At 42.8% G+C, this 288,358-nt stretch overlaps 3 protein-coding genes and 1 long non-coding RNA gene across 6 annotated transcripts; 1 reads left to right on the top strand and 3 right to left on the bottom strand.

The window, feature by feature from the left end:
• Positions 1-9,524: 9,524 nt before the first annotated feature.
• On the bottom strand, positions 9,525-46,674 carry CARD19 (caspase recruitment domain family member 19). 3 transcript variants are annotated; one of them, XM_035106314.2, is made up of 6 exons: positions 39,288-39,553; positions 28,181-28,323; positions 24,011-24,164; positions 15,822-15,881; positions 12,356-12,427; positions 9,525-10,471 (listed from the first exon to the last, which is right to left on the bottom strand). In XM_035106314.2, exons 1-6 carry the CDS (start codon positions 39,292-39,294, stop codon positions 10,356-10,358), a joined length of 552 nt encoding a protein of 183 aa, XP_034962205.1. In that variant the 5' UTR covers positions 39,295-39,553; the 3' UTR covers positions 9,525-10,355. The 3 variants fall into 3 exon arrangements, with proteins under 3 accessions (XP_034962205.1, XP_034962204.1, XP_034962206.1); XM_035106313.2 differs by lacking the exon at positions 39,288-39,553 and adding an exon at positions 46,542-46,674 and having other exon boundaries at positions 9,527-10,471; XM_035106315.2 differs by lacking the exons at positions 15,822-15,881; positions 39,288-39,553 and adding an exon at positions 46,542-46,674 and having other exon boundaries at positions 9,528-10,471.
• A 5,844-nt stretch (positions 46,675-52,518) lies between these two features.
• On the bottom strand, positions 52,519-107,622 carry SUSD3 (sushi domain containing 3). The gene is made up of 5 exons (XM_035106317.2): positions 107,235-107,622; positions 79,778-79,966; positions 75,086-75,233; positions 71,390-71,554; positions 52,519-53,206 (listed from the first exon to the last, which is right to left on the bottom strand). Exons 1-5 carry the CDS (start codon positions 107,320-107,322, stop codon positions 52,990-52,992), a joined length of 807 nt encoding a protein of 268 aa, XP_034962208.2. The 5' UTR covers positions 107,323-107,622; the 3' UTR covers positions 52,519-52,989.
• Positions 107,623-164,208: 56,586 nt separating this feature from the next.
• Positions 164,209-274,833, bottom strand: FGD3 (FYVE, RhoGEF and PH domain containing 3). The gene is made up of 19 exons (XM_035106318.2): positions 274,528-274,833; positions 219,693-219,863; positions 216,365-216,536; positions 214,717-215,314; positions 205,206-205,295; positions 204,387-204,523; positions 202,480-202,636; positions 201,421-201,559; positions 199,401-199,459; positions 196,672-196,818; positions 195,196-195,288; positions 194,352-194,431; positions 194,013-194,043; positions 191,942-192,043; positions 189,111-189,173; positions 183,288-183,410; positions 175,636-175,788; positions 168,719-168,859; positions 164,209-166,609 (listed from the first exon to the last, which is right to left on the bottom strand). The coding sequence occupies exons 1-19, from the start codon at positions 274,538-274,540 to the stop codon at positions 166,385-166,387; spliced, it is 2,694 nt and encodes an 897-aa protein (XP_034962209.2). The 5' UTR covers positions 274,541-274,833; the 3' UTR covers positions 164,209-166,384.
• Positions 274,033-284,667, top strand: LOC132591708 (uncharacterized). The gene is made up of 4 exons (XR_009557104.1): positions 274,033-274,437; positions 282,675-282,782; positions 283,572-283,650; positions 284,467-284,667. It is a non-coding gene; the product is annotated as an uncharacterized LOC132591708 (long non-coding RNA).
• The last annotated feature ends 3,691 nt before the right edge of the window (positions 284,668-288,358 follow it).

Here is a 288,358-nt window from a genome sequence, read left to right as displayed (position 1 = left end):
TCTCACCTCTTAGTGATGGCATAATATGCAGTTGTGAATGTTTCCTGCACAAAGACCCTTGGCCCAGTACAATCCCCAAACTTGCCTTTATTTAAGCCAGCAATGGACTGGGGCCGGGCACAGAACAGCTGCTAAACATGCTGTGGTGCTTACCTCCTCCCCCCTATGCACACCTGGGAGAAGAACACAGACAGGTGCTTGCATGCACCTGGAACCACTGAAGCAAGGATTGGGAAATCTGTTACTAAGCTGGAAGTCGGACTAGATCAGGTATGGGGCTCCTGTGTCCCTCCAGATGTTGCTGGCAGCTGCCATCATCCTTGGCCATGATGGCTGGGGCTGATGGGGGTTGTCATTCAGCAACTTCTGGAGGGCCAAAGGTTCCCCACCTCTGGGCTAGGTAGCTGACAAAGCCCCTCCAGCCCTTATGACTTTATATGATGAAGTGAAGGTGACCAAGATTATAGGATTCGTTTCATAATCCCCACTTCCCGAATGAGCACTAAAGCTGCCACAATATGCTGCTGTTAACACTGCTAAGAAACCCCTCGTTTTACAGGAATCTGCATAGTAAGTGACTGTTTTGCTTCCCTTTGCAACTTTTTTTGTTTAATCTGGTCTCTACATTATCAGAGTTTCCACATTTGCTCCATTCCTGCTCGCTATGGCTATCTCTCATGTTCTGTTTCCTTATATCTCACTAGAATATCCCATTCAATGCCTCCCATTTCCTTTGCGTGGTCGTTTGGGGCTCATAAAACAAATTCCGACTATGGAGAAACATGCTTCAGTGGACGATTACCCAAAACGAAGCAGGTTTATCTTTTCAGCACTTCCTGCCTCAGGGGTCAATGTGCTGGTTATGGGAGGCACCATTTAGCACTATCTCTTGTCAACATGAAGTACACAAAAGTCACTATACATTTTCTTAGAATTAATGCCAAGCTAAAAGTGGCCTCCTAAATTCTGCACACACACACCCCAAAAAAATATCATTTGTAAAATGGGGATGGGGAGGAGGGTGCTGTGGCATACTGCAATTTAGGAGCAAAATCTACACATCTTTTTAATGTTGTAAATTATTTTAACTTTTTTTAATGATAATTTTAATGTTTCTTGCAAACCGCTTATGGTTTTACCACACTTAGGCAGCATATATTACTTTGGTTAAATGCAATAAACATTTTTTGTTTAGGCAGGCCTTTTCAGTAGTGGCGCCTGCCCTGTGGAACGCCCTCCCATCAGATGTCAAGGAAACAAACGACTACCGTGACTTTTAGAAGTCATCTGAAGGCAACCCTGTTTACTGTCTAATGTTTTTCCATTTTTTATGTGCTGTAGGCTGCCCAGAGTGGCTGGGGAAACCTAGTCGGATGGGCGGGGTATAAATATTATTATTATTATTATTCAGAAACTGAGGTGTTGCCCTGTTTCAAACGCTTTCACTGTTAATTTTATTTATTTTCAAATGTTTTAAAAAACAATTCTAGCATTTCTTGTAAACTGCTTAGAGGTTTTGTGACAATCAAGTGGTATATAATTGTGTTAAATCACTAAATAAAAATATCAGATTACTCTTATATCCCATTTAAAGCCTGCATAAATAGGCATTTCTAGTTGGCATTTCAACACCACCAAAGAGAGCATTTTGGTGAATAGACTTTTTTTGTGGGGAGAGGGGTGGTATGCCACATACAAGGTAACACAAGTGAAACGGCACCGTCCCTTACTTACTGCCAGCCACCTCACTTCAAGAGTGGAGGAGAGCTTTAATAGTAAGGCAGGTTCAAATGGGAACAGGTACCCCAATCTCAAGCTATTTAGGGCTTCATTGGTCAAAGTCACCACAGTGAATTGTACTGGGACAAATAAAATGGAGGTCAGCGAAGCTCTTTTAAGTATGGCAAGACACAAGCCCTGTTGCTAATACTACTTTACAGCTTTGCTACTGTGTCCTGAACTAAATGAAGTTTTGAAAACAAGTCTTCAGAGACAGGGGAGTGCCTTGCAATAATCCAGTCTAGATGTGGTGAGATCCTGTCTTGAAAGAAACAGGAAGCCTCAGCTGGCATACAAACTCCCTAAAGAAGAGTTTGGATTTGATATCCCGCTTTATCACTACCCGAAGGAGTCTCAAAGCAGCTAACAATCTCCTTTCCCTTCCTCTCCCACAACAAACACTCTGTGAGGTGGGTGGGGCTGAGAGACTTCAGAGAAGTGTGACTAGCCCAAGGTCACCCAGCAGCTGCATGTGGAGGAGCGGAGACGCGAACCCGGTCCACCAGATTACGAGTCTACCGCTCTTAACCACTACACCACACTGGCTATCGTAAAGGTATTACAGACCATGGAGAATATGCAGGAACCCATCTGTAAGGCTGGTGATTCCCTAAGACCTTTTCCACTGGTGACTGGGTGAAGCATCCTTGTTCTCAGTGAAATGTTGGGAGTGCAGCCCCCTCTGACGCTCGCTCCAATGTCTCTTACTCACCTCCACTTCTTCCATTCAGCATATATGTGCTTCCACCCCCTGAGGTTGTTATCCTGCCACAATTCAACCACCCCCACCTTTGCCTGTCTCTCCCCCCCTTTTTTTATTCCCTTCAAACTGACTAGGCTTTATTGTTACTCCAACAGTGGAGAATTATGGCTTGCATCCATTCTGTCAGATCTTCAGCTTATACCTGACTCCCCAAACCCAAACCCTAGTAAGCTTTAAATAAATGCATAAATAAAATAGTCAGCCCTGTATGAAAAAGCCTGCTATCCAGCAATGCTAATAAATACAACATACCGAAAAGCAGATTCCAAAGAGATATTATTTTCAAGATTGAATTGAGACATTTTTATTTTGCTTTTAACACAAATGTTCTTAAAGCCACACAACCATGTACAGTCAACCTTGTTTTGTTTTGTTTTTACAAAAGAAAGAAGCATTTCATAGTGCACATTACACAAACTTGGTTTTTGTTTTCTTTCGCTCACACTGGCCATACACTTAAGAATGTCATTATCAGAAATAAGTAAAAACTCCAAAGTGTCAAATGCTTTAATTTTTATTTAATTTTTTTGGAAAATTGTACACACAGAGACCCCAAAAGCTGTATAAGTGATATTTATATCTAATGTTTCTTTAAAAAATAGTAATAGACATAACCCTGGGATTCATTTTAAGAAATGGAATCTGAGCCCCAAATCAAGTCAAATACTGTAGAAGCTGCAGCAGATACCTGAGAGAATCAGAATCTGAGAGTGAAGATACTCATAACTCGTAACAGTGAGGCTTCCTTGAAAACTACATCACTGCATTCACTTAATTTATACTCAATCCTCCTAAGGGTCAAGCTCAGGGGTGGATGGGGGAGAGGCTCTGCAAATGAGCCTGTGACATCATACAATGTTGGAAAGGATCCTGAGGGTCATCTAGTCCTACCCACTGCAATGCAAGAATCTCAACTAGATCATATGTGATCACCTTCACCAAGAACACTCCCCGATCCCTATATTAAACATGAACAAATAATAGGTACAGGAAGGTTCACACGGTACTTTGATAATAAATAAAAAGTGAATAGCCTAGTTGGAGAAAAATTAGAGGATCGAATAAAAAGGCTGTGCCAGCATTTGATTTGCTAGCATGCACACCCATCATTTCGCTGCGAAGACATCCTTGCAGAGCAACTGGAGAACTTGCTGTGAATTCTGTTTTTATGTTACGACTATCTTCACCAATAGCGTATTTATTGATAGCAAAGGCATGTTTACATCAGCGTAGTGCCCTTACTCAACCTGAACTGGTGCAAATCCAACTGCAGGCCTGCCATTTAAAGATTATTCCCTTTGCATGTTCATCATGCCAAACCATCTATTCACAGGAGCTTCTCCAAGTCAGCCTATGCAACCAATGTGTGCTGAGGATGTGAGCTGAACATCCCTTTGGGGAAGTTCAGCCAGGGCTGGTCTGAAAATGCTGTAGGCCAACAATGAAGAGTTTATACAAGATTGATTCAGTTGAGTAACATTTGCCAGTCCCACTTCCGATGCACTTAAAGAGAAGCTTCAGTACAACGTGGCAAATATGAGCGGAGCTATAAGCAGGTAAAAAAATCCTGCATGCTGAAGGGATGGTGTGCAAGGCTTCCTTAGATTTTTGAAACCCGCCACCTTAATACACCAATCTGGTTGTGTGAATTCATCTTCTAAAGCTCTTTACTGTCCTCTAAAGGATTTTGATTAGAAGTTGTTGTTCTTCTAAAATGAGGCTGCATTTTACATTTTAATATTGTATTTTAATCTGCATGTTAATTAATTGCTTTTTATGTTTTATTGTAATTTTATTGGTGTGAGCCGCCCTGAGCCCGGTTTTGACTGGGGAGGGTGGGGTATAAATAAATTATTATTATTATTATTATTATTATTATTATTATTATTATTATTATTCTCCTTTGTAAAAAAAAGTCAGTCGGAAAACAATAGTCCAGCTCTAAAGAATTGTGAGGCACTTCATTTCATTAATAAGAACACACAACATTTTAAACAGAGCACCACTAGCGTTCAAATCCTATTTCAGATCTTATGACAGTAATCTAAAATTTAACCAGGGACAATGCAATAAACAAAACGAGTTGGTTAGGATCCTGCCTTCATTCCGCTTGAATGCACACAAACACACGTCAGTGGCAGTGCTCCTCCAGCAGCAACATGCAAGACACGGAAATTGTGCCCAGAACACAGAGCTGGCAAGCACAGCTGAGCAGCTATTCCACTGAGTTTTGTCTTTGAAAGCAAAGGGTAGCTACATTCCAGGAATACAAACCACAAACTGAGCATAATAGCAACCTTGATGCTATAGGCTAGAAATCCCTCCCAGCCTCCTAGGGTGGCCACTTGCTCAATGTTGTTGTTTTTTAAAAAAAGCATCACCAAAACAAGCCAAATTTGCATAAAACAAGAGGGTGGGTTTTTTTTCCCTAGCAATGGATGGAATAAATTAAGAAAGCATTCGCCAAAATCAGTATTAGTCCGTAGTTATGACAAAACTACACAATCAGTACATGTTAAGGTTGTCACGTATATCAGTGAGGCTCAATCTTGTCATCTGGGCAACTCAGGAGCTCCATACCTACTGCCCAGGCTTGCACCGGGAGAGGTCACTTCTGAGCTGCAATTGCAGTGGTTTGACTTCATGCACAGAGGCGCACTCCATTGTCTTGAGACAGACGGATGCCAACAACCACAAGCTTTTATGGAACACAGTCCACTTCATCAGATGCAAATGTTATCCTGAGTTACAGGAATATATAGTTGGGGCTGGTGGGGGAAAGACTTGAGGAAATAAAATCCAGAAAGTATGGACCTTTATGCTAGGTATCACTTCACCCAAAGAGTGAACCATGAATTTTGGCATTTTACTTGCATGTAGGCTACAGAAACAACATGTTAAATCTCTCACAATGCATAAAAGACCCAGGCATTTCTATGTACATCTACAACAGGGGTTCCCAACAAAATTTTCTCGAGGACCCCTCATCGAGCCGCTATTGTGACAAGGACCCCCATTAATTCCTAATCCTAAAATTAAAAAGTGAGAGCCAAATTAAGAGTCTTTTTATATTTTATATTTTATATTTATACGTTTTTTACAGTTCTTCCTCTTCATCTGTAGGCCTTTGTCGTTTTAACGAACCACTTTTTAACCAACGGTCCATTTTTAACTACGCGAACTGTAGCTTCCGCGAAAAACAACGCTTTGTTTACAAACACTACTGTTTTGCAAAGAGGTAGCACGCCCCAGGGAGGAGGGAGGGGAATGGAGAAGACAGGGTACCTGCGTAGTAGCGCACAAATGAAGCCGACGCGCACAAAGCATCTTGGGGAGGTGAGCGTTAGTAGAATTTGTAAAGCGCCACCTAACGGCATACAGCAGAACTACTGCCTCTATCTAATTCTAGTTTTGCGCTAGACTCTGCTCATACAGGAAGCGGCCAAAACAAAAAATCTGTTATCATATGAAATATATTTAATATATTTTTTATTCTAATATTCTAATAGCATCTTGCAGACCCCTCTGGCATAGCTCGTGGACCCCTGGGGGTCCCCGGACCACCTGTTGGGAACCACTGATCTACAACATCAAAATGCTTTATTTCCTGTCCCTGCAAGTAGTGGGAGAGAGAAAAATCCAGAATTCTACCTGCTCTTTAACTCTTCTTGGTATTGCTCAGAGAGAGAAAATGCAATTTCTCTTTCTAGATGCTTCTAGCATGATGGCGTGAGTTGTTTACTTTGGAATTGGTTGATATATTGGCCACATAGCCAGTGTGACACTTTAAAACTACTTTCAATCCTCGCTGGAGCCACAGCTTAACTTTCGAACCTGATTTATTTGTCTTTAACTTTGATACTAAAAGTAAACTTTGAAGCTGCTTGAGATTTCTAGGAATTCTTAGGTACACACTGCCCTGTCACAGCCTCCATTACAGCATGTTCTGAAACATAAGTAAGTAATACCCCTTTTCTAAATAAATCTCCTGATTTAACTCCTAAGGTTCCACTGGTGAAAATGTCCTATAAGCAGCCGTCTGCTCACATAATAATCCTATTAATTGAATGGGGGTGCAGTTTTCACTGATCTTCATTTTTAACTGCAGCTCTTTTGTCCCTCAAATCTTCTGGGTCTCTTGGGAGCAACATGAGAAATGGAACAGGGACGTTAAGTGAAAAATGCCATTCTGCCCCAGGAGCCTCCACAAGACCCCAGTTTCCCCCATGACTGCAAGAAGCTCTTTAGTTTCCAGACGGTCAAAATCTTACCAGTTTCCACACTAGGAATTATACTCCTGTCTCAAAATGTCTTTAAAATGACCAACGGCTAAGCACTTGACTCCTACTGCTGTGTAGAATATAAGTGGCTGACGCCTCGATTTAAAAGACATTATTTTGTAACTAAGACTCATTTATTTAATTGGAAAATCCAGGTAGCAATCAGAAACACAGCTCAGTTCACTGGTCTAATTCTTACTTTATAACATGCTCCTACACATGGGGAGTATAGGGAGATACTGTAATTTTTTTTTTAACTCTTCCATACAGATTGCCTAAATCCTAAGCAGTAATTGAACTCGTGTTTCATTTTAAATTCTATTTGCTAACATTAAATCCAAGTGCCTCTCTGTTGGCATATCTGAAACCTCAGTGTTCTTTTCAAACCACACAGGAAATACTAGGACGTAAATCTGATGAAAGGAACACAACGGTGCTTCTCTTAGCCAAGCTAAGAACAAGACTGAGTTAACAATCTAGCGTTTCTATACTGGCCTCTCTTGCAATGCATGCAAAAAGCTGCGTGTAGTTTATTGCAAAGAAATTCACATACAGCTTGTGGTGCTCCTTCTCCCTCTCGTGGTGATTCTAGGAAATGCATGTGGATGAAGCTGCTGCTGGGTGTGGTCTCAGATGTTTTTGCTCAGTCTCTTTAGGTGACAGCATAGCTGCCAAGTTATCCCTTATTTTAAGGGATTTTCCCTTATGCTGAATAGGCTTCCTCGCGAGAAAAGGGAAAACTTGGCAGCTATGGGTGACAGTGACACCTTAAATCTGATATATCTGTAAGGTAAACCCTGAAAAGAGGCTACAGCTATAGCCATCAAGTCAAATGCCTCTTCAAGTTACACAACAGTGCAGAAAACCAAATAAAACAACACAAGTGAGGCTAAGTTAAAAAACGAACAAACCCACCCATCCATCCATCATAACCTTATTGATGTCATTTTAGCTTTAAGGTCTGCCAAGCAATAGTGAAACTTGGTAAGTAAAAATGTTTTTTTCCACCTATGAATAGTGTTCTGATTTAATTTATACAAACAGCATGAAAAGCCTAACCCCAGAGCTTCCTATGGCCATTCTCCAGCTCCCCACATTTTATGGCCCCAATCATTACATTAACGAGTCTCAGACTCATTAGCTCCCCAGGGCTCCCCTTGTACACCCATGAGGAAACCAGAAGCTTCCACTCTAATTCATAACAATGGTTTAAGAAAACAGGCAAACTTCAAACTGTTGTTTATGAAATTAGGGTGTATACTTAAACCATAGTAAAGATTAGCCAGGGTTCAGGGTTTATACTCAGTGACAAACTGTGGCTAACTGAAAACAAAAAGTTCTGAACTCTGTGAGTTCACATAGCACTAAACCATAGTTTAGCATTGTGTCAGAATCAGGTCCTTAAGTAAACGAAAAGTTGCAAGAACTCGGGCCAGAAAGGATAATTTCAAAAAATTTGCAAACATACTTGGTACACTTAGACCTAAGAAACCTCGCTGATGAAGAATCATCGAAACAGGGCCTTGTCCTGATGTTGATATTTACTGGAAGTTATCCTGAATAAAACTTTGTGAATATTTTTTGAAATTATCCTTTCTGGCCCGAGTTCTTGCAACTTTTCGTTTACTTCTGGACTTTACCAAGAACTCCAATTTCTACTAGAATCAGGTCCTTAGCAAAAGAAAAAACAATAAGGTGTCAACAGTTCTATGATTGTGGCACATTAAAGAAAAAATGAATTTATTATGGCATAAGGTAACATAGACTAGAGTCCATTTCATCCGATCACGAAGTGGGCTCTAGTTCCAAAAAAGCTTATGCCATAAATAAACCTGTTAACAATACACAATACCTCTTACTGCTTTTGTTTCAACAGACTAACATAACTACCCTTCCGGAAGTCGAACGAAAACAGTCCTTAGAAACCCACAGAAAGAAGGTGGAACCTAGCAGGTAATCACTTAGGGAGGATGAGAGAATATTTGCATGTACACGCACACACACACACACACACACACACACACACACACACACACACACATTTCAGACCACAAGTTATGCTTCAGTAATCTTTCTATTACTGGCCAGCTCACTGGTTTTATATGAAACTCCTGTTTCAGTGTATCTGAGGAAGTGTGCATGCACACGAAAGCTCATACTAATGGCAAACTTAGTTGGTCTCTAAGGTGCTACTGGAAGGAATTTTTTTATTTGGTTTTATATGAGTTTTCACAATTAAATGGTGCTATACAGATTCCAGAGGCACCAATTAATTTGGGTCCCACCCAGCTTCAAAAAAGCATGGGGAGGTGTGGCTTTGGTTTAGGGTTGTGTGGTTTTTTTGGGGGGGGGGTCTTACTAGTAACACTGTTATAGGTATCATGAGGTACAAAAACAAAAGCTCTTAAACTGCAGAATCCACCCTCCTCAATTTAACCTTGAACATATACAGGTCAGGATTTTGGACCCTGCTAAATATCTCCCCCTTCCCCTCCTACCTTAAACAGGGCACCTGGAATCTGGCCTAGGATAGGCAGTAAATCTTGCACAGATGGACTAGCAAAAAGACAGGCGTTTGTTTTTTGAATTCTTGCATACAACGTACAGAAAGAACATGCAGTCTACCATTTAAAAGGAGGAGGAGGAGGAGGAGGAGGAGGAGGAGGAGGAGGAGGAGGAGGAGGAGGAGGAGAAGAAGAAGAAGAAGAAGAAGAAGAAGAAGAAGAAGAAGAAGAAGAAGAAGAAGAAGAAGAAGAAGAAGAAGAAGAAGAAGAAGAAGAAGAAGAAGAAGAAGAAGAAGAAGAAGAGGAGGAGGAGGAAGAAAACAACCTCTATATCTGAAAAAGGTTTGGGGTTAATTTGTTTCAAGTGTTGCTCTAAAGTTTGCATATTTTTTTTAAAAAAGTTCCCTTTTCTGAATCCACCTGAGTTTACTATTTGCACATAGGATCTCCCACCATTGCTAATGGATTAACTGATGCACCAAGCATGATATCTTCTGAGGAAATTTCAACCAGCAGTAACACAAAGTTTACACTGATATTCAGTAGAATCCTTCTGTTTGTTCTCTGTGAAGCTGGGAAACTCCATGTGGATTTCATAGCTGTCTGGATAAAGATCCCCCCCCCCAAGCAGGTATTAGGGTTCAAACACTGAGCGAAAGCTCTCTGCCCATCTTGGAGAAGGAATCACTTTTTGGTATGCCTCTAGACCAGAATAGAATACAAATACAGGACATGAGAGGACTTTGCAATGACTTAGGGCACATGTTAAAAAGCTTGCATTAAAAATTCTTTTTTAAAAAATTCAAGTGATAAATAATTTAAGCTTGTACAAAAAAATAAAAACATCCACTCCCACAAGTAAAAGGCATATATAGCTGACCCTTTGAAAGCCCTTGGAAGCAGCAAATATACACTGCTGAAGCCACAGGTTAGTTATATCTTTGGTATAAGAAAATAGCATATCTTTTGACAATGTAGCTCTTCCACTGGCAGGAAAATTTCATGCTAGACTGGTGAGCCAGTTTATTCTTAGTTGTTTCTTGGTGCGTCTTCCATGTACAACATACAAATATTCCTAACATGTCTTCCTATGATGATTGGAGAGAACCCCAGTATCTTCTTGGCTCCTCCTAGGACTTTTGAATCTAGAATGAAACATGAACAGGGGGAGGGGATGGAAATAAGAAAAAAGCTGAAGTGAGTCAGATTTGCAGCCATAATGGGTTTTGTTTCCAAAAATGATATTTGACCCCCCAAAAAAAACTTGCCGGAATTTTGGCCAAGGAGAATTGCTCTATTCTATGACTTGCAAATTAAGTAACAGAAGAAATTGTGATTTGTAAAAAGAAGAGTTCTTCACCTAATTTTGAGTGACTGGTTATTTTTGTCATGAATAAAATATTTATTCAAATCACTGCTTCTGCTTAAGTCTACAATTGGCTATAAATCAACTTCACAGCTTTGACAACCAAATTGTAGGGATAATAAAAAGTTTTCCGCATGTTTTATACCAGCCTGATGATTTTGTACTATGAAGTATCTTTCCCACTGGTCTTGCCTCGTCAGGTTTGGACCCCCAAAATGCTTCGTTCTCCATATTACTAAACTCATACAGAGAGCTTCCCAAGACTAGCAATACAGGATTAAGGAATCACTGCAAAAAAAGCCCAAATAATAAGTGGGTCACGGGATTAAACAAAAAAGGAACACTTCTGTTTACAAGGCCACACACGGTAGAGCAGAGGCAGAAAGAAGTGGATTGGAAATTGCTGGTTGATCTCTGCGTAATCTGCAGTAGATCAACAAGGGTGACTCTCAGCCACCCAACAATAGACAAAAACTAACACACACACACGCCTCCCAAGATTAGGTTGCTGAAAAATAATAAATTGGGGAGGGGGGAACCGGGACCGAGGATTTTGCATGAACAAACTTACTCAGCTACTAGAGGAGCTCAGTTCTATCTAACACTGATCACCAATGGTGTGAGTCTTTGTTCAGAGGCATCCTGTTGCATAGTGGTTGAACCACTATTTAGCACCATTTCTGCTTCCATTTATTAACCCTCATCCATTCCCTCACTGACTGCAGACAGTGGTCCAAGACTCTGGGGTTGCGGCGCTCATCTCACTTTACTGGCCGAGGGAGTCGGCATATAGCATGACAAAGCCGCTTCTGGCGAACCAGAGCAGCACGCAGAAACACTGTTTACCTTCCCGTTGTAGTGGTACCTATTTATCTACTTGCACTTTGACGTGCTTTCGAATCTTGAGGTGCATGTAAAAGGCATTAAATGTATGTATGTATGTATGTAAAGCCCAGTGAAAGATTAAATAAGAACAACAGGGCCCCTCTCCCAGTAATGATCGTTCATCAGGGAAAGCAAGGCCGATTCAGTCCCCATAACCAAATCTGAACTGGAATGGATCATCAAGATAATTGGTTTCATTCCAGAATACTTGCAAGGGTTGTGCCACAAACCTCTTGATCACTTCCCCAGCCCCTCAAAGGGTGGGGGTACTTGTTCTGGCAAACCAGTGTGGGTCCTAGATGGGCTTTTTCAGAAATTGTCAGATCACCACCTCTTTCAAAATGTCCAGGGCCACAAAGATGTGTTGACCACATCCTGTATCCCCCCTCAGCAAGCCAGGATGGGTAAGTGTCATCTGTTGGCTGTGTTGCTGTAGGCACCTTGTAGACACCATCAGGCCACATCAACTGAAACTGATCCCATGACACCACACTGGAGACTGCAGTAGTGAATGCACATGTAGCGCCAAGGTATATCTTCCTCACCCAGTTTATATTTCTGACTTCTGGGCGGCTTATGAAGAACCTGTCAGTCTTGCCAAAATGTGTAGCCATGAATTATATAGCTGGGGACCCACACATCAGCCTTTCCTGGTGTGTTCTTTCATGAGCCTGATGCAAGAACACTTCCCAAACATGTTTTATGCCAAGATAAACAGGCTAACAAGACAACTACTAAACCTATCCTCTCAGAAGGGAAAAAAACGGCAAGAATTTACCTGAGTTACAGCAATACATGTAGAAGGCTAATCCTGCGGCGATGCTGAAGCAGGCAAGAAAGAATGTAGGGCCTAGAAAATTAAAAAAAACAACAACAACGACAGAGGAGGATTAAAATTATATGTTAATGGTTCATCAGTTATCATTGTTGTTACTGTGACTACAGTGATTCAAATGTAACTGGCACAATTATGTTTGCTTTGGACTTCATCTACTATAATATATAATCACCATTTCCTGCAGCAATTATTTTTTATTACAATTATTATTACCATTATGAAGGCCTCTATAGCTTGTAGCCTACTTATTTTTCTTTTTAGAAAAAAATCAATCCTCATTAAAAACTCGCAGGGCAAGAGAGGAAATTTTAGGGTTGCGTTTAACAGTGTCCTTGTATAAACTGAGCAGAATTCAACCTGAGAAATGGAATTTTCCCTTCCTCTTCTCCTGTGCACACCCCAAAAAGTGCTCTGAAGGGTTGTGGGGAACCTCTGGGGAACAACTGGTGGGATGCAGTGAGAGGAGAGGAAGGAGAAATTCTGCCTGCTCATGCAACAATGGATATACTGGTAACCCAGAAATTTTAATATCTTTTAGTCTATAAAATTAAATCAGCCTTGTTGTTAGCTACTTATTTGAATATACTAATTAAAACATTATTCAGGCAACCAAATGATTCCTATAGAAATACCACCGGGCTTCTCTATGATGACCAGAGGATAACTCAGCAGAGCACGAGATGCTTAATCTCAGAGCCATGGGTTCGAGCCCCACGCTGGGCAAAATATTCCTGCATTGAAGGGGGATGGACTAGATCATCCTTGTGGTCCCTTCCAACTCTACCATCCTGTGTTTCTCCCTTCCCGTCTCCTTAGCCTTCCTTCTACCCTTAACCACGTGAGCTTTGTGGGCAACTACTATAAGGCCGTTAACGCCTGCTATAGCGATAGAACAAAAAGGGCTTCTTTTCTCTTCCTAGCCTAATAACCCCTAATAGGCTATTTTGGGTAGAAATGAGCAGTCCCAGCATTGCCCTCCACATGCTCAAAGGCACCCTTTGCACAAAAACTACGTGCGTGAACCTTTCATTTTCCTGGGTCCTGCATCCCTGAGCCTTCAGACATATGGGTGTGCACTAGGGTGACAACTTTTTCATATTTTTTCCTCAAAAATTATTTCCTGTAGCACAAATGGATGAACTTTTGCCTATTAATGACTAAAATGAGGTATATTCCATTGAAATATTGAAAAAGGTCACGCACAAACCGTTTTTAATTTTTTTGTATGCCGTTTTACCATTTCATAAAATTGTATTAACAATTCTATATATATTTCGTATCACATTCCACAATGGGGAGTGTTCTTAGCAACATAGGGTATACAAATGTCACGCCTGCGCAAGGTAAAAGCCCCTTTTTGGGACCTCAAAACTCAGCCAGCAGACCCCGCCGGACATGCTGGGAAAAGAACCTACAGGAGAGGTAGCAAAATATCGTCCTCTAGCAGCGTCTATACTGTTACTGCAGCTAAAAAAAGCTTCCTTGTGTGTTTGATGACCCTATATAATGTTGTATATATGTGACTCTAAAGCTTGGGTTCAATTTTATATCTGCTTACAGCGACTTCAAAAATGGTCAAAAAACTGATAATTTTTTAAAAATCATTTTGTGCGTGAGGTTTTTTTTAATCAAATCTCTTTGAAAGTAAGATTTTATCTAATCTTTAATGAAAGCTCATCAAATTATGATACAGGGAAATGAGGTTGTAAAAAAGTCATCACCCTAGTGTGCACATGTAAAGGTAAAGGGGCCCCTGACCATCAGGTCCAGTCGTGTCCGACTCTGGGGTTGCGGCGCTCATCTCGCTCTATAGGCCGAGGGAGCCAGCGTTTGTCCACAGACAGCTTCCAGGTCATGTGGCCAGCATGACAAAGCTGCTTCTGGCGAACCAGAGCAGCGCATGGAAACGCTGTTTACCTATTTATCTACTTGCACTTTGATGTGCTTTCGAACTGCTAGGTGGGCAGGAGCTGGGACCGAGCAACGGGAGCTCACCCCGTTGCAGGGATTTGAACCGCTGACCTTCTGATCAGCAAGCCCTAGACTCTGTAGTTTAACCCACAGTGCCACCTGGGTCCCTTAGTGTGCACATGTGGGCTCTGTGAAAACAGCATCTCTGAATGTGTAGAGATCAAGGCAGGGTCAGTGGGTGCAGTGCTGATTGGACCCAAAATTTAACTTTTTTTAAAAAAAGGAGGTTTTAGGCTATTTCATGATGCAACGTTAACCGTAACTTCATGGCTGGTGTCCCGCCCTGCCTTCTGGCTTTAAATGTGCACAGTAAGGGCCAAAGGGAGGAGGCAAGGGCATTAAGAGGGCGGAACAGCTCGGCTGAGTGGAGCAGGCATCTCACATATTATTTGCACTGCTGCCTTAAGCTTATCCACTGCACAGATCTGCAAACTCAGAAGCTCCACAAAACAAACCCAGCAGCTGTACCAAGAAAAACCATGGGCGTTGGTTAACACTACTGTAGGCTTGCCACTTAAAAGTAGAAACTTACTGAAGCCTATGCAAATGTTTAAAAATGCCAACACACATGTGATGCAAAAGGCTGTGCCCCACTGTAGTTAGTACTTTAGAGATCAGGGACACAGTTCTCCTGTGGCATGCCCCAGTGAGATAAATGGGGTCAACAACCTCTTGCACAACGCCTGTCAATTGCAGTGGTGTCTAGATTGTTTCCTAAACTTATCCCTAGAAAACTTTGGATTTTATATTACAGTGGTACCTCGGTTTATTAACACAATTGGTTCCGGAAGTCTGTTCATAAACTGAAGCGTTCATAAACTGAAGCGAACTTTCCCATTGAAAGTAATGGAAAGTGGATTAATCCGTTCCAGATGGGTCCACGGAGTACTTAAACTGAAGCGTTCATAAACTGAAGCATGGGTGTAATTGGTTCTGGAAGTCTGTTCATAAACTGAAGCGTTCATAAACTGAAGCGAACTTTCCCATTGAAAGTAATGGAAAATGAATTAATCCGTTCCAGATGGGTCCGCGGCGTTCATAAACCGAAAATTCATAAACCGAGGTGTTTATAAACCGAGGTTCCACTGTACATAAAATGGGAAGGGGTTATGGGTTTTTCCTTGTTTTTGTTTTATTATGTATTTTTTATGTTGTGAACTGCTCTGTGTTCTTCAGATGAAGGACAGCAAGCAAATTTAATTAATAACAATCATCATCATCAGTTTGAACAACCCAGAAATTACTACTGGGGAAAAAAACTTGATTATACGTGTATACATTTCATTTATTTAAAGCCAAAGCACATGCCCACAGCAGACACACTTAGAATTAGTATCATGACATTCAATTGCAACATATATTTATATATATTTTCCTTGTTAACCTTACTGCCCAATATTGATTTAGCCAACAATACTTTACACGCATTATTTACCCCTGTCATTTAGAATACATTTCTCCTTCTCAGGGTTTATCCCTGTGGAATCTGAGGTTTCTAGAAACAAAAGCAACACACCAAAGAGTTAGTGTAATATTCAGCGCAACACACGTCTGAAGCACGTCATGCAAAATGTGAGGAAAGCAAGGACCAGTTTTCAAAGTACCGTATTTACTCGAGACTAATGCGCCATCAAATCTAATGCACACCTCAATTTTCAGAACCTTGAAACAAAAAAATAGTATTTGCCAGCAAATGTCAATGTGCCACTTAATCTAATGTGCACCTTAATTTTCGGAACGTAATTTGGCCAACAAAGGTGAGCATTAGATTCGAGTAAATACGGTAATACAATAACGTAAGATAAAATGGCTGCTAATTCCCCCATCCCAACTGACTCCCTCGTTTTAGCCAAATGCTGTTCTCGAAGCAGCAGCAAAGGTGCAGTTGTAAAAGGCGCCCATGGGTCCTGCCCCCCTCTAACTCAATTGAAACTGAGCAACCCATTCTACCCCGAGAGAGCCCATTGCACACAGGCTTCTCTACTAAGGAATTCCTGCACAGCTGACATTGCACCCCTCTGTGCGGAGGAACAGTGAAGACAGAGGAGTATTCTAGGGGAACACTCCATTCACATCAGGCTCTGGGCAGGCTTCACCCCTGGGTTTGTGATCCAAAAGTGCATCTAGATCACAACCAATATACCCCTTGTGGTTGTGCAGTCTAGGGAAAGCTCAATAATGTTGGCTTGGCTACTATTGATCTTCTCATTGGGTAACCCGTGATGAATCACAGGGGTTTCCGAATACCACTGGCATAATTAGGGCCATTGACATATGAACAAAAGGCAGTGGTAAAATACGTTGGCTTAAACATTTGTGTAGGTTGGTTTGCAAGCATAGGGCCAAAGGCAACCACCTTATCATCTTTGTGCATTTCATATACAAAGTTGGCGAATAAACAACATTTAAAAGTGGGGTGGTAGAGAACTTTCATGATAGGCTAAGTATTAAACCACATATCTATTTTCTTTCCATGCTAAATAAGTTTTAATTACAGGCAATGCCATTGTTTAAGCCTACAATTCTTGTCTTCCAAGGTCACTCAAATCTTTGTGCTCTTTACAGTCAATTGACAGCTTGTGGTATTTTCCAAGGACTTTTTTTATCCTTAGTCGCACCTGCAGATCAACCTTCATGCTGCTCTCAGGAGAAGCACTGGAGTGCTGCGCACCAGCCTGCCACATGGATCCCACCCTGCCAATTTCTGAAAATGCTTTCAAGCACACCTTTCAGCCAACATCAGGAACATCTGGTGAAGCAGGTCGCTCGGCACAACAAAGATTAATTTAGCTGCAATAACGTGAGCACTGATTTTCATTCCACTTTCACATCAAGTGTAGAAGATGCATAGCGGGATCAATGCCTGTGTTTAGAAGAATCTTGAGCAAACCTGTGTTTTTCGTTTTCTCTCAAACTGTTAAGCATTTTCCTGGCACCATTTGATAATACACTGGTTTGAATGTAGCTGGAACGTGCAATTTGTGCATTTCTCAAACATTGGTTTAAACACCAGTCGCTTTCCCCATAAACTCCTCTTCCCTCCTACTTCTTTTTCAACGCTTTTTCCCAGACCCAAGTTGGCAAAGTAAGCATGAGTCTGGAACGCTACAATAATAGGAATGGTAAAATACAGTTATGAGTGTGCATGCGATGCGGGTATAGTATTGGAGGGAAAATGGCTGGTGGGAAGGGATCCGGTGTTCCTCAAACTTGGGTCTCCAGCTGTCATTGGACTACAACTCCCATCATCCCTGACCACTGGTCTTGCTAGCTAGGGATGATGGCAGCTGTAGTCTAACAACAGCTGGAGACCCAAGTTTGAGGAACACTGGACTTTGCAGTTGTGAATTGTCTCCTTCAAATTTGAAGGCATTTTGCAACTGGGATGAAGTCCTCTGGGGTTTCATTACACACAGCTGCAGTGTAGCATATTGCTTGCTGGAAAGCATCATGCAAAAGGTTTATTTGACACAAATGGAAAATGGCCTAGAACTCTAGTTTGGAATGAAGCTACTTCACCTTTAAATATAGCCAAAAGTATCTGTTGTGACGGATCTTTTCACTTTCTTACTTGAACATGCTGCCCCACAGCTACAGATGGAATCGATTAATGTTTGTGTTCTCACAAACCTTTAAAAGTTTCCAGTACTGCATGGTTTCTGAAAGTCAGAATGGCAGAGTTCTGGAAAATACGCCGGCTTTTGAAGACAATTAACTTCTGGCTAGTTCAGCAATGTGTAATTGGCACAAAGGCTATCGCTGAAGAAATATGCCCATTAGCTGTCGACTGTGGCCTTCAATTTGCAAACTGGGTTGCTAATGTATTGAGTCAAAGATTCAGATTAGCTGACACCATCCAGTTCATGATATATTTCTAATATGGGCCCTTGGTGCTAAATACATTGTCAGCTCCTGAATTAATCTTTCCCATGACACAAAAAAATATATTAAGTGAACGTAACTAGGTATTTTATAGCCACCGGTGTCAAAGACGATGACTGATCTCTCCCCATGATACTGCGGTTCAATTTCATGCACAGTGCAATCCTATGTATGCCCACATAGAAGGAAGTTTCACTCAGGTCTGTGAGCCTTGGGCTTATCCACAATTCCCTTTAATCCACACTTTCCAGGTGCTTTAAAGAAAACCTGAGTTGTCGTTTGTTGTGTTTCAGCTATAAGGAGTGGGTTTTTCTGCTTCGTGAAAAAAATGAGTGCTCTGACATAAGAGTTTTAAAAGCATGAACCAGTTCCTGGAATGTGCAGGGAAAAAGTTAAGTGTGGATAAGCCCTTACTCCCAAGTAAATGTGTGTAGGTCTTCACCTTAACAGCCCAACCCTATGCAGGTTGACTTTGAAGTAAGTTCCACTCAGCTCAATGAGGTTTGTTCCCAGGTAATTGTGGATACGATTGCAGACTTATAGCACCATCACAGTATGAGAAGCTTTATCAGAGGAGTGGCCAGCCTTTAACTCTCCAGATGTGGTTGGACTACAACTCCCATCATCCCTTTCCATTGGCCATGCTGGTTGGGAATAATGGGAGTTGGAGTCCAACAACATCTGGAGGGCTGCAGTGCAGGTTAGTCATCCCTGCTTTACAGAGTTGCAAAAACGGGAAAAGCACAAGAAAGGCATCACAATTCTGGCATGACTTCCCAGAATTCCTTTCTTCTCCATGTCTGGTGTCAATGGCTAAGGAGCTGGGCTGGCACAGGGGAAGACCAGCTTCAACTTTCTGTTCAGAGATGCCTCTTCTGTTAAATTCTTAGGCAGGCTTCCCCAAACTGCGGCCCTCCAGATGTTTTGGCCTACAACTCCCATGATCCCTAGCTAAGAGGACCAGTGGTCAGGGATGATGGGAATTGGAGTCCAAAACATCTGGAGGGCCAAAGTTTGGGGATGCCTGTTCTTAGGCGAAAACCTAAGACTTAAAATGAAGGGCACAAAGTACTGTATTTTTCCGTGTATAAGACTAGGTTCCCCCCCCTAAAAAAATAATGTCCAAAATTTGGGGGTGTCTTATACACAGGGGCCATCTCCCACCAGTTTTCTTAAATTTGAGTCCCCCAAAATAGGGGATGTCTTATACATGGGGGCGTCTTATAGACAGTATGTTTGGAGAACAAAGGTACTGTGCAGATACCCTGTTTCTCATATTTTAAGACATACCCATAAAATAAGCCATAGCAGGATTTTTAAGCATTCAAGGAATATAAGACATACCCCGAAAATAAGACATAGTGATAGGTGCAGCAGCAATGCCGGCCGTGGCAGGAGGAGAAGGAAAAAAATAAGACATCCCTTGAAAATAAGCCATAGTGTGTTTTTTTGAGGAAAAAATAAATATAAGACATGTCTTATAATATGAGAAACACGGTATGCATATAAAAGGCAGCCAAGATTGGCTGCAGCTCCCTGTTAACACCTACACCTAACATCATAAACCTGAGTTTGCTGCCACATAATGTGTAGAATGGCCCTGGGCTCACTGGATAGCCTTGGGCAAGTTTCTCTCTCTCTCTCTCTCTCTCTCTCTCTCTCTCTCTCTCTCTCTCTCTCTCTCTCTCTCTCTCTCTCTCTCTCTCTCTCTCTCTCTCTCTCTCTCTCCCTGCCTGCCTTACAGTTGTTGCTGATCTGAATTCCTTGGAGAAAGGACAGAATACAAATATGATTATTAAATCCAGCTCTGAACATATTCAGCATGTCTCAGTGGAGGAGAAAGGAAGAGCAGTCCCAGAATGCTATTTTCTAGCTGTCTATACAAGTGTTATGTCCTCTCCAGGGCAACAGAAAATTATTTCCATGTAAACCAGTACACAGGGACATAATATAGCAAGGATTGGTTCCTTCCTTGTGGCAGAGCAACCTGGTTCTACTAACCTTGAAGCCATTTTAGCAAAAGAGGTATTCCAGGAACTAAGTCTATATGATTCATGTTTTGTCTTAACCACCAGAGGAGAGGGGAGTTGGTACAACGTAGTATGTGGCTGCACAAGAGGAAAGGGCACCAAATGGATGGTAGATACTGGCTTCATTCAGATCTAACACTAAACCATGGCTTAGCATTGTTAGAACAGATCTCCACAAACCTTGGGATCACATATTCCTCCCCACTCCAATGGTGCAGCTTGAGGAGATTAGAAGTTTCTACTTCCATTTTGGATGACCCACAGTTTATGGTTCCATTTATGGACATGCTAAACTGTGGCGAATCTTAACTAGGGTTAGATGAAACAAGCCTGCTTTATAAACTATGGTTTGAAGTTAGTTTGCTTCAACAAGCCATCACTTGTTGTTTAGTCGTGTCCGACTCTTCGTGACCCCATGGACCATAGCACGCCAGGCACTCCTGTCTTGCACTGCCTCCCGCAATTTGGTCAAACTCATGTTCGTAGCTTCGAGAACACTGTCCAACCATCTTGTCCTCTGTCGTCCCCTTCTCCTAGTGCCCTCAATCTTTCCCAACATCAGGGTCTTTTCCAAGGATTCTTCTCTTCTCATGAGGTGGCCAAAGTATTGGAGCCTCAGCTTCACGATCTGTCCTTCCAGGGAGCATTCAGGGCTGATTTCCTTAAGAATGGATAGGTTTGATCTTCTTGCAGTCCATGGGACTGCAAGCCATCACTACATTTCACCATTGTTTGGATGACACAGCGAGCTGAAGTGAAAATTTCCAAATTCCTCCTTACAGCTGTGGAGAGAAGGAGAAATGAGGGGGAGCACACAAGGCAAAGGTTTACTCTTTTGATGCTACCCCATGGTTTAGTGTGGAGTCCCAATGAGACCATGATAGTGCTTCTTCACTTTGCCTGCACCATTTTGTGAATGATTTTTTTAAAGACATTCTGAGAGAATCTGTGGTCAGTGACTGTGGTGGTTGGGGCTAATAGAATATTGGGCGGGGGCTCAATAAATCAAGACCTTCAGGTATAGGGCAGTATATAAATTGAATAAATAATAATGAAACTGATAATGATAAGAATGACACCCGCTGCCCTTTCTTTTATGCCTGCTGAAGGCCTTCTGCCCCATTTTTTTTATTATGATTAACTTGGGCCTGCCCTATTCCTTTTCCCAGAATGCCTCTGGGCCCCACATGGAAGAGGACAGGGCTGTTGTAGGCCTTGGCCTTGCTTTCCAGCTGGCTGGCAACCCCAACTACCCTACAAAGGAGGGGAGGGTGCTTCTCGGTCACTGCGTGGCAGCAGAGAGTGTCCTTGGAGGTTGGGTTTTCTTTCACAAATTGTCAGCATGCCCCCAATACACAAAGGAACGCCACCATGGGGTCTAGGGGGGCTTTCGCTCTTTGCCCTCCACAGTAATCTGCATTGAAATAAAGGTGCCACAGAATGGGGAAGTTTTAAAATGCAGTTGCAGGGACAGGAGCCTCTAACTCAGGCATCCCCAAACTTCGGCCCTCCAGATGTTTTGGACTACAATTCCCATCTTCCCCGACCACTGGTCCTGTTAGCTAGGGATCATGGGAGTTGTAGGCCAAAACATCTGGAGGGCTGCAGTTTGGGGATGCCTGCTCTAACTGGACCAGGACCACAAGGAGAAATGAAGGGTTGAAGCCTTTCAACCCCTGCATGCTATCCTAGCATGAGACAGAGATACAGAGAGGCAGAGACACAGAGACTGTAGGCAGACAGCTAAGAACAACAGAACCCTGTTGGGTCACACCAAAAGCCTGTCTAGTCCGGCCTGCTGTTCTCACAGTGGCCCACCAGATTCTTATGGGAAGCTTGCAAGCAGGTTGCGAGCACAACACCACATTTCTCACTCATGATTTCCGGTAACTGGCATTCAGAGGCAGACTGCTTCTGGGGGTATAAGATAGGTAGCCTTATCCTCCATGACTTTGCCTAATCTTCCTTTAAAGCAGGCATCCCCAAACTTCGGCCCTCCAGATGTTTTGGACTACAATTCCCATCATCCCTGACCACTGGTCCTCTTAGCTAGGGATCATGGGTGTTGTAGGCCAAAACATCTGGAGGGCCGCAGTTTGGGGATGCCTGCTTTAAAGCCATTCAAATTAGCGGCTGTCACTTCATCTTGTAAGGGTAAGTTTCATAGTTTAACTTCGTGCTGCAACTTCCTTTTGTCTGTCATGAACCTTTCAGCACTGGATGCCCCCAGTTCTAGGATTAGAAAAGAGAGAGAAAAACAGCGCCCTATCCACTTTCTCCACACTGTGCATAATCTTATAGACTGTAGGAGTCACAGGGCTGAGGCACACCTTGCCTGACATCACACTGTTGTCTCTGACGTCACACTGTTGTCTCTGACCTTTGCCTCCTTTGCAGAGGCCTCACTTTCCACTTGGTAGGAACATGACATACCAGTAGAGCAGGACTCGCAAATATCAGAGGGAACATGTGTCAGCTCATGATGTAAAAGTGCATATTCTTGCTAATAAAAAAGAGCCCCTGCCAAGCTAGCAATCAGCTTGCTTATGCGCAGCTCACCTGCATCATCAACACCTGTCACGTCTCCTTCACTTCAATAGACCTTGATTATATGTGGCTCCCTCCACCCCTCGCTCCCTCACCTTTTCTCTAAACTTCACTAAATCTGTTGTCTTTCCTCCTAGGGGAGTTGCTCCAGCCTCTTGGTCATTTTCTGCACTTTTTTCACCTCACTGCGGTTTTGTTTGAGGAGCTGATGTCCCCACAAAACAGTTTTGCATGTTTCCAAATGGGCCCCCTGAAGAATATGGTATGCCTAGCATTAACAACACACGTTCACAACTGCAAAACGCTCTGAAAATGCCAGAATTGTCTAGGCCAAAAAGGACTAAATAGATTCCAGACCAGTCTAGATATAGCTGAGGTAAGTATGTCTCTAGCTGGCCAGTAACCGTTTATCTTTTTTGTCTAGAGTTGAACAGAGCACTTTTCTTGCTTAACATTCTGTCAGTTTAGAAACAAGAGTGATACAGGACTACGTATTTAAATGTAATTGGCTATTACTAATGTCTCTCAGAGATGAAGAACTGATTGTAACTGGCTATCAAGCTGGGTAAAAACAGAAATCCCCATGAAAGTTATTGGGAAATGATGTGAACCTCAGTTGATTATATGACTGGCTGATTATTTATATAGCTACATTTGCCTTTAAAATAAATATTAACAGAAAACAAAAGCCTGGACCTTGGTGATATCCCTTGTGGAAGAAAAGTTGGCCACTGCAGTTTTGAGCTGACTACATAGGAAAAAAAACCTGGACTCAAAATAATCTCACATTGATCCTGTGCAAAAGTGGGAGAAAGACCCTGGATAGAATAAAAACACTCCAAGCCAAGCACTGGATCGCTTTTCCTGGGTAACAACACCACTTTAGTCCGGAATCCAGACTTTGCAGCTCATAAAGGGAACATAAAATATCTGAAAAGGTTGCAAAGTTGCCAGATTTATTATTATATAAAACAAAGATTCAAAATTGCCAGATTGGTGTGCAAATACAACTGCAGCAGCTATAAATAAGCATTTGTCTGCCACATATAATTTGGTCAGTTTTTAGCTATATCTAAGAAACAGCACACAGAAAGTTCCATTTAGTCCCTGAAGAGGCAGCATTGTAACAGGGCACCCAAAGAAATCTGCTAGCACTCCGACTTACTTAGAATTCTTCTGCTTGGCAAGTTGTTATACAGCTGTTCAGCATTGATCTGCAAAGCACGGTAAAATTCTTGACATGGTTTGTCGCCTTCCTTCTGCAAGTGGGCTATAAGGTTTGACAGCCGACTATGAAGAGAAGCTTTGGGATTTCGGAACTGCAGGGAGGGTGGGAACATATTTATTTTAAAGAATGTGAAAAACAAACAAACACCAATGTTAAAGCAACCTCTGCCTCCCTTCGATGTTACGTGGAAGAATACAAATGTAGCTTTATATTTTTGTTTAAACGTTCTTTAGAGCGTAAGATTTTATCACAAATTGTTGATGGTGCTTCTATGTCATGAGAGTTAGCTATTCCAAAGGAGAATAAATAACAGACTTTCTCCATTGTACACAACAGGAAAAACAAGCAGCGATGTCCATCTTTCTACTATTTGTAGAAGATCTAAAAGGCTATACATTCAGCACTAAAGTGAAATCACATATAAATATTTAAATATTTTAGATATTCTTTTAATCTTATTCAGGGGTCCCCAGACTAAGGCCTGGGGGCCGGATGCAGCCCAATCGCCTTCTCAATCCGGCCTGTGGACGGTCCGGGAATCAGCATGTTTTTATATGAGTAGAATGTGTCCTTTTATTTAAAATGCATCTCTGGGTTATTTGTGGGGCATAGGAATTTGTTCATATTTTTTTTCAAAATATAGTCCGGTCCCCCACAAGGTCTGAGGGATAAACCGGCCCCCTGCTGAAAAAGTTTGCTGACCCCTGATCTTATTGGTCTTTGTTGTATGTGGCTTGTGCAAAGGGTGGCATATAAATATAAATAATATGCAAATAAGCTTTAGAAGAGGGTCAGAGGTCAGATGGACAGAGGAGGAATGGTAAAGGCCGCCTCCCCAGCTGACCCTTCCGGAAAAGAAGAAGACAGTTCAGAATTACAGCAGAGATCTGAAGGAGATCACAGCTCAGAGGATAATGAGGGGAAAGTTGGGAAATAATGGGAGAGGAGGAGGAGAAGGCAGAGCCGGAGCAGCTGGCTGACACGTTATCACTAGAAAGCATTCCAGAACCACCATCTCCTAGAATTGGCAAGCCTTAAAAATAGGAGAGAAAAGGGCTCAGAAGCAAAGGGCCCTTAGCACCAACCTTAGAAGGGATGGCGCATGAGGAAGTGGGAGAGAAGGGGAGAGGAGATTTACGCCATTATTCCGAGAGGCTGCCTTTCTAAGCCTCAGCCTGTGAACACTGAGTAAAAAGCAATTGGCAAGAACTTCCTTGTCTTATCCGTTAGAGGCAACCTACCGTGGGGGTTGGATCCTCTGACGCTTGACATCAGGCAAATTCATGAAGGGTGAGACTACCCTTGGCTACTAAGCCTGAGGGCTATGCCTTACCTGTACTGCTGGACACAGTAATGCTTCTGAATACCAGTTGCTGGGAGCCACAGGAGGGGAGAACGTTGCTGTGCTCATGTCTTGCTTGTGGGCTTCCCACAGGCGTTTGGTTGAGCACTGTGAAAACAGGATACTGGACAAGGTGGGTCACTGGCCTGATCCAGCAGGGCTCTTATGTTCTTTTTTTACGTTCTTACCAATTCCAGTTTCCAGCAAGTCAACAGCTGCCTATGAAGAGCCCTACTGGATTAAATCAAGGGCCACATCACATCCCATTTCCACAATGGCCAGACAGATAGTGCCAAGATTGGTATTCAGAAGTATTCCGCTGCCGAGCATGGAGTCTGCATAAGGATGTTCCATGGACTCGATGTATACTGATCTATGGCACAGTTCATTTGAAATTCCAGTTTGCGTACAAGAACTTTTTGGTGATCTTGATCAATGCCACACCTTCCTGGCCTCTTCAACAGAAATTCCCAGATATGCAGAGATTGGCTTAACCAGCCACAAATTGGACCAGCTCAGAAAGAAGAATCTAAGATCGCAGCCCAATGCATTTGTCAGTCATAAGCATTCGCACTTGGAAGTGAGAAAAAGATTTATCTGTTTTTACAGCGGCACACTTTTCCTTAGGAATCCAAGTTATTTCACTAGTGTGAAAATGCATACTTGTCCGTGAATGCAAAAAGAGACTGAATCTGGTGAGATGGAAAAAATTCTGTTCCTAACAGGATGTTTGGGTTGCAAATAGAGGACTACACTGCCTCATGAATATGAATGAACACATGGAAATGTTTACTGTAATTTCAGAAGAAGAGTTCAAATGCTGTAGGTGTACGATCACAGCATTTTGAGACCTGGGGCTTGTTTACATAAACATTTATGGTTTGTCTTGGAAAAAAAGCTTTAGCTTAAGGTATTAGAATAGGGTTCTATGAAGTGTGTGCCATTTTCCACCTTCTGCAAGGAATTCCCTACCTACTGAGCTTCATCACTCCTTGGACTGCAGATTGCAGCTAATTGTTAACTCTCTCCTCAAACAAGAGACAAGCATTACAACACAGAGCCCTCTTTGAGATCTTCCCTCATTCAGATTTTAGTTCAAACCAAAGAAGAACTCACATTTCTCTCCTTAACCCCCAACTGACCCTCTGCTCAAGTTCCACTCATGGGAGGAAGGAACCACGAAAGCCTGTGAAGTGCCAGGAATGCAATAATTTTTTTCTGGAGCAGTGGAGAAATGGTATTTCCCACTTCTTCTGGAACTTGGCTTAGCAGTGCAAGTGCCAGGGAGCAGGGAGGAGAAGGAGATCTCCTCACCAACAGAGCTGGAGCCACAGCTGCTGCTGCTGCTGCCGCCACTCCCATAAAGAAAGTGGAAGAAAGGAGGAGGCTAGAAGGCAGCTGGCGCAGCAATCAGACCTTATTGCACCTGATGGGATCCAGTTTAGCGCAGATATGCTGAGAATTAGCCAAGCAATTTGCCAAATGGGAGACAGTTGGAATCGCTCAGCTTATTCTAAGAAAATCTGAGAAGAACTAGAGGAGAAAGCGGTTTGCTCGTCCCTCTCTCCTCATTTGCCGTTGCATTTTCCCACTGATCTCAAAAGGATTTTCTGTTTTAAAAAACCTAAATTATTGCAGCTATTTTTATACCACTTAATCACTGACGTTTCTAAGTGGCATTGTAAGACCTTGCTGTTGGAACTGGTTTTAAACAACCAGAATTAAACAGATGGGGGATTTTTCTCTGCTCAGGTATACATGTACAGTACGAGAGAGAAAGTGTGTGTGTGTGTGCGCGCGCGCGCATGTACATATACATGAGAGGGAGAGCTATGCAGAATTATCTGCATAGGTTCACTCACTGGCCATCAGGATTGCGGTTCCTACACTTTAAAAGGGTATAATCCTATACACACTTACTTGGGAGTAAGCCTGCTTAGATTTAGCTGGACTCCCCTTTTTTTTGTTTCTACAGATGATAAAGAAGGGGTGCTTGCATTTAGAATTCTCTGCAATGGCTTTACTGATGAAGAAGAGCTGCCATTCCCCAACTTCCCTGGCAAGAGAGACTGAGTGTTAAATCACTCTGAGAGTTCATATAATCATAGAGTTGAAAGGGATCCTGAGGGTCATCTAGTCCAACCCCCTGCAATGCAGGAATCTAAACACGCGATTCCCCCATCCAATGTGAAACCATACTGGACTCTGTTTAGCTTTGCAAATCTGCTAGCAGTTGTAGCACTGTGAAGGGAACAGTGGCCATCTAACAATTCTCAGCAACAAACTACAGTAAAGTTCCCAAGATTCTCTGAGGGAAATTGTGGCTGAATGATACCACTTTAAATGTATAGTACAGAAGTCTGGGAAGTGTTTTCTGTGTGATTATTCAAGCACACACTTCACATGTAGAGTCTAAACTTGGCTCATTTTCTTATCTGCTTGAATTTATCAGGTCCACAGTTTTGGCGTGGTTTGTGTTAAGAGGAACGGTGAAGAGTGGGGAAGGGCGGATATCATGTGCGGAGAGGATTTTAAGGAAACTTAATTGCTATATACCTTAGCTGAACAGTTTTTCCTCCGGTTCCCATTGTCAGTCCTATTACAGAAGGTCCCAGAGCTGCCTTTGGCTCTCCTGGGTGCCCACCACCCCTAGTCTCAATGAGGTACCAGAAGTTTTCCATTTAAAAAACCAGCGATCCTAATCCTGGGTCAAATGAGCTACAGCAATAGCAAAGAAACACTGCAGGTGGCATTCTTTCAATTACCTTTTCTGCTTCTTTATTGGTAAGAATCTGAGGGTAAACTCTGTTCAGCTGAAGGATAATTTTGTCAACCAGCTGCTCGCTCAGCCTGCCTTTGCTCGTTAGGAATGCCATGTCCTGCCGTAAACGGTCACAGTAAGTCGGATCTACAAAACAGAAGCAACACATTTAAAACTAGGCCTCTGGTATCACAAAGCACAACTGGATGGAAGTGCCATATAATTCACATCAGCTACCAAATGTTTCACAGTAGGACATGACTTCGTGTGCACTGCCAAGCTTCAGGAACATCCTGGGAGCGCCATAAATGCTCTCAGGAACCATGAAGATGAATAATACCAGGCATCCCCAAACTTTGGCCCTCCAGATGTTATGGACTACAATTCCCATAATCCCTGACCACTGGTTCTCTTAGCTAGGGATCATGGGAGTTGTAGGCCAAAACATCTGGAGGGCCGCAGTTTGGGGATGCCTGAATAATACAAATACTGTGCCTTTATAGGGTGCATTTCACATACAATGCAATCTTTACACAAGATCTCGGATAAAACCAACTAGCCATGAGGTCTCATCAGTGGCAGCCCACCAAGACCGTGTGTGTGTGTGTGTGTGTGTGTGTGTGTAGCGAGGCATTTCCAAGTGGTTTAAATTTCAACATAGCAGCCCTCCCAGTGCACTGCAAGCTACTCTCCCATCCTGCTTGTGGTCTCATGTGTTCCTTCATGTTCCTGTACTTTACATGTGAACTCACCTCTTCCTTTTCTTTCCAGAGCCAACCATGGTCAGCATCACAGTTGCAGTTTTGCAACCATGATCAGAAGTGAGTTTACAGGAGGCTGAGCCAGGCATCCCCAACTTGGCCCTCCAGATGCGTTGGGACTACAATTCCCATCATCCCTGACCACTGGTCCTGTCAGCTAGGGATGATGGGAGTTGTAGTCCCAAAACATCTGGGCTGAGCTAATGGTTAGAAAACAAAGCTGCATATAAGCCTTGTTACCTTTGAAAATGAAAAGATACTACAGAGGAACACAGAGAGGGAGAGGGAAGACACAGACAAACTCAGTGGAGCAATAACAGAGTTGAGGAGCTCCTGATCTCCTATACATGCTTAGAAGATTGGGCAATATCACATCTGAACAGTAAAAAATGCATTTTTTAAAAGTTGGAATGCTCAATTTTTATATCTGCCTTCAAATCCTAGCCACTAAAAGGGAAACTGTGCAGTCTAACCTGACCTCAGAACAATTTCAATTGCTGTATTTTTATTGCTGCATAGCCGAGCATGGGATTTGTTTGCTAATCAGTGCTTCAAAATCCAGAGATTCTGCTATAAAAACAGCAGGATGGCCTTAACAGAGGATGATTTTGCTGTTCAGCTTTAAACCTTTCATTGCCTTCAGATTCTGTCCTCTTTTAAAATAATGTGATATTCCCCAAAAAATATTCATAAAAGCCTCCCACAATTATTGTAATAAGCAATGGCTCTTTGAGAGCCTGAGTCATTCCCATTAAAAAAAGAAAAGCTTTCTACTGGCATTGCACAACTTTTGCAATTCCGTAAGCTTCAACTGGATTTCCAGCAGACTGTTACCATTCACCCCATAAAATTAATGGTTCAAATGGCAAACAAAGCATCTTTTCCACATTGTCTCAATGCACCTCAATAAAATCCATGTGCTTGCTAAAATTCTTTTCCAGTTTTCTTTCAAGACGCAATGAGAAAGGAAGATTGAAGAGGGCGGGAGTCAGGTCAAGAGCTACGTTTTGAAAGATGCACTGAGAATACATGGGTGAGGATAAGGACAAACCGAAGACAAAGCATAGAGATGGTGACAACACAGCATATCAATGATTAGGGTTGTTTCACATAGGGCAAAATTTCCCACAACTATATTCTGTCCCCAGGGGTGAAACTAGCTGTGGCTCGCAAATTAGTCATCTCCTTCCTTCCTATGCTGTCCCCTCACCCCTCGCCCACTTTGAAACCTAGGACTCAGCTACATTAGTCAAAAAACAGTGTTTTGAATGCGTTATAAACAGTCGCTGTAGAGCACAAAACTTTTCTATGCATTTTTACATAGTGTTTTTTTCTTTTCTTATAACTATTTTTTTAAAGCGTTTCCCCCCCACCCCCTAGACTGTACACTTTTGGAGGCAGGGAACAGCCTTTTTTCCTTCCGTATGACAAAGTGTACATTTCAGAAAATCAAGAACACCTGATTCTAAATGGCCTCGGTCCAGTATACCTGAAAGAGCATCTCCACCCCCATCGTTCTGCCTGGACACTGAGGTCCAGCTCCAAGGGCCTTCTGGCGGTTCCCTCACTGCGAGAAGCCAAGTTATAGGGAACCAGGCAAAGGGCTTTTTCGGTAGTGGCACCTGCCCTGTGGAACGCCTTTCCCACCAGATGTCAAAGAGAAAAACAACTACCAGACTTTTAGAAGACACCTGATGGACTACTGTATTTCAGTATTTAGTTGGAAGCCGCCCAGAGTGGCTGGGAAAACCCAGCCAGATGGGCGGGGTATAAATACAAAATTATTATTATTAGTTATTATTATTATTATTATTATTATTATTATTATCATCATCATCATCATCATCATTATCCCTGTCGGAAACTTCCTAACATGATGATTGAAATGTCTTTGAAAAAGGCTTCATATGACATGACATGATTGTCCTTCCATATGAACTCCTCACATATTTTCATTATACGTCAAGAAAATTAGACATCAGATTCATGTACAGTGGTACCTCGGTTTAAGTACACAATTGGTTCCGGAAGTCTGTACTTAACCTGTAGCGAACTTTCCCATTGAAAGTAATAAAAAGTGGATTAATCCGTTCCAGACGGGTCCGCGGAGTACTTAAACTGAAAGTACTCAAACCGAAGCGTACTTAAACCGAGGTATGACTGTAATTTCCCTGCATTGGGCACCCAGAGTGAGATTTTAAAAATGAAACTCGTGCCGTATCACAAACTTCTTTTGACGCCACCCTAAGTTCCCTAAGACATTTGCTGTGCTGCTTAAGAAATCGAGGCCAAGGTACTCTTGGGAGTCTGGAGCTAGCGGCATAGTTCTCTAGTTCCAAGGTTTACCCATGAGAATGTCCCTTTGAACGAGGTAGAACTTGTATCTAAGACTACATACATACCATACATTTACAACACATTTAATGCACATTCCCTCTTTCAAAGAATCATGGGAACCGTAGTTTGTTAAGGGTGCTGGCTACACTGCCATTCTTTGGATTCTTTTGGGGAGGAATGTGCTTTAAATATGTGATGTGTATGTAGCATGTGAAGCTATGAATGAACAGGAAAGGCGAGCTCAGGGTAGCTTTTCTCTCTTGGCTCTCTCCAATGTCTTCTGCTACAAGTCACATGTGCAACAACATACAAGAGCATATGAGCAGCGAAGAGAGTTTACATCAGTTAAGCCTTTTAAAAATAAAATGCATTTCAGTAAACTGGAATCCTGCCTACAACTGCAGCTCTTTAAATTATGCCTCTGTTATTATCTTGAGGCTTTGTGCTGACCCATACAAATCTTGTATTTTATGCAGCACACATAATTATGCAATGTAAGCTTCTCTGGGATTTCAGGCAAGGCTCCTTTTTATTTTCTTCAATCAACGGCAAATGCAAGGCAGCATTATGTAAAGGGCGAGTCCCCGTCCCCCCCACTATGCTACCTTTCTAGAAGTTCTCTCTGCTCAAAATCCTTGCATGCAATTTAAAATGTGTTAACCTTAACCTTGGAGCATAACGATAAATGTATGGTAGTGGTAACTAGCCTTTTCAGGCCAAGTGGACACATACAGAATTCTGAAAAAGTGCTGTGAGCACTTGGTCTGTCCACCATTAGGCCTACAGATCTTCCCGTTGCAAACTTCCAAGGAACTCTACCTTCCAAAGCACAGAATTTGGATGCTTCGAATAAACACACCCCAGTCCCATCAGGTGTGCTCCTGGACCTTTCCCAGTTCCTTCAGAAATAGCTCTGAGGGTGTCAATTACTGCCATTAAAATCAGGTTTTGTCACTGACTTTATCTAGATACAACACACAAGACAATTTGCAAACAATGGCATGCCTAACACTTGGAAGATTTCTATTATTTATGAGAGCACAGAATGCAGAATCTCAAATCGTAAATAGGATTCCCATTGTAGTTTTTGTCTATTGTACGTGCCAACAGCTAAATAAAAATGTGGTGTTGTTAAAAATCATTGTAGGTCAACTATTTCATTTTTCTTTCTTTGACAACTGCTCTATCACCATTAACAAAATGAGTTTTCGAAAATATCCAGCCCATAATCTTTTAATCCGGCCCTGGCTTTATTCCCTCATGAAGCTGTAACCATAGAACAGGGGTGTCAAACTCAAATTCATCGGGGGCCGCATCAGCAGTTTGGTCACCCTCAAAGGGCCGGTTGTGTCTGTAGGACTATGTGTCCACTCTTTATTATCATAAATTATTGTCACTGCATTCAATTATTATTGTTTTTTGTAATAATGTAAGCTCATTCCCGCCCCCACGCGGATCACATTCCTGCGCCGTGGCACGTGTGTGGGAGGGGATGTAAACGAGGGAAATTTGAACAAAAGGTGGGGATCGGCGGCTTCCGGGGGGGGGGGGGGGCTCAACTAAACCTTTGGCAGGAAGGAGAAAGCCACTGCTGGGATTAAAAACCTGCAGATGGAAAGAGGGCTTCCCTCTCCCGCCCTGCGCACACCCAAACCCCGCTAGGCAGGATGCCACACGCTGCAACCCACCCCATGCTTTGGAGAGGGGCAGGAACATGCGGTGCAGCGCCAACTCCCTGCTTTGCTTTTGCATCCTCCCTCCTCAGCGCCAGAGTCCCTTCCCCTCGCGCTGAGGGAGGGCAGCGGATTTCCCGAGGAGGAAGGCGGCGGCAGCCCCAGCGGACGTGCATCTTCGCCTCAGAGCTGCTCTTCACCCCACCCACACTGTTGTCGTCTTCGCCGCCGCCTCTCCCTACCGGGACTGCAGGCAAAGGAGGCTTGAAAACCTCCCCCCCCCAAAAAAAATTCCCCTCCCACCTACTCAAACCGCGAGGCGACTCCATCTGGAGCCCTACATCATGAGGGGCTGAGAGGAGGCGGCGGCAGAGCGGGAAGAGCAGGAACCCGTGCCGTCGCCGCCGCCTCCCTCCTGGCCGCCCCCCCAGGGAGCAGCTCTGCCGGAACTGAGAAGCCAAAGGGCGGCTCGGGGGTGGGGGGGGCAGAGCAAAAGCCAGGCACCCTCCCGAGTGTCTATGAGGAGAAAATGGGGGAAGAGGGAAGAGAAACCCGGCTCCATCAAGAGAGTGGCTGTTGCGCTTCGCCTACTTCCCCCTCAGGCTCACTCTGCGTCCCTTTCGCCCGCTCGCTCGCCCACCTCCTGGATGCAGCGAAGGAGAGGAAGGGAAGCGGTGGGCGGCGGCTCCCCAGTGCCGCCTCACTCGCTCTCGGAGACAACAGCAAAGCCCGCCAAAAAAAAATCCAGCACTGCTCCGTCCCGGCACCAACTTTGCCGGCGGCGCCTGTAGGGCTTTCCTACCTCCTCGGCGGGCTTCCTCCTCCTCCTCCTGCATCTCACTTCCCCGTCTGGCCGCTGTGCCACCGCCTCCCTCAGCCTCATTCGAAATTGAAATTCCCTGGCCAAGGCCGTCAGCACAGCTCCAGCGCCCCGGCCTCCGCCTGCAGCCCCGCCCCCGGTTTTGACCCTCGGCCAATCGCAGGCCCCAGAACTACTGTTAGCGGTTAATGTCGGCGGTGGCTACGCGGGCCACATGACGAGGTCTGGCGGGCCGGATTAGGCCCCCGGGCCTTGTGTTTGACACCCGTGCCATAGAAGATCACAGACTTTGAAATCGCTAGATGCTGAAATGAATTTGGCCTTATCTTGGACTCCGTTGTGGAAACAGATATGCAAGGTAGACTAGAGGTATTTCAATGAAACTTGACTGACATTAAAAAAAAAAATTAAGGCACTGGTATTTTTTTTATCAGAGAAAAAGAAAACAGCCTATAAAAATGACGAGGAAATAAATCCAAGGCAGAAAGGAATCTCAGCGTTTCATTGCAGTGGAGAGACGTATACAGTCCAGTACTTGCCATGCTGGAGGAATGTTTACAGAATTGCTAGCTACAGACCTGAGTTTTGTCCTGCAGCAGCCTTACCATTTTCCTATGTTCAATGCTTTGTTCACTTGTCTTACCGTATTCTCCTGTCTGCTGCAGGCTCCAGGGAGTAAAACGCCAGCAGTGAGCCCAGGGTCCCTAGTGCTGCACAATAACCTGTCACACCACCAGGGGTGTACGAAGTGGGGGTCAACGGGGGCAGGCCGACCCAGGTGCCACTCTGGGGGAGTGACAAGATGCCCCCTGTGTGCAGGGGATGTGCGCAGTCCATATGGGCGCCGTTTGCGCGCCGTTCATATGGGCTGCCTCTTGCACAGCGACCATATGGGCTGCCGCGCATGTGCACTCCTTACGGGATGCCGCACATGCGCACTCCATACGCGCTGCCCTGCCCTGGGTGCCAGAGAGGGTTCCTCCGCAAGTCACAGTAACTACGGCTTCCCCGGACTGAATGAACATCCACTCTCCCAGGGAAGAGCTTGCATCCACTTTGCTCCTAAACTCCGCAAAGCCAAGGTCTGGATTAGAGTGTTGCCTGAACGCAGTACAGTGGAACCTCGGTTTATGAACACCTCGGTTTACGAATTTTCGGTTTACGAACACCGCGGACCCATCTGGAATGGATTAATTCACTTTCCATTACTTTCAATGGGAAAGTTCGCTTCAGTTTATGAACGCTTCAGTTTATGAACAGACTTCCGGAACCAATTGTGTTCATAAACCGAGGTACCACTGTATTATGGTTAAACTCAATCTGTAGCCAAGTTTTGTTCATGGCTACAGATCTTGGTTAAAGAGGACAGAGCACCAGAGGACACACTAAGTGAAACCTTGGCTTAGCTTCTATGGGTGCTAAGAGGACCCAGAGAGGAGCAAAGTTGGCACCAGTAGGTTCATGCTAAACCATGGTTTGCCTTAGTGCTGCATGCAAACATGGCCCCTGTTGTCATCACCTTGGAGCTCTTAAAGATACACTCTGGTGGAATCTACTCACATATAAAAAACGCTGTGAAAATGGCTTTTTTTAAAAAAAGTTTTGAAAAATACATTGAATTTGGCATAGCTCATTCTCGCCATCTAGTGTCACATTTGTATATTGCACTTCACAACACATTTAAAATATTTTATTTGCAGTTGTATAGCTGAGTCCACTGTTTCCAAGGCTTGCACTCTCCACCCTTAATGCTTAGCACTTTCCTTGGCCAATTATGGCAAACTGGAGGTATATACTGTATGTATATTACCATGAACGCATTTGGGTTTGGCCTATGTAAACATGGCATAGTTGTATTTGGCATGTGTTAACATTACACTAAGTAACTGCAGGATTGCCACGTACAGGGTTTTTTTTTAAAAAAAACACATGCAAAGAGCTCATTCAACATTTAATCCAGACCTATCCCAAAACAAACTACACCCCCACAGTTTACATCGTCAAAGCAATTCAGCAATACAGAAAACAATAATGCAACTATTTTAGTACACCAAACAACAAGCAATGCTAACAAAGCAAAATGCTCATCATTTTGGCCTTCAGGCAGATTATAAAATGAGAGAAGATTACTCTTCCCACAAAGCAGACAATTATAGCACTAACAATGATTGCCGAATGACCAGGTCATTATGATAACTGCAGATGGTTTAAAACTTTCTCCCCACTTCCATTCATTCTGTTCTTGGAAAGAATCAAACAAATCCATAGTTTGGTGCAGATTCTGCAAACAGACTGAGAATTTGATTGCTGCTGGCAGCCAAACACAAAGAGGAGATCATTACAGTATATGAAAGTAATATGTTACAAAGCCATTAAGAATCAGGAGGTTTTCCAGCTATAGATTTGGAGAGCACTCTTTTTGTTTTTGTTTTGCTTCATTTATGTCCTATCTGCATGTTTTTTGGGTGTTCTCTCAGATATCCAGACACTGGAGGCAAGCAGTGGGGAATGGCTATCTTTATCTTGCTTGACTTAGGAACTGGCTTCCATTAAAGATGCTGGTATCAACTTTTAAAGCATCTTGTTTGGTTGGAGTGGTTGCCTGCTTGGTGGGAGGTGTTGCCTGCTTTTTTGGTCCCTGTTGTATTGTGTGTGTGTGTGTGTGTGTGTGTGTGTGTTCAGATTTCCTTGTGAAACTTTTTTTTGTGGTGTCCACAACAGTTTCTCAGGTTTCCAAATATGCCCCCAAATCCAAAAAGGTTGCAGACCCCGAAGGGTGTGTTCAGGGGTAAACACCTGAGAGAATTCATAGAGGTGTAAACTAGCTTCCCAACTTTCCTTGGCTCCTTGGCTTCCCAAGTCAGGGGTTGGTGGGGTTGGGAGGGAACTGTATCTCTGAGGCAGACATCTGTCCTCAGAGATACAGTTCAAATACTCCACAGTTGCTTCGCATCAGGGAACAGCCGGCAGATGCTGATAAGTTTCAGTCTCCAAAGATCTAAGCTGGATTTGAAGTGATGCCTCCTAAGTGAAAGGTCAAGCAACCAGCCATGTGAAACACGCAGGCATTAGCTCGAGAAAATAGCATATCTGAAGGTCAGCGTTTAGAAATAAAGACTATACAGGGTAGCAGAATCAGCAAACCATTTCTGTTCAGGCCAAATGCATCAGTCACATAAAAAGCACTGCCTCTGATCATTGCAATCTTAGGTCTGCTTAACTTTTGTCTCACCTTCACACAAGAGCTAAAATAAATGTTTCCATCTCAAGCATCCGCATGTTCAGATTCTTCTAGCATGAGCAACTTGAGTATCACAGCTATTTTTGGAAAAGTATTTTCTACAGTCTATTATACTAACCTGGCTTGCAGTAAAAGCTGCTGTTTAATATGTATATAACAGGTTACTGTATATGTATATGTACTGTATATGTATATAACATGTTACTGTCTCAAACCTTTTACTTACACAACCAAATTATCTTGTTGTGCTTGTTGAAGCTTATAATAAAAGCTTCCTGTAGCTGTTATTGTGTGTGTGTGTTTTGTACATCTGCACAATAAGTGATTAGTAAGTCAAATATTATTGTTGTTATTAATGGCAATTCTGATGCTTTAACCAGTGGCATCACTCTGGTTGCATGATGACCAATGGCTATGAAAGCAGCATTGCAACAAGTAATGAATATGCAGCATCATTATGTGCAGAGCCTACTCCTGAATTAAATTCCACCAACCCCCCCCCCATTTTTCTGTGTATAAGACTAGGTTTTTTTCCCTTTAAAATAATGTCAAGAGTGTGTGGGTGTCTTAAACACAGAGGCCATGTCCCCCCATTTTCTTAAATCAGAGTCCCCCCAAATAGGGGGCATCTTATGCATGGGGGCGTCTTATAGACGGAAAAATATTATATATTATATTATATTATGCAATTATTCATTGGGCATCTTGAGACCAAGCAACATACTGTTCAACAGATGCTACCTCAGTAGCAGGGTTGGGGAAAACCAGTGGCCCTCTAAATGTTGGATGGCTTTAAAAGAGAATTGGACAAATTCACGGAGCAGAATGACAACTAGTCATGATGGCTATATTCTGCCTCCACAGTTCAAGGCAGCAATGCTTCTGAATACCAGCTGCCAGAAGCGTCCGGCAGGCTTCCCTCTCTCCTTCTGGCCCTCCCTCCGCCCACCCTTACCACACTCGAGGCGGTTCTCCTCACAACCAGTTTGCGCTGGCTCCGCATGGGCTCGTCCTGCTCGCCCGCCGCCTGGCTTTCCTCAGGGCCATCGTGGAGGCAGGCGAGGGCTGTGCTGCCAGGGGAGCGTCTCCTCCAGTAGGGAGGAGACGCCGTGGAGGAGCCGGGCTCGGAAGCCGCCGGAGCTCTTTCCGTAGCGCACCCCGGCCTCGCCTCCACGTGGGCAGCGAGGGGCGTTCACAGCGGCGGCCGCTGGAGGTGGTCACCCCCGTCCAGCCTGCTGCCCCCCGCCCAGCCTGCCGCCCGGGGTGGCACACCCCCTGCCCCCCCCCATTCCTACACCACTGCCCAAGAGAGGAGTGCTCTTGTATTAGAATGCCGCTTCTTGGTTTCCCACAGTAATCTGGTTGGCCACTGTGGGATGCTGGCCTAGATCACTAGATTCACTGATCCAGCAGGCTCTTCTAATGTTCTTATATTATGAAAGTTTATCCAAGTAGTATTTACTTGGTTGTACAGTGTACTACACAGAGGCTGCTTCTGTTACCAGGGCTGATGACTCAGGCGGAGAAGCTGACTCACTTGGCATAAATTACTTCCATCTTTTGAAACTCCTGCTCTGCAAAAGTGCCCTGCCTTGCCCTCTGTGTTATGCTCTTCACAAGGGAACTCGGCGTTTTTTAAGCGGGTTACAATCAAGAAACTCTAAAAAACACAATGCTTGTAAACAGCTGCCGCGAGCAAACCAATGTCTAAAAGCAACCGTAACTGTGCGCAGTCCCATTAAGATCGACGCGGCTGGTAACAGGGTGTAGGATTGCAGACGTAAGACAACAAACAGAAATGCAGGTTTAAACAACTTCCTTCCAGGGGAGAGAAGCATCTCCCAACATACTGAAGGCTGTCTTTCAAAGGGAGGGTGCAAAGTTGTGCAGTGCACATTCTTCCATCGCCTTGCAAGGCAGGCAGTCGTGTGCTGACCTCCGTAGAGCTTACTTCTGAGTAAACATGCCTAAGATCGGGCTGCTTAAGAAACGCCCCGAGCTAACATGCACAACGGGCGGAAGCACTGCACGTCTGCAACCTCGCCGCGCACGCTTCCTCGGAAATAAAACGCGAGCAAGCACCCAGGGACAAGATCGGGATGCACAACGGTACGAAGAGACCTCGGCTCCAGTGCAAAAGGGGGGCGAAAGTGCTTCCTTTGTACACACACACACACCCGCCCTCCGAGGTGTCCTTGCCGCCCTGCTCTGTGCGCCCCCTGCAGCCGGGACTTGGCGGCGGCCCGCCGTCCTCTCCCTCCTCCGAGGGGCGTACGAACCTGGCATAATGGCGTCCAGCGGGAAGGAAGGTCTGCCCGGCGAGGTTGGGAAGCTTCCTCGAGCTGCCGCCGCCGCTGCCAGTCCCGCCCCTGCAAGCTCTGGCGGGCACGTCTTGCTCCTTCCTCTCGGGCAGGCAGGAGGCCTTCCGGACGCGACGCGACGCTTGCAAGCCGGCCTCGGCCACGCGGCGCTCAGGCAAAGTTGCCAGAAGGACCGCCGCGGGAGGAGCCGCCGCCCGGCTGACGAGGAGGGCAAGAAAGCGGCTTCTCCCTCGGCGGAAGAGTCGCGCGCTTTCCCTTCTCACTTGTCCGGGCAGGAGGAAAAAGAGCTGCCCCTCCATTCCCGTGCGCAGCGAGGAGCAGGGAGTTGCACACGCTGCTGCGATCCCAAGTGCTCTTGTTGGGGCTCGGGGCCCGGGGTTTCCTCCTTTCTCCTAAGCGCCAGGTTTTCCTTGGAGTTCAGCATGTTGTGGAGCAAAAGGGCAAACGGTGTGGTAAACGTAAAAAGATGAGCCTGCGCTGGATTCAGGCACACAGGGCACCAAGCCGAGGGGGCGCAAAATTGAGATAATAATAATTTTCCCAGTCACTCTGGGCAGCTCCCAACAGAATATTAAAAACAAGATAAAAGATCAAACATTTAAAACTTCCCTAAACAGGGCTGCCTGTCTTCTCAAAGTCAAATGGTTGTTTATTTCCTTGACATCTGATGGGAGGGCGTTCCACAGTGCGGGCGCCACTACCGAGAAGGCCCTCTGCCTGGTTCCCTGTAACCTCACTTTTTGTAGTGAGCGAACCGCCAGAAGGCCCTTGTAGGTGGACCTCAAGTGTCCAGGCTGAACGATGGGGGTGGAGACACTCCTTCAGGTGAGAAGATCCATACCTGAGAAAATCTCATTTGGGGATGCCAGATTTTGGCCTCACACAGGCACCATAATACAAAAGATGACCAAAGTCTGCCCCTGTATGAGCTACCAAAAAAGCTGCCTACTACCCCATTTTTTATAAACTAACAAGAAATGTTAAGTCCCCAATGTAGGCACATTGTGCACATTCAGCTTTATGCACTTGGCAAAAGGATTTAAAAATGGGCAAGGCATCCAGGAAAAAAAGACTTCAGCAATCCCACCCACTTTAGGCATGATCCCCGGAATGTAACCCCTGCCCATGTAAGATGTGGGGTTACTGTATTGAGTTTTTGCTTGGGTGTGGATGCTGAAGTTAGGCCTGAACCTAAGGGTGCTTTCTAGGCTGTCCCTACTTTCAGGTGGGATTGTGCTGGCAAATCTAAGTTGTGTGATCAAAGTTGACTTGGAGCTCTTGTGCATCGAATCCACTTCCTCGAAAGATCAAACTTTTTGCAGTAAGCAAAGTGAGGGAGAAATGCACTGGAAAGTATGGGGTTGTGCGTGCTTGCTTGCCTTTGGCACATCTCACCTCCCCGCAAGGAAATCTCTAGTGAATGCGCATTAAATCTCCCTGCAAACAAATCAGGGTAAATAAACAAATTGTCTGGAAGTGCCCGTGTTCTTTCTCAAGAATAGCAAATAAATGCTTCCTTAAAATTAAAAACAAAGATGTTAGGGAAGAATCTGATAACATGTTGTGGTCTCCCAATCTGGATAAATCAAGTTCTTCCTTCCAGAAGCAGCAACTATCTACACTTCCTACACTTCCTGAGCAGAAAACTTGTAATGCTGTTACAATGAAATGGGGGCAGAACCACACATGCCATACCAGTCCCAACTGCCACAGCCACTACACAAAACCTATGCTCACATGCAACCTCCAGAGGTGTTACACCCACTCAAAAACACTGAAAGAAATCATCTTTGACTCCCAAGTGAAGTAGTTTAGAGCCCAATTCTCCCCAGTTTATCATATTATCCCCATAATTGGGTAGACCTGAATTTACAGAGGGAAAGAATTAAGACTGGTGTTTGAGTGTAACGTCATCTGGATTACTCAAACTAAATAGGAATGCAAATGCTGTAGGTCCCATTAAAAGCAGAGGTTATAAATGGTCAATGTGTGGGGTTCAACCTCAAAGAACTTGCAAAATCTGTTAGCAATGACCTTTCTTATACTGTATAAGGGGACCTCGTGTGTGGGCTATGTCCAAAGTTGCTCTAAGTGCACTGTCATAGAAGAAAACTGGAAATCATGTGACTGCGTTTCCAAATGGTGTATGAGGATTTATTCAAATGTCATGCCTGTGGCAGGGATTATAATCTCCGCATAGACATACACACACACACACACACAGGCTGTCACAAAGTGAGCCACCTTAGTGCAATGGATGGAGTATTTGATTCATTGTCATTCATGGGCTTACTTCTAAGTCTCCTATGTGCAGTGCTTTTTTCTTTAAAAATGTTTAGAGGTACTCTCATTTTCCTACTCATATTGATATACTGCCTCTCAGTGAGGCCAAGTTTAAGATTCACAAAATGTTTAGGGGTATGCGTACCCCTAGAAAAAAAGCACTGCTAATGTGTATTTACTTCCTAAGTGACATGCATGGAATTGCTCTGTAAAACATTTTCTGTAGTTGTAATTATTTCTTTCTAATGGTATAATTATCAAAGCTCTAAAAGGTTACATTTGTAACCAATTTGAAATGCTTAGATAGGAACAATATTGAACCGAAGGACAAAATTCTATCAGCGTTTCCATTTCCATTTCTTGTCCTGTGAATTCATGACTATAAATAAGAGTTGATGGCACATTTAATTTTCTTGTAGTTTGAACAGTGAGCATAAATTTAGACACTGAAAATTAATTGCCACTTTTGGAAACAATTAATTGTACAATTTCAAACAACATAATTTATTTTTTCACATAAATTCTCAAATTTAAAAAATTCTACATTTTTCTAATTTGCATATGCAGTTTATTATTATTATTATTATTATTAGAAACATGAGCTCATCCATTTGTGTGCAGCTAGGAGATAAAATGCATTTTGATATGTTTTGTAGTATAAAAAAGGACTTCCCTAGCTAGGATTTGATGCTGTGATTCCAGGCCCACCTTCTTGTAAGTAACCTCCATTACAAATAAGCAGGGTATAATTCCTTCTGCACTACAGTGTCTCTTTAGATACCCACAGATAGTTTGCAAAAAATGCAGATAAAAATAGAAATTTACAAATGTAAGTTTGTAAAATAAAAAAATACATATGGATTATGGCTTATATGCAAAAGTGATGCATATGCATTATTTGGTTACTGCTAAATGGGATAGGGGATGCAGGTGGCGCTGTGGGTTAAACCACTGAGCCTAGGGCTTGCCGATCAGAAGGTTGGCGGTTCGAATCCCTGCGACGGGGTGAGCTCCTGTTGCTCGGTCCCAGCTCCTGCCAACCTAGGAGTTCGAAAGCACGTCAAAGTGCAAGTAGATACAGTAAATAGGTACTGCTACAGCAGGAAGGTAAACGGCGTTTCCGTGTGCTGCTCTGGTTCACCAAAAGCGGCTTTGTCATGCTGGCCACATGACCCGGAAGCTGTACGCCGGCTCCCTCGGCCAATAACGCAAGATGAGTGCCGCAACCCCAGAGTTGGTCACGACTGGACCTAATGGTCAGGGGTCCCTTTACCTTTACCTAAATGGTATAGGCTATGATCATAGTGTATATATGCAAACCCACAAGATTCCACTGTCTGCAAAAATACACATGCATATTTCATTGGGGTAGTGTATTACACCCCATAGGCAACAGTGACTAAATACAGATCTAAAATAGAAAAGCAGAAATCGCACTGATCCAGCACCCTAATTTCCCTTCCTGGGCATCTGATTAGCACTGTGATAATCAGATCAACATTAAATATGGAACTAAATATCATTTTTAACTACATAAAATTGACCTGTTGCTGACATGACTGACAACCTACAGCTCAGACTTCAGGATAATAAAATTGGCTGTTTTGTAAGAACCTTCTCACCTGGGAGTAAGCCCAGTGGAATTCAATGGGGCTTCCCTCTGAGCAAAGAAGTGTGCTATAAGTCTGCTATTTGTCTCAGAGTTGGAAAGCGATTTGTGATAATGAGGGATGCATAACTTGATAAGGAATTTGGTCACCTTCATTCTTCAAAATGACTCCTGAGTAAACTAACCAAATGAACCACCCTGGTGTGAGTCAGCTGAGAAAAATCCTTAGAGGTTGTAAGTTTCTGAGAACCCTAAACCATTAGGATGTACAGCAGAAGCTATTGAAGGCCCAGCAGCCAATTTGGGGGCCAAACCACATACGTGTCACCCAGGCCATTTGTATTCACAAATCCTCACAACTAGAGCTATACATGCTTTGCACTCTTAGGGCTCTTCATTGGGGCACAACACATTTTTGGACATATAATCGAGATAATGGCATTAAGAAAATGTTAGGGCAGTATCAAACTAACCCCATCACTGCAAAGGATTTCTGCTTGCACAGCTGGACTCCCTCTGTGTCCTTCCCAAATATTCTCTGGAAGGTTGGCGAAAACCCCTAGAACTGACTTAGGAGGCACATGAGGGGGGAGAGGAGAGGGGTAAAGTCCATAGTGCAGGCAGAAATATTTGAACGGATGGGACAAACTTGTGCTACTTTGGATACAACTCTTAATATGTTAAAAACCGTACTGAGCAGGTATTCAGACTTGTGTTTCTTTGCCAAGCCAAACAACTTTCCAGCTTATGACTGCCAAGCATGGGCATAGCCACCATTTTTGTTAGGGGCGGCTGGACTTTGGGGGTGGGGGCGGAACCGACGGGATTGGTCAGTTAGCTAAGTACTGTGTTTGTGTTTAAAATAATTTTTATTCAATTTTTTTTTTAAAAGCCAAGAAAATTGCACAACTTACATACCATACCATGGGGGAAATGAACAACAAAAACAATAAAAAAGAAATGATATAAATGTATATAGAGATTTGTGTGAGTATAGATAATAATGTTAAAAGTGGAACAGCAAGTTAAAGAGGCTTAAAAAAATGGAAGCGATATATAAATGATTGGAAGTGATTTTTTTCTTTTTAAAATGAATTTCTTTTATGTATGTTTTTTCTTTCTTCCTATTTCATTCTTTTTCTGTCTTCTTCTTCTGTTAGTTAAGTATTTCTATTGTTTTACAGTACATGATGGGGGGAGCTGCCCCCCTTGGCTATGCCCATGTCCCCAAATGTTTAGAGATGTACTTCTCTTCTTTTACACCTCAATTGTTCTTGGCAGAAAACTCTGAATGTTCCAGAGCTGGCTTAGAGTTGTGATTTGAATATTGGGTTGCCATGCCCAAACACAACACTGACAATTATATTGCACCGGCAACCGACATGATTTGAACCACCAACCTCCCATCAGCCACAGTCAAAGCATCTGGAGAGCACCATGTTGAAGAACGCTGCCCTTACAGTATTTCAATCGTGAATCATTTTTAATACACATAAAATGAAAGGAAATATAGGTAAGGATCAGAGCCTGAACTAATCAGAAGCTCTCCTCACTTTGGCATAACTGACCATGAGAACAATGCCAGGCTTAGTTTTTCAGATGGAATGAGTTGAGCGGAGTTCACAAATTGAAATGGCAATTGGCGTTGCCACTGCGGGAGGCAGTGCAAGACAGGAGTGCCTGGCGTGCTATGGTCCATGGGGTCACGAAGAGTCGGACACGACTAAACTACTAAACAACAACAACAACAAAAATTGGTGTTGCATTAGATATTAACCCAGGCAACAACCTTAGAAACAAATAACCTCTGTTGTGTCTGCATTTCACAGACATTCTTAGATCAACATGGTAGGGCGTTTCCTTATAGCTTATGCAGTCCTCATGCTGAGTTCTCGCTGTCTCTGATGCATCAGCGGGGATGAGAAGAAGCAGTGGAAAAGTATTGTTGGGAGAGTGTGATTCATAGATTTTTGAGTTTTTGTCTACTGGTGAAAATGCTGTGGCTCGGGGATGGAAGCAGTAGAGTGTAATGTGACTGCTAGTTCTGCAGCCCAGATGTATTGCCAAAAGCACTGGTCTAGAAGCAAGGTGGGACGCAGGTGGCGCTGTGGTCTAAACCACAGAGCCTAGGGCTTGCCCATCAGAAGGTCGGCAGGTTCGAATCCCCGTGACAGGGTGAGCTCCTGTTGCTCGGTCCCTGCTCCTGCCAACCTAGCAGTTCGAAAACACGTCAAAGTGCAAGTAGATAAATAGGTACCGCTCCGGTGGGAAGGTAAACGGCGTTTCCATGCGCTGCTCTGGTTCGCCAGAAGTGGCTTTGTCATGCTGGCCACATGACCCTGTACGCTGTACGCCGGCTCCCTCGGCCAATAACGCGAGAAGAGCGCTGCAACCCCAGAGTCGGTCATGACTGGACCTAATGGTCAGGGGTCCCTTTACCTTTACCTAGTAGCAAGGCATCGCAAACACTCAAGGGAGCCCATTTAGTAACCAATGTTGACAATCATACTAGCAACCAAGGAGTTGTTGCAAACTAATGTCAATCCATGTCCTGGTGGCTAATGTGCAATAGGAATCAAGAGCAACATCTGAAGCAGCCTTGGTATGGCAGATTATGTAAGAGGGCCCTTAAAGTTTGCCATAGCTAAGGAACTGTGTGTCGCCCCCCAATAAATCCTCCATTTTACAGATAAGTTTGGGGAAAGTGCTGGGGGGGGGGTACAGTTGTACTTCCAAGCTGGCAGGAAGACACCAATGTAAATAATTTTGAAAGCAAGCCCACAGCCACCCCATGATAATATTGGTCACAGTAGCCATTCTGGAAGAATGTGCGTCTATTTTTGATCCTGAAATAAAATTATCAGTGTGGAAACCTTTCCCTTCAAGCATAATGTTTCATTCCATGTCCTTGTGATGTGCTAAATATATACTAAAATATTATGTTGCCACGTGTAGAAAACAAAAGCAGAAAGCTTTATACTGAAGAACACGTCCCAAAATATTATATTCAGTTGAAAAGGGTTACCAGACCATATGACTACTATTTTCCTGTCATCGCTGTACAGACAGATTCTTTGTTAAGGATAATGAACAGGAAGAATGACATATCCCCCAGCAATAAGAATGCAAAATACATTCACACAAAAAGGACCAAGTCTGGGTGAATCAGACTTGCAGGCAGACACTCCCTTTCCCCCCCCAAAGTCATTTACAGCTTCTCTTGTTTTCAAAGCAAGGCTTTATGTCTTGTCTTTTTTATAAAAAAAAATCCCACCTCTTTATGAACATACGTTTAGGAAAAATAATTCACTATGACTTACATTTTCTGAAGAGCATTGTCCATGGGTTTGGCAGCTTTTCCTGCTATGGCTGAAAGAAATCCATGAAATCGGGCAAGTTGAAAATCTGTCCCTTTACTGAAGTTGCTGTCAGGAACGGAAGTTCAGTGACGACTTCGGGAGGGCGAAAAGCGAAAGTAAAATCTGAGAGCCACTTTAAGGCTTTGGCCAGCAGAGGTCTTCATTCCGCCCTTGGAAAATAAATGGATGCCCACTCTGTAAACGGTTCACAACCGAAGAAAAGGGTCACTGTGACCTGATCACATTTGTCCTTTAATATCAAGCAGCGAGGCTTTTGCAGTTTTAAAAACACTTGAGTAAAGCTATTAAATATGTATGCGCACAATCGCTTCTATTGAACTTCTCCAGCCTGTTCCAACACTTGCTTCTGCAAAAGCTGCCTTAAATGCTTAAAATGGGATGTGCCAACAGGTGTACTGGCACACACCTGTAACAAAACATTGCATGCTGTACTTCCCACAGAAGTTTTGTATTCCTGGCAGAAACGTTTTAAAAAACGACTTGCTAAGATCTGTGAAACCTTTTTACAAATTTTCCATGGCATAGTTCCAGGCATCTAAATAGCAGGACTACAATGTTTAATATAACAGATTAATCAGTTTTAAAACTATTAATCAACTTAAAAGGTGCCCCAAATTAATAAGCGTGCAGCAGATTTTTTTAAAAAAAACTTTTAAAAAGCTATATATTTAATACTTTTTTAAAATGAAGGTGGAAAGTACCATATTATTGAGCTTGCTGCTTTTTTCTCTTATGCAGGAGGAAACATCTCTTCTCAAAATATCTCAGCCATGACTCATAGACATAGAACCTTAAAGTTGGAAGGTACACGAATCCTGCCCACAGGCTCAAAGCACCAACCTTCTGGTTAACAGCCAGATGCACTTGATCCACTGAGCCCTGGGGAGGTCTAAGCATCTAAGCTTGAAAAAGTACACTTCTTGCTTCAGAAATAATGTTTACCCATATGCAACTTCAATGAATACGATAGATTAACCATGAAACTCATATGATTGACTAAATGCATTACTTATTCCTGAGGTGGGAAGGCTCTGGATCACAGCCTAATTAGGTCTAGCATCACACCCCTGATGTGATAGTACCCCTTTGTAGGTCTGGTAAAACCACAGTGTCCGATTAACCCATAAATGCATACAAACCATTCAAATAATGGACCATCCAGGGTAAAAGATATCTGGGTAGCCTAATCGCACCCTGTAGAGTTGGAAGATATCCCAAGGGTCCAACCCACTGCAACCCCCTCCCCAAGAATCTGGCCAGAGAGAGAGCACTAGTGGTGTTGAAGGTGGGCCATTCTAGAAGTACTCATTCTTTCAGTGCCTTTATAGCAGGCATCCCCAAATTGCGGCCCTCCGGATGTTTTGGCCTACAGCTCCCATGATCCCTAGTTAACAGGTCAGGGATGGTGGGAATTGTAGTCCAAAACATCTGGAGGGCCGAAGTTTGGGGAAGCCTGCTTTATGGGCTCCTGAGTCCTGTTGGAAGAGGCTTGACTCGCCGTGCTAGGACCAACAGAAAGCCAATAACATCTTGTACAGATTGTGTAGTGGGAGCTCAGAGATGGGGACTCCCCTGGAAGGATGGCTCGTCCAGGACTGGATGCTCTTTTGTGCTGCCACTGCAAAAGTGAACCCACAGGAGCTGCCTGCCGAAGTTCATTAGATGGCAAACACCGGAAGAGGTTAATTTAATGAATGGTTACAGGTAGGTAGCCGTGTTGGTCTGGATCGAAGTAAAATAAAAAAATTCCTTCAGTAGCACCTTAAAGACCAACTAAGTTTTTATTTTGGTATGAGCTTTCGTGTGCATGCACACTTCTTCAGAGATTAATGAATGGGTTCTCTTTATGTGTTGGCTTAATACTCTCTCCACTGCTTTCATCTTTCTCATGCACTTCTTTCTGATGATAAATAATTTTTACATGAGCAATAAAGCAAGCTCCAGGGGGGATAGTTATCACAAACAAAGCATATTCCCAGGCATCGCCAAATGACCTGAGTGTAGTTTATTTATATAGCTGTAAGTCTGCAGTTAATAGTATCAGATTGTTTAAATAAATTTCTGTATAGTGTTCTAATATTGTCACTTCTGTATACACCTATACCTTTAAGAAGATTGAGAAGCCTGTCCCTCCCCCCGCCCCCTAGAGACACATATATAAGACAATTAGCTTACCTCCAAATTGATCTCCACAAACTCAGGTGAGGAAACATACAACTATTTGGTGCCTTACAATTAATAATTAACAAATGTGCATTATTGTTATTTTCAGACACGATGTTTGAAAAACATAGAATTCTATTTCACAAGTTAACACGACCTCATAAATTAGGTAAGGAACCAAATGCTATAATGTGATACTATAAAACATAAGCCATGCCAATTGAGAATTTTGATGTTTTTATTTGTTTTTATTTGTTATTTTTGATATTACCAGCTGACAAAGACATCCACATCGAAACAGAGCCCTGTCCTGGGTTCTTTGACTGAATCGACTCGGCATTCCAGCTATATATAAAACGACCCTTTTGAACACTTTTGGCATCGGACTGATATTTACAGATATTATTAGTTGATAGCTTTTGTGTCTTTACACTGTAATGTACTATTATTTTCTAAGTTGTAACATTTATTTCAAACTACATATACTCTAGTGAACTTGAAGCTCATTTCTTGTTTGTATCCATTTGTTCTGTTCAAGACTGTTAGTCTTACCAGAATACATACCTTATTTGACTGTAGCTCACGAGTAGGATTTATTCCTAACATTGAAATTTCTGGCCAGAGTTCTTGGTGTAAAAAAACCTTCTGTATACACACCTATTGCTTCACATTAGTCCTTATCTCACGTTCCAGCCATTTTTTGCCTGCCCACAAGGCACACAACTCATGCCCCAAACCTGTAGCAATATCGCTTATTGCATTGTTCTACTGCTATGGCTTTCCATGTGAACCAACTGGTCACTATTACTACTGTTGTTATTATAGGTTTTTGGGAAGATGGGATCCACCTAAACCCTTAAATTAATAAATGGTAAGATGTTGACTATTTGGGATATGATGGGAGAAATACAAGCTGCAAAGGAATTCCTGGGCTAGGGAGCCTATGCAAAGTGACCTGTCCAAGCTAGGGCCATTAAGAAACAATACAGGCTATTGAGGGCCATTGGCAATTCAACGGTCCTCCCCCCCCCAAGTGTAAACAGAGATGGGATTTGGAAGGTTGCCAGGGTAGCTGGCCATGATGTCATAGGAAGAGTTTGGGGCCTTTGGCAGAAGGCTTGGCATAGCTGAGAAAAGCCCAGAACCATTTTGGCAGGTTGGCTGAAGGCAAGGAGAGAGAGAGAGAGAGAGAGAGTGAGAGAGTGAGAGAGAGAGAGAGAGATGCCTTGGACTCCACCTGCTGCACTGCTGTGGGGAACAATCCCCTCTTGAGATGACCATGCAGTAAGATCTGGACTCCCTCCATCTAAATTCTGGTGTAAATATATGAATAAATCATGTTTATAAAAGGTACTGAAGCCTCCTCTGCATCTTCAGTTCCCCAAAGAAGCACAGACACTGGTTGGGGGCCAAGACCCCTGGAATCCCATGGACGAGTGGCCTGTTACACTATAATTGGTGTGCATAGATTTGATCCTGCAGAGCTGGTTCTACGCCACTCTCTCACCCCAGCACAGCCAGGTTTAGGGCAGTGAGGGCAATTCTCCTGCACAGGATATAATAAAATTAGTAGTAGTACCGTAGCAGTAGTAGTAGTAGTACCTATTCAAAGTTGGGGGGGGCACACCAAATTTTGTCCTTGCTCAGGGCAACACATTACCAAAGTCTGCCCCCCCCCCCCCGCCTCCAACAACTTCCCATCTTCAACCTTTAAATTTGAGGATGGAAGGTGGGAGTGAATTTGTAGGTATGAGGTTTATGTTCCATTTTACTCTCAACAACTGGACAGTCCTCAGATTTGCTTAATGCTATTTCTCAATGCCATGTACCAGTAGATATCTGTGCTTAATTTGAAAGCTCTTTCCCCCGAACCTTCCGTTTAAACTGGGGGTGAGGCTACACTTGTGATTATGGGAGGGATGTCATTGCGCTGGTAGTACGGGTTTTCCGTAAACAGTTGGTGGGGAGGGAGAACCCCACACTCTCCAATCAGGACCCTGTTTCCCCAAGTGTTGTTGAGTGTGGGCTTCTCCTCCTCTTCCCAGTTGTTAATGGGGCCTAGTCTTTTCTTTTTCTATTAACTCCCATTGGGAAAGGGCAATCTCCCCATAAACTTGCATGCAGAAGGGAGAAGATGCTGTATCTCAAAAACAGCTGGGGTGGGCTTTTCTTCCCCATACGAGTTAAAGTAGAGATCACACTCTCCATTAACGAGTAGAGATCGCACTCTCCATTAACTTGCATTAACTGTCAGTGCACATAGGTTTTCTTAAGGTGTATTTTCAAGCACCACCTGATCCCCACGTGGCTTAAGGCCCGCCTCCTTTTTAATGCCCTTTGCATGCATTATAAGTAAGGCTGGTGCCGTGCTGTGCCCCATGAGCGGCGATTCATTCGTGCAAAACAGCAGTACAGCAATACCTCTACCACAAATGAAAGGGGCTTCATGTGGACCATACCTTACCTTTTCTGTATCGGTTCAGCCAATGAGTCATTTCCGCTTTGAATTTCCCATCTAGAAGTATAATATGTTATAAGCATCCCTGTAGCTTCCCCCTCACTGTTCATCACTGTCTTCAAGTTCCTATGGAAGAGCCATTTGATGAGCAAAAACCCATCACAAACACTTCCCCTCCCGTGGTTTCCAGCAATTGGTTTTCTGTTCCCATCATGGCTGTCCAGGTGCCCAAGAGAAGCCTACAAGCAGAGCCTGGACACAGCAGCACTCTCCCCTTCTGCTGTTTCCAGCAACTGGTGTTCAGAAGTACGGTGCCTCCAGCAGTGAAGGGAGAACATATCCATCGGGGTTAGGAGCCACTGATAATCTCTTCCTTCACAAATTTGTCTAATCCTCTTTTAAAGCCATCCAAGATGGTGCCCAGCAATGTCTCCAAAGTTTAATTATGCAGTGTGTGAATAAATAAATAAATACCTACTAGTACTTTTCTCTGTACTGGTATTTGCATCCCTGAGCCCCCTAAATGAGTCCAGTTGAACACAGATAACATAATGCCTGAATTATTTTGAGCATCTGATGAAAGCTTCTGTTCATCAAAGGCTTTCAAGGGTTTGAGTTTATGAATAAGCTTTCCTTCTGTCCGAAGTGATTGCAGCTTTTCGTCTGATGTTTTAGTTTTGATTTTTGCCTTCAAACTGTTCTTTTATTTTAATTGTATGCCAACTGCCTTGGTAAAGGTAAAGGACCCCTGGACGGTTAGGTCCAGTCAAAGGCGATTATGGAGTGTGGTGCTCATCAGGCATGTGTCCACAGACAGCTTTCCAGGTCATGTGGCCAGCATGACTAAACCGCTTCTGGTGCAACAGAACACCGTGACGGAAACCAGAGCGCACGGAAACACCGTTTACTTCCCACCACAGCAGTACTTATTTATCTACTTGCAATGGCATGCTTTCGAACTGCTAGGTTGGCAGGAGCTGGGACAGAGCAATGGGAGCTCACCCCGTTGCAAGGATTCAAACCGCCAACCTTCTGAACGGCAAGCTCAAGAAGCTCTGTGGTTTAGACCACAGCGCCACCCGCGTCCCCAACTGCCTTGGACAGCCATATGTGGGAAAGGCAGGATAGAAATCTTTTCAGTAAATGGATACCTTTAATATGGGCTCGCTGAGGTATGAGAAACTAAAAATAAAAGTTAGAAGCAGAAGGTTTCCTCGGAATCTGAACAATGAAATCACATCTAAATTTGACAATATTTTTTTCTTAATTAAAAATCTTTATTGTAATCCCCTCATATTTATTGTGAAAAAATACATTTTATGCGTTATCTGATATGCTTATAAAAACGGAGGATAAAAGTAAATTAGCGGTCATGTGCATTTGTCCTTGTTGCTGTCAAAAACCTTCACAGGCAGCAAAAGTACAAACTGTTAAGAACAGAGATACAGAAACATAGACCAGATATACGTGTTTCGTTGCTTTCATGATAGGATCACCTTCTTTTTGGGAAAGCAAATTGCAGAAATGGCTTGCTGTTAAATTCTGAGATGTTACCGTTTAATTTAAAAACAAACAAAAAAACAGAATGCATTTTCAAATAACATTTGTCAGATCTGTTAAATCTGTCGATATTTTGACATTTATTGTAACTGATACGTGGGAACAATGCAGTGATTCATTTCTATACAGTGTTTTAAGGCACATTCACAGCAGGTATCTCCATTTGGCTTTGGTCCAGCAAATCCTTTGTTGCGCTTATGAGACTGCCTATCCAGGTAAATGAGTATCCGTTGTCCCCTGCGGGTCCTTTTCATGCCCATAGACCTCGACAACATGTATCGTACTTATGGTATGTATGGCAACGTTATGGCCCGGTCCCAGCTGTCTACCGAGTGCACTGCTGGGTTTGGCTGGCTTGCTGTGTAAATCGTTTTCTCCAAAACAGCTGGTCTCTGTGATGCCTCCAGCCCTTTCTTCATGGAAGCTGGAAAAGAGAAGAAACTTTAAAAAAACAAAAAACAAAAAAACTATAGCCTTGATATAGTATTGTCATTGGATTTATTTTTTTCTCTGCAGTAAAGAACTTGTCAATAAATAGCACAGCAGATGAAAATCTGGAATACCCAATAAATAGAGCACGCCTCCCCCAGGTCTGCCAACCAAGGCCTGTCGTCTTGTACCACAAGACAGGGCTTTCACTGTGGTGGTGCCTGCTCTGGTTGTCCCTCCCTCATACCTGCCAAGTTCCAGCCTGAGAAATAAGGGACTGGACCGGAAGTAGCAGACCGGAAGTAGCGCTGCCGCCATTTTGGAACTGGGCGGAGCATGCTCAGAAGCGACTTTTGATGCTGCTCTGCCCTGTTCCAAAATGGCCGCCGCACCAGAAGTCCGCCAAAATAAACCGGGGAAAAACAAAAAAATCCATTTTTTCGGCTGGGGGCAGCTGGAAAAACGGGGGTTTCCCGGAGAGTACGGGAGACTTGGCAGCTATGCCCTCCCTTGGGAGGTTCGGTTACCTCCCTCACTGTTTAGATTTGCTTATCATATCTCTATCTATACATCATTTTTATTAAGTTTTCTGTTTTTCAATTTAAAATACTCATTTTACATCCTTAAGATGTCAATGACTTCCCTTCTTCTCTTTCCATAGTTCATTTTACATATCATAAATCCCTGAATATTTTACAAAAACTGTACTATTCAGTATTCCATTATTGCATCCATCAAAACTTGTTCACAACGTTGAATTGACCTTAATGCTGCCAGCGTTTTCAGCTGTATACATTTATTTCACATATATTCCATAAACGTTTTCCAATCTTCTTTAAATGTACGGTATGTTCTTGTTCTCTTATTCTATGTTAAGTCTGCAAGTTGTCTGTCAACTTAAGTTGCCATTCTTCTTTAGCTGGGACGTCACTCGTTTTCCATTTTCGGGCTAACAAAATATGGGCTGCAGTAGTAGATAGATACTTTATTGTCATTGTACATAGTACAATGAAATTGAATGCCATCCCATAAAAAACTAAGCAAAAACACAATTATACATTTATTTATAACATTCCTAGATCTTGTATTTCCACCTTGTGGAGTCTTCCTAAATCAGGTCTGGGGGCCCTTTTTCAGTCTGAGGCCTTATTCAGTTCTGGGCATCTGGTTGGGGCGGGGAACCACACCCCTGTATCCTTCAAACAGAATGGGTTCCGACAGTCTGTTTGACTTCTGAAACATTTGGAAACCAAAGAGCGTCCTGCAGCCAATTGGAAATTGCACCGGAAGTTCGGCTTCCGAGGCAAAGTTCTCAAACTAGAACACCTGCTTCCGGGTTCGAGTTCCAAGTTGTTTGTGAACTAAGCTGTTCAAAAACCAAGATACGACTGTACTAGATAAATACAAGTCTTTAATAATAATAATAATAATAATAATAATAATAATAATAATAATGGGTGTGTCGTGTAGGCTACTGGAACCATATTAGAGATCCCTGAAGCTATTTCTCAGAAGAGTCACCCACATTTTTCTTATATTAGCTTAGCACAGCCAAAGAGGAAATCAATATATTTCAACAGGAAGTACTGTAAAGGTGTGCAGATTGCTTTAACAACTGCCATTCAAGGGCAACACGTTGTAAAATACACGGTTCAAAAGCAAGTACTTTGAGAAGCCGCAGAAAAATCAAAGGATAAAGATTTTCCAATCAAACGTTGGAAACCGAAATCCAACAAAATGTTATTGACCTAATTTTTGACTTACAGGAATCAGCTTTGGAGGAGGGGGAAGGCTACAGCAGTTACAGGTAACATTTTCCTTTATCCCGTATGTTGTCAACGGCACGTGCTTCCCCTATTGTGTCATATACAGAATTCAATTTTCTTGAGGTAATAATACAAGTGGTTGCAGGTCAAAAGCCAAAGTGATATAACAAGAAGGGAGGAAAGGAGGCAGGAAGATAAAGATTACTTCAGGGAAAAGGTGTGGTTGCTTGCTGCATTTATATCTGATTGCTAGATACCAGGTGACACATAAAAACTACTTTTATTTTCAATGTCTCTGTCAGGAGTAGAGTTTTTTTAAAAAGGGGGGGGAACCCAGACAGAAGCATTTTTATATAAAAAAAGTTACGTTCTCTTTACACTAAAGTTGCTTTCCAACTTCTATAATTGACCCCAAAGTGATAGTGTTCTCTGAAGCTGTATGTCGGAGTGTTCAAGAGTCTTTTGGAGAGTGTCAAAGAAAACAAATGATATCTGGATAAATGATGCCCTTTTCAAATGCCACCAAGGACTAGATATGAAACCCCTAGATATGATAAATTCAAATTGACTCAAATAACAACGATCTGACTCCGTATGATTTGTTCACTGCAGGTGGGAGAGGAGGGCGATAGGAACGTGTTTTCACAAATTTTGACCCCACCACATACACACAGAATCTTGTTTCCCTCAGCCATATCATTGGTTCCTTTTATTGTCAACTCTTTATAGCAATCGCAACTTAATGTACAATTATATTACCGGTATATGCACTTGCATTCTGTTGAAATCAAGGCCATTTCTGCACATCTAACTCGGTGCCCGGTTCTGCTCAGTGTCTAAAGGAAATTGCCTGGACAAATTTTCCACTTGCATCAGCATTAGGGTGATGACTTTTTTACAACTTCATTTCCCTGTATCATAATTTGATGAGCTTTCATTAAAGATTAGATAAAATCTTACTTTCAAAGAGATTTGATAAAAAACCTCATGCACAAAATGATTTTAATTTTTTTATTTATCAGTCACTGATATTATTTACTATTTATTTTTGAAGTCACTTTAAGCAGATATAAAATTGAACCCAAGCTTTAGAGTCACATATATACAACATTATACAGTATAGGGTCATCAAACACACAAGGAAGCTTTTTTTAGCTGCAGTAACAGTATAGATGCCACTAGAGGACGATGTTTTGCTACCTCTCCTGTAGGTTCTTTTCCCAGCATGTCCGGCGGGGTCTGCTGGCTGAGTTTTGAGGTCCTAAAAAGGGGCTTTTACCGTGCGCAGGCGTGACATTTGTATACCCTATGTTGCTAAGAACACTACCCATTGTGGAATGTGGTGTTGTGTCCAAATTTGATACGAAATATATAAAGGTAAAGGTAAAGGGACCCCTGACCATTAGGTCCAGTCGTGACCGACTCTGGGGTTGCGCGCTCATCTCGCATTATTGGCCGAGGGAGCCGGCGTATAGCTTCCAGGTCATGTGGCCAGCATGACAAAGCCGCTTCTGGCAAACCAGAGCAGCACATGGAAACGCCGTTTACCTTCACGCTGTAGCGGTTCCTATTTATCTACTTGCATTTTGACGTGCTTTCGAACTGCTAGGTTGGCAGGAGCTGGGACCAAGCAACAGGAGCTCACCCCGTCACAGGGATTCGAACCGCCGACCTTCTGATCAGCAAGCCCTAGGCTCAGTGGTTTAACCACAGCGCCACGAAATATATAGAGAATTGTTAATACAATTTTATGAAATGGTAAAACGGCATACAAAAAAAATTAAAACAGTTTGTGCGTAACCTTTTTAAATATTTCAATGGAATATACCTCATTTTAGTCATTAATAGGCAAAGGTTCATCCATTTGTGCTACAGGAAATAATTTTTGAGGGGAAAAAATGAAAAAGTCATCACCCTAATCAGCATATAAAATCCTAGTAACAATTTCACCTGTTAGAGGTCTACAGACTCCACTGTCATCATAGGCCATTATTCTGCTGCAGAGCAACTAATTGTGCATTAATGTTGCACATTACTATGGTACACAAGTTGCACATCCCTACTGGAAATAAAAAGGAAATGTCTCCACTGTGCTTGAAGGGGTATAAGGCTCATGGGATTAATGGCACATGTAGAGGGAATATGAACATGTGATAAGATTTGGGGGCAACATGAGCGAGATCATGAAATATATCTGATTCTGTGTTTGAACCTATTTCCTATTGGCTGCAGTGGTTTGAATCTTAAGAGTGTTTTGATTCTGAAGTGGGGATGTTATTGTTCTATTATGTTTATATTTTGTGAATGGTTGTGGTATTGTTTAATGGAAGCGCAGTATGGACATTTTTGAAATAACAATAATAAATGAATAAATGTTAACGTTATTTTCCAAGGACCATAAATATATTCTTTGTAAAGACCAGATAATCTTCGGAGGGAGGAGTCACCACTCACTTAGAAGGCAGACTGGAGGGACTCATATGCCAGCTCTTTAAAGAGAGATCCATGTATGGGATATTGTGAAATACGGTATTGCCACACCTGGTGACTTTGATAAAACATGGCATCCCTTTATCTTCCATCAGGAGGATGGTTTCTGTGTTCATAGACCACCACAAGCTTGGATACTTGTATGAAAAGGAATTTTTAAAAATGCCCATGTACACTACAAGGGTGGAACTGCTATATGTGATGTATTATTTGCACTCTTTGGCCACTTCTATCTGATTGATCATTGTTCATTCTTCTTAACACTTTGATAAGTCTATTTGGTTTTTGAAAATGAATTTCTCCAATTCATTAGTGTTCTGATGAGAATCCACATGAACACCCGTATCAGCAAATGCATGCAGAAGGTTGCATTCATAAGCAGATCTGTCTTGCTGGATCAGCGGGAGGCTGTCTTAATTTTGTTGTTGTGTGCAGCTTTGATCTCAGTTTGCATCCCTCCATTCATTATAAAACAGATAGGAAAAGACAAGTGATCACCAGTTGAGTTCAGAAGAATCAACTTAATTTCCCCTTTGTGTTGTTTCTAATGACAATAATGTGAACAGGACTTGCAATAAGACTCCAGCACTGTAAGACATAACAAGTATGCTCTTCTGTTTCCTGATTGACATTGGAAATTGCTTTGCACGGGAATTTCTTCTGAAAGGTGGTGGGTAGAAATCTTCGCTTGTGTTATAATGCACAACATTTGGGTGGGAATAATGCAGCTGTTGTGGAAACAATAATGGCTTGTATATGACAAAGCATACAGAGTTTGCAACAGGATTTTATAACATAATTTCATGGTTATATGACTAAAATTTACCTTAATCAAAGGGTTTGGGAAGAGTATACCAAAAGCTCTATTTATTTTGAGCTTTTATCCTGTATTTTTATCTTGTGAACCACCCTGAGATATTTGGGTGAAGGGCGGTATATAAATTTAATGAATAATAAAAATAATAATAGTAATATCCAGAGTTCAAATCATCCAGATTTCACTAGGTGATGGCGCAGCCAAAAGAATCTCTCCAGCAACTCACAGGGGCAGATGCTCATCCAGATTATGGAGTCCCAAGCCATTTGGGCCTTTATAGACTAACACAAGCACCTTGAATTAGGTTCAGTACAAGCAGCCGGTGCAGATTTTTCAAGCGCAGTGTTCTATGGTCTCATGCAGCTGTGCTGGTCAGCAATCTCTCAGCTGCATTTTGCACTACCTGCAATTTCTGAACCCTGCTCAAAAGCAGGATCGCAATGCCATAGTCAACCCTGGCACGTGGATTACTGTACTAAGGTATCCCTGTCCCTGAACATCCAGAACTAGTAAACCAGCCAAACTGGGAAACAGATGCTCTATGCCACCACACCCATGAGCCTCCAGCAACAAGGTTCAAGGAAGAACCCCAGACTTCATCCAAATCTCAGACCTGATCTACAACACCTCCAACACCAACTTCAGTTTATTGGCCCTCATCCAATTCATTGACACCCCAAACTCTGACTTAGCACCTGAGCAGCGTCTCCTGACTCTTACGGAAAAGGGAGCTGGAGCTGGATGTTATCAGCATACCAATGACACTTCATCCCCAGTCCCTTGATAATCACTTCAAATGGCTTCATAACTATCATAAATAACACGAGGGGCAAGCTGGATCCCTGCGAGACCCCTCAGCACAATTGCCAGGGGGCTGAGTAAAAGTCCCCCAAAGCTACTCTTTGGAATTGGTCATGGAGCTAGCGGCAGAATGGCCAGAATCTCATGTCTCCGGATTCCCAGCCCACAGAGCCGACCCAAGAAGATAGCATGATATTGAAGTCTGTTGCAAGATGAGGGGAATTAGCAGGGGCACACTCTCTATGTCCTTCTCCCAATACAGACAGATCATCAGTCAGGATGACCAAGCTGTTTCATGCCAAAACCAAGATTGAAAAGCATCCAGCTAATTGGCCTCCTCTAAGTATGCCTGGTGGGACGCAGGTGGCGCTGTGGGTTAAACCACTGAGCCTAGGGCTTGCCGATCAGAAGGTTGGCGGTTTGAATCCCTGCAACGGGGTGAGCTCCCGTTGCGTGGTCCCTGCTCCTGCCAACCTAGCAGTTCGAAAACATATCAAAGTGCAAGTAGATAAATAGGAACCGCTACAGCAGGAAGGTAGAGGGCGTGTCTGTGCGCTGCTCTGGTTTGCCAGAAGCGGCTTTGTCATGCTGGCCAGATGACCTGGAAGCAGTACACCGGCTCCCTCGACCAATAATGTGAGATGAGCGCCGCAACCCCAGAGTCGGTCACGACTGGACCTAATGGTCAGGGGTCCCTTTACCTTTGCCCTTTAAGTATGCCTGGCACTGAACAGCCACCACCCTTTGGAGTTTTGGGCCTTCAAAGGGGATATGAAGGCTGGATAGCTCAGCTGGTGAGAGCATGAGTAACTGGGTGGAAGTTGTCATACACTTCTGGGTCCCTCTGGACCCAGTGCTTCTTAAGGAATTTAACTGGAACTAAGCCCTGTTTTGTGGAAGAAAGGGAGAATATATATATATATATATATATATATATATATATATATATATATATATATTAGAAGCAATAAAGTTAGTGTCTGCAGCCATGTTCATGCTGGCTGCCCTCTAACAAGAAAATGCTTTTGAACATAAGAAGAAAGAAAGGATGCTGCAATGACCAGCTGCAGTGACTAGTATCTCCCCGAGTGGGCCCTCTTTTGTCCATGATGGCGCAGATGTTGCTCCCATCATCATCTGCCAACTTCCTGAGATCCAGCCCCAGCTGCGCTGCAGCAGACTGTGGATGTACCTAAAAGCAACTGGGCAAGTACTTGTGAGGGCAAAGGACGGAATCAGCAGGTTTATATAAATCCCCTTGGCTTCTAGGAGCACCAAGTAGCATCAAGCCTTAAAGGGCACCAGAGGACAAAAACCTTCTGAACACAGAGGGAAAAAAGAGAATTTTGATATTTGACTATAAAAACACAAAATTTTAAAATGCAGCTAAACTTTCTAAAGTTAACTTTCCAATCTTTTCACTTACAGTACACCATCTTGAAAAATACATTTGACCCTATTTCACAAAGATTGCAACCTTTACAAAAACATTTTTAACTTGCTACCAATTTGACAGCCTACTCCCTCAATTTGCCCCCACATTGCTGCTAAGTACTGAGGTGTTGAAGCCTACTCATAGCACTTTAACTGTCATATATATATAAATATATATATATAGTTTAAGCGCATGTAAATTCTTGGTTAATTTATGAATTTTCTGCCAAAGGATACATCAGTGGCCACCAGCTTAGATGCCTTTAATAGCTGATTAAAACTTAGTGCAATCCTAAGAGCAGAAGATCTGGCCAAAGGCCTGTCTAGGCTAGCATCCTGTTCTCACAGTGGCCAACCAAATGCCCATGACCACAAGCAGGGCCTGGACACAACAGGTCTCTCCCCACTTTCTGGTTCCCAGCAACTGATATTCAAAGGGTGGGCCTACTCAGAAGTAACTCCCTATTCATCAGATATAATCTGTACAGTCCTATATAGTTTGGGCCAGGTTTGACTAAATAGCTGTGTTAGTGGGAGCCAGCGCAGTAAGTCCCACTAGTGTAATGGGACTTTCCACACGTCTCACTTCTGTCCCCGTTTCCTCCTCAATACTGCTTGGGAAGGTCAGGAGATCCGCCCAGAACACCCAGCAGGGAGGAGGAGCGAGGAGATTGTTCCATCAAGCAAGCAGAAACACTTGGGCTGATGGAACCATTGCCTTAGTGTGACATTGAATTCCACACTTTATATTCCTGCCATATAAAAATAAAAAAAAACCAGGGAGATCAGTTCCCTAATCTGACTTTGCACTTCTTTTCCCTAAATTGTAGCTATGCTTAGCTGTGACAGCAAAACATTCTTTAGCTCTTTAAGGGGCTTGTGTCATTGTCTGTGCTAAAACCCCAGGTGGCATCAGGGTTTCACTGATATTTGCCCACAGTTAACAGACAAGAGTGTTTATTTGAGGAGTAGTATAAACAAATTCAAAGTAAACTGAAGTGTGGGATCAATGTAAGAACTACTAATCTCCGAAACCTATTCCCGGTCAGTTAATACCTCTGCTTCCTTCCCACCCACTTCCTCTCTTGCAACAGTCCTCTGACATAAATTCCAAACATCACTCCAACTGTCATTCTATTCTCTCTTCCGTTTCCACCCCCCACTTACCCTTAATCTTCCATTCTCCAAGTGATCTCCACCCTCTGACCCCAAACATGGTCAACTCGCTTATTTTTTGCATAACCTCTCGCAGGCAACAGCCCACTTCACTGTGTACATTTATTCCTTCCTTTCCAAATGCAGCCAAGATATTGCTGTTTTGTTTTTGTTTCGCCCCTGAATGTTCGGTTTGCTTGTTTTTCCTAAACGGGCCAGTTGTTTGCTAATAGATTTTTTTCTTTTTTGTTCATAACACACAGCGCTAAAGCATTCTGAAGCAACGCTTCAGAAAAGCTACAGCATCTCAGTCCTTCAGAGGCAACTTCTAAAAATACCCAGTAAATACTTCTGTAGGAGTGCACCAATTAGCAGCCCTACCAAAAAAAAAAAAAAGATTTTTCATGGAAATACACATCAGCTGCTCCTAATGGAGAAAACAGAGCCTCTCACACCTAGAGTCAAATGCACAGCCTTTACAAGTCACCCAGCAATTAGTTCACTGAACCAGGGCTTTTTCCCCATTAGCATTTCAGCTAGATAAAATGGTGGCAAAGTGGAAAATGTTGAGCCTTTGAAAAGTGGGGTGATGTGCAGTGTGTGTGTGTGTAGCATTTAAATCTTCTGAAAACAACCATGCCAGAAAATATATAAATATATCAATACTCAGCATCTACAGCTCTGAAGGCCAAACTAGATTAACATTCCTCAGCATTGGAAGCTACTTTATGCCATCAAACGATTTATCCATCTAGTCCTGAATTATCCACTGTCGAGGGTCTTAAGCAAAAATTGTTTACACCATCATCTGCTTAGCTGGTCCTTTAAAACTGCAAATACTAAGGACTGGACTTTGGGCTTATTGTATGTGATGCATATAGGTTCAGCCACTGAGCTATGGCCCTGCTCCTAAAATCTTTCTCCTAATATCTCCTTATATGCTTTGGTTAAAAGTAGCTATGGTTGGGATGGTTGGGAAAGGCTGGGGCTCTTGTCTTACCCACCTCCTCTCTTCTGCTAATAGAAGCTTTGGGACACAATTTCCATTGGAAAATCCATTGGAGTGGGGGGAGATAAATTCCTCCTGCCAAGCTCCAGCTCTCAAATACAAATCACACCTGTTCCATGGCTGCTTTGACCAAAGGGGAAAAAACCACGACATTGCCAATCTCCCACATCACATTGAGTTTGGCCCTTTAATAATAATAATAATAATTTATTATTTATACCCCGCCCATCTGGCCGGGTGTCCCTCGCCACTCTGGGCGGCTTCCAACACACATCAAAACACATTAAAATATCACAGACTAAAAACTTCCCTAAACAGCATTAAAAAAATGCATCTCTTTTACTTGAACAGACTGGATGTTAAATGCAAAACATTTTCTTTAGGTTCTTGTTTGCATTTGCCCCACATGCTCAACAGCCATTGCCTCAAGAGGTAATGGAAAGAAGAGCAGTTTCTGAGCACTTGGCAAGGAAAAAGCTTTCGGTTTGTCAAGGGCAGATATGGGCCCTCTCTATCTGGCTCTTAAAACTCTTCCTGCCCTGGTCCTCAAGTGTCTTTGCCTGAGTGGGATGCATCCTCGAGCTCTGATCATGCCTCTTGCTTCCCTGGAAGGATGGAGGGGCATGTGAGGCTGTATAAGAACTAGCCTACTTTACAAAGGTAAAAATCACACTTGTTGCTCCACCCACTTTTGCCTTTAGCCCTGCCCACCCCGGAATGTGTCCCTTGAGGTGAAAAAGGTTCCACACTCCTGGTCAAGAGGAACTTGGCTAGAAAAGGGAAGTGCCTGACTTTCAATATAAGAAGTCCAGTTCAGTCTTTTCACAACAGCACCGCCTGTAGGTCCAGAGAGGGATGTCCTGCAGTGAATGAATGTGCAGCCAACTCGTCCATAACATGAGGCTATTTCACACAGGTAGGTAGCTGTGTTGGTCTCCCATAGTCGGAATTTTTTTAAAAAAAAATCCTTCCAGTAGCACCTTAAGGAATTTTTTAATTTTGTTTCAGCTATTTCACACGGCAGCCTTAAATTTCAGTGGCACAACAGTGTGGTGAAAATCAGAACGGAAGGAGGGAGGATAGAGACCTTGAAAAACAATGTGTTACAATGACACTTCATTTGTTGTCTTCCAATTTCATTTGTTATATAATGCATTACAAGGCTTCTTCAGACTGCACTTACTCTGCAAATGCCTCTTTACTGCCTTGCTGTTTAAAATAATTGATGTGTTCAGGATGAAGAAGATTTGATTCTGTCTAATTCATTACAAAACAAATGTCCTTTAAGTGATGCACAAAGCTGTCACCCCATTTGTCAGCTTCAAGGCATGTCACATAATACACTGGACCCATGGCTGTTAAGTCATTCAATGAATATAGATTTCAATTCAAAAACCTACTATATGGCCCAAAAGAGTTAGGCGTTTTTGATTAATGGCCCATAGGCTTGCCCTACCATTAGGGAAAATGAGGTTCCACCTCAAGCAATGAAGTAGGGGCAGCGTTTGCAGCAAAAGGCAATTGTCCAGACTCCTGTAGGCACCTCCGACTATTTCTGTCCACCAGAACCACCACCATCTCCCAGGGAATCACTTTAACAGATTGGAGAACTGGGCCCAAACTAACAAAATGCATTTCAATAGGGACAAATGTAAGGCTCAGCATTTAGGCAGGAAGAACCAGCTGCGCAGATATAAGATGGGGGACACTTGGCTTACCAGTAGTAGGTGAGAAAAGGATCTATGGCTCTTGGTGGACCACAAGCTTAACGTGAGTCAACAGTGTGATGCAGCAGCAAAAGAAAAAGCTAATGCAATTCTAGGTTGCATGAACAGATGCTCCAGGCACCACTGGCACCTGGCCCCCAAAATATTGCACAGATGGAAATATGGCCCATGGACTGAGGTTTCCCCACCGCTGGTTTAATGCGATATACAAACCAGGGCAAAGCATGGACTCAACCCCAGACATGCCTTTCCATAACACATGGATGGAGCCACAGGAGAATGACAGAATGGGTCCAGGAAGTGTGTCCCTGCTCTTCCCCTCAGGTCCCTGAAACTGAGTGAGGGTGAACTCCCAGGTAGGGCTATAGTAAAACAGTCTGTGCTCCACAGAGATTAGCACAGAATAGAGACAGAGACGTAGCTAGGTGATCTTGCGCCCCTGGCAGAACTGTCCAGATTGCGCCCCCTAGGGAATGTGGCACAGAAAAAATTAGGGGAAAACAGGGGCCCCGCATATCATATAAAGACCCTCTATTTAAAACCTTTTCTTATGGGGCAATAATTGATATTTTAATTAATGAACATATTTATGTAAATATTTTTAGCAGCTTTTGCGCCCCCTCCTTGCCTACACCCCTGGCGGGGGCCTTCCTCACCACCCCCTAGCTATGGCCCTGAATAGAGATTCTGAGATTTTAGTGAAACAGACTCTTGCAGGCCAAGTATTTGCTGCTTTATATATTTTATTTGTGTTTAAATTGAAAACAACTGTCCTGCTTAGTAAACAAAATGGTACAAATTCCAGAAATGTAAATATGGACTGCATATTCATCTAATCTCAGCACTTCATTACATGCAGGTGTCTAAAATTAAAAGCAAGCTCTTAATCCTTTTGACGAAGTGCCCTAGGATATAATCACTGTGTAATTAGCTTTTTAAGTGTATGTAAAACCCCTCAAAACTCAAAAATTGATTAAGTAGTCACTAGACTTTGTACCAAATGTACCATTTCCTGTGTTTTTTTTACAGGTACATCACACTGGTTTAAAGCTAGCGATAAACTATACAGTAATTAATTGAATTTGCTGTGGTCTATCCTGCACTTTTTTTAAAAGCCAAGCTAATGCTTACACTAGAATCTGCTATCAAAAGTAATTTTAAAAAAATACCTCACCACCACCATGTGAAATGAGAAGTTTTCATTTATTTGTTTATTATTTTGTTCATGTTGATTATGCACTGCCCAATGACAAAAGGTTCTCTGGGATTTTAATGGGTCTACTCCGAGTATGATTTAGTTGGCTATCCCCAATATAATACAATAAAAAGACAAGAATATAAAATGCAGCATTAGAACTTCAGGTAAGATCAGGAGCAGAACAGAGAGCAAAGAATAAAAATCAACAAAGCTAAAACAGAGTTGAAAGTAACATTTAAAAAAAGCAGTGCATAGCTGCCAAGTTATCCCTTTTTTTAAGGGAAATTCCCTTAAGGGAAATTCCCTTAGGATTCCTCGCGGGAAAAGGGAAAACTTGGCAGCTATGAAGCAGTGGCACCCCATTTACAAAGACCCTTTCACTTTTAGCCACCTGCCAGCTCAGTGGGCTGAGACATTTCAATAAAGGCCTCAGATGAAGACCTCAGGTCTGAGCAAGGACATATGGGCTTGCAATACATAGCTCATTTGTGTTGTTGTATGTCAAATAGAAATGGGACACTCACATCCACGCCCCAGTCACAGATTTGATCCTAAGGAGGGTGCTAAACGCTGGAGAGTTGCCACTGCAGCCATTCACACTGTTGTGGTTGTTGGCATCCATCTGTCTTAAGAGGCAATGGAGTGTGCCTCTGCGGATGAAGTCAAACCACTGTGTTAGCATCACCTCCCCGTATAGGGCAGGTGCGACGAAAGACCCTTGCTTCCGTCTTATTTATTCTACCTCTCCTGTTATTAACAGAACTAATAGGGATGGTCTGGGGTAAGCCGAGCCTCTCCCGCCCCCTATTGCTCCCCTTAGCCTTTCTGTATTCCCTCATGCACTCGAGGGTTTTGTTCTATTTCCTCATTTTTATACAAAAGAGAGTCCTCTTCCAGCACAACCGTGGCCAGGTACCTATTAAAGTTCAGGGCTGTATCTGAGACTATCCCTTGTGTCCACAGTATAGGGAGTTCGGCCTCTAAGAATCCCTTTCTGTAAAAGCTTGCCCCTTCCCTGAGGTAACTTTATGACACCCTGGGTCTGTCTGCCTGCCTCGCCCTCTTGGTGCACCCCCAAAGATACAAACTAACAGTTCCACTCTTGAAGGAAATGTTGTCCTTTTAATGGGTGTCCTCATGAATGAATTTCATGTACCTTGGCTGGAAAATAACACAGACGATTTTCTGATTGGCACTTTAACACTGGAAATTTTATTTCTCAAGAACGTAATGGTTGCTTTAGCAAGCATGTCAAACCTGCAGCCCTCCAGATGTTTTGGACTACAATTCCCATCTCCCCCAACCACTGGTCCTGCTAGCTAGGGAACATGGGAGTTGTAGGCCAAAACATCTGGAGGGCCGCAGGTTTGACATGCCTGCTTTAAGGTATTCCTGTTGTACAAGCTTAGTTTCAATGGTAATAACCTTGTTATTCATGTACTAGATAACCTAACAACTACCTAACCTAAACCTACTCTCCTAGATCTTCTTTACAACCACCCTCACACTCACACTCCCCAGCACCCTCTCAACTGACCAAATGGCTGTCCCTTCTCTTTAAACATTCAACCATTCGCTATAACAAACAGCGTAAAAACGTCACAGCAGGCATAGGCAAACTCGGCCCTCTAGATGTTTTGGGACTACAACTCCCATCATCCCTGACCATTGGTCCTGTTAGCTAGGGATGATGGGAGTTGTAGTCCCAAAACATCTGGAGGGCCGAGTTTGCCTATGCCTGGTGTAGGGTTTACTCCTTAGCCTTTTTTTAATCTCCCAAAGAAATCACACAAGGCAGCAAAGGTTTAGGACCAGATTTTTCTTGACCACTGGACCCACTATTGGTCTCGTCCACTCAATCTGCTAGAGCCTGTCTTTGCATGCAGGGCAAGTCCCTAACTCACTGAGCGTTTGAGACCCACCGCCTCACCTGGTTTAGCCGGCCAGTCAAAGGCGGTCCCGGGATGTGGCCGCTATCACATGCTGGCAGCTTCTGGGAGCCACAAGTGAAAGCTGAGTGCAGGATAGGAATCAAAAGTGGACAAACTATCCCAGAAGGAGCCCGACCTGTCCCCCACCAGATGTACTACTCCATCCCTAACACCCCATACACCCCACCATTCACACTAACCACATTTTTGAAAAGCAATTCCACCAGGAAAAAATGGGGGCCTAATAGGGAAAACAATGTGCAGTTCCAAGGATGGCTACTAGAAAATAGGAATGGCTGGTGGAACTTAGCAGTAGGGTTCCTGCTTTGCAATCAGCAGGTCCCAGATTTCATCCTTGGCATCTCTAGTTAAAAGGATCAGGCAGCAGCTAATGAGAGAGACCTGTGCCTGAGACGCTGGAAAGTAGCTGCCACTCACAGCAGGCAACAGATGGAGGAAAAAAGTCAGACCTGGTACAAAGCAGCTAAAGTGGTACTGCTGATGCCAAGATGACCCCCAAGGAGATCCCCAACAGCTTAAGAACTGTTAAGAGAGCTCCCTGTGCTGTGTAGACCAGAGTCTGCAGGCTAGGGATTTCCCATAAAATGTTGCAGCGCATGAACACATATGCCTCCCTTGAAGTACTTTCCTGTGCTGCAGCACAAGGCTGTGCTGAGCAAAGCAGTGCCCAGGATTGGCCTATGAGTCAGAATCGGCCATCCGTCAAAGCAGGAGCTGAATTGAATGTAATTTATTTGCATTATCTCCTCCGACCCTCTCAGCCTGAGTGTTATTGCAACATGCACCTGCCATTTTAACTGCTCGCCCTCTTCCAGCTACTAGCAGCAAAAAAAGCAGCAGTAATAAATTCAAAAACAAAGAGTGGAATATCCGACAATAAAAACAATTGCTATTATGGGGTAGCTTATAGAGCTCAGCTCCCTGCTGCTCTAAATAAATCTCCAGAAAAATTGCAGACTGTGCCTACACTCTTTATAAACAAAACCTCCCACAACAAGTAAATAAACAACAAATAAACAAAACCTCCCACAACAAGTAAAACGACTCCATTAAAAACCCTAAAATAGGAGTGGGGGACACACTGCCTTCATGGGCAGCCTTCCAGGGGCTAGAAGCCAGAGGTAATGGGTGGCCAGAGACAAAGAAGTGGGCAGGGCAAGGAAGGGGCCTCTGGTTTTTGGATAGGGGCTGCATTTCAGTCACACAGGTCAGCGGTTCCTACATACAAATCTCTCCATCTGGGCAAGCAGCAGGGACACATTCCTGCCAAGCAAATTCACTTCAGGATGGTGTGGAGCAGAACTGGTGAGGTATTTGGACTAGGAAAAGTGCTAAAGACCAGTTAATAAGGCTTGGCAGGATGGAATTGGCCCAAGATTCCCCACCAATGCCCTCAATGGAAATGAAGCTGTCAAAGGTTCGTGCGGCTACTCTTGAGTAACGACGCTCCACACCTGCTTGTCTTTAAGGTGTTTTTATTGTGCATCCTATTTACAGTGCAAAGAGTCTGGAAAACATGTCTGCTTAGTCCGAGTCAGAACCTCGCAATGGCTTCTTTCTGTTTCGCGCCCAACATAACAGCTTGGGAACCCCAAAGCGCCTCCCTCTCGCCCTACGGGGTGCCGTGCGCCTCAATTCAGGCATCGGGGGGGGGAGGGCCGTCCTTCTGACTGCTCTCCCGTCATTTCCTCCCCAGATGCTTCCTTCTCTACTCGGTGTTGAGGCTCTCTCATGCTGTCCGAGCCTCTTCCCTGCCTCTCTGCTTCCTGATTCCTGTAATCTGATCCGCTACTGGACTTGCTGCTCTGAGAGGAACTCGACCTGATGAGGGGGGGGGCTGTTCTCTATAAGCCCTCCCCCTTACAGAAGGCATTGCCCTACTGTTGTTATCACTCAGGGGCACTAAAGACTGGCCTGCCTCCTTAGCCAAGAATGGAAGAAGAGGCAAATAACATTAGTTTTTTTAAAAAAAAAAAAAGTTGGGGTCATAGAATCCTAGAGTTAGAAGAGACCATGAGGGCAGGAATATTTTGCCCAACACGGGGCTCAAACCCATGACCCTGTCTCATGCTCTACCAACTGAGCTATCCTACATTCCCTCATAAGCAGTCTTCTGGTGGCTGGAAGCCAGAGACAAAAAATGGTGAGAACAACAGATGCTCTCCTTACCTTTGTAGAGTCAGCTACATTCCACTCACAAAAAGGTTTCCATACACCTCTCTGAGAGGCATTGCCAGAGCTCAAGGACACATTCCAGCCACGCAAAAGCATGAAAAAATGTTTATGAAATAGAATGGCCTGAGGAGAGTTCCACAGGCTGGGCAGAGGGTTGCATTCAGCCCAGGAGGGTGAGGTACCGTGTCTCTCCTTTAATTATTCTGAAGAGACAACCAGTTGGCTGGTTAGTGCTCCTGTAGGACAGATAAGCATGGTCTTCTTCTTCTTTGGCGATCACTCGTAGCCGAGTAAGATTGTCTTCCATAAACACGGTTTTAACAAGTGACTGTGGAGGCCAATTCTGGACCTACACGTCCTTCCACAGTGGGGACATTGGTTCCCGGGTGGGAGTTGATCATGGTGTGGATTTGCCAAGTGTGCCTTCCTCTTAGCATGTTTCTCCCTTGCGTTCTGAGTTCGAGTGTCTTCAAAGTCCATGACTGTTCTCCAAGGCTGTTCTCCAACTGGAGGACTCGCAGGCCAGTGTTTCCCAGTTGTTGGTGTTTATACTACATTTTTAAAGATTTGCCTTGAGACAGTCTTTAAACCTCTTTTGTTGACCACAAGCATTACACTTTCCATTTTAAAGTTTGGAATAGAGTAGTTGCTTTGGGAGCGGCCGCCGAGACGACATAACACATTGGCTCCCAGTATGTTTCCGAGCACATTTCAAAGTGTTGGTGCTGACTGTTAAAGCCCTAAATGGCCTTGGTCCAGTATACCAGACAGATATCAACAAAAGTTTGCCCCCCCCCCAAAAAAGAATCTATCCAACTTTGCTCTGCCAGATTTTGTATTCCCTACATCATAGTAAAGCAAAAGTGAAATGCTGCATCAGATTTTGATTTCCTCCCACATTGAATGGACTTTGCATCCCATGAATTGGGTGTGCCCATGTCCCAGGGAAAGCAGAACCTGATGTGTATGCAAGCATCAGACGACAAAAGGTAATAAGGCTGCACTTTCTGTTACTACATCCAAATCAGAGTCACTGACCAGTTCGAATTACATAGCCCCAATGTATACATTATCAGGACTATAGCTTCATACTGGGTTCCGTGTTGCATTTTCCCAAAGAAGACTGCATCACGTGGGTGGTATATATTAAGTCAAACCAGTGAATCATGACATGTAGACAAAGACTAGAGGCACGATGCCAAGAATGATCAAATGTTGTCATTTTGAACTGTGTTTTTTGGGCGGAGAACAGAGGCATTTTAGCACTATCTGAATGGAGCCCATACAGTCAAACAATGTATATGATAAAGGGTTTGTATGAACACCAGAGGTGTCAGTCATTTGCCGCTGTCTAGTACAGGGGTCCACAGACCACAAGAATTGGTTCATACCCTGATTTGGCAGTTCAGCAAACACCCCACCTCTGTCCAAGGTACTTTGTAGACCAGGCATGTCAAACCTGCGGCCCTCCAGATGTTTTGAACTACAATTCTCATCTTCCCCAACCACTGGTCCTGCTAGCTAGGGATCATGGGAATTGTAGGCCAAAACATCTGGAGGGCCGCAGGTTTGACATGCCTGTTGTAGATTGTTCAATGTGTTAGGAGTTTTGGTCTCGCAAAGCTGCATTACCCAGTACCCGGGACTACCTTACCTGCAGAAGCCTCGGTTGTCATACGCCATGTTACTACCATCATCAAATACTGGCTTATTCTTTATCTTTTTGTTATTGTTGTTATTTCTGCCTTTAAAACCAAAGTAAGCCGCTTGCATGTTTTCCAGTTCTTCACTTCTGAGCTGGTACCAGAGTTGCATATCCCTGTAAAAATAGACACAGAGAAAAGGATGGCAATAAACATGGGCAACAGCAGTGTCATTAGCCAGGCAGGTGACTGAGCAAAAAAAGGGTTTCAGTAGCACAGGCAAAGAGCAAAGCAGAGAAAAGTTTCAAAGGAAGGACACCCAAATATGAAGAGCACCCATGAAAAGAGACCACGTGACATCAACAGGCAGAATATGGAGCCAGGGAAAATAAATAGGAAATAGTATTACATCTGTAGGGGATACTTTCCATTTTTCATTTTTACTGCCATTCCTCTTTTTCTGCTGCTGCTTTAGAAAGTATACATCCATCATGTATAGACGTGTGGGACTATGAATGAGTGACGGGGACAGGGAGCTTTTCATGCTCCTTGAGGTCTTGGTAGCTTTTGACACCATCAGTCACACTATCAGGACTTCTGGAGCAGCTGTGCAGTTTGGACGTGGGTAGTTTTATTGTATTTGCAATTGTAGCAAACAACTAATAAATCTGGAAAATAACAATACATATTATTAAATAATACCAGGATGGGTAGAGGTGCCATTTGGGAAGCAGGAAGTGTTTAACATATGGTAAGAGCTTGTTGTTCCATCCCAGCTCCTGCCAATCTAGCAGTTCGAAAGCATACCAGTGCGAGCAGATAAATAGGTGCCGCTGTGGCGGGAAGGCAAACGGCGTTTCTGTGCGCTCTGATTTCCATCACGGTGTTCTGTTATGCCAGAAGCGCTTTAGTCATGCTGGCCACATGACCTGGAAAGCTGTCTGTGGACAAACACTGGCAACCCTCAGCCTGAAAGCGAGACGAGTGCCACAACTCCATAGTCACATTTGACTAGACTTAATCGTCCAGGGGTCCTTTACCTTTTACCTTTTAAGAGATTGAACATGACAATGGCTGGGAGCAGAGCAAGTTGCCACATGCATTAACAAAGTGCCATTGCAGGCAGACAGATGGGGCAACTTCCACCAGAGTTCCAATGGCCCCATTTAGATTACTTTTAGAAACTTTTACTGCTGTTTTCTGCAATAAACGCAGGAAAATTGCCATCACAAGACAAACTTCTGATTTTGAAGCAAAACAGTGTTTTGTTTTGTTTTGTTTTTACCTTTGGCATGCAGACTAAACCCACCCCCGAAAAAAGATCTTCATGTGTGTGAGGGGGTTACTTGTAGTGGATAAGGATGGGAAGGATCCAGCAGAGTACTAAGGATCCTTAGTATCTAATCCACTAAATGCTTGCATAAACAAGAATTTGGCATTTTGGGAAAGTCCAATACAATTCTCAGGAGATGTAAGAACAAATGACAGATGTCAAAAACCCTTCAATTATATAATATGGAAGCACTAGTATTTCAGCTCAGAAATTAAAGTATAATTGCCATTATCTGCCTTCCTGAACAGCACTTATACAAACAAGCTGTGCTGCTGTCACTGGCTGTTTCCAGCTGAAAAAATAATTTAATTGGTTTCATGGCTTTCCTTCTTTTACATTAAAGCATTGACGACCCACCTGTTGCCCTCTCGCCACAGGCCACAGACCTATATTTGCAGGACATAATACTGATTAACTTCCTCCTCATACATAATAGTTAAATCTTTAACAAAAGGGACACATCTCTCACCCCTCCATGGTTCAGTCAGGTGATAGAATTAAAAGTCTGTTCTTTTTCTTGGTAATATTTGTGAGTTCTTTGCTTCTGCCCTGTCTACATTATTTAAAAATCAAGGTTTGTTTGTGGCCTTTGTACGACCGTCACAAATAGCATTGGATTGTTAGCATTTTCGGACCACAGCCCAGAAACTTGGAGATTATAAGAAGCTGGGCTACACATTACATTTGCCGGCTAGAGATGCCACTGTCTTCCCCTCCCCATCTACAAAAATTGTATAAAGAAATTACACTCCACCCTTCTTGAAGAATCTCACACCCCTCCTCTTTCCCAGGCCATACCCCTAAACTTTGAGCCCCTCCTTGGGTATTCCTGCCTGGCTAGAATGTGTTATTGAGCTCTGATAATGGCTTCTCCTTGCCTGGATGGAGGATAGAGAGGGGTTTGAGAGTAATTTGGCATATATTGCTCCACCCGCTCTTTCTTCTGGTCCTGCCTACCACTTGCATGTGGCCCCCAGAAGGTTGCTTAGAAGGGACTGTGGCCCTCAGGCTGTAAAAGGCTTTCCGTCCCCGCTAAAGAAGTTTCTTCTGAAATTATTCGTATTATAAATTAAATTTGTTACTCACTTCGTCTTGCCCAGGGCAACTCATCTTTCCCTTTTGTAAGTTCCTCAAGAAAAATTGTGTGTGTGTTTAGGGTTGTCATATGTCCTCTTTTTCCAGGACACATCCTCTTTTTCATAGGTAGAGTCGTCATACCAATCCATAGTCAAAAGTAGAAGTCGGCAAATGTGTCCCCTTTTTTGTTCTTCAAAATATGGCAACCCTAGTAGAAACTACTGTATAAAGGGAAAGTATACATTTGTTGGTCCTGCCACTTTTGTCTCTGGCCCTGCCCACCACCTGTGTGTGGCCTCCAGAAGGGAATGTATGAGGCCCTCCGTCTGAAAAGGGCCCCCTGGCCTAGTCTACAATTTGTTACTGCAGGACTCAGCTGCTACTACATCAGGGCTCAGAACCATTCTGGGGAAATGAAAATGGTGGTGGTTATTGCAGTAGTTTGCCATGCACGTCTCTTCCCAGTGCCAGGCTGAGTACTGCTGCTCTCCAAATATATATATATATATATATATATATATATATATATATATATATATATATATTATATTAAAGGGAAGTCAGTGGCCAGCCTCAGCTGCAGTGGGAGCCCAACATTGGCTTCCCTAAGCCCAGTCCTAATGTCAGGCCTGCTCTGTTCCACTGACCCTGCCTACGATTGTTTGGCATGGTGTTTGGCATTGTTTCCAAGGCGGCAGCAGGAGAGGAATGGCTGCTGATATAGTAGGGAGTGATGCACAGATTGGACGAATTGTGGCTTCCTTGAGGTATGCTGCCTCTCCCTAGACATAGCAAACACTGGGGTGTTGCTATCAATCTAGTGATTCATAGCATCACTAGAATCAAGCTGAGAAGCTGTCAAAATCAAACAATGCTTTAAACACTTGTTTCGTTTAGTCATTTAGTCGTGTCCGACTCTTCATGAACACTTGTTTTGTTACCAGTTATTTCAGAGCCAAAAATGATGTGCAATGAGCTAGCACATAACTGGCTTTCTTCCCCTCAGCAAAGTACACCCCCAAATTTTCAGACACCGTTGCATGGGAAACCAAGGGAATCTTCCATTTTGCACTTCCATGCTACATCAACAACAACATTGCAGAGGGTTGGACTAGATGCCCTCGGGGCCCCTTCCAACTCTACAATTCTATGAACAACAAGTACTGTACAGCAAAAGTCTCAAAGAAAATCAGCAGTAGAAGAACAATAGCATGCTGTCTCTCGTATAGCTGAGCCTTCAAGTTACCTCTCTTAAACCTTTTCCCTGAAACGACTTTCCCTGTCAAACATGACATACCTTTGAGCTCTTCTTCTCTCACTTTTCTTAACACACTTGATAAGACAGCAGGTTAAAAAAGCCATCGACATCAGCAGAATAATGGCGCAGCTCACAATGGAGGCAATGACGGCAACTTTAAATCCAAAGGTTTCGTATTTGGATATGGCTGCAATACAGCAAACACAGTAAGAGATTGACATCCGACCTGATATCTACCTCCTTTGTATTCCTGCTAATGAACCCCTCACTTTAGTATGTGCTGACAAGTGGAGTGTTTTGGCTTCGGTTCAACCTAGGAGCATCTCAAAGCAGACTATTTAAAAGCATCCTATTTATAAGTGAGCAATGAAATACTCTCATGTAACTTGGCACAGTAATTAATCCTGCAGAGAAGAAGAACGGAAAAAGGAGGGAGGGGGGAGCACTCTGTCTATATGCACAGCTTGTGGCACAAGCCTGGCGCCAGGGACTGGCATTGTCAGGCACCCTGCCCAGAACCATGTTTCAATAAGCGTCCCATCGCCAATTCCTGGAGTCTCCTGGTTGTGCTGCTGTCCTTCTTCCTGCTGCCAAGTGTTCACCTTCCCTCTCCAAGAAAGCAAAGAGCATGTACTTAGTCTTCTTCCTCTAGAAGGCAGTGCTGATTGGGCCCAAGGGGAACAGCCAACCAATCAGCAACAGCGGCAAGAAGAGGAAGTTAAAGTACTCAGCGAGGAGGGCACTGATAGCATATTTTCCAATATAGCCCATCAAATTCAGAACCGACATGGCCAGGGCTGGCCCAAGACATTTTGCTGCCTGAGGCAAAAGGCAAAATGCTTTCCATGAACAGAAGTTGACTGGACTGGCAGATCGGGTTCTCTATTCATGGAGAGCACGTGTTGCGGTAGGGTTAACAGGACATCCCCTGGGGTTGCTGGGCAGATTAGTAAACTGGCCACAGGGTGATTGGACAGTTTGTTGCTGGGGGGGGGGAGTCATGTTGCAAGTTAATGAGTGATAGCGATAGTGGGTATAAATTCTTTGTGGGCAAGTTTTGGTTTCACTTTTGCTAGTGCAACGGATCTCCCGCCCTCCCACCCTCTTTAAGGGTCTTCCTGCAATTGATATTGCTATGCCTGTCATGGGGTCGCCTGCTTTGGGGCAGGGGCCTGGTAGGAATTTTGTCCATTTGGCTGATTGGCTGTTGCCATTTGGTATTTGCCTACTGCGTAGCAAATCGTCACAACTTGTAAGGTTGGCGGTTAGGCATTGGATAAAAATTGGTTGGTGGAGGGGTATGGAAAGGCTGGGCCTACCCCTCAAAATTGCTGCTGCTTATAGGGGTATTCCGTTAAAGGAATCATGGGGCTCGACGGGCTCTCGTCTGTACCCCTGCAAGGGGCTAGGGCAGGCACCCCCAAACTTCGGCCCTCCATATGTTTTGGACTACAATTCCCATCATCCCTGACCACTGGTCCTGTTAGCTAGGGATCATGGGAGTTGTAGGCCAAAACATCTGGAGGGCCGCAGTTTGGGGATGCCTGGGCTAGGGCCTCGCAAGAGCCTCAGGGAACATTCGGGGAGAGGTGAAGGGCCTGACACACGGCTCCATCCTCTCTCAGGGGGTGTTTACCTACTGACTTCCCTAGACGGCTAGGAATGTCAGATCTGTCCCAGGGCGGGGGACAGATGGATGAACCAATGCCTAAGCAACCACTCACATTTGGTTGTATTTTAAATAAAGTTGTGGCCAAAATATTGCCAAAAACCTTAAACTTAAATTGCTGTGTGATGTGTGAATTATTGGGGGGGGGGGTGTCCTGTGACCTCGACACGCAACTGAATCTTACCTTGGCACTGGTGATGGGATAGCACCCCCTATACACCTGAAGCTGCAAGTCTGCGTGGGCAGCTCATGACAGGCATACATCTCTGCCTTCTGACGTAGCAGAATGGACAGGTGGCTCAGGAGAAGCAGGCAGCTGCCACTGCTGCCCCACAGGACCTGCTGTCTAAAGCAGTTGCCTCATTTGGCCTAATGGGAGGGCCGGCTCTGGGCGCTCCTGTGGCACACCAATCCAAACACAGCCTACCGGTTAGGTCTTTGCAGCCTGTTCAGTGCTAGACTGTTTCTTTATTCTTTCAGTCCTAGGGAGGGTGGTGGTGGGGACACTAGGATGTTTATGAAGCCCTTGGTCGGACACCACATAAGTGGGTCACATGCTGTACAGTCTTGAATCAATACAATGCATGCATTTGAATTTTTAAAGGAATGACATTAACAAATCCTAGAGCTACCCAAAAAATGGGGGGGGGGTTTGATGGGATGCAAACCTTTAAAGAAGTTAATGGTTAGGACAGCTCTTTAATTTAAATGAATACTTCACCTGGCAGCTGATAATTATCGGGTTATGTTTATGGATAACAGTGTCAGGGTTCATCTTCCCGGCAAGCAAAGCTATAACGCTGCCCAGGGTCACATTTTTTCAAGTCTAAGGCGGTGCAAGAGATTTTCCCTCATCAATGCAATATTGGTAGACAGACACACTTGTGATGCTTCAGCACACCGAAGAATAGGGAGCAGGAAGGAGCAAGGGGTAAATAATAAGAAAAGTGAAACTCCTAATATTAGAAAGGAACATATATAACACGGCTAGCTGTGAGGCACAGACAGGTAAGCAGCAGTCATTGTCTGCTGTGCCATCCTTTGCAGAAATGACAACCTGAACAAAGGCACATATCAGTCTTTGACAAACAAAAGGAGGATGGCAGGGTGTGTGCTTAGTCCAAGTGTAGGGATGGGACAGGCAGTTTCACATATTACATTAAGGTAGAATAATTCCTAGGGCTGTTTCTTTCTGTTAGCTTGGATCTAGGTAGGCATCAGGCACATGTGAATAATCTTTGGTTCTGCTATATCACCTGCTGCATCCGCTAAAGTCAGCACACCAAACTAGGCACCCTTGATAGCTTGTACTAGGGTGGCCCGGTGTCCTCCCTCTGAAGGGCTATCAGATGAGAATCTTCTATTTGATGGGCTTTCCACTCCGGCTGTGGTTTGAAGTTCAAGAACCATAAGAAGGGAGATCCAGGGCCATGAACATATTGGCCATCAATAGTGATATCAGACTGAGCAGCCCACAATCTACAGATACACCGGAATGCAAAGAAAAGGAGGAAAAGAACTGAGTATAATGTGCGCATATTGATTTACTTGAATAATTGGATGTCAAGACTTTAACACGGGGCTCAGATATTTAGGTAATATCTTATTAAGACACCTTCCAAAGATGGCTTTTATACTCTTTAGAGTAGCTGTTGCTGCCAGCGTCTTGCTGTGATTGGAAACACAATTAACCAGGAATGCACCACTGTGGCTCAGCTTTGCAAGCAAATTTCAGATGAGTGGGCAAGCCACACAGTCCCTTGTCATTTTAAAATTAGATATGGATGCACTTCCAGTCTATTTAGGATTGATAGCAACTTGCTGAAATCCCATGGCTTGGCTGCAGCCTCTTTTCCCCCAGTTGGACCATTACCACTGATGTAATAAATAAGAAAAAGCACAGAGTGAAAAGGGGCTAATATTGTTGCCATTTAAGGCCCATTGTCAACGTGACAGCCTCTTCTTTCTGCTATCTACCGGCAGTAGCCTAATTGCGCTTTACAGAACTATCCATATTTTTAGGAGATGAATCAATTTTTTTTTCAAAAGCCTAGCATTAAATTAAAGAGAGAGAGAGAGAGAGAGAGAGAGAGAGAGAGAGAGAGAGAGAGAGAGAGAGAGAGAGAGAGAGAGCTATTCACAGACAAGTTATATAAAAAAATCAGCCTTATTGGTCAGACCTGCAGTTTTCTGAGAAAAGGTACAGAACACGTCTCACAGTTGCAAAAATGAAACATGTACAGTGGTATCTCGGGTTACAAACGCTTCAGGTCACAGACGCTTCAGGTTACAGACTCCGCTAACCCAGAAATAGTACCTCAGGTGAAGAAGAAGAAGAAGAAGAAGAAGAAGAAGAAGAAGAAGAAGAAGAAGAAGAAGAAGAAGAAGAAGAAGAAGAAGAAGAGGAGGAGGAAAGAAGAAGAAGAAGAGGAGGAGGAGGAGGAGTTTGGATTTGATATCCCGCTTTATCACTACCCGAAGGAGTCTCAAAGCGGCTAACAATCTCCTTTCCCTTCCTCCCCCACAACAAACACTCTGTGAGGTGAGTGGGGCTGAGAGACTTCAAAGAAGTGTGACTAGCCCAAGGTCACCCAGCAGCTGCATGTGGAGGAGCGGAGACGCGAACCCGGCTTCCCAGATTACGAGTCTACTGCTCTTAACCACTACACCACACTGGCTCTTTGAACTTTGCTTCAGGATGAGAACAGAAATCGTGGCCCGGTGGCGCGGCGGCAGCGGGAGGCCCCATTAGCTAAAGTGGTACCACAGGTTAAGAACAGTTTCAGGTTAAGAACGGACCTTTGGAACGAATTAAGTTCTTAACCAGAGGTCCCACTGTACAAGGGTAAGCATTTATATCCCTCACAAAGCTCTCCAAAAGCCTTTCTTTGATGGTAGCTGGTGATATCAGAATGTGACTCAAGTATTCTTGCATAGGGTAGTAACAATCATTCATTGTCCCCCGACACATCCATCATCACCAGCTTCGCCAGTGTCATGGATCAAGTCTGAAGAGATAAGGTAAAAGAACTGTCCAATTCAGTTGGGGGGGAAATACTTACGTTTACAAGAGGGAATGTCTGCTGTCCACTGTGTGCTGTTTCCTTTCCAAATGCATGTGACAACACCTTGTCCAATCAGCTGGTGTTCTGCAGAACACTGGAATGTTATTACTGTGCCAACGGTGGTGCCATTGCCATGGATTATCTGTGATGTGCCAAGGTGAGGTGGGAATATTCGGCTGCATTGTCCTATTAAAAGGAGAGAGTAAACAGCTGCTATGCTTTTATCCACGTGCTTTTATCTTCAGCAGACGGGGAACATCTTTGGCATTAGCCCATTCCCATATTACCAACAGATTAAAATGGCCATTAATATCTGGTGCAGAACAGTGAAGACACATATGTGTACTATAATCCCAAAATCCCTGCATTCAGATCAACTCAATAGCACACACACGTGTACACACACACACAAACACTGGGCGAGGCTAGCCTCTCAGCCTCAGTTTCCCATTTGCAATAGGGAGATAATGTGCTGCCCTACATTACAGAGCTGGCAATAAAGATTACTCGGATGATGCACAGAACTGCTTTACATGCTTGAAATGTGCTCCATAAATGCTAAGTAGTAGCATTAGAATATCAGAGATGAGGGAGAAGATTTACTCGCTCTCGATCTCAGCTGCGAAAAGCAAACAAGCTAACTGGATTGTAAGTGCATAGCTGTCAGACTCTGACAGTCTCAAAAAGATAAATGGTGGTCCCTCTCTTCTTCAGCAAGAAGCCTGGTCCCATATCTCATGCTGAAACCAAAGCCAGGTACATTAAGCCAAGGATTTCCATATCTAAATTAAAGCTTTATTCTTAGAAGCATGTTCAGAGACAAAGCAATTTATAAACACTTCACATTGCCGTATGTATGTTAAGGCTAAAAAGTATACTGGCATGCTTTCCATTGACTAATTAAATAAACAACCAAACAATACATGCGCTACAAGCATCTAGTCTTAAACATACCACTACAGTATGATTATGGCTGCAATCCTATGCACGGTTTCCTGGGAATAATCTTCATGTCCATACCGGCATATGTTTCTGAGAAAACGTGCATAGGATTATGTTGTCATTCAGTTTAATTGAATGCAGTGCTCAGTATAAATACTAAATTGTATAACCACAGCATTTATTTCAAAGGTTTTAGCAGTATTGCAGCATTTTCTTCTATTCTGGGGTTCACTTGAATAGCAATCTCTTTCATTCTGTACATATTAGGCTCGTTTTTATGGAGACTAGGGTGCTCAAGTCTCCAGTTGCAACAGCAGCATCTTGATCACCAGCAAAATAAAAATGAAAGACTGGTACAGGAAAACCATTAGGAGTGTTAGACCTGACGGTTGCTCAATTACATCCAACTCATTTCCCGGTTCAAAATAAGTCATGATCTTCTCGTTCCCTTTAATTAGAGGACACCTATCAGTAAAATTGATCACGGCAGTGCAGCGCATTCAAAATGAAGATACCATTAGAAGCGTTCTGCTCCCATGAGCAGTTTTACACCAACACTGCCAGCCAGCCCCAAAAGAGCAGCCACTGCAACAATCCACCCCTTACTCTATGTCCTTGGCATCACTAGTAAGTACACTGTTGGCAGCAGTCACGGCCATTACTTCAGCTGGAGAAACCCAGGATGGAATTTATCACTACATCAAATCTCCCACTACAGCTGTTTACTACCGTATACTACTGAAAGAAGAAGAAAAGGCAGTTAAAGAGGGTAGCTACAACAAATGGGATCAACCAGTTTTTGAAAGGAAATCTTATGAATTTTGATGGAACTTGATCCTGTGTTCAATTCAAGCTACATTGTTGTTGTTGTTTAGTCATTTAGTCATGTCTGACTCTTCGCGACCCCATGGACCATAGCACGCCAGGCACTCCTGTCTTCCACTGCCTCCTGCAGTTTGGTCAGACTCATGTTCGTAGCTTCGAGAACACTGTCCAACCATCTCATCCTCTGTCGTCCCCTTCTCCTTGTGCCCTCCATCTTTCCCAACATCAGGGTCTTTTCCAGGGAGTCTTCTCTTCTCATGAGGTGGCCAAAGTATTAGAGCCTCAGCTTCAGGATCTGTCCTTCCAGTGAGCACTCAGGGCTGATTTCCTGAGCTACCGGTACATTATATAATATATATTGGGGGGCGGGATGGGACAGGTGTACACATAATGTGAGGTCCCACAAGAGTTGTAGGGTCGTGTCTGTGCAGGTTTCTGTCTGTGTAGGTTTCTTCAAGATGAAGAAGTCCACAGCCCAAGGAGGAGGAGTCTCCAATCACAGGTGGGGTGGTATCAGTGAGGATAGTGGTGACAAGAGATATGATCTCTGATGAAAGAAGCAAGATCAGCCGTCACATAGCAATCCAAATACTCAAAAGGGGGGGCAAAGTGTGAGTCTAAGACACGCTGGAAACGAAGAGGAATTAAGAATATTCTTCTACGTCAGATGCTCAGAAGCTGTTCAGACTGAAGAACTGAGAAGCCATCATGGATGTCAAGAATCAGACCTGCTGGCTCCAAACCAACAAAAGCTTCATAAAACGGCCACACACATTTCCCTTTGTTAGCCTACATCTGACAGGAGTGGGGTGGGAGCCACTCAGGGTGGCCGGTTCTGAAGAGAACCTCGCTCTCTGCACTCTCATTTTCTGTAATGTGAATGCACAACCAGGCTGAGTAGGACAAAGTACTATATGGACTAGTCCTAACAAAGAAAGCTTTATTGATTTGAGGAATGGGGAGTAAACAGAGGGGAAATGGGGAAATCAGATGGGTGGACAAAAAGAAATTAAAAGATTCCAACTGTTTTTCCTAGGGCTGATTGCTGTGCAGAAAATCTTGAATAGTACTGATTTAGATAAACGTAGACACACACTCATCACAACATATTAAAGTGACTTGTCAAATGGCAAATTAATGTCCGGAAAATGATGTCCATGAGGTGGCATGCTTGATTTTTTTATCTGTTGTCATTTACCTGCAGTCGTATTTGTAGAGTAATTAAAAAGTATTGAGCTTGTGGGCTTTTCTTCCTGAGCCGTGTATTTTCAAACATTACCTTCTCCTGATCCCTTCAAAGAGCGCTTAGGACTAGTCAGTCGATGGCCCATTAAGCTACGTGTCCTTTGCCTGACAGGCCCTTCCTGCCCTAATAGTATTATGTCATTGCTACTTGTATGGGTGGACTAGATTAAAAGGGGAGCCAACTGGTCACGAAGCGTGTGTTTTCTTTCAAAGATTTAATACCTGTGTTCAAAAGAGCATCTCAACATTTAAACGTTTATCTGAAAGGTGTTCCAGTGACTTAGCTCTCTGATCTAGAGAGAGAGCTTAGAATGTTCCTTGATCAGACTCAGTGTTTCTTCCCCGGGACTGAGTTGGAGTCAAACACTCCAGTGAAGGTGCCCATGTGCCCTACTTTACAGAGGGCTATGCTCTCTTTGAGGGACTTCTCTCTGAAGGCTTGTCTAGTCCAGGTCCAACTGAAAGATAAAGAACCCTAAGAAGAGAGAGTAGGGAAGGGCCTTGAAGTCGCCCATCAATATCTCCTTCTTCTTTGCCATGGTGAAATGTATTGTATTTCCACTAATTGTCAATAACCGCTTCTAAATTTGCACAGATAAGTACAGTGCGTTTTTTCTTTAAAAAAATGTTTAGGGGTACACTCATTTTGACTCAAGAAAATCTCCATTTTATAGCTCAAATTGGGGGAAATAAATACATTAAATTACACAGCTGACAGCTCACAGTAACTTCTACATTAGCATGAGGTTGTGTGCACTAACATCTTCCTGATTCCTCTGCTTGTGTCTGAGACTCAAGAAACACCGGAAAAGGAAATGAAGCCGCCATTGGAGGTGGAAACTACGAAACTGACCAATCACCATGCTAGATTCCAACTTCACACATTAAACGCTCACTTCCGCCTGAGACTCAGGAAACACCATGACAGGAAATGAGGCCGCCATCAGGGGGTAGCAACGGAACTGGGAATTCACCATGCTAGAGAAGAATCAAATTTTTGTAATTTTGTGTCTCTGTGTGTGTTTTTTTCCTCCCGTTAGATTCACAAAATGTTTAGGGGTATGCGTACCCCTATGTCCGTCCCCCCCCCCCTGAAAAAAAGCACTGGATACATATAAATTAGCAAATTTAATGCAATCCAGTGCCTTGTTTGCCCTCTTCTTTATTGGTACAGTACCTCTTCCTTGTGGCTATCCTGAATCCAACTATCCCTGTTTGTCAGGCATTGTCCCTATTTATTAGTCCCTGGTAAAACACTGTCTCAGCTTTTTCCTTTTCCACTGTCTTTATCTTCTGTCTGCACTTCACAAGAGCTGTCATTTTTCAAGTTTCGGTTTCCTCCCCAGGGTCATCTCTAGAAGTTATATATCCGAGTCGGTGAATGAAGACATTTTGGCTTCAGCTCACATGTAGGCCAATGGGCATGTGCGAATACCAAGGCACCATGCAGTGCACAGCCCGACTTACACAAGCACACACAGACACAGCAGCTGTCTTGAGTACTGATCACATATGGTAGAAAATGTGTTTTCCCAAGTATCCATAGAGAACTGCAAAGAGAATGAAGGCTGAATAGAGAAAGTGGAGGAAAACCAAGAAGGAGAGAAGGTAGCCTGGGCAGCGATCCTTGGGAAGTGGGGTGTCACAGGGATGACCCCATTTTCACCTGTGACATGTTGGACGGTATATACCAAATACCACATCAGCATATCTTTTGCATTGGAAAAAATTATGCTCAAATTTATTTTTCACTTCCTTCAGTAGCACCTTAAAGACCAACTAAGTTTTTATTTTGGTATGAGCTTTTGTGTGCATGCACACTTCTTCAGATACACTGGAAACGGAAGTGTCAGGCCCTTATATATATATATACAGAGGGTGGTGGGGGTGGGTGGGGATGGGTGATGGGCTGATGGGAGTGGTAAACCTGTGGATGGCTGTTAACGGCTGCTGATGGCTGCAAACTTAGTTGGTCTTTAAGGTGCTACTGAAGGAATTTTTTTATTTTGCTTCGACTCAGACCAACACGGCTACTTTATTTTTCACTGAAATGCTACCAGGCGCAAATTTGAACAGGAGCACATGATGGGAAGAAAGGATTAACTATTCCCATTGCCATTTGCTCTTCCAAATGAACTGGCAGCTGCCATGGCTTGTATTTCAATAAAGGAAATACTAGGAGGCAAATCATTGGGTCCTGTCATAATATCTGAGGGGTGTTTTGACCCCCTGGCTGCTTTAGTTGGGTAATGAGAAAATCATTTGACAAAACGTTTGCTAAGCAGAGTCATTGGACAGAATCAGTTTTCTATAAAGGCTCCCAATTTATGATTTGCTCATTAGTCTTAAATGATTACATATTCTTGGTCATAGTCTGAAAAACCAACAAACTTTGCTTTGTCTGTTAACACAAGCCTAAGCTTATTCTAGTTTGAAGGTTGAACTGACACTTAGGTAAAGGTAAAGGGACCCCTGACTATTAGGTCCAGTCGTGACCGACTCTGGGGTTGCGGCGCTCATCTCGCGCTATTGGCCGAGGGAGCCGACGTACAGCTTCCAGGTCATGTGGCCAGCATGACAAAGCTGCTTCTGGCGAACCAGAGCAGCACACGGAAATGCCGTTTACCTTCCCGCTGTAGCGGTACCTATTTATCTACTTGCACTTCTACGTGCTTTCAAACTGCTAGGTTGGCAGGAGCTGGGACTGAGCAACGGGAGCTCACCCCATCGTGAGGATTCAAACGGCCAACCTTCTGATCGGGAAGCCCTAGGCTCAGTGGTTTAACACTTAGTGACACTTAGGGTATGCTTAAACTTGCTTTGTGATTCTCCCTACACATACACATTCATTTGCATCCAAAAAGGCCACTTTAAAATACGGATAGATGAGGCCAGATACAATCAGCCTGCAATAAGGCTTTTTGCCCCCTCTCCTCCACCTACACCCCCCCCCCAAGTCCATTCTGGAGGGTAAGGAGATCCCCCCTCCCATAACAGCATGTTAACAGATACTGTAATTCCATGGGGCAAGCTGAAATGCTTGCACTGATGAAACACACTCTCCTTAGCGCTACGCTGAATTCCACCCTACAGTTTTATACAACAAACTTTCAAGATACCAGAATAAATCCTTAATATTGCAATCCTATGGATGTATATTCAGAAGTAAGCACCATTGATTTCAAAAGTTTTGAGCTTTCAAGTTCCATATAGCTTGAGACCAGGTTACTTTAACAATCCCCTTCTCTCACTTAAATCTCTCCTGGATCTCCCCACCTTTAGACATAAGGTGACCTTTGGCAGGGCCTTTACAGTTGTGGTACCGCACCTCCGGAATGTTCTCCCTGAGACTTGCCTGGCACAGACTTTGATTATTATTTTTTTGCCTTCAGATAAATACCTTTTTAAAAGTTTGAATCCAACTCACTGTTCTTGTTTTAATCTCCACTGCTAAAGATTTTGTACTGTTTTATATTATAATGTTGTACTTACATTTCAGATTTTATTAGCTGCTCTAAAACATCATTTTTAAAAAACCTGGAAAAAGGTTTATTTTAATCTGAAAAGCGCCATGTACATTTTTCAAATCAATAAGTTAATAAATAGGTTATAAGTTATATATGTGAATTTTATATACACAAGGAAGGAAAAGTTAAGAATGAGCAGAGTTTTAGGGGGAATGCCATATACATAGCTGCCAAGTTATCCCTTTTTTAAAGGGATTTTTCCTTATGCTGAATAGGCTTCCTCGCAAGAAAAGGGAAAACTTGGCAGCTATGGCCATATATATTCCAGATACTGATAAATGAACAAATGAAATCTACCAGGACTTAAATGAGCTCAAAACATAATCTCATCCTGCACATTGCCTATATAATTTGCATAGTAGGAGCACTTCGTTAGAAACACTTACCATATGGTTTCGCTGCTGGTAAGCTGTGGATTTAGCTTTGTTGATGAGAAAACAAAAGACGAGAGAGCAATTTCACAATACCTACCTATAAAACACTTGTATGGTACCAACAAAAAAAAGGGACAGAAAAAGACAAATGGAAAATTCCTTTAAAAGATGGACAAAGAGGGACCCAGGTGGCGCTGTGGGTTAAACCACAGAGTCTAGGGCTTGCTGATCAGCAGGTCAGCAGTTTGAATCCCTGCAACAGGGTGAAGCTCCCATTGCTTGGTCCCAGCTCCTGCCCACCTAGCAGTTCGAAAGCACACCAAAGTGCAAGTAGATAAATAGGGACCGCTCCGACGGGAAGGTAAACGGCGTTTCCGTGCGCTGCTCTGGTTCGCCAGAAGCAGTTTTGTCATGCTGGCCACATGACCCGGAAGCTGTCTGCGGACAAACGCCGGCTCCCTCGGCCTATAGAGCGAGATGAGCGCCGCAACCCCAGAGTCGGACACGACTGGACCTGATGGTCAGGGGCCCCTTTACCTTTACCTATAAAACATTTGTATGGCACCAACAACAAAAAAGGGACAGAAAAAGACAACTGGAAAATTCCTTTAAAGGATGGACAATTAATGGAAGAACAACACTAATTAAAATCCTAATTAGTTTGTGGAAGTGTAATTATAATAGACACAATAGGTTGCACCCAAACGTTGCATGACCAGAAGAAGGCTGCTCACATAGCTGATCTTTCTAGATTTTCCTCTCTCCTTCAGTCCTCCTGTGCCCTCTGAAAAGTATATTCTAGGGGAGGACCCACAGAACCAATGAGGAGCTGCACAGGCATATTATTATTATTATTATTATTATTATTATTATTATTATTATTATTAAATTTGTATACAGTCCTTCAGTAGATCTCAGGCCAGATTCAGTCCAGTCTGCTACCCTCTAAGCTTCTCAGTCTCCTTGGAAAAGACCCTGATGTTGGGAAAGATGGAGGGCACTAGGAGAAGGGGACGACAGAGGATGAGATGGTTGGACAGTGTTCTCGAAGCTATGAACATGAGTCTGACAAAACTGCGGGAGGCAGTGGAAGACAGGAGTGCCTGGCGTGCTGTGGTCCATGGGGTCACGTAGAGTTGGACATGACTAAACGACTAAACAACAACAACAAGCTTCTCAGTAAGCAAATATCTGTGTTGTTTTAATTTAATTGTGTGTTCCAACCTGACTTTAGCCACCATCACTCAATTACTAAATTCCAGGCACTTAAAATATTATATCTATGGCACGCTTTTGTGGATCAGAGCCCAAGCAGTGCGAAGTGTTATCCTTGAGGGCATGTGCACACACGGATTCAGGGTAAAAGAAAAGTAACCACTAGGTGGTGGGGAGCAGAGACTCTTAGTAAAAAAGTAAATCCAAAAGGTAAGGCAAAAGGTGAGAGTATATTCAGCATGCAGAGGCCAAACATAGAAAAGACGAGAACAACCCATTGATGATAATGCTATCCTACTCAGTGTTGCGGGCCCAGTTCTGTGGAATGACCTCCCGGCTGAGATCAGACAGGCCCGCTCCCTGTCAAACTTCAGGGGCTTCATCAAGCCCATTCCATTTCAGCAGGCATTTTAAGGAAGCTTTTTTAATTTTATTATTACTTTTAAATTGGTTTTATCCACCGTATGCTTTATGTAGCCCTTCTGACCACCACTTAGAAACCCTGGTGCCCCTGTAGCATAAAAACAGCTGAAATAAACAGACAATATATTATGTCACCTTTGAGCCACACAAATTGCACGGTCTTCATTGATAAAGGGGATAGGGGCTAACTTATTTGCTTGTGCAACCTCAAATAATTAGCTGACTCCTAGGATTCGCCACAGAAGGGTACATGCCCAGCTAGCATAGCCCCTTACGGGAGATGTTATTCACCAGGCACTCCTAATTTCACTGGGTTCTACTGCTGTTGGCATAAACACAATTTCACGCAATAGCACAGTTTCATATTGTTCTTCAACCATAGCAAATACATTGTATCTATGCGGATAATCCTCAAATCACATCGAGCATTATGAGGAAATGTTATCCAGCTGAACCAGCAGGTGTTAGGTAGGCTATACATCTGAGCAAATAATTAAAAAGTTATCCTCTCAAGGCAATTTACTACAACAGGGAAATCTGAATTTCACATCCACAACACCGAGGCTGTGTACACAATAACCATTTTGTAGCACAAAAATGTATTTATTTATTTATTCTCAATCCCGACACATTCACAATTGTCCTCAACATGCTGTTTTCAATGTAGATGGATTCTAGAGACTGATTGGGTTATTCATGCCTTTCCTACCCTGCGCATGCCCCAGGGGAATGAAGAAAGAGAGTGGCCACTGCAGACTTGGTTTATGCCCATTCACAACATCATTGGGTAGGAGTGGACACTCACACACACACCTATTGCCAGTATGTACTGCCTACATCTGTTTTCAATGCAATGGACGCATTGTGGGGTAATGCAGAGTCAATCAGAATGAAAACAGTTTCTCAAGAAGTGCTTTTGGGGGCCAAAAAAAAATGCACTAGGTCTCTAGATTACATGAGTGGACTAGGTAGAACAAAGGAGTGCCCAGTTTCCATTGACTCTAGAATAAAATGTAATAGGTGTACACAGCCAAAATCTTTGGGGCCTGTAGGTTACTTAGTCTAAGTTAGGCATAGGTAAACTCGGCCCTCCAGATGTTTTGGGACTACAACTCCCATCATCCCTAGCTAACAGGACCAGTGGTCAGGGATGATGGGAATTGTAGTCTCAAAACATCTGGAGGGCTGAGTTTGCCTATGCCTGGTCTAAGTCTACAACTGATGCAGAAAATCCACAGTTAGAGGAATCCCATCAGATGGCTGGCCCAACTTTTGCTTGAAGTCTTCCAGCAAGGCTAAACCCACTACCACTCTAGGAGGTAATTGGTGTCATTTTGGAAAACCTTGCCCCTTCAAAAACAAAAATGGGTCTGGAAAACCTCAAGCCCAGGGGCTGCATGTGGCCCTCCAGGCCTCTCTGTGTGGCCCTCTGAACTACCCTCAGGCTACACCTCTCACCATTCCTGCTTTGCACCCTCCTAGAGTGCTTCTGACTGTCTAGAATGTGTCCTTGAACTCCGTTAACACGTCTTGCTTGACTGGAAGGAAGGGTAGAGAGGGCTGGGTGAGTAAATTAGTATTTGGCTTCTGGCCCTGCCCATGTGGCCCCCAGAAGATTGCCTAGAAGGTCCTGTGGCCTTCAGGCTGAAAGGAAAGTCCTACTCTCCCTGCTATAGAAATTTCTCCCAATGTTCAGGTGAAATATGTGCTTCTGTATTGTAAGCCCATTTGAGCTAAGAATCTCCAAAAGAAATTTTCACTATTTCAACTGAAAGAGAAACTAGTGCATCTTCCCTGGTCAGAGTATGTGGAATCTTCACAGGGAGATTCTTTCCTGCATCTTTTATGTTACTTTCTAAGGAGTGGGTTTGTTCCTTCCAGTTGCTAAGTTTTCTTATGTATATCGAAGACAGGTGTTCAGTAAGATGTTGTTCTCTGTCATAGAGCAGCATGGAAACTCAATCTTCCTGTCCTTCCTTTGCTGAATTGAACCATTTGAAGAAGAAGAAAAAGAAGAAAGCCAAAATAGTCTATTTAAAGATGAAAACCTCCGGATGCATCAAAACATCCATTAGCAGCATAGAAAAACTGACTTATAATAAAACACCTCAGATAATTATAGAGATGGTCTAATTAAAGGAAATCCAAAAGGTGTTATAGAGTTACATCTTGGCTGTTATTTTCTAGTTAAAAATAGGCTGCAACGGGTATTGTCGGAACAATTATGCTTCTGTGCAATGCCATCTGCAAATCTGAATTACTCACAGAAGTGATGTAAAGTGCCCATTCTTTCATTCATTTCTTTGGCAATTAACATATATCACTAGTTGCTAACTCTTGAGTTTTCTTCCTTTGCCACTGGGGACAATTTAATCACGTTATATACTTTCAATCATTCCACTGTAAAGTAAATAGAGAGTAGAAAGATGAAGTATTTACCAAATCACTTAATTTCTGTCCTTTTAAACAGAGAGTCTAAAGAGGATTGAACTGAAAACAAGCTCTGAGACAGAAGAACACGACTGCCTGTTCATCATCCTAAGAACAAGTCCGTGGACTTGAAGCAGACGTATTTTTCCCACCCCAAATATCAGCACAGTCTAATGGCCCAATGAGGTTGACTATATACTGTGTATATAGTATCATGTACAGGGGCATTGAGATGATGGTGGAAGACCCCAACCCAACCGCAACCCATTGATTGTGCAGAGAGCATCCATGGGTTGTGCTGAATGTCACAAGAGTGGACCTTCCTCTTCCTCCTCTTGGGTTCCCCAAGCCTCCAGAGCAGATTAGGAGTTGTGTGTGTGTGGTTTCAAAGGGGAGGGAAAGAAGCAGACGTTGCATTCAATGGGCAGTAGATCAAGGGGCTGTAGCAACTAACCTAGGATGGAAGGTTACAATTGTGAGCCTTAAGCTCCTGCAGAATAAGGCACCAGTCAGAGTAGACAATAGTGGGTTGGGTGGACAAAGAAAATAATCTGACTTCATATAAAGCAGTTTCCTATGGTCAAGTGTCAAACAGGAGCCCCACCTCTTGGGATTGTTTTTTTTCCTGCAAAAGGCAATTAAAGTGTTAATGGGCCAGTGTGGTCCTTGATTGGTTAGTATTGTCTATATTGCCTATAATCTATATTAGAAGTGCTTCCCCTACTTCATTTGCCCTCAAAGACTTCAGGATATAGCCAAATCTGATTGGATTACTAGCACGAAGACATCACCATCCAGTGTCCAGTTTATTTAGAGCTGCATCCAATAATTTTCCAGACATAGCTGGTATCCACCCGTCAAAAATGGAATCTGGGCAGAATTATCTTAAAGCGGCAAAAATGTCCATATCGGAAGTGTTGGTATTTTTCGCAACCCCCCCCCCAAAATAGAAGAGTTTGGATTTGATATCCCGCTTTATCACTACTCTAAGGAGTCTCAAATCGGCTAACATTCTCCTTTCCCTTCCTCTCCCACAACAAACACTCTGTGAGGTGAGTGAGGCTGAGAGACTTCAGAGAGGTGTGACATCTGAAGGCAGCCCTATTCAGGGAGGCTTTTAATGTTTAATAGATTACTGTATTTTATTTTTCTGTTGGAAGCCGCCCAGAGTGGCTGGGGAAACCCAGCCAGATGGGTGGGGTATAAATATATTATTATTATTATTATTATTATTATTATTATTATTATTATTATTATTATTATAGCAGCCCAAGGTTACCCAGCAGCTGCATGTGGAAGAGCGGGGAAGCGAACCCAGTTCACCAGATTACGAGTCCACTGCTCTTAACCACTACACCACGCTACTATAAGTTGCTACTAGCAGCCATGAAGAAATGCAGGATTACAGATTAAACACGGGGAGAGGGCCAGACACCCCAATTTCTGCTCCTGAGGCAAAAAGCAAACCAGGAGAACATTTGGCTCAGCCCTAATCAGTATTCTCTACCTGTACTCATGAATAGCCTCTCATTTGTTAAATGTGTGCAGCCAACCATGCTACTTCTGGAGACAGTGCCAAATGGTACCTATTAACTACAACCCATATTTTCGAATGGAAGCAGCAATGAAGAGAAAAGTTAACTTTCCCATGCCCTTAGTGAAGCCGACGTGTTATCTGGGGATAATGTTTAAATAATGTTCAACATTTCCAATAACCATAAAAGAGTTCCATTAAAAGTGTCACAGCACTCAATACAAAAAATAAAATAAAAAATCCAGTCTATGCATTTGTGAGGCATGTATAACTTTCTCATAAAAATTCTAATCTTAACCTCCATCTAAATAACTTGCTGATGTATGAATCAAGCCTCAACAGAGAAACAAGGCTTTTCACAGCGAATCTATCATTAGTTTTGGTTCTATGTGTGCAGAATGCAACAATTGCAGAAATCCTTCACATGACTAAATATGTTTGCATGCATGTGTAACTCGTGTATGTGTAATTAATTCGTTATTAATTAATAAGTTTGTTACTTAATTCCACAGGAAGACATTAGCAAACAACAAACCTCGGCAACATCCAGCTACAATTAAACGCTTTGAATTCCCGTTGATTTCAATGAAAGGGTTAAGTGCACACTTAAATCTCTCTCATTGAAATATGGTAAATTGAAAACTTGAGTGTTTGACTTCAATTTTCAAACTGTATCATATTGAACATGCAATAAATAAATATTACACAGACCCACATCTTGCCAGCTCACCAAAAACAAAGCGCACCTACAAATGAAAAAATTAAGAACACACACTTGAATATCTCCCATTGAAAGATATTTCATGTTAGATCCTCTTTCCAACCTGTACAATATTCCATGTACAACAAACATTACAAAGGCAAACAGATCAATCTCCAACTTGCCAGCTCACAAAAACCACAGTATTGGGAAGAAAGATGTCAAGAAACTGAACAAGAATGTCGAGCGTCTTTCACTCATTTCACAGGAAAACATATTTGGTTTGGGTGTGGGTGTGTACAACCCACCCACACCCCAGAGGCACTCACTTGGGCCCCAGACTGTGGGTGCCCAGCAGCACACGTGCACAACATGACATCATGATGACATCACATCACATCCGCCTCCGCCGTGGGGCTTCTGTTGGGGCCCACTGTGGCCGCGGATGTGCAGGGACCAGGCTAAGCCACACACACACCCTGGGCACACGTCCGTGGCCATAGTGGGCCCCAACAGAGGCCCCGAGGCGAAGGCTCCATCCCAGTCGCCACTGTGGAGCCAGAGGTAAAGCAGCAGGTAGCAGTGACGAGTGGAGGCCAGGCACCCACAGTGAAAATTTTGTGGGTGCCTGGGCATCCAGGGCCTCCCGGAGTTCACACACACACACACAAAAACACTGAATCATAGAATCACAGAATCATAGAGTTGGAAGAGACCACAAGGGCCATCCAGTCCAACCCCCTGCCAAGCAGGAAACACCATCAAAGCATTCTTGACATATGCCTGTCAAGCCTCTGCTTAAAGACCTCCAAAGGAGGAGATTCCACCACACTCCTTGGTAGCAAATTCCACTGCCGAACAGTTCTTACTGTCAGGAAGTTCTTCCTAATGTTTAGGTGGAATCTTCTTTCTTGAAGTTTGAATCCATTGCTCCATGTCCGCTTCTCTGGAGCAGCAGAAAACAATCTTTCTCCCTCCTCCATATGACATCCTTTCATATATTTGAACATGGCTATCATACCACCCCTTAACCTTCTCTTCTCCAGGCTAAACATACCTAGCTCCCTAAGCCATTCCTCATAAGGCATTGTTTCCAGACCTTTGACCATTTTGGTTGCCCTCTTCTGGACACGTTCCAGCTTGTCAGTATCCTTCTTGAACTGTGGTTCCCAGAACTGGACACAGTACTCCAGGTGAGGTCTGACCAGAGCAGAATACAGTGGTACTATTACTTCCCTAGATCTAGATGCTATACTCCTATTGCACTGCATGCATACCATTCTTTTTTAAGGCACATCATTCCATCACACACGCACAAAAAATTCTGGGAACTGCAGTTCATTAAGGGTGCTGGGAATTGTGGCTCTGTGCTGGGGAAACTACAGTTCCCAGGATTCAAAGGGGAGGGTGTGTGCTTTAAATAAATGCACAGCGTACACAGCCCCAGGGATGCTATAAGCTACCTAAAGGGAAAACTGCATATCGTAGGAGCCAAAGAAACTGCCTTATACTGAGTAGCACTATTGGTCTATTGAGCTCAGGGAATCCTGACTAGCAGCAGTGCACCTGATTCCAGAACAGGAATCTTTTTCAAAACTACCTGGCAGTGCCAAGGACTGAAGCCAGAACCTTTTCTAGGCAAAGCACATGCTCTACCGCTGAGCTGCATTTAAAAAATGGCAGGGCAGCTAGTATGCCACCTCTCAGACCAGGCATGAGGATATCTGATACTCACCTAGGTCACATTTCCAGTATTCAGAACAAAGGGAAACCATAGCAGATTTTCACCATGAAAAAGAAGGACCTTCCCAATAGTAAAGGAAGCCACAACCATGGGGATTTGGATCCAGACTTGTTCATGCTTAAAGGAGGCATGGTGGCATCAGTATGCCTTCAACTAGTCATGGTTTCATTGGGTGTCCTCTTAGCATGACCAAGTCTAGATCTGCCCCATTGTCCAAGGTTGGTTTAGAGGACAGAGGCAGGCAGCTCAGGATCGCTGAAGGTCTGAGGAAGGCCAGCAGACCCCAAGGGCCCAAGGGCTCAGCAGTGTTTGTTTAGTTGTTTAGTCGTGTCCGACTCTTCGTGACCCCATGGACCATAGCAGTAGCTTTAGGGAATTTCCTGCCTTTTTTGCAGCACACACACACTTTGTATTACCAGCATTAGCAGACAAAACAATCCTTCACCTCCCCTCAGAACTGTCAAAGTAGGGAGGTGTGGACATTTGTATGGAAAAGGCTGCCCATTTCCTGGTCCTTCTTTGAGCAGACATTACCGTCATAAATTATCCAGCATTTCAAACCAGAGCATGGTTTATGTTCAGGTAGCTCACTGAACATGCTCAGCCAGTTTGGTCCAGAGGAGATTATATATTTTTAAACATTACATTTACTAGCTGCTTGGCATGTTATCAAAAACAGCTGTCATAGTCATCAGTTTGTGCTGTCCTGCAAGAGGCATATTTTGTTGTCACGGTGCTGTTCTTAAACTAAATCTCAGCCACAAAAAAGGGTGTGCTGGGGAGAAAAAGAAAATATAAAGACAAGCAACAGACTATTGATACCAAGTGGATGTTCTGTCTCTATGAAACACAAATATCAACAGATGCATGTATTCCACCCTCCATGCCAGTTAGAGCCAGCTGTTAATCAGAGTCTAGAGACTTACAGCAGGGATGAGGTCCCTGTGCCCCTCCAAATACTTGCTGCACTACAGCTTCCATCACCCCTAACCATTGGTCATGCTGGCTGGGGCTGATATGAGCTGGAAGGTCAAAGGTTCACCACCCCCATGATTTAATATTTGGAGGGTCACAGGTTACCCACACCTGATCTAACATATGCACTACTGGGGCGGGTGACAAGAGGAAGAACAGAAAATATTATCTGAACACACACAATGTGAAGCTTTCTTTCTTTCTGCAAGAGAAATAGTAAATGTTACAAGCCCACTTTCTAAGAAAAGAGTTCCACAGGGCTTCTTTTTATTTCAACTTTTTACAACATGGAAGCTGTTAGATTCGAATGCTCTTCAGCACCCCAAATAACGCCCATGGTGCTTCTACAGAATCTCACAATGGCAACATGACCATGCTGATGCAAGAGTGACATGACATCCGTCAGACTGGATCGTGCCAGGCAAGGGAAATGTTCTCTGCGGGAGGAAGGTGAAGATGTAAGCCAGTTTTTCGTTTCTGAATTTTCAAGCTGACTCAGCTCAAGGCTAAGCGAGGCTCATTCTTTCCGCACCATTTTGACCTCCATTACAGAACTGCTAGAACAGAAAGGTACTTTACTGAACCCAGAGGAGGTGGGCACATGAATTCCTGCACTAAAACCATAAAAATAGTGGAAGCACAGGAGTGGATCAGTTTTATTTTATGACAGAAACCAAAAAGCTTCACCAGAACAGGAAAGGTAGCAAGAGCTGTACTTTTCATCGCAGAGAATTGGTAAACCTATGGTCTGTTTTTCTGAATGATCTGTAGTAGCCATCACTGGGAATCGTGACCAATTAGTCAGCCATTCCATCTTTTAATATGAACAAGAGCATTTGTACATATTTATTTACTATGCCATTTATACCCTACAGTTCCTCAAGTTGTTCATTTCCTTCTATTTATTCTCACAACCTTTTGAGGTGGGTTAGGCTGGGAGGTGGTGATTGATCCATTAGTACCACAGCACTAGCACTATTCATACAATGGCTGTTCTTACTACTAATATGTAGGGGGTGAGCTTTTTGCACTATGCATACAGAGCCTTCGTGTTTACAGTTTGTTCATGTAAGAATCATATAGGCAGTCAGTTGTATTGACCAGAGAGGTGGACAACCAGCTGGACTCCCGCCCACACCTCTACATGAAATGCTTCTACATGCAATAATAATTGTGCAAATCATATACACTTAAGCTTGTACTGTACAATTAAGCAGATATCATCTCAGCCCTGCCCTATGCCTATAAGAAGGGATCATAATTATACCATCATCCAAAATAATGTGGACAATGCACGTTCAGGTGATCCTACCCTGTTGAAAATCGGACACCAACCTTGGCAGATAAATGTTGTGGCAAACGCGCAAACACTGTTGTTTGGCAAGGCAGGAATATGCATAAGATAACCGGGAAGCCTTTGCAGATTTTACAAATGATTAAACTGCCGTGCCCAAGCTTTTACTCCTCTGACCCTGGGGGGCGAGGGGAAGATGACAGGGATCAAGCACAAGTTAAGCTTGTTTATCACTGTAATGAAAAGAACGGCAAAGCAAAATGTTGCAGATTAGTTCTAACAGACTTCCTCGGTTAATGTAGCAAAGCAGAGATGTCCCTCACCTTTTCAATCAATATCAGCACATCTGCCTAGAAAACAAGAGAGGCAAACCCGAATTGCGTCTGATTACTTGCTCAGTACAAATTCAAACCTCATGTTAAACTTAAAAGATAGCTAATCTAATTCTTGAAAGCAAACAAACAAAGAGATGGTGAGAATATGACTTTTGAGCACTAGCAAGCATTGGAGTGCCATCACTCAGCTGACTCTGGTTGGACACATCACAGCTGCTTAACAGGAGATAAAGAGAGAAGGGAGGTGGATTTGGTGCAAACACACCAGCAGGAGTTTGGACTGACTCTGCAGGCGCATTCACACTGCGCCAGACTCACCACCACCTCCCTCTGTACCCCCTAGTAAGCAGCAGCAAAGTGACCAGCCAGAAGTCAGGTGTGTAGTGCTGCCTCACCACCCCATCCACAACTGCTCTCTAGGTGCTTCTCACAGTCGAAATTCAGACTACTATCACAAGGTTTATAATATATTATTATTTCAGCCACACACTTCTTGTTTGGGCCTTGCTCATATGTCCGACTCTGACGGCGGTTCACATGTGTATGTGTTTATCCCTGTGATAGTGCAGGATGTGATTTCCGTGAGCAAAGTGGTCGCCATCGACCAAGCACCACAACTAGAACTTTCCAAAAACTTCACAGCATCTCAAAAATAATAAAATAAAATGATTCTAATAATATAAAATTATCAGTAAAAACAACTATTTAAAACATTCAAAAATAATCAAAATCAACAATAAGCTAAAACCAGGTTAAAATGCATTAAAATATGTCTGGATAGGCTTGCCTAAACTGAAGGCAGCCCTGTTTAGGGAAGCTTTTAATGGTTAATAGATTACTGTATTGTATTTTAATGTCTGTTGGAAGCCGCCCAGAGTGGCTGGGGAAACCCAGCCAGATGGGTGGGATATAAATAATAATATATTATTATTACTACTACTATTATTATTATTATTATTAAACAAAAATGTTTTTAGCCGGCATTGAAAATAGTACAGTGAAAGAGCGTGCTTTATGTCAATAGGCAGGGAGTTCCAAAGTGTGTGTGTTGCCACATTAAAAGGCCAATTTCTTACAAATGTGGAACGAGTATGATGTGACGCTTGGAAGAGTACCTGTTTTAAGGCTTTAAGGGTCTTTCCCCTCCCCATATCCAAGCCGGCTGATACTGCCCTCTTGTGCATGCACAGCGCCACTTTCATTACACAAGGATCCACACCTGGAGCACCCAAGTCATGTTAAGTATATGTCATATTAATTATTTCCACACAGTCAACTATCCTTTATGGCAGGTTCTAGCTGAAACAAGGATATACAGCCCGCCTTGTGTGCTCATATTTTATATTGCAGGTAATATATTACTTATATCCTGGCTTTGATCTCTTCGCTTGGAACCGGGAGGACGGACATTGCTAGAAGCACAGTTCCCTTGACCTTTTCATGGCTGAGCAGCAAGCAGCTTTTTCAAGTGCAGATTTGCAGACCATTGCTTCTGGAAACACTGACGTCCGAAAAGGGATTCACAAGGTTGCTCGGGTCTGACTAAGGCAGAAAGGTAGGCAAGCGCCTTGCAAAGTGAAGTCTTCGCTCACCCCCCCACCTGCCCACCTTCATCTCTAAGCATTTCCCACAAGGTAACATCACTGAAACAAATCATTTACAAGCAGCCAGGCAACACAGAGAGACACCCTGTCCTTTATCCTTTACCTATTAATTCTGAGTCGCTGACAAAGCCTTTTGCCCTCTTCCTGTGAAGAGGAGGCCCAGTTTCAATGAGACTCATTCCCATCACCTGTTGAACTTTACTCAAGATGCTCTAAGGATGCAATGAGCATAGAATGGACTTGCCTGGTTTTTTGTTTGGGGGCGGAAGGCATTGTTTGGGGCCATACTGGTAGGAAGGCATCCTTGGCTGTGACCATGAGTCTGCCTATTGATCTATCCAGCTCAGGACTGTCAACACTGACCAGCAACAGCTCTCCAAGGTTTCAGAGAGGAAGTGTCTCCCAGCCCTAACTGGAGATGCCAGTGATTGAACGTGGGAACTTCTGCAGACAGCACAGATGCTCTGCCACTGAGCTACGGCTAGTTCTCTGGAACAAACCACCACATCAGCCTATGCCCCGAGAGAGAGCCAATTTGGCTGTGTTCAAAAGATATCACAAACCCCTTTGTTCCCTTCACCTGTCTTCGTGCAAACACTGCTGCAGAGCTTCGAAAATCGCTGCCGCTAGATGCAATGATGGCTCAGGCAGCTTTAAAATGGGATTAGACTAATTTATGGAAAACAACACTATCAATATAGCTGCTAGTCATTGGAGGAGCAATAGTATGAGAGGGATATTGCTCTCATGCCCGGTTTGTGGACTTCCCAAGAGCAGCGGCGGCCTCCCTTTCCCTCCTCCTGGACGCCCGCCAGCCGCGCCGCTCAGGGGAGAGAGGTAAACGAGTGGAGCAGGGGCACTAGGACCCTGTTCCGTTCTGCAGTGCTGGGGTCATCCCTCACCCCGGCGCTGCTTTTCATTGGTAGAGGTGACGCCACATGGCAGCAGCTCTACCAATGAAACGCAGCGTAGAGGCGATGGCGGGCTGGTTTTTTTTTTAAGAGTGGGGGGAGCGCCCGAGGGATCCCTGCACCAGGGCGCCCAATGAGCTTAAGACGGCCCTGCCCAAGAGGCATCTGGGAAACTGAATGCTGAACTAGAAAGGCCTTTGGCCTGACCCCAGAAGGCCTCGTTACATTCCAAAATGCAGAACTCCAGTGTCCATTAGTATGCTGGCTAAAATGGGAGTGCCTGGGAATTATTAATAGTTTTCCAGCCCGATTAATTACCCTGCTTCTACCTCAGGCCTCTGGTCTGCCTAACTAATAAAAAAGCAATCAATGGCTATTGTAGAACCTTGAATTAAAGACTGATTGAGACTTACATTCTCTTTATTCTTCTGGTCACTCCAGCGTCTAAGTCTGAGGGGAATAAAGTCAGGACTCAAGCAGCTCCCCAGAAGGGGATATTAGATTGTTTTACTCAGTGTTTTTCTTCTAGAATAAAAGGTGCCGGTACTCACAAGTTGTTACAGTACCTGCCATGCTTTTAACCAGTGCTTTTCTTCTAGGAAAAAAAAAAGGTGTTGGTACTGTGTACCCTTGAGTTCTCCAGAAAAAAGCACTGGAGACTGGCAATTTGAACTTCTTTGCCTGCTGCTATGAGTTCTCTAGTTAAATGACTGGTGATTTCTGGGAGTGATCATAAAACTATGGAGCTGGAATGACCTCAAAGGCCATCTCATCCAATCCCCCGTTAATCCAAAAATACAGAAGCAAATTTTTTTGTGCTTTTAGTTTTTGGTCAGTCATTCTTTTGCAGTGAAATTGGGTCTCTTGGCAGTAATGGCAACCCTAAGGTAAATGGCCTTTTCTGTAAGCTGAGAAATGACAGAACTATGACAATTATGCCTATAAGTAAAGTGGGGACTCTAGACCTTTCGCTCAACTCAGCGCCAGGAGGGGACATTTAATGCAGCCTAAGACAGTGCAAATGGGCGCACTTTCCCCTCACGAAATTCCTGTCCAATCTGCTTTGTCTATGAACAAGGAATTGTTTTATATGTGTAAAAATTCTGCTATGAATGGTTTTCAGGCAAATGACGTTATTTATCGACAGTAAGCATTTCACACAGAGAAGCTCCCATGCAGTCACTTCAGGGATACATATGCATGGTCTACCCTCTCGTACACAAACACATTTTTATGGCTCTGCAGGTCTTTCCAAATAATAAGTCCACTCCAGGATAATCTGTCTGTTCACCCAGCCCCTGAGCAAAGAGAGGCTGAATTTCTAAGTGTGCTCTTGAGCACCGTTTCAATCCTGACATGACCTCTTCTATCGTTTTATGACAAAAAAGATTGAGCATCTATCTCGACTAGGTGCCATAACTGTATTTGGCAAGGGAAATCAGAGGGCCCAGCCTGCTCCCCATATAGTTTTTTTCAAATTCCTCATGACAATTCATTGCTATTGGTTTTACAATCCAATTCACGTGGACTGAGTTATCACTGTGGAACATGGTGCTTTCCCAGTGTTGTTGGACCGCAGCTCTCATCATCTCTGACTTTTGGGCAAAGCTGGCTGGGACTGATAGGAGTTGTAGTCCAACAAAATTTGGAGGCAACCACACTGGCTACCTATGTCAATATGCAGGGGACAGAGTCTTGGACTTGACAAAAGGGTGTTAGTAGCCTGGGGTATTCTGGCAATGGGTCTCCATTGGAGATACTTGTTAGAAGACTGCTTCTTGATGCAAGACCACTTAGGGATGTTCTGAATAGGGAAAGCTGATCAGAAGAGGGAGCAGGCGGGCATAGCTTTCTCCCTAGGTAACTTTGATGCAATATAGCAGGCATCCCCAAACTTCGGCCCTTCAGATGTTTTGGACTACAATTCCCATCTTCCCTGACCACTGGTCCTGTTAGCTAGGGATCATGGGAGTTGTAGGCCAAAACATCTGGAGGGCCGCAGTTTGGGGATGCCTGCAATATAGGTTCCCATAGGTGTGTATATCTATGAATTGATTTTTGGAGACACACAGAGAGAAAGACAAAGAGATTAAGAATCATAGAATCATATAACTGTAGAGTTGGGACCCCAGGTGTCATCTAGTCCAACCCCTGCGATTCTACACGCAGTCACCCATCCAATTCGCTACCATACTGGACCCTGCTTAGCTTTGCAAATGTGCTAGCAATTTTACTGCTGCACTATTAGAGGCTGTCTATAAAGAGCATTCTGGAATGCTGAATGCCTTTCATTTTTATTACTTGATTTATTGCCTTCCATTACAAAGGTCTGAAGACGACTTACAGCAATGCAAGAAAGTAAAATATAAACATTACAAACAGTAGGGCCCGAGGGCTGCATTCCCTTCTGGGCAAGCTTCTGAGGGCCACACACCACTGGTGAGCAGGGCCAGACACAGACAAAAACACCTAGTGTGTGAAGAAATGCCAGAAGCCTAGAGAGAGGGTGTATGATCTGGGTAGAGTCCTAAGGGTCAAGCCTGGGGGGCCTCATTTCACACACACCCTGGCCTGATGTTTACCACCCACACTGTGGGTTAAACCACTGAGCCTAGGGCTTGTCGATTAGAAGGTTGGCAGTTCAAATCCCCACGACAGGGTGAGCTCCCGTTGCTTGGTCCCAGCTCCTGCCAACCTAGCAGTTCAAAAGCACCTCAAAGTGCAAGTAGATAAATAGGTACCGCTCCAAGCGGGAAGGTAAATGGCATTTCCGTGTGCTGCTCTGGTTCGCCATAAGCGGCTTAGTCATGCTGGCCACATGACCTGGAAGCTGTATGCCAGCTCCCTCGGCCAATAACGTGAGATGAGCGCCACAACCCCATAGTCGGTCACGACTGGACCTAATGGTCAGGGGTCCTTTTACCTTTACCTTTAGAATATAATAAAAAAGCTCTGATGTGAGGTAATGAAGTTGGCTGTTTTTGGAGTTCAACCTGTATACTGGTAAATAAACCCAAACACTACAATATGCCATAACCCCATTCTCTAGGACACCAATGCTTGGTAAAAGCAGCACACCTGAACTTCTCATCCCTTGAAGTAGTTGTGTGAGCGTAACATTACGGACTGTCGTCACAGCCCTGCAGTAGGCTACTTAACTACAACCAGCAACAATTCCTTCTAGAAAAGCCTGATGCACTGCACAAACCACCCCCTGATACACAGACACACATGATCTATGACCACCAATGTAAGCTGTTTCAAAGGGCTGACAAGCAGAAGGGCAGCCATTTTCTTAGAGGAATTTTGAGGCAGCTGACAGGAAGAGCTATGGACTGCACTCTCTTGACGCCGCAACATATTTAAGGGGTGCGTGACATTTGTTGGGAAAGGGAAGCGTGCCCACCACTGTACATTTCTGTTTGAATAGTTTCGTAAGTGAGGGTGGAACAGCAACATAAGAGAGAGATGCCACTTTTCATACAGATCACTCTGTCACTTCAACTGCCAGCCTCCCAGCACCTTTGACAGATAAGCTGTATGGCTTCAGCGAGGCAGCCAACCTGGAACAGGCCGTTCTTCTTAGTGTACGGCTCCCTTGGTGGTCCATTACTGTACCATAAATAGTAAAGTAAAGCCCACAGAATCAGGCTTTATGTGAGCAAAGTAGATTACATTTCTAATAGCCTTGCAACAAAACATACAAGTGAAAAGAAGGCAGTGAAAGGCAAGTGCACTCAGTGGTGTCACATTTTTACGTGATCAGGGACCCGTGGATTTCTCCAGCAATATATACTCTTAACGTTAGAGAATATGCATTTGCAAGATGTACATCTTGCAAAGCTCATTTATAAGTCTTAAGCATGCTGAGGGAATTTTCCGAACTAAATGATGTTGACATGCTCCCCTTCTTTTTCCATAGCCTTTCCTCTAAGTAGAGTCTTGACAGCTTCTCAGTACAATTCTACCAACACAAATGAGCCTTTTCAAAAATATATGGTGCAAACGCCAGCTGCTAAATAGCCATTATGAAATGACAAGTAGAACCTGCAACAAAACATTGCCGTGTGGAGTGCTCCTGTCTGTTGTTCCAGTCAAACCAGCCATGCCCCCCTTCACAGCACTCCATTCCACTGCTTCTCCAACATGGTTTCCCATCTCCTCCTGTCAGTCAGCATTCAGTGGCAGCACCCAGTCTTTACTGGACTGCTTTTGGGGTTCCCCACCTCACTTTGGGGTTTCGCCCCAAAATAGTTTTATAGTTCTGCAAAGTTTGGGGCTTCCCTGACCCTGCTGGCACCTCCGTCTTGTGTGTGGCCGTATTAGCTTCAGAACATCAGAAAAAGATGGAATGTTTACCTCAAAACTGAAACTGCATTTGCATCATTTGCAAAAGGTTCGTTTGGTTTTAGCTGAAAATATTGAGATGGCTTCTGCTAAAAGAAAAGAAATGGCACATCCTGTACCCGTTCATTTTGATGTTCAGTGAATGCTTAGCCTCGCACTCAAAATTCCAGATAGCAATAAAAGCAGAGAAACGGCTTTATTTTATCATCCTCATCATGAACTGCCCAGCAGGCCATTCCTCCCAGTTACAGATTTTGGAAAGCGCAATGAATCCTCCGTTTTAGCTCAAGGGGATAGGAAATAAAGTTTACTGCTGCCGCGAATGGATAACTTCTCAAGAGAGCTGCACCACAGCGTCAGTTTCATTTTCTCCCAAGTATAAAGGAACTCGTTATTGACTTTCAATACGTACTATTGTCCTATTCTCCGTATCACGGCGTGTCTGCAAGCACATTCCACTAATGACCACTGAAAGTGTCCTTGCCGAGAAATCCTCACTCTGCGTGAGGCCAGCTTATTGCATGACCTCAGCTGACATCACTTCCCTCTTTTACGGTAAGAATTGTAAAGGAAGCAGAAATGAGTGGTGCACCAGCAAGAGGGAAGTGAAGGGTACGATTTTAGCCTTTTTTCAGAGGATGTGCATTCCGCTCTGCTCAAACTGAACTGAAATCAGCAAGTCAGAATAGGTTTCTCTTTATTGCCTCCTCTACTAAAAGATACCGGGCAGCATTTGTTCTAGACGCTAACAAGTTGAGCAGCAAAGTTAAATCAGGGCCAACTACATGTCACTTGGAAGCATGTCAGTTTTGTTTTCTTTATAAAAAACAAAGTAGACAGATGAGGGAATTTTCATCCACAATGGAAGCTTTTCTAAGGCTAACAGTGACAAGGCAGGGGAAGCTAGTTCCATTGGGACCGTGGCTGGGGTGGGGATTGAAAAGTTAATCCTTACCTACCTGCACCTGATAGCCTCAATGAAAATCAATGAGGAGGCATGTTCACTGTTACATTGTTAAAAGCAAACCCCTGACGTGCTTCGAAGTAATGCATTTACTGGGTAGTTTGCCCCTTGGTGATTTCTTAGTTCTGAATAATTGTCGCATCCAGCCAAAGATACACATGTCTGAGTCCCTAGACATGCCTATATCTCCCCTATCAAAAGCAATGAATCCCCCACCCCTCTAATCTCTCCTGGTACATTTAGCATGGGGTCCCTTTACCTTAGACAATATCACTTAGGATGCCATCATGATGAGCATATATTTTTAGAATATCCTGAAGCGCGCCCAAATCAAAAGTAAGCTGCTTCCTCTGAAGATGAGGAAGAGAGAAATCCTCTGTAGGTATACTAAAACCAAAATAGACATCACATGGAAACTCTATTATTAGATTGCCCATCGTTTTTCTTTTTACATTAAAGCAGCTGTGGGGGCTTCACATTTGACTGGAGCAGTGTCAGTGTTGATGATTTTACACACACACACACACACACACACACACACACACACCATTTTCTCTTTCTATATCACACTCAACAACCTGCTTCTAACTCTAGGGGGGGTGTATCTGCAATTTCTTTCCTCCAGTGGGCTAAAAGCAGCTTGGGTATCTTTCCCCCCCCCCCCCCCGGAGACGGAAAAGGTTAGATCAGGAAAATAGTGGAAGGAGAAAGCTTCCACTTTAAAGCCAGGACTCTTATGGATTTCTCACATAATGTGTATTTTTGGCCCTGAAGTCAGCTTCATTAAATCTGAATTTAAATTCAGAAGCTAGTTCCTCTTCCAGGTAGCCGGATTGGGCAAACTACAGCACAGGCAGATATATTATCCTGTGTCTTGCTTTACTACGCCTAAGTCACTCCTCTGATCTGATATGGGTTACCCAAAAATACAGCCTGTGTGAATCACAGATTTGGGGGCCTCTTCATAGGTTCCAAACACCCCCACCACAAAGCTCAATCCAACATTCATTTCACTGCAGGGAAATGTTTCCAATACAGGAGAAGAGTCGTTCAGGATACATACAGCACAGGATACCTTGAATGCCTTTGAAATCTGCATCCTACGGTAATCTCTCTGTGAATCTGGAGGTGGTATTGCAGACAACTCACTGTCTCTAAACTTCTCCCTAAGTCTATAAAATAAGAAGGTGGCCTGTCTCATGAGGCTGGGGTAAATGAGATAGAAACAAAAGGAGCTGCCTTATACAGAGTCGTACCTTTGATCCATCTACCTCAGTACTGGCTACAAGAGAAAAGTAGCAGATCTCCTGCGAAAAAACGCAAAGCAATTTGCTCCTCAGAAATGTTACAGAGTTTGGTTAGGCCCGTTTGAGGATGAAAGACCCCCGCAGGGCTTCAGGAGTGAGCCTCTGAAGGATCTTCCTGACCACTAGCTAACTAGTTAGCACCATATGCCAACTTTGCATTGACTCAGCCCGCTGGTCAGTCCAGCCCAGGACTGTGTATTCTGATAGGCAGCAGTTCCCCAAGATCTTTCCTACCAGCCACCTCTGAACTTTTAAGTGGCGCTGATGGCAGAAGATGAACGCGGGAGCCTGTTCCATTCATGGCTTGCGCCTGAGCGGTGGCTCCTCCGCATCACGGAAAAGAAGCAGGGCTCAGCCCCGGAACCTGTTTCGGCGCCAAGGTTGGAGCTTAGCAAGCAACGCTCCAAACCAGAGCGCCTCGAGGCATCTGCAGAGTGCCTATCCTTCAGCATCGTGCAGTCATAAGGACGACAGATCCTCGGAAGAGCAGCCCTTCCAAACGAAAACCGGGGCTTCTCTTTTCAGAGGGTTCATCATGACTACAGGGAAAGCGTGGGGGCGGGGGTTGTCTCTCTCGAGGTACCTGGCCAAACCCAGATCCCACACCTGGCTGGGCTTTCCCACCCATACAATCCAAGACCTCTTCCCCATTTCGCGTCGTTGCGCCCATCTCAAGCGCCAGGCAGCGCAGCGCAGACAACCCCCTCCCCGCCCCCCTTTCAGGCGACCCTCAGCTGCCAAGACGGCTCTTTCCTTACCCGTGTAGTTATTCTGGGCATGGTTGCCGTCCTCGCGGATCACCACCGTCCTTGAAACGTCGAGGATCGAGGCAGTCGCCGTTTGCATCTCTCCCTCTCTGGACCCTTCGCCCCACCCTCGGGGCGCCCAACCTAGAATGTGTGCGTGCGTGTGGTGGGGGGAAGGGAGGAGGAGGTAGTACTGCCCAACGGTGAGTGCAGCAGCTTCAAAGCGGAGATCCTCCAGCCCGCCGGCCTCTGCCTCTTCCTCCGGCAGCCGAGGGATCCAGGCATGCAGGGGATTCCGAGGAAGGGCTGGCGGCGTTGCGCCCCGCTCTTGCCGGCAGAGGATTCCGCGAGGGTGCCGATCCGTTCCCCACGACTTCTCGCCGCCTAACTGCCGCCTCGCACTTCTCCAACGGCGTCTGGCTCGCCGCGATCGAAGGACGGTGCTGAGCACCTGAAGACCCCGCCCTCCGCCGCCTCCGCCGCCCCCCGCCTCTGGCCCGCTTCCCCCAACCTCCTTAGCCGAGATCAGCAGCGCGGAGCTGCAGATGGAAAGATCGGCGGGGCTCCTTCCACTTCAGCCACATGCTCAGGGGCTGCGCGGGCAGCGGCGACGCCTCTCCCGGCTGGCCAGCCTCCCTCAGAGAGCTGCCAACAGGCCTGGCTGGAGGAGGAGGGTCGCTGCCCCGTCTGGTTCCACCGCTAAGGCTGCCCTGGGGAAACGCTCCGTGGGAAGGTTCCTGGGCTGATCTGGCGCAAAACGCAGACCTGCCCGATCTTCACACGTGGCTGAAGTTTCTTACTCGCGTGTAAGCATATCATGTGTGAAGACATCAGGTGAAGGCTTCCATCAGGCACGTGTCTCTGTGCCTGGGTGTTTACAAAAGCACAGATTTGTACTTCGTGCTTATACTTTGCACTTCCTTTTGGAGACTTGGCTTTCTATTTTAATTTTTTACCCATCTATTAAAAAAGAGTGAAGGGTGCTGAGATCCTTAGAGGAGCACCTACTCGCACTTTAGAAAATGCCTCTGTGCAAATTACACCACACCCCCACCCCAATTTGTGGAAAGGAAGAAAAAGAGTCAAGGGCAAAGAAAATGACTGAGGGGGGGGGGGAGAGTCAAGAACCAAGGGGGATAAAAATGGTGTGCAATAAAGAGGAAGCATCAGGAATCTCACATATTTCTCTCAACCTTACCCAAGAGGCAACTCTTAATGAATTTATCATTATTAATTCTGGGCCTTGGAAATGATAACCTACCAGTAATCCCTGCCTGGTAGCTTTCACCACCAGCTGACTGGCTGGCTGCAGGAAATTAATCTGATCTGGGCTGGGCTAAGTCAGGGCAAGGCCATCTGTTTATATTCCTGTGGCCTGGTGATCTGCAGCAAGCAGGGTGCAATTTTCAAGGTAGAAGCCACCTTTCCTGAGAAGCAGGCCTTATCCGATCAGCAAGAAGGAAGTTGTGGGAAAGAATGCAGGTTTAAGCAAAAGCACCAAATGTAGCCACAGGCACGAATGCAGGCAGGGTGTTGTGTATGGGAATCCCAGATCTGCTGCGGCCCTGTGAATCAAAAGCAAAGTGGAGTTCTTGGGTTATTAAGTGAGGGGCTCAGACGATTTGACAATCTAGCTAGAAGAAGGGGAACCTGATAACTGAAATAGCCACCTGTTTTTTGTTATTGTTGTGATGGTTAGATTGTGCTAGACCGCATGCATGCAGAGACAGCGAGCAGTCACAATCATAAGACCCCCAAATTGTTGCATGGGTGCATAGCCTATAGTGTAGATGGTACAGTCTCTTTTAAAAAACAAACAAACATGTAACAAGCTTTATTAATAGTCTTACAATACATTACATATATATAGTACATCTCTTAAAGTAAATTGAAATTTAAATCATGTACACACACAAAAGAAAAAAAACATATACTTATCTTTTCTTACATAATTATGAACCTTAAGCTTCAGCTGTATTTGCTACTTTTTATGTGATTATTAACAAAGATTATTAACAAAAAAAAATCATAAAGACTTTGGACTTCCTGTCAATTCCCGTTGTAGGATTTTATTCTAATAGTGAATGGTAGGTACAGACTCCATCATGTTGGTTAGTTTGGCATTGAAATAGAGGGAATGGTGGTCTGTAGAAAATCAGCTACTTATGAATTTTTTTAATATACATTTTTATTAGTTTTTACATATATTTTCTAAACAGAACATCTCATCTCATCTTATACAACATTTTGGCTATTTTAGCCTGAGACTTCCATCAACCACGTCTAATGATTTTCAAACCTCATCTCTTAATCTTACATTTGTTATCCTAACTATTACTTTTAATAATCCATAATTTAAAATCCAATCTTTCAAGAATTTCTAGTCCTGCTGGGTTTGAATTCTCCCTGTCATCTTATCCAGTTCTGGTTTTTAAAAAAATAAATGTATATTTCAACATCTTTTTCATTGCATTATAAATCATTTCCCAGGAGCCTTTCACTTTCTTACATTCCCACCACAGATGATAAAAAGTGCCTTCCTTTTCCTTACATTTCCAACATTTATTACTTATTTTATACATTTTAGCTAATTTCACTGGTGTAATATACCATCTATACGTCATTTTCATTACATTTTCTTTCAAAGCATTACATGCAGTAAATTTTGTTCTTTCTTTCCATAATTTCTACCAGTCTTTTAGCTGTATATTATAACCAAAATCTTTGGCCCAATGTATCATAACTGACTTAACTTCTTCATCTTTCAAATGCCATTCCAACAACAATTTATACATTTTTGACAATGTTTTAAATTTGTTATTTAACATTTCCATTTCGAATTTCAACTTAGTATAACCGAATCCATTTTTCTTTAAATCTTCTTTAAACATTTCATTAATTTGGCGATAGTGCAACCAATCATTTACATATTCTTTTACCTCTTCATAAGGTTTAATTTCCCAATTATTTCCTTCTCTTACTAACTTTTCATATGTGGCCCAAATTTTACTCATATTTATCTTTTTTACACTCATTACTTCCAAAGGTGACAACCACACAAAGCTTATAGTATACCCAGAACTTCTTAGTTGGTCTCTAAGGTGCTATTGGACAATTAAAAAAATTTTTTTTGACTGCATCAGACCAACACGGCTACCTACCTGACTAGAGCCAAGTCACTCACAGGACAGAGATGGGGAACCTCATGTTCTGGGGCTGGCTATGGCCCTCCACATCTCTTTCCCAGGCAACATATCCCCCATTTCTCTCCTGGATGGAGAATAGAGAGGGGTGCCTAATGTACAAAAGCACCATTCACATTTACTTCTCTGACCACTGGTGCTTCTGGTACCACCGACCACTGACATGAGACACCCCCAGAAGATGGCCAGAAAGCAATGTGGCCCTCATCCCCCAACACTGCTGCAGGAGATTTGAATGCTCCCATCCAGCTGTAGGAAGTTAATGCATTGCTTTCCCAAGGAAATAAATGTTGTTTGAAGGGGCTTTGTGTTGGCTGAGATATGCCCAAGAATTAGACATGATTAGACATGGCCTGAGGGCTGCAGCCCAAACAGTTGTAAATTGCCACACTACCTGCACACTGACATCTATTTGCCTCATCACCACAATGCATTTGTCAACTTTCTCAGCCTTAGGTCATCAGCCCTGTGTTTAGCACAAATTGATCCCAGAGAGCCTGTCATATTGAGGCAAGGCTGTGACACACAGCAGCAATCTTGGATGTTTGGGCAGGAGAGACCAAGCCACATATGCTCCACAGGTCCAAAGCCAAACGGAGACAGAACTAGTTATGAGCTGGAACGATCAATAAGGCTAAGCTGCCTTTTGCTCCTCCATCACAGCTACAGAAAAAGGCCTTTAATCTCTTGTGATTGGGATATATATGGTAATCCTGTTGAACATATTTATTTATTTTTTAAAAAAATGAACAGGTACTAATAAACTACCAAAAACTGTTCATGGGAGCAGGTGAACAGCATTTGTTGCTCCCGAAGGAGCTAGTCAGGAGGGGCTGCCAATACATTTTAAGAACAAGACAGTCCATAACACTCATCCCCACTCCCAAATTCATGTGGGAACTGCCCATCATGGTCTTTGCCAAAGCCAAATAACTACAGTAAGTTTGTGGTGGTCCTATAATGTTAGCAGGACCAGATAGGACAGAATTTGAGAGTGCTATTTTTGACTTCCTGTTCTTTCCTCACTTCAGTTTGTCTCTCAGGGCGGGTGGGTGGGTGTACTATACATTTAAAGCACATTTGCTAGCCTGGTAAAAGGTAAAGGGACCCCTGACCATTAGGTCCAGTCGTGACCAACTCTGGGGTTGTGGCGCTCATCTTGCTTTCCAGCGTACAGCTTCCAGGTCATGTGGCTAGCATGACAAAGCCGCTTCTGGCAGACCAGAGCAGCACACGGAAACGCCATTTACCTTCCCGCTTGGAGCGGTACCTATTTATCTACTTGCACTTTGAGGTGCTTTCGAACTGCTAGGTTGGCAGGAGCTGGGACCGAGCAATGGGAGCTCACCCTGTCACGGGGATTCGAACCGCTGACCTTCTGATTAGCAAGCCCTAGGCTCTGTGGTTTAACCCACAGCGCCACCTTGCTAGCCTGGTAGTCACCTGAAAACTTGCAGCACTGGCTTGTACTCCCCATTGCAGCCAGTGCCACTCAGAAGACTGACAGTTTCTCTGACAGTTTCTTTACTGAGAGTTCATCCTGATTTGATTGCAAAAACAGCCTACATTTAAAGCACATCAGCCCAACATTTAAAGCACATCCACCCCTGCTTAAAGAATTCTGGGAACTGTAGTTTGCCCCTCACAGAACTACCATTCCCATAATTCTTAACAAACTACAGTCCCCACACTCTTTGGGAGGAAAATGTGCTTTAAACATTTGCTGCGTATGCAGCCATAGTTTGGTCTGCCTTCTTATTCAAGGTCCTGAATTCCTGCTACATGAAATGTTGACTTGCAACAATATCATTCTCCCCAAAAAAATGCTGTGTTGTCATTTTTCCTACCAAAGAATAGTGACATTTTAAATATCGAGCATTGTTGAAGGACCAGTGTCATTTTAGGAGCGGCTGTCAGCTATATAAAAGAGGCTGTCTTTCCTTTCTTATTCTTTCTCCATAGAACAATGTGAGGCTAGCTGGCTGATCAAAGGCGCCTTCTTTCACATGTAAATCCAAAGGGATGGGAGATTGGCAGTACTGCTTCTTACACAGTGATTTCCAAACTGGCTTCTCCAGTCTTTATACAGTTATGGATTACAATGAAATGTAACTCATTGCGTTATACAAATCTTTGGCGCAGCCACATTTGGATTTCTGTGTGCGATTCTGGTCACCTCACCTGAAAAAAAAGGATATTGCAGAGTTGGAAAATGTTCATAATAATAAAATAATAATAATAATAATAATAATAATAATAATAATATTTTATTTGTACCCCACCCTCCCTGGCCGGAGCCGGGCTCAGAGTGGCTAACATCATATAAATAATACAATATGCATAAAAACAAGCAATCAATCAAATAAAATGCATCCCAAAATTATTTCAAGTAAATTAAAGTTAAAGTTAAAATTGAACAAATGGCAATCCTCAGGTTAAAATTGAAAGTGGTTAATACAACCAGAATTATCAAGGAGTTTGGAAGAGGAGTTTGTATTTGATATCCCGCTTTATCACTACCCTAAGGAGTCTCAAAGCAGCTAACATTCTCCTTTCCCTTCCTCCCCCACAACAAACACTCTGTGAGGTGAGTGAGGCTGAGAGACTTCAGAGAAGTGTGACTAGCCCAAGGTCACCCAGCAGCTGCATGTGGAGGAGCGGAGACACGAACCCGGCTCCCCCGATTATGAGTCTACTGCTCTTAACCACTACACCACACTGGCTCTGAGATGGAGATGGAGCAAGCAAAGACCCTGTGAAGAAAGGCTGCCACATTTGGACTTGATAGTTTATAGAAAAGAGGTGACTTGAAATAAGCTTACAAAATTATGCCTTGCATCTAGAAATGGATAGAGAATAGTTCTTCCTCTCTGAAAATACTAGAACTCATAGACATCCAATGCAGCTGAATGAAGAATGATTCAGGACAGATAGAAACAAGAACCTATTCATGCAGTACATATTAAAACTATGGAACTCACTCCCACAGGAGGGAGGTAGTGATGGCTACCGATATGAATGACTTTAAAAGTAGGTTAGGCAAATTCATGGAGGATAAGTCTATCAATGGCTGCTGGTCTTGGTGGAGGCAATGCTTCTGAAAACCACAGGGGGAGAGGAGAGTGTGCTTGTGTTCACGTCCTGCTTGCAGGCTCCCCACAGGTATTTGGCTGGCCACTGTGAGAACAGGACCAGATGGGCTATTGGCCTAATCCAAAGGGGTTTCCTTGTGTCCTTATGTGACCCTGAACCGACATAAAGTCCACACAAATGTTTAAAATCTGTAAAAAGGCTTTGACAAACATACTCAGCAACCAGCAAATCCCCATTTACGGTAGGCACAGTGCTTGCTGGGTGATTAGGGGGGGAACAAGCAGTCACCATCACATAGCCTGACTCATCTCACTGGGTTACTGTTACGAGGATGCAATGTGGAAGGGGGATAATGATAGCTGCCAGCCTAGACTGCTTGGAGGAAGAGCAGAATGGAAATGTAATAAAAATGGTATATGAACATGCCTTTTTCTGCAAATCAATGATGTTCCAAAACAAGCAATGCAGACTGCTTTATAGTGTTTACTTTATTCATTTTGGCCCCTTGTCAATGATAAATGGGGGAAATTCTGCTATTTAGCTTCCGTCCTTGCTCCCATCCGACCTCCCTAGAGGCATCCCTTTTGCATTCCATTTTTGCCTCTGTCATCACTTCTTAAATGGTAAAATATTCATCCAAGGCTTTTCTCACTTCCTCTAGATTTTCATTTTGGGATTAGCACCTTGACTGGAGTTTCAGAGGCCTATTAAGGGGAGGGAAAAATTGTGTGTGTGTGTTTGGTTTTGAATGAGAAAGAGGAAGCAGGAAGTGTGGAGGTGAAAAGAAACGGAATATCAACCTAGGGTCTTGGGGAGCCATTGCTGACCAGAGAATACAATATTGGGCTAGATCATCTACAGGGTATGTACTAAAATTCCCATTCATGTTAGCCAGCATTGCCAATGATGATAGGAACTATAGTCCACTTTTTGAGATCACCATGGTGGCTTGATGGATTTGGGGGAGAAAACTCCTGGGATTGTAAATTGCTCATTTATCAGCACCAGAGTACCTGTCTTGGATGATGAAATCCTAGTTTCAGTCTCTCCAGCAAAATGGGCAGCAAGGCTGGGAAAGACCAGTACCTGAGATTCTAGGAAGCTACTAGTCTTCAAAAAAGTTGATCCTGGGGTCATTTATTAGTTGAATTTATATTCTGCCCTTCCTCTTAAAGGAGCCCAGAGTGGGGAAAATGTCCATTTTTTAAAGTGTTCCAAAACATCTAAAACATTCTAAAAACAGTTAGAATCATAAAATCAGAGAGTTGGAAGGGATCCCGAGGGTCTTCTTGTCCGATCGCTTGCAATAAACACCGAAAAACAATTACAGCTAAAACATTATTTTAGCCAGTGTTGTGAGATTGAGAGGTTTGAACGGGAGGGGGGGTGTTTACCTGAGTTAGAATTACTGCAAAACACCCCTAGTAATTAGTTGGCGAAGGGGGGGCGTGACGCTGAGGTTGATAAAGCCAGTAGAATACAGCTTCATCCAATCAGCCACTCGTTGAAAAAGCAAATGGAAGACTGTGTTTGCTGTGTTCCCTCTGCAAGGAACTGAAACAGCCCATTGGGGTGGGGTGGAACCACTACACTTGCTTACTGGTTGGTCAACCTGTTGCTTACTAGGAGGAGTTAGGTGACAGAGGAGGGCAGCATGATGCAAACACACCAGTGGAGCCCATCTGGCACTCCTGCCGGTGCAACTCCATGCTTCTGTCAGAGTGGGTGTCAGGAGCAGGTCATTCACACGGTGTCAATGAAGTTAACTCTCTTTTTTCAAAGAAATAGAAACAGCTCAGGAGGCCAGGCCTTGTGAGCACAGCAACGTTTCCCAGTAGGTCTTGCCCCAGTGAGGCAGCTGCAAGGATTGAAGGTCACTGCCTTCTCACAGCTACCTAAGTCTCCTCCTTCCCCAGTTCCTTCCCAAGCAACTCTGATGCCTTCTCTGTCTTTGCCTCGCCCTCTTCATACCTCTACTGGTTCTGGGAGACCAGCAGGGAGGGGAGCTGGGTGCTGTAGGAGTGGGAGACCTCCTGCCTTCTTCTGCAGCCTGCCTTATCTCTGCCTCTCCCCCCCCCCCACCTCTCCAGCCTCCACTTCTGCCTCTGATTCTGGACTGCTCTCTGCTGCTGTCTCTTGCTGCTCACAAAACCCTGCTACCTCTTCAGCTTCCGACACCTCCTCCTCCCAGTCTGCTTCCTCTGACCACTCATCGTCATCCCACCACCAATCCCCTGGGGGATTGCCTTGGCCCTCTCCTTCTTTGTGAGCAACAGCAACCCACTCAACAAGCTACTTCTAACAAGGAGCACAGAGGTTTTTCAACATCTGTTATTCCTGTTGGGTCATTTATTTATTTATTTATTTATTTATTTTATTATTTTTAAGTTAAATCGGCTTAACCTGTTCTTAATATTGTGTTTTCATATTAATGTTTTTTTTTTAAAAAAATGTAACCTGCCCTGGGACCTTTGGATAAAGGATGAGTAATTAATAATAATAATTTATATTCTGTGACTTAATACCATAACAATGAACAGCTAGGAATTTTATACATTTTAGTGCAATTTCTCCCTTTCTGTTGCAAAGAAAGATTCATGCACTTTTACTAGGTTAAAAATTGACCTGCAAAGGTCAATCTTCTTCCCCCATGTTTAATTTCTTCTGCTTTTTTTTTCTAGGATGGAGAGCACATTTCTAAAAAGAGCATGTGACTCTTGTCGCCAAACTAGATTTCTTACCACTTGCATGCAAATTATTCTCTTCTGGTAATACAGAAATGGATTTAATTGGTGTGCTATGTCTAGAAAAGACAAGCGCCCACAACTCTGACCCTTTGCTACGTCAGCCCATGAATAAGCCAGGGTTCTCTAGGGCCCTCTATCAACGTGGATCCATCACTCAAAAGGTTGTGTCAAGGATGCTCAGGGGTCAGAGTCATTGCATAGATACGGCACATGGCGCAGAGACAGCATGAGCAGCTTCTAGGAGGATACAGGAGAATCTGTATGATACAGAGAGAAATCTGCTTTGAGATAATAATAAGAACTGTAATCACCCCAATCCTTATAATGAAAAGTCTTACTGATTTTTAGGAGGGCCGAGCAACAGCCACCGTGTAGTCTTATTTGAAAAGAAGCTTTGACAACAGTTGTGCTAACTCTCTCTCCAGAAACATTTGTCCTTTTTAACCTTCACTTGAAAGAAATGTTTTGTCCTGTGAGGTACGTAGCTCCATTTCATCCAAGCCTAAAAATACCACATTGTTTACTTAACATCGGTTTATTCTGCAAAAAGTAAAACATAAATCAATACCTGAAATTGTTATCTGCAATTTATTTGTACATTATGTTCGCTAGACTTGAGAGGTTGTGCTGAGTTTCAAGTATAAGAGGATGCCGACTCTTTCCCTGGGGATCGAATGCAGGAGGAGTGAGTGGACTTCGGCTGTCTGTTAAAGTGCTAAGTTGTGTCTAAACCTAGGCCAACCTCTACATTTTTAAAGAAATGCAAATACTTTAAAATGACAACAAGCCCCCAGCAAAAGGACATGTCATTTTAGGAGCTGAAACTTAATTTTCGGTGAGGGGTCTTTAAAATATGTTTTTGGGTGTGAGGAATTCAAATCTGCTGTTATGTTTTTTTGTGACTGGACAACATTTAGCTTGGTAAGCCTACGTGTGATGAAGAAGCACATAAACTGCTTTCAGAAAACCAAAGAATTTTAATTTTACCTTCTGAAAATGTCAGGCAATGCCAAATAAATATATAATATAACTGCAAGTTGTCTTTGTCTTTGTCCACGGAGTTTTCTTGGCAGGGATACTGGAGTGGCTTGCCAGTTCCTTCTCCAGGTGGATCACGTTTAGTCAAAACTCTCCACTATGACCTGTCCATCTTGGGTGGCCCTGCATGGCATAGCTCATAGCTTCTCTGAGTTATTCAAGCCCCTTCGCCACGACAACGCATTGATCCATGAAGGGGATTGATGCTTTTGAATTATGGTGCTGGAGAGGCTCTTGAGAGTCCCATGGACTGCAAGAAGATCAAACCTATCCATTCTTAAGGAAATCAGCCCTGAGTGCTCACTGGAAGGACAGATCGTGAAGCTGAGGCTCCAATACTTTGGCCACCTCATGAGAAGAGAAGAATCCCTGGAAAAGACCCTGATGTTGGGAAAGATTGAGGGCACTAGGAGAAGGGGACGACTGAGGACGAGATGGTTGGACAGTGTTCTTGAAGCTACGAACATGAGTTTGACCAAACTGCGGGAGGCAGTGCAAGACAGGAGTGCCTGGCGTGCTCTGGTCCATGGGGTCACGAAGAGTCGGAAACGACTAAACAACAACAACATAACTGCAAGTAGTCTCATATAGTGCTTTAACTATGTGGTGCGAATGTGGCTCAATTCATACCATGAGGGAATGTCTGAAAGGAACAAAGGCCCGATATCTACCAATTTATAAAGAGGCAGATATGAAATAAGTCTCTCTTGCTACAGGAAAGCGAATATCCAGCCAATATTTTTGCTTCTCTTCTTCTTGCCCTACAGCTGTGATGACATTATTTTGCCAATTCTAAAGGAAGCAGGGTTGCAATTAAAATCCCATCCAGAACTGTAGGAGGCTTATACAGCAGACTCTGAATCTGAAACCTGTCCTTTAGTTGATCTCTTAAGGCAGCAGAGCAACTCCTTAGAATATGGAGCAGTCATTAAACTGTACCACTGGCGGGAGCTTCTGAGATCATTTGAGTTTGATTAAGCCACTGAAAAAAAGCTCTAGGCAGAAACAGCCAAAGGGTCTGAATCAAAGCTTATCTGAGGCAAACTCTACAACTCTGACAAATCTCAACGGATTTGGTTGGACTAGCTGTGTGATTAGCGAGGCGTGCAAGTCTAGAGCTTAATCTTGAACCTCTGAAGAAGATTGCCTTTTAAAAAAAATAGATCACAACACAAAAAGGATCAATATATCTCACAGTTAGTGGGGTCAGGAAGCCATGGGTGTTAACAGGAGCTTAACAGTTGGGGGAAGAAACTCTTGCATATCAATAAAAATTAGTACAAGCACAAACTGCTCACTTTAAAGTTCATAGAGAAAATATTATTGGATACTTGATGACCCCTTTACACATGGATTGACCTCATTAATAAGAATTGTATTTCAGATAGCTATCCCATTTGTATTGTGCTCTATAGAAAAATGCTAATCTTCCTCTTCAGTTCAGGATCAAACTCTAGACTTTGCACATCTCACTCATCACACTGCTAGGCTGACTTAATCCAGTGAGATTTCTTATCTTTGAGGGGTTGCTACAGATGAATTAAAAGCTTACCGATATATATACACAAAACTGATGTGTGAACTAACCCCTAGGAAAGCTTTATCCAGGATGGTTGGGTGGGCTGACTTTGGAGTTCTTGGATCCACTTTGGGGTGGTTGTTGTTGCTGCTGCTGCTGTTTACTAGAACCCCAGATCCATCAAGCAGAGCCAGGTGCAAAAGTCATGGAACACGAAGTGGATGTTCCACCCACACAAGAATTTCAGTTCATTTCTCTGCCTCTCCTCCCTGCTTAAATGTGTACTTGCACTTTGACGTGCTTTCAAACTGCGAGGTTGGCAGGAGATGGGACCGAGCAACGGGTGCTCACCCCGTCGTGGGCATTCGAACCGCCGACCTTCTGATCGGCAAGCCCTAGGCTCTGTGGTTTAACCCACAGCGCCACCCGCGCCCCTTCATTGGAATAGACCTGCCCTAACATGCTTTCCAAAAGTCTTGTCCTGGTGGTGGGTGAGGCAGGGAGAGGGTTGTTGTTGTTTTTTTAATATATTAAACCATTCCGAACCGTAATATAACTACCTCTAAACGTTTACTTTGTGAAAAATTTAAACCGTTCTTGTTTACCTCAGAGACGGAAAAGATCTAGTCCTTTGATTCTGACAATGTAAACAATTTTGTGATGAGCAAATCATTCTTACCACAAGGGGTCCAAGTGCTGCATGGAAGCTGAAGCAAGTCCGCAACTCCCGGTGTGCCAAGGCTCACTCAGAGCACTTCCAGCACAATGCAGTTGGAGTCTTTTGTGCAAGTGGCATCCACAGGCAGAAGGCAGCCCTAGACTCTGCATTTCCATTGAGAATAGTCATGTTTGCATTTGGATTCAGTGCCTGAAGAACATCAAGCTTTGAACATTCCCTCAGCAACCTGATTCAAAAACAACACAGAATATCAATCAATATTTGTTTCTTCCTGTGTTTAACAGTATTTGTTCTTCATCTGGGACCTGAAGGGAGCTGAAATTAAATAAAAAGGCACGGCAAGGCTAGATTTCAGTGTCCAAATCTTATGTACTAACTTGGCTTCTCTTTCTCAACTTATATGATAGTTGAGGGTTTCTCAAATCTTAGCATTGGAGGGCTTGTGTGAATTGTTTGTTTGGTCTCCTTTGTTTTATTTTAAAAATGTATGAATTCGGCCTTTGGGGTAAAGAATGAAAAGATTAAAGCACATCTCCGCTGCATCCTAAAGACTCAAAAGTCAGACGATCAAATAAATAAATAAGCACGAACATGAGATTCCCGCTTTTAAAATTAATTGTTTATAAGCCAGTCATTGGATCCTGCAGTTAAGCAATCCACTGAATTAAGCATAAGAACATAACAGCACAAGATGAACATCATATCACATCAGAAGCTATCTTCCCCCATTAACAGAACTGATGCATTTCCTCATAAGTTATCTGGGCAATATAAAACATTTAAAAAGTTATCAGAAGCTAAGGACACCAACTATATCAAAATTAGCCATTTAAGAAGCTTGAATAAACAAACAAAAAGTCTTCTTCTGGCACAACCATGTTAGCTATGTTCTACCTCCACGTTCAGAGGCAGCAATGCTCCTGGAATACCAGTTGCTGGCAACAGTGCTGTTGGGCTCAGGTCCTGCTTGTGGGGTTTCCACACGCATATGGGTGACCACCTTGAGAACAGGATGTTGGACTAAATTGGCTTGGTCCAACAAGCTCTCCTTATGTTCTTATGCACCCAAAATATCACATATGTTGTCAAGTGAACCTCTTGGGGAACATTCTTCCATAACTTAGGGTTGCCACCTATTGAAAAGGTCCTCTGAGAAGGCACTGGGGGCTGCCTGCTTCACTTAATTTGGTGGAGGCACTCCGAGCAGAGCCTCTGAAGAAGGCTACATGATCCTACACCCCATCTAACAAAGATCCTCACAGCACATTAAAGAAATGGGCGGAATCCAGTTGGTCCTCTTTGGTGCTGTTGCTCCAGTGGAAGCATGCACTAATGGAGGGGGAAGGGAGCCAGTAACCCTTGGGAATCTATTCTGAAGGGCTGGGAAACCCTCAAACGGAGGACACTCTGATTGGCTGTTGTTGTTTTAGCAGTGACCTCTCCTTCTTCCTGCTAGGGAAGAGTTACAGGTGTCAAGGACCCTGGAAAATGTAATTTTATCAGAGCCCCTGATGTCCTTAATGTGGGCATCAGCCCAGGTGCTGTAGGGAAATTATGTGTCCCAGAGTCCCAGAATCTAGCATACTGCTAGACCAACATTTCAGGCATTGGGGATGGTGATAGGGAAGAAGAGGGACTTCTTTCCCTCCCCACCACTGAAGCAACAGCAGTGAGAGCAGGAGATAGTAAAGCCTATTTCCACAATCCATGGCTTCTCTGCGGCTTGGATTGCAACCTGAGCTGTGGGAGAGTTATGGAGGAATGGTCCCTGTAGGAACTCAAGTGCCATTTTGAGTTAACCAAATTCGCATCCCAATGCTGGTAATTCTGAAGGTTCACCAAGATACACCTCCATTCAGTGCAAAAGGAACATGCCTTCCTTTCCACATCTCCGGTTGCCCTCCTTGCTGCAGTTCCAGCACAGCTGGATCATGTTGCCTTCCTTTCTTCCATTACCAGTAAAACCTTCAGCCAACCCTCTCCAATAACACTCAAGGAAATGTTTCAGATAATGCATTGTAAATGCAAACTGGGACCCACCAAAACCTCTGTCTGCTGGAAACTCAATTACCTCTAAAGCTCCGAGAACACAACTTCAAGAGCTTCCTTAAGAAATCCAATATCCTCTGTATTCTAGTATTATCAGCAAGTTAGCAGATTCTACCACTAAACAGATCAAGAGGATTTGTTTCTCACAAAGAATGCCCCACTGGGAGCTGGGGGGAGGGGGGGAACGGGACAGGGGGGGGAGCAGGATAGATTGAGGAAATCATCATGACCTTGAGGGTGGGCAGCTTCCTTAATCAATTGGCAGCATTCTGCTGAGCATCAGTGTTTTGAAGCTTGCAGCATGAGAAAAATCCTATACCTGTTGGGGAAGAGGAGGTGGGCAGGCAGCAACGAAGTCACACAGAGGAGAAGTTTCTTGGATCAAGAGACCTGACAAATTAACTTTCAAATGTTCCAGAAAATGTAAGAGGAATAAAGAACTTAGAATGGAAGCAGCACTAAGGAAAGTGGGTCACATAATTAGTCAAAACATAGCTTTCTATTCTGCACAGATTATGAGATACTTTTTTTACTTCTGGTTTTTGAACATCCCCAGTCATTATCCTCCTGGCCCATTTTGATCTTAAGAAAAGTGTGGGGGGGAGTAGGGATCATTGTATAACAAGCTGCCATTTAGAGCAGGGTTGGAAAACCTGTGACTCTTTCAATGTCAGACATCTGCCCCCACTAGGACCAAGGTGAATGGCGATGGGAGTTGTGCTCTAGTGTTCTGGACTGGTTGGATGCAGAGGAATGGTGGGAGGAAACTGCTGGGGAACCCGCAAGGGAGAAAGGCTCAGAACCCAGGGAGTAGTGATGGGACAATGTTGAGTGGGAAGAGAAGAGGGAGAAGACTGGGAGGAGGAAGTGTTGCAAACTGAAGAGGTAACAGGGCTTAGTGAGCTGGGAGAGACTGTGGCAGAGAGCGGTCCAGAATCAGAGGCAGAAGCTGAAGCTGGGGATGAGGGAAGACAAGAGGCATAAATGAATCTGGCTGGTGAAGAATCACAGGTGTCTCCCCTCTCCTGCTGTGATAAGCTCTCCTCCTCTCCCTGTCTCCCAGAACCAGAAGAGACATAGAAAGAATGGAGGAGAGGTTGGCTTAACGCAGGCACAGTCTCTGATTGCTTGGGGAAAAACCCTGGGGAGGAGGGGACTTTCCATTTCAGCAACTGATCCATGGAGCTGCTGTGCTCATTTAGTCCTGGTACTCTGTGCAGATTGTGCTTCTGTCATCCAGCAACAGCTGGAAAACTGCTGGTTCCCCATCCCTGATTTAGGGAGTCAGAAACAAGCCCCTGCAGATGTTGTTGGGCAACAACTTCCATTAGCCCCAGCATGGCCAATAGTTATGGATGATGGGAGTTGTAGTTCAACACATTAGCTAACCCTCCCTGGTCTGCCTCCAAGTACAACAGCTCTCAAAGCTTTCATGCCTTGGCCATTTGCACTGCTCTTGATCTTTCAAGAGGAGGATGCTAAGAACTGAATTCGGATATGCTTGCATTCAAGGCAGGGTACTAGTATGGATGCTGAAGCTAAGCCTTTCTAGAAGAGAGTTAATTTGGATGCAAATGAGGACTTTTTCACAGGACTGGCTTCAAACTAGAGGCCAATATACTATATTTTCCACTTCCCTGAGGTTTCTCCTTTTTAAAGACCCAGGAGTTGTGGTTGCTTTTCAGTTGCACATAACAACCATAAATTGCTGAAGAAGAGGCAGCATCTCCTTGAAAGTTCAAATTTGTGTCAGCAAAACCAAGCACAGTGATAATCACCTTCCAAAAGTCCCTTTCAGACAAGTTATTTCGCCCCCCACGAGACCCATCAGTGCAATTTAATACACAAAGAAAGTAATTAGTGAGATGTTTATGCTAACTTCTATTCCCCCTGCAAACCAAGTCCTGACTTCTGAGTGCTCCATAACCACACTGTGTCGTTTGGCAGCACACCAAAGAATGCTGACAGTCATCCCATAATTGTGTTAGCAACTTTTTATTTCTTCGGATCCGTTCATTTTATGATACCTCGATGCCCAGCAAATTCATAAGCTTCTTTGCTAATGACAGCAGCTGAAGTAAGAAATACATTCCCTGCTCTGGTAGCGAATAGACACATCAGCAACTTCTGAAAGCGCAGCCTATACCTTTGCTAGTGGCTGGAATAGGTCAAGTGGATCCCATTTATTTCTAGTTTATTACTCTAAATAAAACACAGTTGCACTTCACTAAAGCTGCTCCATGCAGGCAGTCTTCAGGAACAGTTATTTATTACAACCTAGCGCATGCCTATGCCTGTAGGGAAGAGAGGAGGAAGGGGGAGGGTTGCCATTTAAAAATTTGGCCAGAACTGCAAGCCTGTTCTGAGTGTGTACTCTTTTGGGCAGAGGTGGGGACGCACCGCATGCCAATGGTGGACAGGCGAAGCAATGAATGTTAATTTTACCACAAATGGCCATTTTCTACTCAAACTCACACACCACTCCCTACTCCCCAAACAAGCAAGCAAAAGGCATTATCAGAGTTCCAGCTAGGCAAAAAAACACAATGAGGGGGTGACGGTGTGGCCTGGGTAGGGATATGGCTGGGGTAGAACCCCAAAGGTCATATGGAGAGGTCTGGCAGGCCACATTTGGCCCTTTGGCATGAGCTTTCCCCACCCGTGTTTTGGGGCATTATTTTGAAAAAGGCTATGAAGTGACTAGGGAATGTGGGTGGCGCTGTGGTCTAAACCACTCAGCCTAGGGCTTGCCAATCGGAAGATCAGTGGTTCAAATCCTCATGACGGGGTGAGCTGCCGTTGCTCAGTCCCAGCTCCTGCCAACCTAGCAGTTGGAAAGCATGTCAAAAGTGCAAGTAGATAAATAGGTACCACTCCGGCAGGAAGGTAAACAGTGTTTCCGTGTGCTGTTCTGGTTTCACCAGAAGCTCCCTCAGCCAGTAAAGCAAGATGAGCACCGCAATCTCAGAGTTGTTCGCAACTGGACTTAACTGTCAGGGGTCCTTTACCTTTTTATGAAGCTACTTGATCTCTTGCTCAGAGTCCCTCTCACTCAGAAGGAAAACCAACCATCCTAGCCTAGGTCTGCTAGCAGAACAGAGTGTGAAGAGAACGCACTTTGATCATGACCAAGTGATCAGGATCAAGTGGTTTTCTGTGCCTTAAAGTAGATCAGGGGTATTGCTGCTTTTATATTGTTGTTTTGGTGCCAGTTTGTGGGTACAAGGCACCCATAATTCCTGAATTTAGTAAGTGTCAGAATTTAATGCTTGAAAAGTTAAACCGGAAGCTAGACTCTTAATAGCTGGACCCAGCTTCCTGTGTCAGAGGATTGCCAGAGAAACAGGCCATTAACAGAGAAGAAAGACAAGATGGGCCATCAGCAAAGCAGAGACTCTCTGCCAGCCGTCAGATGGGTGGAGCCACACCTTGACCTCTAAGATTGTAAGTCAGAAAACAATTCCAGAGTTTTTGTTAGGAAGAAGTTTTAGGATTTCAGGTGGCTGTGGCATGATCGAGGGGGAAAGGGGTCTGTCTGTTAAATTCAGCAAGTTGGAGGGGGTGGTTCAGAGCACGTTGTTTTGAATTGGAGGCTGCAGCAGTGGGAGAGACAGGACCCTCTTGGAGTATGAACCCGCCATCGTAGGCTCAGGTTGTATATATGTGAAATAAACCCAGTGCTATTTTTCTAGGAAAAGGTGCCAGAACTCACCATCAACACCTCCCTTGTTCTCTTATAATGGCATTGGCGCCCACCTGAGAAGTGCTGGGCTGGAACTGAGTTCCGGTGAGTTCCAGCTGGAAAAAAAAGCCCTGAACAAACCATATATCATAAAGGCACCATGGTCTCTGCTGTGCCTCTATTCCAAAGGAAACACCTAGACCTCTGGAATCTCACACCGCTTGGATATGGTGGTGGAACTGGTTTTGCTGCCTTAAATCCACCGCTGGAAAATCTCTTCCCTGGTAACTGACAAGGGTAGTAATGGTGCTTTGTGCTGTTAACATAGAATTTTGACTTAGCTGAATTCAGAATTTGCACAAAGCTGCCTTGCAGCACAATCCTAAGGATGTCCACTCAGAAGTTAGTCCCAGGAAAGTGTGATTAGGGCTGCAGCACAAAGCAGCAACTGCAGGTAGCAAACCTAAAAAAACAAAACAAAATGAGGACATCTACAGATGGAGCTGAAATGTGCCTTTCATTTCTGAGTTCCTGAGGTAATCAAAGAAACTTTTATTATGTTAACTTGCCTCTTGGGAGGAAATGTCCTTTCCTGTTGTTTGTTCATAAATGAGCCATCTTTTCTTTTGAGTACAAATGAAATGTAGCCATATCAATTTACCTAACTCGAACAAGTCATGTTATGTAACTTTGTCAGTACAGTACAGAACTTTTCAGCTCCTTTGGAAGTGGCAATGAATGCCAGTGATAGGATCACAGGGAGCTGAAGCTGGCCTGCTCACAGGCAAGAGTGGCAAGGGTGTATGGGAATCCTCAGGCAACATGACCAATGGTCAGGGATGATGGGAGTTAGAGTACAGAAACACTTGGAGGTTCCCCATCCTTGGTCAATGAGAGATCCAAAGAGATAGGAATAAGAGATAGCTTATTTCCCTATACACATTACTTACTAGTCTCTATTAGCTCTTAAAAGACTGTTTTGCCAGGAGTGGCTAGCCACATAGGTCCCCTGCAAGGTTTTTTGTGACTCCCAAAGATTTCTGCCAAAATGTGTCATTAAAAAAAGAACTTTTAAAAACAACTGCTGTGATCCCATGATGCTAAAAAGTTTCTGTTGGGTCAAAATGCACTCCCAAATTTATTTATTTAAAAAGAAAATGCTTTTTAAAATGTTTTTAATTCTTTTTTTTAAAAAAACCAACTTTTTACTTACTATACTTTACTATAGGACTCTTGCTGCAATGCCCAAAGGTTTTTCAGACCTCCCATTGCCAGGTGTCCTTTAAATAAAAAACACAAAAATAGACCACACTCACATTTACACTCCAACCATATCCACTTTGGCATTTGTCCCTCAGGTGGTTGATTGTGGGTCCATGTGGCCGTTCTTATATGATGCCAAGACTACTAAATCTAAAGATGGGTGAAGCTTCTGGTTCTGTTCCTCTAAACCCCAGCACTTTATTCTTCTAACACACATTCCACTCACACTGTGAGCCTCGTTCCTCCCCCATATCCTGTTCCCTATTCCATATCTTCCACACCGAGCACAAAGCATTGCTCCAAGTCAAATGCCAAGTATTATATTCAACAAGGTTTTACTTACAATAAGCCTATCAAAATTAATAGACCTGACTTAGTTATGTTCATCTATTTTAATGGGTCTACACTGGTTAAAAAGGGATTAGGTGGGAGAGACACAGAGTACAGTCAGTCGGGGTCAGGTGAGCTGAGCAAACGAATATCATGTCCTACTGGACTTCACAGTGGCCTGCATGGTTGCTTTCCCCTCCACACACACTTCAGCTCAGAGTCAGTAAAAATCTACTACCTGTCTTGTTATAGCTAGGAGGTAGATGAGCAACAGATCATTAAGACCAAAGTTGACTGATAGTATATCAAATTTTCAAAGCAAACAGAGCTTCTTGTAATTTATTATTGATGGCTTAGCCCCATTATTTCTCCTAAAATACGAGAAAACAGTCATTATCTTTTATCTGCTTTATTAAACATCCAATGTAAATATTAAAGATGTATGTGCTTGATGGTGATGGTTTTCCAAAAGCGTGGATGCTAATGGCCTTTCAATCAACATTTCAAGCAATGGGGGAGGGGTAATAAAAACTGCCATGCTACACTGAAAACAAACCGATGTTTATTTCCAAAACCCAATAGAACCAATTTGGTGCCCTGTAAGATGCTACAGTAAAACAAACAAAAGAATGTGCAAAAATGTCAAAATTGGCAACTTGCGGTGTAATCCCATGCATGTTAACTCAGAAGGAAACTGTGACCAATTTGTGGTGCATGGGGCCCTGTGCACAGCCCTCTTTTTGGGGTGGGGCTATTTGTTCACCTAAATAAACATGCTAGCATCAGAAAAGACATCAGAGCTGAGAATGAATTAGTTAATAATATGATAGGACTAGCACTGGCACATAGCATCCATTGCTGGCCAAAAAGAAATATATTTCTATGAAGACAAACAGCCTCCTTTCTTTTATTTTCTCTTTCCTTATTCTCTTAGCATAATCATGCTGTTAATGAGGGTGAACTGCTACAGCAAATGCGTCAAAAACTTTTTTAAAAAAGCAATTTGTCATCCCAATCATTCCCATCCATTAAAAGAAAAACAAAACCCCAGCCCAGCCCATTTGTTTTACAAATAAGAGACTCACAGTGTGTCCAGTGGAACTCACTCACACAAACTTTGAAAGAAGTAATAAAGAATGAAACAACATACCAGTAGCTGTTCAGGGAAGCTGGCTGCTGAGCTTTGCTACCATGGGTTTGGCCTTCAACGAAACAGCTCTGAGCATGCTCAGAATGGGTATATTGGCTCCTTAGTCTACCAGAAAAGTTGACCCGCTAATGTGACTGGATTGCCACCATGACAACAGGAGGGAGGGGCAAACTGCGCCTGTAGTGCCGCATTCTTGTAATATGCAAAATAGCTTTAAGCCAAGGACTGTAATAAAGATAAAAGAGGACCCATAGATGCAATGATCACTAGTTGAATTAGGGTACTTGCAGCTTGGCAGCTCCTAGCGCCATCCAGTTATTCCTATTCCACTGAAAATCACAAGCAGAATTGCTCTCAACTTCCCATGCTCCAGGAGGCATATAGCATTTTGTATAGCATTTTGTTTGGTCTCTAACTGTTTTTGCACTACAACAATTCCCATCATCCTTGACCCCTGCTAGCTAGGGATGAAGGAAGTTGTAGTCCAACAGCAGCTGGAGACCCTGTTCTAGAGTATTCTAACTGAGATGTATAGGACCATCGCCAGATCTGACCATACCAAGAATGGGATCACTCCTAGCCACAACTCATGTAACAACAAGGCCAGATCTGTAGCTAATTCCAGGGGGCAGGAGTATTTCCAATGTGTGAAGCCCCCTTTTAGAGTGCTGCCCCATACAGAACAGATTGACATCCTGTTCCTAGATCAGTAGGCCTACCAACCACAAGTGCCTCTGTCTTTTGTGGTTTTAATTTCAGTTTGTTTACCCTCATCCAGCCCATTACAGATTTCAAACACCAGTTCAGAACCAGTTCAGAAACCTGCTCCTTGTTTCAATGCAGCTGGCTAAATGCTTTTCTGGACTGAGTTCAATGTGTTATTGCTCAGTTCTACAAGGTAATTATGGTGTCCAAGAGCAGGAAAGCTCCACTTTCCATAAACACTGCATCACTACTTTATAGTGGCGAATCATCATCTTTATTCTCCAAATAATTTGTATTGATTTCAAGTTAGGAACAGGAAGCCGTATGAGAGAGGACTACAGGATTGTCCCCACCACACTGCCCTCTGTCAGAGGCTACCAGCCAACTCCTATTATAGGCCACCACAGACATCAGTGGTATCTGGATTCGCTCCAAATCTAGCAGATATATTACGATGTCCCAGCAGTCATTTCTTCCTCTTCTCTATAAATGATGGTCTCAAGATAACATCACACTGTACAGAATATGAAACATTAAGGGACTTGCTTCCAAATTACAGCAATAAAATGTAATTGGCAGATAAAGTAGGCATGAGAATAATACAAATGTGTTGGAGGGTTGGAGTGAAGATGATGGAATATTGCCAGAGGAAAGCAGGGCTTTATTGGAAAGACCTTCTTCAGACATCTTAGTGAGAGGCTGGTGTTAATTATCTGAATGAAATCCGAATGTCTTTGGCGTGTTGTTCTAGCTGTCCCGCAGCAGATAGAAGCTGTGGGGAAACCTGAGGAACTTGGAGACTAGGAGGCCCAAGGGGAGCTTAATGCTTCCCTCTGATGTGATCCCGACAAAAATCGTCTTTTGACAGCTGCTATTTGCACGACAAGGGGAGCCACGGAGGCTTTACAGGGGGAGGGGAGGGAGAACAGGAAGAACCGCAACAACAGGAGGAAGAAAGTTGAAGTCGAATTGAACAAGGGTAGCCCCATTACTAGGATTCAACATCAAAAAAAAGGGGGGGAAAGGGAAAAGCAGCGGCTCGTATTGTTATTGCCAAAGGATGGAAAGAAAAAGAAGCTCCAAGAATTGTAGATTGGCAAAATAAACTTCAAGAGTTTGCTGAAATGGCACAGTTAACAAACAGTTTGAGAGGAAAGGTTAAAGAAGAATTTCTAAAAAAATGGGACAGGTACAAGAAATATGTTAGAAAATATACTGAGAACAAAATTTCTATGATAGCGTTTGAGTAAAAAGGGGAAAAAATCTGTTTGGATTTGCAGAAATCAGTTTCCTTAAGAAATAGGAGTGTCAAACGATATGTAAAAACAGAGATAGCATGGATTGAATATACACTCTGCGACAAAAAGAGGAGAGTATGCTGATGGAGATAACAGGAAGTCCAAAGATAAAATTTACTTTCTTTTCTTTTTTTCTTTTTTTTTCTCCTTTCCCTTTTTTTCTCTGGGAAAGGAGGATTAGAAATACGATACGAAAAATTGTAACAAACAAACATAAATGTATATGTGTATGTATATGTATGTATATGTATATGTATACAAGCATGAAGAACAATGTTCAGGTTTGGTGATGGGAAAAAATAAATAAATATCATTCAAAAAAAAAAAAAAGAAGTGCAAAGAGCAGCTTCAGAGAGATTTTTGCTGAAGACTAAGCACCAAGGAAGGAGTTCAAGGCAGCTCTAAGGAGACCGTTCTGTCAGTGCAGCGGCATTTCAGCTTGCCAGACAGAACAATATCTTCCACCACCTCACAAACCAATATTTGTGGGATAACCAGCCTCATATAACCAACATGCTTACATCTAATTAATGCACGAAGGGGCTAATACCATATAGAGTAAGCTGTCCTGCCTGGCTTGGCTATGTCCACTTCCCAGCCCCAATTCTCTTTTTATCATTATGCTCTTCTTCCCATTTCAGCTGCAAAGGATTTGCTTCATTACATTTCCTGTTCTTTGCCATTCCACTCCAAAGCAAGATTATACTCACTGCTCTTCTTAAGATGAAAATAATCAGAGGCATCCGCTTTAGACTGATCTCCTGCCTGCCACCCCTTGATTCTTCTAAATAAAATGGGACTCCCCCACCCCAAATCCTTTTCCTATTTATGGCAGGATCAACTGATTAAAGGTCTCCTAAGGTCTCAAAATACCCACCACCATCACTATTAGAATAAAATATGGTTATATCTTGGGATAACAGATCAATGTTTCCAGTTTCTACTTTGAATGTGTTTATTCATCAGTCGGCTCCATCCCATTTCCACATTAATCTGTGATTATGGATTGTGTCCAACTAGGTTCTCTTCATAACTGATTGTCTGAAATCAATGAACCTAAGTTAGTCATGGCTATAAACCTCAATGAGTCTACTCCTAACAGGCATTGGATAGCACCTGTCACGGCCCATCCCAGATAAGGAAGGCACATGACTTTCTATTTGCAAGAGAAACATTTACAGCAGATTCCACGGTCCTCCAGATACACACGCTTCTGACCTATAGATAACTTTTCACAAGTCTTGGCCTTATGGAGCAGTTGCGGCAACAGTGTAGCTCCTCCCCTCCTTCGGCTTATATATCCTCCTCTGACAGGTTGCGTGCCCACAACCTGAGACTTCTCCTGCACGGAAGTCGTTGCTGCCCTTCCATTTTTCAAGCCCCTCTCTTGGTTCTAGGAGACAGTGGAGCAGGGGAAGGTGTGGAATCTCCTATCTGTCCCTCTCCTGAACCATCTGGCAGGGGGTTGGACTGGATGGCCCTTGTGGTCTCTTCCAACTCTATGATTCTATCTCTTCGTCCTCGGCAGCATCCTATTCACCTTTCTCCACCTCAGACAGCCCTGACTCTCCCTCCTCTTCTGGCCTCTGCCTTGGGGGTGGCTTGACACCCCAAAAATCACTGGTCCCCTCTCTTGGGTCACTCTCCTTATCCCTTGTCTCTGCCACACACTCTTAGGAGCCCTGCCAGTCCCTTTAAAAAGCCACATTAAAATTCAGATTTAAATACTATTTTATCAGTTTACATCTGTCTGTCTCAGGAGACAATGGAGGAGTGTACCTTTGGGGGTGAAATCAACCCATTGGAGAGTTGCAGCACCTGCTGTAGGTGTAGAGACTGATACAGGAGAGACATGTTTTGTTGCAGCTGGGGCAGATGAAGGCTCCCAGTTGTGCTGCTGCAGATGCACCATGGCATTTATTCTCTCTGCGATCCTCCCAGTGGTCATTCTTCTTCTGGTCATTGCTGTGGATATACAACCTGACTGTGTCTCCAGGCACTATGCTCATCTGCAAGGGAGCCCCAAGTGGTAGGGTTGATGTTGCCAGCCTTCGTGTCTTGTTTGCAAATGTTTGTAATGCTGAATTTGTCTGCCAACGGGCCTGATGCCTGAAGCCTGCTCCCCATAGAGCACAGCCTTGGGGATCCGGCCAGTTTCTGTTCTGTGGACATGGCCAAGCCAGCATAGAGGTTGCTTGGAATGTGGGCTTGGGAAAGCACATTTTTGTTTGAGACTCTGGTCCTGCCATGTGATGCCCAAAATCTTCTTGACACAGCACATATGGACACCATTGAGGCATTGTTCCTGTGGTTGTAAGTTGCCCATGGACTCAATTCCATAAAGCAGCATGCTCAACATGCAAGCCTAGCAGACCTTCATCTTGGTATTGGACGTTAGGATCACATTCTCCCATACCCTTTTGGAGAGGTGAACCATTGCCATAGCTGCCAAGTTTTCACTTTTCTCGCGAGGAAGCCTATTCAGCATAAGAGAAAATCCCTGTAAAAAAGGGATAACTTGGCAGCTATGACCATTGCTATAGCTGCCTTTCTGATACGCTTGTCCGGCTTGGTGGAGAAGCTGCTGCTGGTTATGGTGAAACACAGGTAGACAAGCATGCAATCACCAAGGCTGATACGTGGAGTGCTGGAGATATTCTAACCCAGGCTGATGACAAGGCTGAACTCCCTGCCAGGCTTGGGCAATTTATTATTCATTATTCATAAATAATATTTTTATTGTATTATATTGTATTTCATGTATTTGTCTGGGAGATGCAAATTATATCAGCTTGCTTAAATATGTGGACCAAGCAAATTCCTCCTCTAACCCTGTGTTGCTAAAAGCTTTCAGCTCAAAGATGCAGCAGCCACAGTATGGAATAGGATCTGAGTAAGGGATGTGAAGAGCATGTAAAATATTTTTAGAAAGCAATTTATATTTCATAGCAGCTGAGGTTCACAAAGGTCTCCAGGTGCGAAGGGAAAAGATCAGAGACAATTAACTCAACATAAGGCTCAGAACCTTTTCAGGTTCCTTTAAATCTCAGATGAAGCTGAACACTTTCCTCTCTTCCCCTTTTATAGATGGCTGAGTATGTTCAGCAGGGGTCTGATTTATATTGGACATTAGGGCAGTCTGCTGAGGAGTTTGATAATCTTTCAAAGGCGCTTTACCTTACCAGCTTTGCTGGCATGTGCAAATATTTTGCCTTGTAAGAAGCAGATGCTTTTGGCATGGCCTGAATACCTCCACAATGGTTCAAGTTGATTCCCGAGGACAAATTAGCATAGTGGATACCAATAATAAGATCAAAATACCATCCGATCTGCAGCTGTTTCTCAAAGTGGTCAAAAAGGTCTCTACATGGGAAGAGCATATTAGTAGATGATGCAGAAACGTGACTTTTCCGTACTTATCCTTACTTCTGAGATCTGCTTGGCAGTAACCTTGTTTTCATTTCAACAACAGGTTATTCACTCTAGCATCTAGTAACAGGCAGTGATGTGAGAAGGCATCAACTTCAATTCTGACCTGTATCCATTGTAATCATCGCTGCTTCTATTCTACTGCACTTCAGCTTCCACCAAAAATAACAGCTGTCCACTGGCTCCAATACTTTGGCCACCTCATGAGAAGAGAAGAATCCTTGGGAAAGACCCTGATGTTGGGAAAGATGGAGGGCACAAGGAGAAGGGGACGACAGAGGACGAGATGGTTGGACAGTGTTCTCGAAGCTACCAACATGAGTTTGACCAAAATGCGGGAGGCAGTGGAAGACAGGAGTGCCTGGCGTGCTATGGTCCATGGGGTCACGAAGAGTCGGACACGACTAAACGACTAAACAACAACAACTGTGGCTCAGTTTTATTTATTTATTTATTTATACCCCACATTTTATCCTGACAAGAGTCAAGGTGGCTTACAGGTAAAAATAAGAATCACTAAAAACACGGGGGGACGGGGACGGGACACAATCATTTAAAACAATGATTAAGATATACATATATAACATCTATTAAAACTATACAAAACATTACAATAAAAACAGCATGCCAGCAGCCCTTTCATTAAAAGCAGTCAGTTCCCATAAGCCTGCTGGCACAAGAAAGTATTCACCTGCGAATGGAAGGACAAGGAGGGAGCCAGTCTAGATTCTCTAGGGAGGGAGTTCCAAAGTCTGAGAGCAGCTACCAAGAAGGTCCTCTCCTGCATCCCCACCAAGCATGCCTGTGAGTGTGGCCGGACTGAGACAAAGGGCCTCCCCTGAAGATCTCAAAACCTGGACATGTTCGTATGATGGAATGCAGTCTTTCAGATAGCTTGGACCTAAGCTGTGTAAGGCTTTATAGGTCATAACCAGCACTTTGAATTGTGCCCAGAAACAGACGAGCAATGCAGGAGGAGGAAAAACAGCAGGCAGATCATGGAGCTGAATACAGCTTCAGTGGCTAATGCTTCCTCCTCCTTCTCCTCCTTCTGCCACATAAGGGAAAGATGGGGGAAGGAGCGGAAAAGAGGAGGAGCCACCAGCCATTGAAGCTGCGATGTGGCCCCGCCCCTGGCTCCTCCTGATGTCCTGACGTCATGCACACGTCATCACTCCCCCCCCCAATCTTCTGCACAAGTTGGCACCTTTGCTGCCATCCTAAAACTCAGGGTAACTGCACTGGGCAGTGTTTGTGAGCTTCAAGAGGCAATGTGAGCATGGCAATGTTTTTGCTGTTTAGTCGTTTAGTCGTGTCCGACTCTTCGTGACCCCATGGACCATAGCACGCCAGGCACTCCTGTCTTCCACTGCCTCCCGCAGTTTGGTCAAACTCATGTTTGTAGCTTCAAGAACACTGTCCAGCCATCTCATCCTCTGTCGTCCCCTTCTCCTAGTGCCCTCCATCTTTCCCAACAACAGGGTCTTTTCCAGGGAGTCTTCTCTTCTCATTAGGTGGCCAAAGTATTGGAGCCTCAGCTTCACGATCTGTCCTTCCAGTGAGCACTCAGGGCTGATTTCCTTCAGAATGGATAGGTTTGATCTTCTTGCAGTCCATGGGACTCTCAAGAGTCTCCTCCAGCACCATAATTCAAAAGCATCAATTCTTCGGCGATTAGCCTTCTTTATGGTCCAGCTCTCACTTCCATACATCACTACTGGGAAAACCATAGCATTAACTATATGGACCTTTGTCAGCAAGGTGATGTCTCTGCTTTTTAAGATGCTGTCTAGGTTTGTCATTGCTTTTCTCCCAAGAAGCAGGCGTCTTTTAATCTCGTGACTGCTGTCACCATCTGCAGTGATCAAGGAGCCCAAGAAAATAAAATCTCTCACTGCCTCCATTTCTTCCCCTTCTATTTGCCAGGAGGTGATGGGACCAGTGGCCATGATCGTGGCAATTCCTGATACTAATTCCCCAAACCTCTGGTGTTGGCTGCACTATAAACACCCACACACTGACAAATTTGCATTTTATCCTACTAAGCACACTATCACATGTATACAACACCATTAAAGCAGCAAGAGCCTTTCCAGACACAGGATTGGTAAGAACTTGGCAACCTTTCTCTATTTGATATGAGTATCATAACTCCACTGCTTTATTTTCCATGTAGACTAGGGTTTCTTATGCCTCTAGATACAGAATGTGAGTGTGTTAAGATATTGGTTTAAATGTGGGTGTGGTTTTATGTTTATGCTACACCCTATTAGCCAACTTCTGGCTAATTTATTTGTCATCCATAATAAATGAATGCTTCTCTTGGCTGCCAAAAAAAACCATGTAACAAAGTGCCTGGTTTGGCTTCTGTAAAGGTTCCCACCTCTCATAAGTGTGTTTTGGGGTCACGCACATGCTCCTAAACATACATTTTATTATCATTTTAATTTTAATTTTCTTTACTGATGTTTTAATGGTTTCGCTCCCTCCATGCCCCCATCCCTGGTATCAGTTATCACTTTTATAGCTTCAAATAATTTCTGGGTAGGTGGGGGGGGATATATTAAATGGGGATAAGATCTAGTCAAATCATTATACTGAAAGGTCGCCCCCAACTTTTTTTTTTAAAGGATTCACTGATTACTTTCCTGTATTTGGAAACCACAGTGACATATCCTTCTAGATTCATAGTTTCTCTATGCCCCTGTCAAATAGTTTAATCAGATTGCTGTGTAGCTGGTGGCGTTGAGACCCAAGCATTCCTGTGCCAAGGTTCCATCAAGGGTGTTGATTCACAAGCCTTCAAATGTGCTGTTTTGATCTATGTTTACAGTTCAGCCCAAGAATCTTAGGAAATATGATTAATCTCCATTGATTTCAGTGGAGCTCTGCCACATCACACCAGCTGTAGATCTGGCTTGGATTATTTCCACTTTATGCATTCTGTCGGAGAGCTTCTCTAATCAGTCAGCTCTTTCTGGGTGTTCCATACAGAGGAGTATCGCAAATAGTCATTCAGATATCACAAATGGGTTATTGCCAACAGGATTTTAAAAAACCACACTTATAGAACTTATAGAATTTTCCATAGAAAGAGTACACCCTTATTCAACTGGGGGAGGGGGATATGAACTGCCATTTTATTTATTTAATATAATATCAGGGAAGTGTACAGTATTAAAACATAAAACACCATTAAAAAATAAAATGATCATTCAGGTGACTGGATAATTAAAAATAAAAATTAAACAGCTGCAAAGGCCTGTTGATATTTTTTTTAATAAAAAAAAACCTTCAAGAGATGCCTGAATTTAAAAGCAATGTTGCCTACCAAATCCCTGCTGGAAGAGGGTTCCACAGCATGAGACGTCCCACAACATTAGATACCTGACTTCTGGTTGAGGAAATTCAGGTCTCTGTGGCACAGGGCACAGGGAATAGTATTCCTCTGGATGGTCCCAGTGTTTGGTCTGGGATATAAGGGATCAGATAAGGTGTCCTGGGCCCGTGTTCTTTAGTGCTTGGTATTCCAACACAAGAGCCTTGAATTTGGTCCAGCAGCACATGGGAAGCCAGTGCAGATGTTTTGGCAGAGTTAGAGGTAGAATTGTAGAGCTGGAGGGAACCACAAGGGTCATCTTGTCCAACACTCTGCAATGCAGGAATCTCAATTAAAGCATCCATGACAGGTGGCCATCCAAGTTCTACTTAAAAAAAACCTCCAAGGAAGAAGAATCACATGCTACCAGCCATCATCTCCCATCTGCAGTATAGCCACTGCATCCTGCACCAGGGCCAAGAGAGTTCATTGCAGTAATGGAGTCTCTAGGTTACCAAGGCATGGATTACAGGGGCCAAGTGATCCCAATACAGACACAGACACAGCTGGTGTAGCAGACAAAGTTGGTAAGAGACACTGCTAGCTGCAGAGAGGTCTATACTATTTGAGTTCTGTGGAATAATTCACCATCACTGTGCAAATTTTGGAAATACTTGCATGTGGAAACTAGGAGGGTTCTCATAATGTGCAGAATTATCCATTGTCATGTATGGAAAGTGGTCCTAAACCTCAAGGCAAGGATGCTTAGGAGTCTTCAAGGAAGCATAATGGGCTTATTTGAGCTTCACACTTTTAACATTATTCAAGGACCCTTACCTGTTGTCTGGGGCAAAGACGGCACAACTCGAGGCAGGTTGAACTCAATGGGAAGGCGACCAAGAGCAGAGCTCGAGGGCTTCCTTTTATTGAAAGCTCAGGATGACAGTTAATCATTACAACGACAGTGTAACTTCTAGCCAATTACAGCAGTGCAGTCCCATACAAGGTGATGTTTCCTGTAACGTCACACCCGGTCACTCCCTAAGACATCCTCCATAGCCCACGTGTTGTTTTGCCATGCCCTCTGTCCATGCTCCAAGCACATGTCACTCTGTAAACACCCCCTCCTAGTTCCCATTGTGTTACCCTCCTTGGCTTGACCCATCTGGTTTGTCCTGATTCATCCAGTTCCATCCAGATCCTCCTAGATCCTTCTAGCTCTGTTGTGACCTGCTGCCCTGCTGACCTGAGCCTCTGACCTGTCCTTCTTCACGTGTTTCCCATTCTGACATTAGCCGGCTTGCCGCACTAATGCCCACACTCTCGCAGATCGGTGTGGCTTGCCAGCACCAGATCTCAGTCATTCCCACACATGCAAGCACAATTTCCTCGTGTAATCCCCACATCTCCCCTTTTTTTGTTTTTTAAATATGAGTCTGAAATATGAAATAGATGAGTGAGTGAGTGAGGGGTCTGTAAACTTTTGACATGTGCAAAACAATCTTGGAACAGAGGCAACTGTCAGCTGTCACCGCTTGTACCGGTTAACCTGTCAACTCCTGAAACTGTTTCCTTTTAAATAATACCTTATAAACCTTATAACAAATATCATATAACTTTGCATAAACTCTTGTATAAATAACACAAATGAAACATTGCAACAATGTCCATGAAAATAGCAAAAGTAGTCAGTCTCTCGGAATGCGAGGGTATAACAGCTTAAGTTTGTTCCTTCAAGAAAGATAAACTGCACCCCTCAACGGAGGAGAAATTTTAAACTTTAAACTTGTGGTCAGTCTTTGTCCTTTACTGCGACTTGGTATGCTCATGTTCACACACTCTTGCGGAGTTGATAGTGAGGCATGAGAATGCAGCCAAAAGCAAGCGAACACGATCACGGTCCCTCTGTGGATCCTGTATCTGAAGCTTTGCTAAGTCCGGCAATGAGTTAGACTAGTCCAGAATGCTGGGCACCGGATTGGGCACTGGGTTCTGCTGTCTCTGGCACTGAAGCTGAATCCCTTTCCACCAAGCCATCTCTCCACAGTCTCACACTTCGAGCCAGATGCCAGATAGGTTTACCTGTAGAAGGCAGAAGGGGGACGGGTCCTTGCCAGAGAGAGAATTAGGTAAAGCCCTGTGTCTAACCAAGGGCTGGAGATTTCACACTGGTATTAATAAATTTAAAAATATGAATAAATATTTAATATAATAATAATTTGTGTTTAGCCATAATAATTTTCCAGGGTAGTTTCCCCTTTCTTTTTTATATTTGTGAAGAGAAACTTTTGAAAAAACAGTAGTTGCAAAATTAATGCATTTAAACCAAAAACAAGAAACTAGGCCAATTTAGGGTTTAAGATTGAGAAATCTGTAGCTAAGAACAGCTCAACCAGTGCTAAAAGAGAAAGAATTAAATCCTGGAGGGAAAAAACATTAGTTACAATATTACTGGAATTCCTGTAGAAAAATAAATTCGAGTCAGAGCTTGGGCAATCTGAAAAGAACAAATCCTGTAAAGAGCAATCAAAAGTAACTAGAGAGCAGAGTTAAGACTCCCATGCTCACACCTTTGAATGAGGAATAGAATATACAAAACCTAGAAAATCAGTCAGTTTTGACACCAGATGTACTGAAAAATATGATACTTGCAGAATACTCTGTTGTGAGAAATAATAACAAAATCTAAACCTATTAATACTTGAATAAGGCAACCTATGCATTTGAAAAGGAATAAAAATAAACTAATGTGTAGCCAAGAAAGTCAACCCTAGGAAGAAGTGCTAAAGGGAAGACAATGCAAACTGAAGTAAGAAATAGCAACACACTAAATCTAAGCCTATTAATGAGTATAGAGTTATTTATTCTGACAAAAAGCTCAAAAGATTACAGAAAAATCTATTATTTAATCCAAAAATCTGACATTTAAGAGAAAGGTAAAACCTAAACACTATCGTAGAAAGAATCCCAATAAATTACACAAAAGAGAAATTGAAACAGAAATCTCCCGCCTTTCTGAAGGCCCAAAATGTTAGGAGGATACATTTAAAGAAAAGTGTGCGAAGAATGCTAAAATGAAGAAAAATCCTAAGAACTATGTTACAAGCTGTTTGGTTAAGCTGCATCCTTACTTCCAGAAAATAAGGAAGAAATGAATGCTATCAAGATGGGATAGCAGTCAACATAGAAAATAAGCATCTAGTGACCCAGCCTTGCTCTATGAAGCTGTGCTTGGGCAGAAATATATCAATTAGCAAGATGAAACCTTTATAAAAATGAAATGCACACAGCAAGACTTGGACTTGTTTCCAGACTTGGAGTAATGTGAGCACCTTACAAATATATGAGGTGAGTGTGTGAATCTCAGTTTCACAAACTAGTAACTAACCAGGAATATATAATGTTGCCTTTCATAAGATACAGTGTTACTAGAAGAAAATAAAGAAAAATGCTGACAAACTGAAGAGAAAAGTCTAGACTCCAAAACTAGAAAATTCCAAATGCTAGTGCAGTTTTTAGGCTAAGTTTTCTCCCAATGAAAACCCTTTTTAAAACCTGTGCCATGAATTGCTGGCATATCTTAGGAAATGGCGGTCTGTAACGTTGCCAATCCCAAAAGCTTAATGGAATGCTGTTTGAACAACAGTGTTGGCAAAATCAAGGAAATTCAGTGACACACAGAATATTTCTGAGAGGATGTTGCTAAAATCCTCCTGACTCCTGACTCCAGACTCCTGAAGCCAACCCAGAGCTTAGCTCCAGCCGGAGCTTGCAAGTTCCCAGCTCTGTGTTTGCTAAAAGCCCTGAATGAGGGAGAAATGCAATTCTGCATTGAGTACCTAACAATGAGCTGGTAAAAGGCTCTGGGAAATAGGTGGCAATGAGAGACACCCTCCCGCTGCAAGTCAGATTCCCAGAACGTGAAGGTAGCGGCCACGATCCCTGGCGGGAGTGGGGTTGCCAGGAGGAGCAGGAGAAGCAGCAGCTGCAGCAGCTGCAGCGCCTGCCCCTGTCCCTGCCTGATGCCACGTCCAGCAGAAGCACCCAAGAGCCGGCGCTCAGCGGCTCTTGCTGGCATTGCGCGCTTGGCACAGCCGGCCTGAATTTGCCCCACTTGGAATTGGCTGGGCGTGGGGTGTGCGCGCTTTGACGGGCAGAGGAGCTGCTGCGATCTGGAGCCGGCAGCACTCCCTCTGGCCGCTCTGAGGAGCGCAGGTCTGAGGAGGAGGGAAAAGAGGAGGAAGAGGAGGAAGCAGTGAAGCGGCAGCAACTCTGCCTCCACCCCCTCTCTGATTAAGGTTCCTTTCATAAATCTTAATCTGACAGCTTCCTCTACCGCCTTGTTGGGGGGAAGTAAAGAAGCGACAGACAGATCCACTTCCGGAAGCCTTGTTGCCTTAGGGGCTGATGTCGGGGGGGATTAAAACCTCCCCCTGGAGCTGAGGAATATCGGGTGGAGATGGTCCCTTGATACTTGATCCTGATGATCCTAATGAAATCTCCACCTTTTCTATTGCTTCCCTGCGTCTTTGCCACAGCAACACAGTCACTATGAGTACCCGAAGCGTGGACATTTTGTCCCGATTCTCTCCCAATATTTAGAGAACCCGCCTCTAGGTACTAGGGCATGAACTTCTGATATCCTCTGATAAATTCCCTAGCGCTCCTATGCTAGAACCTGCCTGACCGAAAGTTTACAAACCTTCTGCAGTTCTTCTGAGTGGCCTCTCCTTTGAACTGCTTCTAATGAACCCATACTCACGGGGAGCGCGCTGCGCTGAGGTACCTAGACTTGTCCAGTCTCTTATGAGCATGGGGTGAATCGCATCACGTCCGGCGTCACCAGATGTTGTCTGGGGCAAAGACGGCACAACTCGAGGCAGGTTGAACTCAATGGGAAGGCGACCAAGAGCAGAGCTCGAGGGCTTCCTTTTATTGAAAGCTCAGGATGACAGTTAATCATTACAACGACAGTGTAACTTCTAGCCAATTACAGCAGTGCAGTCCCATACAAGGTGATGTTTCCTGTAACGTCACACCCGGTCACTCCCTAAGACATCCTCCATAGCCCACGTGTTGTTTTGCCATGCCCTCTGTCCATGCTCCAAGCACATGTCACTCTGTAAACACCCCCTCCTAGTTCCCATTGTGTTACCCTCCTTGGCTTGACCCATCTGGTTTGTCCTGATTCATCCAGTTCCATCCAGATCCTCCTAGATCCTTCTAGCTCTGTTGTGACCTGCTGCCCTGCTGACCTGAGCCTCTGACCTGTCCTTCTTCACGTGTTTCCCATTCTGACATTAGCCGGCTTGCCGCACTAATGCCCACACTCTCGCAGATCGGTGTGGCTTGCCAGCACCAGATCTCAGTCATTCCCACACATGCAAGCACAATTTCCTCGTGTAATCCCCACACTTACCAAAGGGAACAATGCCCTGTCTTTGTGAATTCTGACGGGTCACACAGCTGCTCCAGGACCCTGATCTGAATCATGGAGATCCTAATTCTAAGTGGAGCTGTGGAATTCTGTGTCAAACCCCACCAGGGCCTTCAGATTTTATTTTAAAATAGCATTCACTGCTACGTTTTTGGAAGGGAGAAAAAAAGGAAGGGAGGGGTGGGGGGAGAAGATCTGGAGCATATCTGTGGTCTAAAATTAAAGATATTTCAGCATTAGCCTGACAGCAAATCAAAGTTAACTCCAGCTTTCTTACAAATTAGTGCACCAAGCTATGCTGGTTGCAGAGAATAAGGAGCGCAAATGAGCAGCACTTGAATTCCTTTTCAGCAAGCGCTGCTGTTGTATGCTTCACCATCTGTGTCATTGTGGTCCGCGCTGTAGGCCCTGATAAGTAAACCGGCTCATATTAATAGCTTGAGAATGACCATGAACTGATGCAAACACTGCCTTAATTAATGTCGCTCTTCATGTTTGCAGCTGAGATCAATAATAGCCTTGCCAATGGTCTTGAATAATAGGTTGCTCTTTGAACCCTTAGCAAGAAGGTGCGTACATTTCCCAACACTTTTCCTATTAATGCGAGAACTTGAGCTCTGCTGAGGAGCCAGTGCAAATGCAGATAACCTCCAGCCACTTCCACCCCAGCCTTTAGCTCGGGAATCCTGTTACGGAGCCTTTCCCTGCAAGTGAAATATGGGAAAGCTGTCATCTTGTCACGGCAAGAACCCTGCCGTCTCATAGAATGCTCCTTCTCATTATTAACTATTCTGACATTATGTGTCAAGAAATGTCAGGACTATATTACTATTGTTATTATTAAACTAATGGTTTGCAGAGTGGCGGTCTTAATTTAAGACGTTAAACAACCTGGCACCCAATCTGAATTCCTCGCCATGCTATCTTAATTGATTGTCTGTGAGCAAGAGGGAGAGTTTATGATGACACTTTATTACTATCACATTTCAACTTCAGTTAAAGGTAGCTGGTATCTGATTAAGTGCGTCACTCAATAAAGGTCAGGTTGGGCCACTGCAGGTTTGTTGGCAGACATCAGAATGGACAGGGGACCAAGGATGCAATACATCCAAGGGAGGGGAAGGAATGTATTGTTATTCTTTGAAGGAGAACTACCTGAAAATGATTTGTAGATGGTATTTAACTCAGAGTAGATTTGCTAAAATGTATAAGTGCTAGAGATGTAATGAGGTTGAGAGTATGTTTTATCACGTTTTGGACAGGTGCGTAGCAAGGGAGGGGCGAAGGGGGTGGGCCGCCCCTAGCTCCACTATGGCGGGGGCAGCGTGGGGGCAGTGCCCCCGCCCCCTGGCTCGCCCCTCACCTCCTCCACCCGAGCAGGAAGAAGCAGAGCGTGCTACGGAGTGGGTTGCCCGCCGGCGCCAGCGCCAGCAAACCACTCCATAGCGCGCTCTGCTTCAGAGCGCGCCGGCCAAGCAGAGCAGCAGTGCCAACCCGGACGGACTGCGCATGTGCGGACATGCACAGTCCATCCTGGCGCGCGCGCCGTGCATTGTGACGTCAGGGTGCATGTGCGCTGTGCAGCGAAACCCTGCCCCCGGGGGTGCCGCCCCGGGTAGCCAAGCGGCACCGTTTGCCACTGGTTTTGGACATGGAAAAGGGTAAAAGAGTATTGGGAAAATATAAATAATGAATTGAAAAAAATGTTTTGAAGGACCTTTCAAAAAACAAACAAACAGAGTCTTCTTTGTTGGGGATGATTCAGAGGGAAATTCCCAGGTGTCAAAAAAAGGCTATTTATGTACGCTACTACTGCGGCCTGTGTTTTGTTAGCCTAAAAATGGAAAATGAGTGAGGCCCCAAACATAGAAGAATGGCAACTTAAACTGATGGAATACATGCAGCTTGCAGATTTAACATATAGAATAAGAGAACAAGAAGGCTGTACATTTAAAGAAGACTGGAAAATGTTTACTGAATATATGGGTGAAAATTGTTTAAAAATGCTGGTAGCATTAAGAAAAATTCAACAGTGCAAATAAGTTTTGATGGATGTAACAATGGATTACAATGGTTTAGTTCATGTAAAATATGCAGGGATGTATGGTATGCAAAATGAACCATGGAAAGAGAAAGGGACGTACTTGATATAAGGTTGTTTAAATGAATATTTTGAAATGTAAATTAGAAAATTCAATAAGAATTAGAGAGAGAGAGAGAGAGAGAGAGAGAGAGAGAGAGAGAGAGAGAGAGAGAGAATGAAGATTCCTTTTTTATCTTGTTCCAGTGTTAACAGCTAGCTTTTCTGAGAGCTTCCCCTGCTGCAAGTGTCATGGCAACCCACGCTTGGCAAAGGAGGCAGATAAAAGGTTTGCCAAACAAACCTTTTCTAGCATCCAAGACAGGTGTGGATCACTTGAGTCCTCCCTCCTGCCAACATGTCATGGAATGCCATATACGTGGGCACAGGAGGCAGACGTGGGCTGGCGTTGAGACCCTGGTGCCCAGTTCTATGTATTGCTGGGCCCCTAGAGGCTTCCTGTACAAAAGATCATTGTTAGGGCCGCACCAAAGTCTTGAAAAATCTGACAGCAACACACCAGGTTTCAGGTTTATAAATAGGCAGGTGTACAATAGGAAACAATGGATGACAGGAGATTCTCTGTAAAAAGTGAATGGTCCAAGGGTGGCAATTCCAGATAAACCTGCTACCGGTAGTGTAGAAGCAACCCAACTCTCTTCCAACTCTATGATTCTATGATTCTAACCCTTTGAACCCACAAATTATAAAACATTGTGTAAAATTCCAGATAGAGATGCACTATTGGCTACCCTGCCCAACCAGGACACTGATTTTTTTCATAACTAGCACAAAGTCCTCCTTGCAGAGTTGGAGACACACTGCTGGAATCCACCATGGGGAGGAATCTGTAGAGAAATTCTGTGCTACAGGAGAGCACATCTTTTGGTTTGCTTTCTAAAACAGTAAGGAACATCTGTGCCCCTGCTACAAATTTTCCCAGCACCTATTACATAATAATAATAATAATAATAATAATAATAATAATAATAATAATAATAATTTATTTATACCCTGCCCATCTGGCTGGGCTTCCCCAGCCACTCTGGGTGGCTTCCAACTGACTATTAAAAACAGTACAGCATCAGACATTAAAAACTTCCCTAAATAGGGCTGCCTTCAGTTGTCTTCTAAAAGTAAAATAATTGCTTATTGTCTTGACATCTGCTGGGAGGGCGTTCCACAGGGCGGATGCCACTACCGAGAAGGCCCTCTGTCTGGTTCCCTGCAACCTCACCTCTCGCAATGAGGGAACCACCAGAAGGCCCTCGGTGCTGGATCTCAGTGTCCAGGCTGAACAATGGGGGTGGAGACGCTCCTTCAGGTATACAGGACCAAGGCCGTTTAGGGCTTTAAAGGTCAGTACCAACACTTTGAACTGTGCTCGGAAACGTACTGGGAGCTTTTTGATTCATGTTTTCGAATTAAGCATCTGTAAAAGCACTTAAAAGAACAATTTATTTCATTCCTGGCTGCTTTCTTCTGCAGAGGGAGGGATGAAAACTTCCCTGATATACACTTGGCTTTCCTGGCTTTCCCTGAAGTATGTTAGCTAACAACACCTGCTCAGGAGAATATTGCTATAGCTCCAACTCCAGTTCTGCAATAGACACCCATATCTCAAAGACAGACAGATGTAGGAGCAACAAATGAAGACAGCTCTTTCCAGGCAAAAGAAAAACAACTTCTACTATGATTACCTTGTAACAGCCCTATGCAGTATTGTGTATGTACACAGAATGGCAGAGGGTATTGTGGTACCTTAAAAACCACTAGATTCATTGTAGCATAAATTACAAAGAATGAAAGCCAACTGACCAAATGAATACAAAATATAATCTATTTATGGTCCACAAAGCACAGGATAAAAAGTTACAGAATGTAAAATGCAAAAGACTCTTCAGAGAGGAGGGGAGGGGGAATCAGAAAGCAATCATAGATTTTCTAGGGGGGGATGGCAAAGTTTAGAAATTTTGCAACTTGTAATGAAAAAATGACAGCCCTCTCAATAAAACAATCAACAGAGACTCTGAAGATTCATCATTGGAAGACTGTGAAACCAGAGTTTCTCTAAACATTACATTAAAAAAGTACATGTGACACTGATTTCAGCACCAAGGGCAGTAACTGTTATTTTGGATGAAATAACATTCGACAAAAGAGTGGGGGGAATGACTTGATTTCAGTCTTAAAATGTATACAAAGCAAAAACAACAACAACTGGATCGTCTTCACTGAGGCTGGGGTTCATGGCTTCTATTTTATATAATTTGATTTATTAAAAATATTGTTCCTATAATGCATCTTCTCTTCCTTGATTTGTTCAGATCTGCAGCCCTCACAGTAGTATTTATTAAACCATATTTTGTTTAACCTTGTCTCCTCTTTATTTCATGCAATACATTTTCTGTTAACCTAACCAATTGCGTGTCAGATAATACTGCACAGCAGCGTGACAGTTTCTTCCTCTTGAAGACTCTTGAAGAACATATAACAATTCTTGAATAATAAGTAACAACAGATGCTACAGCACAGAACCATGAAAATCTAAAGAATGATACAGGTGTAAGTAAGAAACAAAAAAAAAATATTGACGACTGCAATTGGTCTTGCAGGAAAAAGCAAGGGGTGATATGGCTAAAGAAAGCTTTATCATGTATAATGAGATAAGAATCCAATGTCTTTATTCAGACCAAGTCTCTCCATGGTTTTAAGCTTGGTAATGAGTTGCAATTCAACAACTTCTCTTTCCAGTCTGTTTCTGAATTTTTTCTGTAATAACACAGCTACTTTGAGATCTTGTATAGAATGTCCTGGGAGATTGAAGTGTTCTCCTACTGCACGGGTGTCAAACACAAGGCCCGCGGGCCAAATCCGGCCCGCCAGACCTCGTCATGTGGCCCGCCGAGCGCCCCAGCCAGCGGGACCCAGCCAGTGGGACCTTGCTGCTGAAGCGCCACTCCAACAAAGCGCCGACAAACAGCTGGGGCCGGGGGGGGGTAGAAAGGCGGCCGGAGCAGCGCTGCGTGGAGCACCCCGAGCCACAGCAGGAGAAGGAGGAGGCAGCTTGCCGGGTCAGCGCCCGGCAGCGCCGCACGGAGAGTCCCGAGCCTCTGCGACGCAGCAGTGCTCTGTAGCACTTTGAATCCTCCTCCTCCTGCCACGGCTCGGCGCCTGGAAACGGCTGCTGCTGCTGCTGAAGCACAGACAATGCACCCAGCAGCGCCGCGTGGAGGAGGAGGATTCAAAGTGCTACAGAGCCCTGCTGCGTCCCAGAGGCTCGGGACTCTCCGCACGGCGCTGCCGGGCACCAACCCGGCAAGCCGCTGCCTCCTCTTGCCTCACCTCCTCCTCCTCCTGCCGCGGCTCAGCCTCATGAACGTGCAACTCTGAGGCTTTACGCACTTCTCCTAAAACGGACACCCGCTGCCTCACACTGCACGGGAAATGCTTTTTGCCCCTGGGTCCCTTCACACTCTTTTCTGGCGCTGAATCAAGGTGGCGACCCCCCCCTTCCCTTTCTTTCTTTCTTTCTTCCTCTCTCTCGTTCTTATTCTTTCTTTCCCTCTCCTTCCTTCCTTCTTTATCTCTGTCTTCTCTCCCTCTTTATTTTTCTTTCCTTGTTTATTACTTCTTTCCTACTCTTCTTTCTCTCACCTCTTTCCTTCCTCTCTCCCTCCTGCCCCCTCTTTTCTTTCTTTCTTTCTTTCTTTCTTTCTTTCTTTCTTTCTTTCTTCCTTCCTTCCTTCCTGCCTTCCTGCCTTCCTGCCTTCCTGCCTTCCTGCCTTCCTGCCTTCCTGCCTTCCTGCCTTCCTGCCTTCCTTCCCATCTTCCTTCCTCTCCCTCATTCTTATTCTTTCTTTCCCTCTACTTCCTTCCTTCTTTCTCCCTTTCCGTCTTCTCTCCCTCTTTCTTTTTCTTTCCTTCTTTATACCCTTCCTTATTTCCTACTCTTCTTTCTCTCCCCTCTTTCCTTCCTCCCTCTCTCCCTCCCACTCCCTCTTTTCTTTCTTTCTTTCTTTCTTTCTTTCTTCCTTCCTTCCTTCCTTCCTTCCTCCCTCCCTCCCTCCCTCCCTCCCTCCCTCCCCTCCCTCTCCCTCGGCCTCTCCTCAGAAACATAGGATGCTGCTTTATACTTCTGGCCCTTAAACCCTGGAACCAGGAGAGCAGCTCCAGTGAGTCAATCTCAGCCAGTCCCTTTGGTGAAGGGTGGTGGCTCACTGGCAGAACATTTGTCCTGCATGCAGAAGGACCCCAGCATCTCCAGGTACTAGTAGCTCTGCAAAGTTCCTGCATGAAACCCTAGTGAGCCTCCACCACCCAGTGCAGTTACCAAAAATCATTTTTCAATAAATTGTACAATAATTGTACATTTGAATATCTACTTGCCATTATTCTATGTTTCTGCTTTCAGAGCTAGTTATTACTTACATTATTACAAAAAACAGTAATAATTGAATGCAGTGACAATAATTTATGATAATAAAGAGTGGACACATAGTCCTACAGATACAACCGGCCCTTTGAGGGTGACCAAACTGCTGATGCGGCCCCCGATGAATTTGAGTTTGACACCCCTGTCCTACTGGTTTCTCTGTCTTGTGATTCTTGATGTCAATTGCAGTCGCTAACAGTCGTCAACAGGTTTACCACTCCTATCAGCCCATCACCCATTCCCATCACACACCCCACCCTCTGACTATACATAAGGTCTGGTGACTTCTGTTTCAGTGTATCTGAAGAAGTGTGCATGCACACGAAAGCTCATACCTATGACAAACTTAGTTGGTCTCTAAGGTGCTACTGGAAGAATTTTTTTTTTATTTTTTGTTTCGACTACGTCAGACCAACACGGCTACCTACCTGTAAGGTGTAAGTAAGGTTTGTTTCATAAGGATTCAGTGTTGCATGGCTAATTCTGCTTTTTGGAAGCTGAAAAAAAGAGAAAATAACATGGTTGTGTCTATCAAGAGCTTCATGTTGCATTACAATAGCTCAGTGAAATGTCACAAGCTGTAGAATAAAAATAAATAAAAATACATGATTCAGAGATGAGTCAAAACAAAACAAAACAAAATCCTTCCAGCAGAAGCTTAGAGACCAACTAAGTTTGTCATTGGTATGAGCTTTTGTTGTGCATGCACACTTCTTCAGATGATGAGTCAAATACTGTATTGGGGGGGGGGGCTTTTTAAAAAAAATCATAATATTAAAATGTTCCTTATAAAAGCTGCAAGTCACACTGGGTTTCCTCCAAACTATTGTAAACCTAGAGAGTAAATGCTTGCTCTCCCCCAGGACGAACTGGATCATTTCCTGCAGGATCAAAAGAGCCATTGTAATTCAGGCTTAACCTCCCCCTTTCGGATCTTCCCAGAAATGATGAGAAAATGAAAGACCAGGGGGAATCAAGGAAATTACAGACTGGGCAGCTAGCATCCACGCCAGGTAAATTGGTGAATAGCATTATTAAAGATATGAATATACAAGTATACTGAAGAAAAAGTCCTACTGAAGAATTAGCATGGCTTCTGCAAAGGTAAGTCCTGTCTCATTAACCTTTTAGATCTATTCAGGAGTTTCAACAAGCAGATAGAGGGGAATGATTTGATAGACATAGTGTACTTTTGGCAGTCGAAAGCATTTCACAAAGTCCCTCACCAAAGAGTACTGAGCAGACTTAGCATTCATGGAATAACAAGTAGCAGAGAAAAGGAACAAATGGGTATTATAATAATAGATAAAGCTGTAGTTGAAGTTGAAGTTGTAGTTGTAGATGTTGATGATGTTGATGTTACTCTATTTATTTCTATCCTGCCTCTCCCCCTGACAATTCAGTTGCACATTAGATAAGACATGGACAATGCGACTCTCAGAGCAGCATGGGAGCAACCACAAAGGTTAAGCAACACGTAAAGCAAAACATAGAAGGGAGTTCCCATTGACATGGCAATGAGTTTCTATAGAACGTAAATGCACAAGCCTGTGGTTGCATCTAGCAAAGTCGGCCTGTTAGCGTAAGGACCTCTGCCTGTTCATGCTCCCTGTGTGGCCCCACTAATCTGTTCTGGGGTCTCCAAAGCCCCCTGGAGCTAATTGGGGGGGGGACATGCAGGGAAAAGAGAGGGAGAGGAAGTTCATGATGACTTTGTCAGGTGCAACCGAGAGCTAGATCAAGCTCACACACCAAGCTACTTTGTCAACTTCTTTTAAACAATTCGGAACAAGGCCAGACCTTAGAGAACCAAACATGGTAAAAGGTGCTCTCGAGTGGCTTTGAATGGCAATGATTTTCTTGTCATCAGCACATTTTATCCAAAACCATGAGAATATATAAATAATTGACTAGGACCCCTCACTCCCCTCATAGCTGTTTTTGCCTCTCATTGTGAGGTAACTTGTTTTGCCTCAGCCTGCTTCCCAACTCCACCACACTAACCCCGCCGCCCATTTAGCTAGATTGAAAAATTAATAGAAAAGCACTCACACAGAAAATTGCACAGCAACAGTATTAAGTCCAACTAATTGATTTGTTAATCCATGCCTCCAGGAACAAAATGGATTTCCCATTTGTCTCCCCAGTTGTGTCCTGCATAGGCAAAAGGCTTTCATTTACAACAAGCACGGGGTGAAAATGAGGTGTGTTGGTCAGGTACTAAACTCTGGTTAACCTACATAACAATTATACAACAAGCGTAACCGGCTGCTATAATCAATCACTAATTTATAAACATATTTCTAGTTACAGGTAGGTAGCCGTGTTGGTCTGAGTCGAAGCAAAATAAAAAAATTCCTTCAGTAGCACCTTAAAGACCAACTAAGTTTATATTTTGGTATGAGCTTTCGTGTGCATGCACACTTCTTCAGATACGGTATCTGAAGAAGTGTGCATGCACACGAAAGCTCATACCAAAATATAAACTTAGTTGGTCTTTAAGGTGCTACTGAAGGAATTTTTTTATTTTATAAACATATAACGCAGAATAACTTAAATAACACAACCATAAACGTAATATCACTTGTGAGTCAATCCAACATCAGTTCAATGTATTCAGTCATATGTTGTAGTTCTTGTCCTTAAAAAAAAACAAACCCTCAAGTATTTCACATCCGTTTGGAAGTACATTTGAACCAATTTATATGTCATATGGATACCCAATATGAACTACAGCATATGACTGAATAAATTGAGCTGATGTTGGATTGAATCACGAGTGATATTACGTTTATGGTTGTGTTATTTAAGTTATTCTGCGTTATATGTTTATAAATTAGTGATTGATTATAGCAGCCGGTTACGCTTGTTGTATAATTGATACTTGCTACTCGTAACCTAGGTTTGTATTGTGTGTGGTACACGTTTTTAACCTACATAACAGGCAATGCTTGGAATTTCAAAGCTTGCTCTGTGAATGACAAATTTGTTTCATAAGCATTTTTGCAATTTAGTGTGTGAAAATTTGTTTTAAAACATAGCTTGACTTCTAGCAAACATGAGGGCATGGGCTTTACAGCACATTGTATTTTCCCCCTTATATTTTTGGCAGTTCTTATTTTATGTAAGCTGCCTTGTGTCTCATCAGGGGAAGTGGTATGAAAAAAAATGATTAATAATAATTATGATGAATATAATATGATGGTATAGCTAAAATAAACTAACCCTCAATTTATAATGTTACACTTTGGAAGCAAATGTTGGTAAGCTAAAAGCAGGATCCAGACATGTGATGATGTCATTTGTGAAAACCAGCACCTTCTCATAGGGGCTAAATGAATTATGGCACAAATTATGCCAGGCATTTGGGGAGTCCTTGGATTGCGGTGCTAATTCTGGCAAGCTCCCTGCTTGGGAAAAGCTCTTATGCATTCCCACAGAACATGCATGCCAGTGCTGCAGGTCAGACCTGGGCTCTTAGTATCATGGAATCATATAATTGTAGAGTTGGAAGGAACCCTGAGGGACCTCTAGTTCAACCCTCTGCAGTGCTGGAAACCTTTGTCCAATATGGGGCTCGAACCCATGACCCAGAGATTAAGACTCTCATGCTCTACCAACTGAGCTAGCAGCCAGGGTAATATACACCTCGTAGAATCAGTGCTTTTTCTGGTGGTACTCAAGGGCACATGGTACTGCCGCCACCCCCATGTTAAAAGTGTGGCACTTACTGTAACAACTTCGTGGGGAGTACTGGCACCTTTTTTCTCTTAAAAAAGCACTGCATAGAACCATAGAATTGTCTCTAGTCATTGTCATCATCATTAGAGGTGCTTGTCTCTTTCCACAAAAAGTATTGAAGCAACTCATGAAGTGAAGAAGAAGAAGAAGAAGAAGAAGAAGAAGAAGAAGAAGAAGAAGAAGAAGAAGAAGAAGAAGAAGAAGAAGAAGAAGAAGAAGAATTGTAGCAACATACCTGTTAAAGCAAAAACGTACGACACTGGGATGAACAGCCAAGAATATCCAAAATGGCCACAAAAACCTCAGTTGGTGCCCAACCACATGGCAGAATAAATCTCTTTTCAGCTGGTGACAAAAAGATGTCAAACTTGGTGCCAGTGCTCAGCACTGTTGTACTCCAGTCCTGTTTTGGGGCTTTTTTTGCAAGCGTCTGGTAGGTCACTGCAAGAACCGAGGCTGACCTAGATGGGCCTTTGCCCTGATCCAGCAGGACTTTTCGGATGTTCTTTTGCTATGCTTCCTTGAGAGAGCATCCCACATATGTGGGGCAGCCACTGAACAGACCCATTCTATCACTGCTGCCCTGTGGAGGAAGGTATGCAGAGAAGGGAGTCAAAGGATGGTCTTAGGATCTGAATTCTGCACTAGCTGCATCTTCCAAACTGTCCTCAAACATATGAAACACACTGCAGCGATCTAATCCAAAAATAAAAGTTTAGACCAATGAAACTAGGCAATGCCTGTCCAGATAGTGTCATAGCTGAACCACCAGCTGAAGCTGATCAAAGGCACTCCATACCTTGGAGCCCACCAGAGCTTCCAGTCACAGTGAGGGATCCAGGAAGGATAGATGACTAGATTACCGTCGTCGTCTTCTTCTTCTTCTTCTTCTTCAAAAAAGGAATTTTGATACTCCTCCATTACTACTCCATTGCTCAGATATTCTTTTTGATTAGACACATTCCTCTTGATTTATTTAGCAAGTCTCTTAGTGACAGATTAATAAAGTTGTAGCAAATGAGAGTCAGGCCTCATGTTACATTCCCTGACGTGCTCAACATATTTCTACTGACACCATTCCAGAAATAAAACATCCAGGCAAAAACTGTTCTAAGACGAACTAGGTTGTACCCACTTGTAGCATGTCGTCACAGCTGCCAGAAAATGACATTTTTGGTGGGTGGGAAGGAAGTGGAGAGGGAATTAACTTGTTAAAAAAAAAGTTCCCTCAAGACTTGTTTGCACACCAAACTGATTTGATTTACAGATCTTCATTACAAACCCAATGCGTACAGAGCAAAGGTCCTGTTTTACTGACAGAGATCAATTTCAATCAGTCTTTGCAAGAAAATTTGCAGTTCCCCCCCCCAACTGTACAGGCAGGGCATGCTGAACAAATTTATTATTTGCATTACAGTGGTAATCTATATTGTAATGCATAAATTGATTTTGTGGTTGTGGGGCCCTAATGTCACCAGAGAACAGGACAGGCCTGCCTACTCATTCATTCTTCAGATGCTTTATTCTTTCCTTGCAACTGAGATACTGAAGAACTTATAAAAGGTTGGCGTGATATTGTAACGATTGACATTGTCTACTGTGCTGTCTCATTAAAAACCTGCAAGGCAGAATGTGTGCTTTTGAACCTGCATATTTCGTAAGATATTCTAAAGGCATTTTTTTTACAACTCATTTCTCCCTTTTCAGAATCTAATAGCAATCCAAGGAAGCAAAATAAACGAATTGGCTAACATGATTTGCAGTGCCACTCTTAGTTAATCTCACTGCTTAATTTGCAATGTCTGTTGCTTGTGTTTTAAGATTATTTACTGTTTATCCACTCCTTATTTTTAGGGGGAAGGACCATAACTCAGTAGCAGAGCATCTGCTTTGTATGCAAATGTGGCTCGGAGAGCCAGTGTGGTGTAGTGGTTAAGAGCGGTAGACTCGTAATCTGGGGAACCAGGTTGACGTCTCCGCTCCTCCACATGCAGCTGCTGGGTGACCTTGGGCTAGTCACACTTCTTTGAAGTCTCTCAGCCCCACTCACCTCACAGAGTGTTTGTTGTGGGGGAGGAAGGGAAAGGAGATTGTTAGCCGTGTTGAGACTCCTTCAGGTAGTGATAAAGCGGGATATCAAATACCTCCTCCTCCTCCTCCTCCTCCTCCTCTTCTTCTTCTTCTTCTTCTTCTTCTTCTTCTTCTTCTTCTTCTTCTTCTTCTTCTTCTTCTTCTTCTTCTTCTTCTTCTTCTTCTTCTTCTTCTTCTTCTTCCCTGTCTATGTGGCCCCCAGGACTCTCCCTGGGCCACATACCCTCCATAGCCACTGTCAGGAGTATGGGCAGGAGTCAGGCTCTGGGGCCTGTAGTGCTTTGCAGGACTGGGGCCTGCCTCAGCTTGTGCTGGAGAAGCAAGGAGTGGCCACACAGGTGAAGACCTCAGCTTGTGCTGGAGAGGCAAGGAGTGGTCACTCAGGTGAGGCCTCTTGATACCTCACTGCACCTGATGGCAGGAGCTGGGAGGGATAAAAGCTCAGCATTTCCCTTCAGCTCTTTGCCACAGCAACGCTATTCCTGCCTGGTTGCCTCTGGCCTCTTGCTCCTTGGACCCTTGCCTTGCCGACGCCTTGTTCCTTGGACCCCTGCCTCGCTGACGCCTTGCTCCATGGACCCTCGCCTTGCCAACGCCTTGATCCTCGACCCTTGGACCTTTGCCTTGCCAACGCCTTGCTCCTTGACTCCCAGACCTTCACCTCTGCCTTGCTCCTTGACCCTGCAACTGCCTGCTGCTGGACCCTCAGCCCTGCACCTGTTCCTGCTTCTACATCACCATCTTGCCTCTGGTCCTGACGTCTATGTGCCGACCAGACCATGACAGCCATCTGCTTATAGCAAATCCCTTAACTGTCCCAATTTAATTGGGACATTGTTTTGTGGGGCTGTGCTCTTGTGTGTGATTGTGGCCCCCAAAGACATGCATTTTGGGGCACCAGGCTCTCATGTGGGTCTCATGACTCGCATGTGAGCTTGGCCCCAAAGACGCACAAGCTGGTTTTCCTCTGGGATATGTTGGCTGATTTGTTATAAGTTCTGCTTTGCACTTTCCCTGAGTGTTTTTGCCTGACTGGAATGTGTCCTTCAACTCTGACAATGCAAGTGTGTGTGGATCCAAGACTCTGTCCCCTTTTGCCTCTGGCCATACCAGAGGGCACATGGAAGGATACCCAGAAGGCAATGCGGCCCTCAGGTTGAAAAAGGTTTCCAAACCACACTGGAAAGTTAAATCAGCACCTCATATGAGTTCTGTGTGATCAATATGTATGTCAGTTTACAAAGTAAAAGAGGAGAGGCTCCTCCACAAAGTGTCTTTCGGGCCACAATTTGACACTGGGAAGAAGGGGGAAAAGGAGGCAGGTGGTAGCTGGGGGTAGAATTTTCCTTTGTTTCATTCACAGAGCAATCATGGGGTTGAGAGGTTACGCCAAAAGCTTTCCAGGAAAAGCAGGTTTAGAGGAAGGACTGAGAGAAATCACACAAGTGTTCTGGGAGATCAGTTTGGGTACGGGGCAGTTTTCCAAAGAGAACAAATGTCTTCTTTTAATACATAATCAATGTTCAGTCTCTAACTTTTCTGCAAGGTAAAGGGGAAAAAATGAGAAGAAAATTGAATTGTTAGTTTTCTCCTCAGATTTTATGCCCATGGCAATAGCAGATCAGTCACTGAAAGGCATCAGATGGAGGAAGAGTTAAGTGTACATTTCATCAATTTCAGTTTGCCACATCCTCAAATCATAGGCTGTAAATCCTACTCCAATTCTGTGTGGGCTTCTGTATGAAATAGACAGCTTGCTTAATTCAGTGGAAAGATAGAGAGACCCAATGTTTAGTCAGGAAGAAAAATGATTTGGGGCAGTACATCTGAAAGGTTGCAAAGTGCCCTACGGAGACTGTCGCTGGAATGTGTTGATCTACAGAGTTTCCTTTCCATTACCCTCAGCTAATGGAAGAAATGGTTCTTCTCCCAGACCCAGCTTTATTAATATGTGTAAATGAGGCATGAGGCATATTTTGACCTGCAAGTAATTATAACACTGTTTAATGTGGGAGCTAAGTCATGGAAACTTTTTGGAAGCTTTACTTAGATAGACAGTCCCAAGGAATTTGTCTGATTTTATTTTATTTTTTACAAAGCTGCCCTGGCACCCACAATCCATTATGACAGTTGTATTTGATCCACATCCATTTCTTTTGAGTGTAGTGTTGAAAAATGCTCGTAACTGATTCTGAATGGTTATATCCTGTATCATTCAAAGAGGTGTTGACACATCATTATGAAGACTACGCTCTTGAGAAAGGTGACCACTACAGAGATTTTGTCCATTTGCCATGATTCCCAAATTCAGTTAAACTCTCATGCGCATTCAAAGTTCTTGCATGCCCCATTAGTGCCCTCAACTCACATCTGTGATAGCATAGCTGAACATTTACATTCCCTTTTTGCACATGGGCCTGGCATTTCTGTGGCTGCATTCTGTGCTGCAGAGGCTGCATTCTGTCATAACTTTAGATATTAGCATGTTAAAAAGCCATGAGGGATCTTGAACATGATTGCTTGTGACAGCCAGCACACACAACATATACTGCAAATGAACAGCTATCATGGAACACCCAGACTGGAAAGCAATAAGATGAACCAAACTGCATATGACATTCAAGAATTAGTAGAGACACAAAACAATAAGCAGCATGATGGCTCTGGTATCCCATTCTGGTCATGCACAGACCCATAATCCTTGGCACGAATAGGGATGGGGGAGGAATCCAGTTTGGCTTCATTTTAATGTGAACCTACCTAATTCACATTTTCAAAAACACATGAAGTGATGCAGATATGCATCAAAAATAATCATTCTCCAAATTTGGGAGTGCAGCTCTCCAACCAAATTATGTGTACAAAAATGTATAGTTTAGCGTAATGTGTACATAAAAATGCATATATTATTTAACATAGTCAGAGAAATTGCTTGCAAAAATGTGCATATTCAGTAGAATTGCATACAAAAATGTGTAGGAGAAATGTACACTAGAATGCTGATCAATTTTCACGAGGATTTAAAATTATATATCACAAACTGATGTGGAAATGCAGAGAACTGAATTTTTAACTGGAAAAATGAGTAATGCAGTCCATGGTCATGACATATTTAGGGTTGAATCTAACAAAGTTACTGCACGAGCAGAATGACTTCTACTTGCACAATGGAAAGTCCCTTCCCTTTCCTCCCTTCTGTGCCCTCTGACACACACACCCAAATCTGCTCTGGAGGATCGTAGGAACCGCAGAACAGAATCGATGCGTGCCGGCCATGCATGGAGAGAAAAGAGGGAAGGGAAGTTTGGCTCATATGATATCATGATACAACCCCTAGTTATGAGTTTGAGTTTCCAGTCCACAAGTCATAGGCAACAATCCAAACAATGCCAGGTTTGTATACACTGACTTTGGGAAATTAAAATTTCAACTTCACACTGGGGGTGGGGGACCAAACAAGCAAAGCTGCACACTTGCTGGAAGTTTACCAAAATAAAGACTCATTGTGAATTTGTGGGCCAATAAGCAAAAGTTTGAGTTTTTCATTTTGTTCCATGGACTAGATTTAAAGCATAACATTTATAAATTCTTCATAGCCATGCTTATTTTTTAGTATATCCCATTGATTTCAGTGGGACTTAGTTTCTAGTAAACACACATTGGAATGTGGTCTAAACTTTACAATGAATATATTTATTCATATGAATGGCTTTAGTTGAATATATCAAACAGACCGCCTGCAGCATTATCAGGATGCATTTGGAGTAAGGATAGATGTGATTTCAGCAGTGTTTTAACAGCTCCACCCGCCCCAGTTTACTGGAACTCAGTGAAATAACCTTGAAAAACAAAGCAAGTCTTGAGGGTGAGAGAGATTCATAGGATGAGCAAAAGCACAAAATATTCATAAAACTTTTGAAATTAGTTTGAACTGCTTTTCATCTCAGAGTATGATGAAAGGGTGCTTCATTTATTCAATCCAACTTAAAACACACACAAACTTTATCACATACAAAGTAAGTACACAATTTGTGATAAGTACCGCACATAGAAAAGACAGTGCAAAACAAAGCTAAAAGCCTTAATTCTACATAGTATTGTGGAATCCTACTTCTTTGTAACCATGCTTAGAAACTCTGATGGAAAGCTAACTACAATACCTAAAACTTAGCATAGTCAGAAGTTTCCAGAAATTGCCATCTTGATTATACAGTAATTCATATTATTTTGTACTGTATTGCAGTCATGTATTATATTGAACAATGTACTCAAAAAGCAGTGAACTACAAGGTTACCCCTAAGGGCCAGCTTCCACAGCTACTGCTCAGAAGTAATTTTGAATTACTGCCTTTTACTTCACTTCCCATTGGTTTCAACACAGTTGACATGGATAGATGACAGCAAGATTAGATTACTTCCATGTTTTAAAAGAAAGCTACGTAGGATATGGCTGTGCATCTTGCAAATTTAGCAAACGGTGCAGATGCCTAATTTACTAGATTATAGATGGGGAACATTTGGCCCTTCAGACGTTGTTGAGACTCCAGTTCCCATTAGCTCCAGTCAGCACAGCCAATGATCAGGAATTATGGGAGTTGCAGTCAAGCTGCATATGTAGCATCACACGTCTCCCATCCCTGTACTAGATGGAGCATCTCAAGAGCAAATGATAAGGAACATATGATGTAACAACAGGAAGAATACCACCTTATACATTTCACTTTACCTACCCAACACCCACCCAAAACAATAGGTAAATTTTGAGGGCTTTTTAATTTCAGAAGGACATCCACATATATCTTCCAGACCAAACTGCATGTCTAAAGAGGTGCTGTGGTGCAGTGGCAAGAGCATCTGCCTTACAGACCTATGGCTCCAGGTTCAGTCCCCAACATCTTCAGGTAGGTCTAGGAATGTCCCTGGCTTGAAACCTTGGGGAGCTGTTGGTCAGTGTATAGACAGAACTGAACTAAATAGGCCAATAGTCTGATTCAGCATAAGGAAGCTCAATTCTTCATATGCTGCAGATAGATTACAATCCCCTAATGACAAGCTGGTATCTGCTTTTAGGGTTGTAATGTAAACACTGGAATAGCCACCAATAAGAGTCTCTAAGGCCTCTGTAGAGTTAAAACAGTCTGCAGTTGAGTTGAGTTTAATTGTACATTTAAAAAAAATACACAAACACACCAAGATTGCTTCGTTTTCAGTATGAAATTGTGGAGAGGCTGAGGGTTGAGGTAGAAGCAAAGGGACTTTAAGTATAGGAAAATGATTTATTTTCAAGCTTGAGCTAGAGTTATGGCCCAGGTCGCTGTTGATGCTACCAACTATACCAATAAACTAGCTTTTCGATCACAGACATCCTGTTATTTCATTATCCACCAACATCTAGCCCCTGCAGAATAAATCTGGATTCCAGAATGAGATTAGGTTTTGAGTGAAGACACAGATATTTGAGGTTATCAAATATTTGAAACCAAAGCTCCTAACTTTAGTATATTAAAACAGTATCCATAAGTCTGCCTTCCTTGCTTGCTGTCAACAGAAACATGCCCTGCTGGATTTAAAATGTTCTTTTTTAAAAAGAAAAATATATGAAGCAAAAGTCACAAAATCAACATAAAATCCACTTCTTTCATGATCTGTAAAAGCAACAGGCAGAGAGGGAGGCACTAATGGGTCCACCTATTTACAAGCCCCAGTTATGAATCCATATAAGTACACACACAATTTCCATCCACTGCATGTAGTGGGGAACATGCAGACTGCAGAAGATCTGAAATGACTTTTTGGATAAGAAAGAACCCCCCCCCCCTCTATTGCAGGTGCAGAGAGAGAAAATAATGGCAATGGGGAGAGGAGTGAAAGGAGGGAACATTCTCAATAATTCACACATTTTTTAAAAATATACTTTAGTTCCCAGAAAGCTCTACTTGGGATATGAAAATCAAAATCGATGGCATACCCTCTAACATGCCTCGTTATCATTTCAGAACTGGCAAGGGTTATTCCTTTTGACTGGCCAGTCCTAGTTAGCAATTGTGCCACTGCATTTTGAATTGGTTAGCTGTATGGTTTATTGGAATCTGGTCAATAGTCAGATCTGCTTTAAGAAAAAACTAATGCTCTCTTTTGTTCTCCCACAATCCTCTGCCAGTATCCCTTTTATCTTTTGTCCCCTTTAACACATCACATCCAGGCTTTTAGCCGTTGCTTGCCGGTCCATGATAAAAACACTGAATCAAAAGTTCATCACATACCCATCAACTGTTCCTATTTCAGTGGGACATCCTGGAATTACAGAGGTCATCCTGGCTTCTGATTGGATCCCAGGATTTCCTGTTTTGGCTCCTGCAAGAATGTGGCCCTAAGAGACACCCATTTTGGAGGGCTATGCTCTTGTGTGAGCCACCTGGCTCCTGCGAAAGCATGGCCCCAAAACATGGGTTTTTTTTGGGGGGGGGTGCTCTCATGTGACTTGTGCGGGAGCGCATCTCCGACAGACACACATCCCTGGATGGCTATGGCATGCACTCTTCCAGGAAGGCAAGCAGCCTGGCATCATTTTGCCACTAGATTGCTGACTGCTCTGGAACTCTTATTTGACTGAAAAGGAGGATAATAAAACAATAAGTAAATGTTCCCAAGATGGTACAAATGCTCCTAAGCGGGCTTTCAAAAGTAGCTTACAAGGTGGAATTGTGGATTTGCTCTCTAAGGGAAAGTCAATCTCTCCCTGGGCATGGATCCCAGCCACTGCATGTAAGCAAATATTTAGGAGTACACGTACTGTTCACAATGAACGGAATGAAGGCAGAAGTGGGGAACGACAGCGGGGCACGGCTATTGCTCCCCCGGTCCTTCTCGATGTCAGACACTGTGGATGCTAGAGAAGCAATATAGATGTATGAAAGAATATATGGGAAAGTCAGGAAAGTTACATCCATGTAACTTCATTGTAATAAACTAGTGCAGGAAAGTCAAGGCCAAGAATGGAAAGGGAATTTGTCACAGTAGCTTAATATGACTAACACTGTCCAGTTTAAAGAGACCTTGTAATGGATTGGGAGACAATCCATTTAGAATCTACAATTGAAGACCTCTAATATTATTTACCATATTTAGATATTTAGATGTGGACTGCCGTTAGACAGTCATCTTAAAACTATTCCTCATACTAGCCTTTGGTTTCTCCACTTCCCAGCTATAATCATTTAGTAAGTGTAACAGCATCTACTCACATTTCTGCCTCTCTCCTTCGTTTCCCCCATTGTCTTTTATTTTGTACTTGCTAAAATAATCATGCTTCACAGCTATTTTACCTGTAAATTAACTTTCCTTTCTTGCTTAGTCTGAGCGCATGTAGGTCTGCCCTTCAACAGATGCCTTATTTGTTATTTATGTTTGCAATTCTCTCCAGGCTACCCCCATTCTTCCTCCCAGAAACTCATAGCACTGTGTTAGCCACAGAACCACGGCACTTTCGGAAGAGAAACTGCAGCATGCCCCAAGGCTAAGCAGGAAGCTTCGGAAACCAAACATGGAATTGATTCTGGGCTTCAGATGACTAACTGAACTAGGAATCTTTTTGGCAGTGGTGGGAATGCAAGAACAGCTCAGGGTTCCTTTCCCCATGGGGAGGGGTTTGCCTTATCTGTTCTGTATATGACTGCAAAAAAGTAGTCTGTTTCAATAGCTGTTTGCAACCCAGATTGGGGAAAAAAACATGTCTGTGAGAAGACAAACCATAAAAGTCTGTCATCGGATTGTGAGCCTTTTCTACAGAGTGATGCATGTAAAAACATACAGTACTTTGTCTACTCAAGGAGGCAGACAGCAGTAGACGCTGTAACTGTCTGAAACCTGTCTTTCTTGGACCGGGGACCAATAGACTCATTTTATATTTTGAGAAAGTTGTTGTTGGCGGCAACGTCCATCTGCCTCAGGAGACAATGGAAGAGTGTGTCTTCAGGGGTAAAGACAAACTGTTGGAGAATTACTGAACCTGCTGTGTCTGCAGAGACCGATCCAGGAGAGAAATGTTTTATTGCAGGTGGGACAGGTGAAGGGGTACAGTGGTACCTCTGGTTACGAACGTTTCTGGTTATGAATGCTTCTGGTTATGAACTTCGCTAACCCGGAAGTAGCTGCTCCTGGTTGCGAACTTTGGCCCAGGATGCGAATGGAAACCGCGCGCACAGTGGGAGGCCCCATTAGTGGAAGTGCGCCTCAGGATAAGAACGGTTTCAGCTTAAGAACGGACCCCTGGAATGAATCAAGTTCGTAACCAGAGGTACCACTGTATTTTATTTTGCTGCTGCCGAAACCATGGTGTGCTCCTCCTGGTGGCCATTCCTCTTCTGGTCACTGCTGTGGATACATTACCTGCTGTGGGCACTACTTACAAAATGGCTATGGAGCCATGGCATATCACAAAATTAGAAAGTGTACATTCATCCCCCCTCTCCTTGGACAACCTAAGGCTTACTCTGCTTTGTCCTGCTGGTCCCAATTGTGTGATTTCTCTCTCTCTCTCTCAGGGGTCAGCAACCTTTTTCAGCTGTGGGCCGGTCCCCCATCCCTCAGACCATGTGGTGGGCCGGACTATATTTTGAAAAAAAAAAAATGAACGAATTCCTATGCCCCACAAATAACCCAGAAATGCATTTTAAATAAAAGGACACATTCTACTCATGGAAAAACCCACTGATTCCTGGAACGTCCGTTGGCTGGATTGAGAAGGCGATTGGGCCCAGAACTGAATCTTGATTTAGGAGACTCAGACTCGGGAAAATATAAGGAAGAAGAAGAAAAGGAAGAAGAAATGGAAGAGGAAGAGGAAGAGGAAGAAGAAGAGGAGGAGGAAGAAGAAGAAGAAGAAGAAGAAGAAGAAGAAGAAGAAGAAGAAGAAGAAGAAGAAGAAGAAGAAGAAGAAGAAGAAGAAGAAGAAGAAGAGAGGGAAATTAGTGTTCCTCCGGTGGGAGGGGAGGAACAGGAAATGGACTTGATACAAATGTCCCCCCCAAAAGGGAAATTTAGTAAGGCTGCCACCCCAGTAAGAGAGGGGGGGGGCGGAGGATGCAGGTGGGGGACAGAAAGAAAAGGAGATTGAAGATAAAGAGTTGGGAATGCAGCAGGGGAGGAAGAGGGTTGAGCAAGGGGTGGAATGGGACAGAGCAGGAGTGGGGTGAAGGTGGAATATGGGCTTAATTTCTATTGAGTGGATAAAGACGGTCTGAACCTGGAAAGTTTTAAGGAACTAGCTGAAATCTCTGGAGACATCGATTCCAAGGGAAGGGGGGTTGAATTAGTTTTTAAGGATGGGATTAAAAGGGGGGGGGGGAAAGATATAGAAAATATGTATGGATATTTTTGGGTAGAGAATAAGGTGGGGTAAGTAAAGAGAATTATGATGTAATATATAGGATATGGAATAAAAATGAGAAAGATTTTGGCAAGGATAAATGTTTAAGATAAAGTTTTACATTATGAGATAGGACGTAAAATTAAGATTTGGAAACTGCAAAATATAATTAAAAAGGAACTCAAGAGGGGGAAGCGAGGAAGTCCGCAGGGTTAAGAAAGGCGATTAGATATTGTATTTTGCCTTTTTTTTCTTTGTTACTTTGTTTTTCATTTTTTCTTCCATGTAAAATCAATAAAAATCATTTACCAAAAAAAGAGAGAGAAGGCGATTGGGCCACATCCGGCCCACGGGCCTTAGGTTGCCTACCCCTGGTCTAGTTCACAGATGTTATATACAGTGACAAAAAGCTTTGACTCCGCCAATAGCCAGCCCAATACTCCTCAGCAACCGAGAAAGGAACCTGCACCTTCCCACCACTTCTGCCATGTTCCTGGTCTTGGGCACTGCAGGAAGGAAGACAGAGTGCTTTTAATCCATTTAGCCAAAGCAATCCCTTGCACCAGGATTCCCCTTTTAAAAAATAAATTTAAATTGTATCTGTGCAAGCTGCTTTGCTTTTTCATATAGCCATGGCTATGTGCACTACTTCTGTTCCTCAGTTGACTAGGATTGATGGGAGTCTCACACACCTGCCACCTCCCTCCCTGTCACGCCCCATTCATTTAACCCAGGTGGCTGATGGGATGGGCCTGGCTTGTGACCAGGTTTGCAGTAGCTACTGAGGAGGAGGAATGAGGGCAGAGAAGAATCAAAGGCTGATCAACATTTCGGCTCCAGCAGCAAATTCCTCACCTACTCGGACAAGTGCCCCAGCTCCACTTTTTCTGTAGCGCCTCAACACGCTGCTTCCTTCTTTTTCTTCTGACTGGTTGGTAGAAAGGGCGTGTGGTCTCATTCTCTTATGGTATCGTGTTGCAAAAGGAGCCCACGGGATGCACGATGAAGTCCTGGCCTGCATACTGAGAACACTGGAATGGAGAGGTGTGGCAAGCTGCATTGGACATGTCCATGGAAGCCATGATGAGGGAAAAACAAGAGGATTCGCAGACCAAAAGAGCCACGTGACCCAAGTGACTGAATCCAAGAATGCTGGTTTTACCTCTTAGGTGATACTCACCTAAAATTTCTACGTTGAGTACCTGGCTCAGGAATCAATGACATGGGTTTTTATTTGCATACATAAATATTTTTGCAAACAAAAGTACACAGGAAACAAATTACAAATTCAATTTATACAGGTGTCTTAACTGACAGACTAAGTTTCAGTTAGATCACTTTTGTAAAAAAAACAACAACAACAGCTTAATATGTGGTATTTACAAATTATATAAATAAATCCTTGATTACTCAAAAAAGTTAATCGTCCTAAAAAAAGTCACCTTTACTGGGTGTACTAAAATTGTCCATTTATTGGGAACATCCCAGTTTGCAGTGTAAAACATTTGATTGCATACGTTAAAAAGGAGGTTGTATAAAGAAATAAGAAAAGTGTGGGTAAAGGTAAAAAACAAATATATATATACTCGATATTTGAGATTTCAAGGTGTCTTCCACAATGCCTTTCAGAAATCTCTACAGACGTATTCTACAGTATCTGTCTAGTGAAAAAAATCATTGTAAGAAAGGACAGAGTTACCAAAAGAAACAGATCCACCACGTTATTCTTACAGCACAGAGGAGACCATTAATTTTTTTAAAAAAAACCAAAACAGAAGACAGAAAACAGCATGTCAGTGGCCAGCCACAAGCCTTGTACAACATTTAACTTAAAGGCAGCACTTTTGTAACGCACGGACTATACATATCCTTCACTTAAACAGCAATTGAAAGGAACAAAAATACAGGGTAAGGGAGTGGAGTAAGAGAATCATAGAATTGTAGCGTTGGGAGGGATCCCAAGGGTCATCTAGTCCAGCCCCCTGCAATGCAGGAATCCCAACTAGACCATACATCAACCTCTGCTTAAAAACCTCCAAGGAAGGAGAGTCCACCACGTATCGTGGGAGTCTGTTCCACTGACAAACAGCTCTTGCTGTCAGAAAGTTCTTCCTGATGTTTAGACGGAATCTCCTTTCTTGTAACTTGAAGTGGTTTGGGTCCTACCTTCTGGAGCAGGAGAAAACAAGCTTGCTCCATCTTCCATGTGACAGCCCTTTAGGTGTTTGAAGATGGCTATCTTGAATTATGATTTTTTTTTTGCAGTTACTCTCGATAAAATTAATGCTTGCTCCTTCTTTTCTTTTCCATCAATGTCAACAAGAACACCATTAATTACTACATTTACTTTTCCCATCTAACATATATGCCAGACAATCAGTACTATGTGTGATGAATGTACAATATTAATGGGGGGGGGGAGAAAACCATACAGATTTTGAAAGTGCCATGATTATTGAGTTCAGCCCCCTGCTCCTGAAATCTATCTTGGACCGCAGAAAAAGGCTTTAGGGCTCACTGGCTCCTTCACTTAGATCATAAATCTCCCCTTTAGATGCTTTGGTGAGAATATCCATCCATTTTATTTGCAACTCTTCGTCGTCTGCACTGAAATACATAGTCTGTTGGGACTGGCAGAGTTTGAAAACATGTTTTGAGTCAAACTTCTCACCAGAATGCGGAAATCCAACTTCATATCCTGGTAGGGGTATGCTTCGTGGAATCCGTCCATCCTAAACACACACAAAAGAAAAGCAGGAGTCAAAACCCAAAACTGGCTGGAAATAAAAAAGAAAGCAGGGAACAGGTAAACTGGAGAAAAAAATTCAAGAGGGTAGCCATTATTTCCCGATTTCAAGAGTTTTCTAGGAATGAGTAGTACTTGAAGATAAAACATTATACAAAACACATGCATTTATCAGCATGTATTTTAAAGAAATTATTAGTGAGAGGTCATCTTATCATGATGACTGAATTATTGTGCTGTGGACCAGGGCTGGGATGATTCTGAATCCAAGAAGTCCTGGAATGCTAGCGACACAGAGGTCAAGGAAGAGACTCTCCCCAAACTGTATCAAGAACCAGCTCTGAGGAATCTTCCTCTTTGCAGAAACCTCCTGGGATGATGAAGAGCTGCCCTGTGGGGATGTCTCCCTGCCCATGTTCTCAGACACCAGTGATTTTTCCTTGTGAAATTCCACAGATCATAGCAGTCTGCATTCGGAAAGATGCCTTGCCTGTCCCTAATCACTGAACCACCTACACTTGGAGTGGCAAGCAGTCTCTATAGACTTTGCTATGCAGTGGCCTCTTTGCACTCCTTGGTCTTGAATAGTATTAGCTTGTAAACTGCCTTGGGTTTTTAGAAAAGAAAAGAAAAGAAAAGGGAATCTAGAATCTAGTTCGTGGTTTTCATTTTGTTTTTTAACAGAACTACACAAACACAAAAATGGTTGACTCGTGTATTTGTTTTGCCTTGAGGGGTTTTAAAAGAAAACCACAACAAATGTTACAAAGTTTGGATTCAAGAGTTATGAGGCCCAGATTGCCTTCTCTCAATAACAACCTCTCTAGTGATTCTATGAGCACATTCCACCAGCTTTCTGCAAAGAGGTATATTTCAAAGAAAGCAACATTCTCTTCACTTTATTACAAGAGCAGCTACTGTTAAGACTGCATTAGCTGACGTGCCCTGCAGATCCCTCACAAATCCATGTGGGAATGCAGGAATGATAACCAGAGTAGAACCAGAGAATGCATCAGGAAGCATTCATGCACAGAGATGCACCAAGCTGCTGGGCTTTTTAAGGTATCCACTGTGATTCTTTTTCATAACAATATTAGCAAATTACTACTATTCGCTCTCACTGGCTCCTGGGGCTACCGTAGATGCGCATATGTTGACACTGCACACATAGTGATTTTCAACCCAATTGGGATGAGAAAACAATTTTTCTACATATTCTGTCAGTCAACATATTGCTCCTCTTTATCATCCCAGTATAAACGCCAGGGAGAGATCTGAAGATTGCTTCTATTACTGTATTAATCCTGTATGTATCTGGTGAATTTGATTTAGTTGTAAGTATGCCCGAGCTGAGGAAATCTACTTGTTTCATGCATTATCAAAACACATCCTCAGCACTTCTGCAAGTGCACAGATCTAATACTGTCAGAACGCTGAGCTTCATAAATCAAATGAAGATTTAAAGGCTTACTGCCTCTGCCTTGTGATTTTTATCTATGGGGAGGATGAATGCTTTTCAAAGCTCAATAAACCCTTTGAGGTCTTAATTTTTTTTGGTGGGGGGAAATGCATCTCTTAAAAACGGGAGTGGGGGGTCGGATAAATAATTATCATAGTTGTACACCTTTTTGATGAAAGCAAGAAGTTCATTTATCATTTCCAAAAGACGAGAATGCTTTCTCTGAATGCTTGCAAGACATTCTGTTATTGAAAGCAAGCCAAATCCTTCTAGCCAAATCATCTGATATCAGAGCACACTTCCCCCTGCAAATAAAATTGGGGGGTGTAAGAGTCATCTGCGCTTACTGTAAAAGGTACAATGAGCTGGCTCCCTAGAGGATAGCTAATTCTCCCCAGAGGAAGCTGACTGAAGAAAGGAAAAGGGCAGAGTACTGGATCTGCAGTGGCAGGCAGCCTCAGTGGGATGTACAAAAACCTACAAATTAATCCATTAGTTTCCTGAACCTGTACGGTTCTCACGCAGCACACTCACAAGCTCTGGCACATAGCTTAGCAATAACTGTTCCAGACCATTTCTCAGTATGACATGTTTAATATCTATTTTAAGTGCTATGTAAGATGCTCTGCTTTTTACCTGACTGCCTCCTTGTAGATATAAGACGAGAGGTTCAGCCTTAGGGATGTTGACCCAAACTTTACACCAAGTCTTTCCTTTTTCTTGAAACAGGAGGTGACTGCTGAAAAGGCTGCTTTCTGCTCCCAAAACGCTTTGCTTCTATACATAACAAACAAACCAAGCAGTGTTTATTCACGCGCTTGTGCTGAAGGCATTTACAATTTATTACGCACCTTAATGGTTTATTGGTTTATGTTCAAATATTTGTTCATGAGTGGTCCATGGGAGCAGAAGTGTGATTACCAAGGTATTAATCCTTAAGCATACAGAGGTTTAATCATCATTACATATAATCAGGATTAAAAGACACGCACGTAGGTGCTGAACTGTTTTTAGAGAACGTTAAGCTGAAAACCCCACCTCCACAGTCAAAGTTGAGAACAGCAATTAAGATGATACAGCTACTTTCTTACGTAAAGTAGGTTGGAAGGAGAATGAAAATTAATTAGGAAGCTGCTTCAGCACAAGTGAATAGAGTCACAGCGCAGTGTTGCTGCAAGGATAAATAAAATCTCCAGGGTTTTTAAATTATTATTTAGGGAGGGGATTTTTTAAAATAAAAACCCCACACACATTTCCACTCCAAATCAGTGAGAACAGCCAAATCCAGTGTATATTTATTAAGAAGTAGCATTTATAGTGTTCAGTGGGACTTCCTTCCAGGCAAGTATTCACAGGATTGCTGCTAGGCAGAGCATAACCCTGCTGTTTCAGAGATGCCAGACATATTTGAAGTCTGTAATGCTGAGATTTCTATACGTCTCCTCTTTCCATAATATATGACTTTCATTAATTTGCGAGCAAACAAAACCTGGTATTGTTAAGACCATGGACCTGTAAAAGGGTAAAATAGAATTGGGATATAATTTATAATGAATTGAGGGAAAAAATGTTTAAAAACATTTTCCAAAAAAACCCCAGAGTCCTTTCTGTTGGGGATAATTCAGACTGAAATTCCCATGTGTCAAAAAATGTGGCCCGTTTTTTGTTAGCCCCAAAACGGCAAACGAGCGAGGTCCCACCTAAAGAAGAATGGGATCTTAAACTCATGGAATATGTGCAGCTTGCGGACCTAACATACAGAATAAGAGAACAAGAAGAAAATATGTTTAAAGAAGACTGGGAAATGTTTATTGAACATACTGGGGGAAATTGTGTACACTTGACATTGGCAGCATTAAGATAAATTCAACAGTGTAAATAAGTTTTGATGGATGTAATCACGGGTGTCAAACACAAGGCCCGGGGGCCTAATCCGGCCCGTCAGACCTCGTCATGTGGCCCGCATAGCCACCGCCGACAATAGCCGCTGACAGTAGTTCTGGAGCCTGCGATTGGCCGAGGGTCAAAACCGGGGGCGGGGCTGCAGGCTGAGGCCGGGGCGCTGGAGCCGCGCTGACGGCCTTGGCCAGGGAATTTCATTTTCGAATGAGGCTGAGGGAGGCGGTGGCACAGCGGCCAGAAGGGGAAGTGAGATGCAGGAGGAGGAAGCCCGCTGAGGAGGTAGGAAAGCCCTACAGGCGCCGCCGGCAAAGTTGGTGCCGGGACGGAGCAGCGCTGGATTTTTTTTTGGCGGGCTTTGCTGTTGTCTCCGAGAGCGAGTGAGGCGGCACTGGGGAGCCGCCGCCCCCCGCTTCCCTTCCTCTCCTCGGCTGCATCCGGGAGGTGGGCGAGCGAGCGGGCGAAAGGGACGCGGAGTGAGCCTGAGGGGGAAGTAGGCGAAGCGCAACAGTCGCTCTCTTGATGGAGCCGGGTTTCTCTTCCCTCTTCCCCCGTTTTCTCCTCATAGACACTCGGGAGGGTGCCTGGCTTTTGCTCTGGCCCCCACCCCCGAGCCGCCCTTTGGCTTCTCAGTTCCGGCGGAGCTGCTCCCCGGGGGTTCCTGCTCTTCCCGCTCTGCCGCCGCCTCCTCTCAGCCCCTCGTGATGTAGGGCTCCAGATGGAGTCGCCTCGCGGTTTGAGTAGGTGGGAGGGGAATTTTTTTTTGGGGGGGGGGAGGTTTTCAAGCCTCCTCTGCCTGCAGTCCCGGTAGGGAGAGGCGGCGGTGAAGACGACAACAGCACGGGTGGGGGGAAGAGCAGCTCTGAGGCGAAGATGCACGCCCGCTGGGGCTGCCGCCGCCTTCCTCCTCGGGAAATCCGCTGCCCTCCCTCAGCGCGAGGGGAAGGGACTCTGTCGCTGAGGAAGGAGGATGCAAAAGCAAAGCAGGGAGTTGGCGCTGCACCGCATGTTCCTGCCCCTCTCCAAAGCATGGGGTGGGTTGCAGCATGTGGCATCCTGCCTAGTGGGGTTTGGGTGTGCGTAGGGCGGGAGAGGGAAGCCCTCTTTCCATCTGCAGGTTTTTAATCCCAGCAGTGGCTTTCTCCTTCCTGCCGAAGGTTTAGTTGAGCCCCCCCCCCCGGAAGCCGTCGATCCCCACCTTTTGTTCAAATTTCCCTCGTTTACATCCCCTCCCACACACGCGCCACGACGCGGGAATGTGATCCGCGTGGGGGCGGGAATGAGCTTACATTATTACAAAAAACAGTAATAATTGAATGCAGTGACAATAATTTATGATAATAAAGAGTGGACACATAGTCCTACAGACACAACCGGCCCTTTGAGGGTGACCAAACTGCTGATGCGGCCCCCGATGAATTTGAGTTTGACACCCCTGGATGTAATAATGGAATCAGGACGCAGGTGAAGCTGTGGTCTAAACTGCTGAGCCTAGGGCTTGCTGATCAGAAGGTTGGCCGTTTGAATCCTCACGACGGGGTGAGCTCCCGTTGCTCGGCCCCAGCTCCTGCCAACCTAGCAGTTCGAAAGCACGTCAAAGTGCAAGCAGATAAATAAGTGCAGCAGGAAGGTAAACGGCATTTCCGTGCACTGCTCTGGTTTTGCCAGAAGCGGCTTAGTCATGCTGGCCACATGACCTCAAAAAACTGTCTGTGGACAAATGTCGGCTCCCTCGGCCAGTAAAATGAGATTAGCGCCACAACCCCAGAGTCATTTGCGACTGGACTTAACTGTCAGGGGTCCTTTACCTTTGATAATGGAATACTGTATGGTTTAGTTTATATAAAATATGCAGGGATTTATGTTATGCAAAATGAACCATGGAAAGAGAAGAAGGGAAGTTTTTGTTATTTTAAGGTTGTTTAAATGAACATTCTAAACTGCAAAACAGAAAATTTAATTAATTAATTTGTGTGTGTGTGTGTGTGTGTGTGTGTGTGTGTGTGTGTGTGTGTGTGTATGAGACCGTCATAACAAAATGCAAGGGAACAACTCCTTTTTGTTTCAACAGGTCTTGCATAGGGATGGTTTTTGTGAGACTGCATCATCTAATAGCAGCATTTGCCCAAGTGTCAGGTACTGACAACTCTCAATTTGCGCCTCAGCATGCAGACAAAACTTTGAGGAGTTGGATATGCTCTGCTCCCCTTAGTAAGATATACTTTCGATTTTTTTTTAAGCTGAAACTGTGGCATCTCCTTTGCGAAATTTACAGTCTGCAAATCCTTGCATTGGCTATGTGAACAGGCACGAGACAAGGGTGGGCTGAATGAGCACACTTGAGATGGAAAAATACCTCTGAAGAAAAACCATTAGAAATCATAGCGGCGCTATGTTCTGCAAATTGCAAATGGCAAGAGGGTTGGGTGTCCTGCCACTGACTTCACTGGAGTCTTTAGAAAAAAGAAAATCCTATTCTGTGATATGCAAATGATAGTGGTGGCGGTGGTGGTGAATTAAATCAATAATTTCCCCAGAACAAAAAAGCAGAAGAGCCTCTAGGAATGGAAACACTGTACCTATTACATTTTGTATAACAAATCTCCAGAGAAACTACACATCTGCTAATAGATCAGGAAAAAAGGCAAATCCTTGAAGAGCCACTGAGTTCATGAAATATTAATTCAGGGGAAACTCTTGAACCCCTAATCCTAGGAGCATTTCCTTGAATGCAACCCAAAGACGTCCATCCATTACTTCATAGTACAAGGAGCAGCCCAGATTAGGCTGCATTCTGTGCTATTCCCTTGTGTGTTTTACCTGAATCTCTAAGACTTAGCACAGAGCTAAATGCCTAACCCTATTAAGGAGAAGAGCTTCCATTCTCCTGAATGTGAACAGTATGCTGCCCTACTTGAGAGAGAGAGCAGGTCATATTTTACTGTATTTTAAGCATTTGCATGGCTTTAAGGATTATCCAAAAACTTGGATTTGGGGCAGCGATTCCCCCATTGCAGTTCCTCTGCAACAGCTTTCGACTGCAGTGCAAGGAACTGCTTGTAGCGCTACGAGGAGCATATTTCCAAGTAGAAGAGTAAGAAAGGTTATTAAAGCCATCTGCTGGGTCCATATATTCTCTTTGCCTCCTGTTGCTGAAACCACCAAACTTCAAGTTACTAACAGGAGCCAAACTTTTAAGTTGCCAGCAGTAACATCTAGTGGGGTGCTGCTGCCCTCCCAACCATGGTGCTGATGCTGCTTCTGAGATGGTGCAGAGAGGTCGCAGCTGCATAGGTTCAACAATAGGAGCACTAGATTGGCTCCACTGTTGTGCCCTGCAGCCTCAACCTCGTCCCTGCCCTGCCTCAACCCCCCAGGCAGTTCCAGTAAGCAGAAGTGAGGCTGCTGCTGGGAGGGTGGGGCAGTGGGGCTTCCCTCCATGCCAGGTTGCTTCTGGCTGGTGGATTGCCAAGACTTTTATTCTTTCTCCATGGCAGGTTAAGTCATTTGACAGAAGCAAAGGGAGGTCTGATCTGCAGTGAAAGCTAAGGATGGGGATTCCTAAGAGCAGAGTTCGGAGAGAGGCAAAAATAAGTCAGTAGTAGTCGTCAATATAAGGTTATCTCTCACTTGGACTACTGCAATGAGCTCTATGTGGGGTTACTTTTGAAGGTGACCCGGAAACTACAACTAATCCAGAATGTGGCAGCTAGATTGATGACTGAGAGCAGCCGCCGAGACCACATAACACCCGTCTTGAAAGACATACATCGGCTCCCAGTACGTTTCCGAGCACAATTCAAAGCGTTGGTAAAAGGTAAAGGGAACCCTGACCATTAGGTCCAGTCGTGGACGACTCTGGGGTTGTGGCGCTCAACCCGCTTTACTGGCTGAGGGAGCCAGTACAGCTTCCAGGTCATGTGGCCAGCATGACTAAGCCGCTTCTGGCAAACCAGAGCAGTGCACGGAAACGCCGTTTACCTTCCCGCCAGAGTGCTACCTATTTCTCTACTTGCACTTTGACATGCTTTCAAACTGCTAGTTTGGCAGGAGCAGGGACTGAGCAACGGGAGCTCACCCTGTCGTGGGGATTCAAACCGCCGACCTTCTGATCGGCAAGCCCTAGCCCTAAATGGCCTCGGCCCAGGATACCTGAAAGAGTGTCTCCACCCCCATTGTTTTACCCGGACACTGAGGTCCAGCGCTGAGGGCCTTCTGGCAGTTCCCTCACTGCGAGAAGCCAAGTTACAGGGAACCAGGCAGAGGGTCTTCTCAGTAGTGGCACCCACCCTGTGGAACACCCTCCCACCAGATGTCAAAGAGAACAACAACTACCAGACTTTTAGAAGACATCTGAAGGCAGCCCTTTTTAGGGAAGCTTTTAATGTTTGATGGACTACTGTATTTTAATATTCTGTTGGAAGCCACCCAGAGTGGCTGGGGAATAAATAATGAGTTGTTGTTGTTGTTGTTGTTGTTGTTGTTGTTGTTGTTGTTGTTGTTAGAGAACAGAGGAGCCAGAAAGCACCCCTGGGGGTGAAGTCAAGCACCTATGATAGCAGCACACCCAACTGGGTGCAAGCCTGGGCAATGTGTATGGAAGTCCTGAGCTTCCCAGACGACAAGTCCCCTCTCTCAACCTTGCTGATGTGGTCCAAAGTAAAACAGAGCAATATGTTTGGCACCAGCTTAGCCGCAGGAGTTGCTGGAAGGAGGCGTACAAGGTGCCATCCAACCGTCTGAGGGACTCCACAGTATATAAAAGAACTACAATAGAACAAAACCATTTGGGCAGAAAAAAACTAATACACAGCCACAGTTTTAATTCTGGAGGGAGAAGAAGAGGAAGCACTACAAATTATATAATCTGGTACACTCATCAGGTTTATGTTCCTTGCATCTATTAAAACCTTGTGTACCTTCTTGCACTGAGAATTTATTCTAAACTTTTGCAGCACAACTGTATCAATGACTTGCATGCTTACTGTTTATAGTTCTTATCCTTGATGCATGCTGACACCCATCTCTCCCTGTGTAATATGGCCATATAGCTAAAAGTGAAAGGGCAACTGCCACACACAGAACAAGCCTTGGCACAGGTTTAACTGCTTAGCTTGGATCTAAATCTTCAAGTTCCACATCCTAGCACAACAATTTGTCTGCTGCGCCAAACCAATTCTCAATATAGCAGCTGCTATTGCCTCCCCCCCCCCTTGGTTACTCTCAGATATCCACACAATCCACATTTTAAAGGAAATGAAGATTTCAGAAGGGAGAATTCTCTAATGTGCAAGTGTCAGTACATAATTGCTCTAACACAAAACAATTTCATTATACATCTATAGCTCTGCTCTTGAGAACTGGGCTTCATTCCATAATGCGCAACCCCCGTTCATGCTGAAAATTATGTGCATGGGGATGGGTTTGAGGCAGGGAGAAAGAAGGTACATATAAAATAAAATTGAAAGGACTGAAAAGACATAATGCAGCAGCAGCAACCATGAAACCAGCCCTCTGGTAGGTCTATGTAATAAATGATGGATTTCTGAATGTTTAAGTATTGTGAGGCAAGACCATGAAATGATTTTAACAATGAAAAGTATGCTTCTGCTGAGGTAACTAGTCGATTTAGGTGTTAATATGACAAAATATACCTCCGTTGCCATTTTTTTCTTTTGTTCTCCTGCACTTTCATTACCCAAGACACACGTAGTTGCTGACGGCAGTTGAAAACATTCTTTACACACTCGGTTGTGGCGGCTGTTATCAGCAAGTGTTTTAAATTCAGAGCATTTTGCGCAGATAACCTGGATGAAAAAGCACAGTACTTTATTCTTAAGTCATTATTGGAAACAAAAAAACACCGTTATAATTAGAACCACTTTGGTTCCTGTTCACAAAAGCAATGATCTTGAATGATAATAACACAGGAATTTCAGGTATTATGTCCAAGTTATGATTACTTCCTACCTGACTGGCACAAGAATGATTTTGCTATTCCAGGGCTTCCGGTTGACCACGCCATCTTGCTCAGACGGGGGTCCGCACAGCGGAGCGGACCTCGGCGCTTCAGAGGTGGAGGGAATCGTTCCAGCGAAACGAAACCTCCTTAAAAGCCCCAAATCGTGCTTTTTGGGGACAGATTTTGCCTGGCGGCGCCAAAAGCGGGCTCTCTCCTCCCCGGATCGGCTTTGTTTAAGCCCCCGAGAGCGAGGAGGTGAACCGCGGCGGACAGGCTGACATTGCTGCTCTGAGAGTGCGAAGCTGCGAGTCTGGGAAGTGGAGGTGGCCAATTCTTCAAAGAACATTCAGCAAATGAATAGACTGTGAGTAATTTGGATTCTTTGGAATGTAAATTAAGGCAACAATTTGGACCTGGGAGAGAGGGGAAAAGAGGAAGCCACCCCCCCCCCCACGGTAACATAAGAGACAGTAAACAGAAACCCGAAGCCGTAAACAGAAGATTTTAACTTAAAAGGATTCCTCAAAGGCATCAAAGAGAATCTCCCCTAAATGCAGGGTAAAAGGGGAGAGAGACTGTTGTGATTGCCCTGCAGAATGAAGTTAAGACTAAGAAAGACCTTTCTTTTTCTCGGGAGCCGGCAGCCCAGAAAACCCAGTGAGCTGACCAGGATTTATAGTTAAATTTTATTTCTATCTTTATCTCTGGACTTTTTGGGAATTTTTTTTTGGTTTATATGCTTTTGAAATGTGAGTTCGAACTTTATTTTTAAGAATGCAGCCAGCTTGTTAAAATGGAGTCGAGAAAATAGACTGCGATCATATTCCACCCCATGTGACAAGTTTTGACCTTGACAGGACTGAACTATGTCAACAAAAAGGTACCCGCCTGAGTTTCAGCGGACTGTTTTGACCTTAATGTGGGAAACAAGAATAGAACTATGTCAAGAGGAGACACAACGGCTAGTGTTACAGCAACAATTCCAGATTGTGATGACAGAATATGATTTCCTAGAAGATGAAGCTTTTGAAACTGAAGAAGATGAATGTGAGAATGACAATGATGACGACTGTGATGATTTAACACAAAATGAAGCCCATCACGAAAAAAATGATGATTTTACTCTACAAAAAGTTGGATGGAGTGCCTCCCCTTCGAGGGGGGCACGACTGGATTTACTGGAACTCCAGAATGACCACAGGGAAGAAGGAAAAATTAAGCAGAGAAGAGAAGAAGCTCAGGGGTCTGATATGGAGGCCTGGATGGCAAAAGACTGCAAACAGGGGGTGGGGTGAAGGGAAAGTGAAGTGGTGATTGTAAGGATGGGTTAATAGGACTATAACTGGACTGCTGACTATGGAACTTGCTGGATTGGAGGGGTGGAGCAGGTACTCGGGGGGAGTAAGGTTAGTTTGGGAATAGTTATAGGTTTAAAAAGTGAATTGATTCTGGAAAAAGGTGAAAATATGGAGGCCTATAGAGGGGTAAAAATTAGGCACGGGAAGAAAAAATGGGAGTTTGATTTCTCAGTGATTGGATAATAGGCGAAAATGATAATAGTTTAAAAGTGGTATAAGATATAAAGGTGTATGTTATAAAATATGAACTATGAAACTGTTGAAGATGATAAATAAGGGAGGAAAACCGGGGAAGGGTGGGAGGGTGGGGAAGCCCACAAAATATGGTTTAACAATTATGAATTTAACAATTATGATGAATTTTTTTTTGTCTTTTTTCCTTTTTGTCTTTTTTTTCTCTTCTCTTTTTTCTCTTTTTCTCTTTTTGTATTTTCTTTTTTTTTTTTTGGTATGACAATAGATGGTTGGATGGATGAACTCCTGCGTACTGCCCTGGTTCACTGGAGCTCCCTGGTGGCAGGGGGGGGCTTGGGGGGCAAGGGAGGGGGAGGAGGACAGAAACCCAATCATAAAATGGACCACTTCTGACTGATCACCTGCGTGGGATACTTCTGTGGCAGGGGAGGACCCATGGAGGGGGGTGGGAAGAAGGTGGAAAAGGTGTTTATGTATGTACCATCTTTTGTAATTTGTAAAAACCAATAAAAATTATGTTAAAAAAAAAAAAGAATGATTTTGCTATTCCATACTATCTGTTAAAACTCTACCTACAATGCGGGGGGGGGGGGGGACAAGGCTACCCTATATGGGTTTGCCTTCCTGTTCAGTGTTATGAAAAGAATTTTCAGTTACACTGGATTAAAATTTTATCAGGTTTCCTAGAAGCCCATCTAAATATAAATTTATAAGGACCCCATTAATGAAAGGATGCTAACTGGAGCTTCATAAATATGACATAAACATGGTTACAGGTAGGTAGCCGTGTTGGTCTGGATCGAAGTAAAATAATTTACACCAGTTCTGCATAATGCAGGGGAGAGGTAGGAATTAAGCAGTTCAATCATTTTGGCCACGTTGAACTTGAACAAGTAAGGGCATCAATAATTATTTGTTGGAAATTTTTCCAAACAGCAGAGCAACAATTAGCAAATCATTCTTTTCAAAGCAGCAAAAATTCAACAATGCAACAAACCGTGAGACAGAAGGTACTTCAACATAAGAATTTACATCTGCAAATTGATGGGTGAATAACGACTTGCTTTTTCACAGGATTCTTCCGAACACTACTTGAAACAGGAACAGCAGCAAGGAACAGGAAGCACCCCAGAGAGATATTTCTGTTGTGGGTTTTTTAGAACTATTATTGCTGTAGAGACACGGTGACAGTCGTACTAACCATTCTGATACTGCTATTTTGGGTGCAGTAACAGCAGTCTATTTTGTACAGGACCGTGAGTGACTGGAGCATTGATAATCCACAAGACAGCATGTCTTGACACACTTAACTAACTCTCATACTGGTAAGGCATTAACTGAAAGCATCCTTTTAGGTAATGGCCTTTCATATCTGGAACGCAGACTTGCAGCTAGATCCAAAACATAATGTTTGATAAAATAGATTACAATTAATGCACTGACCTATGGCTGCAGGATGCAGGGGAAGATTATACAGTGGTGCCGCGCTAGACGAATTTAATTCGTTCCACGGGTCTTTTCTTATAACGAAAAATTCGTCTAGCGAATCCCATAGGAATGCATTGAATTTTCTTTTGCCCATAGGAACACATTAATTGAATTTCAATGCATTCCTATGGGAAACCGCGATTCGCTAGACGAATTTTTCATAAAACGAATTCATCTAGCGAGGCAACCTCCGCTCGAAAAATCCTTTCGTTAAGCGGAAATTTCGTTAAGCGGGGCATTCGTTAAACGAGGCACCACTGTACCTCAATAATTTTAAAGCACAGAATGCATGAAAAATGTGATACGTATATTATTTGTGAAAGCTCATCATACCCTATTTGACTCTAATAATGGAGCTAAACTTTCCCAAAGCACGTTCTCTTATCAATAGAAAGTCCAGAATGAATTGAAGTTAGTACAGTACTTTGAAATGAGTGAAGGCGAAAGGCTGAAATAAAGTCCAAATATGATTTTGGATAGGAATCTGACATATCAGCTTAATAACACTTTACCTTGTAAAAAAATATATGTGGATACTGGCAATAAGTGGGTTTCTTCCCCAGGTCATAAAAGTCTCTATATATTCAGCCTACATATGTGCTTGAAAATCAAACCTCATCAGACTTTGTGAATTTTCTGGAGAATCTTCTGGGAGAAATGCAGGATGTCATTCATTAGATGGGAATTGGATAGCTATATGCCAGGGGTGGAGAATCTTCTGGGAGCCATGTCAGTAGTGGGCAGGGCCAGAGAGGAAAAAGGTGGAGCAATAGGTGTGACTCCTGCCTTTGTACAGCTGGCTACATGCAGATATCAGATGTTTCTATCTACACACGCATATCTCTGCTCTCCATCCAGACAAGCAAGAGGCATCATTGTAGTTTAGGGACCAAATCGAGCCAGGGAAAGGCACCCAAGGGGGCCAAGTGAGCAGGGTGAGCAACGAGGGGTGTGGCCTGTGTAGGAGGAATGGCCATAGGAGAGTCCCAGGCCCAAATACAGATTAGGCTCCTCACCCTTGGTTTAGGCTAACAAATTGGCTCAGTGAGTTTTGATTAACAAAAAAGAAAGGTGAATCTACCATCTTTTAGTTGCAGTAGTTGGTAATTAGGGACGCATTCAGCTGGCTTACATCTGGGAGCAAGACCATGCAATGTACACTAGTGGCATGGTCTTTTGTAAAAAGTGTATTTCTGACATCTGATGGCTCATAACACCACTTTTTTGGGGGAGCAATACCATAAAATTATACATCAATGGAAAGATAATTTAATGAAGACTGTAATGCAACAAAGTTTGTTCAATTATCTGTGTTCTATCAAAAGCTATAGCCAAATAACCAGAAAAAGAAGCACAACTGGCTTCGGCTGACATGTACTGTAGTAGCTTTCCTTCATTTGAATGTAGCCAATGAGCATGAGTGTTTAGAAAACCAATCAGGTGTTATGAGCCAAAATGTTTCCACAATTTTGGCCACTAGTTAACTAAACATGTTTGGGGTTTCCCATTTAATAAGATCAGTTTCCTAGCAATATTGTCTAGAGCAGTGTTTCTCAACCAGTGTGCCTCCAGATGTTTTGGGACTACAACTCCCATCATCCCTAGCTAGCAAGACCAGTGGTCAGGAATGATGGGAGTTGTAGTCCCAAAACATCTGGAGGCACACTGGTTGAGAAATACTGGTCTAGAGTACTCTTCCTAAAGAAATGACCCATAAGCCTCATGAGATCCACAGACTCTCTGACTCAGGGATCCCCAAACCTCGGCCCTCCAGATGTTTTGGACTACAATTCCCATCATCCCTCACCACTGGTCCTCTTAGCTAGGGATCATGAGAGTTGTAGGCCAAAACATCTGGAGGGCCGCAGTTTGGGGATGCCTGCTCTGACTCTTTCCCTTCCATCACCATTGCCCCTGAATTGGTCTCTGCTTCTCTTGGGCACTGCCAGTACCTCAAACCTATTTGCTTCAATTCTGCACCACTATTGGTAATTCATACTGAAGAGGGATGATAGCTCAGAGGTTGAGCAAATGTCTTGCTCCAATATTGAATTTAATTAATGTAATCATCAAGGAAGAGTGACATAATGTTTGCTTTGTAATTGCAGGTACTCCCGAGGACAAATAGCATGGTAAGAAAATGAAATGCTCATCAGGAGAATGGTGAATTGATAACGTCTCTATCGCACAATAAACCAAACAAATAGATGCCATAAGATGGAGAGGTTTTGATTTCAAAACAAAAGAATGCAAATAAAGATGGCCACCATCCAAAATGAGATATATAAATGGGGTCAGGAGAACTCTCTATTTTAAGAATTTCTGTTGTTCTGCAAATCAAGGGACAGAACAACATATTCCCAATTATTCAAAGTTGCTTGAGAAGTATTGTGCACTTTCAATAAGCAAGTCCTGGAAAGAGGAATATGAAAATATATACATTTTCTTTTTCTAGAAGCAGGCATGTTGCTACTCTTTGAACCGCATATCAAGAAAGTAGTTTTTTAATAATAAAAAAGGAAAAAGGAAAATATCTATACAGCAAAGCTGGCAACGTAGTTGTAATTCAAAATGTATGAGATTTTAAACTCTGGCTGAAATAGGCATGGAAACTGCTGATATTTCAAACATTATCAGCTAAAACTGTTACAAAGCTGTTCATTTTTGCCCTATCAATAGGTATGTTTCACCCATCTACCCCCGACCTCCACGAATCCGCTACACAGAGATGGGACGGTCTATGATGAAGTATTTGCTATAAAAATCTGGAAAATGAGGGTATGCATTTTCTGCGGCATGCATTTTATCTTAAAACCTTTCTAATGGATTCCTAGTTCCATGCTATTCTTTGTAAATAATGTGTTGCAGCAAACTATACATTAAGATTACCATAACCATTTCTTAACAGTGTGCAGTTCCTAGATGAAAGGAAAGAGGTACTGAAAGAGGCAGATGTTGCAAAACATTTCCTGGCTTCACCTCTCAGGCCATGTCTGTGTCTCTTCCTAATGCTTGCAGTATTGCACATACTTTTTTGACTCGGCATTTTGGACTTGCTGTTTTTTATTTATTTATAAATAAATTTTTAAAAAACCTCACTGATAAATAAAATAGATTCTTCAAAAGTGGCTATGAAATTCTTGTTAGATTAATACCAACAAGTCATTCAACAGATATTAGATGTCTTGATAGGTTCAGGTTTACTGAGATAATTTGCAGGAAACCAAATGCAGCCTAGTAAACACCAATATAATTTAACAAAAGTCTCTAGCCTCATTAGCTTGTTTTATATTACTCTACTGAGCTCAGAAAATTCAAACGTCCTTCATTTGTGCAGTTACCAGAAGAAGTGTTGGTGCTGACCTTTAAAGCCATAAATGGCCTCAGCCCTGTATACCTGAAGGAATGTGTCCACCCCCATTGTTTAACCCGAACACTGAGATCTAGCTCCAATGGCCTTCTGGCGGTTCCCTCACGGAGAGAAGTGAAGTTATAGGGAACCAGACAGAGGACCATCTCAGTAGTGGCGCCCGCCCTGTGGAATGCCTTCTCATCAGATGACAAGTACATAAGTAACTATATAACCTTCATAAGGCATCTGAAGGCAGCTCTGTATAGGGAATGTCTTTAATATTTAATGTTTTATTATGTTTTTATTTTTGTTGGAAGCTGCCCAGAGTGGCTGGGGCAACCCAGTCAGATGGGTGAGGTAAAAATATTAAAACTATTAAAACTATTGTTGTTGTTATATTAGAATGTAAGTGGTTAAGGAACAAAGCTATTTAAAAGTTGGGGTTAATTATTTATCAATGAGAGGTACATCTGACACTGGGTTCCGTTAGATGAGAAAGATAATCTGTAGCTTTAAATAACAGCAAGTTTTAATGTTTGGATGATTCGTGTTAAATTAAGCAAAACATGGGCAAAATAGCTGTGATTGGAAAAAACTGAAAACAAATACCAATTACTGGATTTCAACAGAATTTAATTCGAAGTATCTATGTTTAAAAAGAAAAAAAACTTTTTTCTTATTTAGAAATAGTATGAAATTTGTCCTAAGACCTTTTGATCCTGATTTTCCCATTGTTAAGGAGCATGGCATACCAGAAGATAAAAACATGGAAAGGGGTCAATCAGTCTACTTATGCAGACAGTCTTGGGAACTGAAGGACAGTATAATACTTGAGAAGATGATATTCTTTTTTCTTTTCTTTTTGCAGAATTTTATAAAGAAAAACCAGCTTGTTCCAAATGAGTAAAAATGCACATACATATAAATAGTAATTTTCACTCCAATACTCACTGCCCCACATTGCTTGCAATGGTGACGCCTTTTCGTAATGGAGTTGAAGCTTTCACTGCAACTTTTGCAAGCTTGCTTCTCCTTTTCTCTCTTTGATTTGGAGGATTTTCTGCAACACTCAGGCTGGAATGAAAAAATAAAATTGAAATGTTAAACAATGTGACTTTGAACCAGTGAGGGCAGCTTGAGCTCCACAAGTGTATTATTATTATTATTATTATTATTATTATTATTATTATTATTATTATTATTATTATTTTAAAGTTTGGTATCTATAATGTTGAGATTTTAACACACATGGTTAGCAGAGTTGCATTTAGAGTGCCAGATATACCTTAACTTAAGTTTTGCCAGTTGTTTTGGGCCAATAAAACTTTCACAGCCAAACAGTTCTAGACATTTAGAATGATGGCTAGACCAGCTATTTTAAAAGCCTCTAACAAGGGTTGAACTAGCACTGTTTAGTTAAGAATTACAGATTTTCTAATAAGTCTATTATTTGCATGCTCAAGGTCTCTTTACCCTTCCTGATACGTGAGCTGCCTTCTCCCTCAGAAAGTATTTCCTGCTGTGCAAGCAGCATGCAAGAAAACTACCTGCAAGGATGTATATTTTGAACGAGACTTCTTTGTCTGAAGAATTTGAGACAACTACTCAAAAGGAAGAATGCAGGTCTTCCCAGGCAGTTACAGGCAGATGTCAGGAGAACTTCAAACCTATTGAAAAGCCAACAACTGGTCATGGTTTCAGAATGGCTACAAATCATAATCTGTTAGGATGAAACAAATTACGATCCTGCATTTGGACATAACATTCCTGCATTTGTTTACCTGCTCTCACTGGGAAGGAGCTAAGTGGAAACAACTAGGCTGCATGCACAGCCAAGAACCTTAGCCTGCCAAGTACCATACGTGTGCACGAGCAGATTTTAATCGTTCAATCCCATTGTTTACAAGCAAAGCAGCAACTGCAACACTTTCCAGTTCAGAACCGAGCATATGGTTCATTTCAGAGAAGTTGTTTAATTTATATTAACATTCATTTCTTGCCCCAAAGTGCACAAAGATCGTTTTTTAAAGGTATAGGTATGGCCTGTAATTAAACTTTATGGAGTGCTTTATCCATGCACTGCCTTTTCTGCTCACATTACAAACCACACAATCAGAGGCTGTTTCAGCATGTCACTTGGTTGTAAAGAAGCTTTCCATTACTATAGCAACTAAGAAATACAAGTGTCCTGAATATTAGCTAATAATGACATTTATTTCAGGTGTACACAAAAGCTTTTGAAATAAATAAATTAAAGGGCCATTCCACATCAGGCTAGCATTGTGTTGCTGATCATTCAGGCTCAGACTACAACACCACCACCACCACCAATTTGCACCTTTGCTGTCACTGGGGCCTGTGATTTGCCTCAGCCTTAGTGCTAGGGATTTCCACCAAGTTGTACTTTATCAGGTGCAACATCTATTAGAGAGCCCTGCAAATAACACTGAGTGAAAGAAATGCCTTGCCAGCTCCTACATTCCCCAACAACCCTGCATGCAGTGAACAGGTCTCAGCCCTCCTTAACCACCAAAAGGATCCAACAGAAAGGAATTGGGCAAATGTCATCAGAACCCAATTCAGCTTCCCCCCAGGATATTTCAGTGGTAGTGGGTGAAGCACTTCCCATCCATCACCAAAAAGAGTCTTGTTGCACGGCAACTTCAGGGAAGTGGAAAAATAAAGGATGCAAGGGTTTTTTCTTTCTTCTTTGGCGATCACGCGTAGCCGAGTAAGATTGTCTTCCATAAACACAGTTTTAATAATGGGTCCGTAAGTGACTGTGGAGGCCAATTCTGGACCCACACGTCCTTCCACAGTGGGGAAATTGGTTCCCGGGTGGGAGTTGATCACGGTGTGGATTTGCCAAGCGTGCCTTCCTCTTAGCATGTTTCTCCCTTACGTTCTGAGTTCAAGTGTCTTCAAAGTCCATGGCACCTTTGGTAAAGGCTGATCTCCAACTGGACCACTCACAGGCCAGTGTTTCCCAGTTGTCAGTGTTTATACTACATTTTTTTTAGATTTGCCTTGAGACAGATGCAACGGTTACCGATGCCAGCGCCTTGGAACTCTCGGGGTATGAGTATTGCCTCCCCTGAATCCTCCTGCCTTGTGGATGTGTGCTGGTGCCTTGAGGAAATGGTACATGTGCAGCCTGCATTGAGTGCACTTTGTGGTTCTGCGTAGGTTGAGAGTTTATTCCCACAGCCCCACTACTTTTCTACAAGAATAGGGGGTTCTCCAACATAAGAATAGCCTGCTTGATCAGGTCAATGGACCCTGTGGTCCTGCATCCAGTACCCACAGTGGCTAACCAGATGCCTGTAGGACACCAGCAAGCAAGACCCGAGCACAAGAGCCCTCTCTCCTCCCGTGTGATTTCCAGCAACAGGTATTCAGAAGCATTGCTGCCTCCAACTGCAACAGCAGAGCGTAGCCATCAATATCCCTCTCCTCCATGAATTTGTCTGAGTCTGGTGAGCATCATGGCCTTCTGGGGGAGTGAGTTTCATAGACCCCTTTCCAGCACAGCAGAATCCCTAGTGTTCTGCCTTCAGCATTTGCATGCCGGCATGGAAACTCACTAACCAGGGAAACAGGCATGATTTCACAATGATGGGAGTGAAACTGACAGAATGCTCAATTACTCAACCCCGTGTAATGCTACAGGCTTTGCAATTTACTTCCGTTTATATTTTAGAGAGTGACTGTATGATGTAAATAACGCAACCTATATAAAAATGGCAGTGAAGACATGGTCACTGCTCAATGACAATTCTGAAAAGAATGCCAACCAGCAAATAATAAAAAAAAGCAACAGAAACTTCAGTGTATTTGGGATGCAAAAAGTGCAGTATTTACTAATGTATTTTACATCATTTGAATACCCTACCCCACAATTTTAACTATCTGGTATAGCTTTCTTAATTAATACTGGCCATATCGCAATGTCTTAAGCATTCCTTTAGGAAGCTGGAAAGAATAAAGAAGGCAGCTTCTAGTTTGCTGCCTATCACCACCACCAAGTGGTTCAGCTGTATAAAGACTTAAGGGGGGGGGGGGCTGTGCTTAACACAGAAGCTCTTGAATGGCACAATCCAGCTAGCTGCTGATGGGTGCTTTTCAAACGCTAGGAGAAAGATTCACACACAAATGTATAAATATGAACCTTGATTTCAACTTTTACCGAGAGCTTTAAGTGGCATTCCTATTAAACAGAAAAGCCATCTGGCTTTTTATTAAAAAGTAGCATGTCTATTGTAAGCAAAATACACGGATTAATTTTTTAAAAAACAACAACAACAACAACAACAACAATGAAGATTTAAATGGGTAACACAATTGAGATGAAGTACAGAAATGTTATAATGCAAAATATATAAAGCTGCTATCTTCTTTAATGCTTTTGTAGTTCAAAAAACCTAATTGATACTTATAATAATATTGTACATTAATATAAAAAAGGTAACCACTGTTCACAGCAAGACCCAAAGAATTCCCCACAGCAAAAAGCTCTCCAAGGCATTTATGCATTTCCTCTTCTCCCATACCAGGGCAAGCAGCCAAGCCCTGGCAAACACCAGATGTTAACAGCGATTTACCATCCCCGCCAGCTGCCATTCAAGAACTGATGGGACTGCTGGGACTATTCAGAGCAGTTGCAACAAATCCCAACCAAGAAATTAAGTTGTCATGTCCCTACAGTTGTCCACCAAGCCCTTTATGAAAATGCCAGGCAGTTGCGCAGCATCTCCAATTGTTGAATGACAAACAGAATATGCTGTTTCCCAGCCCAAATTTATATATATATATATATATATATATATATATATATATATATATATATGTGTGTGTGTGTGTGTGTGTGTGTCTATATATATATATATATATATATATATATATATATATATATATATATATATATAAAAATAATTATAATTATATACTGCTGGATCATTTAAAAAATCAAAACAGCTTGCAACAGCGACTACCTCTAATAAAAACTTTGATGTTTCTACAGATGATCTCAATGACTGAATTAGGTTATAAGGGTTTAGGCCAGGCATGGCCAAACTTGGACCTCCAAGTGTTTTGGGGCTACAACTCCCATCATCCCTAGATAACAGGACCAGTGGTCAGGGATGATGGGAATTGGTAGTCCCAAAAAATCTGGACGGCCAACTTTGGCCATGCCTGGTTTAGGCAATCCAGGACCCAGGTTTTTCAGGGCTCTGTTAATTAATGTAAGGATCTAGAATCTGGTTTGGTAGTAGATGGACAGCAAATGCAGATTTTCTAAGAAAGGTATTGCATGTTGAGTTTATTGAAGGGCCTGGGACTATGTCTCCAGGTGTTGCTAGACTACAACTCCCATTAGCTATGCTGACTGAGGATGATAGGAGACAGAATTCTGGAGGGTACCACAATGACTACCCCTTCCGTTGAGTTACACAGCATAATGGTCTTGTGGACTGTGGCAGGGGAACCCCCCCCCCCTTTTAGCCACATGATCTTTTTCTTCAAAACCTCATAGGAAATCATTCTGGCAGCACACTTTATTATGGGTCGTACTTAACTCAGTTTCACTCAGGGTAGACCACTGAAATTAGTGGGCCTAACTTAGTCAAATAGCCTGTATGAATCCCTGGAGTGCACGCTTGTTTACAACAAGACATTTTGAGTTTGAGAATACTATGGTGTGACTGAAGCAAGCTAAACTGTAAGAAGGGCTGCAATACTTAATCAGTGAATATACCTAATTACCATTTGAGTGGCTAAAAATGTGCCCTTCATTTAAGCAGGCAGCATATTTTTAAAATGGAAAATGGTTTAAATGCAAGTGCTTCCAAAAACTGTAGGTGACAGGCACCATCTCAGAAAGGGGACTCCACCTCCTGCTCTCTCGCAAAGGATGCCTCTTCTAAGATGATGCCTGCTGGGACATATGAGTGTGACATCGAAAAAACAAGAGATATATGTCCCCCCAGCATTACTATTCACATGCAAATTTACACAGATTTAATCAACCAATCTTACTAGAATGAAACTCATCTGATTAATTGGCTACAATTTCTTTCATCAGGTGAAAGCCCTAATTATAAAGAATGCCAAGTACAGCACGCTGAATTAAAGCAGTTTAGCCTAGAGCGGCAGCTTTTCATGTAAGAAACACCATCTGATATCTTAGCTGGTGAACATCCAAACCAGACCTAAGACTATAGTTTCCTAATAAAAGACATCTGTGGCATATTATGGATATGAGCTATGATTTGCAGTGCTTACATTGAAAACCATCATTAGGGGGGAAATTACTGTGCCTTTCCCAGCTGCCGAAAGTAAAGCGTTTCTGCTGATAATTCAAAGACTTCTAGTGAAACACAGAATGGACAAGCTTATATTTCTAGTCTTCAGCTCAAACTTAAGGAAACATGTATGTCAAGTAACAATGGCTTATTTTGTACTGGCTTCAGGAGTCCTACTCGCTTTTAAATAGAAGACAATGATTTCTTTTCCAACAGTATTCAAAGGAAGCTAACTCAGTCTGCATATGGACTCGTGTTTCAGAAGTGAGGTAAGTGTTAAAAGTTTTACATTAGAAAAGGTCAGGAGCAATTTTCACTAATGGTGAAAAGGCACAGTTCAAGTAAATAAATTCAAATATAGAATATAGGCTAATGCATGACCATGTCTGGAATGGGCCTGCTCCCCCCCCCTCCCCAAAACAAAACATTTGAACATTTGATTTAATGAGGCATCCTCCTCACAATCGCTTACCCCTCCAGATGTGCTGCTACCATCTGTTCCTGGCATGGATTCCACAGAACTGGTGCTCGCTATCTGTTGTGGGAAAGCCATCAGAAAGCACATGAATACTAATAAAACACCTAGCTCTTTAATCGCTCATTACTATGAGCTCATGCACTGGCAAAGGAGTGTTTGGGAAGGGTCACTGTGACCACTGTTACACCGTTCTTGTGGTTGCAAGGTGACCCAGAGGTGCAATGAAGGTCTGCACTGTTACATGGGCACCAGACTGTAATGGTATATGACACCACTGAAGAAAGAGCTCTCGTTAAACATACACAGAACAGCCAAAGACAATGGGCGGCAACACAAAATACCACATTTTTGTAGAGGCATTTTAGCCACTATGGATACAGTTCTACCCAACATTGTAATTTAACTTTGTGGAATGATAAATGAGGCACCAGAATAGACCTTCTCTGTCTAATATACACAGGATATCAGTAGTTATACTTTATTAAAGTCTATCCAGCTTTTGTCCAGGGAGTTCCCATTTTAGCATTTCCCAGCAAAGCACCCGCATGTTAGGACTGCCCAAGATATATTGGCTTGCTCAAGGACCCAGTGAACTTCATATCTGTGGCGATTTGAACCTGGATTCAAAAGGCTCATACAAACATGCCATAGGCTAGACCGCACTGGCTCTTTTGGTGCACCCCAACTTATATCTGCCCATGATATAACGTTTTGGTCCTAATAGAACAAAAAATCATTGTATTTAGAATTCTTTAAAGCTAGCAACACTGGAAGGGGTGTCACTATGTACATCAATGGGTACGGTGTCCAACAAGCTAGAAATCCCCAAAGGGGCTCCTCCACATAACTGTTGTGGGTGGCTTCCAAGAGCAATTTAGTACTGGGGGTGTACTATCATCACCCTGACCAAAGTGCTGAGAGAATCTTGAGATGGAGAATAAAATCCAGCAGACATCCAAAGGAGAACTGCTGTAGTAATGGATGACTTTAATTACCCTCATACAGACAGGCTATATGCTCCAAACATAACAAACTGGTAACATCTATTTCTAGATATCCTAAATCAGTGTTCCCCAACCTTGGGCCTCCAGCTGTTTTTGGACTACAATTCCCATCATCCCTGACCACTGGTCTTGCTAGCTAGCGATGATGGGAGTTGTAGTCCAACATCAGCTGGAGGCCCAAGGTTGGGGAACACTGTCCTAAATGATGGCGTTCTATGGAATCAACTAGAGGGGTAGCACTCAGAACCTGGTGTGAGATATAAGTACTGTTGAGCCAATTGGGAACAGTGATCCATAATGCTATCCAATTTAACATGTATGTAAGCAGACAATTGCCCAGAAAGTTCTACACAGTCACATTTGATTTCAAAAGAGAAAAGCTCCCCAGAATGAAGGAACTGGTAAAAAGGAAGCTAAGAGGCAAAGTAAAGAGGACCCAATTTCTCCAGAATGCTTGGGGTTTTTCAAAACCACAATGAAAGCTCGACTAGAATGTATACCGCAGTTCGAGAAAGATACCACCAGGGCCAAGGGGATGTCAGCGTGGTTAGCAAGCGGAGAAAAGGAAGCTCTTAGAGGCTATTAGAGAACGTTTTCTTGAGAAAATTGCAGCTTTGTTGAAAAGGGAGGGAGAGGAATTCAAGGAACACATTGTTAAAAACATAAAGACCACCAACAAAAAAACTCTTTAAATACATGAATAGCAGGAAACCAGCTAGGAAAGCAGCTGGATTTTTGAATGACATGGGTATCAAAAGACTGTTAAAGGATAGAAGAGAAAGTTCAGAGAAGCTGAATGAATTCTTGTGCCTGCCTTCACAGAAGATGTAGGATAAATCCCTGTGTCTCAACTTTCTTAGAGATGGAGTATGAGAATAGCAGTGATAAGAGACTATGTTCTAGGTCTTATGGGCAAATTGAAAACTGACAAATCACTGGGTCCAGATGGCATCCACTTGAGAGTTCTTAAAGAGTTTAAATATGAAATTGCTGATCTTCTAAGAAAAATATGTAACATGTGCCTAATATCAACCCACATGCCTGAGGAGTGGAAAGTAGCCAACTTAACATGAATCTCTTTTAAAGGGATCCAGCAAATTACAGACCAGTTTACTTATTCCTGGAAAACTGGTGAAAAGCTTTATTAAAGGTAGAACTCCCAAACATATAGAAGAACAAGTTTCAGCAAAGGTAGATCCTGTCTCACTAACTTTTCTTAGTACTTTGAGAGTGTCAACAAGTTTATAGATAAAAGTACATAATCAAATATTCCTGGGTTAGTTTATCAGTCACAGAGGAGAGGTCCTCTTAAGAGTCAGTTACTGGGTAAGAAACAGGAAGCAGAGAGCAGGAATAAGTGGATAGTTCTCCTAATGGATGGAAGCAGAAAGTGGAATCCACCAAGCAGGAGAGCCAACCTTGCATAATCAATCAAAGACACAGCACACACATGCTATTTGAATGGGAATGCCCATCTACTTTAGGTGGAGGGGGCCCTCAAATATTTTATGGGGGAGAGCGAAAGGACCTTGACCCATAGGAGTTGGTTCCTATGCCACCAAGAATTGGTACTAGGACCTGTGCTTTTAAGCATGTTCATAAAGTGACTAATGTAACTCAATATAAGCAAGTGTCAAGAGATGGAGAAAATTGCCACCCTTTGTCCAGTTCCCCAATGGAAAGCCCGAGGAGTGAAGTTCCACTTACGGGAACTCTGGATCAAAACCACAGGCTACAAATTAAAAACAAAAAGATTGCAAGTTTAAGTGCAATATATATGACAGCAAAGACCCACAGGAATAATGATCACTAAATGCTTACTGATGAATCTGGGAGATGCTCATCTTCTTGAGAAAAAGAGCTATTATAAGCTCTAAACGTTTCACTGTTCTGTTTATGTTTTTCAATTGTTGCTTGAATGACCTGCAATAAAATTCCAAGAAATGCAGTAAGTAAAAGTAACCTGCAAAATCTTATTTAGAACACAAAACCAAAAACCTTTTAAAAACAAAACAAAACTGTTTGCAGATGTCATTACTTAAGAGTGTTGTTTCTACAAGATGAAGAATTTCCAAGTATGACTTACAAAAGTAGAGCCTCAAATTAAGAATGTATTCTGTAAAAACTGAAGGGTCACTTCAGTTAACTAACTATAAGGAATAAAAGCACTATCAGAATTATATAAATGTAATGGGAGAGGTAGGCAATGGGTCTTCTGCTAAAACACCAATAAGATTTCATTGCAGAAGTCATCAGTTCCTCACCCCGAAGCAATATTTTCCATTACTGTAATAGAGTACATGTGAGGCTACCATTGAAGATGCAGTTAGTGTAAAATACTATTGTGAAAATGCTAACTGGGACTCGGCATTAGGAATCCATCTTGCTTGTTCTGAAGCATCTACATTGGCTATTCGTCTATGTCCAGGCTCACATTAAAGTGATTACCGTATAAGACGACTGGGCATATAAGACGACCCCCAACTTTTCCAGTTAAAATATAGAGTTTGGGATATACTCGCCGTATAAGAAATACGACCCGGCGTATAAGATGACTCCCAACTTTTGAGAAGATTTTCCTGGGTTAAAAAGTAGTCTTATACGCAGGAATATACAGGTATATGCTCACTTTTAAAGTTATTTCTTCATGGCTTGGGACATATTTGACCATTTTCTTCACGAGTGCCTTAAGACAGTGTTTCTCAACCTTTTTTGGGCCAAGGCACACTTGTTCCATGAAAAAAATCACGAGGCACACCACCATTAAAAAAGTTAAAAAATTTAACTCTGTGCCGCCCTATATTGACTATATAATTATGACTGTAAGAAACACTTGCCAATTGCTGTGTTGGTTGCAATCTCCTGTAATAAGGCTTCACAAGCCGCTGATTTCTCTGCCAGCACAATCCTTTGCTCAGCAAGTTTCAGGTTGAGCTCATCCAGCCAGCTTCTTTAAGTTTGTCTAAAACCACCCTCCCGTGGTGGTGGCTGTTGAGAGCTGCGCTCGCCCCGCGTCGTGACCCGGCCGGCTTCCTTTCCGGCGGGTCAGTGCTGTATATTGGCGGCCGCCAGGCACGTGACAATGCAAATCGCCCTTCTCGTCGCCACACGTCGCGGCACACCAGCCAGCGTCTCGCGGCACACTAGTGTGCCGCGGAACAGCGGTTGAGAAACGCTGCCTTAAGATAATCCTAAGAGACTTTGGATACCCACCATGAATACAGGGCTGTATCCGACCAAGCTACATAATTACTTCTGCTTGCATAAGGGGACTTCCTCTCCCTCTACTCCCTCACCAATCTGCTGTGGAGGGTTGGAGGAAACCCCAGGATAGATCTGGGTGGAGTGCAGCATTACATAGGGCAGAGAGGCTGTTCTGTTGTTCAGGCAGAAGTCCTTGCACTAATAGGATGGCTTTGCTAGATACAACCCTTTGTGGATTATGATTAGGGAGCAGCCTTTTCTGTTACAGTCCTAGTTATGAAATACCATCGGGAGGTTCACATTTGCCTACTCTGATGTCATCTTAGCACCAAAGTCTATCTCAGGCATGTTAATGGCATGCTTTCATCTCCAGTGTCTGTTTTTTTATAATGCTTTAAAACAACAACAACAACAACAACAACAACAACAACAACAACAACAACAACAACTTTTGCTAGCTTTATTGTTCTTTTACTCAGCTTTAATTATCTTTGTATAGTTGTATTTTATTGTTCTATTCTAAGTTGCTCAGAGATATGTGTCTTTTTGGCAGGGTGGGGTATAACAGCTTGGAAATAATGAAATGGAGGAAAAAGTTCCTATATGCAGCTTAATGTACTTAGCAAAGAAGAACACCGAAAATGAAATGGGCTGGCACAAAGGCTAAGTAAAATATGCTTATATTGACCTGGATCCATTCTTTCTTCTCTTCTTCTGTCCTATAAAATGCAGAAAAGGCATACATGTTATATACATGTAGTATATTCAGGAGCTGTTTTAATATCTGCAGTCTTATAAGCAAATAGTCTTATTCATCTCTACAGTAAATTCGTGTTTTGTTGCTGGAATCTGATATGCCTATTCTAAACTCAGCAGCATATAATTGAAAACTACCCTTTCCTTTCCCTTTACCTTACTGAGGATTTAAAACAATAGAATGGACTAGAATGAATTATTTTACCAATTGCTCATACAGCCTAACATTCCTTGCTCAAAACATGCAGAATGAATGAACAAAATTCTGTACCTGGCTTGTAGCTCCAATGATCTCTTCTTTCCGGTTATTGAGAATGTATGAGCCACGTTCTGCTTGCTGATTTCCTGGACCTAGAAAACCAAGAATATTTTGCTATAATTTAAAATGTAATTTCCCAAACACTTTTAAGATTACCAAACAAACATTTACCCTCTCTAAATAAACAGCAGCAACTATTAATAATAATTAACTGTTTGTTTAAAAGTAACATCAAGTGTCTACTTTTTAATGGCAATTCTTTCAGAGGCATTATTTACACAAAGGTTTTTCTGAGATACAAACAAGGTTTGCCAGCTGTAAGGTGCAGAAGCAGTTGGTGGAAGAGACTCGAACTCTAACCTAGACTGTATTTGCGACTTGTCTAGGCATGGAGAAATATATGGGTCCACATCCACTATGTTTTAAGCTCAGTGGCTTTCAAGTGGCACTGACGGTACTGCAATGCCAAAGGAGAAACTGACTGTGGTTTTATTGTTGTTATTGTTTGCATGGTCCCCCTGTTGAAGTCTGCAATACTGCATACTCATTTCCTGCAGTTCCATCTTCAATAACAGCATGTCATGTTCCGCCTTCCACACTGCCTGTGTTTTACTTTGTTATGCATTTGGGGAATGGCCAAAGTGCTTGTTTCTCAACAAGACTGACAAATCCTGAATCACAGAAGGGAACCTGAGGATCAACTAGTCCAACCTTCTGCAATGCAGGACTAAGCAGTTGTCCCTTATGGGGATCGAACCTGCAACCTTGGCATTATCAGCAGCATGCTCTAACCAACTGAGCCATCCAAGCACTGTTATAAAAGTATATTATAAATGCAAGCAAACAAGATACAAACCTGCAATCCTGCAATATCGATCTTTTCTCGCACACTGAATTTCTGGCCTATTAATCTCAGTTTGGGCACACAGTACAACACCATGCTGTTAAACTGCAATTGATGGAAAATTCTTGTTATGGTATGTGGAAATCACTTTAATATTCAGCTCAGCCACACCCTTCATTATAAAATCAGTAAGCATAGCCACACACTTAATGGCAAAATCAGTTGTTATAGTTCATTTCTTCAGGTGCTCTAGAACTTAAATAATCCAATAAAGGATGAAATTTCTAGCACTGTGGTGTGTGAAATTTATCAGGAATTCATTTTTATAGCAACAGCTCATGGGGGGACTGAGGAAAGCTCGATTTTGACTGTGAATCGTCTACATCCTATGAATTGTGATTTATTATTATTATTATTAAATTTCTTGGCCGCTTTATCTTGCCCAGGGCAACCCAAAGCAACTTACAACCAAGCAGACAAACAAACAACACCCCACAATAAATACATTAAAAGCAAGAGGAAAAAGAAACACATTAAAAACACCCTGGCCATGTACACAGATATAGTTAAAGGTCAAAGGCCTGCTTACAGAAGAAAAAAATTGCCTGGCAATAATTGTAAGTGAAATTCAATGCCGTTGCCAGACAGAATGACACTCCCCACCGCCACCGCCCCCACTGCCCTCTTCTCCACACGCACTATATTGGTTGTTCTCCTACTCACCCACCCCAGAGCCAATTTCCAGGGAGGGAAAAGACCCCTTGCACAAGCAGAAGTCCTCATGTGGGGCTTGTGACAACAGGAGTCAGGTGAATCCTGCCCTATACCTGCAATGTACAATATACCTGTGCAAAACCAACCCACAACATGCTGGGAAAATGCCAGAGTGTTTTCCAGCAGATATTTCAGTAGTATTCTCTGCAGAACTATAAAAATAAGAAAAGCCTTCTATGTCACATGTGGACTCACACAGAGAGAAACTATGTGTGGATATTATATTCAGAGAGCTATGTCAGAAGATCAACAGCTAATGGCTGGCCGGGCCTGACCTCAGATTTCCAAAGTGCTGCTCCTGTTTTTTGCATGAAATGGTTGACGCTGTCCACAGAAGCCTGTGATTGTTAATGATAATTTAGAAGATAATTTAGGAGAATTTAGAAGATAATTTAGATTATACTTAAGTCTGGTTGCAATGGGTTTGTCATGTTAATGTCTGTGGACTATTTAATATTCAGCAGCATAATACTATGGGATAAACTAATAAAAGAAAAGTGCCAATTACACAAAAACCAAAGCATCATCAAATAGTGGTATGGCAACAGAATGAACATTTTCTTTAAAACAGAATAGAATCTGCTTTTGTGAAAGAAGTGTACATGTGCAATACAGAGCAGACTCCACCAGCACGACCTGACCAATCAGATGAAAGGAGACTTTGTGTCTACAAAGTAGGTGAACACTTGACTCCTGGGAAATGAAGTAACTCACCAGAAATAGATACCTATCCTGAGCGGTGCCATTCTTTGCTGAGAGTTTCTGAATATGCCCTTCTTTAATCAATTCATTGGCTGGATTAACAATATCCTCTTCTCCTCCAAGGCGCTCATACACTTCTAACAGCTTGTGCATCTTTTCCTACAAGCACAAAAAGGAAATGCCAACTCAGCTTACAGCTAGTCTTTGTCTATTGCTTTATGATACACACACTAGAAGAAAAAAAATAATTCAGTTAATTAATGGGGGAAATGCTACCTACTGAAGAATTACTAAATATTGGTATTAAAAAACAAAAAACAACGAACCAACAAAAAAATACATGAAAGAAGAAATATACAGTACAAGTCCGTGGTTTTTCACAGCCTTAAAAAAGCAACCATGAAAACAGAATTCACTCTAGCAACATAAAGCATTTAATCCTCTCTATTTTAATCATCTCTTGGTACTTCATTGCATTGCCACAGAATCCCAAATAGCTCTTCTGTCAAAGTAGTCAGGAAATTGATTCCCAAGATCATAAAGAAGATAAAAGTCTAGCCCCCATAGCAGCAGTAATAAGAGCTGGAAGCTAGAGAAAGACACTTCACGGGGATCTGATGCCCACATATGAATTTTAGCAAGCAGGGGCTGCCTTATATGTGTCACAAAGGTCTGTATACCAATTTCCAGTGCAGCCATTACAGTGGTACCTTGGTTTAAGACCGTCCGGTTTACGAACTATTCAGTTTACAAACTCAGCACAACCGGAAATAGTGTCTTGGTTTGAGAACTTTATCTTGGTCTAAGAACGGAAGCCAAATGGTGGAAGGGCACTGGCGGCGGGAGGCGTCATTAGGGAAAGTGCACCTCAGTTTAAGAACAGTTTGGTTTAAGAACGGGCTTCTGGAAAGTATTAAGTTCGTAAACCAAGGTACTACTGTAAATTTTTCCTGACAACCAAATTCTTCTCAGGGTAGACCCATTGGCATTGAAGTACATGAGGTACTAATGTTTATTGATTTCAACAGATCTATTCTGAGTACAACTAGCATGTTGTTGTTGTTGTTGATGATCCCTCAACCCATTTTCCCTGACATAGTTCAAGGTGGCTTACAAGTACATTAAAAACCGCTAAAAACAATAATTAAAAAACAATTAAACATTGATAGGATTAAAACTACACACACTTCAGCTTCCTTAGCAACTGTTCCCCATGCCTTGCTATACGTGTGTGTTGCAAGCTGCATGGTTTCTTTATTATTGCCAGCCTTTGATCCCATCCACTTGGCACTCGGAGCACTGGCAAGATAAGACCCTTTGCATCCAAATGTTCCCTACTCTTGTGCAAGAATAATGGTGTCTCAATAAGGAAGATGAAAACACCTCTAACTTGTGAATCTGAGAAAGAGAAGAAGCCACAACTACTTCCTGTAAAGAACGCCCAGAGTGAGAAACGAGTGGGTTCATTTAAAACATTGCCTATAATTATTTCTTACAAAAACAGAAGTGTTGTTGGGAGGTAAAATTAGACAAGTAAATATGTAACATCTAAAACAAACCTTGTATTTTCTTTAAAATGTTTTCAAGAGAAGGCAGGATGATTTTTATTAAATAAACACATACACAAAGCTTGGGTCTTATAGAAATTGTCTCAGTATCACACACACACACACACAGTTTTATGGAGTTTCGGTGTTTCAACATGATTACAAAGAAGAATTGCTAATCTTTGTAAATGGAAATCAGACTATGCCTGCCTTTCAGAGTTTGACTAACTTAAACATCATCTGCTCAACCACATGAACACTAACACTTAAAGAAGCTCTACAACAGGCATCCCCAAACTGCGGCCCTCCAGATGTTTTGGCCTACAACTCCCATGATCCCTAGCTAAAAGGACCAGTGGCCAGGGATTATGGGAATTGTAGTCCAAAACATCTGGAGGGCCGAAGTTTGGGGATGCCTGCTCTACAACTATTGAAACTAGAAACTTCTGCAGGCAAAGCATATGCTCTGCTGCTTATTCCATCACTGTTATATTTCTTATAGGATCTACAGTTATAAACAACTGTCTTTATATATGTCTTCTTAATGACAAAAACATGGTCTTTAATTTGAGTTTGACTTATTTTTCACTTGGCAGAGCTGGGATGAACCTTAGGAACATGTTCACTTGCCACACTATGAATAAGCTCATTGTGAGCCATGCATTAATTTGCCTAATGATCAGAATACCTTCTGCCCCCAAAATGGTATTAGGGTCACAGGCAATTGCAATTTCACACAACACCTATCTCATATACAGTATGTTCATGTTCATATATGGGTAAAAAAGGTAAATATATGGACCTGCTCTCTGCCATATATAGGGTCAAACCCCCTAATTGGCCTGTTTCATTTGCAAGAACAACGGCTGAATATTTTAACTATGCTAAAACTTATGAACATTTTTAGAATACACAGGAAAGAAACTACAACAAAAGATGAGTTTTTGAAAATAGCTACATAAATTAGTATCAGTCACAAGAGAGAAAATGCCGGGGGGACAGACCTCATATACATAAATAATAGATAATAACTATAGAAAGGCACTAACTTATACTTCAGTTTGATCTAGATAGTTTGAATAAGTATGAAAAACCAACATTAAGGTTTCATGTAGTAATGAGAAAACCACTGGTTCAAATAGGCAGCTCAGTTAATGGCTCAGGTGATGATTCAGTTACACAATTTCTACTCACCATCTTTCGGATGGCTGCATTTGAATGGTTTGCCGCAGTAGAAATGAGCTCCAGTGATTCTGCAATAAAGCAGCAGCAGTTACACATTCTTGAGATCATTATCGGTTAATAGTGCAGTTTTTTATTTCCCTGATGTGTACAGCATTCCTGCAAAAATGCGGCTGCACATAAATGACAGCTTGTAAGGAGAAATCCATTGCATCATATTCCTGCGCTTGTGACGGTCAAGTGTGTATGCAAGAGTATTAACATAGGACACATTTTTAAAAACTGAAATAAGTAGCGCAGATAACTTGCAACTTGTGTGCATTCAAATTTACATGCTTGGCAAAAGAACTAAAAAATAAAATAAAAAGGGGAAGGAGGGAGGTTGTTCCAGGAAAAATGACTTTGGCAATCCTACCTGCCATTGAACCCAATGAGTTTTGATTATATGCAATTTTGGTTTTATGTGTGATACCCTGAATGTAACTCCTGCGTAAGTCGAGAGTCCCCTGTCTACAGTGGGCAACAGTAAATTACCCAGCATAGCTGCCAAGTTATCCCTTTTTTACAGGGATTTTCCCTTATGCTGAATAGGCTTCCTCGCGAGAAAAGGGAAAACTTGGCAGCTATGTTACCCAGTAAATTACCAAGAGAGGAAAGCATTGCTTAGGCACAGCCCTATTTATACAATGTCCTGTGCAGGAACAGGAATTTCTCTTCCCTAATTTATGCTTGGTGTTAATGTAGGTTCTTAATGTTCAAGCCCAGCCTCAAACACCTCTCTGAAGGTGTTTCACATCTGAAACATAATTTGTGCTTTTTCTGGTTGCTTCCAAGGCACATATTCATTATATAGAAGGAAGTTGTCTTTAGCAAATGCTTCTCTTCAGTTGCCCAGAATCAGCATAAGGCACTGCAAGTCCCCTTTTGTCTGTACTTTTCTTTGTGGAAGGAAACCTGCAGGGGAACTGATATCACATTAGACTTTCAGCCAGTTAAGCATACAAAGCAGATCAGGCAAGACTGAGCGTATGGCAAGCTATGCGAGGAAGGCTTGCTTCTCTGTCCCAGAACATGTTGAGTCTATATATGTGGGTGGGAGGATTGCATGAACTGGCCTGAATACTTTTGAACAGGAAGAATCCTACATCCAACTCATAGCACCTAGGGGAGGGAATGGCCAAAGATACATTCTTTACATGTAATACATACAATAATGTATTATGGCATTAAAAAGATATAGATCAGCATATGGGGAACCTATGCCACTCCATATTTATTTATTGTTATTGTTATTAAATTTTATATACCTTCATCTGAAGATCACAAGACAGTTTACAATATAAAAACACATAAATGGTCAAAGAGTCTTGGGTTGATGGGATTTGGCGTCCAACAACATCTGGAGGGCACAGGTTGCCCATCCCTGAACTAGATGATTACTACCAATCAATTACTTTAAGGATCTAAACCTAGCAGCCATTGTGACCCGCTGTCTTTGTCCTTGTCTCAGATTCCTTTCTTACTCCCATGCCCATTGTTCTCCCAGCTCTATTGCCTCTTGAGCTCTGCCTCTTAGTTTACCTATTTCCAATGATATCTTCCTTATACTGAGACTCCTCTCAAATCTATTTCTGTCCCTGTGTAAAGTTGAAATCCTACCCAATCAGAAACTTCAATTTCTCTCTCAAAAAAGTTGGCTGGCAAACGGTTGAAATGTCAGGAAACGTTATGCACCATCATGACACTTCAGCCAACTGATGTCAGAAGATTTACTACCACAGAATAAGTTAATTGGAACTACTGTATCATGATCATGCAATAGGTATGTATCAGGTGCTGTGCACTAAGTAAAAAAGAAATGACACGTTTCGTTTAACAGGTTCACAATTGAAATCCATCCGTCAAAGAGAGTTGTTGTCAGATTTTGACAGAAGAGGAAAAGGTTTAATTTTGGAAAGCTATAACTTGATGCATATTATTTGCCCCCACACAGAATAAGATGCCGAACCATGTCGATGAAAAGTGTACATACTTTCAGCATCTTTTCGGTCTAGTGACTCTTCAGGAAGTTTTTTAAGGTAATCCTTTAGCAGAAGCTCATAGCGTGGAATTCTCTGTACAGGTTCCAGCATGTGATGCTGTAACGTCAAGTTTCCACATATTTCTTCTTTCTGTAATTAAAGGAAAACAGGCTGATTTTCTGAATAATTTTTTTTTTGCCATATCCTTGTACTTAAACCATTTAATGATGTAGGACTGTAGAAAGAGATTCATATGCTTAATTAGTTTTTTAGATTATAAAGATGCTGGCGGTCATGGCAAGGTAAATACAGAATCAAGCAAAGTGTTCTATAGAACTGCTTTCAGGTGTACAAATCATAATAAAAAGGGACATTTAGTTACTATATCATGCTGGATTCAGGCCCAAAGGCATCTCTTACTGATACCTTGGTTTCAACCTAGGCTCAGTCCACCACAGCAGTCCATCCCCACATCTACTACCCAATTCATGTTCCTTTCCTGTAACAGCATTATTTATTTCATTATCTCTCAGTGGTATAGTCATCACAAAACAAACAAGTACGAAGTGTTGTATATAGAATAGACCCAATGGAAGGAAGTCAACATCAAGGTCTTCTGATCATTCCACCAGTGCAAGCATTTCACCTTACTGGGCAGAACAATCCCGTCTCCTCCCACCATCCACTGTTCTGGGAGTTCTCCTGACCACCCTACCACCACAACCAGTCACTTTAGGGAGGTGTAGGGGTGCATGCAGGGGGAGGAGAAGGCTCACTGTGCAGGAAGAAATCTGGACCTAATGGTCAGGGGTCCCTTTACCCTTTACCTATTTATACAATAGTCTTTGTGTAAAACCAATGAGCTGGCCAGAGATCTAGCTGGCACAATCACATGTAACTAAAATCAACCCTGCCTTCCCTAAAAGGTTTTCTTGGCTACAGAGCTACATAGGCAGACCTATCCAGAATATAATACCATAAAATAAGTGTGTGGAGTGGAACTTTTCCTGGTTTCACTCCCTCTCATGTGTAATGTCAACAAGGTTGTGAGAAGTACAAATGATTTATACCTGTATGTTTTGAATAACAGCTTTAAAAGGAACAGATCTCTGCATCCATGTGTTCAACATGTCCATTGCTCTGTCAAAATTCTTTACATATTCTCCATACATCTTCAGAAACGGAGCAAGTTTTTGGACGATGTCTCCGAGCCTTGGGTTTGTATTCCTGTAGACAGAAGAAACAACAAAACAAATTTAAAGAAAAACACGGAAATGGAAGATGACATCAGCTGGGAACTGCAAGTGCTCATCCTATGTTTGAATGCAGTCTGATATAATTGATCTTAATAAATTACGAGCATAGTTAAAATGACGTGGATGGGTGGGGAAATTCTACTTACTCACTTGCATCAAAATTAAACACGAGTTTGAAAACAACACTTCCATTGTTTTGTAAACAAGTGCTTCTATTATTACACCATTTGGAATTCAAAATTACAAGTTTTGTAAAAGTGCATATTTGAATTATCTTGCATCAAGTTGTGTGGCACTAAAGCTGTTAGCATGTTTGCTAAGCTAAGCAGGGCACAGTATCGTTTAAAACTGGATGGGGGGGTTGTGTGTTAAGATTCCTGCATTGCAGGGGGTTGGGCTAGATGGCCCCCGGGGTGCCTTCAAACTCTACAATTCTATGATTGTACAGGCAAACACCAGTTGGAGTCCTCACACCAGTGGTGTATGGGGGGAGCAGCAGTAGCAGCAGCCTCCTTGCACTGGAGCTGGCAGTGATGGAGATGGGAAGCCCTAGGATGGCAGTGGTGGCCCCACAAGCACACACATGCCCTGTTGCCAAGCTGCAGCTCCTCCGATCTCACCACACCCCATCCTAGCAAGTACAGCATCATTGCAAGTAGGGAGCAACAGTCATGCTGCCCCTTCTCAAGGATTGATGCTGTAATTTCATAAATGTTTAGGAAATTGTATTCCTGTTCTCTATGAAACTTTATTCTTTCTCCCATGCTTTAATACCCGGGACTGACCAATTCGAATGATTTGGTGTCTTCTGCAATTATGGATGCTACCATATTATTTGCATTTTTCAAGAACAAGTTAAACAGCAATGAAGATTCACGAGGGACAGCCATGGTTACACCTCTGTTCATTATGAAAATTCGTTTATACATATATTTTCCCCATCTTTTAACCAGGTTCTCATCCTTAAGAGGAGCTGTCCTCTTATCCAAGGACAGCTTTATTTCCATACAGGAACTCAACCAAAACTTTTTAACAATCTAAATGTATGTTTTTCAATAAGCAAAGTGTACATGACTTTTTAAAGGACATGTCAAAGGGGACTGAGCACACGCCTCACTGCATTTTTGGCTGCAGGTGTGAAATAGTCACACAAAAACTAAACAGATAGCTATCTCCACGCATGAATTCTTATTGGGGAATACTTTTTCCAAAGACATTTGGGTGCTTATAGTGCAATTCTATTTCCCGTCCAAGGCTTTGGATGCTAGATTTGGAAATGGAGCTTTCACAAAGATGGGCTTCCCTGGGGCTAGTTCCAAGCATGCAGTTCAGATGGAAGCAGGTAACAGTGCCTAACATTGAAGACAATGAGAAAGAGCATTGTTCCTGCACCAGCTTCTGATCCCTGCCTCTGAAAGCAAAACAAGATAGAAGCTTGTGTTAATATGGGCGAGGCTTAGTGGGTGCTATAGTTTCAGATGCAGCAGGGGTTTCAAAGCTAGTGAAACCACATGGTGGAACTATTTCAGGAGGGCCATCTCCTGAACTTTATTCTGTAAAGTTCATGGAACACTCAGGAGTGTAGGGATGTGACATACAGATACATTCCAATAACAGTGCATTATATTTTGTTGTGCTAGCACGTTACAGAAGTGGACGTTTTCAGTTTCTAGGAAATTCTTAACATAGAAACATTTGTTTGTAGTCCTTCATTTACCCACCACTCATCTGTAATCCTTGTTTTGAGCTCAGGCAGAAGAAACTGTTCGTGGAAGCGATAGATGGAAGAAATATTTGAAAAGATTCCTGTTACCACATCAGGTGGAATCCCCGCCTCAAACAATTTAGTGCAAAAAACCTGCACCAAAAACACACACACAACATCAGAACCAAAAGTATATTATTTATACTAATTTAAGCAGCTGGATGTTGACAGATAACGGATATGGATTTTTGAATTTCTCCTCAAGATGTATTCAATAGACATGTCTAGCTTGTTAGAAGGACTCATCAACTAAACACATCCATATATATTTCCAATAAATCTGCCACCTGCTTATTTCAGAGGCATTTGTTATGTTAGCCATTTAGAGTGAAAGCCAACTAAAGAAAAACAATGGATGTAAAAGAGCAACTCAACATATAAATCAAAAGGTGCTTTACAAATATTTTCAAGTATCATTCTTAATTAACATTTGGCTAAACAGAAAATCTAGTGAAAGAAAGAAAGAAAGAAAGAAAGAAAGAAAGAAAGAAAGAAAGAAAGAAAGAAAGAGGCTAAATGGAAAGGTTTCTTTACAATGTGGTTCAATTATATATGTTTCTACTTCCGCACTAGACATTGCACAATTGGTTAAAAGACAACAGACATCTGACTCAGCTATTACAGATATATATGACTTATGAGGAAGTTAATTGTCCAAAATAACTACCATCAGCTATACAGACAAACTTGTTCAAAATGAACTGATCTAGTAGAGAAAAATGAAGTTTTCTTACAAGTTTTTAGCAAGGCTGATTTCCCATAGAAGTAGACTTACCTGATCCAGAAGATGAAGCCTTTTAACATAAGCTTCTTCCGTATGAAGAAGTTCACTTGCAATGTTAAACAGCTTCTGTGGCTCTGAACACTGCAGACAACATGAAAAAGGCAATGTGAATTTTCAGTCAAGATTACAAATGCTGAGGAAGTAATCATTTTCATATTATGTTCTTGCAACTGATGAAGAGCACACTACCGTAAAAAGAAGTATTCCATTTTACTGAGCTGATGAAGTACGCATTTGCATAGTTCACAAATCTCTTTATGGATGGTGTACATTTCACCGTTTCTCTAAAATCTATTTAGTACAGAGCAACCTCTTACAGTATAGTTACAACCATCTAATTTACATATTTCACTCATTGTCATCAAATGTGAACTATGGAACCCTCTCACAAGGCATCCTTTAGTAAAATTTAGTACGATGTGGAGCAAAAAAAGGGATAGTATGCCTATCCTGTGGTTCACTAGTGGTAATCACCTCCACAGAAAATGTCCAAATTCAACTTATGACCTTAAAACATTGCTGCTGCTGCTTCTTAAAAAAACCACAAAAACACCCCAAGAAATGAAAAAGGGAAAGCAAACACGTTTAGGTGCAAAGTATGACAGATTCTCTTATTGATTTGTGATCTTGCATAGTCAATAGCTAATCAAATGCTTTTATGAGGAACAAAAAAGTTAAAAGGTGTTTATGGGTTGTTGTTGTTGTTGTTGTTGTTATGTCTCTCTAGCCCTGAAATCCCTTCTCCCTAGGAAAAAAAAGCTATAGTCCATGCATTAGGGCAAAAAAAAAGAGGGCAAAACCACTCTCAACTTTTTTTTAAATTTGGCTCCGAATTACTTGTTTCAGAAAACTAGATAAAAATACCTACCGTAACCTTTGCAATGCAATGTGGGTTTTTTCAAAACTTCCTTATTGACTTCTGGCCTGAGCAAATCTGATGACAAAACTCTTAACAGATGGCTTTGGAGCAAGACCCAAAAACATTTCAATTTAAGGCTCCCTGCACCTCCTAAGCACTGCATCACACACCAAGTTTATTTGTTACCAGGGCTGATGGTAACAGCCAAGCATTACACTTGATCAGAGCAAGGAGATGAAGCAGCCTAAGTTCTCAGCCCAGAACTTCATCTCTGGATTTCAGGGTTTATGGAGACACATTCACAACTATTACTCTATTCTGCTTCCTCCTCAGGATACAATGCTGCTCACCAGCAGGAAGAGAAGAGGGCAAAGGAAGTGAAGACCGAGTAAGTGAACTGAGACAATCCCACTCTTTACATGCTGGTAGCTAATAAAATATGATAACATGGCAACTGTCTTCCATCTCCAAAAACAATAGACTTCAATGAAAAGAAAGCCTTCACTTGATTAGCTTATTCATCTCTATACAAGATATGCTTGGGCCTCTCTCATTCCTACCACTTAGCACTAATACTGTATAGAATATTTCCATATCTCTTCTTTCCACTTTTTTATTACCAGTCTAGTTAACCAAATAAAATATAGTATGGCAGTTGTGCTTGAACATGGGTACACTCTTGCAAAATCGCTAAAATTAATCGCTTTCATGTCATTTCTTCTTTTAGAAGTATCCAGGCTGAGATATCCCATATACAACGCCAGCAACGTCAGTCAGAGAGACATTATCAAAACTAATAAGCTCCTTCTTGTCTGTTTCCATTGGGCAAAAGACAGAGAAGACACACAATTATTCAGTCATGTGTGTTCAGGTTGTAATAAATGCTCAATGACATAGATGCCTTATAGCATAAAATAAGACTCCATAAAAGAATGGTGTGGAATGAGGCATTTCGTACTTTCAGGAATACTATCTTTAACAAGGTTAATCAGTATTTTCATTTCTGTATTTTACACACAAATGTGGCCATTAATTGTTAATTATTGCCCATTTTCTCACTATGGTTTTTTGGGGGGAGGGGTCTAAATAGAATGCACAGCAAAGTATTAGTCGGCCAAAATTAGAGTAATTTAAGAATAATGCCGTGAAATGGCTATTTATTTGGATTTTTTAAAAAAGAAAATATCAATAATTTATTTCATCTTTCCACTCATAGAAACAGTGAGTAACTTAAGGAAAAACAATTTAATGTGATCCAGTGATATTTCAACACTGAATTTCTCAAGTATCTGTTTTTCTGTATTCCATTATGAATTGACCTTATCATTACCTCTTGACTAATGTGTAGATAAGAACTCAGTAATCCACCAGTTTTCACATTTCCTAGAATTGTAGGGTCATCCAATCTAATCCTCTGCATTGCAGGAATCTCAACTATATCATACAGGACAGATGACCATCTGCAACAGTTCTTTCAGATTAAAAAAAACTTAACATGTGTATTTTGAGAGAAAATACAATTTAAAATATGTATTCTTTTAAAGTTGTGATTAAAAAAAAATCACAGATTTACGCAGAAATAGAACACAGGAGACTTATGGGTAAAGACATGCTAAAGTGACATGGAATGGTATCTCTACCCCAGCATCAACACTCAAACTAAGCTGAGTGAAAAAGAGCAGAGATCATGGCAAAAGAATGGAGAACCTATCATTTTGTGAAATAATCTGGATGATGTGCTCAAATGGTTTTTCATGCCCAAGGTCCCAAGTTCAATGATTCACAATGAAGAATCTCAGGTAATAGGCTAGGAAATACCTATCTTCAGAGACCTTGGCCAACAGTCAACATAACTGGCATCAGGTTAGACCACTGGTTTTCAACTGGTGAGTCATGACTTGACAAGAGCATAAGAAGAACCCATGTGGGTCTCTCCAGGGCAAATTATAATTATAACTATAATTATACTCCACCCATCTGACTGGGTTGCCCCAGCCACTCTGGGCGGCTTCCAACACATATAAAAAAACATAATAAAACATTAATAGTAGGAATCTGATCCAATATAAAAAGTCACAATAACTTTAAAATAAACAACTTATATCAAACAAAGCAACATTTAACAATTCATCAGAATCTAAATTAAACTTCAGCAAATAATAATGAAACAGTTTATATTTATCAACAACAATAAAGAATTACCAATCTATAATAAATAAAAATAACAGCAAATCACAATGCATAACATACCACAAAACATACAAAACCATGTAAAAAGATCAAATTGAGAAACAAGGACACATAACTTATAAAACTATTTTTTTAAATACCCCTGAGCTCCGCTCTTCCCAGCTGCTGCTGCTGCTGCTGTTCTCAAAGTCATGGTCTGGGAAAGGCTTCCAGGGCTGGAGGGTGGGGCAAGGCAGGTGGGAACGCCATTGCCTGATGAAGAACAGAAAGTCTCTCTCCCCTCACCTAGTCCAACATCCTATACTCCCAGTGACCAATCAAATATCTCTGGAAAGCTCAGAAACAGGACCTGAGAACAACAGCCCCAGCAGCAGCAGCAGCAACTGGTATTCAGAGACAAGCTGCCTCTGATAGTGGAAGCAGAACATAGCTATTATGGCTAGTAGCCATTAAGAGCCTTATCCTCCACGAAGGATGGGTTGCAACATCAGCACTACTGCATACAAATATCGGGGGGGGGGGGATTAAGGAGCAGGCTTCCAAACACATGTTTGGATTAAAGGAGGATTTGAGTCTAATAGACTGAAGACTGCTGGATTAGACAAATCAATGACCTGCCTTCACATAAGGAAGCTCCTACCAATTACCATCACAGTAGTCAGCTATTGTTGCAATGACTATAGAGAAAGGTTTGTTTTGAACAGAGTGCAATATAAAAAGAACTGAAAAATGCTATTGAAAAATAATTGTTGTGCACACTACAAAAAGACACTAATTTAGGAGATGAAGAGGTGCAACAGAGCAAATGAAAACCTGAATTAGTGTTTTCAAGAGGTTTCTACTCATAATTATAAAGAGTAGCTCAGTCTTTTGAAGAGATCTCATCAAACTTACAACAATGTATCTCTCTACATTATGAATGCCTACATCACACCAGGAAGTGCCCAGAAAACAGCACATGTAAATGTGATCAAGAATCCTTATCCTGGTTTTAAAAAGAGTAAAGAAAATTGAAATTGGGGTGGGAGTGGAAGTACCCTCTCAAGTGCTCCACTTAAGACTCTTCTTGTGACATTGCTGGTCCTCCTTTATTCCCCATAGCTAGTTATATTAATTACTTCAACTGTGTCATTTTTGGTTAAGTGATGTCAACAACATTCTGGAGTCCCCAGAGCAAGACAGGCTATCAGACACATTTGATCAGGAACTTACCACACTTCCTGTCCAGAGCTTTAGTGCAGAAAGTAGCTCCTGTGCAATGAATGCAATGCAATGTTATGCCTATCAATATTAATCCTTTCACCATGAATTGGGAAATAGAGCATATGCACATTCAGCAGTTCCACACTTCAGTTCTGTGGACATGAGTAGAGGGTGGAGTCCATGCCCAGGAGGACTATGTGGCTTGCATGGATAAGGTGTACTGAATTATTAGCGTACACAACATGATGGTCATGATAATACCTGCATGTAAAGGTAAAGGTAAAGGGACCCCTGACCATTAGGTCCAGTCGTGATCGACTCTGGGGTTGCAGAGCTCATCTGGCGTTATTGGCCAAGGGAGCCAGCGTACAGCTTCTGGGTCATGTGGCCAGCATGACAAAGCCGCTTCTGGCGAACCAGAGCAGCACACAAAAATGCCGTTTACCTTCCCACCGGAGCGGTACCTATTTATCTACTTGCACTTTGATGTGCTTCCGAACTGCTAGGTTGGCAGGAGCAGGGACTGAGCAACGGGAGCTCACCCCATCGCGGGGATTCGAACTGCCGACCATCTGATCGGCAAGCCCTAGGCTCTGTGGTTTAACCCACGTCCCCCCCCCCCAAAAAAAAATTGGGTAGAATTGCCCAAAATCCAAGTGCACTTTTAAAAAACAAAACAGGGAAACAGAAATTGGTTAACACAGGATTCACTTTCCTCGTTTAGCTAATTTCAGAACATGCCATACCACTGCAGAAGAACACAGGCAATTCACGTGCCGTTGGAATGTACTGGGCCCCAGAGTATTGCCTGAAGGCAAATGAAGCTGTCACCCTATCGGAGCTAAGCAGGTCTGCTTCTAGCCAGTATCTAGGTGGGCTACCTTGGATTCCATGAAAGAAGAAAGGAAATTGGGGAAATGTAACAAAGTAAATAATTTAATTTCCCATTTTTAGTTTGAACAAAATCTGCCTTTAACATTACAATTCTAGTTCTCCAAACAGTAATACTCCTAGCATTTACCCTACAACAGCAGGAACTGAAGAGTATATCAGTCCTGCATACCTGAGGCCCATGGTCTTCCCTCCCTTATCTATTTCTAGACCTCCTTGTGGAGCATGCTCTACAGAATGCTGAGAAAGAAGGTGAACGGGGTGGGAGGGATGGAACGATATGGGTTGCAAAGAAGGAGAAAGGTTAGCAAATTTAAAAAGAAAAAAAAATCAAATTGTATGAGTTGTGAATCCCTGCCTCAGAGAAAGCCTCACTGTACTTTGCATCTTCAGGTCTATAGAAGAAGGCATTTGAACAGGGATGCCATGGATATTAAAAAAAATAACAACACATCACATCTGCATAATATACAAGCAAAACGTAGCCCAGTATCATACAATGGTGGAGGAAAATGGTCAAACATATATGAGATCTTGCTATAATTGAACATGGGGAAATTTAACTTCCAACTAAATGAAAGCCATTCAAAACATTTGGTCAAACTAATTTAAAAGTCATTCCATATATATTGCCAATTTAAAGGTTCAGGTTAAAAATATTCTAAGCTTCATGTTGCAGTTATAAAGTTATTTATTTCCTGTTTTTATTCAAGGGAAAGGTCAAAACACCCCACAGATAACATTATTTGTTAAAATAATGCATTATATTAATATGTATATTAATAAAATGTATTATTCAATTAAGATGATTATTAATAAAATGGATTGATTACCGTATATAATGCATCTCATATGTATGGGCATCTAGGTATGCATAGTTAAATAAAATAGCTGGAAAACTGATCCTAAGAATTGATGTGTACTTAAAAGATCCATCAGCTATGGTTGTAATTAAATCTGGACTCCCACTATATAGATATTACTAGCTCCATATCTATAAATTAATTTTTTGCCATGACATATTTTATTGTATTGGAGACTGTGTTCGTTCATCATGCTATATTCTAGAGCAAAGCACACACACTGAGAGACTACATTCTTTAGAATATACTTCCAGGTTTTGCCTCAATGTTGGCCATTACTCTACCATTAATGGTTGCAATGACACCAAAATCAATGTTTCTTGCCCTTTCTTCTGACTTGACTCATATTAATACACTGATTAGTCTCAGACATATGAATAAAGAAGCAAACTATTTCAGAGCCTAAGCCCAAGTGAGTCAATTGCAGTACTTACTATATCTCTGATGTGGAAAGGTAGCAAACTATGTCTTTATGGCTATTTGAACTCATAATGTTACTTATGATTCTATTAATGCTATGCTTGCTAACAAAACTGTAAACTGCTTCAGAAGTTCTGCCTAAATATGGAATATACGGTACATCTTTTAAATTGCCCCCGTCACTACCGGTAGAAGCTGTGCAAGTACCCACACTTCAATCTTAATGATTCATTTCATCCTCTCATTTTCTAACTCATGACATCTCCCCCTAGATCTCCTCTGTAAATCCAAATCCTTCAAGATCTATTGATAGAAAGCTGTATATAAATGAGTTAAATAAATAAAGACATTTCCATGGCGGCCCCCCGGCTTAATGCTAGTTTGGAGTCAACCTGGATTTTGAATTACATCCTCTTGAAAAATAATCAAGAGCAGTGTAGTATCTTTGTTGTTGGGACTAAAGACTATTAATACAGTCATCCCTATGGACCTTGTTGCAGATGTACATGATAAGCTTCAGGGCAAAAAGAAGCCACAATATTTATTACTGCTGATTGAAAACATTATTATAAGGTTTTGGGGCAGGTGAGCAATCATTGACTTATCAATATGGTGATACGAGTATTCCATAGAATTTTAGCTTTGGAAGAGAACCCAATGGGCATCCAGTCCAACCCCCCTGCATTGCAGGATTCACAACTAAAGCATACATGACAGATAGGCATCCAAGCTCTGCTTAAAAACCTCCAGGGAAGAAGAGTCCACTACGTCCCGAGGGTTACCGTTCCACTGTTGAACAGCTCTTACAGCATGGTTACTAAACTCTGGGAGCAGGTCATCAGAAGAAAAGCCCTGCAGAATCAGGATAAGGGTGATCCAGTCCAGCATCCTGCTCTCACAGTGGCCAATCAGATGCATATGGGAAGCAGGAAATGAGTGTGACAACACTTTCCCCACTCGTGGTTTCTGGCACTGCTAGCAGCTCCATTAATCAGTCTATAAGGAGTATCTTCTATAATAATATTTCCGATGTATGTGCATGTAAAAACTTGTCTATGTGAAAATCTTTACTTCTTAATCATATCAGTGACACAGACAGGAGCTAAAAGCGAAAGGGAACCTCTGAATAGAGACACATACCCCCGTTCTCCAAAAAAGAGCAGTAATAAACAGGTGCTTAATGGAGAGTGAAAAGAAATTGTGGTATCAGCTTGCTTTGTCTGCCCCTCCCTCTGCCCTTTGCATGTCTGGAAGTTTTGAATATCAACCATGAAGCTGCTGGCCTGTATGCTGCAGATTTCAAAATGAGAACAGCAATCACATTTCAGTCTAACAGGCAGATTTAAAAGGCCAACAACAGGCTTCCGGTTCCACTCTGCCTTATTGGAGGCAGCCCCCATGACAGTGAGAAATCGTTGGAGAAGGAAAAACAAGGATGATTGAGGGTAATTATGCCTGACAGGCTTCACACACAGTTTGTCTTGGGACCTGGCTCTCACTCCAGCATGGAATGTGGGGGAAAGGGAGAAGCGGAGTGTAAAAGCACTTTGCCTGTCGAAAACCCTCCAAAGCCGCCATTAAGTACATTAAGTACAGGTGCGTGCTAGAAGAGATGAGATCACAAACTGTGGAAGAAATCAGCTACAAGATTTTAAGGTCTGAACTTGAGATAAGTTCAAGAGACATGGAGCTAAAGACAGTGGGGAGCGTACGGTTTCTTTCTTTAAAGTTTTCTTCTCTACATTTATGATTCGGCAACCCTCCTCTGAATGTTAGTTCAAATTATATTTGTACAAGCGAGGGTGGAATTAATTGGATTATAAATATGGAATATAACATCAAACGGAACTGTGTGTGTAAAAAAAGGAAAAAGGGAGGGAAGCTCTATTTTGCAAAAAGGTTTATGATGGAAATTTAGAGTTGACTCTTCCCCATCCTTTACTATTTATGAAGTGAACTGAATAACACTAAGAGGACTTGGAATTTAATTTAATTTGGAAGTATAATTGCTCAGGTATCTTCAGTTAGAAGACAGGATGAAAGGAGTCTGTGAACTGCCAAAGGAACTGATAAGGTTCTTTACTGAGTCATCTGCAGTTCTACAGAATGCTCTTCTTCCCAGGCTGAGGGGGGAAATGGTGACAACAGGTTATTTGCTGGGACCGAGTGACTTTTGCAACTGTTATTAAAGTTGCAAAACAATGAAGCACAGGACGGAGCGATGGAGAAACTTTTGGAACAACAATGGGATATCAGCTCTGACCAAGGCATGATGGATAACAGCAACAACTGGGGGAAAGAAAGACATAACATCTTACAAGGAAAGGAAGAAACAGCATGGACAGAATAACTGCCACACAAAGGAAGAACAAGGATATAGCTTGAGTTCTTCACTTGTAGTTTTATAAATCATTTAATGGATCAACACGAATATAAGTTATTAATATTGCAGTTGTTCTATAAGGGATTATTTTTTGACTGGAATGAAACTGAAATCAATAAGATTTTGGAACGTAGAAATAAATAAAGTCATCAAACTTATCACACAGGGGGGAACACTTTATCTAAATTATATAGTTCAGTATTTGAACGATTGGCATTAATAATTGTATTATAAGTTGGTATTGTTATCATGAGGCTATTATTGGACTATAATTTAAAACTAATAAAAATAATTAAATAAAAAAAATAAAAGGCCAACATCAATACTTCCCAGAAAACAATAACAAACCAAGGGGAAGTTGGAGACCTCAGAAAGAAAGAAGGCTGGGTCTGAAACTCAAACTGACTACATAGCCACGATAGACTAGGACTGAAGAAAAGAAAATAATAGGAAAGACAAGGGAGCTCACTCCTCAGCAACGGAACAACGCTTTGCATACAAGTGACAGGCGTCTGACTGAAGGCCTTAGAGAGTCACTGCCAAACAGTACTCAGTTACTGGGGAAGAAGTGTCACAGACTATCTGACTCAAAATCATGCAGCTTCACATGCTCAGCAAATTTTGAAGATCATTCTGAAAGTGAACTTGCGCACTGCATCCTGTTATCAAACCAATACAAAAGATAATATTTACCTTGTTAATGTCCACACATTCCAGTTTTGGCACCTCCACTGTCTCTTGCTCCTCACTGCTTCCCTCGTCTATGTCACTGTCTTCATCCTGAGCAGAGTCTCTTTTCTGCTCTCCAGCGGAAAACCTGGCAGCCTTTTTGTCCGTCTCCACCTCCGCTGGGTTTCCTGTCACAGTGACCTTTTTCTGCTCCGCACCGTCTTCATTCAGGAAAGTCTCTCCCGCCACACTACAAGAAGGGCTGTCAATCCCACTGTCCCTATTGGGAATTTTACCATTACTGTTCAGCTCCACGGATGAGTCCTTAGGCCCAGGCTCTTCCGTGGGGTCTTTCCTGACCTGCACATCAGCACAATCTTCAGCGCTTGTGGTGTCATCTATATTTAGTTCTTTAATTTTCATTATGTCTGCGTTAGACAGTTCAGTGCTACATAACATGCCAGGTTCGTTCTCATCCAGCTCTTTATTTTCATTGGTAGAAGATGCAGTAGAACCTACTGCATCACAGATGCTTGGGCAACACTGTTTGGAAGAGTCTGTCTCAGGTTCCATTTTAAAAGCTAAGTTGAACTGGTTTCTTTGAACAGCATGGATGGGCCTCCTGCAAATGAAGACAAAGACAAAGACACTGGGTCGTTGGCATCACATACAAATCCACTTTGAAGCTAGTGTCCTTGGTTTAACCTCTAGTGCCTTTCAGACCAGAGGCTATGTCTAATTTCAGATTGAGTGAGGTGGCCTGCCTCAAGTGGCAAATTCTGGGTCTGTCATTAAAAAGCCAGCTAATTGTCAAGCTTGCTTACCACTACGAGGTATGTCAGCTGAACTTTCTGCTTCATGCCCTCAAATGCTTTGGGCTGTCTCTGTAAGCTTCTTCTTTTCATTTATTTAAAACTACAACCGGGTACAGAAATGTCTTTAAAATATCTTTAAAATATAACAAGTGGTTGCCATAAATATTTATATTATATTAAACCATAACAAATTTCAGTTTTTAAAGGAATTGAAACCCACAAATTCGTCCCATTAGAAATTTAAGAGAACCATATTGAGGAAGTCATGGCCTTCAGCAAAGTCACTCCTAAATAATGAATAAATCATTTATGGTTTGCTAAAAGACTAGCCAGATATATTTATCTTCATAACAGACTGCAACATCCCAAGGGAATGAAATTATAAAAGTAATTTATAGCATACTTACTCAACATTTTTAACACCAAGAAACAGTCATATCAGTTCTTGGTTCTCTGATAAGTTAACCAGTTTTAAAATCAATCATGTCTAGAGAAAATCTGTCCAACCTAAATAAATCACTTGTTGTCCAAGCACACCTATGCCAGGACTGAATCGTGTCTCTTAGTGTATGGTTATGTATTTATCCTATTGGAATCTGGGCTGGCAGCCCAACATCATTTTTACTGGTGCATAAAAAACTTGTAAACCATCATCAATTATCAGGCACATTTCAAAACTCTCCATTAGGTTTTAGATGGACTTGGCTTAATTGCTGTATTAAAATAGACACACCATTTTATGTATTTCACATTTTTGAGTTGTTATACTTTCATTCTGCATTGTTACAACGTATTTTCCCCTCCATGAGTTATTTAAGGAAGAGAGGTGGACAGCAAAAGTAACCAAAAGTACTTACCTAATACTTTCGAATTTTTCAATGAGTCTGTTAATGTCTGGTGAGGTCTGTGTTGTTTCTTCTTCAGGCACTGGGCTTCTTGTTGACTTGGGATCTGCTGGCAAAGGCCTAGATGGTGCTGGAGGAATCTTCTCATGCCCGGCAGGCTGGAGATGAACAGGTTTTGGAGGTACTGAAAACAAACAAGAGAGAGAAAAAGGAATGTTCTGTCTTTCAGCGACCAAGCCGATTGCTCCACCTCTACAAAGCTGAAAAGGCCATTGCTTTATTACAGTAACATCAATGTAGCGCCAGGCTGTCTTTATATATAAGAGCAATTTGTTTCAAGCCAAGACTCACTGGGCTTCTCTTTTGCATTTTGGTAGATCTTTCAAAGACTGACAGAACGTAACCACTTCCTTGTTGCTAAACAGGATGCATAGCACACATAGACACTGCATTTTGCAAAAGCTCTACCACAACCCCCAGTCTTGAGATGAGCATTTTCGGTAGTAGTGACCCAGAACTTTGAGTTCTTTTGGATTAAAGCACTGAACAAAACTGATTAGCTTTAATAGCGATTTTTAAAGATCTTCTCTCATGCTTATTCTCCTGGAAATTCAGAAAGCAAATCAAGAATTGACCGTATTCCTTTCTTTTTTCCTGCCCCCACCTCTTTAAGGTATAAACCGCAGAAATTTCCTTCCTCTTTTGCTGCTGCACTAAACATGCTACTGTAAGAAAGCCCTTACCAAGTACTGCACTCTACTCTTTTGGTGGGGGCGGGAAAGAGCATTAGTCCTACTGCAGCAGTCTTTTGGAAAATGCAGCAAGCCATGCGAGGTCCTCATATTGTTCACAAGTAAATAGTAGTTTTTCAAGCATGCAAGTGGTTACCCATAGCAACAGGGTTCATGTCATCTCACTGTTCCATACAGCCGAAAGCAACTTAACTTAACTGGCCTTTAAACTAGATACTGTAAAAAAAGGGCAATTAACTCCAGTTGTTCGCATCCTTCAACAGTTGCTGGCAAAATATGCTCAGGTTCAGACTGCTTAATGGGGAAAAGGGTAAAGTTTAAAATTTTGAGACTCTCTCTAAAGCGTGTTGGGTTCAACATTAAAATAAATATGCACTGTGTTTTTGTATAATATCATCAACATATATGACACGTTACAAAGAAACATATGCAAAACAGACAGGAATTTTTTAAAAAATATTTAACCCAGTGGGAAACATCAAAGTAAAACATAAAATGTTGTCAACTTCCTCTTAACTTGAAGCAGGTGGAGGGTGCGGTGGGCGGGGGGGGGGGGGGGGAGGATGGGACAAAAGTGGCTAAAATGAAAAGAGAAAGAAAAGGTTTGGAAAACTATTACGTTTTAACACTTACTGGCACTGTAAGTGCTAAGGTATGAATATATCACCTGCAATGGACAAAGCAAAGTAAAGATATAAAAATTGATGTCCACGAGGAACATTTTGCATTGCGATTTGTCAGGTAACCCATTAAAATATATGTTGGAACGCTGATTTCTGCCTTAAAGGGAGGGACCCCTGACCATTAGGTCCAGTCGTGACCGACTCTGGGGTTGCGCGCTCATCTCGCATTCTTGGCCGGCATACAGCTTCCAGGTCATGTGGCCAGCATGACAAAGCCGCTTCTGGCAAACCAGAGCAGCACATGGAAACGCCGTTTACCTTCCCGCTGTAGCGGTTCCTATTTATCTACTTGCATTTTGACGTGCTTTCGAACTTAAAGGAGTTCATTAAAGAACATCAGCTTACAAGACATCATTTGGGGGCATTACAGTTAGAATCCATCAAGGGGTCTGGTTTCCAGGTTCAGAGGGAGCTGGTTATTAGTCCCAAATAAGCATGATCCCAGGTAAGGTCCAAAAATGGCAACCACTGGGCAGAAGGTGGTCACATGATAGGCAAGAGGTAAAGTTCCAATATTTTTTTTCAGCAGCGACACATCATTCATTCAACCTGTATTCTAAGAAAGAACATGCCAGACCTGGAGATGGTGCAAGAAATGTGTGGTTGTGAGTGGATGGAAGGGCTTCCAGGCTGTATCCTGTTAAAGGATATAATTTGATTATTAATGATCCAACCCATCTTTTTCTATATATACTGGCATAGAAAACAATTTAATAGATCTTGCAGATTGTGAAATTTAGACTGCATACACACTATACCTTCAAAGCACATTCCTTCCCTCAAACAATTCTAGGCACTGCAGTTTATCCCTCACTGCCTTGCAATTTTTTAGCAAACCCTTAACAAACTACAGTGCTCAGAATTCTTTGAAGGGGAAAATGTGTTTTGAATATGCTTTAAAGGTATACTGTGTATGCAGTCACACATTTTTCATACAACAGATCCTGGAGAAATCTCTTTGGAATGAACCTTTTAAATATATATTTATTACCCTTAGACTGGATTTCAATTGCTAACACGTTATTTCAATTAAATTTAGCATGCTATACTTTTTTTAGTTCAGAAGCAGCCATTCTTCAAGATTGTCCTGGCCCACCTGCCATGTGCAAATGTCTCAATCCCTGAAGATTTTAATGGAACAGAATGGCAGCAAATTAGTCTATCATACTAGTTTTAGGGAAGTTTTTAATCTGTGATATTTGATGTATTTTAATGTTTGTTGGAAGCCGCCCAGAGTGATAGGGGAAGCCCAGCCAGATGGGCGGGGTATGAATATATTATTATTATTATTATTATTATTATTATTATTATTCAGAACATGCCTTCGAGGTGAATAGTGGGCAAATGGTGCACTGCAATAAAAATCAACACAAAAAGTGGAACCCAAACCGTACCTTTCTGTTCCATTGATATCAACCCAGTTGAAGTAATAAACCTCCGTGCCACTGCAATGTGCTTCAGATCAAAACTTACACCACTTATGCTACTTTCTGAATAGCCTTGTGAAGTCCAGCCCTCACTATTATTACTATAATTAATAAATTTCTATATTGCCCTTCATCCAAGGATCGCAGGGAGGTTTAAAATAAAAAACCACAAATATACTAACACAGTAACAAACAAAAACAATAACCCACCTAGTTATCGTTACAGGTAGGTAGCCGTGTTGGTCTGAGTCGAAGCAAAATAATAAAAAAAATTCCTTCAGTAGCACCTTAAAGACCAACTAAGTTTTTATTTTGGTATGAGCTTTCGTGTGCATGCACACTTCATCAGATACACTTGAAACAGTTATCGCAATCCATACATGGAAGCCCTCTAGCTCATACAGCCTCTCAGAAGGCCTAATGGGGTAAGCATGTATTTTTCAACACATTTTTTTAATAACACCAATAAATTACAAACCTTGGGGTTTTGGCAGAGGATGTTTTTTGGCCAAATGGCATTTGGTTTTGGGCTTTCTTCCAGGTTGAAGAGTGCACTGAATGGGATCCACACGCTGCAACTCACTACATGTTTCCAGCACTGTCCTTGAGTCAATGTGACATTTGATTTGAAAAGAAGAATGAGGGCAACCTGGAATAAAGAAATGAATTCGTATTTACTCCCTCCTTTTGCGAATGAGTAAGCAAAAGACTCTGTCACGTGAAGTGATCTAATGATTGACACATCTACTGTACGCCAAAGTCATCAGTTTAAATTTATCCATCCCTACTGTCATCATGCAAAGGATGGCTGATAACAGAAAGATAGCAGCTTTCATGAACAATTTTTCAAGAAGAGTATTACATAATCTGCATTGAGGTTCTTCTGCAATCAAGTGGTGTATACATTTTAGAAATAAACAAATAATCCAGACCAGGGCTGTGGAAACTATGACCCTGAAGGCATGGTGTTGGCTTCCAACTCCCATCAGTCCTAGTCAGCATGACCAATTGTCAGGAATGATGGGAGCTGTAGTCCGGCAATGTTTGGAGGGCCACAGATTCCTCAACCTTGCTCTAAATTTATTAAAATAATCTAAACTTGAATGGCTGTGGGGATACTCATATAATTGGGGGAAAAAATTGTGTGGTGACAGGGACCATGTCAACCCCCACCTCTGATGTACATGTGCTGAAAAATTCAAAATATTATATAACACGCTAGCAGGCATTAGTAATAGCTACCAGTTAGGTATTATCAGGAACTGATTGGTCGTTTAACCAACTGAGCTGGTGTGTTTGCTCATTTAAAGTACTAGAAGGAAAAGAAAAACACCATTATGAATATATGTGCCATCAGTGTTGCATTTCAGAAGTTCTGAGGACCTGCCCTCTTCCTCAACCCAGTATGGTTAATGTTCATGAGCAACTCAAAAAGTAATGTTATCCATATTTTTACTTCAATTTTGAGAAAACTGAAAACAAACCCATATGCTCCCTTAAAAGGACCAAGTTGAAAATAACACTACAGCTCTATGTGGTCTGTCTGCTGATCTCAAAGAGTCAATACTAGTGATAAGTGCCAACCAATGACCACAAAAAAACCAGAATCGTAGAGTTGGAAGGCACACCAAGGGGGATATAGTCCAACCCCCTGCAATGTAGGAATCGCGACTAAAGTATCCATGAAACTAATACCCTGGTTCATGCAAGCAATGTAATGACACGCAAGCAAACAAACATAGATGTTCACACACCCCCTTCTGTGAACTCTGAAACCACAACTTGCCAAAGTTCCCATTCACAAAAAAGTAACTGCAATGCGTCATGTGAATTCATAACTTCGATATCATAGTGGTCATTACTTTAAGGTTACCAGGCGTCCCCGTTTCCCGGGGACAGTCCCCGGATTTACAAATCAGTCCCCTGACAAAATCCATCTATTTAGTAGGAAGTTGAAAAGTGTTCCTGGATTCTTTTTTGGGGGGGGGGGAATTGGTAACCTTACATTACTTGGCATCATTTATCTCTCTGCCTCTGTCTCTCTGTCATTCTCAAAGGTTATACACTTGCTAGTCAAAGACTAAAAAGAATCACACTTGCATATCCAGGTTGAAATGCAGCTAGGAGGTGAGGAAGAGAGGAGACCAAAGGAGTTGTGTGTCCACTCCTGGCTTCATGAGTGCAGCCACAACACACAGCACTTTCCAGATGAAAGTGTGGGGGGGAGAGGGGCCTTGGAACTGGGTTTATGTGATCACTCAGCAGAGCTGCAGGCTGAGTGGAAGGGTTTGAGCAACCATCCCTGGACTGCTTATTCTCAAGACTGAATCATTACAGGGTGTTTGTGAAATAGTGGTAAAAACATTATTTCATCCTCCTACTTTTAAAAGCATTATTTATTTCTAATACTTGCTTTGGAAATGCATCCATGTATCACAAACTGATAAAAGCAGCGTTTTCTGGGATGGTGCAAGCTAACAGCTCAGTTGTTTTAAATGGACCTCATCAATCTATATCAGCTAACAATCTTTCTCAGAGAATGCAAAGAACATGGTTCAGTGAACTCCTAGTTGATTATTAAAAAGCCACTTCCTTATCAAAAGTCACCACCTACGTCATAAGTGAAAACAAGAAACAAGCAATGCTTTAAGAAAAAGAAAAACCCAACATCATGCAATAGAAGCAAGCTACACAGTACACTCTTCCACTCCCCCCCCAAAAAAACCACCTTATGGTGACATTATATTTATATTAATAATAATTTATAACTGCACTAGAAATATAGGCGCAGTACAGAAATAAAAATTCCCAATCCTGTCCATAGGTCGCAATCTAAAGTGCATGAGACAAATAGCAGGGGCACAGCAATAACAAAATTACTGCCCCTTCTCTTCTGGGCTGCCTATGGGACAAGTATAGCAGAACCCTGAAAGTGGCAGACAGATGGTGGAAGAACCCTGAGGGAAATGGACTGGATCATGAGTCCACTTTAGTCCTGTGGATACCATTACAAGGTGGTATGAGGGCTGCAGCACTGCCTTTGTCCATTCCTCACTGCTTTTACAAAGCTCCAGAAGTCACCCAGTCACTCACAGCCTTGTGTGTTAGTGTGCTGGGCTCCTTGCTGCTGTGTGCTTTGAAAGGAATTGAGCAAATTCCCCTGGGAGTGAGGGCACCTGATGACATTCTGTTGCTCTCAGAAGAAGCTGTATTAGGGAAAACATGGCTGCCTCCAGTAAAAACTGAGGGCTGTCATTCTTTTTACCTTGTATGAGATCCCTCTGAGAGCCAGCGTGGTGCAGTGGACCTGGGAGACCAGGGTTCATATCCCCACTTGGCCATGAAGCTCACTGGGTGACCTTGGGCCAGTCACTCACTGCTAGGGTTGCCAGACTCAATAGTGGACAGGACTTCTGTGCCTTTAATTGCCCTGCTCTCTTTTGAGTCTGGAAACCTTTAAGAGAAACCAGCAGACCCTTTGCTTGGAAATTAAACAAAGGGTCTGCTGGTTTCTCTTTAAGGTTTCCAGACTCAAAAGAGAGCAGGGCAATTAAAGGCATAGAGGTCCTGTCCACTATTGAGTCTGGCAACCCTATTCACTGCCTCTCAGCCTAAGCTGCCTCATAGGGCTGTTGTAATGATAAAATGGGGAGCAGGAGAACTATGTATGCTATCTTGAGTTTCTTGAAGAAAGAGGCAGGAGAGAAATGAAATGAAATGCTTGGTGCCACCTGTGCTGGTAAGGTACTATCCCATCTAATCAGCCCACTCAACAATATTATCTAGTTCATATCATATGCTATCTAGCCACGGGAACCAACAGCCACAGTTAAGACAAACTGGCCTTATCCAAGACATGTAACTATGTCGCACAATAGCAAGAAACTACTCACAAACACTATATAGCCTGGCCTGAGCTACTAAAATGTCGCCTTACATATCCTATTTGGGACGTTGCTTCTCTAATTCAGCTGACACTCACACTTAGACCACACATCTGAAAACAAGAAGCAAGAGTGAATCTGTCAATGGGAACCAAATCATCTCAAGAATTAATATTTTCTTTCCAAATGAAGTAACTCTTTAGGACTGTTTAGGTTTTTAAATTAAAACCTTTATCTTTTAACAATTCCAGTTCAAACAAGATAACTATAAACAGTCAATTAATAAAGCAATAGAAGTTGACCACTTAGTTCATCATCTAAGGCCCCATCTGCACTATACATTGAAAACACTATCAAACAACTTTAAACAGTCATGGCTTCTTCCAAAAATTCCTGGGAAATGTAGTTTGTTAATGTGTTCTGCACATTCTGAGGAAACTCCTATTCCATTCACAGAACTTCCATTCGCAAAGTTCCCTGGGAAGAGGGACTGACTGTTAAAAACCCTCTGAGACCGATATCTCTGTGAGGAAACATGGGTTTCCTAAATATGCATCATCCACCATTGTGCTATCATATAGCTGCTCCTACACCATTCCCAGTAACATATTCAAATTTCAGCATATGTTGATAGGGCAGATTGCATAGTTACATTTTACTCTAACAATGACTGCAGCTTCAGGGTTTAAAAAATGTGTACAATAAAAGTATATTTAAATATAGTTGTTGCAAGTACTTGTCCACATTACATATTCCACTGAAGGAATTAGCAGAAGCAGAAAAAGATAACTGCCAAGAGTTGTTCACAGTAAATTTTCTAACAAAAATTTTGTTGCATAGAGCAACCACTGCTTGATAGTCTTCAACTGCAATCCTACACACACCTGGGAGAAAGTCCCATTGAAGTCAAAGAGGTTTCCTGCTGAGTAGGCATGTATAGGATTGTGCTATTATTGATTTACTTCAAATAGGTGTTTGTCTGCCCTTCATTGCAAAGCAACATCATGGCAGACTCCATAATCACTGAAGCAGCGCATATATTAAAATACTCTTCGTAGCCAGGAAATGACACATAAATAAGAACAGACATTAAAGGAAAAGCAACTAAATGCCTGGACAAAAAGATATGTCCTCAGCTACTGCCTAAAACCCATAAGAGGAGGTGAAAGCCATATCTCAAGACAGAAGGGCTTGGGTTGTCACAAAGAGAGTCTTAGCAAGCTGCGAAACCACCAGGTCTCTCCTCCCCCACAGATGGGCAGGTCAATATGGGAGAAGGTCAGGGTATTTTCAAGTGCTTGCAGCACTTACTAAGTACACTGTGAGCACCCAGATATCAAGAAGATTGTGGGGTGGAGGGAGGGGTAGTCAATAAAAGCATTCCAGTACAGTCTGTAGTTGCACCTTTAATGGTAAAAGCAAGCCAGCAAGCAATACTTACATGCGCTTCAGTTGTTTCCAGATATAAAACGCATGCTCCTCTGTGAACTTTCACTTCACCCGCTGCCAAAGTGAATCTCGTTTTTTTACTTCTGCTTTGCTCTATGCACTACCTTTGCATTTAACAGGAACTGAGCTTTTGTAAAAACACATGAACTGCAGTTGTCATAGCAAAGACTGATAAAAATCAACCCACTTTGTATCCCTGAAAAACTTTGCTTAATAAATAAAAGGATGCTATTTCATGTTAAGGAGAAGCAAATGCTGTTTAAAAACCATTTGTTTTAAAGCAAAACATGGCTTATACAATACAATAAAGTAGGAAACTAATATTTTTGTAAGGAAACCTTCAACTTTCGAGATCAGCTGGACAGAGAAAATGGGAGGCTTGAGAGAAGCACCACTGTTGCTTAGTGAAATAGGATAACTAGACCAAGCAAGAAGTCTTTTGGCATGCCTTTCATAAAAGCACCAATGTTTTAATCTCAGCTATTGACAGAGCAAAATTATCCTTATAGATAAAAAGTTGAGACGTATAAAAGGAAAGTATACAAGTAAGCATGCCCAGACTCACAAAGATTAAGTGAAAGAACTTACTAGAATGTATCAATAAAATGTTCCCATGAAACAAGACAACAGAAACAAGCACTGTGTATTTCAAGTAATAAAACCCATCACACATCTTGATGCAATTTACGTGTGTATATGAAAAGAAACAATTAAAACTACCCAGGTCAGGGAGCAAGGTTGTACACACATGGAAACGGAGTGTACAACCCCCCCTCAACATAGTCCACACACAATCTAGATCTTTTGCCTATTTTTTTGCTAAAGAGCACTTCTTAAGAATCTGGTTTCATTGCAGGAATAAAAACTCATTGCTGATTGATTCTGATTTGCCCTGCAGTGTGTCCACTGAAAACAGATGGGGGCAGTTGTGGCAATGGGACCCGTGCCAAATGACACTGTGGGTCAATGTATACCAAGATCACAATCACACTTCCTTCTTTGCTTACCTGAAAGATTGGCACCAAAGGAAAGGCAGTAGAATGCCAGTATGCTTACATTTATTAAAAATATAACTTTGCAAGGGATTGTAACTGATGAGATTTTGTGGGTATATTTTGGAATGGCAAAGAAAAATGTCTGATAACTGTGACTGGTGCCCTTCTTCCAACAGAAACTAAACCCAGATAAGAATTGCACCCCTGAAGCCTTCCCCCTACTCAGACCAGTGTGGTGATTATAAACATATAATTTTATAACCTGAAAATACATTGTTTCTCTGTATGTTATTACTAGCTAAGCAATCTGATCCCAGTCTTCATTTTAATGTGGAGGAATAATCTGCTCATAGTATGAATGTCTTTTGTTCTTCAGGCCTAAATCTCTTCTCTTTATAATCATCTGTGCCATTGAGAAATCTAGCAGCTGCTCTGGCCTTCCATACTGAGTTTACATACCACACTTCTGACTGCAGAAATCCATTGTTGTGACTTTAAGTATGTTGTCCAGAGCACAAAAACAGCTCAAATTAAATGAGGTCTGCAGTTAATTAGACAGTTGATTTTTGCATGAAGGTGCATCAAAGCTCCAGAACTATCAAGCCAAAGTACAATGTAACTATCAAACACAATCATTTGACAAAGGCATCCAAGGTACCTCTAATATCAACACTGTACATTCATCACCATACAGTATTTGGAAGGCAGCTGTGACTAAGGGTTTACTAAAGGGAAGGAGCTGGATTGGAATATAGAGGAAAAACATACATCATTTGGCAGAAACTATCTGACTTTGTCTCTAAAGACTAATTATGCATCTTGAAACGAAAACCACTAGCATGGTAATATTCCATGAATACAAAGAAATTACTAAAAAAGAAAAAGCAGATACATTTCATATTCACTGAGTAAACTGGGTGATGACAAAAGAAGACCTGAAGATAACACAGCTGGGGCAAACAGCTTCTCTTTGTGCACCCAGAAAAGAAAACATGAAAACAAAAAACAGTAATACTCAAAAGAGATCAAATGAAAAACAAATCCACCATTTATCTAAAGTTTTTAAAGTTCTGTTAGTTTATAATAGATGACAATCTGATTACAAATTTATTTAGGAGCCTTTTGGCACTTTGTTGTTGTTTAGTCGTTTAGTCGTGTCCACCTCTTCGTGACCCCATGGACCAGAGCATGCCAGGCACTCCTGTCTTCCACTGCCTCCCGCAGTTTGGTCAAACTCATGTTTGTAGCTTCGAGAACACTGTCCAACCATCTTGTCCTCTGTCGTCCCCTTCTCCTAGTGCCCTCCATCTTTCCCAACATCAGGGTCTTTTCCAAGGATTCTTCTCTTCTCATGAGGTGGCCAAAGTATTGGAGCCTCAGCTTCACGATCTGTCCTTCCAGTGAGCACTCAGGGCTGATTTCCTTAAGAATGGATAGGTTTGATCTTCTTGCAGTCCATGGGACTCTCAAGAGTCTCCTCCAGCACCATAATTCAAAAGCATCAATTCTTCGGCGATCAGCCTTCTTTATGGTCCAGCTCTCACTTCCATACATCACTACTGGGAAAACCATACCCTGATTCTCATATTTTAAGACATACCCATAAAATAAGCCATAGCAGGATTTTTAAGCATTCAAGGAATATAAGCCATACCCCGAAAATAAGACATAGTGATAGGCGCAGCAGCAATGCCGGCCGCGGCAGGAGGAGGAGGAAAAAATAAGACATCCCTTGAAAATAAGCCACAGTGTGTTTTTTTGAGGAAAAAATAAATATAAGACGTGTCTTATAATATGAGAAACACGGTAGCTTTAACTATACGGACCTTTGTCGGCAAGGTGATGTCTCTGCTTTTTAAGATGCTGTCTAGGTTTGTCATTGCTTTTCTCCCAAGAAGCAGGCGTCTTTTAATTTCGTGACTGCTGTCACCATCTGCAGTGATCAAGGAGCCCAAGAAAGTAAAATCTGTTCCCCTCGATGATGGTGAGAGGAAGATATTTGGGTCTCCCAGAATCAGAGCGTCTCTGCAAATGTAGTAAACAGGAACCTGATACTTTGGAGCATATTTTCTTTTCCTGTGAATTTGGAACTCATGCCAGAAGACAACTATTAGAGGCCTTGCAACTCAATTGGCTGATTTCCAAACTACCAACCGTTCAGGTCCTACTATCGGACAGGGATGATCAAATTACTACATCCGTAGCTGAATTTTTGAGTGCTGTCCATGCAGAAAGGCTGGGCCATTACAAAGAGAGTTAGTGCTCCTTAATTGGTAGGTGGTGTGGCAGTGTTTGGTGTAGTATTTATATATATCTATACTCTTCCTGGAGTTAAGGAACTGACTGGGATAAGCCTTGCTCAACTGAGTCTGTATTTTATATAATCTGTATATAAATTTTATGTGATAATGTGTGGTTTGATATGCCTAATAAAGGATATTTGAACGTAAAATCTCTCACTGCCTCCATTTCTTCCCCTTCTATTTGCCAGGAGGTGATGGGACCAGTGGCCATGATCTTGGTTTTTTTTATGTTGAGCTTCAGACCATATTTTGCACTCTCCTCTTTCACCCTCATTAAAAGGTTCTTTAATTCCTCCTCGCTTTCTGCCATCAAGGTTGTCTCATCTGCATATCTGAGGTTGTTGATATTTCTTCCAGCAATCTTAATTCCGGCTTGGGATTCATCTAGTCCAGCCTTTCGCATGATGAATTCTGCATATAAGTTAAATAAGCAGGGAGACAATATACAACCTTGTCGTACTCCTTTCCCAATTTTGAACCAATCAGTTGTTCCATATCCAGTTCTAACTGTAGCTTCTTGTCCCACATAGAGATTTCTCAGGAGACAGATGAGGTGATCAGGCACTCCCATTTCTTTAAGAACTTGCCATAGTTTGCTGTGGTCGACACAGTCAAAGGCTTTTGCATAGTCAATGAAGCAGAAGTAGACGTTTTGGCACTTTAAAAGTGATCCCCCCTCCCCATCCCCACCCCTCCCCACCCCTTCTCTACATAAGTGCCTGGAAACTTCCATTTCACTGTATCTGAAGAAGTGTGCATGCACACGAAAGCTCATACCAAAATAAAAACTTAGTTGGTCTTTAAGGTGCTACTGAAGGAATTTTTTTATTGGCACTTTAAAGAATAACAGATTTATGAGATTCATGAAGTAGAAAGATGGTGGAGAATTTCATTCTGTTTGTTCTTTAATGCCAAACTACCTAATTTGCACTAGCGGCAGCTAGACTGGTGACTGGGAGCGGCCGCCAAGACCACAGAACACCGGTCCTGAAAGATCTACATTGGCTCCCAGTATGTTTCCAAGCACAGTTCAAAGTGTTGGTGCTGACCTTTAAAGCCCTAAATGGCCTCGGTCCAGTATACCTGAAGGAGCGTCTCCACCCCCATCATTCTGCCCGGACACTGAGGTCCAGTACCGAGGGCCTTCTGGCGGTTCCCTCGTTGCGAGAAGCCAAGTTACAGGGAACCAGGCAGAGGGCCTTCTCGGTGGTGGCGCCCGCCCTGTGGAACGCCCTCCCATCAGATGTCAAAGAGAAAAACAGCTACCAAATTTTTAGAAGACATCTGAAGGCAGCCCTGTTTAGGGAGGCTTTTAATGTTTAATAGATTATTTTATTTCATTTTTCTGTTGTAAGCCGCCCAGAGTGGCTGGGGAAACCCAGCCAGATGGGCGGGGTATAAATAATAAATTATTATTATTATTGTGCTTTTACAAATGTGGGGAACACGATCAGGCTAAAAGAAAGCAATAATAAAAGCTCTATGTATTTCAATATAATGAGGTAAAACCAGAGCCACGAAGTTATACTCAATTAGCAATACTCCAGAGACTTGGGGAAGGGCAGTCTCTCGGTGGTACACCATTTCTTCTGGATGTATCCCAGGATCAATCTCTGAAATCTGCAGGTAGGGTGGGAAATGTCTCATGTCTGAAACCCTGGATAGCCACCTCTGGCTAGAGAGGCCAATAATTTATAGAATCATATAATTGCAGAATTGGAAGGGGTACCAATGGTAATCTAGTTCAGGCCCCTACAAAGCAGGAATCTTTTGCCCAACGTGGGGCTCGAACCCATGATATTGAGATTAAGAGTCCCATGCTCTACCAACTGAGCTATCCCAGCTCAATATAAGGCAGCTTCCTATGTCTATTTTCTACAAATACATGTACACTCCAAGTGGCTTATAGAAAACAAAAAGTCTACAACAACAATACAGTCTGAGAATAGGAAACTCTGGGCTTCCAGTTCCTGTCCTGCGCCATGGCGATGGCTCTCTCAACATCAGGCACAGGCTGAAAAAAGGGGATGGACGGGGTTAAACCATCCCTTATAAACCTCTCAGGGTACACACAGATCAGCGCATGGATAGGTGGAGGCGCTAGGAGGTTCTACGCACTTTGCCCTGATGCGAACCCCCCCCCTCCCAAATCGCCATTGGATGCTGTGATGTTCCTATGGACCCACTGAAGTTCCTATAGAGATTATAAACTTGGCTAAGCAATGCCCACAAATTACACAGCAAGCTAGAACCAAGCCACGTGTGTCATCTTTTACAAGGTGATGGTTCATGACTCATACCATCTTATGACCACAGTTAATGAGCTCACCACAGAGAATGACAAGATTTAAGAAGGACGTAAAGTAAATCCAACACACATAACTAAAGTCTTGGCAGTCAGGATTTCCCCCCCTTCAAATGAGAACTCATCCAACCTGCATGGAAAAGAAACAAAATTACTTACATTCAGGTTGGTGAGTAATAGCCAAATCCTCTCCCACATACAAAAGAGAGTATACAAGTTACTGAAAAAAGGAGCGAACTACAACGTCTAGACATTTGTGTCACAGCACCAAGTCATTTTAGATCAAATTTACACAAAAGTTTAGGGATTAGCCGCAGATTCAGAATGCTAGCTTACATCTTGAGCTAACTATGCTTGCTAACAGGGATGAAAAGCCTTTTTGTGTTCATGAGCACATTTGCAAACTAGAAAAGCTGCCATGCGTACCCCCCACCACACACACGCCACAACCTATTCTATTAGCTACAATAGAATTCTTCATTTAAACCAAATGTCAGTATTGGGAGGGACCCTGTATTAGCAAAACCATCAGTTTATTTTTGCTCACTAGATTTTTGTTTCATTTCATTCTTTCAACTGCAAAATAGCTATCTAGAATTTGTGGTCTGTTCATGCTGAGTCTAAGTGACGACTGGCAAATCTGCTTTGGATTGTGATGTATTTTAATGCATTTTAATCTTTGATTTATTGTCTCATTGTGAACTGACCTTCCATTATTGATGTGGGGTGGCGTAAAATGTTTTAAATTATTATTACTATTACTGCCACCCCTTTTCAGATGTTCAGTAGTACTCAATGTGTTTAAACTAACACGAGGAAGAATACGAGACTGTCACGCATTCATGCTTTTGTACAGCTGCAAAGCTACATAAACACACAGTGTTCCCAATTATGTGGAGACAGGTTGCAGAATACACAAGCAAATGTGTGCATTGCTAGGCGGACTGCTGCAGAGATGCTTCCTCCACTGATCATGCATCACACTGCCAGAACATATGAAAAGGCCTCACATGGCATCACTAGGCCCATTCCAGGCAAAGGGAACTGTGGATAAATCATTAAAAAAATTCCTTCAGTAGCACCTTAAAGACCAACTAAGTTTTTATTTTGGTATGAGCTTTCGTGTGCATGCACACTTCATCAGTTAGCTTTCAGTCGCTTACACGTTCTTCTGGGAAATATGTAGGGCTGCTCCACTTGTTACATATATCCAGTGAAGAGTATTTCTAAATGATGAGTATTCCGTGCTAAAAGGATGCTACAAATCTCTTGTCCCATTCTTCTAGTTCCTCATCAAAGGGATGTGCCAGCCCCACCACCACTATGATGGTGCCAATGCAGACAAGAAACAAGTCAGCAGAGAATAGTGTACATATGCCCGAGACAGTCAGAGCTCCAACAACAAAACAACGAACAGATTCAAAACAACTAAAACAGCTCTAACAAATCTAATATAACAAAGGCGGCAGCAAAAAAACATCATGTAAATAGCAACTGAGCAATATTTGCCTCCAACATCAGTGAAGCATCAATCTGACAAAGGCATTTTTCCAAGGCTAGCAGAGAATGGCACATCTGTGCCATCTAATTCAGTTAAACACACATAGCCTAAATAATTCACAGATTCAAAAGCAGCTCTTGCAAGACACACCAAGAGCTGTAGTTTACTAAAAATCCTTCCTAGATAGCTCCTACACAAAAGCATTTGACTGTGTCGACCACAGCAAACTATGGCAAGCTCCTAGGCAGTATGTGCAGGCTTCAGCAGTATGTGGACCGAGAACTCCCAGAAGTGCAAGCTAGATTTCAAAGGGGCAGAGGAACCAGAGACCAAATAGCAAACATGCTCTGGATTATGGAGAAAGCTGGAGAGTTCCAGAAAGACATATACATTACTTCTGCTTCATCGACTATGCAAAAGCCTTTGACTTTGTCGACCACAGCAAACTACGGCAAGTTCTTAAAGAAATGGGAGTGCCTGATCACTTCATCTGTCTCCTCATCTGTCTCCTGAGAAATCTCTATGTGGGACAAGAAGCTACAGTTAGAACTGGATATGGAATAACTGATTGGTTCCAAATTGGGAAAGGAGTACGACAAGGCTATATATCGCTCCCTGCTTATTTAACTTATATGCAGAATTCATCATGCAAAAGGCTGGACTGGATGAATCCCAAACGGGAATTAAGATTGCCGGAAGAATTATCAACAACCTCAGATATGCTGATGACACAACCCTGATGGCAGAAAGTGAGGAGGAATTAAAGAACCTCTTAATGAGGGTGAAAGAGGAGAGCACAAAATATGGTCTAAAGCTCAACATCAAAAAACCAAGATCATGGCCACTGGTCCCATCACCTCCTGGCAAATAGAAAGGGAAGAAATGGAGACAATGAGAGATTTTACTTTCTTGGGTTCCATGATCACTGCAGATGGTGACAGCAGTCACGAAATTAAAAGACGCCTGCTTCTTGGGAGAAAAGCAATGACAAACCTAACAGCATCTTAAAAAGCAGAGACATCACCTTGCCGACAAAGGTCCATATAGTTAAAGCTATTGTTTTCCCAGTAGTGATGTATGGAAGTGAGAACTGGACCATAAAGAAGGCTGATCGCCAAAGAATTGATGCTTTTGAATTATGGTGCTGGAGGAGACTCTTGAGAGTCCCATGGACTGCAAGAAGATTAAACCTATCCATTCTGAAGGAAATCAGCCCTGAGTGCTCACTAGAAGGACAGATCCTGAAGCTGAGGCTCCAATACTTTGGCCACCTCATGAGAAGAGAAGACTCCCGGGAAAAGACCCTGATGCTGGGAAAGATTGAGGGCACTAGGAGAAGTGGACGACAGAGGACAAGATGGTTGGACAGTGTTCTTGAAGCTACGAACATGAGTCTGACCAAACTGCGGGAGGCAGTGGGAGACAGGAGTGCCTGGCATGCTCTGGTCCATGGGGTCACGAAGAGTCAGACACGACTAAACGACTAAACAACAACAAGATAGTTCCTGTAAATTCTGAAGATGTTGGGTTTACCTAAATATTTGACCTGAGCCAAAATTGATGTTCACATGGATGTTTAGCAAAGCTTTCTCTCACCCTGCAAAAATGTCCCACCTTCTAGCTGAAGCAACTGCATGACACTACCATGACTTTGAGCACTGTGAAAAACAATGAACTCCCCCCCTCCTTACAGTGCAGCATGGGAAATGCAACATGCCCGGTTGCCTCGGTGGGAGAGGAAAGGAAGAAGGCAAATGAGCACCACTCTCAGTCTTCCTGCTCTACAATGCAAGGGTGGGTTCATAACCCCTCTTGGCAATGGAAGATGTTGAGCAATTTGGTTCAGCCATTAGGAAAATATTCTTCTCCTTTACAGTGGGGGCAATGCAGCTTCATATGCCCTCAGTAATAAAAGTATATAGCTAAATAGGATTTGGTACTATAGCAGTGTGATGTCCTCTTGCTCATTTCTGAGATCCTTGATTGGTTTAGTGTGGGGAAGAGAAATGGTGCTGGAAAAACATAATCACTGCCAAGAAAAGGATCTGAATGAATCCATTATTGACCATTATTTAGTCAATGTCTGTCTTTAAAATGAATTCTCTGGCATTTCTACTGATTACTTGACACAGAATTTCATTGCAAACTACTACACTAATGAGGATCAAAGCTTCAACTCCATCCACATATGCACCTCAAGTGTTTTCTAACTGGCAGGAAAGCATGTCTACTTTGCTTGCTGTCCAGGTATGGGAAGGTATAATTTACAAACAAAGCACTAGCTAAGAAAGATGCTTTGCTACCTCTGCAATAAATATAGTAAGTTAGAGAATGTCATCTGGATTCTGTATAACCTGAGGACTTTTGCTAGCACATTGCATTTCTAGTACTAAAAACAATTCATTGGGAAGGGGCCTGAGAAATCTCTTCTCAAATTATTGAGATATTCAAGCAGTTACAGATGGGGTTTCTCAGCTTTCCCCACAGTTGAAATAGCTTTTAGCAAATGTGCCATAGCCAAATCTGAAGTATGAAATGAAATGAACTACAGTGGTACCTCTGGTTAAGAACTTAATTCGTTCCGGAGGTCCGTTCTTAACCCGAAACTGTTCTTAACCTGAAGCACCACTTTAGCTAATGGGGCCTCCTGCTGCCACCGTGCCGCTGTAGCACAATTTCTGTTCTCATCCTGAAGCAAAGTTCTTAACCAAAGGTACTATTTCTGGGTTAGCGGAGTCTGTAACCTGAAGCGTTTGTAACCCGAGGTACCACTGTACATATGTAGCAAACACTACATATGTAGTTCCCCGGGTCTTGAAATACAGAGTCACTATTAAGTAGCAACTGAGCACTAAAGGGGCAGCAAGGAGTGAAGTGTCAACTTTATGCTGCTGCTCCATCAGTAATCCAAACTTTTGCTGGATTTTCCATCAGTAAGCCTAAGCTGGAGGTCTGAATTCTGCTGAAGTACTGTCAAAGCACAACATAAAAGTATTGGTAGGATCTCTTGTGTGCAATCTGAGCAGTACAAACTTGGGCTGAAATGTTTGTATGAATGACCTTTGCATAGGAACATGGGTGTTTACTATGATTGATTGTTCTGATAGCAATCTACCAGTCATATATTTGTGCAAAGGCAACACCAGCTGAAGGGATGCTGGTGGCACTGTGGTCTAAACCACTGAGCCTAGGGCTTGCCGATCAGAAGGTCGGCAGTTTGAATCCCCGTGACGGAGTGAGCTCCCGTTGCTCAGTCCCAGCTCCTGCCCACCTAGCAGTTCGAAAGCACATCAAAGTAGATAAATAGGTACCACTCCGGCGGGAATGTAAATGGCATTTCCGTGTGCTGCTCTGGTTCGCCAGAAGCGGCTTAGTCATGCTGGCCACATGACCCGGAAGCTGTCTGCGGACAAACGCCAGCTCCCTCGGCCTATAGAGTGAGATGAGCGTGCAACCCCAGAGTCGTTCACGACTGTACCTAACGGTCAGGGGTACCTTTACCTTTACCTTTACCACCAGCTGAATTCATGTCCAAGCACTCATAACCAATTCATTAGTTTTAGCACCTACGTATTTTGAACTTTGAGCCAAAATGTGTTGTTGTATGAGCAGAAGGCGCTGCAATTCAAGCAATGGGGTTCCCAATTTTTGGCAGTTTCCCCAGCTACATATCATTCTTCTACAGAGGGTCTCCCAACCCTTAGAAATGAATTTCCAAGAAGTGTAAAAGTCTGCAAAGGGAAGGGAGAGTCAGAAATGCTTGATTATGTGAACAGAATTCCATTCTGTTCATGGGATAGAAATTAGGGCTCTGTTTCGGTGTTTAAGAAATCCCTAGCATTATTTTTTTTATAAAAAAAAAAGACTGTAGAAACTTTTAAAGTTTTGCTAGGAACCAGCAAGGAAGATTAGTAGCTGCTGAGGGTAAAACTCTGTCTCTGCAATTTGCATGTCCTCCCTTCTAATAGGAAAGTATGGTAATAAACTCACTGTCACTTCCATAACAACAAATTCAGTTGCAGATGCAGGTTTTTTTTGTTTTTTTGTTTACTCCTCTAGGAATTAAACTAAGCTGTAAGACTTCTCCAGAAGAATCACATCTAGAAACTTTTCTGACACCCCAATTTTAAATAGTCACCCAAGCCATCTGTCTATGATGCCATAGCATCTCTGGTGCAAAACCATCAAACCTCACGCTTTATATTCTTAATGGCTCGATCATGCAGCTGTTATTATAACTTTCTCCTAAGCTGTCCCCAGAAATGCTGTGCTGTTCTCAGAAGTCCAGAGATTGATTAGGCTATCAGGGATCTATCAAAATGCCTTTATTAGTACATATCACTTCTTCTTCTTTTGTCTCTATGCCAAATGTTTTTTTTGAAATGGAGCAGATGCGTACTGCTGAATTTGTTCATGATAAAATAAAAAACCTATACACATATTTATAGACACTAAAACACATTCTAAAAGAATGCTCTGATTCCATCGCAGGAAGCCATGCTGAATGGAAACAGGGAATGCAGAGAAGGAAAGGTCAAGCTTCAAGGATACAGAGTAGAAGCATCGGGGGCAGTGGAATCACATCCGGAGGGATCTGATACTTTGAGCACAAGGATCCAGAAGGCAAACCACAGAAACTAACAGGAGTATTTTGAGGAAGGCTGCCCAAGCATAGCATTTCAGCATCTTCACTCATGTTGGCAGGAGCCGTTTCTAATAAAGTTATTTTACATTATGTGTGTTTATTCATCTAAATAGAGACACCACCTTCATTCTCAACATATACAAAATCAGGAATAGCTCTGTTTGTGCATGCTGACGTGATTTTGTTTCCCGATAAAATGTGCAGTTGTAATGATAGAACAATTCAAGTATACAAAGGAGGGGAAATGGATGAAGTGGGTAGATTACATGAAGATATGTAGAGAACGATACAGCTTAATATTCAATAATGAGTTTGTAAGCATTATGCTAAGGACAGAATACTGTTCTCACATTATGCATTGCCATTACTTTTATCTGCTTAAAAAGGCGTGTGTAAAGGTTTCCACAGCATACAGTAGTAAGAAAACGTGAAATGGAAACCATGTTGTCATGGTGATTCTCCAATCATTATGTACTTCACATTTTTAAGGTAGGTTTTTATTGCCGTAACGCAAGTCGGCCACACATTGTCCCAGTTTCACAAAATGAAATACTATTAACAGATAAAAACAGGTATAAAACACCCATCAGGGAACCAGTTGGTGTCAGTTCATGCTTTCAAACAAACAAAGGTATATATATATTTTAAAATAAGACTGTTGACACATCACTTTGTGATGCAGATAGACTAACAGGAAATAAAATGTATTTTAAATATGATGAAAATTCAACATATGAAATTGTATGAATTTAACCCTTTGCATTTTTTGCATTTTAAAAAAAATGTTAAAGGTGCTTGAAGAAAAGCTTCTTAATTTCTAGATGACCCTTTAAAAAATAATAATAATAATAAAGTCAACCCAGGTCATTAAGGCAGGAAGAGCAGCAAAAAGATGTATAGCATCAAATGTCATTTTGTGCACACAAAATCTGAGATGACAAATACAACTAAATGTATCTTTTGGGGGGGACATTAGAAGGCAAATTTGTAACATGAGAACCTATTAAGACACCATTTTCTAAACAAATCTTGGATGCACATTAAAGAGTATACAAGAAAAATGAGATTTGCAGTTGATCACAGCATGAGAGCTTACCCGCAATTCACCAGCATAGCACATCCAGCCATCTGCCCATTTTTTCCTTGAACTGGATTCAGGGAATTGCCCTGTTGATTTCACAGAACGATCATTCCGATAACACCTACCCCCACAAAGTTAATCAATTAATCAATTAATGAAGATTGCTTTTCCATAGCAAGCAATGTGCTGACAACTAGGTCATAGGAAGGTTGCCTCTCGGTTCCTTCATTAGGGTCCCCCTTTTCAAAAACAAACAGTCCATCCGAAATGCTGCTTATTCTGATATTCATTCAGGAGCTGGAGGAATACACTGAGCCCTTCACAATGCCAGCTTGCATGATGAAAGAGCAAAAGTAGTTTTCAGGCTGCAGAATGCCTTAAAAGGGTTACCATGGAAATAAATGTGGAAAGGGGAGGGGGCTTCTCTGATGACAAATGCTGCTTCTGAACAGAGACAAGCTTTGAAGGGAGGCTGAATGGGGGCTGTGAAAGAGGGGAAGAAAATGCATTTTACTATTACTACTAGGATCAGACCTGCATTTGATTTAGATTTCAATTGTTTCACTATGAAGCTGAATTTATTTATTTTTAAATGCATACGGAGTTGCCATAGAAACACAGGAGGAAGGTCCTTAAAGCAGCTGCTGATCTCTAGTGCCATCAAGAACTAGGACACCTGAAAAGTGCTTTATTTGCATTTCCACAGAGAAGTCTTTGTGCCAGCCAGTTTTGACATTTAGATGAAAATATCAGTGTTGGTAGACAGCAAACTTGTTGCAGCGTTAGATAGGAAGAACTGAGATGAATTAAAATTGAGAATGTGCTTTAGTATTTGAAATGCTACAAATGTGTTCTTGGAGTGCTCTTTTCTAAAGGAGAATTCAGTGAACACTGTTCAGTTAACAGTCCACACATGGAACAAAAAGCAGAATACTTGGCATCATCAGTCAAGATGGAGCGAGTCAGTGTTTCCATTAAAAGACAACTCAAACTATTCACGTTAGATTGAAAACTTTGCATTGAAGATCTTCATGTGCACATCACCATCTTTCTACAACTTGGTTATTGGGCTTTGCACACACTGACTACACAGGGGTGGGGTGGGGACACACACACACAAAGAGGTCTAAGCCCGTCTTAAAAATGAGTCTACAAAAGTTACTAGCCTACGAAATATTTTACTAGTCTGCAGAGGACTGTGAGAAGAGTTCTGACCCTCATCCAGCAGCTCAGTTTATTTCCGTGCTGGGCACAGAGTCCAGTCTGGTTTCCATGCTGGGCACAGATGAGTGGCATAGCCCTGTGTCTCTTTTACAACAGCCCATACCCTTGCCTTGTCATGTAATCACCTGTCACCGAGATCACCAATGGCTACGAGGTGAGAGCTTGAATTCAAGACTTCCCCTGAAATCTATAGATGAATTAAAATATTCATATAACACCTCTGGATATTTTTAAATTAAAAAATCATATTATAATAAACACACTACCTAAAAAAGCATTTATACCATCATCTCGAAAATATTTGCCTTCATGAACTGTGAGCTTGTAAGAGAAAGGACGTTCTGGGAAAGAAACCTATCTGGGTGTATCTGCAGTCTGTAGCGAAGGAATAGAAGGCACCATATAGAGAAACCTCACCCTTCTTCATTTAGGGTTTTGAATCTTTTAAACATATGAAGTTGTCTTATACCAAGTTAGTCTAACTTCATTCATTACAGGTAGGTAGCCGTGTTGGTCTGAGTCAAAGCAAAATAAAAAAAAATATCCTTCAGTAGCACCTTAAAGACCAACTAAGTTTTTATTTTGGTATGAGCTTTCGTGTGCATGCACACCGGTATCTGACGAAGTGTGCATGCACACGAAAGCTCATACCAAAATAAAAACTTAGTTGGTCTTTAAGGTGCTACTGAAGGATTTTTTTTATTTTTCATTCATTACATTTATATTGGAACTCCCAGCAATATTTGACCTTTCAAAAGAAAAGCTCAAATGCTACATCCCCAATAAATGTCCCTGGAAAGTTCCTCCCTGTGGCTTTACTCCAGATTAAAGGGGACACTGCATGTGTTTGGGCTGACATGTTTGACAAAATACTTTAAAATGCTATCACTTATGCATGGGGTGCTACTGTGGGGAAAAGTTTTTGTGCTGTACATATCAAAATGCAAAAAAAAACCAAAACCTCCCCATAATAGTACCCTCTTTCAAAGATCTGTCAAAAAAGCAGGCTTTGTGCCATGCAAATCTAAAACCATTCTAGGTGGCGCAGGTGCCACTAAGAGGCCTCCTGCCCTACACAATCCTGTGGGGAAAACCTTTCCCATATTCTTTGACAACACTTATATAAGCCTGTCATATCAATAACACCCTATGGGACTGGACTGAAGATTGATTATGTCACTAAAAGGGTACTGGAATCAGTGCCATTACTACCTAAAGCTGTGACACAAAAGCACACAGTGGCAGATATTAAGGGTAGACAGCTTTTCAGAGAGTTGCAGATGGCACTGAAGAAATGTCATTTGGGGTTCTAATGTTTCGTGATGGACAATAGTCTGACTGATCTTGCAGAGTTCTGAAAGATGGAATTCCAACAGCATCCCAGAGAAGATTTCATGGCTGTTGCAATAGCATTATTTTGGTGAGACTGTCCCAGGATGACAAACTCTGTCCTCTTCTGTATCCTATAACCCCAAAATAGCCAGTGTAGCTTTGAAATCAGTTTAAGAGGCTTGTTTTAAATTAGCTGCATTGCTCTGTTACATTGGAGGCAGATGAGGCACTGCAAGCCCTGAGTTGGTGCCTGAACACAGTGGTGGGCTGGATGAGAGATAATGCGATGAGGCTGAATCCAGGAAAAACTGAGGTATTGTGAGTGGGTGGGTGGTTCCCAGGTCCAAGAATCTGGAAGAATGCCTGTTCAGAATGGTGTTCCTGGATCCATCTTTGCTGCAAGAGACAGAAGTGGCTACCATAGTTTAAAGAACGCCTTCTGTGCTTCTGCTAGTGTGGTAGGTATGGCCATTCCTGGACATAACGTCAAGATTAGACTACTGTGATGTGCTGTGTGTGGGGCTGGGCTTAAGATTGGTCTGGAAGCTGCAGTTATTGCAGAAAGTGGCAGCTTGGCTGTTGAGTGGAGCTTCCTACCAAAGGCATACAACATCACTTTTAAAAGAATTGCACATTAATAAATAAACTAACTTCAGCATGTTAAAGGATGTGCAGTTGTCAACATATCCACACAATGTGCACTGGAAAAGAAAAAAGAGGCAATGCAGCTCTATTTCTCTCACAGTCCTTAGGAAAGGAATTGGCCAGCTGCTTTTTAATCGGTCAGTTTCAGCACTCTACTGAATTGTATTAGTCAAGAAGAAGGAGCTAGTATTACAAATTTGGATAGGAATTATACTAAGCCAAAACTACTCACAAATTTCAGCAGGGTAAAGAAATGTCTCAGTTTTCTAATCACTTTTTTTTTGTATTCCCTGCAGTTAGAGCTTTCAATTACATTGCCCAGACTTGCTCTTGGTATCAGTAGGTTTCACTTGCCCCTTGTTCGCACATAGCTCAAAGCCAAACCATGGCTTAACACGAATAGGCAAATGTGTAGGCTCCTGGAGAGGAAAGCACAGTCACTGTGATCAAGCCTTTGTGAAAGCTCACAGTTTCTCTGCAAAGAGCTAACTCACAGGTGACACACTAAGCCAAACCACATCTTAACTCAGCACAGCGCAAGAGCAAAATGACTAGGGGAAAGGAAAGCAGCCATGAAATCTTCTCTGGGAGGCTGCCCGTTGACTTGTTAGCTCAAAGCCATGGTTTGGCTCAGTGTTATGTGTGAACCAGGCCTGTGTGCTTATTGCATGCCATAATCTTTTCGGCTGAATTGTGATTTTATCCTGCTCACTGTATGATCCCGGTTTGGAAGTAATCCAGCAGTGAAAAGGGAAGTCTGGGGGAAACCAACGCCAAGCAACACTGGAGAAGGATGAATATCCAGACACAGTGATTTTCTGGAAGTATTTCTACCCTGCTAAGACAGCTATTCTTACCCTAAAAATTGAGAATATTTGGCACAGCAAGGTTCTCTTCCCAAAACATGTTACGTACAAAGCTAACAGTGCTTGACTGGGGTTACTACATTGACATCACTGAGGGATGGGAGAAGTACCTCCAATTTTCCTGCATAAACTATCATCTCCATACCATTTTAAAGCACTGTATCTAAAGAATTTAGATATGATGAACTAAGATGAATTATCTACACAAAAGATAATGAGCTGTATTTTGAATGTTACACCTCATTAATTGTACAGCTACATATTTACTTAAAACCAGTGGAGTTCCAGAGCTATAAAGAACACTGAAGTTGTGCAGGCCCTGTTCAGAAACGTGGCGTTAAATCTGGAAGAGGGCCTTCCAATTATATTTACTTAAAACCAGTGGAGTTCCAGAGCTATAAAGAACACTGAAGTTGTGCAGGCCCTGTTCAGAAACGTGGCGTGTCGTGAGCAGACATACCAGACGACAAGGTCTACATTAAGTAGAGATCTAAATAACAGTTTGTGTGCGTCAATACGTTTAAAGAATCGTGGGTCTAAAATTAACATTGTGTGAAACCAAGACTAGGTCATGTGATGTCTCACTTTGAAACTATTTCAACACACCTTATTTTTCTGTGCCGTCTTAATATAACAGCTCTGCATTCTGGCAGTATTAAGATCAAAAGGATCTCACTCACAAAGCAGAAATGCCGACTGGCTGGAAGAGAGAATCAAAGATCCCAGCACAGTCTCTCACTTATGTATGGTAATATATATAAACTGAAAAAGAATTTCTGAGACAGAAAGAGATCACAAGTGAGCAGCCTTTATAGGGTGACTGATTGTCAAAACTAATTCAGAACCACGTACACACTGACATCAATACATCCCCCCTCCATAAGTTAACCTACCAAAAGTTGGATCCTCAACTATTTTCTTTTAAATCTGGAAGAGGGCCTTCCAATTAGATAAAATGGTTTGCTTCTAACAGCATACTGTATCACAGAAATGGACACATTTATATCAAGAATGTCTACATAATTTTTTTAAAAAAATGTTTATTGAGTCGTGTTTCATTGAGATCTATCAGTGTTCAAGAAAGGTATGATATTGTGGTGCATCTTATAACTTTCCTAATTCCACAAAATACACATCGGGTGTGTGTGTCAAACTGGTATTAAAACTGAAAGTTCCAAATTCAATCCAACATCAAAGGAGACAAAGAAATAAAAGCCAAACAACATGTTAAAACCAATGGTCTTGCTTCATTTTGTTCAGCCTACAGGCCACAATGCATTGCCGGCAACTGAGCAAAACAATATACTTCAGTAAAATTATGGGTCAGTTTAAATGTGATGCTTGCTGCATGCAAGAGTAGGGAAAATTCCTTTGTTAGATGAACCACTCAACCATCAACACATTTAGAAAGTTATTATTATCCTGTGTACTATTTGCCTTTAAGTGATCTCAAGCCCATGAAGTCACGCTGCTGTGCATGGTGTTGGTCTAATGAAGTAGGCTTGAGTCCATGAAAGCTTATGCCATAACACATTTGTTTAGTCTTTAAGGCGCCACAATAGGGCGTGTCATTTAAGGACGGAAATTCATTTATTTTTGAGAATTTGCTCAATGAGGGGTTCTAAAAATATGTTATTGCACATGAGGAATCCAAATCTGCAATTATTTTTATGATTGGTTGATGATTAGCTTGGTAAATTGAGATCTGTCTGAAATACACTTTAAAAAAGCCAAAAACTCGCATTTTGAAGCGAAGTTAAAGTTTTTATTCATTTTATACAAGCGAAAATATAAAGAAATTTTGTTTCCAGCTGTAACAACATATCATTACTTTATCTTATAATGTCCTACTATAGTAAAAAAAATAAAAAATAAAAATAAATGAACAACTTCAAGGGCTGGTGTCACATGATCATGTATCTGCTGAGGGCCCACATCTGAGCAGGAGAGCCACTGGCAGAAGCCCCCTGGACCATGCTCTTCAAAAGAAGTGTACACTGTTAAAATTTGATTCCTGTAGAATCTAAAGGCCTGCTCTTGATCCTCACAAAGATGGTGTCAGACTTAGAGAAACCATATTCCATGCAGGTCAAGACTTCTGTTCATTTAATGGTTCTGAAGCAGGAGAATATATAGTATTTCCATCCTTCACTGTGATAGAAGGGTTACCATAATGCTTATTATCCATGCTACTATTGAAGGAACTAAACTATTGTCTTTCTTAAAATGTGGCAATCCTTCTCTTAAGATTGGGTGCCTGTCCAACAGCCTGAATCCTACACTATCAGAATGCTGTTTTTGCACCCCCAATTTATCCAATAAGGAAAGATTGTCACTCGACTGAACTTTGGTAACTCTACTTTACAGTGTATTTTTAACACCTCCAAGTAGTTGCATAGTCCTCTGCATAGACTTCATTATTGTGTTTATCATCATAGCTATTCTTCAAAGAAAACATGCTTTTCTCCTTCATGGGAATAAAATTCTGTTTGCAAAGGGTGGGAGTGAGCAACAAAGGGACACAATTCTCTGCTGAATATAGTATGTATGTATATGTGTGTGTGTGTGTGTGTGTGTGTGTGTATATATATAGTATAATAGTATAATAAAATGATGTTGTGTTTGATAACCACACAATTGTTCTGGTACCAGAGATGCTCTGTAACATTCAAGCAAGACCCCAGCCCCCAGTCTCCAATGCAACACAGAAGACAATTGCTAGGGCTGGTTTAGATGTCCTCATGCCCCCCCCCATTCTGTCTATCTCAGATAGACGATAAATCTATTTGTCAGAGCATTTTGGCTTTGAAACCCCAATGACCTCAGTGGGTGGACTGGTGGTAGAAAGCAAAAAAAGATATCACATACTGTTGTATAATATTAATATTAATAGTACAGATAACTACAATACATATATAAGAGAACTACAATACAGTGGTACCCCACAAGACGAATGCCTCATGCAACAAAAAACTCACAAGATGAAAGCATTTTGCGTTGCGTGAGGCATCTCGCAAGACGAAGTTTCCTATGACTGCGCATCACAAGATGAATAGGATTGCATTAACTAAATGGGTAGATCGGGTAAACCAGGAAAATTTTAAACCATGCTTCGCAAGATGAATTTTTTGCTATACAAAACCACATATGGAACGAATTATTTTCATTTTGCAAGGTACCACTGTATCTTGTAATCAATTTTAGGCACTTATCCACATCTGTTTTCATGAAAATTGGGGAATAACCTATACCTTTAAATGACAGAAAATTTTTTAAAAAATCAAACTTGCTCTTCCTTCATCACCTTCTAGAGGTGCATAAAACCAATTTGTTTCGGATAGGATTTGATTGGCATTTCACTATTTTTGCTGTTGTTGCTTTGCTTTCTATTGGTGTTACTGATTTTATAATACAGTACTGTACTGGCTTTGTGTGAGCCATGTTGAATGATGGAAGTGAGCACCAACTTCACTTATCCATGCTCTGTTAACTTCCAGGCTGGGATACTATGATGTGCTTTAGTGGGGCTGCTTTCAAATACCATATAGAAGCAGCAGTGAGCTCACAACACATCTAAACAGGGATGCTTCAGACATTTAGAAGTCCTGCTTCAGAGTGGGGAATTAAAACAAAATAATCCATTGGATCTTTTCCCAGAGTTGCAATTCTAGGATCACATTATTTAGTGCTGTGCCAAAAACCTGCCTTCCTATTTCCAGGAAGTTGTCTTCCATTGCAAAATAGGCCTCCGTTTTTGCTGCTTCGTTCTTGGGGCACTTTAGAATTTCTTGAGAATTCCAGTGGGTACAAGATTTTGATCTTAACATATCATTAAGAAGTTGTTAAGGGTGGTGTATGAATTTCTCTTTCTAGTAAACATTTTCCCAGCACTATGCAGCCTCCCTGGCTGCTCATGCTGTGGAAGTACTTAATTATGTCCTCTCATGTGCTTTTATTGAAGTGCGAGCACCCAGGGAAGCCATACTGTGCAGGCCACTGGCAAGATGATTTGTAGAATGAATGAATGAAAACTGGCTAAAAGCAGGATCTGAACACTCCTCAGTTTAAATTTTTCCTCTGCAGGAAACACACTAGGATGCAAACCATATTCTCTTCAGGATATTATGAGGAAAATAATACAAGCACTCTTTATACAGTAACGATTACAGAGAGAATGTATATGAAGCATTTTGTATATTCTGTTTACAGGTAGGTAGCCGTGTTGGTCTGAGTCGAAGCAAAATAAAAAAAAATTCCTTCAGTAGCACCTTAAAGACCAACTAAATTTTTATTTTGGTATGAGCTTTAGTGTGCATGCACACTTCTTCAGATACACTTGAAACAGAAGAGTCAGACCCTTATGTATATACAGAGGGTGGGGGGGGGAATGGGTGATGGGCTGATGGGAGTGGTAAATCTGTAGACTCTGACTCTTCTGTTTCAAGTGTATCTGAAGAAGTGGGCATGCACACGAAAGCTCATACCAAAATAAAAACTTAGTTGGTCTTTAAGGGGCTACTGAAGGAATTTTTGTATATTCTGTGATCTCTATAAATAATGGTGGCTAAAAATAAAAAAGAACCCAACATTAAAGAGCCAATGGAAGGAGCATTGTACATTAAACTTTAAAATGTTTTCTTTAGAAAGTCCATTTAGTATTGGCTGAATGAACTGCAAGAAAGTAGGATAAGTAGAGTTTGAAACATGAAAGCAGGAAAAGGAGGATAGGCACGTTTTGTGCAAATCCACTAGAGATCAGACTGAACTGCCTGGTTTGCTATGTAATTTATGAACACTGCAAGCATGAGGTTAGGGGGGGGGGAGAGAACTTTCATCAATCTTTGATGAGCCAGGAAAAAGGGACAAGGAAAATTCAAGGCAATAACCTCTTTATACAAGAAAAAAAATGACAACACCATCCTTTACATGCCTTTATCTACCCCAAAACATTCTTAGTTATATAGGAAGATTGTGATAAATTGCGTGTTTCTGGAAGGAAAGGGGGCTTTGTAATATGGATTTCTTAACACTGCTACTGCAGCTCTAAAAGAAATTGGAACAGGAGCACAAAACTGTTTATAAATCATAGGCGCCTTCTAAATTTTCAGTGGCCTGCATGGAAATAAATACCAGGGCTGCTGTGTCTATGACAAGGTCCCATAGTTACAATAAATCTTTAGCTGAAAAAGTTGTGCTAGATAACATTTCATTGTTGAACAAACCACTAGAGGGCAACATGCTTCCATATGTATATAACTGGTCGATGCAACAGCTAGATGTCTAAAACACACCAATGTTGTTTTTTTTCAAAGTTCCAATTTTAGTTCAAAGCAAAGGAAGTATATTAAGTGTTTGTGAAAAAGCACAGAGTAAAAAGTTCTTCAGCACATTACATAAATTCATTACCAGTACATGTTGCAACAGCAACAAGCACCAAAGCTTGAAAATAAGTATCATAACTGAATCAATTTAGGTGACTACTGCCATGAAGTCTACAAGAGCACCATCCACATTTAGACAATTCCAGCAGCATACTGGTTGTGGAGATAGACAATAGGACTAGACAAGGGAAGGGCAATAGCTCAGTAGGACAGCATCTGCTTTGCATGCAAAAGGTCCCGGGTCCAATCCCCACCATCTCCAGGCAGAGGCATGGCTAGGGGGGTGGCACTTACCGTGAGGCCTGCAGGCTCTGCACTGCCCAAAATAGCAGTGTGGGGCTTGCGCCTGCTCACCACCTCCCCTTCAGCTGCCCTACAGCTGAGGGGGAGGCGGAGAGCGGACTCCTTGGAGGCTCTGCGCAGTGTGCAGTGTGCAGTGCACACCACCCTGGGCACCCAAGCGACTAGCTATGGCCACTGTCTCCAGGTGGGACTAGGGAAGATTCCCTGTCTGAAATCTTGGAGAGCCATTGCCAGTCAGTGCAGACAATTCTGAGCTAGATGGAGCAATGGCAAGACTCAGTATAAGGCAGATTCCTCTGCTCCTATGTTCACTGTCAGAAGAGAAAAGGCAGAGCCCAGCATGACAAAACTCATATACCATGCAACATGAGGGATGCTAATGCTTGACTGAAAAGTCTTGAAAGAGGTAAGCTAGCAACTTGGCTTCCTCCATCTGCCTTGGTCGGCAGTGCTAATAACTTCACGTTCTTCCTCCCAGATGCAACTCATTCATTACCGATTATAAGAAAGATATCCGAGCAATGTTCAGCTTCCATCACTAAGCCTTCCAATTAAACAGCAGTAAACACGTAACAGATTCTCTTTTTCTAAATTAGTGGCATACAGTGAAATATTAAAATGCGAAACATCTGCATTTTGTAACCCACATGTTTAAAATTGCAAAGGCAATGTGGAAAGTCTTTGGGGAGGAGGAATCCAATTGTCAGTGGAAATGTATTAATTTTTTTTTCAACCATAATCATCAAGTGTCATCTGGTGGATTGATGCAGAATTGCATTGCAGAAATCATTTTTGGCAGCATAGTTCTATTATTGACCAGGCATAGTCCTGCACCTTTAAAAATGATAGGAGTGTCACCAATAACTTTATTGGGATACAGTTTTCATCTATAGCCAGATAGATCTAAGTCTAACCGAAAACAATTTTAATGTTACTGCTAAATTGTGTGTTTAATTGCAGTAAGATAGATTTTGTACGAAATAGGAAGGAGACATGCAATTGCTTAGACTGCTCTCGGGCTCTTAATTACAGTTAACAGCAAATCTACCAGCACTGATTGTTAGACAAACTCCATACACAGTAGATGCCCAAAGCAGATTTTTTGTGGTAGAAGAAAATGCATTTTAGGGGGTACATTAATCCAGAATACTAGCTGAATAATGACAATGTCATGTGGCAGCATGCAAAAAAATCTGAAAAAACTACACCACTATAAATGGTAAATGAACATTCCTTGGACTGAATTCTATGCATAAACTATATGGATGGAAACGGAGTATAGATTCTTAAAATCCTGCCTTTGGTAGCAATGAGCTATTAACTTATTTGTAATTCTAATTTGTATCTGGTATTATATTGTCAATGTCCACTTTGGACACTGAAATTTCTGGTTGATACTCATACAATCTAACTAGCTATTCTTTTCACTGAGGTGCTAGTATGTGAAACAAGGGTGGTCTCCAAAACTGTTTAGCCCCACAAAAGTTCAGCCACAAATTAAATTAAGTGCATATAAATATTAAATTGGGATAATTGAATCAATGTTCCCTAACAACATATAGCAGTAAAGACTGGATATCCCACATCAATGAAAAAGTAGTAATTCTCACCATTTGAAACAAGTATTTGACAGAAACCAACAAGAATTTATTAAGGGAGCCATATGGAAGGCATTGAAGTAGATGTTGCAGAAGAAGACAACAACTGCATGGGCTAAAGCGGTCTACTTTCAAAATTTCCAGGCACTATTATGACATATGGATTGTGCAATGTCCTTCTTTATGAAGATGGCAAATATCTAAACATGGTATGAGTCATTTTGGTTGGTAGTCAAAGGACTCAGCCATACAGCTACAAATAAAACGTTTTAAATGTGTTGTAAAGTGCAATATACAAATGCTACACTCGATGGCGAAAGTGAGGTATGAAAAATTCAATGTATTTTTCAAAACTTTATTTAAAAGCATTTTCACAGCATTTTTTATATGTGTGTAGATTCCACCGTAGCCTATTCAGACCAAGGAAATTATGTGAAACTACTTCAGAAAATTTACTTGTATACTAGTTGCGAACTCTCTTCGCTCTCTATAGACTACTTTGCACATTATGCAATGGGAAACTTGAGTTCTCTATCAAGTATCAAGAGTATTTTTAAAAACCATAAGCCGCTTTTGTGTGTCCACAGATAGAAAACCAAGGAAGAAATAATTCATAAAATTGAAATCAACAACAAGTTGTTATATGAAAACAATGATTTTACTGTTATTTACTATTCAGAAATTCAAGGGATCTTGGTGATCGTTCAGTTGCTTGACAAAGGGCGGGGTCATAGCTGCCAAGTTATCCCTTTTTTAAAGGGATTTTCCCTTATGCTGAATAGGCTTCCTTGCGAGAAAACGGAAAACTTGGCAGCTGTGGGCGGGGTTCAACTAACAAGTCCTGTTGGCAGAAGTCCACACGATGACTTCCACTAGGGTAGCAGGGCTTCCCCACTGTCCTCCCCCTGCATGCCACCCAAGGTTGGGTATTTGGGGGGGGGGTTGTCGGGAAAACCTCAGAACAGCATGCAGAGGGAGGAGAGGAGGTATTGTTCCATCCACCAACCTAAAATGCTTGAGCTGATGAAACGACTGCCATAGCACAATCTTGAATTCCTCCCCCAAATTTTCTTCTCAGGCTCAGCCTCTGTCAAACGATAAATCATGACTTCTCACTAAATTAAAGTTCCCACTGAACCTATGAGCATTATTAGTTCTGTTGTTACCGCGTGTGCCACATTTATCACAGCCTATTGGTTGAAGCCTGTGGTATCACTGGTGATGAGCAACACAGATACCCATGTCCCAAGCAGTCTTTAAACTTATACTCAAAAGGTTTTTATTTCTCCTGCCCTGTCAAACAAAGGCTGAGCCCTTTAAGAGAAGGGGATACTAGTGTAATGGCACTCCATCCTTCTCCATGTGCCATAGCCAGTTAATCAGGAGCATTTCCTTTCTTCAGACGCGACACCAACTGAACCAAAAGTTGTTTGCAAACCTAAGCTGTTTGTGATCCAACTCTGTCGTTTTCAACATTAATTGTAGTGGATTTCTCAAAATGGCTGCAATTAGGAATACAGAAAATAGTGCTTCTGCACTCATCTCAAGTCAGTGGTTTTTAAATGGCAATTTCAGGGAAGCCTTGGTGCCTCAGAAGCTTAGCAGTAACGCCTGATAATCTTCCCAAAAGAAACGATCCCCCTTCCTCCCTCACATCCGTACAGTTATCAAATAACCAACACGAACTAATTTTAGAACCAGTGAGGTGTAGCTGAAAACGTGTTGGATTAGGACAAGGAAACCCTGGGTTCAAATTCCCTCTCAGCCATGCTCACCCACGGCCATCCATTTATAATATAATAATTTATTATTTATACCCTGCCCACCTGGCTGGGTTTCCCCAGCTACTCTGGGTGGCTTCCAACAAACATTAAAATACAATAATTTATTAAACATTAAAAGCTTCCCTAAACAGGGCTGCCTTCAGATGTCTCCTAAAAGTCTGGTTGGTAGTTGTTGTTCTCTTTGACATCTGGTGGGAGGGCATTCCACAGGGCGTGTGCCACTACTAAGAAGGCCCTCTGCCTGGTTCCATGTAACTTGGCTTCTCGCAGCGAGGGAACTGCCAGAAGGCCCTCAGCACTGGACCTCAGTGTCTGGGCAGAACGAAGAGGGTGGGGACGCTCCTTCAGGTATACTGGACCAAGGCCATTTAGGGCTTTAAAGGTCAGCACCAACACTTTGAATTTTGCTCGGAAACATACTGGGAGCCAATGTAGGTCTTTCAAGACCGGTGTTATGTGGTCTTGGCAGCTGCTCCCAGTCACCAGTCTAGCTGCCGCATTCTGGATTAGTTGTAGTTTCCGGGTCACCTCCAAAGGTAGCCCCACATAGAGCGCATTGCAGTAGTCCAAGCGAGAGATAACTAGAGCATGCACCACTCTGGCAAGACAGTCTCTTAGCCATATTCACCTCACGCAGTTGGTGTGAGGATAAAATCGGCATGAGGAGAGCCACATGTGTCATCCTGAGCTCTTGGAGGAAGGACAGGATCATCTATCAATACTATACCAGTCTTTCCTTTGTTAAGATGCAGCTGAAATATGTAAGAAGATGCAGTACTGGGAGTGCTCTCACACACACTGTAAGTTCATGTAATACAATCCTGAGGTCTTGCCCATGTGAACAGAGTGTGTGTCCTAAATCTGCAGCAACATGCATGGGTTTCCTGGCAGGAGAGCCACTAAAAAGGGGTTGAAAGTCACCTGCCTTGCTGTACCCACTCCATAGAAATATTTAGCAAAGAAATCAGTAGACCCAACCAGCAAAAATCATCTAATATTTCCTGACCACTAATATCAGCTAAGGTGGCATGCTCCAGAAGTTCCCAAGGCGTTCAATTGCGGTCTCTTAAGGCTGCCACCTTCTGTTGTGTGCAGGGGAGGAATATAAGATGAAAAGAAGCCCTCCATTCTCCCATAACCAGCTTTAAAAGAAGCAGTTCCAGTATGAGCTAGAGACTTTAGAAGCAGTGTTTAAGGATCAACACACATGCCAGCAGTTTAAAGAAGATTTGTATAGACATTCACCATCATAATACAAATCCCTTCTCAGCTGACATGAGAAATGCATGGTCTTCAAGCAAGTTTTTTTTTTATAAAGGCTGATTAATACAAGATGAAATCTAGACAGCACAGAAGAACTGCTTCTCTGTTCTCAATCTCTACGTGCATTTTTTTAATGTCTTAATTCTCTTCTAGGATTTCCTTGGTTGTCACAGTGCCTACGGCAATGCTCGCCAGCCCTGGAGTAAGTCAAACTGGCAGTGTGGAAAACAAATATCCCTAACAAAATTAACAATTTGGAATTTCCTGCAGAGCACCAGCTGGCAGAAGATGATTATTGAAGAGGACAGGCACGTGTTGTTGTTTTTTTTCATCTAGCAGGCTGACCTAACCACTGCAGGAGCCAAAGGAAACCTCACTGCCACCTGGGCTCCCTGAAAGACTGCAGCAAAGAGGACTAGCAAGTGCAGAGGGGTTTAGGGTTCCAAAACTGAGCCTGATGTAATAGCAGCACTGCAAAGTGGTAAAGTAAAACAGGAATTCTTTTATCCCTTTAGCAGACAGCCATTATACCCCCTCCTCAAGCCCTCCTCCCACCACAATCTTACCAGCCAGAGTCCTTTGGATCAGCTGTCGCAAAGAAAAAGCATGCTATCTACAATCCAGGTTGAAGGACTATATGTCACAGCTGCAGCTCTCCAGGAACAGCCTCCCGTGAACAAAAGCTAAGTTACATTTCCATGCTGCCGAACATCAGCTCTTCCAGACTCGGAACTGTTACTCATTAGCAAAACTGCATTCTCTTATTAACTTAGCTCTGCAGAACAGGGAACCCATGATCTTCTCTCAAAATGAGTCGAAACAAAAAATAAAAAAAATTGCTTCCAGTAGCACCTTAGAGAACAACTAAGTTTGTCATAGGTATGAGCTATCGTGTGCATGCACACTTCTTCAGATACCTCAAAATGAGGATTTTGTTGTTGTTGTTGTTCATTTGTTTGAAGTTCTCAACTGACTTTTTTCCCCCAAGTGGAACAGTGGGGTGTAGCCTGATAGAAAGTACAACTCTTTATCACTTCCTCTTTTTAAAAAAACACCCTACTATGCCATCTGAACTGTAAGGTCCATATCAAGCCTATAATTAAAGAACAAGTGGAAAAAAAGAACTGAAAAACAGGCTGTACTACTCTGTTTTTCCTAATGGTACCACTATGTTGGTTGAAGAAAAAATGTTAACTCTTCTATGTCCTTATAAAAGCATAGCAATACAAAGCTTCTAAACATCAAGGCCATGACATACTGCTGAATTTCCCCAAAAACCAGGTTTTTTGGAAGAACCACAAAAGTGGTCTTTAACATCACTTAAGTTTCAAAGGACTTTAAGTATTCGTATTGAGCTCTTTAAAAAATGTCATTAGTCAACTACACTCCTTTACATGACTCCCACACCACTTTGCCTTTGTATATACAGTCATACCTCAGTTTAAGTACGCTTCGGTTTGAGTACTTTCAGTTTAAGTACTCCATGGACCCGTCTGGAACGGATTAATCCACTTTCTGTTACTTTCAATGGGAAAGTTTGCTTCAGGTTAAGTACGCTTCAGTTTAAGTACTCCGCGGACCGTCTGGAACGGATTAATCCACTTTCCATTACTTTCAATGGGAAAGTTCGCTTCAGGTTAAGTACGCTTCAGTTTAAGTACTCCGCGGACCGTCTGGAACGGATTAATCCACTTTCCATTACTTTCAATGGGAAAGTTCGCTTCAGGTTAAGTACGCTTCAGGTTAAGTACAGACTTCTGGAACCAATTGTGTGCTTAAACACAATTGGACATAGCACAGTTAAAGAAAGCAAAAAAAATTTTTTTCTTGTTTTCCTCCTTTAAAAACTAGGTGCGTCCTGTGGTCAGGTGCGTCCTATGGAGCGAAAAATACAGTACTCTATCCCACCTCCCTCCACTGATTAGCATAGTGATACAAATATCACTTCCCCATCCTTCCTTAGCCAGGTACAGGTTTCAGTACTACTGAGGTAGATTGGCAAGATCTCAAATTCCTTCATTTTACAAATATGCCCTACATCTATGATTACTTTTATGTCTATCGTTCTTGTTCTTAATTGTGTGCATTACTCTCAACAAATTTATTTTAGCATCCCAGTGCTGAATTATTGCAACAGAGAGATCAAAGGGGATCTATGCCAGGTTAATATGCTGCTGTATTAAGACACCCTTTCACTGTCTCTCAATCCATTTAACAAGCACATCATGGAAAGTATTGTCTATTCCAATAGTTCAGACAAGGTTTTATCTCTCTCTGTCCTCTGCTAATCTATTTAAGTGTGACCTCTCCTTGCTGTCTGGCCCAGCAAAACAAGCTGAGCAAGATATGGGACAGCGAGGGAGGGAAGGAAATAAAGCAGAATGAACAATTAGCAGTATACCGTGTTTCCCACATTTTAAGACACCGTCTTATAATGTTTTTACTCAAGAAAATAAGCCTATGGCTTATTTTCGGGGGGTGTCTTAGTATGGTTCCTGCCTCCTCCTGCCGCGACCGGCGTTGCTGCTGCTGGGCTGGCAGCACTCTGCGAAGGCAGGAGAAGCCGGCCAGACCGCTGGGGGGGTGGGGTAGAAAAAAGTTCGGAGCGCGTCCCAATGGCAGCACTCCTCATGCGCCACAAAAGCTACCAAACAACTGGGGGGGGGAGGTTAAAAAGGTGGCCGGAGCGCAGCCTTATGGCAGCGCTCCTCACACACCACAAAAAAGACGCAGAAAACTGGCAAACAGCTGGAGGGGGCTAAAAAGCAGCGGCGGCCACAGCTTTAAATGGCTGGATCGCGCCTTCCGTCCCGCGCCTGCGCTGCGCGCCAGGTTTTGCCCGATCCGTCGGGGAGCAGGGAGCGCTCAGAATCTGGTGAGGGGGGTCTTTCTTCCCATTTGGGCGCCCGAGCATCGCCGCTCGAGAGGCCAGAGGCTCTCGGCGGAGTGGTCTGGAGGAGCGAACGCAAGCTCTTGGCTGGCTGGCTCGCTTTCTTTTTGTTGCTCACGGAAGGCGGAAGGGGCCAGCAGGGCTCCCGCCACCGTCAGTCGCCCCGCCGCCCCTCTGCCTTGGGCCATGCAGCCCACAACGTTCCGGCAGCGCGGCTCCCGCTGCCGTCAGTCGCCCCAGCGGCGCGGAAGGGCCAGCGGACCTCCGGCCGCCGCTCTGCCGTGGACCATGCAGCCCACAATGTTCTGGCGGCGCGGAAGGGGCCAGCAGGGCTCCCGCCGCCGTCAGTCACCTCCGGCCGCTGCTCTGCCTTGGGCCATGCGGCCCCAGAACGTTTCGGCGGCGCGGCTCCTGCCGCCGCCTGTCACCCGCCGCCGCTCTGCCTTGGGCCATGCGGCCCCAGAACGTTTCGGCGGCGCGGCTCCTGCCGCCGCTTGTCACCCGCTGCTGCTCTGCTTCGGGCCATGCGGCCCCACAACATTCCGGCAGCGCGGAAGGGGCCAGCAGGGCTCCCGACACCGAGGGGTTTCCCCGTCCGGGCGCTCGAGTGTAAAAAAGTTCTGGGAAGAGTGGGGAGGCTCCCAGCGCGGCTCGCCTGGCGACGCCAAAAGAGGGCCGAGCGCGCGGTGCTTGTGCCTCCTCCTGCTTCTCCCCCCCCCGCCCGTGTGAGAAATTAGCAGTTGAGGGCGAGGACGGATAGAGAGCTGCACGGCGCTTCAGCAGCAGCAACCAGTTCCAGGTGGCTCGGGGTATGGCTTATTTTCGGGGTATGGCTTAATTCCGCAAAAGTGTAAAAATCCTGCTACGTCTTATAAAATGACTACGCCTTAAAATAGGGGAAACACGGTAGGAAAACTCCTTTCATACCCAGCATGGTAAAACAATGAAAGAACAGCATAACTGTGACTATTTTTCTTAAACCAATGGGAGTGCATATTGTTTTCCTGCCTTTAAGAATAATCTTAGCAAATATTATTAGCAAATAATCTTAGCAAAATATAAATCTGAGTGAGGCACTATGTGTCAATGTACTTGAAAGAAAGAAAAAATGTTTACCATAACAATTTCACAATATTTATTATTATGTACATAACAGCCTAAACATGTGTTAGGCTCCTGGAATTTTCAGAATTCTACACCAATACTATGTCCAGACTTAATTATTTAGATGCTGTTGTATGGTCACTTATTGGAGCAAGATTTGTACCTTTAAAAAATACTAACTCATTACTGTACAGTACATTTTTGCTCAGAAGTCCCGCTAACTTCAATGTGATCTACCTCCAATTCAAGGGGAAGTGTTCTTACTCTAATTGTCTTACTTGTCTGTAAAGACCTGGAAGCCTTTTTCTGTGGGGGGACCTGAATATTAAGAGGTGCAGAACTCCCCATTGTTGTTTTCTTGAATATTTTTACAGCTGTTCTCATTCCTCGTATTGTTTCCTAGTTCCCAAGTTTCCAGTTTTGTACAGCGCCTTTAAAATACAGTGTGGTTTTCAGTAACAATTTCAACATCTCTCTTCATGAAAACAAAATTGGAAAGTTAGAGGAATGAAGTAATGTACAAGAAAAAATATTAAATCTAGAAGCATTAAATAACAAAATACACCCATATTGTAATGTAAGTTTTTCCCCCAGCATGAGTCCCTAGTAAGTTTAAGTTACTTTGCTAGCCACATCTCAAAATAAAAACAATTCCGTATACTTTCTGCTGGCAGATTCTGGACTACAGATAGAACAGATGGCTTGGTCCATCAGAGTCATGCTATACTATTATACATCAATGGTGTGTTAGCTGGGTCCTGATGACTGATTTAAGTAACAGCAAGTAAGTGGAGTCATGTAACACGAGGAGGCCCATTTGTGTACAGTTACTGCTGCTCACATGATGAACTTCATCAACTGATTTGGCATGGCGTATGGCCACCATATGAAGAATTCCTACATTCTAAACTTAGAAGTTGCAACAACACAGCCAAGAATGAACAATAAGCCCCTGATCTCCAAAGTAACAGTAATACCTTTTATGATACGAAGACTTGCATAAACTTTCAGTGGGATGCATTAACATAACACAACACAACACAACACAACATAACATAACATAAATTTTCATTTTTTATGTGTATCCTAGTTTTATGATGGTAAGTTGTTTTAGGATGTTTTTCATATTGTGTTTTAATGCTGTAGCCCACCCTGGAACCTTGGGGGAATAAATAAATAAATAAGCAAGCAAGCATTGGCAGGATTATAGAATATGCAAGGAGGGTTGCTTCTTTGTTCCATCTTTGTTCATGGAGGCAGTTTCTATGGCAGAGAGCACCTATCACCAGCTATGGCTGGTGTGCCAACTGCACTCTTTCCTAGGAAGGGATAATTTGGCCACTGTGACATATGTTGGTAACACCAGGTTATAGACTGCTGTAATGTGTTATATTTGGGGCTTCCCTTATGGCTGGTCCAGAAGTTGCAGCTGGCGCAGAATGCCATGGCCCAGTGGTAAGTGGTGCACTTTATTGGGTGCACATCATACTAGTGCTAAGGGATCTGCATTGGCTGCCTATTAACCACTGAACTACCATAGTTGAAAGACACCCACCCTACTTATATGTAAATCTCTAAACAACTCTGGGGCAGGTTACCCGGAAGACTATCTTTTGCCTCCATTGCCTGGTAAGGGCAAGAAAGTGTAAAGCAACAAGTAAGCATAACAACAACAACAACAGCTAGCCTCAAAGTACAGATTGTTGAACACATTATAATTCAGTCCTTGTCTCCATAACAAGTAGAAGCTCTGGTTTTAAAAACTGTGCTTAGGGTACTTCTATTCGAAACAAGAATCAAATGGTTTCCATAGCAGCCTGAAAGTAAGACTAAAACATGGCTTGATTGTTAATGCTCCATGGGAAACCTTAATCTAAGCCATCAATTACTTTTCAATAGTAGAGAAATTTGTCACAAGCCAATTTGCAGAACTGAAACATAAGAGTTTTCCTCTGAATGCCTATGGGAAGCCCACAAGCAAGACATAAGTGAAAAAGCCCTCTACATTTGTACCCTCTCTGCATGCTAGAATACAAGCAGATCTCCTAATTGACTTCTCCAGATACACGCCCCTTAGAAGGAAAGCTTAGCTTGCCAAATTGAACTATGATTTTACTACACCTTCGGAATCTTCTCTAAAGCTGAAGCAGCAGCTATGGTCAGTGTTGACCACAGCTGTGTGTTACAGTATGTTGCCACTGGCTAACAATGCAGATATACTATGCAACCACAATTAACACAAACCATGGTTTGCAAACCAACTACAATCATCAACTTGCCAGGGATCTTCAGACAGTGCCTTCATTTCACAGGCTCCACCTTCTGATCCCAAATTCTGCTGTGATGGTCAGTACATTTCTGTAGTCTTTACAGCATGCAGAAAAATTCAAGAATAGTAATAGTGATGAACCCCTATAGTCTGGTGAGGTTTACCACTTAAGACTTTCTTTGATCGGGACACTCTTTGGGGAAGTTGAAAGCACTAGATTGACTCTGCCAGCGTGCCTTCACACTACCACCCCTGCCTTGTCCAGATAAGCTGCAGGAACATCAGTGTTAGGAAGATGACTTCACAGCTCATTTTTTTCACAAAGGCCAACTAGCCAGGACTGGCTAGCCTTCTTTCACATGTAACTAGGATTAAAGCTATGGTTTTCCAAGTAGTGATGTATGGAAGTGAGAGCTGGACCATAAAGAAGGCTGATCGCCGAAGAATTGATGCTTTTGAATTATGGTGCTGGAGGAGGAAACTCTTGAGAGTCCCATGGACTGCAAGAAGATCAAACCTATCCATTCTTAAATAAATCAGCCCCGAGTGCTCACTGGAAGGACAGATCCTGAAGCTGAGGCTCCAATACTTTGGCCACCTCATGAGAAGAGATGACGCCCTGGAAAAGACCCTGTTGTTGGGAAAGATTGAGGGCACTAGGAGAAGGGGATGACAGAGGACGAGATGGTTGGACAGTGTTCTTGAAGCTACGAACATGAGTTTGACCAAGCTGCAGGAGGCAGTGGAAGACAGGAGTGCCTGGCATGCTCTGGTCCATGGGGTCACGAAGAGTCGGACACGATAAAACAACTAAACAACAATTATTATTATTATTATTATTATTATTATTATTATTATTATTATTATTAACACAATAAATAAATAATAAACTGCAACTGCAGTCAGTAGTCAAAAAAGCAGAACTAGAATCAAGTTTAGTTGTGTATTTTTAAAATGTTTTGTTTATTGTTCATGACTACTTTTATGTTGTAGTTATATATATTTTTCATGTTGTAAGCTGCCTTGAGCATGGTTAGAACTGTGGAAAGGCAGCGTACAAATAAAATTCTGTAGGTAGGTAGATATGGAGAGGCATGGGAGAGGCATGGGAACAGGGTTATTTGGGGGATATTTTGTGCAGTCTTAATGGCTGTGTGTGAGATATATAGATATATTGACATACCGTGTTTCCCCTTTTTTAAGACACCGTCTTATAACTTTTTTCCCTCAAAAAAACACGGGGTGTCTTATTTTCGGTGGGGTGTCTTAATTTTGCCCGACTTCATTCTGCATCCCTCCACACTGCCCACGATTCTTCTGCCCTGGGGTCAACTCACAAACCCCCAGCTTCTCTTCTGCCTTCATCCAGGAGTCTTTTCCAACGCTCCAAGCTGCAGCCGCCAGTTCCGGGCGGCGGGGAGGCAGACCTCCTTGACCGGACCAGACGGAGGCCGCTGGCTCAGGCGTTCCGCCCGGCCCGACAGGGCGCTCCAAGCGCTCGGCGCTGTGGAGCGCTTGGTGCGCTTGGCGCTGCAGCCGCCAGTTCCGGGCGGCGGGGAGGCAGGCCTCCTCGACTGGGCCAGGCGGAGGCCGCTGGCTCAGGCGCTCCGCCCAGCCCGACAGGGCGCTCCAAGCACTCGGCACTGCAGCCGCCAGTTCCGGGCGGCGGGGAGGCAGACCTCCTTGGCCGGGCCAGGCGGAGGCTGCTGGCTCAGGCGTTCCGCCCGGCCCGACAGGGCGCTCCAAGCGCTCGGCGCTGCGGAGCGCTTGGTGCGCTCGGTGCTGCAGCCGCCAGTTCCGGGCAGCAGGGAGGCAGGCCTTCTCGGCCGGGCCAGCCGGAGGCCACTGGCTCAGGCGCTCCGCCCAGCCCGACAGGGCGCTCCAAGCGCTCGGCACTGCAGCCGCCAGTTCCGGGCGGCGGGGAGGCAGACCTCCTTGGCCGGGCCAGGCGGAGGCTGCTGGCTCAGGCACTCCGCCTGGCCCGAACGGCGCTGCGTAGCGCTCGGCATGCTCCACGCATAGGGAGAACGAGGAGCTTTCGGCTTGGCTTTCCGTCTCGGAAAACTTCACCAGGGAGTGGGGAACTGGCAGCGAGGAGCCTTCCCAGACGCAAACGCCAGAGGGAAACGGAGCTTCCCTGTTTCTCTGCGCTGCTGCTGCTGCTGTGGTCGCCGTCTCCTCCTCCTCCCGCTTCGGCAGCCCTCGCCGCGGCTTCCCACCTTGGCGCGCACTGGCCTCGCCAGCAGCCACGCACGCACGCGCGCATGCTACCATCCCTCCGCACGTTTTCCCGGTCTCAGCCTCGGTGCTGGAATTCCCCCGTCTTCGCCCAGTGAACTGCCGGAGCAGCAGCAGCAGCTGTTCCCATTAACGGGCTGCTCCCCCATTCCGGCCGCAAGCAACGAGCTTCTCTCTCTTTCCTCCTGCTGCTTGTGCCCTTGGTGCTCCGTGCGGCACTGCTGCACGCTTTATCAGTGCTGCAGCAGCCGCCGCCGCTTCCGGGCACCGACCCGACCCGGCAGGCTTCCTCCTGTCGCGGCCGGTGTGCTGGGTCCCGCTAGCTGGCTGGGGTGCTCGGTGGTCTTGCTCCGCGCGGCGCGGAAGTATGGCTTATTTTCGGGGTATGTCTTATAGTTCTCAAATGCTTAAAAACCCTGCCATGTCTTACTTTATGACTACGTATTAAAAAGGGGGAAACACGGTAGATATATAATATTTTTTCTGCAGAATAGGCAGCAGATAGATTCTGAGGATTGTGCTTATATCATCATGACATGGCACCCAAACATCCAAAACATAAAGGAGGATGCAAACCCTGTATTTGTGTGTGGGCACCCTGGACTTTGCAACAGGTTGGCCCTCTTTCAAAGTAATTAATTAGATCTTTTAAGATTTACAAGCAGAGCAGAGCTCAGCAGCAGGTCTGACATTTTTTACAATGACTGAGAATTACTTTGCTGATTTACTTTCTGGTTCAAGATGCTTTGCCTCTGTACAAAAAAGCCAGCTGTTAGACCTAAGAAGGTTAGCATGCAAGTGTGTGAATCAACATTTAGTCTGAGATGTGCCACTGATCCCAGCTTCCAATCTGCAGAGGAAGAGGATTGGTGATGAAAAACCATTGTAAATGAGTTGTAAGACAGCAGAACAGGTGTTTACTGCCAGAGTGCCTTACGTTACAGTGTTCATCCTTTTGAGCCCATGAATGAATGTAAGTGCCTTAATGCTCTTAACATGAAGTGGGGGGTGTTTTAGAATATTTATACTTGTACCAAAAATAATAATAATACAATTTGCTGTTGAAAATTTCAAGATACAACCGCTTGTTCAGACGGCTAGCTTAATAGTTTTTAATCTTTAGGCTGCTTTTCTTCTGCATCAGACAGACACCATCCATTCAGCAAATAAAGATTCAAATGCTGCCATCAAACTGCAGTTGCATCACACCCCAGAGGTCACTATAAACCATTTATGATTCAGCTTTGCAATATGTATGAAAGGCTCTGAGACAGCAGAATCACAAGCACTTTATTCATTCATGCCTCAGTCAGGCATAAAAATGCTTTTTTCTGTAACTGAACAGTCATGCATCTAAACGGAAGCTATCAAAGGAATATCCAATACATCACAGTCCAATAAAGTGTTTTAAAAGAAAATAAAATATGGCCTGAAAGTATCAAGTTATTCATGTTCACATTAAAGAAAAATCATGAGGCCCTAAAATATTTAATAATATGTTACTACAATAGAGTAGCTTTAGCCAACTTTAGGTTACTCTTCTAATTCCTTGAAGACTGTGTAATCAAATGAAATGCTTTTTCCTACCCGGAAAAGATCTGAAGCAGAGCAGAATGTTTTTCCATTCATTCCTTACATGCAGAACTCTTAACTCACAGTGTAATCCACTGTATTGTAATACGGCATTGTTTAGAGGTTTGTGTTGGATGGGGCTGTTGCTGTTCTTGATATTATTTTTGTATCTTTATTTAATGTGTAGATAGGCTATTGGCTGTTTACTTCTGAGTGCTCTATTATGTTTGCAATTATGTATTTTTTCATGTAAGCCAGTTTGAGCACAGTCTGAACTATGGAAAGGCAGCATGCAAATAAAGCTATGTATGAAAGTATTTATGCACTGTACTCAGAAGTCATTCCTATTGAGCTCAACACTGCTCACTTCCAGGGAAGTGTATACAGGTGGCAACCATTTTGCGTGCACCCAACTGACGCACAATTGCCAAAATGCACATTGTTCTCAGCCCCAGAAGGGGACAGAACAGGGGCAGAACTGGGGGTGGGGGTGGGCAGAAGGTGTTTATGCCAACTATTGACCCAGCACGCAACCCCCGTGCAAACAGGGATTTGCCTATATATTAGACCACTCAAAATTATTCTACAAATAAAATTCTGCTAGCTTTTGTCCTATCATACCTCCAGTCTACTTTTCACAATAAACCAACTCTTGTTTATCTTTTGTCCAAAAGTAAGGAATGAATTGTTGTCTACATTCCACAGCGTGGCACTACGATCTTCCATAGAATAGCTATTGTCTAATGACTGCATGAGGTTCCCCTCAGCGATTTGAGAGCTTACAATCACTGTTTTAGTGCTCATATTTTGTCCAAAGATTTTCCTTTTGATTAGTACAAATAATGTGGAGCAGTTCTGCAGGCAACTGATGGGCTAAATTCTGAAGGCAATTGTCTCTTCCAGACAATTTTTGACTATTATATGACAGCTAACTGATTCAAAAACTTTAAGCAAGGACATCTCTCAGAGTGGATATGCACATTTGTGAGAAGGTAGCAGAAGCACTGGTGAACTGAGATGTGACAAATATCGATGAAATAAAATATCATCTCTAAATATTAATTGAGCATACAGTCGTACCTCGAAAGTTGAATGCCTTGTGAATTGAACATTTTGGCTCCTGGACGCTGCAAGTGTTCCGGTTTGCGAACGTTCTTTGGAACCCAGACGTCCGACATGGCTTACTCAGCTTCCAATTGGCTGCAAGAGCTTCCTGCAGCCAATCAGAAGCCGTGCCTTGGTTTCTGAACGTTTTGGAAGTCGAATGGACTTCTGGAACGGATTCCGTTCAACTTCTGAGGTACGACTGTATTTAAGGAATGCAAAAGGAGTCCTGCTGAAGTAATCTGGTCAAGAATTCTGCTCTCACAATGGCCAGCCAGATGCCTATGAGAAGACCACAAGTGGGATATGAGTGCAACAGCCTTCCTTGCTGATTCTCAACAACTGCAATTCAGAAGCGTACCTCCTTCAACACTGGAGGCAGAATACTGATTCTACCTTATTCTCCATGAACTTACCCAATTTCCTTTTAAAGCTATCCAGGTCAGGGCTCATCACAATATATTGTGTGCTGTGTGAAATAGTACCAGTACTTCCTTTTTCTGACCTGAACCTGCCATTTCTTTATGTGCACAATGGTGCCATATGACAACTTGACAGATACCATAGAAAAAATGGTGTGTATATAGGCACCAAGTCACACAGAATGCAAGCTTATTTATAATTCTGAACTGGTGTAATTGAGACTATTACATCAAACCCATACAGAGGCTATTATCCAGTACCTACTTACATGAGATTTTATTCTTTTTAAAACCCATTGAACTCAATGGAAATTACTTCTGAGCAGGCATACGTAGGATTGCACTGTGAACATTTCACAAATTCACAATGCCCAATCAAAAAAAGGCCTATAGGAAAAACCAGTGGAGATATCCCTGATTATTTCAATGCTTGTGAGAATGACAAAAAAACCATTGTTTGGCATCACGTGGAGTCTGTGCTCTCTGACAGAAGCTAATAGAATTCAGCAGCATCTGCCTGAGTTGTCATAGGCAGGAAGGCTATCCTGTACAGTATATGCATTTGTGTTTCTAATGCTTTTTGAAACAAACCTGAATGCTAAAGGCAGTATGATCCATTTCACTAGGCTTTAGCCTGCACTTCCTAATTTTGAGAGGGAAATATTTAGCGTTTAAAATATATATATATAACTTTTACTAAAAGTATATTCCCTCTATCCCCCTTTTCCAAACATCTCAAGGGGGGAGGGCGCGTCTTGCCATGCCCCAGTAATACATTTATACACTGTGTAAAATGCAGTGCCACAAATTTAACAAAGCATGCCATTCTCATCTAAGGGCTCATTCACACTTGTGCTTGTCCCATGCCTAGAAAGCATGGGCCTGAGCAGTTTCCCACTTGTTCAATGCTGCTTCCCCAGGAAACAAATGTCAATCTGGAGAAAACCTGATTGACGTTTGCTCCAGTTCAGTGGTAAAGATCAGGTTTCCTCGGGGGAAAGCGGCAGGGCAAGGGCAAGTCTGGATGAGACCTGAGGGAGCCTAGGGAAGCCATTCTTATTTCTTTTCCAATGCGTGTGTGCATGCTTTGGCTTGTGTATGTGGTTCATCTGAGAGTGTGCGCAAATATTTAACCAAACCCACCAGTGGCATAACTACCGCACAATTGCGCTCATTTCACACGCTAGCAAGGTTATGCTTAAAATTCTACAAGGCAGGCTTAGGCAGTATGTGGACCGAGAACTCTCAGAAGTGCAAGCTGGATTTCGAAAGGGCAGAGGAACCAGAGACCAAATAGCAAACATGCGCTGGATTATGGAGAAAGCTAGAGAGTTCCAGAAAAACGTCTACTTCTGCTTCATTGACTATGCAAAAGCCTTTGACTGTGTCGACCACAGCAAACTATGGCAAGTTCTTAAAGAAATGGGAGTGCCTGATCACCTCATCTGTCTCCTGAGAAATCTCTATGTGGGACAAGAAGCTACAGTTAGAACTGGATATGGAACAACTGATTGGTTCAAAATTGGGAAAGGAGTACGACAAGGTTGTATATTGTCTCCCTGCTTATTTAACTTATATGCAGAATTCATCATGCGAAAGGCTGGACTAGATGAATCCCAAGCCGGAATTAAGATTGTCGGAAGAAATATCAACAACCTCAGATATGCAGATGACACAACCTTGATGGCAGAAAGCGAGGAGGAATTAAAGAACCTTTTAATGAGGGTGAAAGAGGAGAGCGCGAAATATGGTCTGAAGCTCAACATCAAAAAAACCAAGATCATGGCCAATGGTCCCATCACCTCCTGGCAAATAGAAGGGGAAGAAATGGAGGCAGTGAGAGATTTTACTTTCTTGGGCTCCTTGATCACTACAGATGGTGACAGCAGTCACGAAATTAAAAGACGCCTGCTTCTTGGGAGAAAAGCAATGACAAACCTAGACAGCATCTTAAAAAGCAGAGACATCACCTTGCCGACAAAGGTCCGTATAGTTAAAGCTATGGTTTTCCCAGTAGTGATGTATGGAAGTGAGAGCTGGACCATAAAGAAGGCTGATCGCCGAAGAATTGATGCTTTTGAATTATGGTGCTGGAGGAGACTCTTGAGAGTCCCATGGACTGCAAGAAGATCAAACCTATCCATTCTTAAGGAAATCAGCCCTGAGTGCTCCCTGGAAGGACAGATCGTGAAGCTGAGGCTCCAATACTTTGGCCACCTCATGAGAAGAGAAGAATCCTTGGAAAAGACCCTGATGTTGGGAAAGATTGAGGGCACTAGGAGAAGGGGACGACAGAGGACAAGATGGTTGGACAGTGTTCTCGAAGCTACGAACATGAGTTTGACCAAATTGCGGGAGGCAGTGCAAGACAGGAGTGCCTGGCGTGCTATGGTCCATGGGGTCACGAAGAGTCGGACACGACTAAACGACTAAACAACAACAACCAGTGGCATATGACCAGTGCAATGTGGCCCTCCTGTTTCTTCTTCTTTATCTATTTTCTTTTAATTCTTATCTTCTTCTATTTTTTTAAAAAAAATGCTTGATATTTCTGTATGCTGTCTTTTCTTTGTTCTTTCAAGTTTTAATAAAAGAAATTTTAAAAGGAGGTGAATGTCAGCCAGCCCTAACCTACACTCACAGCAGCACACTGTTGTGCTTCTCTACTGCTAACCTCTGACACAGAGTGATTTGAGAGCAGAGAAGCAGCAGCCAAAAGGGTAGGGGGAGGTTAACCTTTCCTCTACTTGGCTATTTTCCTCCTGCAATTTCCTAAGTTCCTTTCCCCCCAGTTGAGGTAGTGAACGCATGTCTGATCATTCTGGCTAGTAGAAAGGGAACTGCAGGGAGGAGCTCTCAGTAAAAAAGTAGCAGGTGGAGATCAAGTTAGACACCCATCCAGTCTGCTGCTACTACCTGGCACAGCCATACAATTCCTGTCACCACTACCGTGTTTCTCCAAAAATAAGACACCGTCTTATATTTATTTTTCCTCAAAAAAAAACACTGGCTTATTTTCAGGGGGTGTCTTATTTTTTTCCTCCTCCTCCTGCCACGGCCGGCATTGCTGCTGCGACTATCACTATGTCTTATTTTCGGGGTATGGCTTATATTCCTTGAATGCTTAAAAATCCTGCTATGGCTTATTTTATGGGTATGTCTTAAATTTGAGAAACAGGGTAGATGCAGCTACGTGTTGTAGTTTTGGCTTCAGGTCTGCATTTGCCAATGCAAATATCCAGCAGTGTCTTGCTTAGGTAGGAAAGGGACTGTAAGTAAACAAACAAACAAACAAAAACCCACTAGAATGTTATTTTCAAACAACACTCTGACCACAAATCAGAGTGTGGGGTGGAGAAGAAGAAGAAAATGAGTTATCTCTTCTTTATATGACCATGGTGTAGCATTTTAAGCATTTTCCCCATCAGGTAAAATAACCGTTTAAAAAATAGGCAAGTACTTTCATAATGGAAAACGCGGTGAGCAACTATAGGCATCAATGTACACAAATTGCTATCTCTTGAGTGGAATGTTAGTTTCCACATTAAAACTAAATGTGATGCAATGAAAACAAACTCAGTAGTTAACCATGACTGTTGATCAAAAATCCAGTTTAATTAACAAAGTGACAGAAAACTGAACTAGGTGTTAACACTTTTTAAAAGATTATTAATGTGACAAGCGGTTTGCAGCACAATCCACTGTAAAGCAGCTTGAACATAGCACAGTAAATGCAGTTACCCGTCTTCTTAGTCCAGGCATGCAGTAATTATGTAAAATGTTCTTTTTGTTTAAAAGTCCAGATACTTTTGTGTCATGCAACTGGCCTATTTTCTTCAATGGAGAGCCTTTGACTTTACAACCTGACTGAGACTCAGTATTTCACCAGAAGAAACCTGGTTGGTGGCAGCGGAAGAATAAAGCAGTGGTGTACAGGTCAATAGTCCATGAAACGACTGGGAGCTCTGTACAAACGCCACAGTGTTAACTATAGTATTAACTATGGCAGAGGTTTTTAGAATCATAGAGTTGGAAGAGACCACAAGGGCCATCCAGTCCAACCCCCTGCCAAGCAGGAAACACCATCAAAGCATTCCTGACAAATGGCTGTCAAGCCTCCGCTTAAAGAACTCCAAAGAAGGAGACTCCACCACACTCCTTGGCAGCAAATTCCACTGTCGAACAGCTCTTACTGTCAGGAAGTTCTTCCTAATGTTTAGGTGGAATCTTCTTTCTTGTAGCTTGAATCCATTGCTCCGTGTCCGCTTCTCTGGAGCAGCAGAAAACAACCTTTCACCCTCTTCTATATGACATCCTTTTATATATTTGAACATGGCTATCATATCACCCCTCAACCTTCTCTTCACTGCTTTTGGTCTGTGAGTTCCATTTGGTTGGCCTGTGGAAAAGCTGCAGCACATTCAAAATATATCTGCACTCCCCCTGCACTTACTTTCCTTGATGTGTTGATGCCCAGCAAAGGGACCATGATTCACATAGCAGCACAGAACCCCAAGAAGTGCATCTTTTGTTGCGTGTGAGTCTGCTGGCTCGATGGAACTGTCAGTTGCCAATCTGGCACCCAGGAATCTCTACCTAGTTGCACCAGTAGCAAAACACACCAGACGCCTTGGGAATTTCGAGCACTGGAAGGGTGGGATATAAATTTAACAAAAGCTGTTCCCCATCCCTGAGTTATGGCAAGCTGGCTTAGCTTTAGATCCCAGCCCCAGCTTTTAGCATGCAAGAGAACAATTTTGAACTCGATTCTAATCAGCTACTCTGAAGTAAATTTTGCTGAAATCAATGAACCTCACATTTGAGCTCTGAGTTAATGGTGCCAGCATTTATAAATAATTTACAAAACAGTCTTGTTCAGACTACAGTCTTATTTTCTATAAGCTTTACAAGTTGATAAAGGGCTGTAACGTGACTATTGGAGCCGTTATATTTAAGTTGCTTAATGTCATCTAGACCTTTATCAGATGGGCTAGCTCCAATCAAGTTTGCAACAACCAAGCTACCTATTTAAGGTGATGTCATTTTCATTAATCTATTAATATTAATATTACAAAACTTTACTTCCAAAGATTTGTAACTAGCTTTTAAAATGTGCACTGTAAATGGGAACTGGGCCTTTACTGTAGCAGCGGTTCTTGTGATTACATTATTACTTCTTTTAGCCATTATACATGGAAGATGGAAGATAGCTGTAAAACTGAATTCCTATTATGCATACAAAGTTAGCATTTGTTTGCCAGGAATATTGTGCAGCTGCAGTTTAAGATATAAGGTACATCCCTACATTCCATTGAAAACAGAGTCTCACATTTCATCAGTTTCAAAAGAAACGTTTCCACCCTTTACAGTCGTGGGAAATATGTTAAAACAGAGTTGTCAGACAAAAGAAGCCAAACAGCAAAGTTAGTAACACTGCAAGATTGTCACATTTATAATTCTGAAATGCTGTTCAGGAGTTTTAGACATTGCAGGTTTACTCATAACATCCCAAGATGTTATATTTTACCAAAAGAGGGACTTGAAATGTGCTTACATTATGATTCCTGGAAACCAACTGTTTCCTATAGTGTATTTTATCATTGTGTATTTTATTGCCTTTTTAGGAATTACACCAAAGTGGAGCAGCATGCCTGCTACATGGACAAATGAACTGAATACAATACAATACAAAAGACAGCAAAAAAAAAAAAGAAGAAGCCTAAACTATGCTATAAATGGTTTGTTGAGCAAGAAACAATCGCCCTATAGGTTCTGCATATGTTCTTAAAGAACACAGGGACAAGTTGTCCGTGGCTTTGAAGTTCAAAAACATCAGCAGCTATTCCCTAGAAAACAATGGGGAGCTGGTATAAACTGGAACGCTATTATAATATGGTACTAGTATGTAACCCTGTCAGGAGATGGCTACCACATTCTGCACAAACTAAACCTCTCAAACAGTCATGAAAGATGTAAGTCTTTAAAGTGTAAGTCCCACTTTAAGGTTGCAAAGGTGGTCTACATAGCTGACTTGTAAAGGAGAGGCTGCAGCCTTTTTAGCAAGTGGAATAGAGAAAAGCCTGTCTGGCCACTGTAAAACCAGCATTCAGGCACCGCAGTTAATGTAGAAATGCCTCAGTGCTGTGACCCTGAATGATCTAAGAAAGCAAAAACTTCATAACCAGAATTCAAATACCGTAAGTCGGAACTTGTTTAAGCTTTTCAACTTCAATCATCTCGACTGCATCCAGCCTCCAACACAACTGTACACTAGGTAATCCAGAAGTTGCTAACTTCTATTCCACGGGTGCAGTGGTGCCCTTAAGGTCAGGTCTTCCGCTGGAACCCATGAAGTCTCTGCCATCATCACCCACCCCACATGAAAATCATTGCTCACTCACTGCTCCCTTGGTCATGAAATGGTGAGAGTGGCTACCTTTCTCTCCCTTGAGAAGCATATAGACAGCTGAATGCCAAAGTTGGAAGAGGGACACTCTTTCCCACGTTTCCTGACTATGTACACATTAGCTCAAAACACAGTGGGGGACATATACACACACACACACACATACCATGAATTTCAAGTGCATTAGCACTTGCTGTACACATCAGAGAGGGGGCAGGGTTGTTTCCACAGCCCATTACCTGCAACTCCCTCCAAAAAAAACCCTATTCAAAAAAGCTATTATCCGTGCATGTACAAAGGCTGTCTGAACTGTACACATTGAATAGAAGGTGGTTTAAAGGAATACAGTGGTACCTTTGGTTCCGAACGCTTCTGGTTACGAACTCTTCTAACCCGAAAGTAGCTACTCATGGTTGCGAACTTTGCCTCAGGATGCGAATGGAAATCGCACATCAGAGGCACGCACGCAGCGGGAAGCCCCATTAGCGAAAGCGCACCTCAGGATAAGAACGCTTTCAGCTTAAGAACGGACCTCTGGAACGAATTCAGTTTGTAACCAGAGGTACCACTGTACATCAAACAAAAGTACTTATCAAGACGCTACAGGATACACATGGATTGTGGCAAATGTCATGTGTATTCAGCTTCAGACACCAGTGGTGGGAGCACATGGGAGCCAAACAGTGATGGGTACTCAGCCCTTCTTTCTTTGTGGATTTCATGGATCAGAGTAATTCTACTGAATCTGACTTTTACCCAGATACCAGACATATTTCTGGTGGCGTGGGGTGTGAGCTGATGCAGGGGAAAGCAAAGAAAAGGGAATAAAGGAAATATTGCCCACAGCACCTGCTCAAAAATCCATTTGTGACCCTCAGCCCTAAACAGGTTGGAAACTCCTGAGCTAACCTGTAGCAGTACCTGTAGAAAAAACGAAGGGGGGCTAGATATGGTATCAGGTGCCACTAAACATTATGTCTGTCCTCTCACCTACTGGCCTTAAATATACGTTGAACAGACTGGGGAGACAGATGGAATCACAATGGAACCCCAAATGCAATGATCAAGAGAGTGGCAAGGCAGGAGAGCCTCCTCCACTGGCGTGCCTGGGATGAAGTGCCAGTTGGCTCCATGTTGATGACTGAAAAAAGCAACACAGATCCAAGTTGGTTTTGTTTTACTTTCTAAGCCTACCGTAAATCAGTATTGGGTAACCTGAGACCCAAATGCAGACTTATAGGCCTCTTTCTCCAGGTCCTGCTTCAATGGATGGCTGGAGAGGTGTGTCTTCCCTGTGTGTGTGTAGCCCCTTGACTTTTGCATAGCTGGGATGTAATCTACTATACAAACACTAAAGTTCCATGTGTTGCTCTGCCCATTTTTGCCTCAGGCCCTGCCCATCAGTGGTATAAGAACATAAGAGGAATCCCACTGGATCAGACCACCAGGGTCCATCTAGTCCAGCAACTTGTTCTCAGTGGCCAACCAGATGTATTATGGAAAGCCCATAAGCATGAGCACAACAGCACTTTCCCCACTTGTGCTCCCCAGTTACCGGTAATGGTGTTCAGAAGCATAGCACATCCCAACCCAAACTGCAGGAAGTACACAGCCATCACAGCTAGAGGCTGTAGATAGCCTTGCCTTCCATTAATTTGTCTAAAACCCTTTTAAATCCATTAAGGTTGGTGGCCTTTACTATATCTTGCAGTAGTTAATTTCATAGTTTTATTATGTGGTGTATGAAGAAGTACTTCCTTTTGTATTTCCTGATTCTTCCAACGTTCACCTTTATTGGATAAGACTAAGTTCTAGTATTATGGGAGAAGGAGGGGGGAATTCTCTTTACAGTATCTACTTTCTCCTCACGATACACAATTTTATATCTCTATCATGTCCCCCTCCCTTATTCACCTCCCCCCCTATACAGTAAGGCTGTTCCCAAAATACAAGGCTGTCCCAACAGTATTGGTTCTTATACAGGGAACCATCAGCTGTTCTACATCGTCCTCAAACCTTAAAAAAGCCCATTACATTACATTACAAGTGCAGACCTTTAGAGAGGCTGGGACAGGCCCAAATGACTGTGAATTGTCCACCTCTTTTCTTTCCGAAAGTGGTGGAGATATGCTTGATACTGAACTTCAACATGCATTTCGGAAATAGAAACTGTGGGAAATATGAGGTTTGCATGAACAGTTTCAAATGTTCTATAAATGCGTCTCAAACAGTTTTCTTCGCTCTTTTTAAAATATGCTAGATACCTCAGTAAGCCAGTGGTTATGAACAGGAAAAGTTAAAATAGCATTACATTCACTGCAATACCTCAAACAGGTTTCTAAAAGGGCAACAAATATATGCTATACTGTACACACACACTAGGGGAGGAACAGCACATGCAAATCTGGGGCCTTGCATAAACCTTTTATGCACATAGAAACTAGCAAGCATCCTTAAGAGGGGAAATGGGTTCAGTTTCTACCTTAGCAATTCTAAGAGAATAACAGGTCGAAGCCTTTAAAGGTAACCCTAACCTCACAGGTCTGGTGAAATCTTTAGAACCTGCTTCAAGCACTCCTGGGATGTCTCAAGATGCAATATGCACTTGGTATACATTCCCACTGAACAATAATTGAACGCAGCAGCTGTTCCAGTCTGCCAAATCTACCACGCAATGATCTTGGCAGGCCAGATCAGCAGTCAGTTGTTAACTTGAACTTGTATCCTGGCCCTCAACGAAGAAGTTGGTTTAATGTAAGGGGAAAGAAAGAAAATAGGAGCAGCACCCAAGATGTTTGGAACTATTCACAGCATTGAAGTCTCTGTCCCAGAAAGCAAACAGATGATAGACAATTAATGAAGTGATAGAAAAACAAAGAAAGTGAACTTTTCATTGAATAAGTATACAGAGTTTCTTTTACTGTGCTTAGCTTTGGTTACTAATGTCTTATAATATGTACTATTCTGGTTGTCCCACCTCAAACTGGACATTTATTATATTTATATCCCACCCTTTAAGCCTTCAGTCTTCAACCTCAGGCACAGAGCTGGGAAAGATCCAGCTGAAACCAACCACCGAATGAATCAATGAACTATACAGACCAATGGTATAAAACAACTTCCTATGTTTCCTGTATCCAAAAGGCTTTCAGAGTGGCTAACCAATTAAAATAATCCATTAAAACAACAATCTTCCCAACAAAAAAACCAGAACATTAAAAAATCAGGGGCTAGACATTAAAAGCACACAAAGCCAGAGCCATATGCTAGACACTGAACATCTTCACTCTTGGGAAGCATTTGGGGCCTTTTAAGCTAAAACAAAGGTAGAGATACTATATTATAAACATTGTGGAGAGACTGCACAGGCTCTTATAATACCAAGTCCATTGGCTCCATTGAGACACTAGCAGCTGCCTTTGGCTCTCCTTCAGCTGTCACCTACCAGCAACCATTTGATCATCTCCATCAGATAAGTTGAGAGACCAACTCCTTTTGGCTCCTCCTCTCCCAGAACTGTTTCCTTCCCAGCTGGTTATAAGGCCTCTGCAACTGCTGCCTGATTTTGCTTTCCCCTTCCCCCTCTTCATTGTTTTCTCCTTTTATGCCTCTCTTTCTCTCTCTTTTAAATTGTAAATCTGAAAACAGGGGCTGTCTTCTTTTTATTCACCTGGAAGCTGCTCTGGAAGCCCTTTCTATTGAGGAACGGAGTCAGAATGATTTAAAATAAATAAATAAATAAATGCTAGGAGGCAGCGGATTCAACACAGACAAAGCCAAAAGGTAGCACTTATTCACACAATGGATCTGGCTTAATGAAATCTGCCACTGCAAAGTACTGTGACAGACACTAGCTTTAATTCATTTATCAAAAGGGAGTAAATCACTCAATGGAGAGTAGCTCCATGTTCAAAACCAGTATACTGTACCTGGCAGTCAAGTGCTAATGCAAAAAGGGGTTGGCACCTGCCGTCATATGTTACACTGAGAACTTTCCAAGTATCTGTGGCAAGCTACTACTGGAAGCATGGCTACAAGACTACAGTCTTAACCAACATTGAATTCTTAACCATCAGGAAGGGGTTTCCCCAGTATTGTTGTTTGAAAAATGTCAGGAACAAACTAACCACAGGTACAATCATCATTAAGATGCACATCAATCCAATCCTTTCTAATCACACCAAGAAAGGAGGTCATGTGCCAAAATATATAAACCCCTGTCCTCTCCCTTTCTTCAACCTTCCACATTTTTCAGCAAGGTGTTTCCCTCCAAGGCAGAGCCAGAACAAACCATTTGGCGCCTATTGAGTGAAATGTGGGCCGCCGGATTTATTAGCAGGCAATCCAGGCTGGTTTCAAGGAAAACGCAGGTCTGGGGAGTCGGTTGATATTAACACTTCCAGCGAAACCTTGCATGTTGGAAGTTTAAAAAAGAAAGCCCATTCACTCCAGCACATTCCGCCGCCAGACAGCAAGCTCCCCCTCGATCAAACCTTGAGGAAAGTCTTGAAGGAGGGGGGGGGGGCAGACAGAGAACAATGCAGGACTTTGGCTTCCGTGCAGTGAGATTTGGCAGTCCCAAGCCAACTTGAACGGAAAGTTTTTCCCGAGGCGCAGGGACATGAGAAGCACATGCAAGCAGGGAGCCTTGGAAAAGGGGTAAGAGAGAGAGAGAGAGATTTAGCAACACCCCCCTGCCCGCTCCCGCCCCCGAGTAGCAAAAACTGCCACCCGCCACCCCAACCTCACCTTCCGGCTCCATCTCCGTTTTATGCCCCTCGGGAGAAGCGCCTCCGCAGCTTTGGACGGGCCCTGAGGCGCACGACTGGGCTGCACAACGGCGAAGGAGGCGCCCTCAGAAGGGGACGCGGGGAGCCGCTCGCTGTCTCTCCCGCGCGCGCTTTCTTTCCGGCGCCTGCATCTCGCCCTGAGGCACCGGCCGGGAGGAGGAAGAGGAGGGAGGCGGCGGCGGCGGCGGCGCGCCTCCCGACAGGGCTGCCCGCCACCGCGGTCCCCGCGGCTCTCGCCGCACACAGGCGCCCGCCTCGCCTTCCACACCCCCTCGCCGCCGAGAGCCAGGCTCGTGCGCTCTCCTGGTTGGGGGCCGGCCGACCAAGGCGTGCGGCCCGGCGGAGAGGAACGTGCCCAGCCTGCCAAGGCGCCAGGTGCAGCTGCAGCGGGGAAAGGGGGGTGGGCGCCTTTTGGGTTCAGGTTTCTTCCACTCCCCGCTCACATCCCACAGCCAGGAAGAACGAGAAGCCTCTTCTGGCTTCGCTCAAAGTCGGGGGGATTGTGGGTAAAAAGAAGGCCTGGGGAGGGGGGGGTCCCAACTTAGCTAAAAGTTTGGCTTTGGTCTTTTGTTGTCTGGTGCAGCAAAAGCAACAAGGATCTTTTGGTAAGACTCTGCTCCTCTTAATATAAAACAATAAATCTTCCTCAGTGTTGTGCACTCTTGGAGTAACTTGCAGGAGGGAATCTTACTGCCAGGTCTTCTGCAAAGATGCACCTGCCTTTGAGAGGTGAAGCAAAGTGATAAAATCTGGCAAATATTTGAGTAATGGGTGCCCTGGGCAGGGCCAGACCGATCATTATTTTAACATTGTTTACTTATTTATTCGAATGTGCTCATCATTGTCTGCACAATCCCAGAACAAGAAGCACTAAAACAATACACATTAGTTCATTTAAATCCAACTTAATATGTAAACAGTCAGTGCCCTAACAACATAAATACATCAGCTGAGCAAGGGACGCCACTCTAATAAGCAGCATTGACTAAAGATTGAACTAGCTGTCACTTTCTGTCGGATTGTCATATTTCAAACAGTTAAAACCTGGACAGAAAAGTTGTTGAGCTATTTTTATCCAAAAAAAAAAGGCACTGCTGGCACAGGCTGCCATACATCCGATTTTTCCTGGACATTTTTCTGATTTCTGCCCGGACACTGCTGCAGACATATGGCAACCCTACCTTTTGAAAGGAGGAGGCATCGGCCCGGGAGGTGCCCTATGACATCTCTCTGCCTTGGTGATGGTGCTGATGGGTACTAGATGCACCTTGAAAACTATTTCCCACTACCACTTTAAGTTCCTAGCTTTCAGTCACATTATGTTAAAGTATGTACCGGTACATACAACTGGCAGCAATGAAACTGCTAGCACACTTGCAAAGCTAAGCAGGGTCCAGTATGGTTTCAAATTGGATGAGAGACTGTGTGTTGTGATTCTTGCATTGCAGTAGATTAGACTATGGACTCAGCTATACAGCTGCAAATAAAACATTTTAATTGTGTTTTAAGTGCAATATACAATGTGACACTAGATGGAGATGGTGAGCTTTATGGAAAATCCATGTACTTTTAAAAACGCTTTAAAGCCAAGTGCTTTAAATGTATAGGTTGGATGTGACCCATAGCACTTGAACCCACACTTCTCACACTTGTATCACCTTTGACTCCCTTGTCATCCAAGTGTTCCACCACCTCCCTCGCTAGTCTCTTGTTGCCTACTAATGTAATTAAAGTGGGTTTTTTATGCTTATCTTTTTTGTTTTTAGCAATGCACTCCTTGATTTTTTCTTATGCATTCCTTCTTGTCTGCTTGCATTCCTTTTGCCGAAGTTTGTCTTCTCTTTTGTTCTCATTTGGACAAGACTTCTATTTTCTAAAGGGTGCCTTCTTGCCTCTTGCCTCTAATAGTCTCAGGATGATAATGGAGAAATTTGTAGCAATTAATTAGATTAAAATTATGTGCCTGATTACAGAAAGACATTGTTGGGTCGGATAAACACATTTGTTTGTTTGTTTGTTAACTTTAAAGCTTTTTTTTACCCTGCTTCTTCGGCCAAAAAGGATTGTAGTTCAGGTTACAGGACATAGGTCGTTACAAGTGTAACAACAAAAGGGGGGAGTCCTTTGAGGGAGCAGATGGTCAAGTGGCAGAGCTGGAGGACTAAAGGTGACAAGAAAGTGTGGTTTGAGTCATAAGAGTAGTAAGATGGTGTGGGGAGGACCTGAGCTTTGAAGGTAAGGACAAGGGTTTGTGCTGTATCCAGGAGTGGACAGAAAACTAGCGTTGGGATTTAAGGTGGGGTATCATGGGAACAGAGCAACAAGGAAGGTGCATTATTTTGCCATGATATCTGCTGTTTTTTATGAGCAAATGCTTATACGGTACTATTTTTTGAGAAAAAGAGGGTGCTTGAACTCATTATGAACGCCACCCTTGGGTTTTTTTTTACAATGGCAATGGGCACCCACCTGAGAGGTGTTCCGGCTGGGGGGGGGGGGAAAGCCCTGTGCTTATACATATGGGAATAACATAACAGCTTTGTAGGATCAGGCCAAAAGTGTATTTCCTGTGTTTGGTTTCTTGGAGAGGAGGAGGGGATGGTTATCAGTGTGGAAATACCATTTATTCTTGAAAGCCAGTGTGAAATTAAAAGAAGGCTTATGTATCTCATTGATGAAAGAACAGGGTTGATGGTTTTTCAGTGCTTGTGGTTTCCTTTAAGCTGCCACATGAAACACTACAAAACCTGGGTGGGTAGGGGAGGAGGGGGAGGAGTTCAGCTCTAGTGCTCCTTAACTAATGTGGTTTGAATTTTATTTGCCTCCCAAGGCAAAATGTAAGGCTCATCTATTACTCATTGCTGTCATCTAATATTCCACAGTGGAGTTGGCATTACAAATCACATCAGAAAAGAGAACCTGCCAGAATGACTAAAAAAAATAGGCTATATAATACTTAATAAATCGTAGTCTCTGGCAGCTAATGAAAATGCAAATAATCACAAAGGCAGTGTTATTACTATACTGTAGGAGGAAAGGACTTAAGCATTCATATACAACACCAACTACTGTATATATTTTATTAGCAAGCAGTGTCAAAATACCCTTTAAAAACTACACTTCGTGGTACTTCCTGTATAATAGGAGTCCACATCTTTCATGCTGACCATTCTGTGGAGTACATTTCACGCAGGTAGGCATTACAAGTTTCTGTTATGATTTTCCACTTTTTCAGCAATGATTTGACAAACAGCTCAGTCCTAATCACGTTTTGTCACTGAGTTAAGTGAGACATTTCCTGGTACTTCCCATCTCGCAATTAGAGCTGGAGATAATAGAATCTATGGTATGTAACACTTGATTTGAGGTTATCATCATAAAGGCAGCATTTCCAGTAAATGAGGATAGCTGCTTTAGTTCAGATTTTATTTTTCCGTCTCTGGTGCAAAATGAAATATTTTAACGTGGAGCTTTTCTTCATTATCTCATTACGCCACAAGAGCAGCAACGCACAAGGAGTAAGGAGGATCGGTTCAACTTGAATTTATATACTCATTCATTTTTGCTCACCATAATGCATTGCTATTGATCCAGAAGGAAAACATTTTGTGCACTGTTCTGTTCTTCCTGGTGGTATGCTTTTCACATTACTGAAGATTCCCAAAATATGCTCATGATAAATAAATCTATGCATATAAATTCCTCTGCATTTTATGAGTCATCAGAGACTATAAACCACAACATCTGAAAGTAGATAGTTTCTCCTGACACAATTTTCATATAAGAGATATGTGTTTCATTCACTGTTGTATGAGGTAATCCTTAGGGTGACCCTCATGTGCTTTTGCCATCATATGATACTCTACTGAATGTACAAAATGCTTCCTTTGTGCAACAGCTCCCTATTTATAAATGGCAGGATTTTAAATTAGAGCCCACTTCCTTCAACAAGAATTTTTCTCATGAAGATGAATTAAAATTGTTGTACCCTGAATATTTATGAACTTTGCTACTGAAGTTCTTTGGACTGAGATCCTATCACATGTAAACAAACAGCAAAGCAGTGAATTACAATTATGCCACAAATGGGAAGCACAGTTATACTTACACCAAACTCTATGATGTTATTCTGGATGCAGAAAACTGAAATGTATACTAAGAAATGGCTTTCAGAGTGCAAGTTTATAATAACTCATTGTCAAGCAGTCTATAGCTCAGGAAACAGATATGGCTGGGGCTAGAGGAATAGGCTGGAAAAAAATGCTACAGCAACTGCTTGCTATTAAGACTTCCTGGGTAAGAAGGAGATAAACACAGGTCCCCTGGATCAAGCATCACATACAGTTCTCTGCCCACAAAGCTGTTCTATTCATTTAAATGCAGAGAGGGTTCACATGTCCACAATTCACACATATGTTTAGCTTTATTGGAATTCATGGTGCAGCTCACCTGTGCACAAGCTCCAAGGGTACATGAGCACATGCAACTAGATCAATAGGGTGCACTTGTATGAACTGCTGCCACAGTTCAAACATAACAGAACAATAACATGCTCAGGACAGTTAAGGCTCTGTTGCTGTGTGCAGCCTGATCCAATGGATGGCTTATTCTGATTCAGTCCCACTCAATGCAGTGGGATTTCAGCCTAATACTGTACTGTAGTGATGTTTGTCCTTAGCACAAGTACTTTATTATGTCTTTACTTCAAACAGCAAGTGGCAACATCTCAAAATTACCTAAACATTTTGATCTGTAAAGCACTCAAATGCTCTGGTTTGTTTCTAAAATACTATTGTTTTTATTTTGTTTTCAGGAAACAGCTGGCTTGAGCAGGTTTTTTGTGATAATAATGTTTTTTGCCATAAGTTAATACTTCTGATGATGTCCTTAACAAATAGCCCATTTCAAGGAACTTGTATATGCAACAGAGAGAGAGAGAGAGAGAGAGAGAGAGAGAGAGAGAGAGAGAGAGAGAGAGAGAGAGAGAGAGAGAATGTGTGTGTGTGTGTGTGTGTGTGTGAGGGTGTATACAATACTCAAAGAGAATAAAAGTTCCAAGCACTGTTTGAGTCTCACAATGACTTCCTGAGGTAAATTAGGCAGAGAAAGCAGTCAATTAGCCTTAGGTCACATGGCAGGCTTCATATTTAAATCCAGTAGTCTAGTCGCTTCATCACACACTGTGGTCACACTGACATTGCTGCTGTTACTGCAAAACTCATTGCTGTATAGCAGGTTTTCAACCTTTTTGAGTCCACAGCTCCCCTGACCAACCACATTCTTTCTTCAGCATCCCTGTGAAGCTCAGGAGCCCAGTTGTGTCACCCCTTGCCTGCAGAGCCGGCAGCCCTTCAGCCCTTTTCAAACACCATCCCTTGTGGAGTGTTCCCTCAGCCTCTTCTCTCCTCTGGGCATCTGCAGCTTCCACCCTTGGTCTCTGAGCTGCCCCCCCTTGCCCCAAAGAGAGGTGCCTCCTCACACTGCCCCCCCCGGGGCCTGGGAAGCACCCCCTGGCCAGCCCCAGAGGCACCACTTACCTGCGGAGCTTGTAGCCGGGGCTGCTACAACAAACAACTATGTAAGCCTTTGGGAGGCAGAGACATGAGAGGGCATCAGAGAAGGGAGGGAAGGAAAGAGGGAAAGAGGCCAGCGTTGCCCGCGGCACCCCTGACCATTATTCAAGGCACCCCAGGGGGCCGCAACACACTGGTTGAAAACCACTGCTGTATAGTATCAGGCTTAGACCCAGTAGGAGACCAGCAGGGGGAGTACTTTTCTTCCTTACTGGAGCACTCACAGCCAAGCTAGTGGCATACAGTACAGTAGTAAGATTTCTATCACTGGAATATGAAAGGGGTGTTGCCTTAGACATTATTCCTTAACAGCATTGGGGTGTGCACCCAGATATTTTTATTGATTATTTATTTCAACAAAGAAGGGAGTGGTGGTATGGGAAACAACAAGACAAATAAATAAGGACAAGGAAGAGGCACAGAGGCAAAAAGCCAACATAACAACCACAACAAAAGTGGTCAAGAAACCAAAAGAGAGAGATTTTCCCCGCAGAGAAGACCTGTGCCAAGTTGACCAGAGCAGGACAGATCTGGATGGCCAAGGGCTGGATGACTCCTCTTTCTCCTTGATTGTGCAGCACACAAGCAGCCCCTCACTCCCATGGATCTCTCTGCAAAAGGTGGCCAGCGAAGCTCCAATGGAAACAGAGACATGAGACAATGACAGACACAGGCAGAAGAAAAAAGGTGGAATGAATCCTGCAGAGGAGGAAGTCCCTCTTCCTCCATTACTGCTGCTGCTGGAGCCAATCACCAGGGACAGATGCAGGCAGAAGCTGCAGTTCTATTCCAGCCTTTTTATTCTTCCTGCAACCCTCTGCTTCCCTTGATCCCCCCTCCCCCTTAAGAAAGGGGGTCTGCCTGAGCATTAGAGTGTGGTTGACACACCTCATGCGCACATCTATGCTTAAGAGTAATGTAAAGGTAAAGGTAAAGGGACCCCTGACCATTAGGTCCAGTCGTGACCGACTCTGGGGTTGCGCGCTCATCTCGCATTATTGGCCGAGGGAGCCGGCGTATAGCTTCCAGGTCATGTGGCCAGCATGACAAAGCCGCTTCTGGCAAACCAGAGCAGCGCATGGAAACGCCGTTTACCTTCCCGCTGTAGCGGTACCTATTTATCTACTTGCATTTTGACGTGCTTTCGAACTGCTAGGTTGGCAGGAATGTATGTAAGAAAGGAAGAGTAATGTATGACCATACAAATAAAGAACATACAGGGAGTGCTTTTCAGGGCTCCAGAGGGCCTCAAACAAGTGCTGTTCAGGTCTCTCCAGAGGAGGGGAACTTTCCCTGCTACTCTGAGCGGCTTGCTGGCAAGTCTTGCACATGTTGTTCGGGTGTGAGATTGCTCCCTGACTCTAGAATTCCCTCTCTTTAGAGGCATGGATGGAGAAGCCATTGTTGTCCTCCACTACACACTTGTCCAGCAACCACCAGGAACGTTATCTTCCTCTGATGTTAATATATGGGCAGATAGATACAGGACAATGCATTCTCTAAGATATCATGCTATCTCAAAAATGGCGTGAGACCTCTTTGTCATGAAAATACTTGTTTACTGCACTTCTGTTGTTAACAAACCACTTTGACATTTATTTGTTTAACACACCTGGACAATGTTAACCATTCTTGTATATGCAGTCCTTGTTGTCTCCTCCACCCTCTTATTTACCATCAAAGCAAATATTTGATCATCTATCTATCACATCTGCTGCCTCTGCTCTTCAGAGCAACAGCGGCTTCAAGGCCAAAGGCAGGTGGTCACACAAATATAATTTAGATTAGAGTGATGACCAATATAGATGGCAGCTGGTGATGCCTTCCTGCTGAACTATTGAGATCAAGAGGAGAAAAATACAGATGAGGTCTCCTCATCCTTGCCATTACTCACAGCACTAGCTCACACATTATGATGCTATAATTTCATGCTGATAACCATCCCTCATCGCTGAAATAACAGTACAATCCTAAGCATTCTGACTGAGCCTCTTGAGCTTGCCAATCAGAAAGTTGGTGGTTCAAATCCCTGTGACAGGGTGAGCTCCCGTTGCTCTGTCCCAGCTCCTGCCAACCTAGCAGTTCGAAAGCACATCAGTGTGAGTAGATAAATAGGTACCGCTCCGGCAGGAAGGTAAATGCCGTTTCCATGCGCTCTGGTTTCCATCAGCTGTTTCCATCAGAACTGGTTTCCATCAGTTCTGTTGCACCATAAGCAGTTTAGTCATGCTGGCCACATGACATGGAAAGCTGTCTGTGGACAAACACCGTCTCCCTCAGCCTGAAAGCAAGATGAGCACCACAACACCATAGTCGCCTTTGACTGGACTTTTAACCATCCAGGTGTCCTTTTGCTTTAGCTTTATTATACTCTAGTAAAAATGTTTAGGTTTCAGTGTAAATGTCTTTAAAAAAAACCTCTTCAGCAGCAAGTTTTTCTGGATGGCTACTATGGGAGGAGGACAGATTTCATAGACTTGTGTCGAGTTCTGTTAGTATAACTGCCCTTTTCTTTTCTTTTCTTTAACTCTAGGTAACAAGGAAGGATGCAAAGCTTCTCATATGGTCAGATTTGGCCTGGGACCTCCAGTTGATGATCCCTCCCTTAAATATTGTATACAAGGAATAAAGGATTTATGAGGTGAGCCTATCCCACACTGTAGCAATTAAGAACTTTTTACAGGCCTTCTGTTTGTTTGCTGTATCGGATTATAATATTTAAATAAAATAATAAAAGTTGGGCAGATGAAGCAGAGTTCCTTCGTGGCCTTACCACTGGAAAGCAGAAACTTTGAAGTCCAGCTCTAGTTCATCAGCTGATTTTCTATGCCCAGGAGGCAAGCAGCAAACATGCATGATATCCAGAGATTTTATATAATTTAAGAAAGGCATAAATGATGCCAGATACAGTATTTGTTAGCTTGCCAATATTTATAGCAACTCACAGAAGCAGGGTAACCACTGTAGGCCACAGAAAATACATACTTTCTTCCTTGGATTGTACACCCTAAATACAGTGGGGAATAATATCCAATATCACCTAAATGGATTTCTGCTTACGCAGCAAGACTTCTCCTCCTTCTCTTCCCCCAAGCACCTCCCCAAGACACACACACAAACACACACCAGTCTCTTTCAGAGGGTCCTCCCTTCTCCAGTGAATGCTGCTGGCTAACATCTAGTGAACATTACACAAAAGCAAGTTTAAATTGAAAACAGCACACGAAGAGCTGTGGCCCAGAACTTCAATAATACATTGTGGAACCAACATATATTTGTTTTAGATGCATGCAAGAAAAAAATGCCTCACCCTTTAAAAACCAAAATCCCAAGTACTTCCAGATTAAGAAAGATGTGAACCTCAGAAGATTGCATGGTCCTATTGAAAAAAAGCATACACAAATAACAACTTTTTTTTTTTTTTGCAAAGGAAACATTTCTTCTGAGACACAGTGAAGGATGACGGTGAAGTGAGGAGTCAAGTGCCCCAAGTAGAAGGGAATTTTAAGGTTTGTGCTGACTAATACAGCTGCATGACATCTCCACCTATGGTACTTGCATTGATTGTTGTAAGACAATTTTGTGCAGTACTACCATCTAGTGGTCCCTTTGTAGTATTTTAAATTCTTTAATTCATGCATAGAAATGTTTCCTTGAGTTTCTCACTAGTATTAAGAAGTACCTAGCAGTTTCTGCATGGAAGAGGGCCATCCACAGTTAAGTAGCTGTTTGCCACCTACTTTCCAATAGTAATCCTGTGCCGTTAAACCATAGCAGGAGGCCGAAACCTACTAAATGCTACATCACAACAATCCTGAATTCAAGGGCCAAATATTCGTCATCCATGTACTCAGTATCCTTTGTAAAAGACAGAGTAAAGCAGAGAGATGTTACTTGAGAATAATTGTCCAAGGGCAGTGAGCAGAAAAGCACATATCCCGATAAGTCTATTTATAATTGCATTCAGATCCCCTGCCTGCACTAGATGTTAGGGAAGCACAAACGCTGGCTGGTTTTAGGTGCTTGCTAAAGAACTGGGCTGCCATCTGACTAACATCTGAGTAGACATGGTGAATATTGCCGTGTTCTATATTTTCTAAACATTCACTGCTGTTATTACCTAGCTCACAGTATTTTAATTTTGCTACTGTGGATTTTCTGGTGGGGTGGGTGTGTTCTTGTACAGCATGGTTTGTATTTAATTGTTGTAAACCACCTGGGATTTTCCATGAAGAAGGATATATAAATGTTTTTTTTAAAAAAAATGAAACAAAAATAGTCCAAAGTTTGATAAGAGCAGCTCTACTTCTCCTTTTCATCTGCAGGTGTGGCAGTGGATGTGCTGGGCTGCTGTCTTACCTTGGTGATGTACTGGATGAGAGGGAACAAACTGAAGTTCAATCCAGATAAGATTGAGGTACTGTTAGTGGGTGGTTCCCTACACTGGATGGGTGGCAGGTTGCCTGCTCTTGAGGGGTTCCACTCGCTCTGAAGGAGTGGGTACATAGCTCGAGCGTACTTCTGAACCCACTGCTGTTCCTTGAGGTTCAGGTGGCCTCGGTGGCGCAGAATGCCTTCCATCAGTTTTGGCTGGTGGCCCAGCTACACCCCTATCTGGACAGGTATAGTTTAACTTCTGTCATCTATGCTCTGGTAACCTGGTAACCTCTAGGTTAGATTACGCAGGCACGTCCAACAGGTAGATCATAATCTACTGGTAGATCACTGGACGTCTGTGGTAGATCAGTGGTTGATCACAGCCTCTCCCCCCCCCCCATAGAAGCTCGCCTTAAAAAAGCTCAACAGTTTCTCCCTGCACCCCCCCCCCAAAACAGGGCTTTCCTCCTCCCTAAAAAAAGAGCTAACAACTCTTTCACCTGAAACCCAAAAAACAGGGCTTTTGTTCCTAAAAAAAAAGCTCAACAACTTTGACCTGAACCCCCCAAAGGGTGGTAGATCACTGCCAGTTTTTAACTCTGTGAGTAGATCGCAGTCACTTGGGAAGTGGTCACCCCTGGATTACAGCAACATGTTCTACATTGGACAGCCTCTGAAGAGGATTCAGAAACTTTAGCTGGTGCAGAATTCAGTGACCCAGGTTGTTCATTCATCAGGGCAAGGCGGTTTGAGCATATTACAGGGATCCTGGCCCAACTGCACTGGCTGTCAATTAGTTTCCGGGCTCAATTCAAAGTGCGGGTTTTGACCTATAAAGCCTTAAATAGCTCAGGATCACAGTTCCTCAAGGACCACCTCTTCCCATATGGACCGACCTGGACCCTCCTGTGAGGTCTGGGGGTGGCAACATGAGAACGGGCCTTTTCTGTGGTGGCTTCTGACTTGTAGATTTCTCTCCACAGAGAGGTTCACCAGGCACCTTCATTACATATCTTTAGGTGCCAGGTGAAAATGGTTCTCTTTAACCAGGACTTTGGCTGATTGACATTCCTTTTAAATGGGTTTGTGGGATGGGGGTTATTGGGTTTTTCTTGTTTTATTATGTATTTTGGATTCTATGTTGTGAACCACCCCCTGATCTTCAGATGAAGGGCAGTATACAAAATTAAATAAATAAATAAATAAATAAATAAATAAATAATAGTCCTTTTATTCCCTGAAAGGTATTCAAATGAAACAATGGTGTGAGCTTCACTACTAAACTTTGTTTTACTGAGCTGTTTTTTATTCTTATATTATTTTGTTGTTGCTTTGTTTTTGAACTGCCTTTGTACTTTTTGAAATGAAGTGTGCTATATACTGTACATGGTTTTAACAAACAGTCAATCAACCAACAGGGAATTTAATTTTTTAATATCCATACCCAATACTGTATCAAATAGAGGAAACTGACTCCCATGTTTATGGCCCCCTGTATAAAATGGGGAAAAAACATGTACTTTTCACCTAATATTATCTTAGAAAATGCAAGCCAGATGTGAAATCTGAGTAAGAAGCAAACAAGATACACAGGAAGGAAAACCTAGAGGAGAAAGAGGCTTCAGGTATCACATTCCCTGTATAGACAGCCCTGCTGTCATTAGTTGTGATAAAGAGCAGTTGCAGAAAGCGGAGATGTCAGGAAATGGTTCTGTCAAACTGCCCAGAATAGCCAATAAATTTGCAGAAAGTGATCATGACACTTGTCTAGGCTGACAGGAATAAACTGCTAGCAATGCCTGAATTGTTGCAATGCTAGTGCTGGTACGTAGGTTTATGAAACAAGGACATTGAGGGGTAATAATGCACTCTGCGCAAGTATAGAGGACATGCATGCACGCATGCAAAATTATTTGTGAGGATTTAGTTGTGAAGGGTTTATAATCCTTTTGTTTTCCTGTTTAGGAGTTTTATACAACCTGAGGTGCTGAGGAGAGAACAAAGCAATGACTCTCTCTCATGAGCAAGCATATCTGTCAATACGATTTAAAAACCAAACAAATAACCTTGGGTGAAGATGTCTTACAACCATATCATTGGTTTATCTCGTTTTGTATTTTCTACTGGCAGTGGCTCTCCCCATGTCTCTGGCCTGGCTCTTTTCCAGCTCTGCAACCTGGGGAACTACAAGCCATGTGGACCACATGTCAACAGTGAACAGGAACCAAAGGCAAAGGCGAGCAGGGATGCAACTCTTCCTATTGTACAGCAGGCTACAGTACAGCTAGCTGTGTCTTCTTCTGCCCAGGCAAACAAGAGGCATTAGCTTAGTTCACGGGCCAGGTAAAAGCATTGGACAGGGCATAGAGCAGCGCCAGGAAGGGGTGTGGTCTGGGAGGTACACGACATGGCTAGCCCTGAGGACCAGAGGGGCCTGCTCAGGCTCCATCCAGCGCCAGGCCTGAGGTTCTCCCACTACTGATTTAGCTGGAGATGACAGGAAGGGAACCCAACACCACTGCAATGCAAGGTATGTGCTCTGTCTCTAAGCCACGGACTCTCAACCTGCAGCCCAGCTGAAACCATCGTTTTATGTGGCTTCAGGGCTTTTTAGATGGAACTCAACAGAACTCAGTTCCTGCACTTCTCAGGTGGGCACCATTGCCATTCAAGGGAGTTCATGGTGAGCTCCAGCACCTTTTTTCTAATCTCTCTCTCTCTCTCTCTCTCTCTCTCTCTCTCTCTCTCTCTCTCTCTCTCTCTCTCTCTCTCTCTCTCTCTCTCTCTCTCTATATATATATATATATATATATATTAGCACTGGGTAGCTTTATTTTTGCAAGCCAGACTCCAAAGCCACAGACCCTATTTTTAGAAAGCCCACTCCTCAATCTGCAATATCTCCAAAATTATGATCTTCTTTATATGGTGGTTGTGAGAACTGCAGATAGCAAAATGTGAAGCACTCTACAATGCCACATTTAATACCCTAGTAATAGGGATTTATGTGGAATTAGAAGTAAAAGAAAGTGGAGTGCAGAGATTTCAGATGGAAACAAGAGCAGGGGGAAATCCCTCTCAAATAGTGTGGCAGTTAAAAAAAACACAGTGTGGCAGTTTTAAAACATCCCAAAGGATGGATCTTTGTTTGTCAGTCCTTTTTGCCCGCCTTTTAACACATTTTTAAAGTCTATCTCCACTGGACCACTACATTTGGCATTGGAAAGGATTATGGTGGTGGTCTGATTCTAGTGCTGTATAGCCCAATTCCGCCATATTCACTTGAAAATAAGGATTACTGTCTTAACCGCAGATTGCTAGTTCCACTATCTGTGTTGGACAGGTTGAGAACTATCCTTCAAGGACAATGTAGTCACAGCATATCTAAGAAAAGACAATAAACAAGACAGTGTGGCTGCAAAACATGGCATCATACTATCTATTTTTTACTCCACTTATCTCATGAGGCTTCAAAGCAGCTTATAATAAATAGTACAGTGAAAATGTTTCTGACATAAATGAACACACAAAGGTGGCTGTCTTCCACTTGATGTGCCTTCTTTCTCCTTTTTATTGGTTTCCTCCTTCAGTGACGGGGCGATCAACTTAGTTTGCTGCTCTGAAGAACTGCCCTCTCACCTATCAGTCACTTCAGACAGAAATGGTGTTCCATATTTGGAGATATTTGAAAATGAGTGTTGGAAGGGAGGCTGAGACTCTCTGCATTCTTTGCCAGCTTCAGATTGTTCCCCACCCTCCACACTAAGAAGTTCTAATATTAACTGTGCATCTAATTTAATACCATCTGTGCCCATTATGTGTAAATGTACTAGGGAAATA

This window comes from Zootoca vivipara, chromosome 2 (assembly GCF_963506605.1).
Source record: "Zootoca vivipara chromosome 2, rZooViv1.1, whole genome shotgun sequence".
NCBI lineage: Eukaryota > Metazoa > Chordata > Lepidosauria > Squamata > Lacertidae > Zootoca > Zootoca vivipara.
The sequence above is the reverse complement of the archived record's forward strand: the minus strand, read 5'-3'. Positions and strand labels throughout refer to the sequence as shown.

What these genes read in the sequence shown, in the direction of transcription:
- FGD3 (XM_035106318.2), bottom strand. An exon ending in GAAAAATTCGAAAGTATTAG is followed by an intron (nt 215,315 to 216,364) that starts GTAAGTACTTTT and finishes CTTCATTTGCAG; the next exon opens with GAGGCCCATCCATGCTGTTC. An exon ending in AGACCGAAAAGATGCTGAAA is followed by an intron (nt 199,460 to 201,420) that starts GTATGTACACTT and finishes GCTTTATTGCAG; the next exon opens with AATCACTGGAGCTCATTTCT.
- SUSD3 (XM_035106317.2), bottom strand. Translation starts at nt 107,322, where the DNA reads ATGCAAACGGCGACTGCCTCGATCCTCGACGTTTCAAGGACGGTGGTG. An exon ending in AGACATTCCCTCTTGTAAAC is followed by an intron (nt 75,234 to 79,777) that starts GTAAGTATTTCC and finishes GCTGTATTGCAG; the next exon opens with CCATATCCAAATACGAAACC. An exon ending in GACAACCGAGGCTTCTGCAG is followed by an intron (nt 53,207 to 71,389) that starts GTAAGGTAGTCC and finishes TCTCTTTTCCAG; the next exon opens with CTTCCATGAAGAAAGGGCTG.
- CARD19 (XM_035106313.2), bottom strand. An exon ending in CCAATAAAGAAGCAGAAAAG is followed by an intron (nt 24,165 to 28,180) that starts GTAATTGAAAGA and finishes CCCTCCCTGCAG; the next exon opens with TTCCGAAATCCCAAAGCTTC. An exon ending in CATGTATTGCTGTAACTCAG is followed by an intron (nt 10,472 to 12,355) that starts GTAAATTCTTGC and finishes GTTTCATTCTAG; the next exon opens with ATTCAAAAGTCCTAGGAGGA.